This window comes from Oncorhynchus masou, chromosome 27 (assembly GCF_036934945.1).
Source record: "Oncorhynchus masou masou isolate Uvic2021 chromosome 27, UVic_Omas_1.1, whole genome shotgun sequence".
NCBI lineage: Eukaryota > Metazoa > Chordata > Actinopteri > Salmoniformes > Salmonidae > Oncorhynchus > Oncorhynchus masou.
Genome location: NC_088238.1, coordinates 31,331,915 through 31,576,528, shown reverse-complemented (window position 1 = coordinate 31,576,528; position 244,614 = coordinate 31,331,915). Strand labels below are relative to the sequence as shown.

At 42.8% G+C, this 244,614-nt stretch overlaps 7 protein-coding genes and 1 pseudogene across 21 annotated transcripts; 4 read left to right on the top strand and 4 right to left on the bottom strand.

Moving 5' to 3' along the window:
- The first annotated feature begins 3,109 nt into the window (after window positions 1-3,109).
- On the top strand, window positions 3,110-13,127 carry LOC135516000 (cyclin-dependent kinase inhibitor 1B-like). Of its 2 annotated transcripts, none has more exons than XM_064939933.1 (3): window positions 3,110-3,219; window positions 8,886-9,385; window positions 10,017-13,127. In XM_064939933.1, the coding sequence occupies exons 1-3, from the start codon at window positions 3,116-3,118 to the stop codon at window positions 10,073-10,075; spliced, it is 663 nt and encodes a 220-aa protein (XP_064796005.1). In that variant the 5' UTR covers window positions 3,110-3,115; the 3' UTR covers window positions 10,076-13,127. The 2 variants fall into 2 exon arrangements, with proteins under 2 accessions (XP_064796005.1, XP_064796006.1); XM_064939934.1 differs by lacking the exon at window positions 3,110-3,219 and adding an exon at window positions 3,722-3,976.
- A 568-nt stretch (window positions 13,128-13,695) lies between these two features.
- On the bottom strand, window positions 13,696-29,307 carry LOC135515999 (sugar phosphate exchanger 3-like). Of its 2 annotated transcripts, none has more exons than XM_064939930.1 (14): window positions 29,172-29,307; window positions 28,341-28,540; window positions 27,532-27,646; window positions 27,047-27,139; window positions 26,420-26,503; window positions 26,068-26,213; window positions 19,042-19,138; window positions 18,355-18,439; window positions 17,749-17,978; window positions 17,156-17,297; window positions 16,704-16,805; window positions 16,204-16,403; window positions 15,987-16,052; window positions 13,696-15,840 (listed from the first exon to the last, which is right to left on the bottom strand). In XM_064939930.1, the coding sequence occupies exons 2-14, from the start codon at window positions 28,415-28,417 to the stop codon at window positions 15,748-15,750; spliced, it is 1,530 nt and encodes a 509-aa protein (XP_064796002.1). In that variant the 5' UTR covers window positions 28,418-28,540; window positions 29,172-29,307; the 3' UTR covers window positions 13,696-15,747. The 2 variants fall into 2 exon arrangements, with proteins under 2 accessions (XP_064796002.1, XP_064796003.1); XM_064939931.1 differs by having other exon boundaries at window positions 28,341-28,455.
- A 629-nt stretch (window positions 29,308-29,936) lies between these two features.
- Window positions 29,937-32,358, top strand: LOC135515998 (dnaJ homolog subfamily B member 9-like). Its single transcript, XM_064939929.1, has 2 exons — window positions 29,937-30,199; window positions 30,978-32,358. Exons 1-2 carry the CDS (start codon window positions 29,983-29,985, stop codon window positions 31,421-31,423), a joined length of 663 nt encoding a protein of 220 aa, XP_064796001.1. The 5' UTR covers window positions 29,937-29,982; the 3' UTR covers window positions 31,424-32,358.
- A 622-nt stretch (window positions 32,359-32,980) lies between these two features.
- LOC135515996 (dynamin-1-like protein) lies at window positions 32,981-42,991 on the top strand. 3 transcript variants are annotated; one of them, XM_064939928.1, is made up of 19 exons: window positions 32,985-33,192; window positions 33,701-33,845; window positions 34,614-34,660; window positions 34,764-34,835; window positions 34,950-35,036; window positions 35,158-35,320; window positions 35,533-35,653; window positions 35,794-35,925; window positions 37,960-38,166; window positions 38,574-38,694; window positions 38,897-39,052; window positions 39,423-39,512; window positions 39,612-39,704; window positions 40,308-40,361; window positions 40,547-40,624; window positions 40,865-41,002; window positions 41,084-41,193; window positions 41,595-41,754; window positions 41,909-42,991. In XM_064939928.1, the coding sequence occupies exons 1-19, from the start codon at window positions 33,091-33,093 to the stop codon at window positions 41,963-41,965; spliced, it is 2,133 nt and encodes a 710-aa protein (XP_064796000.1). In that variant the 5' UTR covers window positions 32,985-33,090; the 3' UTR covers window positions 41,966-42,991. The 3 variants fall into 3 exon arrangements, with proteins under 3 accessions (XP_064795998.1, XP_064796000.1, XP_064795999.1); XM_064939926.1 differs by lacking the exon at window positions 40,547-40,624 and having other exon boundaries at window positions 32,981-33,192; XM_064939927.1 differs by lacking the exon at window positions 40,547-40,624 and having other exon boundaries at window positions 33,117-33,192; window positions 33,706-33,845.
- Window positions 42,992-48,018: 5,027 nt separating this feature from the next.
- Window positions 48,019-55,611, bottom strand: LOC135515995 (troponin T, cardiac muscle-like). Of its 3 annotated transcripts, XM_064939925.1 has the most exons (12): window positions 55,597-55,611; window positions 54,604-54,621; window positions 54,227-54,244; window positions 53,762-53,780; window positions 53,585-53,648; window positions 53,257-53,373; window positions 51,659-51,736; window positions 51,439-51,552; window positions 51,196-51,308; window positions 50,809-50,899; window positions 49,701-49,738; window positions 48,019-48,225 (listed from the first exon to the last, which is right to left on the bottom strand). In XM_064939925.1, exons 5-12 carry the CDS (start codon window positions 53,639-53,641, stop codon window positions 48,186-48,188), a joined length of 648 nt encoding a protein of 215 aa, XP_064795997.1. In that variant the 5' UTR covers window positions 53,642-53,648; window positions 53,762-53,780; window positions 54,227-54,244; window positions 54,604-54,621; window positions 55,597-55,611; the 3' UTR covers window positions 48,019-48,185. The 3 variants fall into 3 exon arrangements, with proteins under 3 accessions (XP_064795997.1, XP_064795995.1, XP_064795996.1); XM_064939923.1 differs by having other exon boundaries at window positions 48,019-50,899; XM_064939924.1 differs by lacking the exon at window positions 54,604-54,621 and having other exon boundaries at window positions 48,019-50,899; window positions 55,597-55,609.
- A 5,844-nt stretch (window positions 55,612-61,455) lies between these two features.
- On the bottom strand, window positions 61,456-119,681 carry LOC135515994 (non-muscle caldesmon-like). Of its 9 annotated transcripts, none has more exons than XR_010451885.1 (17): window positions 119,276-119,679; window positions 100,266-100,355; window positions 93,409-93,491; window positions 85,951-86,085; window positions 82,835-83,219; window positions 82,708-82,737; window positions 81,658-81,731; window positions 80,474-80,738; window positions 79,189-79,329; window positions 77,307-77,350; window positions 77,111-77,186; window positions 74,033-74,167; window positions 73,730-73,822; window positions 69,635-69,703; window positions 68,068-68,133; window positions 66,181-66,217; window positions 63,324-63,376 (listed from the first exon to the last, which is right to left on the bottom strand). XR_010451885.1 is itself a non-coding variant. In XM_064939915.1 (16 exons), exons 3-16 carry the CDS (start codon window positions 93,480-93,482, stop codon window positions 63,360-63,362), a joined length of 1,578 nt encoding a protein of 525 aa, XP_064795987.1. In that variant the 5' UTR covers window positions 93,483-93,491; window positions 100,266-100,355; window positions 119,276-119,680; the 3' UTR covers window positions 61,456-63,359. The 9 variants fall into 9 exon arrangements, 7 of the variants coding, with proteins under 7 accessions (XP_064795987.1, XP_064795990.1, XP_064795989.1 ...); XR_010451886.1 differs by having other exon boundaries at window positions 63,328-63,379; XM_064939915.1 differs by lacking the exon at window positions 68,068-68,133 and having other exon boundaries at window positions 61,456-63,379; window positions 119,276-119,680.
- A 16,298-nt stretch (window positions 119,682-135,979) lies between these two features.
- Window positions 135,980-140,846, bottom strand: LOC135515437 (troponin I, slow skeletal muscle-like). Its single transcript, XM_064939103.1, has 5 exons — window positions 140,745-140,846; window positions 138,879-139,010; window positions 137,364-137,453; window positions 136,757-136,933; window positions 135,980-136,407 (listed from the first exon to the last, which is right to left on the bottom strand). Exons 1-5 carry the CDS (start codon window positions 140,844-140,846, stop codon window positions 136,327-136,329), a joined length of 582 nt encoding a protein of 193 aa, XP_064795175.1. The 3' UTR covers window positions 135,980-136,326.
- A 33,252-nt stretch (window positions 140,847-174,098) lies between these two features.
- LOC135515436 (piggyBac transposable element-derived protein 4-like) lies at window positions 174,099-233,706 on the top strand (annotated as a pseudogene).
- Window positions 233,707-244,614: the final 10,908 nt, after the last annotated feature.

The following is a 244,614-nucleotide window of genomic DNA, read 5'->3' as shown; positions in this document are numbered from 1 at the left end:
CACATCCTGAGTTTGACAAATAGGATTCAGTATAGGATAGTATTGTAATGATAGCGCAAAAGTGACTGATTTCTGTAGTTTTTTTTACAAGACCAATACATATTTATGAGATTATTCTGAAACATTCTACATGTCAAACCAATGATAGCTATTTTTAAATTATATGATTATCATCCAACACAATACATAATAGGGTCTACTCAACCATATAATACATTGTACTTTGTGCCAGTTAGGGTATTGGCTGTTGTGCTAAGTGTGTGTTTCTAAAGGTCCTGTACTCTGTAGACAACATGGGTCAATGTGCTAATAGACAAATGTGCTGTCCTTAGCAATACTGTGTTGTGAACAGAAGAATTAACAAACATTAAGGTTAAATTCTATTCTAGACAGACAGGAGGATTAAAGACTGGCCTGGAGAACAATAGATAGACAGTAAATAAGGACAGGGTCAAGGGAAAACAATGGAGGGACACATTTCCCACAAACACTGAGAAGCTTCATTGTCTGCTGATGATAATCCAAACATTACAATGTATTCAAACCGCTATGCACCAGGGTTGGGCTCAATTCAAATTGAATTTGAATTCAAAGTGATAAAACCTTTGACATGGATAGCTTCTCCTTTGCAGTTAATTAAGAAGCCATTAAAAATAGATGCCCCTTTTTCAATCCTTGCATTTTCATTTCAGTTTCCTGAATTGACTGCCTTCAATTCTAATTGAGCCCAACCCTGCAATGCGCAAAGACTGATTTGTTCTTAAAGGGTACCAGCTGAATTCAGAGAGTCGTGGACACTGTCATGGGCACGTTCTCAAGATTGGGAACAGTCAGTGAGTGAGTCAACTCATTACTCTGTCATAAGACAATCGTCACCATGACTGAGTTGGAAATCAAATGGAGACGCCCAGTCATTCTCTTCTGGAAGAATCCTGCCTAACCCTTATTTGAATATGTGCAACTAACAAAATGCACTCTAACCAAAGACTATATCTCAAACACATCCTTGCCAGCTCTACAGATCATACTTGTCTGTGTTTTAAACTCATCTCGGGGAAGGGGGGGCCTGGTCGGCCAGCTATGTGTTATGATAATACTACTCCCAGAAAAGTCGGCATCCAAGCTCCAGAAAATATTGTAGGCCTATGTTAAGTTAAGCAGAGTACAATGCAGTACAATCGAGTTCAGAGACAAATGTTCAAAAATGACCTCTAGTTGCCATGTTTTGGTCGCCAATATCCAATTTGGTTGGAAAGTGATGCTGTATGTCTTTACATCAGCTGATGTATAAATAGCAATAGCCGTTGGTCTGGAAACCTGGAACAACCTCAGCTCAGACTGAGGAGTGGTGTTGGGTGTTGGCCCCTGAACAAACAGTCCCTATGATGTCACCCCACAGCCATGCAAGTATGACAGAACCTATGTAATAACTGAAAGAGGAGAAAGGACCTATGAGGAAGGGGATACACTGGTATGTAATGAAGATACAAGGAAGGAGATATTACTTTAATAGTGATACCATATACACTACCATTTAAAAGTTTTGGGTCACTTAGACAGTCCCTTGAAAAGAACATTTTTTGTCCATTAAAATAACATCAGATTGATCAGAAATACAGTGTAGATATTGTTGATGTTGTAAATGACTATTGTAACTGGAAACGGCTGATTTTTTCACTCCTGCGTTCCAGTGGCACGTTGTGTTAGCTAATCCAAGTTTATCATTTTAAAAGGATAATTGATCATTAGAAAACCCTTTTTCAATTACGTTAGCACGGATGAAAACTGTTGTCTGATTAAAGAAGCAATAAAACTGGCCTTCTTTAGACTAGTTGTGTATCTGGAGCATCAGAATTTGTGGGTTCAATTACAGGCTCAAAATGTCCAGAAACAAAGAACTTTCTTCTGAAACTCATCAGTCTATTCTTGTTCTGAGAAATGAAGACTATTCCATGCGAGAAATTCCCAAGAAACTGAAGATCTTGTACAATGCTGTGTACTACTCCCTTCACAGAACAGTACAAACTGTCCCTAACCAGAATAGAAAGAGGAGTGGGAGGCCCCAGTGGGCAACTGAGCAAGAGGACAAGTACATTAGTGTCTAGTTTGAGAAACAGACACCTCACTCAGTCATTCACTGGAAATTATATAACAATTTGTATAGCCTAAGCAAACATCTCTTTTAAAAAAATATATTTTACCTTTATTTTACTAGGCAAGTCAATGATGGCCTAGGAACAGTGGGTTAACTGCCTGTTCAGGGGCAGAACGGCAGATTTGTACCTTGTCAGCTCGGGGATTCGAACTTGCAACCTTTCGGTTACTAGTCCAACACTCTAACCACTAGGCTACCCTGCCGCCCCAATGTCTATTATTGACATAATTTATCTCTATGTGAGAGTGTAAGACCAGGAGACTAAACACATAAATTAAAGGTATAACAAGACATAAATCATCAATAATAACATGCCACTTTGGCTGCAGTTTACACAGGCAGCCCAAATCTGCTCTTTTTCAGAGCTGATTTGATTGGTCAAAAGACCAATTCGGGGAAAAAATATCAGAATTGTCTGCCTGTGTAAACGCAGCCTTGTTGTTGTCCATATATGGCCTACTATAATAGTGTATTAATAAAGCTTTGCACATGTTTTAATTCATTTTCATTAAATATGAGTTTATTTATACTAACATTGTAATTAATGTTAGTTAGAATAAGTAATTCATGTTAATTTGGACTAATACTAATAGATAGCGCAATAGACTAACTATACTAACATAATAGACTAACATGGACCTTATGCTTGATATGTAACCTACTGTCCTAAATAGTAATATCAGCTATAGGTCAAACTATTTGAAAATGGCACAAAGCAACAAAAAAGCATTTTGTGCCTAGCCAGTCCCATTGAGAACATTTCGAGCGGGAGATGACTGTACCTAAATGAAACGTAGGCTAAACTGCGGGAGAAAAAAATACAAAATGGAGTAGAGGGTTGACTAGCTCACGTTGAAATTCAACGTGACTTGTGGTCTTGGATCGGAGCCAAGGCGAAACGTGACGCAATTGCCAACATAAGAATGTGTCACATTCAAAAGAGCTGGGTAAATGGGTCCTATGTGCCAAGATATTTTACCTAGAGAGAGAACAGTGCAACAAATCTTTGCGCGCAGTTCGAATCTTACAACCGAACTTCAAAACGTTCTTATAATGAAAACGAGGTAGGAAATATATTGAAAAACTCATAGAAAATGTATTGGTTGATTTATAAAAAGTAGTATACCAAGATGATTTTTATTGTATGTCAGATTTCACATTAGACTACACTTGAAAAAAGTGTTCCATAACGGTTCTTTGGCTGGCCCCATAGGATAACCCTTTTTGGTTCCGGGTAGAAATAATCCTTTTGGCTTCCAGGTAGAACCCTCTGTGGAAAGGGTTCTACATGGAACTCAAAAGGGTTCTCATATGGGGACCATCGAAGAACCCTTTTCGGTTTAAGATAGCATCTTTTTTTCAAATAGTGTATTTAATTTCATTTCATTAATTAATGAAATCATCATTAATTAAGAATGCAATGCCAGGATGCGCACTTATATCAACTATTTGTGTCATTGGATTAAATTGATTGAATGACTGATTATATAAAGGTGTTTTCTTTGGGTATTGTCCAGCTCAATGGTCCAGCTCCAAAACCCCGATTGTTATGATGATTATGACGTGTTTAAGTCTTCTGCGGTGATTATCACGTGATTAAATCTTCTGTGGCGGTAGGACGTCCCATTGCCTTCTAGGAACAAACAAGTCACATAAGGGGACAAGAGAGCGCAACAACTGGGAGCTTTTCAAATGATATTAGTTTATCGTGGACAGTGAAGAGCATCAGTCTATACTTCGGTGAGGCGCGTCAATTTTGACCCACAACGTCAGGAATTCGCAACATTATTTCAGTTTTGAGTGCATCATTGGACACTGATGGTAAGAGAAGTCACATTGGCAACATCTGAGAAGTTTTGCATTATTCTTATTCAGACTTTGCAGAGTCAAACCATAGGAAAATATGTGCATTTCTTTATGTTGCATCTCATTGACCAACGTCTCATGTAGTATTTGAATGTAACTGCGTCATCTGTGATTTATACTTCTTCTGTGTATTGGTTCAAAATAAGGCTACTTTGAATCTATTTTAACATCTGGCAATGATCTCGAGTGCTGTACTCTTAAAATGTGGTAGTTTCAACGTTTTTCTCCTCTTATCGACTATTTGGAGAAATTGGGCACAATTATGATCGGAGATTGAGAATGTTTGTGTGGGTCTGGGGATTCCAGAGAGTTGTAAATTATCTAGTTACCGCGCCCACTTTTTCGACGCAAACTACTTTCACTCCAAGGAGTTGAGCTGTTGCTGTTGAGGGAATGGCAGTTTATATTAGTTTAGAATAATGTTTTTATTTTCATGAAAATATGTTATTGGAAAGAAGACTTATTTTAATGAAAATATTTTACGTAAAACGTTTTTTCTTCTTTACGGAACAGGCTAAGAATTTGATCAAACTGCGTCATGAACGCAATGTAGAGAATAGGCATCTTTGGCATAGTAGGCCTAACCAATATCCTATTAGTCCTACTGATCCCTTTATGATTATGCTTTATATAATATATTCAATATCTATAGCTAGAGAGCAACGAATATAATGTACAAACTCCCAGTTTAATTCTGTACATTTGTTTTTAAACAGTTGACAGGCCATTGCGCAATGCACAATTGAGTCGACCTCAATACCCTGGCTCTCGCCCCTGTTTTCCTTAAGATTCTTACACTCAAAAATGCTGGGTTAAAAACAACCCAATTTGTGTTATTTGGTAACCCAGCACAAGGTAAATATTGAACAGAACACATGCTGAATTCTTTCTTGAATAACCCAACATTTTGGGTTGTTGGGATTACCCCCAACATGGGTTAATTTAGCATCAATCTGGTTTTTATTCACTTTCATGCAGTGTTGACCCACCGACTTTTAACATTTTATTTTCAGGAGGGGTGGCCTATAAGGGACGTGGCTATAAGATAATTACTTTTGGCCACCCGTGAGACTTAAGTGTCATTCTTGTTAATCATGTTAAGTTTGTTCAGTGCAAAATATAACGATCCTAGAATATTTTTGCACATTACATACATTAATATAAAATGAGTAATATGATTATTTACATATTGTGACAAAGTGCTAACTATCCCAACATTTGGATATACATAGGTTCTTGAGGGACTCATACAGTTGTGTAAGCCTCATTAAAGCTATAAAAGGCTCAGTGTTCAACCTTAAAATGTGATAACAATTAGGGATGTGACAAATGGTAAACATTTCTTAACATTTAAACAGCCATATTTTAAAATCAGTTTTCCGTTAAAACGCGAAGAAAAATTCATAAAATTCAACGTGAATTCACAATGGAGATGTGTTGCTGCAAGCAACGGTTTGAGGTCTCACAGTGTGTCCTTTTCAGACGGTTAAGAATTACACCTGTACCTCCATTGCTGTCCCTCAATTCCACTTTGCAAGTTAGCATTTCCTTCTCCTTTAACTTCTTAAAGTATTTCCATACAGGACTTTGCTGCCATTTTTCCAAATCTTAACGACGATGACATAGGGGTGGAGAGTTGACTCCAAAACAATTGATTCCTCCACTTCCTCCACGTTGACTCCCATTTCCAAGTGCAAGATTGACTCCTAAGATTCCATCATTTTGGAATGGAGGAGACTGGTTAGTTGTCGTACTTACGAAAATGCAAACACTTGTGTCTTTCATAGCGAGCCAGTGAGGGACAGAGGGTGAAAGAGGGCACAGTATAGGCAGGTTGGCCACCAGGCAGACAGAGTCCGAACTGTGCACTAGGCCTATTGATCGGCAATCAAAAGCTGTATCTCGCAATAGAATGCTGTATCTCGCAATTTCTTGGCTTGCAATGTCCCGCAACATCAGTAAAGCAGGGCCTATCATGAATGAATAGGCTACGATATTCTACACACAACAAACCAAAGAGTGAACACAAACTCTCACCATTAGCGGAGCACGAGGGAGAGAAATGAGGGGGCAGGCAGAAACGAGCGTATATGTCTTGGTAATCTGTATCTCGCAATGTCTTGTCTTGCATGCCTTGCAAATTCACCAACGTCTTCCTCTCTGGTTTGATTTAAAATACATAACTTTCCCCAGGCCTTAATTGTCTAGATGTCCAAAACATGGAAAATATATTGTTTTGTGATAACTGCATTTTGTAGGGTAAAAAACAGAAAAACATTGTTTTTCATTTAGCGATTTGTCTTAATGTTAAAGATCCCAATTGAATTTAAACATGTTAACGTTCACACTCCTAATAACAATACAACAGAACAGATTAACCAGAATGACATTTACTTTCACGGGTCACCAAGTGTCTGAAAGCTAGGTCCCTACTAAAGTTATGCTTCCAGTCTTCTGATCTAAACCGTTCGGTCATATCTCAATAACTCAGCATCAATAACTCAGCATCAATAACTCAGCATCAATAACTCAGCATCAATAACTCAGCATCAATAACCCAGCATCAATAACCCAGCATCAACAACCCAACCTTGATATTTTTAAAGAAAACAACCCAACTAAGTGACCGAATGCCTGCAACCCAGCAGTTGAGTCATCCAAGCAACCCAGCAGTTGAATCACCCAAGCAACCCAGCAGTTGAATCACCCAAGCAACCCAGCAGTTGAGTCAAACCAAGCAGTTGAGTCATCCAAGCAACCCAGCAGTTGAATCACCCAAGCAACCCAGCAGTTGAGTCAAACCAAGCAGTTGAGTCATCCAAGCCACCCAGCAGTTGAGTCAGCCAAGCAACCCAGCAGTTGAGTCAGCCAAGTCACCCAGCAGTTGAGTCAAACCAAGCAGTTGAGTCATCCAAGCCACCCAGCAGTTGAGTCATCCAAGCCACCCAGCAGTTGAGTCAGCCAAGCCACCCAGCAGTTGAGTCAGCCAAGCCACCCAGCAGTTGAGTCAGCCAAGCCACCCAGCAGTTGAGTCAGCCAAGCCACCCAGCAGTTGAGTCAGCCAAGCCACCCAGCAGTTGAGTCAGCCAAGTCACCCAGCAGTTGAGTCAGCCAAGTCACCCAGCAGTTGAGTCAGCCAAGTCACCCAGCAGTTGAGTCAGCCAAGTCACCCAGCAGTTGAGTCAGTCAAGCCACCCAGCAGTTGTCATCCAAGAAACCCAGCATAGTGTATGCGTCTCTCAAAGTAGAAGATTCTAAAAATCTTATTTTACCTGTTTAATTCATACATTTTTTTTTAGTATGCGTTTTATTTTAAATTTGGCTGTTTCTTTGCGTTTTCTTTATAGATGAACGTCTGAAAAGGTTGTCCATCTGATACATAAAACCTAATGTTCACAATGTGGAATAATGGTTTCTGTTACACAAGCATGTTTCTTTGTATGAGGGGGCTGGCATTTAAATGCAGACGTAGTTGTGTCCCAGACGCTGTAAAGTTTGCTCAATCGCACCGTGTAACAATTTTTTTTAGATAAACAAAGGCGCAGAAATGATTCACTGCCTGTCTGGCGCACCTTTTTTTAGTGTGGTTCCTTCCCATTCACTGATGCTGATAGTGGGTAACTGACTGATACAGTCTGGCGGGTAAAACTATTTCAAGGAGGCAAAATAAGAAGAAAAAAGATCTAGATGTTTCTAACTTTGATAAGAAAGGTCAGGGAAGGGAAGTTTTCATTATACACCAGTGATAGACTCAGCAAGGCAAATCTGACCAACCTAACAGGTATTTATTTAAATAATTCAGACTGTTACATGTGATCTATTGGATATTAATTAATATTTTCTAGACTTTAGAAGTTGTAATGTAGGCCTATGCTGTACAATGGTTTACTTGCTATTGATTTTTTTTATTGAATTGCTGTGGGGAATTATGTGATTTTGAACCTATTAATATATTCATAAAATTAAAAAAAGCTGATCAGGGCCTGTATTCACAGAGTCTCAAAGTAGGAGTGCTGATCTAGGACAGGTCCATATAATTATATTCCTTATGATCTAAAAGGCAAAACAAATCCTAGATCAGCACTCCTACTCTGAGAGGCCTAGATTTCCTTGGTGTGTAGAATGTTTGCGTGTCACTAAAAATAGGAAAGTGTTCATTTAAAACACTAGTATTGGACTGTTGTAACTCGTAAACTACAAAAACGTGTAACATTCCTGAAGTTCAGAATGTATCCCTGTAATTACATGGGGTGTCTAGAAGAGCACAGAAAACATTCTCACATGAGGTGAAACATTCTCCATATGTTTCCCGGGCCGCACCATGTGACCATTCCTCCTGACCTCTCACCTCTGGCAACCAGAGCAGAGACCAGAGCAGGTGGAGCAGGTTCATTTTTACACACTTTAGGTGTTATTCTGATTCTATGGATGTTGGAGATTTATTTAGTGTGTGGGTCTCTTACCATATGGTTAACTACTAAGTGGGTTAGGTAGGGCAGGGTACTCAACTATTACCCTATAATGTCAGGAGCCTGCTGGTTTTCTGATCTACCTGATAATTAATTGCACCCACTTGGTGTCCACGGTCTACATCAATCCCTGATTAGAGGGAAACAATGAAAAAATGCAGTGGAACTGGTTTTAAGGTCCAGAGTTGAGTTTGAGGGAGATAGGGCATGTGTTTGATCACATAAAATTCAACGATGCCCCTAAAGGGAAAACACTGAACAGAACAGGTGTGTCTGTGTGTTTAGTGTGTTGGTATGAGTGTGTGTCTAAACCTAGGCCACACCAGTAGTGACCTGGGCCACACCTCATAGAAAAACAGACACCTCACCTTTAACCCTCTCCCTTTCTCTCTCAGGGACATTGAGATGGCATCATCATTATCATCTGATGGGGCCACGTTGGTCTGTGGGAGTATGGAGGAGCTGAAGCGCAGGGCCCAGGGCCCGGTGAGGAGGAACCTGTTTGGGCCTGTGGACCACGAGCAGCTGCAACAGGACTTCCAGAGGCACCTGTGTATGACCGTGGAGTCGGCCAACAAGCGCTGGGACTTTGACTTCAACGCCGGCCGGCCGGCCACCAACAGCGCCAGCATGGAGTGGGAAGAGATGAAGTGCCAGGATGTGCCGGCGTTCTACCACAGCTGTGTGGTAAAGAAGCCGGTGATTGGCATCGCCGGGCAGAGGGCAGAGAGCGAGAATGTCAGGCTGGCGCGGGCATCATCTCCAGGGTCGTCCAGCATTGGAGAGGAGTACCTGGAGGTGACCACCAGGGAGAGCTATAGGATCCAGAGGTCGGAGAAGATGGTGGCCAGCCAGAAGGCAGGAGCAGTCAAACGGAGACAAGCCGCCATAACAGGTCTGTGTCAATGAACGGGAGAGGTGCTGCACTTTTCGCCCTATTTTTTTCCTTCTATTGGGCTTGGTACAAAAACCATACGAAAGAAGGCAATAGAGAGTTAGTAGCCTACAAAATGTTGGAGTCCAGAGGTTAACTTGACTATCGTTATAATAATAATAAATAAATAATATAAATAAATAAATACATTTGTGTATTTTTTATTATTATTATTACTCCCACAAGCCCTGAGGTCTTCATTTAAAGAGAGATAATAGAAGTTTATAGGTTGTTTTGAACTTCATATGAACCTGTTATTAACCTGTTAACCTGTTAATAACCATTGAGTGACAGCAGTGAATACCTCAGTGTGCTTGCAAAAGCACTGTATTTTAGGCCTTACAACAACACTGTGTTGTTACCTATGCCATTTTCCCAAACAGTTTCCCAGTTATACGCCTTGCTGTGTGTGTCCCATATTCCACCCTATCCTCTATATCTAGTGCACTACTTTGAACCCTATGGGCCCCGGTCAAAATTAGTGCACTATACAGGGAATAGGGTGCCATTTGGGATGCAAATATTATTTCCCTTACATTACTGGGACTGGGAACTAACACCTGTTCTCTCTCTCTCTGCCGGTCATCCACAGAATTCTTTGTTGTGAAGAAGAGGAGGGCCATGCACCACAAACGGTCCTCCCTGCAGTAAACGCATCCCAAGAAAGAGCACCATTCAGTGGGCATGCTTCGTTTGGAAATCACCTCATTAAGATGAATTTATAGTCTCTGCAGCTTTCTGTAGCGACTCTGACTGTCAAAAAGCTCATAGCTACAAAATGTCTTAAAAACTCCTGACAAACTCTGTTGATTTCCACGCAAGGAAGCTAACTAATGTCCTCTCAGAGTGAAATATCTCTGAGTGGAAATGATGGATATGTTTGTATATATATTTATATAGCTGTTTTTCATCTATATTTCCTAAGCTTGTATGATTGTCTAAGCTTTAGATTATACTGTGAAATAGTTCAAATACACTCATCAGGAAAAAACCTAAACGGCTCTGTTGTAAGAGACTTCTTCCAACAGTACCCTTGGTATAGTATTTCTTAACCCCTAACCACCTCAGCCCGCTCTCTAACAGCCTCTCTCAGAGTTTTGATAAGAGGAGTTCAACTACTCCTGACCACAATCCACGTGTCGTCTTCAGTTTCACCACGGCTGTAAAAGTATCAGCCACTCGAGTAAGAGGCCCCGGGGTCACCTCAGGTCAAATTGGCAACGTGACCATGATTAGCCTAGGGTACAAAGGTCAACAGTGAAGTTCCAGCACTTAGGCTATCAGGCGATGGCTGCATCGGTAGGGACTTTTATGATAATGATACATCTTATTGAGTAATAATGCTTCTCAATATATGTTTTTTTTTTTTATGACGGTAATTGTTTTATTCTTAACAACAAGATACTAAAGCGTCATATCAGCTTCTTGGTGTGAGTATTATTACAGAGTGATATAAGGTGTCAGTAGGCAACAAGCTTAAATTAGTTTAAGTTCATGCTCAAGTATTGTTATTATGGCAGAGACATACACTTCACCGTTGGTACCACCGTCTCTGTAAAATTCGTCAAGAACTTCAGTACAAAACGGAATAAAATGTAAAACTGTTTTTATTTAGCCCATAATCTTGCCATTATCTATTTAGCCCGCTTCATTTTGACCCTTTTTATCTTATTAAGGTAGTAAAACATGTTCTTGGAAACTGTTTGGTAACAAAATGGAATATACCTTGTATGGTTGGCTTTTGTTGGCTAAATCCTTTTTTACAATGTATCCTTTGGTTTTGAACGCGATTCTTTTCTGTATGAAGGTAATGTAGCATTGACATTATTTGGAGTTGAAGTTATAATGGTGTTGTAGTTCACAAAAGTACATGGATCCTTAATGCATACGGAACATTCCAAGTTCTGTCAGTAAATGATTCTGTTTTTATGAGGAGCTGAGCTGTAACACATTTCCATTGCTGTGCTAAATACTAGACTGTTGTGACAACTGAGGCAGTTGACCAAAAATTGATTTGTGAGACATCTGTAAGCGTTGGCTTGAGACAAGGGACATAGCCATAGACATCCACATGCCTTAAGCATCTCATATATACATCTCAGATATACCTGTGATTAATATACAGTATCACAGATGTATCCATTGGTATTACATTCCAAACTGTACCATTCATTCTCCAGAGTCACATTGCAATACTGTAAATAATAGTGGCAAAAATAGCAGTCCTACAGGGAGTGCATTTCCCAAAATGTGTCATGTTTGAACAAATAGCCATAATCTGGATTACCTACCTCATTGAGCGATTGACAAAAAAAAAGTGAAAATAATTGAAAAAATATATACAAAATAAAAATGGTCAAATAATTACAACATATTTGTTGGAAACTACAGGAGATAATTTTGAATTACTGTTCATAGCTGATTCAGTGGGAAAATGGGTTCAGACCATAGGCTTTAGTTACACATCAGGTAAAAGAGTCAGTGTGGCAGAGTGATAGGCCCATTCCAGCTCAAAGCAGGACTGAGGAAACTCAAGTCCTCTGGGAGTCCTGAGCTTTGTTATCTCTCGCCCTCTGGCTTGCTTTGACTGGTTTCCCAGAAGTAGACAGAATGGAGGATAGGGGGCAGGGACTTTATTAATAGACCGCAACAGAATGATGTCCGAGACCCTGAATCAAAGTGGTTCTATAGCCAGACGAGTGGCCTGTGTTCTAGAGGGCTTTTGTCTGGATCCAAAGAGGTTCTTATAACACCGCCCTCTTGACTTGCCAACGTAGAGACATGTCAACAGAACGTCTTGATTTCGGTTTACACACTTCACCTCACAAATGGAATCGATTATCCATTTTTATTTAATAATATTTTATGGTGTTTTTGTTGTTGTTTTGTGTGTGTTTGGACTTGAGTCTATATGTGCATTTTGGTATATATGCGCCTGTCTTTCAACGTGTTCAAAACAAATCTTTAAAAGTCTGTTAACTTATTTTTAACTATATATTTTGTTTTTGTAGGGAAATAATTCTAAATACCCTTTCGGTAAAACTAATTGATTATGTGTATTGTTGAACTGTCTTTGCACTAAAACATTATTGACAAGATAATTCTATATTTCTGATTTTATAGAAGTCCTCTCATGGAAGGGGAAGTGTTTAGAAAAAAAAAAACCTTCACTGCTGAACTGGGACACAGACTATGGGCTATCGTAGTTTGGGTCGGACACAAAATGATAAATATATATTCGGTGCTTTCTTGGTATTGCAACAGTGTTAATACAAGGTAATACTCAGCCGAAATATTACTGACTGTACTGGTTTTCCCAGAATTCCCTTGGCAAGCGAACTGTGATAAGTTCATGATCATAGATCTGTATACAGCTACTGGGCTGCTCAAACCTGCATCCCCCCTGGCCCACAGTATCCCAGGTATATCAAAACGTAGTATTGCATGCCTTATATGCATGAATGGATAATATAGGTTTTTGATAGGATAATGGTTAATGTATGCAAAGTGTATTACAATGTAATTACATGGGAACAGACTATTAGCTTTGATTCGGTTTGGTAATAGTTTGAAAATAAAATGACACCTTTCAATGAGGATTCAATGACCGGTTTTTGGTGCACTGTTGACTTTGATGTTCATTTGTTACAGTATGTTTCAGATGATTAAATATGTAAATAAATGATAGAAATATACTAAAGTATTGTTTGTTTAGACTCGTCTTCATCCATAATTTACTACCTCCTTGTACATTAATATGATCTTCAGTGTCAACAGCTGGAAAATCTAGTAGGCCTACTAATTCTACACATATTAAGTCTACTAATTATATTAAACCTAGTAATTATATTAGGGGCGACAGGTAGCCTAGTGGTTAGAGCGTCGGGCCAGTAACGGTTGCTTGATCGAATCCCTGAACTGACAAAAGTACAAATATGTCGTTCTGCCCCTGAACAAGACAATTAACTCGCTGTTCCTAGGCCGTCATTGTAAATGAGAGTTTGTTCTTAACTGACTTGTTTAGTTAAATAAAAATTAGGTCTACTAATACTACACATATTTTGATGGTATTATTTTTGCCTTAAAGGCTCCTCCTGGTGGATCTGAAGTGACGTAACACGTCTGTAACAGGTTGAGCAGACAGCAGAATGTATCCTCTACTGCTCTACAAGGGTGTCTATCCCATTAGTAATTTACCGCGAAAGTCCTTCTGAACAGATCCTCTTAATTTGTGTCCATTTTATATGTGAAAATAAATACAAGTATGCTAATTCAATGTTTCTAAATGCTGGTTTCATTGCTTTATGAGATTTATACAAAGAAGTCAGTTGTGTGAATACAGTTTAGGTCATTGAAGTTCAAATTCATTGAGGTAGTTTCCCAAACATATATAGTAAATTCCCTTGTGAAGAATAAAATATAGGAGTCAACAGTTTAGAAAAAGTCAATTTTCTTTTCTAGAAAAAACAAAACAAACATCACATATAAGCTCATTAAAATATGAATTTAAAGTGCACATATGGAGAGAACAAAACGAACATTCATCACAGATTAAGAACATACATTCGATAATGTTACAATTAAATACACATTCCATTTCATCAAGTTTAGCAGGTCCTGGACCAGCTGAAATGCACTTGTGACCTTGGTTAAAACCACTACAGTAATTTAGCAACTGATCCCAGTCCAACCAGGAGAACTACTTGTACCGTTTTAATTTATGTACCTACAGTAAATAAAATCAGTATACTTTTACCTCATTTTGATAAGACGATTTTTTTTACATTGATGTAATCTTACTGTTCTTTAAATAAATAAAATATTTCAGAGGCGTGCAGTTAATGTTTACTGACCTTTATGACTTACAAAGCTGCTTAAAAACTTTACTTTTTACACTGACCACGTTTAAATGCACACCAATATTCCGTTATTATTCGGGGTACTCAAGTGAGTTGACACACGTAAACATCATATCCCGTTTACAATAACCCGCAAAAGTTTTACTGATGCTCCGTATTGGACCGTGTAGCCTACTGGCTAATTTCACCCTTAATTTAAACACTTTCTGTTTATAATTTCTGACAATTAGTCGGCCATTTGTTTGCCAACTATTGTTAGATACATGCAGCTTATCTTCTGTCATAACTTGTTGTCCCAGAAGACCAAATAAAGTAGTGCTCACCAGAATAATGTCTTACATCGATAGAATGAACGCAGTAGTAATCTATCTAAAACCGGTAAAGTTGTCTGTTCGTTTAGCGACCGGGGAGAACGGTGGAAAGATTCCAAAAACAATGGAACGATAGGTCTGTGCAAAATGTCCAAATGTCATCAGTTTGACTGGTTTTCATTCAATTAAAAACTGAGAAAACGATTAAATAGGTTTATGATAAGATTGTCTGCTTGCATAACAGCATCAAAGATAACACATCACACACGCATTTTCTTAAGAGTTGCTGAAAGAAATAATTAATATTTATCCACTCCTGTTCCCGAGACAAAATTAACATTTGTTGCCTAATTTTACTGCAAAAAAAAGCATAATTCTGCAGGAGTTAACATTATATTATGCTACATGTGAGAGGTTGTGGGCCATATTTCACTTACTGGAGCGGCAGGGTAGCCTAGAGCGTTGGACTAGTAATCGAAAGGTTGCAAGTTCGAATCCCCGAGCTGACAAGGTACAAATCTGTCGTTCTGCCCCTGAACACCCACTGTTCCTAGGCCGTCATTGAAAATAAGAATTTGTTCTTAACTGACTTGCCTAGTAAAATAAAGGTAAAATTTAAAAAAAATAATTAAAAATACTATTTAACCCATATGAATGAGCTACTGTCCAGAATACTGTGTGCATGTAAACGTGGTCATGTATGTGCTACAGGCAATGACTGAAAATCTACCAAGCGGATGTGTGACTGTGAGATTCTAAGAGTGAGTGGCGGACTTCAGTGAGTGTGTGTTTTGCGTGCCTTTGAAATCTGATCTCTACTAAGCAAATGAGCAGATCCAATCATTCTATACAAGTAATCATTATACACTTCAGTAAACAGGTAAAGGAATTTGAATCATTGACAGCTGCTTGGAACTTCCTATCTCAGACCACAAACATTGAGAGGGCCCTGCCCCCACTCGTAAAAGGCGCTGAAGTAATATCTTTAAAAAATGTGTTTCAGACCAAATATATACATAGATTGGACACACATTCATAGACATGTTGTACATACATCTACAGTAGTGATCAGTGGACATAGTCTGATTGACTGACAGCTAGTAGGCCCCATAGGGAAGGAGTAGGAACAAACATGGCCCCCGTGAGGAAGGCTTCACAGCTGGTGTGTCCTTGCCTGTCTGTCCCTCCACATGGCCCGAATCTCAGTCACGATCAGCGGCAAGATGAAGACTATGCTGCCCCCCGTCTGTGAGGCAATCACAACAGGACCAAATATGTCACAAACAGGGACAACACAGTGTCTTATGTAAGATGCTCCTGAGGAGAATACGTGACTAATTAATGGAATACATGGACATTGTCTCACATTATGGATTAGACAGATGATCTTACCATGACTATGAAGAAGTAGAACACACACATCCAGCCCAGTTTGCTCTCGATCAGCGATACCAAGTACTGAAAGACAAGGTAAAATACTCAACATTAAATCAATGAAAAGCACATATTTGTGTGTGTGTGTGTGTGTGTGTGTGTGTGTGTGTGTGTGCGTGCGTGCGTGCGTGCGTGCGTGCGCGAGTGAGTGTGTACTTTCTCGATCTCTAGTTACCTGTCCCGCTGCAGCTCCAATACTCCCAGTCCCGTCCACTATGCCGGTGACGGTAGCCAGAGCCTCCTGACTGCCCCTGAGGGCCTCCTGTCGCCCCAGGTCTGCAGAGATGGCTGAGCTGATCATGTTGGATGGCCCTCCTATGAAGAAACCTGTGGTGGCCAGGAGAGCTGCATTCACCACCTGGTCCGGAGGGGAGTCTGAGGGGGGGACAACACAGGGTTAATTCACATGTTTTTTTGTGGATTCTGTATGAGACATATGGTTCTTCATCCCCCCCCCCCATCAAGGGCTCCCCTTGGTGGTCTAGAATTGACATAACACAATAATGAACTATTTACATTTTTTCTCTCTGACCTAAAAAAAAATACAAAAAATGGGAATACTATTTCTTAAATAAATGGGATCACATTGAAATTGAATGTTGGCCTGAGTAATATAGTGAGATGTTTTGGGCTAGAAAAAGGAGGAAGGTGGATGAAAAAAGGAGTAGTACTCACGACTGTACCCCACCAGGGCTCCCATAGCCAGCAGCAGACTGACGGCTAACACTGGAGCTCTCTTCCCCATGCAGTCTGAGATCAGGCCCTGGATCGTACCACCTGTGAGAGACAGAGAGCAGAAGATTAATAACACAATTTGCGGTCCCGTCTTAAGGGCTCTACACAGTCCACGCAAACGGAGCAGACGGAGGTCCGTTTGTGTCGCGTTCCAAAAAGTCAGTCGCACAAATGTACGTGGAACTACGTTAGAGAGCGATGCAAACGGACCTCCATCGGCTCCATTTGCGTAGACTACGTAGACCCCTTCAGACAGCATAGATAAATGACTCTGCATAGCTACCTAGGATGTTACCACAGCTAAACCGCAGTCAACAACACCAATGCCAATGTCATTCATATTAACCAGTCAATACAGCCAGCGTTAACTAGGCCTGTGCCGGAAAACTCACCTATGATGCCTCCCACGTCGTACCACACAGAGAGCCTGTCGGCCTGGGCCTCCTTCCAGCCAAAGTTCCTGCTCAGGTAGAAGGGCAACCAGAAGAAGAAGGAGTAGTTCACCAGCTTCAGACACGCGTACGCCAGGGAATACTGGGGAGAGAGGATGACAGTCACCAGCCAGAACTAAAATCTTCATATCGTCAGATGCTCCATAGTACAATACTTGCTTTATTGGTCCATTTGCACAGGCAAGGTTCTGGGAGGAGAGGTTGAGAGAAAGAGACTAACGCAACTAGTGACGTCTTCACCCCCCACCCCACCCCACCGCCTACACAAAACTGTCAGCTAAAGTACAGAGACAGAATGAAAACGCTTAAACAGGGAGGGGCAGATAGCAGAGAGGCAGGGAGGATGATAAGTTGATAGAGATATAGAAATAGATAGGGATATAGATGGGGAGGGGTGAATGAAAGAGGGAGATAGCAGGGTGAGTGCGAGAGCGTGAGTGGGTGACAGCTAGCCAGAGTTAGAGGGATCACGAGAAAGAGAGAGAAAGAGGGACACAGAGACACACAGAGAGCTCTGGTAATATCCCACTCACAGGCAGCACCCCGGGCAGGCAGAAGGCCTGGCAGAATCCGATGGCTTTGGGTGTTTCCCGCGGCTCCTCATTCCCCTGCTGGATGGTGTAGTACCCTCCGTCACACACCTCCTCCGATCCCTCCTCTTCCCCCTCCTCTTCCTCATCCTCTTCATCACTCATCAGAGGCCTGTGGCTGTCTACATCTCTCTCCGCTGGACTCAGACTTGTCTCTGACTCCAAACACAGACCTGATGGGACAGAGAAACGACACTCTTCATCAAAAGAGTCACACAGTACATCATAGCTATATGAGCTTTATATCATATTCCACATACAGTATTACAACATCCTCACAATTTTTTTAAAGTGTTTATTCTACTGAGCCATTTACTTTATGTTCGTATTTTTATCTTTTATCTTTTATTATTTCTTATTCTTGTTGCATTTTCGAGGAGGATCCTGCAAGTAAGCATTTCATTGGACGGTGTATACCATGCTTATCCTGTACACACGACTAATTGAACTCGAAGCTTGAAGTGAAAAAAAAGTACAGTACGATACAATGATAGGGAGACAATACCAGATCAATGAGGGAAACTGAGCATGTGTGGACCCAATACTCACCCACTTCTTTAGGGGAGGTTAGCAGACCAAAGATCACCACCACCCCACCAGCAAACTGCAGCACTGAAGTGACCAGGAAGGCATACTGCAGAAACACAGCATAACACTGAGGTGCCTTGTATTGGGAATTGTGCTGTTCATACTCTGTGCTTTCATGTTTTCTTCCCTGGGACCACAGATGACCTACATACAGTGCCTTGCGAAAGTATTCGCCCCCCTTGAACTTTGCGACCTTTTGCCACATTTAAGACTTCAAACATAAAGATATAAAACTGTATTTTTTTGTGAAGAATCAACAACAAGTGGGACACAATCATGAAGTGGAACGACATTTATTGGATATTTCAAACTTTTTTAACAAATCAAAAACTGAAAAATTGGGCGTGCAAAATTATTATTATTATTAAAAAAATTATTATTATTATTAAATTATTATTATTATTCAGCCCCGAATACTTTCGCAAGGCACTGTAGCTAACTATGTAGCAAAGGGTTGAGAGAAAGACAATACCGCATAAATTCACTTTTCTCTAGACAACAATGTAGTGACCTTTTCTTCTAGACTTACTGACTAGACCATACCAGGTATTGTCTATGCAACATGTCCCTTTTTCATCTAGATCTTATAAAAAGGTGGATCCCAGAGCAGATCTGTAAATATGTATATCTGTGTGCATCTGCACTCACCTCATATCCGTACTTGAGAACACTGGATGCCAGAAAAGCTCCCAGAATGTTCCCAACAGAGGCACAGGCACTCCACAGGCCAAACACAAAACCTCGCCTGGGGGGAGGAGACATACAGAGGTTACAACACTCTAAAGAACATGCACAATACACACAACATACTCAACACAATACTCAATTAGAATAAATCAGTACATCACTTCCTGTCCATATGATTTCAATCACTTTCTGACTGCACCGATTCAATGTAAAATAAGATCTTAGAATATTTAAAATAGGGTCTAAGCTACAACATTTGTGAAAATGAGTCAAATCTGAGTTCACGTGTTTTTAGATAATTGGCGTTAATGCTTAAATTTTATTTTATTAAAAACGTTAAAAAAGAAAGAAATCATAGAATAGATTGACAACCCCATTTGTAAACTTTTAAGTTATATCAAACTCAACCGTTTATCTTTATCAGAGATAAAGACATTGACGTCCCATGGTAGGGTGGGGTATTGTTACAGGTTTTGTTTTTCCATTTATGTTTTGAGGTTGGACTTTAGCACGTATAGCTTGTTAGTACGTAGGGCGCACCGATTGGTGTCACCTTGTTAGTCAGTACAGTGGGGCAAAAAAGTATTTAGTCAAACACCAATTGTGCAAGTTCTCCCACTTAAAAAGATGAGAGAGGCCTGTAATTTTCATCATAGCTACACTTCAACTATGACTGACAAAATGAGAAAAGAAAATCCAGAAAATCACATTTTTAATTAATTTATTTGCAAATTATGGTGGAAAATAAGTATTTGGTCACCTACAAACAAGCAAGATTTCTGGCTCTCACAGACCTGTAACTTCTTCTTTAAGAGGCTCCTCTGTCCTCCACTTGTTACCTGTATTGATGGCACCTGTTTGAACCTGTTATCAGTATAAAAGACACCTGTCCACAACCTCAAACAGTCACACTCCAAACTCCACTATGGCCAAGACCAAAGAGCTGTCAAAGGACACCAGAAACAAAATTGTAGACCTGCACCAGGCTGGGAAGACTGAATCTGCAATAGGTAAGCAGCTTGATTTGAAGAAATCAACTGTGGGAGCAATTATTAGGAAATGGAAGACATACAAGACCACTGATAATCTCCCTCGATCTGGGGCTCCACGCAAGATCTCAATCCGTGGGGTCAAAATGATCACAAGAACGGTGAGCAAAAATCCCAGAACCACACGGGGGGACCTAGTGAATGACCTGCAGAGAACTGGGACCAAAGTAACAAAGCCTACCATCAGTAACACACTACGCCGCCAGGGACTCAAATCCTGCAGTGCCAGACGTGTCCCCCTGCTTAAGCCAGTACATGTCCAGGCCCGTCTGAAGTTTGCTAGAGAGCATTTGGATGAACCAGAAGAAGATTGGGAGAATGTCACATGGTCAGATGAAACCAAAATATAACTTTTTGGTAAAAACTCAACTCATCGTGTTTGGAGTACAAAGAATGCTGAGTTGCATCCAAAGAACACTATACCTACTGTCACGTTCTGACCATAGTTCTTTTGTGTTTTCCTTGTTTTAGCGTTGGTCAGGATGTGAGCTGTGTGGGCATTCTATGTTGGTTGTGACATTTGGTGATGTATCGTGTTTTGTTTTGGGTTTTCGCTGTCCAGTGTTTGTATCTAGGTTTTGGGTTGGTTTAGCGCCAGTGTTTTGGGCATTCACCCATGTTTTGGACCTGTTACGTTTTGAAGGACATTAAAGCGTTTTCCCGTTCATTTCGGTCTCTGCAACTGACTCCTCACTCATTTCACTCACCCGCCATTACAGAAGCCCGCCCCACCAGATAGAGTCAGCAGGAGCAGCGACCACCCCTCTCCTCACGATGGAGGAGAGAGTCCTTCATCATACATCCATCCTCCATCGCATCGGATCAGTAATAGATCAAATGATGGAGAGGATGAATCGTTAGGAGAGGAGTGGTCTCCCTACTACCCCACCTACCCACCCACCACAACAGGACCAAGCGGCGTGGTGACAGGCAGCGGCAGCAGGAGCAGCGCAAGGAGGAATGGACATGGGAGGACGAGTTGGACGGTAAAGGACCCTGGGCACAGCCAGGAGAATATCGCTGCCCCAAGGAAGAGCTGGAGGCGGAGAGGCGCTGATATGAGGAGGCAGCACGGCAGCACGGATGGAAGCCTGAGAGTCAGCCCCAAAACAACAATTTCTTGGGGGGGCACACAAAAAGTGTGACGAAGCCAGGTAGGAGACCTGCGCCAACTTCCTGTGCTTACCGGAGGGCGAGAGAGACCGGGCAGGCACCGTGTTATGCTGTGGAGCGCACGGTGTCCCCAGTGCGGGTGCATAGCCCGGTGTGGTACATACCAGCTCCTCGTATCGGCCGTGCTAGAGTGGGCATCGAGCCAGGTGCCATGAAGCCGGCTCTACGCATCTGGTCTCCAGTGCGTCTCCTTGGGCCGGCATACATGGCACCAGCCTTACGCATGGTGTCAGCGCAGTACGGGCAGCACAGCCCAGTACGGGCTATTCCACCTCGCCGCACTGGCAGGGCGACCGGGAGCATTCAACCAGGTAAGGTTGGGCAGGCTCGGTGCTCAAGAGCTCCAGTGCGCGTGCACGGTCCGGTCTATCTAGTACCACCTCCACATACCAGCCCTCCGGTGGCAGCCCCCCGCACCAGTCTGTCTCTCCGTTTCAGCCCTACAGGTGCTCCCGCCTGTCCAGCGCTGCTAGAGCCCTCCTCCTCTCCAGTGCTGCCAGAGTCTCCCATCTGTCCAGAGGTGCTAGAGTCTCCCGTCTGTCCAGAGCTGCTAGAGTCTCCCGTCTGTTCAGAGCTGTTAGAGTCTCCCGTCTGTCCAGAGCTGCTAGAGTCTCCCGCCTGTCCAGAGCTGCTAGTCTCCCGCCTGTCCAGAGCTGCTAGTCTCCCGCCTGTCCAGAGCTGCTAGAGTCTCCCGCCTGTCATGAGCCACCAGAGCCGGCAGTCTGCAAGGAGCCGGCAGTCTGCAAGGAGCCGCCAGAGCCGCCAGTCTGCAAGGAGCCGGCCGGGGCCGCCAGTCTGCAAGGAGCCGCCAGAGCCGCCAGTCAGCCAGGATCTTCCAGAGCCGCCAGTCAGCCAGGATCTTCCAGAGCCGCCAGTCAGCCAGGATCTTCCAGAGCCGCCAGTCAGCCAGGATCTGCCAGAGCCGCCATTCAGCCAGGATCTGCCAGAGCCGCCATTCATCCAGGGTCTGCCAGAGCCGCCATTCAGCCAGGATCTACCAGAGCCGCCATTCAGCCAGGATCTGCCAGAGCCGCCATTCAGCCAGGGTCTGCCAGAGCCGCCAGTCAGCCAGGAGCTGCCAGAGCTGTCAGTCAGCCAGAAGCTGCCAGAGCCGTCAACCAGCCTGAAGCTGCCAGAGCCGTCAACCAGCCTGATGCTGCCAGAGACGTCAACCAGCCTGAAGCTGCCAGAGCCGTCAACCAGCCTGAAGCTGCCAGAGCCGTCAACCAGCCTGAGCTATCTCTCAGTCCTGAGCTACCCCTCAGTCCTGAGCTACCTCAGTCCCGAGCTACCCCTCACTCCGGAGCTGCCCCTCAGTCCAGTGGGGCCCTTTATTAGGGTTCCTAGGCCAAGGTCGGCGGCTAGGGTCGCCACTCAAAGAACGCTAAGGAGGTGGACAAAGACAATGATGGAGTGGGGTCCACGTCCAGCGCCAGAGCCTCCACCGCGGACAGATGCCCACAGAGACCCTCTCCTATAGGTTTAGGTTGTGCGGTTGGAGTCCGCACCTTGGGGGGGGGGGGGTACTATCAAATCAAATTTTATTTGTCACATACACATGGTTAGCAGATGTTAATGCGAGTGTAGCGAAATGCTTGTGCTTCTAGTTCCGACAATGCAGTAATAACCAACAAGTAATCTAACTAACAATTCCTAAACTACTGTCTTATACACAGTGTAAGGGGATAAAGAATATGTACATAAGGATATATGAATGAGTGATGGTACAGAGCAGCATAGGCAAGATACAGTAGATGGTATCGAGTACAGTATATACGTATGAGATGAGTATGTAAACAAAGTGGCATAGTTAAAGTGGCTAGTGATACATGTATTACATAAGGATGCAGTCGATGATATAGAGTACAGTATATACGTATGCATATGAGATGAATAATGTAGGGTAAGTAACATAAGGTAGCATTGTTTAAAGTGGCTGGTGATATATTTACATCATTTCCCATCAATTCCCATTATTAAAGTGGCTGGAGTTGAGTCAGTGTCAGTGTGTTGGCAGCAGCCACTCAATGTTAGTGGTGGCTGTTTAACAGTCTGATGGCCTTGAGATAGAAGCTGTTTTTCAGTCTCTCGATCCCAGCTTTGATGCACCTGTACTGACCTCGCCTTCTGGATGATAGCGGGGTGAACAGGCAGTGGCTCGGGTGGTTGATGTCCTTGATGATCTTTATGGCCTTCCTGTAACATCAGGTGGTGTAGGTGTCCTGGAGGGCAGGTAGTTTGCCCCCGGTGATGCGTTGTGCAGACCTCACTACCCTCTGGAGAGCCTTACGGTTGAGGGCGGAGCATTTGCCGTACCAGGTGGTGATACAGCCCGCCAGGATGCTCTCGATTGTGCATCTGTAGAAGTTTGTGAGTGCTTTTGGTGACAAGCCGAATTTCTTCAGCCTCCTGAGGTTGAAGAGGCGCTGCTGCGCCTTCTTCACGATGCTGTCTGTGTGAGTGGACCAATTCAGTTTGTCTGTGATGTGTATGCCTAGGAACTTAAAACTTGCTACTCTCTCCACTACTGTTCCATCGATGTGGATAGGGGGTGTTCCCTATGCTGTTTCCTGAAGTCCACAATCATCTCCTTAGTTTTGTTGACGTTGAGTGTGAGGTTATTTTCCTGACACCACACTCCGAGGGCCCTCACCTCCTCCCTGTAGGCCGTCTCGTCGTTGTTGGTAATCAAGCCTACCACTGTTGTGTCGTCCGCAAACTTGATCACGTTCTGACCATAGTTATTTTGTGTTTTCCTTGTTTTAGTGTTGGTCAGGACGTGAGCTGGGTGGGCATTCTATGTTGGTTGTGACGTTTGGTGATGTATCGTGTTTTGTTTTGGGATTTTGCTGTCCAGTGTTTGTATCTAGGTTTTGGGTTGGTTTAGCGCCAGTGTTTTGGGCCTGTTACGTTTTGAAGGACATTAAAGCATTTTCCCATTCATTTCGCTCTCTGCATCTGACTCCTCACTCATTTCACTCACCCACCATTACACCTACTGTGAAGCATGGGGGTGGAAACATCATGCTGTTGGGCTGTTTTTCTGCAAAGGGACCAGGACTACTGATCCGTGTAAAGGAAAGAATGAATGGGGCCATGTATCGTGGGATTTTGAGTGAAAACCTCCTTCCATCAGCAAGGGCATTGATGATGAAACGTTGCTGGGTCTTTCAGCATGACAATGATCCCAAACACACCGCCCGGGCAACGAAGGAGTGGCTTCGTAAGAAGCATTTCAAGGTCCTGGAGTGGCCTTGCCAGTCTCCAGATCTCAACCCCATAGAAAATCTTTGGAAGGTGTTGAAAGTCCGTGTTGCCCAGCAACAGCCCCAAAACATCACTGCTCTAGAGGAGATCAGCATGGAGGAATGGGCCAAAATACCAGCAACAGTGTGTGAAAACCTTGTGAAGACTTACAGAAAACATTTGACCTCTGTCATTGCCAACAAAGAGTATATAACAAAGTATTGAGATAAACTTTTGTTATTGACCAAATACTTATTTTCCACCATAATTTGCAAATAAATTAATTAAAAATCCTACAATGTGATTTTGTGGATTTTTTTCTTCTCATTTTGTCTGTCATAGTTGAAGTGTACCTATGATGAAAATTACAGGCCTCTCATCTTTTTAAGTGGGAGAACTTGCACAATTGGTGGCTGACTAAATACTTTTTTGCCCCACTGTATGTGTTACACCTGTGCTGGTTTCCACCACGTTAGGGGAACGTGTTTTACCTGTCCTGGCCCAGGTGCTATTTAAGAGCGGCACATGTCTTGATAGATGTTGAGGGTTAACACCTTTAGTTGGCGCTCCCTATTTTGATTTCTAGACAAACAATCCCTTATCTGATTTTGTTTTGCTTCCTGTCTTTAAGTTTGGTGTGGATTTTTCTTTTGTTTGCCTCTTCTTGGGCAAATTTAGTTGGTGTCCTTTAGGTTACAGTTTTTTGTTGCTAGTCAACTTTCAGTGGACACGCCCATGTCTTTCAGAACCTCTCCTAAAACCCCACCTGTTTCATCTTAGTTGTTGGTCAGTGCCTCTGTTAGTTCCCCCTTCTGTATGCCTGACATTTTTTGGTTTTCTTGCCGGGGAACGAAACAGTTACGCAAAATGGGTCAACTTTGAACACCTATCTCCTGAATGTTTTGGCATTCAGGTCTAAAATGTTACTTTCTGACCAATTTCACCATGCGCAAACATGTATGACAGGTTTCTGGCAAATCAAAAGGGGTGTCGTCAGAAAGCGATTGAAATCATATGGAACGACCCCACAGTTAAAGCAATCCCCTAAGGCTGCTGTTTGTAAAGACAACTTCTGATTGTTGACAATCAGGGAGCCTAACTCAATCTGTGTGAGTGATCGGCATTGATCAGTAGTGATCAATGTAGATCGTTTTGACAATATCGCAATGTTATTTTTCCGCTAGTTTTCTGCACCTGCACCTAAACTCCAGTATTTTTCCTTCATAGCTTGTTCTCCATCTTGTTTTTAGGGAGCCCATTTGTTTTCAACACTTTTATTTCCCTGACTGACCAAAACTCTCATGGCTCTCCCTCTGACATATGGTGAGCAATATGTTTGGAACATCGAATCGCAATAAAAATCACAATATCGAATCACAATACATATAAAATTGTGGGAATCGCAATACATATCTTATCGTTATAATATCGTATCGTAAGGTCCCTGGCAATTCCCAGCCCTATTGATCAGTGTTGGAGTATACTAGTGTCATGGAAGAGAGAGGGACATGATACTCACCCCGACTTGCCGAACCAGTTCCCCATGACTGCCACCACACAGGGCCAGACAGCAGACTGCAGTAGGCCGTTCAGCACCCAAAGGCCACAGTACAGGTAGATGTTATAGAACTGCAGCCACTCAGTCAGGGTACCAAACACAAACTCCTGGGAAGTGAAGGAGGGAAAAACAGAAGGTTATATTGGATTACGTCATCAATAGAGTACAATGAAATGTAATGGGATCAAAATGCAGAATCTGCAGTATATATGACTATTGTAGTAACTACGTTTTAACTAAGTACCTATTGTAAAAATCTGATGTAAAAACTGTGTAGATGTATGTGAAATATAAAAAGCAATGCCCCACTTACCACTATGGCTGAACCACACAGACCAAAGGAGAGGACGTATCGGAGGTTCATGTGGTCTCCGATCACTCCACTCATATATAGGCCCTGCATGAATATTGAACAACACACGCATATTTACTCTGTCCTCCTGCTTTGACTATTTTAACTATGACTATAAAAAAATATATATTTAACTTGGCAAGTAAGTAAAGAACAAATTCTTATTTTACAATGACGGCCTACCCCGGCCAAACCCTCCACTGCAGGTCAGCACTCAACCTGTTTACAACTACCATATATCCTCAAGATTATAACCTGTAATAAGAACTCTAGGCTATACGTCACTTCCTGATGACAGGGCCTGGAAAGCACAGCCACACAATCTTTAGCACAGCTGAGTGGGGTCAAAGGTCAGGGTTCAGAGTGGGGAGGTCAGAATAGGGAATGTGAGAAGACAGCATCAGTGTGCTTGTTTCCATGTTGATAATTAAAGACAATATTCGCAAATTAACACCACAGTCAACTTTCAGTGTGGGGCAGGAGAGAGAAGTAAATCTGACATGACTGATTAGGTTACATTGACTCACTGTTGCTAGACTACTAGTACCCCCCCCCCCCCCCATGACCCCAGCTGGCCCTGACACTCACCACGGCGTAGGAAAACAGGAAGATGGTGTCGAGGACACCCAGGAACAGAGTGGCTTCATCGGAGTCTGCAAACAGGTTATTCTCCTCCCATGTCTGGAGGAAGATTCCGAATAGACAATCAAAGATACATACAGTAACACAATAAATAAACATTATATCATATCAAACAAAAACATTTTCAGAGCAACTGAATAAAGGGATTTATTTAACCATTTGACCATTAGTATTAGCTGTACTTCATGGTCTGTTTCAGTACTCATCAGTAGCTCCACACGTGATAACACTTCCTCATCCACTACTCAAAACAAAAAGTAAATATTGAGGACTGCACCTGAAGAGATCACTAAACAAATCCAATAGTGCAAACTAAGGCAAAATAGCAGACGTCCAGGAATTAAGTCATTATATCAGAGGCCATCTTTTAGATGAGGCGAAAGGGGGGGGATCATTCAAGGAAGTGAATCCGCATCCTCCTGAGTACGTACCTCCCCGGGTGAGAAGGCAGGAGAGCTGGCATTCTGCACAGAGGGAGTCCACTGGGCTGAGATGCTCACTTTCACATTACTGAATGTCTTCCTTGAGGCGTGCAGGAGGACATAGCTGGAGGGAGAGGGAGGGGAGACTTAATAAAGCCCTGTTATATTCTTAGCAGAACAAGGGACCAGAAACATCCAGGGCCTTCCAATTATGTATTTAGTTGTTTAAAGCAGCTGGTGTGTAGGTCAGTACTCAACCCGTTTACAACTACTATATAACCTGTAATAAGAACTCAAGGCTACACGTCACTTCCTGATGACCGGACCTGGAAAGCACAGCCACAAAATCTTTGGCACAGCTGAGTGGGGTCAAAGGTCAGGGTTCAGAGTAGGGAGGTCAGGAGAGGTAATGTGAGCAACACAGGCACAGATTCAGCATTAATCGGATTCTTTCTGCTCAACTGTCTGATACGTTCACTTTCTCCTAGTCTGATAACAACCAGTCTGACCAAGAAGCAATGATGTCATTTAAAAGAAAAAATCAGCGAAGAGCTGTATAGGACTGTGAGTACTGTAGCTCCGGTCCAGGCATTAGCATGTGCTGGGGCCCCTGGCTTAGTACTGTATTTACTTAAGGATGATGTAGGCCAATATGAGCACAAGTGAGCCTGCGTATCAAATGCGTATGTATGCTCTGGTTTAAGTGCTTGTGTAGAGAGCATTTAGGGCAAAGAGAACTGGAATGAGAACTCTGAACATTCAGAGGGTCTTATACCAGATCCCTACAAGGCTGGTGGGAGCTCAGGAGTTGAGTTTACCTAAAGAAGGTGAGGAGGAAGGCGACCAGGTGATGGTGGGTGTACTGCGCCAGGAAGCCACAGCACGGGGACGACATCACAGGGGTCACCAGGAGGGATAGGAGGGGGTGGAGGCCTTCAAGGGAACAGCAGTAGGAGGCAGGAGTGATAGGGGGTTCAGCAAAGGAACAGCACCACAGTAGTTTATCCAGCAGTACAGCCTAGATCACAGGACAGCAGCAAACACAACTCTAAGTCAGAAACACAGCTTTGCCTGAAAAGAGAGAACTGGGATTTAAAGTCCTATGAGACCAAGTGGATATTTTTACCTTAGTAAACGTTGGTAAAAGGTATAGGATATAAAGCCATAAACAGGTGACCAAAGGTCTTGGTTAGCCTCTTCCAAAGAATAAAGTCACAAGCTTGTTACCATTAACCTACTTCCCATCATGGGACCTTACTGTTAGTTAAACAGCCAACAAACCTTGGAATCTGGTCTGAAACCTTTATCTGGTGTAAACACCCTCTGAATCACACTCTGCCAATAAAGGCAGCTACATACAACAAAGATTGAGATTTCCTTGCTTACCTTTTCCATGTACTGATTCTAGATAGGAAGAATATAGCTATTGGTTTGCAATAAATATCCTTGGGAGCTGTCTTCTGTCTGCTTCTGTTGCTGGCCAGCAGTGCAGCACTTAACTCAAGTGACTCACTCTGGTGATAGGTAATGCATATGGAATACACTAGCTTGATACTTCTCTTTCACTAAATATACATTTGGCAGTGGATAACACTGTATGGAAATGCAAATATGTAATCAAGATTGAGGTCAAACGGATAAGGACTTACCTTTTTAATACCTAAACAGCGACGCTAGCTTGAGATCATCTGTTTACAGTCCAGTCTGCTATTGTACAGTGTAGCAATCGGTTTCTTTTTGTTTTCTTCTGCTGTGGTTTCACATTTCCTACTGCCACCAACAGGACTGGAGTGTACCGGAAGTGAAAGCATGCAACACAGAGCCACATGCCCCTAGTTTCAGCCAATCGTGGTGTTTCGAGTCAGTAGGTGAAGGAATTAACCAATAAGATTGCGAGTCGTGGTGTTACAGCTCGGGAATGCAACCTGCTATCGTTTGTTACCTACGGATCAGCTGTGCCATTATCGTCTGATAGAAGAGCCGCTTTCGTTAGCGCTTTTCAAGGTAAATTCTCAATTTTTTTGTGATTCTTTTTAGCTTAGAATTTGCATACAGAACATAAATGTGTTTCATAGTTTTCACAGGCTCTATGTGCTTGTTGTTCTGACACTTTTTTTCTCCCCATCCACCTTCAATGGTTTAAACTGCCTTATCAATTGCTTTAAATACAATGTAAATGGTTGGATCATTCTGTGGCTGACTCAACCATCTATTCACTAGGGTAAATACATTTGTAGATCATGTCCCTAGCTAAAGTGGGATTTAAAAAAAGACAAGCCTATCTCACACAGCATATTTTACAGATTTGCCATGCTTCCTTTCTACAGTACAGGTTAAAAAACGCTTACATAGTTATACTTTTGTCAATTTTACATAATTTGCTTGTGTAAGTAGCAAACTGTAAACTAACTGTCAAACTTCTCTCTTTCCTGGGCAGGGAGGCAAGTGCTAACCACCAATATGGCCACAGCACAGTCCGTCTTAATGTTAGCAGTATGTATTCTCATGATAACCGAGTTCATACTGGCACAGAGGGACTACTATGACATCCTAGGTGTGCCAAAAGATGCCTCTGAGCGCCAGATCAAGAAGGCCTTCCATAAGCTAGCCATGAAGTACCATCCTGACCGAAACAAGAGTCCTGACGCAGAGGCAAAGTTCAGGGAAATAGCTGAGGGTGAGTCCTGTCAACTTCTGGGCACTCCCCTCATCTGTTACATCAGGGCTCCTTACATCAAGTCCACATCAAATGTATTGGATGGAGTGTCAATTATTCATCCTGTAGTTGTGTTAATACTTTTGTAAACATTTCAACAAGTAATAGATGTTTTCCAATCTTTTAATATTGTCAGTGTAATAGACATTTTCAGGTGAACAAGGAGAGCAGTCATTGATAATATCAATAAAAAAATCTATCTGGCTTAATTACAAGTTTGCAAACCATGATAACAATATCCTGCACAGGGGCAGAGAATGTCTAACTGGCCTTCGCTGAAAAGGCCCAATAGCCTGATCAGCAACGCTAAATGTACTGCGAACAACAGCCCGAGAGGCTTGTAGAAAGTCAAAACAAAAGGCCAATGACTTTGTCAGCTGCTACAGAATCACAGTGTTCACAGACAATTCAATACAATAATAATCAGTGTGTTCTCAGTCCTTGTACCTCCAGTCTAGCATCAATCACTATACACAGATATGAGTTTACTCCATAACATTCAGCATCGAGTCGAGTGACCATCAACCCGAGTGTCACAAACAGAACACTGGAAATCATGTGTAATACAGAAAGGGAAAATGCTTAACATTGAGTGAATCACTCTAAACTGAATATGAATTTTATTGATCTTAATATTCCCATTACAGTCAGTTATGAAGTTTTTCCATGTTAAAGCATTTGTTGTTTTTCTTATGTCTGGACACCACCAAGAGACTTATGTTTCCTTTCCTTTGCCCAGCGTACGAGACGTTATCAGACGATAAGAGGAGACTGGAGTATGACCAGTTTGGACATGGCCCCTCCCCTGGTGAGCCAGGCACAGGAGGTGGGAGGAGTGGACAGCACTTCCACCAGAACTTTAACTTCAACTTTGATGACCTGTTCAGAGACTCTGACCTGTTCGGTCATAACCAGCACTCTCATCACAAAAGGGCCTTCAACAGCCACTTCCAGGCCCACCAACAGGCCCATCAGAAGGCCCAGAACAGGCACAAGAGACACTTCCAGGGTTCCTTTGGTGGAGAACTCTTTGATGACGTGTTTGAGGACATGGAGAAGATGTTCTCGTTTAATGGACACACAGGCGGGGCGGACAGCCGGTTCCAGGGCTCAGCAAAACAACACTGCAGGACAGTGACACAGCGCAGAGGGAACATGGTCACCACATACACAGACTGTTCTTGATTGATCTCTACCAGAAACACATCCCACATCCCACTACTCACGGGGTATGGGTTTAGCTATTGTGGTTATTTTGTAATTATTTTAATTTAGCACTTTGGAACATGGTTTTGGAAAGAAAGAAAATATGCTATAAATATGTTGATACCTATGGGCCATAAAACAAACTGTTCTCAAGCAATACCTTTCACTCATTTTGGATATAATTTAGCTGGGCTTATGTATTAGGTTTTTACATATGGATATCATTGCATGTTACAATGCCTCCATTCAGATTTAAATTGACTTTGTTTACATCATGCAATGACAAGCACCGACTCTCCCATTTCTCAGGTTCTCTCTTGGCTTCCATCTTTGAGAGCAGCAAATGTATTGAGTTGGGAGGGGAAAAAAAAATCACGCTTTCTTTTATTTTCATTCTGGAACATTGAAATAGCTAAGCAAAACCAAAGTAATTCTCTCTTTCAGAAAGAGTTCTTCCAATATCGTGAAACAAAGTCAGTGTTATAGAACATTTTTATATGGCTTATGCCTTGTAATTTTAGAGCTTTTGCATTTGATTGTGGACTTATGCCCCCCCCCCCCCCCAGTGTGTTAAGTTGCTATCACTTGAGTTGAATCTCACCGTGAAGTTGAAGAGAACCTAACTATATATGTGTATTTAACTAGGCTATACACCATTATCAACTGTTACCTCTAGTTTTTTTTTCTGCAAAGTGTGCCTCTGCCATTTTATTATGTGCAATATTTGCAGTTGGCACCTTTTGTTCTGTTGTCTCTTTCTTTCACTTTGCTGCCTGATTTATCATTTTGTGTGAAACCAATGTTCAGTTATTGAATGCTGTCTGCACTTTGTTAATCTTAAGGATGATCTATTTTTAAATATTGAAAGAATGAGGAGTGGTACTTGTTTGGAAATAAAAATATATTTACGCTAAGGTCCCTGCAGACTAAAATGTATTTCTACAATTTCTATCATTCTATGCTATCATGTTCTATATCACATTTTATTCTCTAAATTCAGGGGTTGAGATTACTGTAGTATCTTCAAAATGTGTGTCTATTCCATTCTCTGACATTTGATCAATTTGAGTAAATCTCAGAATACTATTTTCGCCTACCACTATAATGTAGCTACTATTTTTAGCAAAGCGATTTGAGAGGTGAGCCAGCAACCAGAGGGTTGCCAGTTTGAGCCTGGGTCTGACAGGAAAAATCTGTCTTGAAGTGAGCTGGCGATTGGGGTGTTGATGGTATCAAATCATATATACTATTGCCTACCGTTGTGCCCTGGAGCAAGGCACCCACAAGAGCTCCCTGGGTGCCCAGTGTGTCTTTTGGAGGGGTTGGGTTAAAAGCTCAAGTCAAATTTCGGGTTGGAGCTTGTGTGCAATTGACCAGTAAAGTGATCTTAATCTTACACGTCCATAGAAAAACAAACGTTTTTGAGCAGCAGCCCTATTCTGGGAAATGAAGTCCTATTAATAAAATTCTAGCAGCGTTTGGCATCTGGAAGACTACAAGTCCCTACAATACACAACGCAGTCGCAGACTGGTGGGAATGGCTTATTTCAATGCTGTCTGTGGGACATTGAATGACTTTTAACAGAGCTGGTGGATAGCTGCTCCATTATTTTATCTCTCTAGAAAGGTGTCAATTTAGCTTGAACATGGAGGCTCTAATCCCCGTTATAAACAAGCTTCAAGATGTCTTCAATACGGTGGGAGCAGACATAATACAGCTGCCGCAGATAGCAGTCGTTGGAACCCAGGTGAAATCCTTCCCCTTAGTTGTCAAAATAGGGCTATCTGCTTGGCTCTTCACATGACCCTGAAAGATAGCTAGCTACATGCGTTGCTATCTATCCAGCTATTTTGTGTTCGAGGTTTTCATTATGTTCGGGCAAAACATCAGGATTTCTGAAAATGAGCCATTGAACTGGAGCGTGGTGCAGTTAAAAATACACCTCTTTCTATTCTGCTTGTGCACGAGTTAGTTGGGTGGCTATTATTGGTGTGCATGTGTTAACAGACAGCTGGAATGTTCCATTTGACCCGGGCAAAGCCTGCTTTTTGGCAGTAGCCATTATGAGGAACACCTGTCAATTACTGTAGGACCATTTTTTTTTAGATCATCTTCATGATCAGTTCTCCTAAAGTCATGTCACCACCACCTTATGTGCCATATTATTTTGTAACACTGCTGTTCTCAGATCTGTCCTTATGTGATAGCTGTTAACCCAACTCCATGATGTGACATAATGTGATGCCTGTCTCCAGAGCAGTGGGAAGAGCTCTGTGTTGGAGAGCCTGGTTGGCAAGGACATGCTGCCCCGTGGGACAGGTGTAGTGACCCGCCGGCCACTCATCCTACAGCTAGTCCATGTGGATCCTGGAGATGGCAGGAACATGAAAGATGAGAATGGTACGTAGTCCTACCTGGGATGGAACACCACCATATGTGAGCACACTGACTGACCACTAACCGTGTGTGTGTGTGTGTGTGTGCGTGCGTGCGTGCGTGCGTGCGTGCGTGCGTGCGTGCGTGATTCCCCATTCTGTATTTTCAGACCACTTTGTGTCATTGTTTCTGACCTGCCATCCATGTTGTTGTTTTGCAACCCTTCAGACCAATTGTACCATTACATACTTCAGCAAGTCGTGAAACTCAGAAGATCACACGCTTGCTACTGTATCATGTTAAACCCTGAGGGAGCTGTTTTTGCAATAACCACATTGTTGAAAATAGGAGCTGAAACTTCCTCTTTCTCTGACTGCAGACCCCACAACGTGGACAAACACGTAACAATGTATACCTGCCTCCCTTGACTGTTATTAGGGACCTGTAGAACAGACCGTCCACACCTGAACATGTAGTCTATCTAGGGTTATTCCTTCGATGATTGTGATCATAGAGATGCTATTAATATAGTATTCTGATCTATGATTGTGATCCTGTGTGGCTCAGTTGGAAGAGCGTTGTACTTGCAAAGCAAAGTGCTGTGGGTTCGATTCCCACGGGGGCTGCCCATATGTCAAATGTATGCACGTATGACTAAGCTGCTTTGGATAAAAGTGTCAGCTAAATGGCATGTAGGACACATAATATTATTGATAGCTCTCCCTTATTCCATTACCTTATTTTGGTTAGGTGAAAATGTGTATCTAAACCGTGTGTTATTGTATTCCACAGGCGTGGAAGGAGATGAATGGGGCAAGTTCTTACACACCAAAAACAAGGTATGACTCATCTCAAACATTGCTACGTGTTGCTTCTCATGCCATTCTGTTTTCTGTGTTGTTGATTGAAGAAAATCTACATGAACAAAGCTGGTCTTTTCAGATCTACCCAGACTTCAGTGAAATCAGGCAGGAAATTGAAAATGAAACGGAAAGAATTTCCGGTATTAACAAGGTAAGACAATCGCAGTGTAATTATTTAGCACCTCATAAATTGATCTCTTTCACATCATACGTCCCTAACAATTTCAACAAAGCTAGTCATTGTTTGTCATTGTATTTCCTATAGGGGATCAGCGATGAGCCTATTCACTTGAAGATTTTCTCTCCTAATGTGGTGAACCTCACTCTGGTGGATCTACCCGGCATCACCAAGGTAACAGTGACTGGAGATGGACTGTACTAAGTGTCTGCGCTGCATAGGAGAACCTAGAAGCCGAGCAGACATGCAGAGCTTGATACACTAAAAGACCCCCCTCCTCCCACCAACCCTACAGGTCCCAGTGGGCGACCAGCCCCAAGACATAGAGGTGCAGATCAGAGAGCTGATCCTGAAGCACATCTCCAACCCCAACTCCATCATCCTGGCTGTGACCGCTGCCAACACAGACATGGCCACCTCAGAGGCCCTCAAAGTGGCCCGTGAGGTCGATCCCGACGGTCAGTACTGGGTTTGACTTTTTTCCCGCATATCTCGTTGATGGGAACAGTTTGGATGTCAGGGTTTTGACATCAATGTAAAAGGGCTATAATGCTCATTTTCATCCACAGTGTTTGGGCAGCCACTTATCTCTCTCTGCGACTTGTAAAAGTGTATGGTGTGTACAGTATGTTGTGTTGGACTCATTTCTGTAGTCTGTTGTTGTGTACAGGCAGGAGGACACTGGCGGTGGTGACCAAGCTGGACTTGATGGACGCTGGTACTGATGCTATGGATGCCCTGCTGGGCCGGGTCATCCCTGTCAAACTGGGCCTCATCGGAGTGGTCAACAGGTCTGGCATTATACTCTACTGTAGCGCGTTACATTCACTCCCAATAGTAGCCTCTACTCTACCTTATCTAAAAATGAACATTAGCTGAAATCGGTCTTGTGCTACCGTGAAGCCGACACGTCTCTGTCTGGTTCACGCAGGAGTCAGTTGGACATCAACAATAAGAAGTCAGTGAGCGATGCCATCCGAGATGAACATGCTTTCCTGCAGAAGAAGTATCCCTCTCTCGCTAATCGAAATGGAACCAAGTATCTGTCCAGGACTCTGAACAGGTGAGAATGTTATTGTTCCCTCCATACTGCAGTTTAGTATAAGTATTACATAAGCACATCAGGAATGGTAGTAGCAACTACAGTAGTGACTTCTAACAACACTTGCCAGGAAATGTTCTTAACTCTGATCAGCCAATAAATCACAAAGTGCAGCCTACTTTATCTAATGGAAGTTTTAGATCTCAGATATGGTGCCCATGGAATTACCACTATTCGAATGGAATTCTGTCATAGGAATTTCAAGGTGAACAAAAGAGAAGAGCAGTCACAGATCAAGGCAATCAAAAAATCTATCCGATTTATTACAAGTTACGGCAGGAAGACTCCTCCAGCACAGAAGCAGAGAAAATGTATAACTGGTCATCACTAAGAAGGTCCTTACAGTGCATTCTGAAAATATTCAGAAACGTAGACTTTTTTTCCACATTTTGTTACGTTAGAGCCTTATTCTAAAATTGATTAAATTGTTTTTTTCCCCCTCATCAATCTACACACAATACCCCACAATGACAATTTTTTTGTGCTAATCTAGGTCCTGAGCTCTCTGGAGCAGGTTTTCATCAAAGATCTCTCTGTACTTTGCTCCGATCCTGACTAGTCTCCCAGTCCCTGCCGCTGAAAAACATCCCCACAGCATGATGCTGCCACCACCATGCTTCACCGTAGGAATGGTGCCAGGTTTCCTCGAGACTTGACGCTTTGCATTCAGGCCAAAGAGTTCAATATTGGTTTCATCAGACCAGAGAATCCTGTTTCTCATGGTCTGAGAGTTCATTAGGTGCCTTTTGGCAAACTCCAAGCATGCTGTCATGTGCCTTTTACTGAGGAGTGGCTTCCATCTGGCCACTACCATAAAGGCCTGATTGGTGGAGTGCTGCAGAGATGGTTGTCTTTCTGAAAGGTTCTCCCATTTCCACAGAGGAACTCTGGAGCTCTGTCAGAGTGATCATGGGGTTCTTGTTCACCTCCCTGACCAAGGCACACCTCCCCCGATTGCCCAGTTTGACCGGGGGGCGGCCAGCTCTAGGAAGAGTCTTGGTGGTTCCAAACTTCTTCCATTTAAGAATGATTGAGGCCACTGTGTTCTTAGGGACCTTCAATGCTGCAGACATTTTTTGGTACCCTTCCCCAGATCTGTGCCTCAACACAATGCTGTCTCTGAGCTCTATGGACAATTCCAAAAATATGGCTTGGTTTTTGCTCTGACATGCACTGTCAACTGTGGGACCTTAATAGACAGGTGTGTGCCTTTCCAAATCATGTCCAATCAATTGAATCTACCACAGGTGGACTCCAATCAAGTTGTAGAAACATCTCAAGGATGATCAATGGAAACAGGATGCACTTGAGTTCAATTTCGAGTCTCATAGCAAAGGGTCTGAATACTTAACAATATGTAAATATTTTTCTTTTTTTTTCTTCTCAAAATTAGAAAAAAAAATGTTTTGTCATTATGGGGTATTGTGTGTAGATTGATAATGAGAAAAAAACGATGTAATCCATTTTAGAATAAGGCTGTATGTAACGTAACAAAAGGGTATGAATACTTTCCGAATGCACTGTATAACCTAATCAGCTGACAACTGTTCTGTAAACACCAGTCAAGAGACTTGTAGGAAATCAAAACAAAAGACCAGTGACTTTGTCAGCTGCTACAGAATCACACAGTGTTCACAGACAATACAATAATAATCACTGTGTCCTCAGTCCTTGTACCTCCAGTCTAGCGTCAATCACTATCAACAGATATGAGTTTAATCCATAACATTCAGCATCGAGTCTAGTGACCATCAACCCGAGTGTCACAAACAGAACACTGGAAATCATGTGTAATACAGAAAGGTAAATGTCATACTTAACTAAACATGAACTTTATTCATCTTAAATATTCTCATTACAGTAACCTACTGTATCTATTGAAACTTCAAGGTCTCAGATACTGTGCCCATAGAATTAGAACTATTAGATTGGAATTGCCATTCAAGTGCCATTGAAATCAATGTTCTGTGATTCTATTTCTCCTGTCCCTGCTAGGTTACTGATGCACCACATCAGAGACTGTCTACCGGAGCTGAAAACGCGTATCAACGTGCTGGCGGCCCAGTACCAGTCCCTGTTGAGCAGCTACGGCCAGCCCGTTGAGGACCAGAATGCCACCCTTCTGCAGCTCATAACCAAATTCGCTGCAGAGTACTGCCACACTATCGAGGGCACTGCCAAGTACATTGAGACGGCCGAGCTGTGAGTAATAGTACCGTCTCTATTCCACAAGGTGGTGCCGATGTCTGGGCAAAATGCCTGTGAAAACCCAGATGCACTTTTTTTTTTAAACCTTTTAACTAGGCAAGTCAGTTAAGAACAAATTCTTATTTTCAATGACCGCCTAGGAACAGTGGGTTAACTGCTTTTTTCAGGGGCAGAATGATAGATTTTTACCTTGTCAGCTCGGGGATTCGATCTTGCAACCTTTTACTAGTCCAACGCTCTAACCACTAGGCTACCTGCCCCCTCTACACTTCATGTAGTAGTAGTACCTGTATTATGAAATGCTTGAGATGAGTTTGAGTGTTGGCACTATTACTTTGATTCATAGTAGCACATCATGTTTGTCACACCATGTCAACTTGATCTATCCTCTTGTTTTGCAGATGCGGTGGTGCCAGAATCTGTTACATTTTTCACGAGACTTTTGGGCGAACATTAGAGTCCGTGGATCCCCTAGGAGGACTCAACACCATAGACATCCTGACCGCCATCAGGAACGCCACTGTGAGTAGAAGTTCTGAGACCTTCTTCTCTCCTTCTAACAACAGTATTGACCAAAGAGTGGGCATACCTTCAAACTAGGGGAATGAATAAATAGTAATCAGTGTCTTCCTATCAATGCTACTTTGTCGGAACAACACACGGTACATGTCTGTCTCTACTCTAATTTCTCTCTCGCTCTCTCCCTCTTTCATTCTCTCTCTAGGGCCCTCGCCCATCTCTGTTTGTGCCCGAGGTGTCGTTTGAGCTGCTGGTGAAGAAGCAGGTGAAGAGACTGGAGGAGCCCAGCCTGCGCTGTGTAGAGCTGGTCCATGAGGAGATGCAGAGGATCATCCAGCACTGCAGCAACTACAGCACACAGGTAGACACTGTGCGCGCAGACACGCACAACACACGCACAGTCTTGTATAACTAACCTTGTGGGAACACACAATTCAGTCCCGTTCAAAATACTATTTTCTCATAAACCTAACCCTTAACCTAACCATAACCCTAAACCTAGCCTAGCCTAGCTCCTAACCCTAACCCTAAAACCAACCCTAGCTCCTAACCCTAAACTTAATTCTCACCTTAACCCTAAACCCCATATAAATAGCATTTAACCTTGTGGGGACCAACAAAATGTCCCCAGTTGGTCATCTTTTTGTTTGTTTACTATTCTTGTGGGAACTTCTAGTCCCCACAAGTATAGTTAAACACACACACACACCTGATACCTGTGTTTTCCACAGGAGTTGTTGAGATTTCCAAAGCTCCATGATGCCATAGTAGAAGTGGTCACCTCTCTGCTCAGGAAAAGGCTGCCTATCACCAATGAGATGGTAAATTTAGGTTAAAACGGTTTAATGTGCACGTGGGTTGTTTGTATGCCAATTGCATCAGGTTATTATATCGCATCACATACCACTCTCTTACTCCAGGTGCATAATCTGGTGGCCATAGAGCTGGCCTACATCAACACCAAACACCCTGACTTTGCTGATGCCTGTGGGGTCATGAACAACAACATAGAGGTGACAGCTCATTACTGTTTCTCTTGACATGAATTCTGTATAATAATAATAGTTGTGTGATGTAATAATAATATAATGTACACTACCGGTCAAAAGATTGGACACACCTACTCATTCAAGGGTTTTTCTTTATTTTTACTGTTTTCTACATTGTAGAATAATAGTGGAGACATCAAAACTATGAAGTAACACATATGGAATCATGTAGTAACCAACAAAGTGTTAAACTCTGTCCTTTGGTCAGGAGTCCAAATTTGAGGTTTTTGGTTCCATCAGCCAGGTCTTTGATAGACGCGGTGTGGGTGAACAGATGATCTCTGCATGTGTGGTTCCCACCCATTCCATATGTACTATTTCATAGTTTTGATGTCTTCACTTTTTATTCTACAATGTACAAATAAAGAAAACCCCTTGAAGGAGTAGGTGTTTTAAAACTTTTGACGGGTAGTGTATGTCATTTAGTAGACGCTTTAAGCCAAAGCGACTTAGTCATGCGTGCATACATTTTACATATGGGTGGTACCGGGAATCAACTGAGCAAAAGAGGACATTGTGTGTTGTAAAAGTGATGTAACTTTCCTCCTTGCTGTCTGTGTCCTGTAGGAGTCGAGGAGAAACAGAATGAGAGAGCTGCCCACTGCCGTCCCCAGGGATAAGGTAACAAACTATCCACCGTACTTTGAATCACTTCTATAATACTCGAAACAAAATGGCTCCCATGCTCAATCTCTCCAGCTCTCTTTAATCGCAATGTAATACCAATTGTCCCTGGTCTTTTCCTCTTTACCTCTCCTGACTTCACAAGTCCCTTCACCATTCCTCCTCTCCTCTCTTCCTCTTAGTCAGTAGTTAATGGTCCAGTCGGCCAGCCTCCCAGTCCTACCGAGCCCCCTGCCTCTGTGGACGCGGAGGGTGCCAAGGTGGGGCATGGGTGTGGGCATGCTCCGTACTTCCTGCTGTGCTCTGCTCTGTGTGCTCAGTCTGCTCCCCAGCACTCATGCCCTCTCTTAACAATGTCCTCTCTGCCTTCTCCCTCTCTGTGCGTTTGAGCTTGGCTCTGACTTAAAGAGATTGGTTTGCGTTGTGGTTCTGCAACTTGTGGCACTAGATGCTGTAAAAACGGCTTTACATCTGATTGTTTGTGTTGTGTGTAACCTCAGCCTCCCGGAGCAGGGCCCCAGGGGGACCAGGAGGGGACAGGGAACTGGAGAGGCATGCTGAAGAAAGGGGATGAGGGGGCCCCTGGCTCTGGCCCCGCCAGCCCCCATAAGGGCCTTGCCGTCAACCTGCTGGACGTGGTGAGCGAACAATAATAAAGTTATTCGATTTCAAAATGCTGTGTGTTGCCCTTCAGTGATTGGCTGATGCTTCTCCTGCAGCCCGTTCCTGTTGCCAGGAAGTTGTCTTCTCGGGAGCAGCGTGACTGTGAGGTCATCGAGAGACTCATCAAGTCCTACTTTCTCATCGTCCGGAAAAACATCCAAGACAGGTGCATGTGTTTTCTGACACTGTCCCTCTCTTTTTGGGAAAGAGGAGACCTAGTCAGTTGCACAACTGAATGCATTGAACCGAAATGTGTCTTCTGCATTTAACCCAACCCCAGAGAGGGATTGTGGATGCCTTAATTGACATCCACAGTGCCCGGGGAGCAGTTGTTGTTTGGGTTTAAATGGCTTGCTCAAAGGCAGAGCGGCAGATTTTTTTTCTCACCTTGCCAGCTCGGGGATTTGAACCAGCAACCTTTCGGTTACTGGCTCAATGCTCTTAACCGCTAGGTTGCTTGCCACCCGTTTTATTTCTGCGCAGTGTTGAAGTCTAGAGGTATTTGCTCCCATTAGGCCAGCAGCTCAGATTTCTCCCTCCTTTCTTTCTCCCTCCTCTGTCCTGTAGCGTGCCTAAGGCAGTGATGCACTTCCTGGTGAACCATGTGAAGGACAGTCTGCAGAGTGAGCTGGTGGGTCAGCTCTATAAGTCTAGTCTTCTCAACGACCTGCTCACTGAGTCTGAGGACATGGCCCAGAGACGCAAGGAGGCTGCAGACATGCTAGAGGTTGGTACCTTAACCATGAACAGTGAGGTTTGACATACACTCAAACATTGGTACAGGAAGTAGATCGAAAAAGCAACAACTAGAGGTAGCACTTCAATATTATATTATTCACAACAAGCTTCATAGTCAAGTGTATCTCATTGTGTGTCCACAGGCTCTGCAGAAGGCCAGTCAGGTCATTGCTGAGATCAGAGAGACTCATCTGTGGTAAGGAGGAGAATTCCACTGAAGTCAATCTGTAATCTACTAATCATGTCTGGAAGACAGAAGGTGTGTGTCTACTTATCATGCCCGGAAGACTTGTGATTTGCCAATGTGAAAATGCACTGTTGTGGTTCACGTAAGTGTGTTGATTGAAACATGGTACTGGCTCACAGCTATGTTAAGGCTAAATACATATCATCGCTCAGCTGTATAAGAAACTGATACCTCATTAAGGCATATCTGTACTGTGTAGTTATAACCAAGAATGTTTATTATTTAGTTTTTTATTTATTTTTAACCTTGATTTAACTAGGCAAGTCAGTTAAGAACAAGTTCTTTATTTACGATGGAGGCCTACTCCGGCCAAACCCGGGCGACGCTGGGCCAATTGCGTGCCGCCCTGTGTGACTCCCAATCACGGCCGGATGTGATGCATCCTGGATTCGAACCAGGTACTGCAGTGACTTCTCTTTCACTGTTTGAAGGCCAAACCTGTCCTATCTTCAGCTGTCTGAGTGTAACACAACAGGGAGAGATTTAACCTCAGTTTCACACCCTAGCCTTCAACTGGAGAATATATCATTTGTGTAAATATTCTCCAGTTCACATACATTTGATACTGCCATCCCACATTGTTTATGAAAATGTATAACACTCCAAAATATACCGTAACCCTAAATATCTTTTATTTATTCAATGTATTTAAGTTATAATGTCAAAAGCACTGGTACCGCTTTCTATGTCATTTTATGTTTACAATGTGCAGGCAATATGTGGTGCATCCCTTAACGGGGAGAAAAGCACATGAATTTCACGTGAACTCGTGTGATTTTTATGTGAAGTTTTAATGTGATAACATGACAACATATGAAGCAACGTGATAACAGTTGAACACATGGGAAAACATGTTAAATAAATGTGACATGAGGATGCAACATGTTTGCGTGTGAAATTGTCATTGAGAATATATATAAAAAAAAAGGCATAATTGACATTCAAATTAAACAGTTCCGGTTTGTTCTGGAGACGTCCCCGAGAACGCTATTGTGTTTTTTTGTTGTTGTTGTTGAAGTTACTTGTATTTTTACAGCTAAGTGAAGGCGCTAACATTAAAAGACAGTATGCTGATTACTTGGGAATCAACCTCACTTGGGATTTGAACTCAAAACCTATTGGTTGATAATTACCTGAAGTTTGTGCTGCACCACCTGGTCTGTGGACCTAAGGGAGATAGATTATACATACAATGAGTTTACCAAACATTAGGAACACCTTCCTGATATTGAGTTGCAGTTTGCCTTTTTGCCCTCAGGACAGCCTCAATTCATCGGGACATGAACTCCACAAGGTGTCAAGCGTTCCACAGTGATGCTGGCCCATGTTGACGCCAATGCTTCCCACAGTTGCGTCAATTTGGCTGGGTGTCCTTTGGGTTGTGGACCATTCTTGATACAGGCAGGAAAAACCCAGCAGGGTTGCAGTTCTTGACACAAACCTGTCCGCCTGGCACCTACTATCACACTGTTCAAAAGCACTTACATTTTTCTTCTTTCACATTCACCTTCTGAATGGCACACATAACACAATCCATGTTTCAATTGTCTTAAGGCTTAAAAATCCTTCTTTAGCCTGTCTCCTCCCCTTCATCTACACTGATTGAAGTGGATATAACAAGTGACTTCAATAAGGGATCATAGCTTTCACCTGGTCAGTCTCTTGTCATGGAAAGAGCAGGTGTTCCTAATGTTTTGTCTACTCGGTGTATATTGGCACAAAAAAATTGTTGTACTTTGCCTAAAGTATATCGAGCAACTTGGTGTTATTTCTATAAAATGACAGTATTCTGTTATTTTTTTATGTACAATTCCGTTCAAAAGTTTGGGGTCACTTGGAAATGTCCTTGTTTTTGAAAGAAAAGCACTTTTTTGTCAATTTTAAAAGAACATCAAATTGATCAGAAATACAGTGTAGACATTGTTAATGTTGTAAAGGACTATTGATTTTCTTTTATGGAATATCTAAATAGGTGTACAGAGGCCTATTATCAGCAACCATCACTCCTGTGTTCCAATGGCACAGTGTGTTCGCTAATCCAAGATGATCATTTTAAAAGGCTCATCATTAGAAAACCCTTTTGCGCTTACGTTAGCACAGCTAAAAACTGTTGTCCTGATTAAAGAAGCAATAAAACTGGCTTTTAGACTAGTTGAGTATCTGAAGAATCAGACAAATACCTTTTTTCCGAAACTCGCCAGTCTATTCTTGTTCTGAGAAATGAAGGCTATTCCATGCAAGAAATTGCCAAGAAACTGAAGATCTCGTACAACGCTGTTCTACTCCCTTCACAGAACAACGCAAACTGGCGCTAACTGGGAGGCCCGGTGCACAACTGAGCGAGAGGACAAGTACATCAGTGTCTAGTTTGAGGAATAGACGCCTCACAAGTCCTCAACTGGCAGCTTCATTAAATAGTACCCGCAAAACACCAGTCTCAAATTCAACAGTGAAGAGGCGACTCCGAGATGCTGGCCTTCTAGGCAGGAATGTTAACACACTCTCAAAGAATAAGGGTATGGTGAGGGTGCACATTTGACCTCACATGGTACAGTTCGGTACCTTGTAGGTATATTGGGACATTTCTCTACCCAATATTTTGAATATAAGGTACAATTCAATGTGGGGCTCATTTGCATATTGGTCAAATACAGTGCCTTGCGAAAGTATTCGGCCCCCTTGAACTTTGCGACTTTTTGCCACATTTCAGGCTTCAAACATAAAGATATAAAACTGTATTTTTTTGTGAAGAATCAACAACAAGTGGGACACAATCATGAAGTGGAACGACATTTATTGGATATTTCAAACTTTTTTATCAAATCAAAAACTGAAAAATTGGGCGTGCAAAATTATTTAGCCCCTTTACTTTCAGTACAGCAAACTCTCTCCAGAAGTTCAGTGAGGATCTCTGAATGATCCAATGTTGACCTAAATGACTAATGATGATAAATACAATCCACCTGTGTGTAATCAAGTCTCCGTATAAATGCACCTGCACTGTGATAGTCTCAGAGGTCCGTTAAAAGCGCAGAGAGCATCATGAAGAACAAGGAACACACCAGGCAGGTCCGAGATACTGTTGTGAAGAAGTTTAAAGCCGGATTTGGATACAAAAAGATTTCCCAAGCTTTAAACATCCCAAGGAGCACTGTGCAAGCGATAATATTGAAATGGAAGGAGTATCAGACCACTGCAAATCTACCAAGACCTGGCCGTCCCTCTAAACTTTCAGCTCATACAAGGAGAAGACTGATCAGAGATGCAGCCAAGAGGCCCATGATCACTCTGGATGAACTGCAGAGATCTACAGCTGAGGTGGGAGACTCTGTCCATAGGACAACAATCAGTCGTATATTGCACAAATGTGGCCTTTATGGTAGAGTGGCAAGAAGAAAGCCATTTCTTAAAGATATCCATAAAAGGTGTTGTTTAAAGTTTGCCACAATCCACCTGGGAGACACACCAAACATGTGGAAGAAGGTGCTCTGGTCAGATGAAACCAAAATTGAATTTTTTGGCAACAATGCAAAACGTTATGTTTGGCGTAAAAGCAACACAGCTCATCACAATGAACACACCATCCCCACTGTCAAACATGGTGGTGGCAGCATCATGGTTTGGGCCTGCTTTTCTTCAGCAGGGACAGGGAAGATGGTTAAAATTGATGGGAAGATGGCTGGAGCCAAATACAGGACCATTCTGGAAGCGAACCTGATGGAGTCTGCAAAAGACCTGAGACTGGGACGGAGATTTGTCTTCCAACAAGACAATGATCCAAAACATAAAGCAAAATCTACAATGGAACGGTTCAAAAATAAACATATCCAGGTGTTAGAATGGCCAAGTCAAAGTCCAGACCTGAATCCAATCGAGAATCTGTGGAAAGAACTGAAAACTGCTGTTCACAAATGCTCTCCATCCAACCTCACTGAGCTCGAGCTGTTTTGCAAGGAGGAATGGGAAAAATTTTCAGTCTCTCGATGTGCAAAACTGATAGAGACATACCCCAAGCGACTTACAGCTGTAATCGTAGCAAAAGGTGGCGCTACAAAGTATTAACTTAAGGGGGCTGAATAATTTTGCACGCCCAATTTCTCAGTTTTTGATTTGTTAAAAAAGTTTGAAATATCCAATAAATCTCGTTCCACTTCATGATTGTGTCCCACTTGTTGTTGATTCTTCACAAAAAAATACAGTTTTATATCTTTATGTTTGAAGCCTAAAAGGTCGCAAAGTTCAAAGGGGCCGAATACTTTTGCAAGGCACTGTATGTGTATTTATGGCAACCATCAGTAGAAGTTTAAACGTTTGATGGTTTTGCCAATGTAAGTTGAGCACCTCCTTTGACATGGCAAACTTTGTAAGAGGATGTGTTTGTAATGAGCTGCACTGTGAAGAGGTTAGTGTGCATTTTCCAGTAACTTGATGGCAGCTTGTTGCTGTGAATTTGTCATTTCTTAACTGAAAACCATTTGTCAGTAAGTTTTTGTAAGATTCACAATAACTAACTGGAAAAACATTGTCAGTAACCTACAGTCAACTTGCTGCCACTAGCATTACATGCTAGTAACCTATTGTGTCTTCACTGAATCTTCTGTTGACAACATCACTTGCTGATTGACAGCATACTGTAACTGCAGCCTGTCAGAATATGCAGGCGTGGCTTTCAACTAGCTCTTTTTGGTCTCCCATGAGAAGGAATGTCGTCCCAGTTAATGTGGTCTGTTGTGTTCTGTTCATAAACACTAAGCTTGTGCGCTGTTGGTTATCCAGTCTTATTAAATGCTAACATAAGTGCACGTGATGTCAAAGATATTTTCCACCACACTTTGCAAATAAATTCATTAAAAATCCTACAATGTGATTTTCTGGATTTCTTTTTCTCATTTTGTCTGTCATAGTTGAAGTGTACCTATGGTGAAAATCACAGGCCTCTCATCTTTTTAAGTGGGAGAACTTGCACAATTGGTGGCTGACTAAATACTTTTTTGCCCCACTGTATATTCATTACTTATATATTAATTACTTATATATTAATTTAGCACTTAGCAAAAGAGTGCCATGTGCACTGTTATTTTAGTTATCAGTTAATCAGAGTATTTTCACATCATTGATTGTATTTCAGACCATTTGAGGGTTTTCTGTAGAGTTGTCTAATGTTGGTGGGGTATATTATTCTGCTTTAATGTTACTCCTGAATCACTACGATAAATATAATCGTTTTTCTTGAGTGTATTTTTGAACAAAGCTGAGATTTACTTTTAAGTCCCAAAGTGTAGGAATACAGGGTGAAATCAGATATTGACACAGACATGGTGGAGTAGCAGGAAGATCGGAATGCTGTTCAAATCCCAGGTAAGGACACAATAATAATTACTGTATAAATAAACATATACAATGTAATCATGTGTGTCAAATATCTAAGTTGAATACACTACGTTAAAAGCGCTGTGTATATCATAACTCATTTTTGTTTTCACGTGTACTGTTCCAAAAACACGATGTCAAGTGAAATTTCTTATGCGACATCGTGATTTTCTACATGCGAAATCATGTGGTTTTTCTGTAAGGGATTGCACTGTGCAGGCAATAATGTGTTATGTTGTACTGTAGTATTCTACGTGTGGTTAATAAATACATTTATTTAAATAACTTGTTGCTTTGTCTAATAATAATAATTGATTGGATTTATATAACGCTTTTTTCCAGATGCTCAAAACGCTTTACGTTATGAGTTATGAGCCAGAACTGGAGGGAGAGAAGCAAGCTAAATTAGAATTCACGACCTCAGGGAAATGAGACGAAAGCTTTAGCACTACTGGAGCCACAGTATTGTACATTATGTAATAATAATATATGCCAATTGGCAGACGCTTTTATCCAAAGCGACGACAACAGTCGTCCGTGCATTTTCAAATGGGTATGTCTTGTACATTTTTTCAGCCTCAAGACTTTTCATGAACACTTTAAAGATTTTTCATTAAAATCAAACCAGACACGGAATCAAAAGCAAACATCTCTTTATTGTTTCTAGCTTCATGCAAACAGCGACCGTGATAACAGTACATTTCCATAGTAATTTGCATGTACACTGATAACAAGAAGAACAAAACAATCCTCCGTCATCGTCTGGCGTCTCAGTCCAGAAGACTTCATCCTGCCAGGTCTCATTACCTCCTGACCGCCTTGGCCTTGCCTCTGCCTTTGGCACTGTGAAACCACACAGCGTTGACAGACCAGTCAAACACCTCTGTCACTCTATCTGACCAGTAGGTGGCGCTATTATATTGGTATACTTGGGAACAATACACGTAGGTATACTAAGAGCTGAAAGAGATAAGCTCCTCAAGCGATTATTATACTAATGTGAGTGAATACACATGACCAACAAACTATTTTAAATATCGAGTACATGTATATTCAAAGGTTCTACCAGGAACATCTTCAACAAATCTATCCTAAACATTTTCAGCACCAGAGAGGAAGAGTAGTTTTGAAAGAATGAGTTAGAGATAGTTAGAGATTGATGTATGACAGAGGGGGGAGTGTGGGATGGAGGAGGGGTTGGGAATGGAAACAGAGACAGTTCTGTGAGAGTTGGCATACACCACAGGATGAAAGGGAAGACAGAACTTTCACACACAGGGCCGAGGGTTAGTGAAGGACGAGGATGAATGAATGACATGGCGATCGTGTCCTATCTTCAGCGGTCTTACCGTGCTGTTCTCTTAGGGCCAAATCCTAACTCTCATTTACTCTTAGTTTCCCATGGACATCAATGCATGACTAAGTGAACATTTGACTGAATTGGAAGTTAGAATATCACCCGTAATGCACCATTTAAATGTATAATTTATTATAGGCTATCAATCTATCATTCCTCAAGCCTGACAGATGAGTTATAAAGCTATAGCCAGCCAATACCTGTATGTAAAATTCAACTTACCATCAGAAAATAGTGGACAGGAGTCAACCCATTTTTCCAGAGGTCATTTTTTGGAGGCATTACGGTATGTAATGTATGAACTGCAATACATATGACTTAACTAAGTTCCTTAGCCTACAAAGACTATAATCTCCTGCCAGTTTTGATGATGAAACAATGTTCTTGGGCCAATAGTAGGCTGTTGATTAGGATCACGATCTTCCCAGACTATTTGGGTCTATTCTAGATGAATGGAGAGGGATGGATGGAATGGAAGGAGCCACTCTAAAGACTGGTCAAATTAGGATGCAGCACTATGATCCTAATGTTTTCTCCCAGGTTGGATCATATGCTCCGAGCTCGTTCTCTTCAAGCAGGATCATGTGACTTTAAAAGGCCTTGGGGTTAAGACAGTGAACAGTCAATGGGTGTATCTCAATAGTCTAAACTAGCTCCTTCTCCTTGTCTCCGTTCCTTCGTCTGCACTGATGAAAAAAAGCAGGAAAGGTTGCTTTCACATACCCTGTGTCTTCAGATCAATACCGATTAATGGGAGGAGACGAAGAGAGGAAGCCTCTTTAGACTTTTGAGACACACTCCATTGAATGTTCCCAACTGCAAATGTCTTGATAGTATTCCAAAACTTGATTTCATGTTTTCATTTAATGAGTAGCATTAATTATCATTTGTTGGTTGGTTTACGCCCCCCAGGCTCTTTTAAATAGAGAAGAAACTGACCAGTGTGGCTCTGGGTACTTACCTCTGGTGGTCCTGGACACGGGCCAGAAGCTGATTGATCTGTGAAGGGACACACAGTGGAGGCTGCCTAAGCACTGAGACAACACACTGACTGAAATCTGGAGGGAAACCTGGGATCCTGCAGTTTGGAGCCACGGCCTGGCTACACCGCCACCTGTCTGAGTGTGTGGTTCACCTTTGGTTGAAAACATTCACCTGTGGTCCACCACCTGACCTGACCCGGTCGCCCGGTTGAGCTTCCCTGAGCCCCGAGTGTAAAATAAAAAACCGCTCACTCTGACAACAACGACTGACAGCGGACTACACAACAGTGAGGTTGACGCCCCCACAGCCCTTTACTCACAACTTCTGCTGCTCATTGATTCGGGTCTGGAGAACATTCATCTGGAAGCAAGTCAGAGTTTTAGACAGCTGCGCCCCTCGTAGGGTGTCCTCTTGGGCAGTAGGATTAACACTACCAGTTTCAGAATAGGGGATGTGGCATGTTATGCATGTATATGTTTAAACGGCTTTGTATGTCATGAGTGTAAGTTACTCTGTGAAATAGACTGCATTCACAGCATGTAAAGGGACACATGTAATGCTTTGCTATAGAGCGCAGGCGGCTGGTGGCCCCTGAATTGGGGAGGACGGGCACATAGGAATGGCTGGAACGGAATAAAGGGAACGGTATCAAACACGTGGTTTCCATGTGTTTGATACCATTCATTTTACATGAACATTTTAGTCACTTAGCAGACCCTCTTATCCAGAGAGACGTAGACAGTCAGTGCATTCGTTTTGAGATAGGTGAGACAACCCGATCACAGTTGAAGTAAGTACATTTTTCCTCAATTCACTCCCGTCATTTATTATGAGCCGTCCTCCCCTCACCAGCCCCTTGTGGTATGCAGTCATTGGATGACAGAGGAGATGATATGGAGGTCAGGACACATGAGAAAGACCCAGACCCATTTGAGGTAAAACATCACAGTCTTGTAGTCATCACCGTATTTTACTGTCATGTCATAGGCACGACCAGTGATCTTGTTTTTACCCTGTGGATCACCATGCACAGTACAGCCACGGGTTTTTGTCACCATAGCTTGGACCGGAGTGAGAACACTTACGTCATATTTCTGCTTCTTCAGTTTCTCGCTGAGGTCGAACTTCTCCGCCTCCAGCTCCATCATCCACTGCCACAGCTCATTGGCCTTCTCCCTGCAGGACGACAACCAATGGGAAGCCAGCGTTCAGTCAGCGCATGAGGTTCTACTTTTGGTCTCCTTCACAGCAGACTTTCTAAGAAACTATGTGTATTCATCTGCATTTCATGTTTTCTTCGATGTATAAACCTGTACAATAGATACTTTCAACAATGAAATAGAGCTTTCAGTGTGTGTCTGAAATGATACCCTATTCCCTTAAAAGTGCATAACTTTTGACCAGAGCCCGGGTGCCATTTGGGACTCAGTCAAAGACCTGTGAGTATTTCGGGGTAATTAAATATATCATACTTGAGTTTGTCCTCGTTGAGATGGTCGATGATCAGAGCCTTCCTTCTGTCAGCCAGAATCTTCTTCTTCTTTTCTCTCTCAGTCTGCTTCTTGGCTCCCTTCTTGCCCTCTTGCTGTGGATGGACATCACCGCAGCACAGCGAGAGGGCATGCAAGTGTCAAGATAACCACGAGGGGGCAGCAACTCTGATGCAAATGTTGTAATCATGAGAGAGAGCGAGTGTGTGTGGAGCTAGCGCTAACCTTCTGTTGGATGCCACCGTACGTGTGAGTCATGGTAGTGAGGGCCTTCTTCTTCTTAGCGTCATCATCGTGCTTCCTACGCTGTTCATCTTGCTCCCTCCTCTCTTTCTCTTCCTGCGTCGGGGAGTGAGCAACAGAAGGTTAAAGAAGAGGAGGAAACAACTTGGGCCACAGTTGGCCTTGACATCACAATTGAAACATTACACAACGAGAGACTCACGGCTAGACGGGCCTGCCTCTCTTTCTCTTGCTCAGCACGAATCCTCTGCTGCTCTGCCCTCTCGGTACGACGCTTCTCCTGCACACACACACGCACACAGTTACAGTCCGTGACAGGTAAGGTATCCAACCTGATTCATCTGTGTACCTCAAGACTATGTTGGCACACTGAGCCCGGGCTTAAGCTATGGGAGCCAACCAGAATGTTCACCAACACCGACTCTCTTCTCTGTATACATCAATGATGTTGCTCTTGCTGCTGGTAAATCTCTGATCCACCTCTATGCAGACGACACCATTCTGTATACATCTGGCCCTTCTTTGGACACCGTGTTAACAACCCTTCAGGCAAGCTTCAATGCCATTACAACTCTCCTTCCGTGGCCTCCAATACAAGTAAAACTAAATGCATGCTCTTCAACCGATTGCTGCCTGCACCTGCCCGCCTGTCCAACATCACTACTCTGGACGGCTCGGACTTAGAATACGTGGACAACTACAAATACCTAGGTGTCTGGTTAGACTGTAAACTCTCCTTCCAGACCCACATCAAACATCTCCAATCCAAAGTTAAATCTAGAATTGGCTTCCTATTTCGCAACAAAGCATCCATCACTCATGCTGCCAAACATACCCTTGTAAAACTGACCATCCTACCAATCCTCGACTTCGGCGATGTCATTTACAAAATAGCCTCCAATACCCTACTCAACAAATTGGATGCAGTCTATCACAGTGCCATCCCTTTTGTCACCAAAGCCCCATATACTACCCACCATTGCGATCTGTACGCTCTCGTTGGCTGGCCCTTGCTTCATACTCGTCGCCAAACCCACTGGCTCCATGTCATCTACAAGACCCTGCAAGGTAAAGTCAGTCCCCCCTTATCTAAGCTCGCTGGTCACCACAGCATCACCCACCTGTAGCACACGCAGATATATCTCTCTGGTCACCCCCAAAACCAATTCTTTCTTTGGCCGCCTCTCCTTCTAGTTCTCTACTGCCAATGACTGGAACGAACTACAAAAATCTCTGAAACTGGAAACACTTATCTCCCTCACTAGCTTTAAGCACCAGCTGTCAGAGCAGCTCACAGATTACTGCACCTGTACATAGCCCACCTATAATTTAGCCCAAACAACTACCTCTTTCCCTACTTGTATTTATTTTATTTATTTATTTTGCTCCTTTGCACCCCATTATTTTTATTTCTACTTTGCACATTCTTCCACTGCAAATCTACCATTCCAGTGTTTTACTTGCTATATTGTATTTACTTTGCCACCATGGCCTTTTTTTTGCCTTTACCTCCCTTATCTCACCTCATTTGCTCACATCGTATATAGACTTGTTTCTACTGTATTATTGACTGTATGTTTGTTTTACTCTATGTGTAACTCTGTGTCGTTGTATGTGTCGAACTGCTTTGCTTTATCTTGGCCAGGTCGCAATTGTAAATGAGAACTTCTTCTCAACTTGCCTACCTGGTTAAATAAAGGTGAAATAAAAAATAATATATATATATTTTTTTAAACATGCCCATGTAGTGTTCCAGCAGTGTGTGTTTGAGCTCCAGCAGTGCTACAGTAGAGTACTTACGATCCTGTTGACGAGACTGATGAGCTCATCTTCATCTTTCTTCCTCTGGACAAAGTGAGACTCAATCAAAGAGGTCAGCTCAGCCATGTCCTTCTCTTGACGCTTCCTATGCAGGTCCTGTAAAACAAACACACCCACGCACACGCACACACAAACACACACACACACACACACACACACACACACACACACACACACACACACACACACACACACACACACACACACACACACACACACACACACACACACACACAGAGTGAATAGTGTGTTGGGCACTCTTATTGCTATATTCAGGTAATCTAGCTGGTAGGATTGCATCACTCACGTCAAAATCGACTTTACCATCTCCCTCTGGTAGCTTTGGAGGGGCAACATTTGGCATAAAACTTCTGAAAAACATCAGAGATGATTCCATCAAATACTCTCCGTTTAATTACTTTGATTCAGTGACACGGCAAACCACAAGAGAAAGTTGTTGGCCGAAGTAGAATCAAACACTTACTTTGGTTTGGCTTTGGAATCTGTAAGTCACAACAGAAAAGGCTATTTTATTTATTTCAAAGTAGAAATAAGAAGTGATCAAATTCAATATAGATTATTTTCTAAATCTGATTAGTAAAAATCAAAATGTTTTTAAATATCTCTTAACCAAATTGAGAAAAATCCAAAGGTTTGAAGTGTTTTTAAAAAAAAACATAAATGGCTTTGGAAATGTTTCAACAGTTGTGAATTGTGCCTTCAGTATGGTCTGTTGTTTCGCAAAAATAATAAAATAATACATAACTTATTTTAGACTGAGACACATGACTCTAAGAGTGATTTTCTGAAATTCTATACAAAATACATACAGAGAACTTGACCACTACACCTTAAACTGGCTACAGAGAACAAGAATAGACCTAGAACTAGTTACAGAGAACAAGAATGGATCTAGAACTATAGTAACAAAGAACTAGATAACACTCACCTTGAGTCTCTCCACTGGCTGTTGGTGAAAAACATACAGAAAAAGAAGGGATGATTACACACAGCTTTCAACACAAGACTCATCCATGTACAGTACACTATGGTAACACATTGGATTATTACAGCAGGATATTTCAGTGATAGGCCTTATCTATTGAAACCTACTGTATGAAAGTGTGTATTAACGCAACCAAAACCAATGCATTATCACATAGTGATGGCTCAATGTTCTGACAGGCAGCGTCAATGGTACGAAACACAACGTATTAGATACTAAGGAATACAAATGAACATTCACAGCAGACCGTCACAGTCTATAGTTATGGGAGTACACTTCATGCATTCTGTACAAGACAAAAAACAACATATAACAGGTACCTTCTTCTGCAGGCGTTTCTATGTGAGGGACATGAGAACGATTTGTTTAGTAGTCGATAAGACTGAAATGTGCATCAGTGAAGTGTGAGAATATGACGTTGTAAAGCGCATGCTGTTATAGGTCTATTGATATTGAATCAGTACACATTAGTCAGTAATGGGGGTTAATCAGTATGATATGTTTGTTAGCTGGGTATGCTAAAGTGGCACAAATGGTACCAGTGAAAGGTGTGCTATATAAGCAATAAGGCCCGAGGGGGTGTGGTATATGGCCAATATACCACGGCTAAGGACTGTTCTTATGCACAACGCAGCGCGGAGTGCCTGGACACAGGCCTTAGCCGTGGTATATTGGCAATATACCACAAACACCCGAGGTGCTTTATTGCTATTATAAACTGGTTCCCAATGTAATTAGAGTAGTATTAAAAAAAAAACATGTTTTGTCTACACATGGTATACATCTGATATACCATGGCTGTCAGCCAATCAGCATTCAGTGCTCGAACCACCCAGTTTATAATAAAGCTTATAACATACATGCATCTGGGATATCAAATGCAGCTCAAACTAAGTGAATTCGAAGCCAAGAAAAGCTTTACTTTCTACTACTGCGGGGACGGCTCTGTGATAAAAGCATCATCGGACTGATTAGCAAAGATAGGAAAGCATGAAGCGAATAATAGAATATGAGATGATGCACTGTACGTATTTGTAAAATGAAGCCCAAAAAAAGCTCTACCTTCTACAACAGGTGGGGGCTCTGTTGCAAGGGCACATGAATGAATTAATAAAGCAGGAAACAAATAATTATAACAATTAATGTGCAAAAATATTTAGTTGCGACTTTGACAGCACCTGTGGGCCAGATTAGCTGCAAACTGTTGTCGTGCCTAGTTAAAACATTAAATTACTACTGCAGTAAGTTACTACTGCAGGTATAAGCCATGCAGGGGAAAACGTTGTAATGTCGAGGTAAAAGATCAAAATTACCTTCTACTGCAGTGGGCTCTTTTGTAAGGATAAGAGAATGCGGAGTGGATCAGTTGAGTGTAAAAAATATGAAATAGAAAAATAATACATTTTATAATTGATATAATAATAAAAATAACTCAGTCAGTGTTGTGAAAATAAGTATGTACTGTATGTTGCGTTAATACAATGCCTATTGCTCATGTGTCTTTGATTACTTCACTGGCATTAACGAATGCGTACTATTAGCACAAATGCACATCTATACTAGAAACTAAAGACCATGGTAAAGCAAAAACAGGTCTTTACCTTCTACGTCTGGCTCTGGCTCTGGTTCTGGCTCTATGGTGAAGATACAATGTTAGTATGCGAGGAAAGCTTGAAGCAAAGAAGACAACCAAAACAAACATGTTCCACGACATAACGCCAAAATACTGTTGGTAAAATAATAACACCGGTATACTTTTACTCTAAACACTTAAGTCTGACATTGAAACTGTAGCTAGGGTACATCTTAATATGCAGCAATGACACTTAATGTTAAAAACAAGAAAGCATTACCTGGTTCTACGTCTGGTGTGGGCTCTACGGTAATGGTAGCGAAGGATTAGTAAGTGGATCAATTGTTATTATTCGCTAATAGTAATAATAATGTGCAAAAACAAGAAGCATATCAAGCCATGACACGGTTTACCTACAACTGCAGGGGCAGGTTCTGTGGTAAAGTCATATCGTTGATTAGTGAATTTGCAACGAGTGAAGCAAATAACTTAAAAAGGGATAGTTCAGCTATTTTACACATTTAGACCTACAGTAGATACATCGCTTAACTATCACTTTGATAAGGATGATTACTTTTTTTTTTGGTACTAAGCCAATAATAATAATAATAGCCAAGATAAAATGTACCTTCTACAGGTTCTGGGGCAGCTTCTGTTATAGCTAAAAGCATAGGATTGTTTAGTGTCAGCCACTGTTATACTAAGGCAGAGTCAATAAGGCAGAGAGAAATACAGCCTTTGATCTGATTATGAAGCCAATATTATTTTGCAGCTCCGTGAGGAGAGATATTATGTACGTTATACATTACAGAATATCTGCGGGACAATTGCTTTCAACTTCATTGACTACAAAAACACTGTGCTCATACCACATCTTTTATTTGTTGTACAGTATATAACTTGTATGTGGGGTACATTACATGTATATTAGCATGCAGAATCTGTACATATGAAGCATTGAAAAGCATTACCTTCCTCTGCAGGAGCAGCATCTATTGTAAGGACATCAGACATATGAATAAGGCTTAAAGCGCATTGTTTTGTTCATAATTAATACAGCCAAAATCATTAATGCAGCATTAACTATAGGAATACTGTATGCCATCTGAAATGAAGGTACCAGTGACTAGACCCAAAATGTTACAGTGCATTCTATGAAACTAGTATGTATGACATAGAAATATAGAGTATTTCAACAATGAAGTGAATCTCTAGCTGTACAATATGCATATATTGATAATACTATTATATTTATGGATCTGTATACATGCAGTTCACAGCACATGGGACACTTTACCTTCCTCTGCCGGGACTTCAACCTCGACTGATGAGTGAACAGAAGATGAATTAGTGGTTCCATACAAGGCAATGAGTTGGTAGAAGCCCTAACCACTGACCTAGGGTCAGATATTGTTTAAGGATAATAATGATTATGGTTCAGAATTGGTGTATGGTGATCTGATCCTTGACCTGTAGTCAGGGCCACTTCTACGATAAGATCAAGGCAAACTGTTTATTACACCATCAAACTGGTATGAAACAAATGTTCATACATAATGATCAGATTGGATCAAATTGTTTGAATCGGATTCAGTATCAGTATCATTTCCATACAGTACATACAAACATTTCATGCAACCATTGTCAGAACATTGAAAACCATTCTAGAGTGAACAACACATTCTGTTTATGGAATGGAGAGTGCATGGTGTAACATGTGTTTAGCTATTGGATGGAATATGGAGTAGGACACATGAAAAGGGTATAAGTCTCATACACATTGGATATCCATGTAAGCATATACCACAAAGACAGAAGGGTAGGAAACCAGTATACAAATGATATGCACGTTCAAAAATGTTTATCTTGAGAGACAAATGTAGACATAGCATTTGAAATTTCACATTAAAAATATCTAGTTTAACGTCTATTTTGATCAGGTACACGAAGCATGCTTTAAAAAAAAATAATGAATCATTTTTGTTACAGTTATTTTTGCTACAGTATATCTATCATGCACTCAATCCAACAACGTCTAAGTAATGTACGAAGCCATACAAAGCTTTTACCTTCCTCTGTGGGGGTTTCTGCGACTGCGCAGACACAGGTTAAGTCAGCTCAGCAATATATTTTCAATATAGCCAATCTTAGCGATATATGTGCAATTTAGTGTACAAAACATTAAGAACACCATCCTAATATTGAGTTGCACCCCCTTTTGCACTCAGAACAACCTCAATGCGTTAGGGCATGGACTCTACAAGGTGTCGAAAGCATTCCACAGGGATGCTGGCCCATGTCAACTCTAATGCTTCCCACAGTAGTGTTAAGTTGGCTGGATGTCATTTGGGTGGTGGACCATTTTTGATACACATGGGAAATTGTTGAGCGTGAAAAACCCAGTAGTATTGCATTTCTTGACACACACAAACCGATGCGCCTGGCACTTAAAGGCACTTAGATATTTTGTCTTGCTCATTCACCCTCTGAATGGCACACACACAATATATGTCTCAATTGTACCAAGGCTTAAAAATCCTTCTTTAACCTGTCTCCTCCCCTTCATCTTCACTGATTGAAGAGGATTTAACAGGTGACATCAATAAGGGATCATAGGTTTCACCTAGATTCACCTGGTCAGCCTATGACATGGAAAGAGCAGGTGTTCCCAATGTTTTGTACACTCAGCTTAAAGTGTCTTGAAGCATATTTCATTTAGCCAAAAAAGTAATAATCAATTCTCAAAGTCTTACTGTACCTTCTTCCCTGAAAAGAAAAAAAAAACATGAGACATTTTGTTGGAAGACATTGTTTTGAAATAAAATGTCATTACTAAATACTCTGTAGTGTAGGCTATAGTTTCTGAGACGAAAAAGATAAATATGCCATACTTACTCATTTTCTTCATCTGCCATGTTTAGATTGGATTACCTGGACATGAGAGACAAGAGTACTGATGTTTTCTGTTTCACACAAATAAGCACGAGGAGAAGGAATATAGTGGTGAAATAACTGGGGCATGGATGGATGGCAAAAATACTGGATAAAGATTGAAACCTTTGAATCTTTCCTCCCCACACAAAGCTGTGTCTAAAATGGCACCCTACTCCTGATATAGTGCACTACTTTTAACCAGGGCTCTAGTGCACTAGATAAGGAATAGGGACCATTCTAAATGTACTCAGGCCAATTGACGTTTTCATCTGCGGCACATAGAGATACACAGTACAGTAATGTCTGATGTGTTTGAGTTGAGTGTCTGTATGTGGTGTTCTTTCACCACTGGGACTGGCTGCCCTGAGGCCCTCAGCTCTAAACAGCTCCAAGACTAATCCTCAGCCATTTCCTCTTGGCATGGAGGGCTTCTCCTCTCTTCTCTATGGGCAGGATAACCTGATGTCTGGATAACACACTAACCATTACACTGGGACTGGGACAGCAATGGACACTTTGAGGGCCACATTTAAGCATTCTTTGCACCAGGCACTAAAAGGCACTGTTACTTTCCAATACTTTATTTATAAATTTCCAGTTTAAGACAAACAGATAACAGTAAATTAAACTTTATTTTATTTTTTACAACCACTGCCCTGCCACCCCAATCGTAAATCAGTGTATTAAAATGTGTTTACACTCTTCTAGAAATAGCAGGTGAACACTTTGGACAGGTGCTAAGGAATAGCACATATCTCCCAAATATGTACTGGCATTAATTAAACTCCAACGTATTATTTCAAGCTGATGGCCTTGTCATACCAGATACGGTGCATTTTATGGACAACCTGAAGGTTATCATTACTTTACAGACAGGAACAGATTCATGAGGTTATATAGTTCTATATTTAACTAACAAATGTAAGAATGCAATCGTGTGGATGAATCATTTGAGATGACAACTTTCCATTGAAAGATAAATTGTCCGATCATAAAACGAGAGTCACTCCGCTGATATACAGAGGGGTTATTTTTAACAATAATAAACCACAGTTCATCAGCAGGTGTTAGGTGCTATTCCAGACAATGAAGTTGGCTGAGCTTATTGAGCGCCTACATGCTTACACACACACACACACACACACACACACACACACACACACACACACACACACACACACACACACACACACACACACACACACACACACACACACACACACACACACAGTAAATCAATGAATAACATGCCAGTCAAGGCCAGCTATTTTGGACACCGGGCTGGCCAACCCTCTAGAGCTGTACATACAGCACCCATCAACTCCACAGCTTTTAGCAACATGCGTTACATTCCAAAAATGATCCCATTATGAAACTATCTACTATCTATCAGAGGAGATGGGAGTCAATCTTAACATTGACCATATTTGCCATGAAGGTAAAACTGAAGCAAACCTAGAGGGCTGGATTAGAAAACCATTACTCCTCACCTCAACCATCCCTCCTTCCCTATGCCCATCCTCTGACCTTACATGCCAGTTCATTACAAGTGAAGTGTATTTGGGACACCCACCTATACATAACATACATTTGGACGGAAGTAACTAGCCTAGAGTGAATTTCTTCAACACCAGACTTCAACTCAGTTGAGGACATAGTGTCCCAGTCCGACCTCCAAATAGCTACAACAGAGAACTCCAGCTAAGAGAGATGTGAAGTAGAATATACACCATCTGTTTAAAGAGCTGTGTCTGAAAATGTATTAACTGAAATCCACCGAGAATTCACAGGCAATGAGACTTGTTTCCCTGTGGAATTAAATGTGTTTTGCTTTAATGTGTGCGGTCAGCATTGGGCCCTGGCTTGAGTGCTGGAATAAAATGGTTTGACAGTGGCAGGAATGTTGCGGTTGCCGCTTTCAGCATTAACCAGCATTAAGTCAAAGCCCAAAGCATGCTAACACCCAGTTCCCCCTACAGAAGACTAGCTTAGTGCCCACTGACTGTCTGTCTCGGTCCAGTCTGGGCCATGAGAAGCAAATCAAACAGACGCAAAGAAACAGAATCCATAAACGTTTCTCTCTGGCATTGACTGAAATGTATTAGTTCAGCATTTCTTAATACAACAAAAATATGATATGGTCCTTCTTGCACAGAAAACATTTATTCCACGTGCCCAGATTTACATGGGTTACAAAACAGCAGTCTAGCCCCAGAGCAGGCATTCATTCACACATGCATCCCAGCAAAGTGTCATTGTTACAGTCAAGTCAGGGGTCACAGTCAACAGCCTTACCTCCAAACCACACAGGAAAGAGAAATGGACCTGTCTTATTCTTTCAGATCCAGAAACAGACAACTTCAATGAGACTCTAATGCTCACATATTGCAGCCCTGCCACCCATGTGACCACCTCTTATATCTGATTGGTTAGGGCAGTGAAGTCTATTGTTAGAGATAAAGGAAGCCTGATTTATATCTCAACCATTAAAGCAGGAACAAGGTCTTAACCGTGGCTCATCTAATCGGGCTATAGTCATGTCATGTCATACTCACACAGACTGTTAACATTCATTTGGTTCTGAGTTCCAAGATAGGTGGAGGTAAAGCTGTCTAAGTAGTCAATGATATAGTGAGTTCAGTGTTAGAAAGAAAGAGAAAATAAATTGGAACAATTTATATCTCTTTATTGCTGTTGTTGAGTCAACGGTACAAATATTTCATAACATTCATTCTGTAGGAAACTACCCACTACTATAACAAAGTTGTATCTGAAACGACAGAGTGCCTTGCATAGTTAACTCTACACAATAAATGAGGGTGTTTGAAATAAAATAAAATACAATTTAAAAACGGACAAAAAAAGCAAATGACCAAAATATGAAATAACAGAAATGTAAAATAATGTTAGATATTTTGGTCAGACTCCATTGCTCGTATTTCTAAGGAGTCGTGGAATGTGATTGTCAAGGTTTACACAGAACAATCTTACAATGCCCCTGCTAACCTCTATATAATACCCATATTATCAAAGCACGTCATGCAAAATGAAAGAATGAAACGTGAAACATAGAACATCGATAATGAAACGGTAAAAAAAAAGAAACAGCGGAAGTCATACTGAGTTGGCAACGTGCAAGGTACAGTTTATTCGGTGCACGCAACAACAAGGCCTTGAGACCGTTGCATGTAAAGGATTTGTGCTGTAAACACGACCTTACATACCACTACGGAACTTTTAGGAAAACTCAAACCCAGAACAAGCGTAGAGCGCAATTGTTGGCTGGAGACAAAATCTGTCTTCTTTTGACGGACTCAATCCTCTGCCATTGTCAAAATCGAAATGTGCACTTTCCCTTCTTTCAGAGTCCTATAGTTAGTACATCGGATTTGGGCTTAAATGGCAAGGCGACATACGGCTTAAACCATCGCCGTCTCATGGTACAGGCATAGTATATAAATGTGTAACTGGCCTGCCATATTCAGACAAACTCACTGACAAAGCTGAGGTCCTTAGCCTCCTGAATAGCAGCCATTGGAGCATGCATGTGAATAAGCCCGGCGGCGTGCTTAGTGGTGTGGAATGTTGTGGGTCAGAGAGTCCTTAAGTACACCTGCTGAATTATGGGTTGTTTGAAAGTTTAACAAAGTGAATTTAGAGATTCAAGCAGCAAGTACAAAAGCTACAAAGACAGCCAATGACAAAACACGTTAAAAAAAACATAAATAAATTGAAACTAGGATAATAAACGTTATAATAGCCGTTTTAATATACAACTTTCCTTTAGTTGCTTGCACTGCCTTTCATTGCCTCTTGTCGGTTGGTAGTCACTCAATTTTAGAGTACAAAAGCGAAACAAATCTTGAGTATAAAGCTGTAATAGAAGATACAGTATAATATTCATAACGATGTGTACTTATGTGCTAACACATATTAACTCAGACCAATTGGTAAGACAAAAAAAAAAGGTGAAATAAGCTAAATCTACGGAGTCCGTATAATCTCTCTCCTGAACTGGTGAACATGAAAAAAATAGCCGTGTGTGAAGCTTTGCTTTAAATATAATTTTTTTAAAGAAGTGAGATGGACGACATGGACAGAGCATTGATGGGAGACGTCTCTCTTTGGAACACGGATATGATTGTGGCACTGGACACCTCATATAAAAACATTTCTCTACTATATCAAAACTACACATGTACTGAAAAGCGCATGGGAAATATATCTAATTTCAATTCAGTTTTTTATCTTCTGTAAGTTTTTGCTTATAACATATAAAACAAATGACCATATCACAAAACATCCAAATTTCACAGCATATTCTTTTGTTTGTTTGTTGTGAAAGTAAATCATAGTAAGTCATTGTGCGAAGGCACTACACTGTCATGTGACGAGATGGTTGGTGGCTGTTCGTTTCAGTACAGTGCTTATTAAATAGAATCTCCTGTTTCTCTCCATTCCTTGGGTTCCCTCAGGGTGGTGGTCATATTTGTTTTGGTATAATACATAGAAAAGGAAGAGTCTTGGATTGTCTTGGTCCCCACCAGCCATCAGAAGAAGCTCGTTGTATCATTCGTGTCCCATACCTGCTGAGGGACAGAGACAACTCGATAAGAGCTACAGTCAAAATCTAAGGGTTGAATACTCTAACCTCTAACCTACAGTACCAGTCAAAAGTTTGGACACACCTACTCATTCCAGGATTTTATTTTTAGTATTTTCTACATTGTAGAATAATAGTGAAGACATCAAAACTATTAAATAACACATATGGAATCATGTAGTAAGCAAAAATAATTGTTAAACAAATCAAAATATATTTTATATTTGAGATTCTTCAACATAGCCACCCTTTGCCTTGACAGCTTAGCACACTCTTGGCATTCTCTCAATCAGGTTCATGATGTAGTTACCTGGAATGCATTTCAATTAAAAGTTAATTTGTGGAATTTATATCCTTCTTAATGCGTTTGAGCCAATCAGTTGTGTTGTGACAAGGTAGGGGTGGGTATACAGAAGATAGCCCTATTTGGTAAAAGACCAAGTCCATATTATGGTAAGAACAGCTCAAATAAGCAAAGAGAAACGACAGTCCATTACTTTAAGACATGAAAGTCAGTCAATATGGAAAAGTTGCAAAAACCTATGATGAAACTGGCTCTCATGAGGACCACCACAGGAAGGGAAGACCCAGATTTAACTCTGCTGCAGAGGATAAGTTCATTAGAGTGAACTGCACCTCAGATTGCAGCCCAAATAAATACTTCACAGAGTTCAAGTAACAGACGCATCTCAACATCAATTGTTCAGAGGAGACTGCGTGAATCAGGCCTTCATGGTCGAATTGCTGCAAAGAAACCACTACTAAAGGACACCAATAATAAAGAAGAGACCTGCTTGGGCCAAGAAATACAGCAATGGACATTAGACTGGTGGAAATCTGTCCTTTGGTCTGACGAATCCAAATTTGAGATTTTTGGTTCCAACCTCCGTATCTTTGTGAGAAGCAGACTAGGTGAACGGATGATCTCCGCATGTGTGGTTCCCACCGTTAAGCACGGAGGAGGAGGTGTGATGGTGTGGGGGTGCTTTGCTGGTGACACGGTCAATGATTTATTTTGAATTCAAGGCACACTTAACCAGCTTGGCTACCACATCATTCTGCAGCGATACGCCATCCCATCTGGTTTGCTCTTAGTGGGATGTTTTTCAACAGGACAATGACCCAACACACCTCCAGGCTGTGTAAGGGATATTTGACCAAGAAGGAGAGTGATGGAGTGCTGCATCAGATGACCTGACCTCCACAATTACCCGACCCAAACCCAATTGAGATGGTTTGGGATGAGTTGGACCGCAGAGTGAAGGAAAAGCAGCCAACAAGTGCTCAGCATATATGGGCACTCCTTCAAGACTGTTGGAAAAGCATTCCAGGTGAAGCTGGTTGAGAGAATGCCAAGAGTGTGCAAAGCTGTCATCAAGGCAAAGGGTGGCTACTTTGAAGAATCTCAAATATAAAATACTTTTTTGGTTACTACAGGATTCCATATGTGCTATTTCCTAGTTGAATGAGTAGGTGTGTTCAAACGTTTAACTGCTACTATATGTCTGATGGGTTAAATCCACACATCCATCCACCCACCCACACATACATATCTATTAGAAAGAGATCTAGGATGTCTCGCCTCAGGACAAAACCATTATGCCTTTACCCACAGTCAGTCAAATTTAGCCAGCTAAAGAGACCTCTGTCTTGGCGGCAATCTTGATCTGGTGTTAAGTCTATGCAGTATGACTAGAGCCTTCAGTAAGAACAGTTAGGCAGGCCTTTCTGCATGAGACTGGGGTTGTTGCATGCTGCTCAATGTGGTGTCAGATGCCTGTGAGGTCCCTGCCTGCCTACCTGTCTCTACTGACATTTATTTAACTGACGCCTGTCATGTTGTCATTTGCCCTTCTCTCAGCGCGACAACAAAGAGGAGGGGGGTGAATACAAGGTGTGTGTGTGTCGAGAAACATTGGATGTGTGTAGCTATTTCAAGTGTCTCTCTCTCTACTTTAACACATTTAGGATGAAAGTAGAGAGACAGATTGTCTTGGGTCAAGATTTTCAGAAAGCACTAACTATGGAGCCACACTGTGCCTAAACTGTGAAGTGAGCTTGTTATATTGAGTTTGTCTCTCCTCTGCTAGTCCCTGACAAAATGAGGTGTATGGCGTGATAATCTTCCACCACACAAGCTAGTAATGTGTCAACCCAACAGCTGTTCATTTGTTCACAGCCTGGAAGGTCCGACCCCAACAATAGAATCCAGGTCGGAGTAAGGAGCAGAGGGGCGAGCGGGGTTGATGCAGGGGAGTTGAGGGTGGGTGGGGTGGGGTGGGGGTGGGGGTGGGGGGGGTTGGAAAAACGACACATTACACAGACACGCCCGGCATCCCTGAAGGTCAAACAGTTCTCTCTACCGGGACAAAAGGAGTTGTGGCGCGCGGGCCGCTTTGGAAATAGAACACAATGCGAAAGTGGCATCTGAAAACGCCATCGCCAGAGAGCCAAACAGCAAACACAGATGATTTACAGCTGACGCCAGGTCCCAGGGGCGATAGTGTTACAGAGGGGAAGGAAGGGAGTTATGGGTGCTGCTGGGCCACATGGTCGACGGTAAATTACAACAGGCTCCTTTCCCTGTCCCTTTTCAGATGGAGCAGAACCCTTTAACCTCACCGTCTCTGGGTGTGTATTGTCAGTAGAGCACAGACTTATGAATAACGTAGATACAAAGACATGCATAGGCCCAAACAAGATGGGCACAGATACACACAGAGTCAGTCACCTTTGACCTCAGCCTAAGGCTTAAAACTGTTGGTAATGGTAAGAGAATGGACTCACCGTTGGCAACAGATTTATTCTCCCCTCTGCCAGTCACCTGAGAGAAGATAGGTGGAGAAATAAGTCAAGAGATAAATCCTCTGAGGTAGCAGTCACTTCAACAGCCCATTTAGTCAACGCTGCCATTTCCTGAGAGAAGCTGTGTGCACTGGAACCTTTCGATCTCAGGCCGTGGTTCGACCAAATGTACCTCTTCTACATTAATAAGGAAGGGTTGATGTTCAATTGAGTAGGATTTCCATTATTTTTAGGGCCTTCGGTTGAGAGGTTTGAGACAGAGTGCAAATGCCACAGTAATGAACCATGAAGCTTAATCCAGCCAAACGGGGGATTTGGGGAAACAACATGAACAGGGTTCACATCCTGCCCAACACATCCAAACCCTGCATTCACATCCCCAAACACACAGCCACACGAAGCCTATCCAGCAAAGCCCGGTCGCAGTGGTTCGTGGACGACGTCTCCCATAGTTCCCTGTGGTAACACTGTCCTGACTGTGTCCCAAATGGCATCCTATTCCCTATATGGTGCAATACTTTTGACCAGAGCCTTAAAAGGAGTGCACTATATAGGGAATAGGTTGCCACTAATATCCCGCCCGCTCCCATGAACTCATCCCAAGCCCATCAGGCTCCTACGTCCCCTATCCCCCCATACAGCTCCCCTGACATCACCACAATTTGTGGTTAGTTAATAACACAGCTCATAACCGCTAGCCCGCTACCTTCCCCTGCGCCACGCCTGGTTTACGTCAGCACTAACCAGTAGTCTAGTGCCCCTCCAGCTCTATGTGGCTCGCCACAACATTGGACTGCACTGCTGGCAGGCTGCTGTACTCTGTCTGTGTGTTCCGCTATAGGGAGACAGCAGAGCAAGGCATGCCAGGGCCTATTTCACAAGCCTCTCTGCTCCAGGGGCCAAATTTAGAGCCATTCCATAAATAAATATAATTATTGTGTCTTTTATCGGTGAAATATCATCCTAGTAAATAGCGGAGGCCACTTGGTGGGGTTGTGGCCAACACTGTGGTCGTTGGAGCGCCATGGGGTCCTGTATTGTGAGGGTCACAGTAGAGGTTGGAAATAGCTGTCCTTTCAACTGCCTGTTCAGGATGTGGTTAAAAGGATCCATACATACAGTAGCAAGGATTGGTTCTGCTAGCAAGGCCAAGTGTATGTATTATGTGTAAAATGAAGTGTACCTCTACAACAACATGAACTGAAATATACAGTAGAGAAAGGACTATACAGGAAGAGTGGCTGCTGTTGTGTCTAAGAGGGGAATAGAAATGAAAGGATGGAAAACAATATAGAACAGCCATTTTGTGAAAGGCACTTGAGACACTAATTACCCATAGTATAGTATATTTAAGCAATAAGGCATGGGGGGGTGTGGTATATGGCCAATATACCACTGCTCAGGGCTGTTCTTATTTACGACACAACGCGGAGTGCCTGGATACAGCCCTTAGCCGTGGTATATTGGCCATATACCACAAACCCTGAGTTGCCTTATTGCTATTATAAACTGGTTACCAACGTAATTAGAGCAGTAAAAATAAATGTTTTGTCATACCCGTGGTATACGGTCTGATATACCACAGCTGTCAGCCAATCAGCATTCAGGGCTCGAACCAGCAAGTTTATATATTTCAATAGCACAATACATGGCCCTTAACATTGACTTATATTTACAGTGCAGCTTTCCTGGTTCCAGATCTTCTTGTGCTGCCTTTCCAACTCCTATGGTCATTGCTACAAACAGATCTGGGACCAGGCCAGAGCGAATTATTACCAATAAAAGAGAAGACCTGACATCATAGTAGACTGAGGTCATTCCAGTGATAATATTAGTGCAGTGAAGTTGACATCTTTAAAACATCTTTACCTCTCCAGGGTTTCCAGACTAGTTAACGGTGAAGTCAACTAGCTAAGAGAGCTCTTCTTCAGAGCTCTTCAAACAGAAACAAGACAAAGCAACAAGCCGTTGTTATCCCCCTAGCTGGCAAATGTACATAATATGATATTATTAACTAACAGATGAATACTACAGGGCCTCAAAACACTCCCCAGGTATACTTTTAAGTGTACTGTTGTTGTGTGACATGTGAATGTACTGTAGAGTTTACTGTATATGTGTCCTAATTGAAACCCTACTCCCTATGTAGCGCACTACTTTAGACCAAGGCTCATAAGGCTGTAGTAAATTATTTTCTTTTTTTAAATAAGTGCTCTGTGTAGGGAGTAGGGTACCACTTGGGACACAGCTGTGTGAGAAAGGATGATGGTACAAATTCCAGTTATTTTTTAGGATTTTTGCTCAGTTTTGACATCTGTAACTATACTAACAGAAATATAAACGCAACATGCAAGAATTTCAAAGATTTTACAGAGTTACACTTCATATGAGGAAATCAGTGAATTGAAATAAATAAATTAGGCTCTAATCTATGGATTTCACATGACTGGGAATACAGAAATGCATCTGTTGGTCACAGATACCTCAGGATCTCGTCACGGTATTTGTGTGCATTTAAATTCCCATTCATAAAATGCAGTAGTGTTCGTTGTCCGTAGCTTATTCCTGCCCATACCATAACCCCCCCTGCCACCATGGGCACTCTGTTCACAAAGTTGACATCAGCAAACTGCTCACCCACACGATGCCATACATGTGGTCTGCGGTTGTGATGACAGTTGGAAGTACTGCCAAATTCTCTAAAATGACGTTGGTGGCGGCTTATGGTAGAGAAATGAACATTACATTATCTAGTAACAGCTCTGGTGGGCATTCCTGCAGTCAGCATGCCAAATGCACCCTCTCTCAAAACTTGAGACATTTGTGGCATTGTGTTGTGTTACAAAACTGCACATTTTAGAGTGGTCTTTTATTGTCCCCAACACAAGGGGCACCTGTGTAATGATAATGCTGTTTAATCAGCTTCTTGATATACCACATCTGTCAGGTGGATGGATTATCGCAGCAAAGGAGAAATGCTCGCTAGCAGGGATGCAAACAAATTTGTGCACAAAATTTGAGAGAAATAAGCTTTTTGTTGTTTATGGAAGATTTCTGGTATCTTTTATTTCTGCTCATGAAACATGGGACCAACACTTTACATGTTGCGTTAATATTTTTGTTCAGTGTACATTCTTCATGGCATTAGCCATGGTCTAAACTCAGGTGTGTTTTCAGGTGTGTGTGTTTATGTACATGAACCCTTTCGAAAAAAGGGTTCCAAAAGAGTTCTTCGGCTGTCCCCATAGGAAACCCTTTGTGAAAAGGGTTCTACATGGAACCCAAAAAGGTTCTATCTGGAACCAAATAGGTTCTCCCTGGAATCAAAAAGGGTTCTTCAAAGGGTTATCCTATGGGAACAGCTGAAGAACCCTTTTAGGTTACAAGAGTGTATGTGTGTGTGTGTACTATGAAGAGGTCAGGTGGTTCAGGATACCTTGGCTGGGGAGGTGCCCTTGTTTTCCCACAGACTTCTCTTGTTGGTCACATCTCCTGGCTTTAGGTCCTGCAGAGAGAGAAAGGAGGGATGGAAAAAGGGAGAGAGAGAGGGGGGGGGACCCTTGCATCAGTGTCTGTAGTCTCTGTCAACTCACATTCAAGACACACAATTCCAACAATGGCTGCAGTATTTTAAGTTGAGGAAACAGAAGTGCGTCAACAATTGGGTTGTAATACCTGAGGTGCAGAGAAAAGGGATGGGAGAAGAGGCAGAAAGAGAAGTCCTGCAGAAAGAAGGAGGGATGATAAAGAGAAGGATTACCCCAGAGAGGTGCTGAGCTAGGAGAGGAAAGGAGAAACAGTCACTTCAGATTGAAGAATGGAAGAAGCTTCTAAAGGAAAGAAGACAGAAGAGCGACAGTCAGTAAAGAATATTTCAGAAATGCAATTCTGTTATGCTCTTTTTAACCATAAGAGGGAGACAGATGTTGCAGTCATTTCAAGACATCATTTGTCAGCAGGCAGAGGCAGACCAGACCAAACATTCCCAGAGAGCAAGTCAGTCACCCATATCAGAATCTATATCCGAGAGCGATCATGATTCATCAATCAAGTCTTTTATGTCAATTATTTAAGTGAAAGTCACTTAATGTCCATGTAAAAATCACAGGGTTTCTTAGCTGGTTAAAAAGCTACACATCAAAGGTTGGCAGTAGGTATCATGTTACCGACCGTATAACCAGCCACACCAAACCACTCACAATGCCCGGGCCTTCTGCACTACTTCTTCTCAACACCACGTCACCATGGCAACGGCCCTCTAGCGGCCACATGGTGTATCACTACGCCGCCATGATCTATGACTCCGACAGAGGTTATGGCAGTGGCTACTGTATGTACGTTTGCATTCTAGTGCTGCCCTCACACTTTGCGCCTATTTGAAAACAGGTCTGGGTGTAGCATGAACGTCCTAAAATAAACACTGTGTGAAGTTGAAATTATGGTCCAGGAGAGGACTACAGAGATTAAAGGACTGGGTTGCGTCCAGAATGGCACCCCTATTCCATGCACTACTTTTGAACAGATACCTATGGAGTACTCTAGAAGTGCTTTTCCATCGAGACTTAACCCAAACCAGTGGGCCACCAGTGTTTAGATTTTTTTTTAAACTTAACCTTTGTTTAACTAGGCAAGTCAGTTAAGAACAAATTTCTATTCTACAATGACGCCTTACTCCGGGCCAAACCGTCCCCTAACCCGGACGGCGCTGGGCCAATTGTGCTCCGCCCTATGGAACTCCCGATCACGGCCAGTTGTGAAACAGCGACGGATCAAACCAGGGTCTGTAGTGATGCCTCTAGCACTGAGATGCAGTGCCTTAGACCGCTGCGCCACTCGGGAGCCCCAGAGTTTTGAAGTTCTATGGTAATGTCAGCTCTTGCATTATTGTGTTTCCATCAGTGTGACACGACATTTCAGTCATTTAGCAGACACTCTTATCCAGAGCAAATTACAGGAACAGTTAGGGTTAACTGCCTTGTTCAAGGCGACATCAACAGATTTTTTTCACCAAGTCAGCTCAGGGATTCAAACCAGCAACATTTTGGTTACTGGTCCAATGCTGTTAACCACTCGGCTACCTGCCGCCATAAAGACTTGTGGCTAAAGACTTGTGGCGAGCAGAATCAACGACCTCTGCATCATTCAAGACTGTTGCTTTGTGAGAAGGTGTTAAAGTTCACCGTTAACAATTGTTACGTAACGGTCAGCTGAAAAGTACCCAGGGGCCTTGGCTCCAAATTAGAGCAAGTCCACCATAGCCATGGCTGAATGAGACGCGGGTGCCGGTCCACGTAGATGGAAACAGAAAGTCTGAGTCTGTTGGGTAAAATACTGGGATAAATACGGCATATGGGCACTGGTCAAAAGTAGTGCACTACGTAGGGAATAGGGTGCCATTTGAGATGAAGCACTGGTATGTTGGAATGCATCCATGCAGCCCAGCATGGGAAGCAGCCTGTCTGACTAAAGCCCTAAGTCCTTCTGATAACCAGCATGTGATCCATGGTAGGAACCATGCCACATTTCATACTAAACTAATACATACTCCGATAATATGTGATATGTACTTTTTACAACACAAATAAATGACTGCGGTTATGTGCTATGTGTTTTTCCTTCATGACTTCATGGTTATAACTATACTCGGCCTTGTCTCAGGATGGTAAGTTGGTGGTTGAAGATATCCCTCTAGTGGTGTGGGGGCTGTGCTTTGGCAAAGTGGGTGGGGTTATATCCTTCATGTTTGGCCCTGTCCGGGGGTATCATCGGATGGGGCCACAGTGTCTCCTGACCCCTCCTGTCTCAGCATCCAGTATTTATGCTGCAGTAGTTTATGTGTCAGGGGGCTAGGGTCAGTTTGTTATATCTGGAGTACTTCTCCTGTCTTATCCGGTGTCCTGTGTGAATTTAAGTATGCTCTCTCTAATTCTCTTTCTTTCTTTCTTTCTCTCGGAGGACCTGAGACCTAGGACCATGCCTCAGGACTACCTGGCATGATGACTCCTTGCTGTCCCCAGTCCACCTGGCCGTGCTGCTGCTCCAGTTTCAACTGTTCTGCCTGTGGCTATGGAACCCTGACCTGTTCACTGGACGTGCTACCTGTCCCAGACCTGCTGTTTTCAACTCTCTAGAGACAGCAGGAGCGGTAGAGATACTCTTAATGATCGCCTATGAAAAGCCAACTGACATTTACTCCTGAGGTGCTGACTTGCTGCACCCTCGACAACTCCTGTGATTATTATTTGACCTCGCTGGTCATTTATTAACATTTGAACATCTTGGCCATGTTCTGTTATAATCTCCACCCGGCACAGCCAGAAGAGGACTGGCCACCCCTCATAGCCTGGTTCCTCTCTAGGTTTCTTCCTAGGTTTTGGCCTTTCTAGGGAGTTTTTCCTAGCTACCGTGCTTCTACACCTGCATTGCTTGCTGTTTGGGGTTTTAGGCTGAGTTTCTGTACAGCACTTTGAGATATCAGCTGATGTAAGAAGGGCTATATAAATCAATTTGATTTGGATTATAACTCATTAGCTCATCCACTTTGCTATTTTTCTTTTAATATGAGTTATATTTCAAATTCACTAGGTGACGCTAGACTATTTCTCCCAACAGGGCACATCATCTTACTACCGCTCCAATATTTGCAGGCAATTATTAATACAAGTACAAAAATACATGGTAGCTAACACCACTTCTCAAAACTATTAGAAAATACTGTATAGACTGAGTGTACAAAACATTAAGGGCACCTTCCTAATATTGAGTTGCAACACCACCCCCCTTTGCCCTCAGAACAGCCTCAATTCATCAGGGCATAGACTCTACAAGGTGTAGAAAGCATTCCACATGGATGCTGGCCCATGTTGACTCCAACTCTTCCCACAGTTGTGTCAAGTTGGCTGGATGCCCTTTGAGTGGTGGACTATTCTTGAGACACACAAGAAACTGTTGAGGTGAAAAACCCAGCATCGTTGCAGTTATTGACACATTCAAACCGGTGCGCCTGGCACCTACCTACTACCATACCCCGTTCAAAGGCACTTCAATCTTTTGTCATTCCCATTCACCTTCTGAATGGCACACATACAAAATCCACGTCTCAATTGTCTTAAGACTTAAAATGCTTCTTTAACCTTCATCTACTCTGATTGAAGTGGATTTAACAAGTGACATCAATAAGGGATTGTATATTTCACCTGGATTCACCTGGTTAGTCTATGTCATGGAAAGAACAGGCGTCCTTAATGTTTTTTTTTACACTCGGGCTAGTTCACGGAAAGCCCTATCCATCATCATTAAATGAGCTTAAGTCTCTGGTCTGATGAATGCTTGCTTACACTACAGCTCAAGTGCAGGAGCAACACTGAGTTGGGACCGCACATATACTATGTTTCATAATGAGTGTCTGTTCGCTGTCTCCCTCAAAAAAGACGTTGTTCATCTCAATAAAGGATAAATATAGGATTAGATAAAGAGGTGCAAAGAGGACAAACACACTGTAGAGTAAGTGGTTGTCGTGGAGACGACCTACCGCGGGCCTTCCTCCCGACGTTTTGCTCTCGGGGGTTTTATTCAGCCAGTCGTTGATGCGGCCCGCCACACCTATCTTCATCCCAGCTGCTTCCTGAGTGTAGAGGAGGGAACAGAAAAAAAGACATGGGCAAAGTTCAACTCCAGCAGAACGCCCTGGGTTGGTCGTCATCGAGGATGAACAGGAAGTGGCAGTGAAACGAGCCCCCCCCCACCCCCTCCACCCCCCTCCCTTTGCTCCCCACTTCCTCCCAAACCGCTCCCAAATAGAGTTCCAGATTCCCGGTTGTTTCCCGGTCCCCACCTTGTACGTGCCCCCGCCGCCCCCGGGCGAGTTGAACACGCTGCCTTTCTCCCACATGCTCTTAATGTTGCGTATCCCATCTGTCACCATGGGCAGGTCCACGGCACCGGAGCGTGGGGACCGCATATCCTTGTTCTGTAGAGGGAGAAGGGAATGGGAGACTATGTTAGTGTTGGATTCAGAGTGGGGAATGATCGGTGTCGGCAAAGGAGAGAAGAGAAATGTCTTATTCCGTTTTTGTATCTGGAATTCTTTTAAAATGGCCGTGAGGAAGGAGCCATACAAATCAAATCAAATTGTGTTTGTGACAAATGCAATTTCACTTTACAGTGAAATGCATACTTACAAGCCCTTAACCAACAATGCCGTTTTAAGAAAAATAAGTGCTAAGTAAAAAATAGGAAATAAAAGTAACAAATAATTAAAGAGCAGCAGTAAAATAACAGTAGTACGGCTATATACAGGGGGTACCGGTACAGAGTCAATCAATGTGAGGGGGCAAAGGTTAGTCGAGGTAAATGAGGTAATAATACACAGAGAGTAGCAGCAGAGTAAAAGAAGGGGGACAATGCAAATAGTCTGGGTAGCCATTTGATTAGCTGTTCAGGAGTCTTATGGCTTGGGGGTAGAAGTTGCTAAGAAGCCTTTTGGACCTAGACTTGGACCTAGACTTAGAGTTGCTGGAGTCTTTGGCAATTTGTAGGGCCTTCCTCTGACACCGCCTGGTATAGAGGTCCTGGATGGCAGGAAGCTTGGCCCCAGTGACGTACTGGGCAGTAGGCACTTATCTCTGTAGTGCCTTGCTGTCGGAAGCCGAGCAGCTAACATACCAGGCAGTGATGTAACCAGTCAGAATACTCTCGATGGTGCAGCTGTATAACATTTTGTGGAGCTGAGGACCCATGCCAAATCTTTTCAGTCTCCTGAGGGGGAATAGGCTTTGTGTGCCTTCTTCACGACTGTCTTGGTAAGTTTGAACCTAGATAGTTTGTTGGTGATGTGGACACCAAGGAACTTGAAGCTCTCAACCTGCTCCACTACAGCCCTGTCGATGAGAATGAGGGTGTGCTCGGTTCTCCTTTTCCTGTAGTCCACAATCATCTCCTTTGTCTTGATCACGTTGAGGGAGTGGTTGTTATTCTGGCACCACACGGCCAGGTCTCTGACCTCCTCCCTATAGGCTGTCTCATCATTGTCGGTGATCAGGCCTACCACTGTTGTGTCATCGGCAAATTTAATGATGTTGTTGGTTTCGTGCCTAGCCATGCAGTCATGAGTGAACAGGGAGTACAGGAGGGGGATGAGTACACACCCCTGAGGATCCCCCGTGTTGAGGATCAGCGTGGCGGATGTGTTATTACCTACCCTTACCAACTGGGCGGCGGCCTGTCAGGAAGTCCAGGATCTAGTTGCAGAGGGAGGTGTTTAGTCCCAGGGTCCTTAGCTTAGTGATGAGCCTTGATGGCACTATGGTGTTGAACGCTGAGCTGTAGTCAATGAATAGCATTCTTACATAGGTGTTCCTTTTGTCTAGGTTGGAAAGGGCAGCGTGGAGTGCAATAGAGATTGCATCATCTGTGGATCTGTTGGGGCGGTATGCAAATTGGAGTGGGTCTAGGGTTTCTGGGATAATGGTGTTGATGTGAGCCATGACCAGCCTTTCAAAGCACTTCATGGCTACAGACGTGAGTGCTACGGGTCGGTAGACAATTAGACAGGTTACCTTAGTGTTCTCGGGCACAGGGACTATGGTGGTCTGCTTGAAATATGTTGGTAGTACAGACTCAGACAGGGAGAGGTTGAAAATGTCAGTGAAGACACTTGCCAGTTGGTCAGCGCATACTCACAGTACACATTCTGGTAATCAGTCTGGCCCTACGGCCTTGTGAATTTTGACCTGTTTAAAGGTCTTACGGAGAGCGTGATCACACAGATTCTCTCATGCATGTTTCAGTGTTACTTGCCTCGAAGCGAGCAAAGAAGTAATTTAGCTCATCTGGTAGTCTCGTGTCACTGGGCAGCTTGTGGCTGTGCTTCCCTTTGTAATCTGTAATAGTTTGCAAGCCCTGCCACATCCGATTAGTGTCAGAGCCGGTGTAGTACAATTCGATCTTAGTCCCATATTGACGCTTTGCCTGTTTGATGGTTTGTCGGAGGGCATAGCGGGATTTCTTATAAGCTTCCGGGTTAGAGTCCCGCTCCTTGAAAGCGGCAGCTCTACCCTTAAGCTCAGTGCGGATGTTGCCTGTAATCCATAGCTTTTGGTTGGAGTATGTACGTACAGTCACTGTGGGGATGACGTCATTGATACACTTATTGATGAAGCCAGTGACTGATGTGATGTACTCCTCAATGCCATCGGAAGAATCCCGGAACATATTCCAGTCTGTGATAGCAAAACAGTCCTGTAGTTTAGCATCTGCTTCATCTGACCACTTTTTTATTGACCGAGTCACTGGTGCTTCCTGCTTTAGTATCTGCTTGTAAGCAGGAAACAGGAGGATAGAATTATGGTCAAATTTGCCAAATGGAGGGTGAGGGAGAGCTTTGTACGCATCTCTGTGTTTGGAGTAAAGGTGGTCTCGAGTTTTTCCCCTCTGGTTGCACATTTAACATGCTGGTAGAAATGAGGTAAAATGGATTTAAGTTTCCCTGCATTAAATTCCCTGGCCACTAGGAGAGCCGCCTCTGGTTGAGCGTTTTCCTGTTTGCTTATGAGCTTATACAGCTCATTGAGTGCGGTCTTAGTTCCAGCATCGGTTTGTGGTGGTAAATAGACAGCTACAAAGAATATAGATACAAACTCTCTTGGCTTATAAATCAAAATTATTGTAGTATAGTATCATTACAATTATCTAAAGCATGTACTGTAGCTTTCAGATTCAGAGCAGTATACTGTATGTTCTAGATATGATAATCAACAATGGTCGCAGTTATACAATCCCACACAAGATGTAATTTCACATTTGTTTCAACAAAAAAATATAATTTTCCTACATCTTTTCAACATTTTATTCTCATAGGGCTCATTGGTAACTGTACTAGTCAGGTGATTTGTGTTGATGTGTAACCTCTGACCTGGGCAACAGAGGTGTACTGCTCCAGTCTGTTGTCAATCTTAGAGACGACAGGAGAGTGAGTTGACTTCACCGTGCTGGTCAGAACATATAACAACAACAGAATTAGCCACAGGGTCATTTTATTACTGAACTGTATGACTTCACACTGAGAGCACCAGTTGTGATTCAAACAATTAATGGAAACGACTGTTCACCTTTTCTGTGCCGACTTGCTCAGAAACTCTGCCCTTTCACCAATCTGTAGAGAGATCAGTGAATTATGCATCAACAATTTATTAGGCAGTAGCCGCACACACACACACACACACACACACACACACACACACACACACACACACACACACACACACACACACACACACACACACACACACACACACACACACACACACACGAAAACAACCCCTACCAAATATACACATAGCACTCCCACATCACACACACCATCCAAACCCAACAGCACCCTCTCCTCCTTTCTCCTGTTCTACCTTTCCCTTCTTTTTTTACCAGACCCCTTACATCCTTGTTTAGACTAGGCTTTTCCTAGCCCAGCAAGACACAATGTGACTGACTGTTCTGTTCTCCACAGCACTAGCTACAGCTACTGTCACCCAGCCAGGAAAAGCAGAGAGCAGAGCAGAGAGCAGAGAAGCACAGGCCTTTTTCAGGCCCCGCGCTGTGGGAGCCTCGCTCTGACTGCTGTTTATGATATACGACAACAGGGCTAAGAGGGGGGAAAGCGATCCTGAAATGAAAAGAACAACCATCCATCCCCGCTCCCTCTAAAAAATGAAATAAACAAGGACCCTGCTTGGTCTCTAGCTCGGCTCTGCTACCGAAATGTGGGTGTTCCTAAAATACTCCTCTTGACAGGAAATACCCTATTCTCAAGCTGCAGCAGCACCATTCCAACGCGGGTACACTAATCCTATTAACCTAATCGGTTTCCTGCATCCTCCGAGTCTGACGTTTTTGAAGGGAGCAGCTCTCTTTATCTAGCTAACTGTGTTGACTCCCATTTGCAGCTTGCGGAACGTTGTATCCTAATGTAACTACTCTGGACCAGTGCAAGAGGATCTGAGCATGTACTCAAGTGTTTACGTTACACTGGAACTACAGGAAATGTTGTTAATAATGTTAACACAGACACTTGAATGAGTAGAACCTCACAATAACGCGTCACACACGCATGAGCTACGAGTAGAACAACGTTGCCCATAGACACTGATCTAGGGTCTGGTTTTACGTTTCTCCCTCCTAATGGTTCAGGTTAAGATATGGGGGAAGGGTAATCTGATCCTAGATCTGTAACATGTGGGCAACTTCTACCATCAGCTGTACCTACAGTGAACATGATGACAAAGTAAAGCTGTGGAGAGGAATGGAAGGATGTTAACATTCACCAACAGACCAGACCACAAACAACAACAAATGGAATTAGATTATTACCTTAAAAAAAAAAACCACTAACACACAAAGTAAGACTATTTCAGGGCAGGTTTCAGTGTACCCAGCCTGTGAGATGGATATTTGCTAAACTTGGAGTAATTAGATTTTCTGCACTGGCAGAAAAGTGAAAACCCCCAAGGACATTCACTGCATGGGAGTTTATTTCAGCAACACTGGAGCGTTTATTCACATAAGATGATTGAACACACTACTCCATGACAAATATTATCTTTAAAGTGATACGTTGTGGCGTTTCAAGTTTCCATGCCTTTAACGCAGTAGCAAGACAACAGACAAACACACACAGACAGAAGACAACAGAACAGAGACACTTATTGTCAACAACAATGACGCCATAACGTTCCCAGTAAAACGGTCCTGTTAACCTACAATGAGGTGAATGAGAATAAGGTAGAGATTATGCCATGAAAAAGACTAAGAAGTACAAGCTACTATATGGGAGCCAACTGTTACATCTGGAGTAGCTTTTGGATCCCTGCAGTGTACTTGCTAGATTTATGAAAGGGCTGAATAGGTTAAAGCTATGTGATAGTATTCGAACCTGGTCATAGACAGACATCATAGATGGAGGTGACAGAGGTCAAAGGTCAAAAGTTTTCGGCTGACCTTAAGGGAGGATCCTCTGGGACTGAAGCATTTGAAGGGTTTGGCCTCTGCGTCGACAGTCTCCACCCCCATCTGCTGTCTCTTCTCGGCCGCCTCCGCCCTTCTCCTTTCTATCTCTTCCTTCATCCTCCTCTTCTCCTCCTGAGAGATGTGGAACACAGCAGAACTCTCAGTTATCAAGCGGTCACACACGCATGCACGCACGACCAAGAATGTACGCACGCAAACAATAACTAAGCACAGGTATACTCCTCTAAGTTGAACGTAAAGAAGAAAATGCTTCTTTACAGTTTATTTTATTGTATTACAGTCTGATCTTATTGGTAGTATACAGTAGGTAAACACTATTTATATTGATGTCCAGGCTTCTATTTGATGTCCACCTGTATCCAGGCTTCTATTTGATGTCCACCTATATCCAAGCTTCTATTTGATGTCCACCTATATCCATGCTTCTATTTGATGTCTACCTATATCCAGGCTTCTATTTGATGTCCACCTATATCCAGGCTTCTATTTGATGTCCACCTATATCCAGGCTTCTATTTGATGTCCACCTATATCCAGGCTTCTATTTGATGTCCACCTATATCCAGGCTTCTATTTGATGTCCACCTATATCCAGGCTTCTATTTGATGTCCACCTATATCCAGGCTTCTATTTGATGTCCACCTATATCCAGGCTTCACCCACCCTGACACAAAACAGCCTCTTATGCACCACAACATGAGACGACCCCATGTTCAAAGCCAAGCACAGCACAGAGACCTGTCGGGAAATGACAGACGTCGTGTCTGAAACGGCATCCTATTCCCTATATAGTGCACTACTTTTGACCAGAGCCGTAGCCCTGATCAAAATGAGTCCACTTTATACGGTGCCATTTGAGATGGAACCAGAAAAACCTGTCTACATAAGACAAACTAGGTGATTGGACGGTGAATGGCGCGGTGTCAAGTGCAAGTATGTACATGCAAATTATGGACTGACTATCATAGCGTAGATATGTTAAGGTGAGGTCATATAGCAGGGGACGAAGAATGATGGCCTATATAAAGGAATTATTATTGGGATTCAAATACGAGTGCGCCGATAAGGATGCAGTATATAGTAAAATCATGTCATGGTGAAGCAGGCAGGAATATGACAAATAGCTGTTATCTTCAACAGATGTTATGACTAAATCAAGTGTACAGTCTTGAGATGAGGAGAGGAAGGGAGAGAGAGAGAGAGAGTGCAGAAGAGTGAAGGAGAGAGGCAGAGCGCGAGAGAGAGAACCCCTACCTCCTCTCTGTCCTTCTTCTCGGCCTCCTCCTGTTTCTTCTGTCTCTCCTCCTCTTCTATGATCTTCCTCCTCTCCTCCCTCTTCTTCTTCAGCTCCTCCAGCTCCTGCTCAGCCTCCTGCTGCTTCCGTCTCATCCTCTCGAACTCCTCGCTCTCCGCATCGTCACGGCGGCGCTTCAGCTCCTCCAGCTTAAGCTCCGCCTCCAGGGGCGCCGTGTCGTCCTGCTCCTCCGCCCCCGCTGCCGGGGAGCGCACGCTGCCGCGGCTATGGGACACGCACAGGAAGACAGGTTAATGTCGTCACACTGGTAGAAAGACAGCCACACACACACACAAGCCTACAAATGCACAGGTACACAGACACACTAAGACTCAGCCGGGCGCAGTCTAAGGTTTCACTCCAGTGCTTCCCTCTGGGGAGCTAGGATTACATGACCCGTGTCAAATACAGCTGTTCTGCTTTAGAAACCAATCATGCTAAACAACAGTGTGTCTGTGTGCGCTGGGATAAATATGCCTTTCAATTAGATGACAGACACCTTAGGCAATACTCTCCCACCTCTCTCCTCCCCCTAGGTTTTGAATCATGACCAATGAATTATAATATAATTTAAAAAATGTTTTTATTTAAACTAGGCAAGTCAGTTATGAACAAATTCTTATTTACAATGACGGCCAACACCGGCCAAACCCGGACGGACATACAGTGCCTTGCGAAAGTATTCGGCCCCCTTGAACTTTGCGACCTTTTGCCACATTTCAGGCTTCAAACATAAAGATATAAAACTGTATTTTTTTGTGAAGAATCAACAACAAGTGGGACACAATCATGAAGTGGAACGACATTTATTGGATATTTCAAACTTTTTTAACAAATCAAAAACTGAAAAATTGGGCGTGCAAAATTATTCAGCCCCTTTACTTTCAGTGCAGCAAACTCTCTCCAGAAGTTCAGTGAGGATCTCTGAATGATCCAATGTTGACCTAAATGACTAATGATGAAAAATACAATCCACCTGTGTGTAATCAAGTCTCCGTATAAATGCACCTGCACTGTGATAGTCTCAGAGGTCCGTTAAAAGCGCAGAGACCACAGAATGCGTGTGTGTTCGTATGTGTGTGTACGCATGCACGTGTTGCGTGTAGCATTATACCATTAGCGCACATAAGTCTCTGGCTCCTACCTCAGGGTCCTTTCTGTTTTTTTGTGTTTTTGAGGAGTCTCCTCGTGCAGACCTCCATTCTGCTTTTCATTCACCTGCAGGTACAGAACACACGCTGAGCACACTGAACTCTGGGAATGAAGGAATGCTTGTGTCTGTGCGTGGGTGCTTCTATGTGACATCACACCATCCAAACCAGACCAGTGACTCCACTCTGTGACTCTGGCTTTGTCCAAAATGACACCTTATTCCCCACTGGACTACTTTTGGCACAAGTCTTCAAAGTAGTGCACTATAAAGGGAATAGGGTGCCATTTGGGACACAAATCTGACAGCAAAACTGGGGGATGCGGAAAGTGAGTAGACATGAAAACAGATGCAAAACCCAGGTTTCACACACAACCTCTTCCCCACAGAGGCAAACATGCAGCTGAACACACAGTGACCGTATTGTGACCACTCCGTGGATGGCATGGCATTAAACCACGTTGAAGATAACCACATGACCGTGACCTCAACCACACCTTATGAGATGTAGCTCTATTACCGTGGACGCAAAACCACACTGTGACCACACTTAGCGTCTGGAGAACTTCAATGTCTGGGAAATATTCATTCAGGCTACACCGCTACTCTGCCTCATTGACAAAGACACTATGCGTTGTCTTTAGAGTTATTATACACGACGATTTCGGATAATTATTTCGGAGACATTTGAGTTATCCAGAGATGTTCATGCTCCCATTTCACACCTCTCTGTTAAAGTCTTACCACATCCAAGCCGTTTTGGATGGTTGAAATCCGACAGTCTTCCTCAGTCTCATTGTTCAGGGTCACTGTTGTGCCCTCTACCTCTAACTGATCTGGTTCCTCTACCTCTTCCTCTACCTTATCACTTAATGCAGCATTTTCTTCAACCTCTGCCTCTGATTCCTCAACCTCATTTAAAACCACTGCTTGCTCTTCTGTATCTTCCTGTGAGAAGGAATGGAAGTGTCATGTTTTATCAAAATCAGATAAATAATCAGCAAACTCCAGCCACCATTCCAATCAATATATCCATGATCATACCTCGTTTCTAGTGTTTACGTCAATGGATTCCTATGGATAAATAAGGTACATTTTATGAATGAAAGCACGCTGATGGAAAATAAAATGAAAATGGACAGAAATGTCCATAAAAGAAGAATAGACTGACCTGTTCTCTCATATAGGACTGTCTCGGTTTCTCCTCCTCCACCACCTCTTCATCCGCTTCTTCCTCTCCCTGCTCAGCCTCTTCCTCCTCTGGAGCAGCCTCCCCCTCCTCCTCCTTTCGGCAGTTCCGCTCTTCCACCTCTTCTTCGTTGTCCTGGTAACGGCCCCTGCGGCCGACGGACCTCTCCTCCACAGTATTCTCCCCGCTGCCGTGGTTACCGTCATTGCCGGGGTTCTGATCCTTCTCTCGCTCCAGAGCTTCCATCAATCTTTTCTGCCTGCGCTCCTCTCGTTTGGCCATGCGCTCCAGCAGGGCCTGCTCATCATCGTCTCCTCCACCCGAGGAGGTCATAGAGGAGGAGGACACAGACACCGTCTCTGTCACACTGCGAGAGAGAGAGAGAGAGAGAGAAATACATGCCACAGCCAATCACTACCACACAGAGGGACAAAAACAGTTAACCACTGAATTCGCTATGTGGTCACTGCTTCTGAAGTTAAACTACCACCACTCTGCTGGACATTCCCCAATATCTGGACACCACGAATATGAATTTCTACCCGGCTCACATGGACATCAACAACAGGGGAAATAGCATTTCAGCTCCATTTCCCAGTTCAGTTTACCTCACCGAGTCTTCTGGCTTCCTAGCTTGAGGTTGTTCTTTTATCCACAGGTTAGGTCCAACAGCGTAACTTAGGCCGACACGAAAGTTCATGGCTTCTTTTCTCTCCCAGAAACGTATCCAGTCCACATTGCACTAGCGACTAGCGACCTCCTTTTGCCCAGCCTCAGAGCAAGCTGACAGGGCATCCATACAATACTGTTCGTGGGTCTGCATCCAACCCTCCAACCACATACCGACAGAGTTGAATACAGGCTGACGACACCGCTTGGCAAATGTTAGCACAGAACCAAACACAATCAACAATGGGTCGGGTTACGTCCGATCACAGGTCGAGACAATCCCGGACTTGTTCAATAGCCACAGGATATGGCTGTGACCTCACAGAGAGAAACCATTCTCCACTACAACAGTGCTTCTGTACTGGTGGATGTCAGAGCAGCCCACTACTTCCAGTGTCAACTGCAGTACTGACCTCAACTGGACATGGTATGGGGGCGGACAGTAGGGTGAGCTATTTATGACTGATTGGTAGACAAAAGAAGAGGGTCTCTGTTTAAATGATGTAAGTCTATGTGTGCGATACTCTACTGTAAGACTTGTGCTTCTTCAACACTTTAGAAAGGGTACTGGCCTACAGTATGATAGGGACCCACAGTGCACCTATTCCATTGAGAGAGTATACCATAAAAAAAGAACAGAAGAGGATAGGAAAGGGTAGGACAGCTGACAGGAAACCTGGAGCTTCCGTGGACTTCCTCCAGGGAGGAGGAAGCTGCATTCTAACAGTGGACGAGATCAGGGTTACACACCAAGGTTGTTATAGTTTTGCTTTTAGATTTGAGATTTTTATTTGAAATTCAGTTTAGTTGTTTCAGTAAGTTTCCAGATCCACTTTACTAGTTTTTATTTAGTTCAAGTTTTTTTTTTTTTTTTAACTTTTTTTTTCTCGTTTTTCACGTCATTTACTTTCAGTTTTAGTTTAAGGGACAGAAAGAAGCCTATTTGTGGGAGGCTAGGAGCCATTTATGTGTTAAGTGTGTGTTTTTTGGGATGTCAGTTCCTGCCACTGTGGTGCAATAATGCATATGGTGATGGGTCAGGTCATAGGTTACATTTAAAGGTAGACTCAGCGAGATGATGTAGACGCAGAAAGTAAACAGTAGTAGTGGGTCAATTTCCGCAACAACCAGGAACGTTGAAGTGCAAGATTCTGGTACCGTAGCTACCTCGCTGAAGCAGCGTGAAGCGTACCCATGCATATGTGCAGATACAGTGCTAGAAGCATTAGTACAGACCCGGGTTCACTGTGGCCGGGTGTCCCATAGGACGGCACACAATTGGCCCAGCGTCATCCGGGTTAGGGGAGGGTTTGGCCGATGGGGCTTTACTTGGCTCATTGCGCTCTAGCGACTCCTTGTGGAGGGCCAGGTGCCTGTTGAACGGTGTTTCCTCCGACACATTGGTGTGCCTGGCTCCCGGGTTAAGCTGGCGGGTGTTAAGGAGCGCGGTTAGGCGGGTCATGTTTCGTAGGACGCACGAGTCCACCTTCGCCTCTCCCGAGCCCATTGGGGAGGTGCAGCGATGAGAAAAGATTGAAAATTGGGGAGAAAAAGTGGGTAAAATCCAAAATACATAAATAAACAGTTCAACTTGCGCCTACATGTTGACTGCATGTGATCAAAGGTCATGATGTCTCTGCAGTTGCTCCTCAACGACTTCATCCTGCAGCCATCGTCTGCATTGTTGGAGGCTCTATTGTCAACCAATCACTAGGGTGTTTTTGTTTGACCCACGCAAACATGACTGACACAGGAACCAATTTGCCACGATTTATGTACAGTGGATATATACAAATACACGTGATATTTGAGGGTCTCTCTCTATTATTGACTGTACTACGTGTACACACGTTATATTATATTAGGATTTTATTCGTTTGGTGTGTGATATTGGGGTTAGGTACATGTTTATTTGGGCATTGTAAAGAAAGCTTTTATAAACAATGGCAAAACTGCCATGTTGATCTGAGCCTCGCTGTTAGAAAACCAGATTAGTGTCCGACTTTCGGCTGTCACAGATGCACCTCCCCGACTTCCCTCCTTGACTTTCGTCTACTGTCACTTTAGCCTTACCAGTCAAACGCGCCAAATATCTGCTGTGCTGCTCTTGGCAAAGTCATCTTGCCTGACAAAAAACTAAAACTGAACACTTGATTTGATTCGTTTTGGAGTTAAAGATAATAGTTTCCGTTATTCAGTATAGTTTTTCAAACATATTTGTTAATTATTTTATTTCAGTTTACTAAATAGTTTTTCTTGATGATTAGTTTTCGTTTCAGTTTACTATAACAACCTTGTTACACACACATCCATTATTATAGGGGCAACTGGGTTCAAACCACAATCTCCTACGCACCGCAAAACCGTTAGCCACTGAGCTAAAGCCTAGACATTATGTTGGGGAGCTAACACAAGTCTTCAGGTCTTACCTATGGCTGTTGGTCATCACCACGCTGTCACTGGGCTCCTCGCCTCCCATCCCTCTCATCCTCTCCTGACGCGCCCTGCGTCTACGCTCCCTTGCAGCCTCCTCCTCATCCTCATTACTACCCTGAAAGGCCAATCTGAGAAGGAGAGAAAGAGAGAGGAGAGAGAGTCAAGTAAGTCATTGTTCTCCAGATAATTCTCCAGGTATTTACAGTGCGATACAAAAGACTCACGGTGTCTTTTACTTGACTCACTGTACTCACATTCTACCCTGTTCTGCTCTGCTCTGCTGAGCTCAGGCCACTGGTGCTGCTGCTGAGGTTTCACTTTTCACAGTCTGATGGAAACAGTGTCTTGAGATGTGGCTTGGCCAGCGATGAGAGGACCCCGACTAACATGGCTGCTGGCCTACGCCTGCCTCAGCCCAGGCTCAGCCCAGTGGAGGGGTGGAGTGGTGGGGAGCCGTAGTGTGTGAAGGGCCGTAGTGTGTATAGTGTCTGTGTGTGTGTGTATAGTATGTGAGTGTGTTTTGCCTGTACTGTGCTGGCCAGACGAGAACTCTACTAAGGCCAGATCACTGATCTCAACACCCTGCAGTTTGACAGCATAACAGGAAAGTCTCTAGCCCACAGAGAGGTACCCAGTCCATTCTATGTAGATTCATCTTCAATTTAATGAAACATTGGGAAAGCCTCTCCCCTAAAGGACTGAACCCACTTCTTATCTTCCCCGCCTCTGTTTTGTTTGTGAGAAGAGCTCCATTCTGTCTGCCTCTGTGTGATCTTCAAAGTCAGTGTCAGGCATCGGCTAAGCTAAGCAAACATCATATGGCCGTTTGGCAGTGCGTATTGCATGTTACTGAAGCATGTGCAGTTAACATGTTAAGCAGAGTGGTTTTATGGGAGACTTTACAGCTTGCAAACAGCAGTCTCTCCTGCTGGGTAAACGGACTGAGGAATGTTGTTATAATTGAACACAGAACTCTGCTCACGCCCAAGCTAAACCAGGGGGGACAGTGACATCATGATACTGTATTCCCTCTCTCTCTCTCCATCTCTCATATATATACACATACATACATACACATACACACAGGGTGTTTCTCAATATGCATACTACCATGCTCCGAGTTTGTTCTCCTTAGTACGTTTTTGTGAGGAAAACCAACGATGACGTAATTTTGAGAAGCACTGTGCACTCCCCTAATATTGCATTTCCTTTGACCAATACAGACAAAACAAGAGATCATTTGTCAAGATAATCCATCCACCTGACAGGTGTGGCATATCAAGAAGCCGATTAAATAGCATGATCATTACACAGGTGCCACTTGTGCTGGGGACAATAAAAGGCCACCCTAAAATGTGCAGTTTTGTCACTTAACACAATCTGTAATAAAGGCCCTTTGTGGGGAAACACTCATTCTGATTGGCTGGTCCTGGCTCCACAGTGGGTGGTTGAGTCACTCTTTGCTACTTTGTTTTACAAACTGCACTTGGGGATATAGCCAGTCATCTATGTGCAAATGTTAAGGATGAAGAGCAATATAGACTGTTAGAATAGAGATTCTAGTCTGATGGGATAGTAACTGTGTATCAAATTGTAGAGAGGTGCATACCTTTAGCATACACACACCCCCTCTCACCCTGGCACTCAAACTTACATACATTCCCATGCACTGTAAGTGAGAGGGACCGAAGGAGAGAAAGATTGTGGGTGTTACTCCAAAATGATAAAATCATTTTCTCTCACTTCAGTTTATAACCCAAATCCGCCATTGATTTCAAGAAATGTGTCTTCGTTTCTTACGTGGTTGCGTCATCTCACATCAACAATCCTGGGAATATTCCAGCTGAAGCTCGCATCGACGCATGCTTCAAAACGTGTACAAACAAAGTATGCATCTGAGAACTGCCCTCCGTGCTCATACTCCGACCGCTCCAATTAGCGGACTTGGAGCACGGTAGTATGTATATTGAGAAACACACTCTCTTTCACTAGAAGCTCTATTCGAAAAGTCTATATTGCTCGTCATCCTTAACATTATGCACATAGATGACCGGCTATATTACCAAGTGCAGTTTGTAGAAAACAGAGTAGCAAAGACTGACTCAATCTCTGGAGAGTAGCATTGTCCCAGAAACAGCCTAAATGTCATGGGAAACTGAGACAACAGCGTCTAAAAATGGATCGGACCAGTCCTTAGTGGCACAGTGCAGTTAGAATCACAGTATCTCCGGGTTGACGATGCTTTACGAAAGTCCAACAATCTCTTAACAGCTTAGTTAGCATTCTTGTCAATCAAAACGCTTGGCGCTCTTGGCTCTAGACTGTTGCACCAATGAAGGCCCCAATGCAATATCCTCATTCCTTATAGACCACCTACCACTTCAGTGTGGCCTCTCCTCCCATCAGAGAGAGAATATAGGGAGAGGTCTTATCCTATGCTCAAGATAATACGTCCTCCTATACAGTAGGAGCCTGAGAGTCCAGCCACAGCAATCACATTCAGGTTGGTCTCTCTCTCACTCGCCCTCTCTCCCTCGAGCCATTATTAAGGGTGGCCTTACTTGAGGAGTGCTTACAGTTAATAAAGTCCATTGCAAACTTTGGCTAGCCAGCTTCCCTTGCAATGACATGCATAACTTATGTCGGCCATTACATGAACATGTTGTCCTTGTGGGTTAAATTCTGCAGGATGAAGGTAATCATTTTATTGCAAATGTGTGAAATTTTTGTTTTAAATCCTAACTGAATTTGTTGCCGTTGTCCGTTTTTACAGTGTGTACAATAAAGTTGATTTAAGCCTAATGTTGCATTCAGTTCCTGACTACTTGAGTAAGTACAAAATATCCAGTCACACTAGGTCTAGTCACCAAACACATTAGGGGAAAATATTTCCAAATATTTTCTTTACGGCAAAATATCTCAGCAATGTCCGTGAAAACAACTTTGGAAAGCCCACGAGAAAACACTTCTTCACCTCTACTGGACTAAAACGGAGAGGGTGAGATAGAGAGAGACAGAGAGAGAGCGCACAGGGAAGGGGGGGGGGCGTGATTTACTGCCAGAACGGCTGGCCCATTCCCACGCTTCGCCCTGTCCTTCACTTTCTCCTCTAGGCCCAGAGAGAGAGCGAGAGAGAACAACGCCATAGCCCCCATCCAGAAGTCTACAGACTTTCTAGAGGCCTCTATCTTGTTATCAGTGCTCCATAAACCTACATACCTTTTAACCTGCTCATCACCCACCTCTATAGCTGCTGCCCCTATTTCTGAGCACCTGAGTAAGGACAAGTACAGTGCTTCCCATGGTGAGATTCCCGCTTGGGGCGTGGGTTACTTTTGAGTTACAGCTTGACATTATGGGTCATGTCTAGACATATTTGTTTGGTTTATATACATTGTGGGGCAAAAGAAGCCCCCCCCCCTGTGGGTGGATCACAGGACCACCAAAATGAGAGGGAACCAGACTGCTCCAACTGTACCGTAGTCCATCCCAAACATTCAGAGCTGGGCAGACGCCCTAACAAATACAGACACAAGCAGGCCCAGTGAGAGTTTATGGTGCAGGCCGCCGGTTGGGGAGGGCATGTTTGGAACGGTCCATTCACTGAGGATGGGTGTTATTTCCTGGCCTCTTCCTGGCCTCCCTGGAGATCTGGCCTGCACACAGATGTGGAGGAGATGGGGGAGAAAATGGTAGCTTCGCTTCTCAAAGGGCAGCAGACTGACAAACACTGGCCTGCACAGAACTGCTTTGCATGTTGCCTAGCTTATGAAAAATGATATAAATGAAGTAAACTGCATTGGGCTCAGTCACCAGAAAAAAAAACGCGTGTGACATGACAGAACACAGGACAGGGTTATAAGGTTTGGGAACATTCCAACAGAATGTCATTTTTTAAAAAGGGGACAAAAAAAACAGCACTCAAAACATTCCAGTGTGCGTACGTGTGTCTGCATTACATTGTCATAGCAAAGCCCTGGTCAGTCACAGAGGGCAGAGGACAGTATGTGAACTCCACTGTGCCGGCCACCAACCAGATAGCTTGAGATCCCAGCTGTATCGTTGTATGTCATTTGTCACAGAGCGCAATACAAAAAGGCCCAGTCAGGCAACCCCTGGGGCCACAGTGACCAGAAACACAAACACTGGTTTCTATACCACATTCTTTAGGGGAGCAGAATTACATTCATTCATTTGATTGATTAAGAACAGCAGAACTACACAGTAGACGGTGAAGCGGAGTCCACCTTGGCCTGCTAGTCTCTGGCCTGCTGGTGATTAGGGATGGAGCTTCACCTCTCCGTCAACAAGACAGATTGTTCTGGTCCGGACTGGATCTGACACATTGCAGAGCCACACACACACACACACACACACACACACACACACACACACACACACACACACACACACACACACACACACACACACACACACACACACACACAAATCTTGGCTCACTGGGCTAAAGGAGGCGAATGGAGCTCGTCAAGCCTTCACCACCTGATGACGGTCCAATCTGGCTGAACCCCTACAGGACTTTCAGACCTCCAGATTGCATGTGCACGGGCTATACAGTAACCCAAGCATGCATGCATACCAGTGGAGGCTGCTGAGGGGAGGACGGCTCATAATAAATGGCTGGAATGGATGGAATAGCATCAAACACCTGGAGACCCTGTGTTGGGATACCATTCTTCTCCAGCCATTACCACGAGCCCATCCTCACCAATTAAGGTGCCACCAACCTCCTGTGACACACACACACACACACACACACACACACACACACACACACACACACACACACACACACACACACACACACACACACACACACACACACACACACACACACACACACACACACACACACACACACACACACGTTAGCCCAGCCATGTAGTCCTCCTCCAGTGCCTAGCGAGGAAAGGAAACAGCTCCCTGTGATCTCTACTAGTAAACACTTCTAATGTAAAAGTGTTTGGAAGCCCAGACTGCAGATCTTATTGTATAGACTGCTCTCACTCCTCTGTCTGTGTGTGTGTGTGTGTGTGTGTGTGTGCATATCTGTTTTCTTTTTACATCATATTTGGTGATGGTTGTGGGTGTGTTTTTGACTCGTTAGATAAGGAGATACATGGAAATATTGATTGTTACAGCATATTTGCAAAATATAGCGCTTGGATCTTTTATCAATAACATGAGTGGGTTGAAAATCGTGCATGGTCCTGCCAACTGAAACGACTCTAACTAAATAAACAGACATGAACAAACTCCCACCATGCCTATAACTTACTACTCTTACTCTCTCATACAGTCTGTATTTTCTACCAATTGCCATATAATATAAACACTGTGGGATAATATAGATAATATAAAACGCGGGTTTTATGACCCGTTGTGAAATATAACGACTGCATTAAGTTATCGTTTAATCAACTGAGCTGGAGCAATGAGGCGTAGGCACATGCCTAAAGGTACAACAATAGATGCCAACATTGCTACAGAGGTTTACATTTGTTGTACAACATAACCACACATCACAATTAAATGTATGAGAGGATTATATTCACTGATTGAGTTGACTGGGTAGAAGTATTTTCTGTTTCTAGCCACATTACAGTATTTACAAATTAGGAGGACAGTGTCATAGATAAAGTTTTTTAAAAGTTTTTTTAACACACAAGAAAATGCTAGGTTAAATAGTGTACAGAACACACATTGGGTTATTTTTTGCCCAACCAGTTGGGTTTACGAACTAGGTCAGATCAGAAGTCTGGAGGTGTGGCTTAGTAGGGGCGTGGCTTTCTAGATAGTTCTGTTTGGCCACCCGTGAAAGTAAATGTCATTCCGGTTAATCTGTTCTATTGGCAACACATTTTAAGGGTGAGCACTGACATTTTTGTATCTTGCCAAGCATACACTAACATAGTGTCATATCCAAGGCCTTACACACTTGTTCAGTAGCTCTGGTCTGCAGAGAGCTCTTCTCATATCTTCAGTAAATGTCACTGCCATATCGCTCAGTAAGGGATTGGACCTCCAGAGATACACATTTGCATATCCTATTGCCCATGATGCATTTTCATGTTTTATGATGTGTGCGGCCAGGTTAAATGACTGTTTGTAAGTATAATCGGGATAAGGGATGAAGCTACCCAGACAGGCTGGGCAAACTAAGCTCCTGGAGTTAAGTAGCCTACTGCAGGGTTCTCCAACCCTGTTCCTGGAGAGCTACCCTCCTGTAGGTTTTCACTCCAACCCCAGTTGTAACCAACCTGATTCAGCTTTTCAACCAGCTAATTATTAGAATCAGGTGTGCTAGATGAGGGATGAAGTGAAAACCTACAGGACGATAGCTCTCCAGGAACAGGGCAGGACAGCCCTGGTCTCCTGTACCCTTGCTCTGTAAAAGGAGACATGGTTGAGGTGATCCATTTGAGATGAGCTCAATTGAAATGTCTGGGCTTGTTACAGTATGCATTACAGTAACTCATTTGACTTGAGGATGCACAGAGGCCTTTTATGTGAGGTCAACAGTACATTCTACCAGTGACGTGATGAGAGATGAAGCAGAACTTATTGAGTCAGAGAGAGAGAGAGAGAGAGAGAGAGAGAGAACACAACACAGGTCATCAGATCAGTGGTAGATTACTGCCTGCATGAGGAGGAGAGGAAGCCAATATTTGCTGAGTGATGTTTTTAAAGCCCTGAGGAGAGTCCAAACTATTTAAGGGTTAGCTCTCTGGTTCCAACTTGGCATGGAGATCACAGGGACCTGTAACAACCTGAGCCCAGCTCAAAGCCCTTTAACTGACTTCAACTGGGCTCTGAAGAGTACTGAGGTCATATGATCACAGCACTCGCTGTGTCATCAACACCCCCTCTGGACAACACGTGTACCTGTAACTCCCTCTGGCTGCACACTCACCGTTATGACGTCATGTTCAGAGTGGTATGTTTAAGCATTAAGGCCCAAGGAGGTGTGGTATATGGCTAATATACCACAGCTTATGGCTGTTCTTATGCACGACGCAACGCGGAGTGCCTGGACACAGCCCTTAGCCGTGGTATACTGGTAAACTGGTTACCAACGTAATTAGAATAGTAAAAATAAAATGTTTTGTCATACCCATAGTATACAGTCTGATATACCATGGCTGTCCGCCAATCAGCAATCAGGGATCGAACCACCCAGTTTATACTGATAAACTCCAATGAGATAAGAAAACAATATCGTAGATATGTAAGTGTGTGTGTAGTTGTTGTTGGACATGGAAGAGGTTTGAGGTCCAGAGGAGGATGAGTAGGAAGAAGGGATGTAGGAGGAGAGGGAAGAAGAGCGGGGGTAGAGGTTGGAGACAACGGAGGAGCAGGAGGAAGACGAAGGGGAGGAAAAGTAACGGGAGGAGACGGGAAGAAGAGGAAGACGAGGAGGCCAGTCTTACCGCTCAGCCTCCAGGCGCATCTCCTCCCTCTTCTGCCTCCTGAGCTCTCGGCGCCGCTCAAAGTCATCATCCATGGTTACGCCCTGCAGGACGACATCATCATCAACAACGTTGTAGTTTACATAGCAGACCACCATAGTCCCTGTGCCCAAGAACACTAAGGTAAGCTGCCTAAATGACTACCGACCTGTAGCACTCACGTCCGTAGCCATGAAGTGCTTTGAAAGGCTGGTCATGGCTCACATCAACACCATTATCCCAGAAACCCTAGACCCACTCCAATTTGCATACCGCTCAAACAGATCCATAGATGACGCAATCTCTATTGCACTCCACACTGCCCTTTCCCACCTGGACAAATGGAACACCTACGTGTGAATGCTGTTTATTAACCAGTTGGATTTAGGGGGCGCTATTTACATTTTTGGATGAAAAACGTTCCTGTTTTAAACAAGATATTTTGTCACGAATAGATGCTCTATTATGCATATAATTGAAGCTTTGGAAAGAAGACACTCTGACGTTTCCAAAACTGCAAGGATATTGTCTGTGAGTGCCACAGAACTGATGTTACAGGCGAAACCCAGGTAAAAATCCAACCAGGAAGTGCCGCATTTTTTGAAACCGCCTCATGCCAATGACTCCTTATATGGCTGTGAATGAGCTACGAATGAGCTTACGTTTTCCACCAGGTGTCTACTTTAAAAATATTACCAGGCAAGTCAGTTAAGAACAAATTCTTATTTTCAATGACGGCCAAGGAACAGTGGGTTAACTGCCTGTTCATTGGCAGAACGACAGATTTGTACCTTGTCAGCTCGGGGATTCGAACTTGCAACCTTTCGGTTACTAAGCATTGTGACGTCTTTTTGTGACGTCTTTTTAGGCATTTCCCTTAAAGAATGGCTGTACGGGACCATATATGGCATGTGGTCACATGGTGTCTCCCGCAGAAAACCTTGCATAAAATACTGAGGTAGCCATTTTTCCAATCGCTTCTTATGAGAAACCAACTGCCTCGACGGATATATTATCGAATATATTTGTTAAAAACACCTTGAGGATGGATCCTAAACAACGTTTGCCGTATTTATGTCGATATTCTGTAGCTAATTTTGAAAAAAGTTTGGCGTTATAGTTGTAGCATTTTTCGGTCGATTTCTCAGCCAAGCATGGTGAAGAAACGGGAGCTTTTTCGCCAACAAAAATAATATTTTTGGAAAAAAGGAACATTTGCTATCTAACTGGGAGTCTCCTGTGTGAAAGCATCCAAAGTTCTTCAAAGGTAAATGATTTAATTTGGTTGCTTTTCTTATTTTCGTGAAAATGTTGCCTGCTGCCAGCAGAGCCTAGCAGAGCATTATGCCATGATAAACTTACACAAATGCTTGTCTAGCGTTGGCTGTAAGGCATATTTTGAAAATCTGAGATGACAGTGTTGTTAACAAAAGGCGAAGCTTGTGTTTGAATATATGTATTTCATTTCATTTGCGATTTTCATGAATAGGAAAAGTTTCTAGGGGTATTTATGTCCGTTGCGTTATGCTAATGCGTTTGAGGCTATGATTACGCTCCCGGATACTGGTTTGCTCGTCGCAACTGGTTAACGACAGCTCAGCGTTCAACACCATAGTGCACTCAAAGCTCATCACTAAGCTAAGGATCCTGGGACTAAACACCTCCCTCTGCAACTGGATCCTGGACTTCCTGACGGGCCGCTCCCAGGTGGTGAGGGTAGGTAGCAACACAACGCTGATCCTCTACACTGGAGCCCCTCAGGGTTCATGCTTAGCCCCTCCTGTACTCACTGTTCACCCACGACTGCATGGCTAGGCATGACTACAACACCATCATTAAGTTTGCAAACGACACAACAGTGGTAGGTCTGATCACCGACTACGACAAGACAGCCTATAGGGAGGAGGTCAGAGACCTGACCGTGTGTTGCCAGAATAACAACCACTCCCTCAACGTAATCAAGACAAAGGAGATGATTGTGGACTACAGGAAAAGGAGGACCGAGCACAACCACATTCTCATCGACGGGGCTTTAGTGGAGCAGGTTGAGAGCTTCAAGTTCCTTGGTGTCCACATCACCAACAAACTAGAATGGTCCAAACACACCAAGACAGTCATGAAGAGGGCACGACAAAATCTATTCCCCCTCAGGAGAGTGAAAAGATTTGGCATGGGTCCTCAGATCCACAAAAAAGTTATACAGCTGCACCATCGAGAGCATCCCGACTGGTTGCATCACTGCCTGGTACGGCAATTCCTCGGCCTCCGACAGCGAGGCACTGCAGAGGGTAGAATGTATGGCTCCGTACATCACTGGGGCTAAGCTGCCTGCCATCCAGGACCTCTACACCAGGCTGTATCAGAGGAAGGCCCTAAAAATTGTCAAAGACCCCAGCCACCCCAGTCATAGTCTGTTCTCTCTGCTACTGCATGGCCACCGGAACCGGAGCGCCAAGTCTAGGACCAAAAGGCTACGCAACAGCTTTTATCCCCAACCCATAAGACTCCTGAACAGGTAATCAAATTGCTACACAGACCGTTTGCATTGTATCCCGCCACCCGCTAACCCCTGCTACTCTCTATCATCTATGCATAGTCACTTTAACTATACCTACATGTACATACTACTTCAATTAGCCCAACAGGGGCCTCCGTACATTGACTCTGTACTGGTACCACCTGTATATACTGTAGCCTCGCTACTGTTATTTCCACTGTCAGTTTACAGTTTAAATGTCTTTACTTATCTATTGTTTACCTAATACCTATTTTTTACTTAAAAATTGCACTGTTGGTTAGGGCTTGAATGTAAGCATTTCACTGTAAGGTTGTTGTAGTCGGCGCACAAATAAACTTTGATTTGGAAGAACATATGAGTTTATCACCATCCGGTACCTCTGTATCCTATGCTGGGTCATATTCATTAGGGCACGCAACAGAAAAACTAAAATAGGCGTTTCTTATTGGTAGGTAGTCCCTCCCTGTTTCATTCTGTTGTCTTCTGCTTGATGCGTAGTGAGTACGACCCGGATGTCTTTCTGCTCTAGACCTCGATACAGGGATGCACGTTTGTGTGCCTACTACGATATTCACTACCAATACTAGTCGTACAGTACTGTGAAAACGTTGATATCTCTCCACGCCAAACACACAGTCACATTTCACTATTAAAACAAAAAACAAAAGGAGAAAGTGAAGGAATGAAGGAGGAGACGGAAGGAGAAGAAAGTGTGTGAGGAGGAAGAGATGTTAGCGCAGGATGTTATAACGCTCTTCACTAAAAATACCCTGGGTACGTGACCGGGGAGAGGAGCGGGACCACCCAGAAGATCCTTAGCCTGTCATCATCAACCTACGCTCTTCTCTTACAAGAACACAACTGTACCCAACCACAATCTAGCCTACTGCTACAGCTAACAGCAAAGTGCATTGAGTGAAAGGCTACAGTACTGTACCTTAGCAGTTGTGACGATTAGACTTTTAAATGTACTGTTTTCCCTCTTAAACCATTCCAGCCTCTCTCCCACTGCTTTATCCCAGCACGGCTACAACACAAAGAGCTCCTGCTGCTGCACAATCTTTCACCGGTTTCAGCAGTCAACAGAAAAGGCAAACGCCTCTTCCTTTCCACCTTCTACTCCTCCCCTCCCTCCCACTCGCCCTCCCTTCCTCCTTCTCCCGGTTGCTGTCTTTCCCTTCTTTAACTCTACACCCCCCCCCCACCCCCCCACACACACATATACATACACCACCCCTTGCTCTCTCCTTCCCAAATCTCTACAACTTTTCCTGTTTTGTTTAGAGAGATGTCAGTGGATGGCTAGGATCAGATCCGGGATCAGTTTTAGAGAGGCAGGGTGGGTTCTTCAGGCTTGCTTCCCGAGTTGTGCTGTCGATCATGCTGTAGCCTCCTGCTCTGTGCCCCTCTGCAGCCTCACACAGTGAGAGGACCAAAAAGGGTCTCCAACACCCACAAGCGCGTGTACAGGAAACACAAGGACAGGGGAGGTATGCTTTAAACAAAACCCATCACTCCAAGGGCTAGTCCCTCTGTCCCTTTCTCTCTCTCTCTCTCTCTCTCTCTCTCTCTCTCTCTCTCTCTCTCTCTCTCTCTCTCTCTCTCTCTCTCTCCCTCTCCCTCTCCCTCTCCCTCTCCCTCTCTCCCTCCCCACCTCCTTCTCATTTCAACTAGAGGACTATCAGAGTCAAACTGCGATGCCCATGTGATTCAGGCCAGATTATTTCCAACACAGCAATAATTTGCTCTCCATGTTTAGATACACTTACGCCATTTGCAGGAGGAAGAAAATTGGCACGTGGATTTCGGCAATTCGCACAACTGTAATTAGACAAAATGAGAGCAATACCAAAAACACTAAAGCCATCACCAGCGTTAGTTTAATCACATACTTCCTAAAAGCAGCACTGGGGCTGAGAGCACACTATTAGTATGACTATGATTTGGGGAATATTTAAGAATTTGATATTATATTCAACAGGATTTGGAGTTTGCCTGTGAGAGTGCAGAGCATTCCAGAGTATAGCCGTCGATAAAATGGAGCGATGTCAGTGTCACACTGATTCCTCGAGGGGACCACCCATATTCCGTCAAAGCTAACATACACAGAGCAGAAGAATGGAGAGAGAGAAAGGGAGCTTCCTGGAATTACATCTTTCTGACTTTCTCTCTGAGGGTTTCGTACCAGAACCAATTTTAGCCTGCCTCTCCCTGTTCACTGTAAACTATGGTCTCTCTCTCCACTCACTACCACTCTCTCCTCTCTATCAACTGTAAATTAAGGGCTCTCTCTCTCTCTCTCTCTGAACTAAGGTCTCTCTCTCTCTCTCTCTCTCTTCCACACTCACTCTACTCTCTCGCCCACTGTAAATTCTCTCTCTCGCCCCACTGTAAAACGATTACTTTTTTCTCTCTCGTTCCCTCTCTGTCTTCCAGCTCCAGGGCTACAATGGCAATAATGTAACATTTACCAGTCAAATTAATGCTCTGCTGCAACTCTCTGGCTGACACTACCCAGCGCTTAAGGAACATTATATTAAAAAGCCACGTTGATGTTATCCAGACAACGCCAGCTTTATTTCCCCCTATCATTTTAGGACAGGTTTGTGTTAACACCACCCAAACAATGTGTCCTCTATTCACAAGGAGAGGCTGGAAGAGAATGTGGCACCATTTCATTCTTAGAGGCATTGCTATGTTAATATGCAGTGAAATGTTGATGTACTGTTTTGCTCTGTGAGTCCATAGATCATAGAGGCCTCTTTTTTTCCCATGAGTCATTGCTGTGACACACAGCCGAATAACTTTGTCTTCACCACTTTAGCACAAACACATTCACCTCAAGAGTACGCCTCGGAAACTATTTGAGGAATGCGGCATTTTAAAATTCTGATGTTAGCACAACGTCTTGAAAGAAGCTTTAAGTTACTCATTCACATGCCATTTTAAAAACAACTCCAGAAGATTCTTCCAGAGGACGAAGCACTTTAAGTTGTTGAGAAGAAAAAAAAGTTGTCAAGTGTAACGTTAACATTGGCAGGCCTGTCAGCAGATTACTTACACCCCCTGACACTTCTTCACCGGATAAACAGAAAAAAGGAGAGCAAGAGGGGAGAGAGAGTTCTACTGGGACACAACAGCAGCTTTTACTCCATGTTATCCAAAGATTGCCCCGAGTCCAAAACTGATTAAAAGACACAATATTTGGACTGCAGCCGTTCTGGGCGACTTGAGTGTGGGACTAAAATTAACTCCCGAGAAAAAGAGGCAGAACGAAAGAAAGACAGACAGAAAGAACGAATGAAGAAAACATTGAAGCCAACACAAACTTGGTCTACTTAGACTATATTCCAATATATCCATAAACTGCACCAATATGCACAGTTCACTGTAGTGGGGACATGAGAGTAAACATGGTCAAGCTATGGGACTCTGGCTAAGGCTTCTACTTTTGTCATCCCAAGGAATGATGTTCTTTTCCCTTTAAGAGAAGAAAAGAAGAGGAGGGGATTGTGGGCCGGCTCCCACCCTCCCAGCTCTCTGGCTCTGCCTGTACCTGCAGGTAAAACGCAAGCAGTGTGCACATTGCCATGGTGACCCAGGTGTGAGGGTTGGCCAGGTGTGGTTGGAGGGAGGGAGGGAGGGAGGGAGGGAGCTGGGAGAAATAAAGGTATCCCAGGTATCTGCCATGTCAGTGCTGGGCTGGCACAAGACCCAGGGATTGTGTGGCAGGCGCAGAGAGGGAAAGGGAGAGCGAGGCTAGGGCCAGGCATCCTTCACCTCCTCTCTCTCGCTGGGGCCTACTCATTAGGAGATGCTGGAGGAATGTGAGCTATGCGCTCTTTGCTCTGGCCCCTGTCTGGGCCTCTCAGGTGGGGTGGAGAGGTAGGCTGCTGTCACTCTTACTCACTGTCAGTCTATCCATAGGCTACTGTGAGAGCCTGGCACGGCCATGTACAATAAAGGTCTTCATCACAATCGCTGCCATTTTAATCATCCTCATCAGCTTGATCATCACCATCTTGAGTTCACCATCCTCCTCCTCTTCATCCTCCTCCTGATTATCATAATATAATAATATAATATAATCTAACCATTCTATTCAATTCCTGACAATAGGATGCATTGTCTGAGCGACAGATTCCGGCAGCAACAACAGTATCCCTGATTCCCTGTCCTATGTTTTGGAGACATGAATCATGTCTGGCTCTGGCACTGACAAGCAGGGATGGGGAGGGAGGGAGGGAGGGAGGGAGGGAGGGAGGGAGGAAAGGCTGAGAGAGAAGCTGCCCGAGGGAGGAAACGGGAGGCGCACTCTCACCTGGAGAGAGAATCTGAGCACCAGTCAGTCAGTCTGTCAGTCACTCCAGCCTCGGCCTGTTCCACGTTGAGGAGGAGGGGGGTCTTAAATCTGTTTGGAAAAGGAGAAAGCTATTAATACGTCTTTCCATGCCATTCCCCCCCAGGGTGCTATTCACTTAATGAGTTCCAATGAAACCTAGTGATCAAAGGGCTGTTTCTGTTTCGAGGCCCAGTTCTGTCAGTGAGCGTGGTGCGAGAGCCAAGACAGTGAAATCTATCATTCTAGACTATGGCTTTGACATTCACCTGGGTCAGGTCACCCCAACCGAGCACCTCAACTCCGTCTAACTGGATGACTGAGTCAGGGCTCTGTCAACGCTGTAGGTGTGTCGCCTCCTGATCCCGGTATAGTGTCATTTAGGTGGTGAGCCAAAATCATATTACACTGATCTCAGACCTGCTGGAGTAGAACCTATTGGTGTGATGGTGGACTCAGGTCTTAGTTCAGGTCTGTGTGTATTTGTATGTGTGTTGACTGTCTGTGTTACGGTGCAGTAGACCAGCTAATGGCCTGTACAGTAATGAGACCCCTCCCGAGCTAAACTAAGCTCTGCACAGTGTAATAGTCACTCCTTGTCAGTCAGGTGACAGGCCAGGATTCCCCATTCCCACCCAGCAGTGTGTACACAGGAGCCATCAGGACTGTCTCACAGTCACACAGCCTGCACTCTGTCTACTCATACACAGAGGAGAGGAACAGAGCAGAGTTTAACTGTAGTAGATATCATGGCCTTTATATGCTGACTGACTGACTGCAGACTGACTGACTGACTGACTGACTAATGCTTTGCAGGTGCTCAAGGGGCAGTTTGAGTTTGAGCAAAGCCAAAAGGATACCTGTAGGGGTGTGGGTATGTGGATAGCAATGCAGAGGGCAGAGAAATGTTCCATCTCTGAGAACATCTGGGAGTGTGTGTGTGTGTGTGTGTACGCGTCTGTCTTGGTCTGTGAGTGTCTCTGTGCGGCCAGCCAACGTGCGTGTGTCCTGTCCATCGCCACCTGTAATGATGTGTTTGGAAGAGGTTGTCCTCCCTTGGTCCCGTTCAGCGTGATCTGCCTCTCATCTCACACGTCGGGCCCCTGGCCCCGCCTCGCCTCGGGTCCATTAACACATTTACTGCCTCTGGCCCAGCCCAGGCTGTGAACCACGCCAGGATGTGGCCACATAAATTCACTGGAGTTTTTGGCATGGGGGAGGCCATGATTTCTGACTCTCTTTCTCGGTGCCTCTCTCTCCCTATCCCCTTCTCTCTCTCTCTCTCTCTCTCTCTCTCTCCCCCCCATCTCCCCCTCTCCTCGTCTGTCATGGTACAGACACTGCTGTTGGACCACAAAGGCATGATCCGACCAGCTGCTGACTACGTGCTCATCGTGAACACTGGGATAATGTGAGGAGGAGGAGTGTACGGCTGCGTGCATCTGTGTGTGACTGCACATACTTCCTCCCCTACATATGGATGCCAAGGGAATGTCAGCCAACTCAGCTGACCTGAGGACAGATCTCGTGGTGTCAGACTAGAAGACTTTAGCTGGGACACATCTTTCTTTGGGCAGGATATGAGGTGGCCAAAAGCGCCTGAGCTCAGATTTGTTCAGCTCGATCTCAATACCATCTGCTTCATGTGTTAGGGCTCTATCCGCTCCAAAAGAAATTCATTCCGCGAGAAGTTTCGGTTAGCTCTAACACGGAAGAATTCGTCAAATTCAAGCACTACTCTAAGAATAGTGGAGAGCTGAGAGCCAATTGGAAATGACAGTATAAGGGCGGACTAAACTGGGTGAGTGACTGGGTAAGAATCTGCCTGCCATGCAGCCTTGAATTCTTAAGACCCGCCATCATTAGTGACTTAGTCTGATGATCACACACAATCCCTCCCAAATCACCACAGATTGCTATTGTGCCGACTTTGGCCGTCAGATTGAGAGGAACGAGAGGAAAATACTGGGGTTAAAAGAAAAAGAGGTCCAAGCCTTTGAGTTTCCACTTGGGGATGGATAAGGAGACCCCTGCACACATTCCCAGACGATGGTTCACAATTCCTGACACATCTCCTTGCCCGGTGATGAATACACTCTGACTGACTGCTAGCTATAGCCTAAGGTTATCGGTAACAGCTCACAGCTGAGAATCCATCACTGAGACACACTGTAATCATCACAGGCACAAACTGATCCAGTGTGTTACTTGATGTTGCTGTCCAATCAGTGTGGTGCTAGACAAGGTTCTTTCCCTGATATGCTTGACATCTCAGTTGCTAAACGCAGTGTGCGACGTAACATTTTCGTCAAATTACTCACAGTCACATAACCCTTTAAGGAAAGGAAAAAAGCCCCTCGAATGCCTTTCATTCCGATGAGAGATCACAAATTCTGCCCCATGATGGAACATTGATACATTTCCCAATGCCAGTGTGATTAGCTTGGGTCTTTCGGCATGGCATGTTCTATTGGTGTTTTAAATAGAACAGTCATTGCAATCATCTATTTTGACCCTTCTGGTTGGGTCCCACACACACACCTCCTCTCCACCCCCCCCCCAGAGGCCTTCCTACGTCAGCAAAGACAATACACCCACCACACCATAGTTAATTCCCATCATCATGGGTTGAACCATCAACCGTAGCCCAAGACTCAGTCCAAATGAGATAACGGCCAACAGCGGAGAAGAGTGGACAAGGGAGGATGTCAGTAAAACATTACCTTGCTATAAACACTGTTTTAAGAGAGTCATTTGCATTGGGATTAGTTTATACAGTGAACCCTAAATGACATTGTAAAGACGCAGCTAGTTTCAGAACGACGGGAAACTTCAGTACACGAGATGAGTCCTTTTCTCTTGTCCTCGTTGTGTTTTAAAAGGCTCGCGCTGTGCCTTAATGGTGCACTTTCAACGTCAGATTCACAATCGGCCCGTATCAGAGCAGCACGGCCCAAGGAGAACAAATCCCACACAAAATAGGGATGTTGTTTTTTTTTGTACACCATCAAAAGGCTACTGGCTGTACTCCATATGACCAAATATGGAAGAGGAAACAAAAGCTCCCTTTCCCGTAACATAACTGGGAGAGAGAAAAATATTTCTAGCTAACATGCTGTGCAGTGAGATACAGGCAGCTCTCACACTCATAACATACTGACCACAAAAGAGCGGGGTTAAAAGGGCCAGGGTTCAAATAGTATTGGGAATTGTTGAAGTACGTTGAGTGTTTGCTTGAAGTCTGCTTGGCGTGCCAGATGGGGTGGGGTTTGCACTTTTGGGGCTAGTCCACAGTGGTTCCACTGCCCCAGGCAAGCTCAATCAAGCACAGTTCAGCTATTTGAACGATTTGAAATACTATTTGGACCCAGGTTTGGTTAGGGCTGGCTGTATCTCTAAGCAACATGACGGATGATGCTGTCTCTCTGGTGGCATCTCTGGGACAGAGCAAAGTAAACCCAGAATATTATTAGCCGGACTTTCCCTAGACAAGAGGACCACATTGTGTGCAACTCTATATCTTTGTCTGGCTCGATCTCTATGGTACAAGCGTGTGTGAACCTTTGGTAAAGGTTGACTCCATTTTAAGCCAGTAGGGAGTTGAAAATAACTAACCTTTCTTTGTTCACTTTTAGAAAAATATACTTTTTCCTCTTTCGCGAAAGTGCTTGCATTCTGCACTCTAAAGCCGGAAGGACTGTACCGTAGGTTACATTCCTCGTGGCTAAACATAGTCTCAATCCGAGGGGTCTCAGCCCTGCGCTACAGTTAGAAACCGTTTGTTTATCAGCCAACCAGACTATTTGGTCTCTGGCAAATGCCTGCCACTATTGTCAATCAAAGAAGATAACCAAACGTCTGGCCAAGAGGAAAAATGCCAAACTCAGCAGTAGAACAAAGCTATAAAGAAGCTCACTTAGCTTTTTTTCCCCTCTCGTATTTAACATGGAGTGGTTTTAACTGTCAGCATGTAACCTTTGAAATAATACATCAAGACTCTAGTCCAAATATCCAGAAGGTCAACTCAATAAATATCTGCCTACGCTCAACGCAGGTTAGCGTTTTCATCATGAATATTGTTCTGGAGGCAGCTCTGTGGTCACTAGTCATACCATCTGATCTGAAATCGAACCCTAACCATAACCATGACCTTAACCACACTGCTAACCTTTAATTAAGACCAAAAATAAAATAATACAAATCCTGAATTTTTACAATATAGCCAATTCTGACTTTGCAGCTGGCCTATCTAGTGGAAATCGCACAGTTCTGTCTCCAGGACAAGATTCATGACAATAAATGTCAACATGCGCTCTTGACACAGGATATCAACAGCCTTTGTCTCATGTAATTCCACTAGGACATACTCTTTCTATACAGCAGTTTGACATAAGGGGTTGGGGGGGGGGGGGGGGTACTAAATTAATCCTATTTAGTGGACAGGAAACTCACTCAGTGAAAACACACTCACTCACGACCGGGGACTTTGACGAATGACTCTCTCACCCCACCTTTTCATGAGAATAGCTTCCTCTTCCTTCATCCTGTCTGCATCCCAAATGTCACCCTATTACCTATATAGTGCACTTCTTCCAAAGTAGTGCACTGTGTAGGGAATAGGGCGCCATTTTGGGACACGTCCCATTCATGACAACTCGCCATCTTGACACCTGCCGTCTTCTAGTAGAAACACCCTCCAAACGGGCCCTGAACCACTCCTCGACAGATCATTCATCTGAGGTTCACTGACCAGAGAGAGTAGCAGGGTGTAGCAAGGCTGGGGTGTTGACACCTACATGATGTGTTTTACTCAAAGCAAAGCACTACTGATGCCAGCACAACCAAAAGGTCTGGATCTGCTACTCTGGTATGGCTCTCTGTCTGCAGTTTGGGGGCCACTCGGGACAGGAGCACATCCTGTACCAAAATAGACATGCGTGTCACTAGAGGCCCCATAGTAGGGGCCCTTACTCATGTATGGAGCATGAGCAAGATGGAGCATGATAACATAGTGAAGCACGAGTAACAGTCCCACCAAACCGTCGATCCTAGTCGATCGCTAAACATTTCTAGAAAAGAATAACGATAAAGCCAATCCTTCCGGCATTTTTCTGTCTCGTGCTGTTGGCAGTAGGTGGACTTGTGTTCCCATTTCATGTGTCTGAAGGTACAAACTCCGCGTGCCCAGACAGCAAATCAAGCGTACCTATAGGCCTACCGCTAGCCAATCGGATTGCTCAGATCATGTGTCTGTCTGCAGCTTCCTTGAGCATACAACAAAGTAAGTTGATACTATGATTTCAAAACATCGAAAACCATGACTGACTGTCAATGAATGCAGCAAAGAGCTGAGTTCATGTTTAAGTTCATACCCAGCAGCACTGTCAACACTTTTTATTAAAACACTGCTATATGCCATAAAATGTGCTTCTCCACTTGCGCTGCAACCAGCAATGCAGCTTCAATGAATGAGTAGCAAAGTGTATCTATAGGCTTGCGTTGTTGTTATTATTATTATTAGCAGCTTGTGTCTTTTTTAAAAATCAAGGAATATTTCACTTTCTCTGGTCATAGGAGTAACAACATGAGTTGGTGCAGAAATAATGCAATGTGACTCGAGTTTCGCCGCCAGCTGGAATACGGTCGCCCCTTTTTGGTCAGTCTTAGCTGAGGGACGAGAGCTGAGGGACGAGAGCTGATGGACGAGAGCTGAGGGACGAGAGCTGATGGACGAGAGCTGAGGGACGGTCCGACTGCGAGATGCTCTCCCTCCGCTGAGACTGAACAACAAATCCAGGAACAATCAGTCCAGTAAAATAAAGAAAGCACATTATTTATACCCACTGTAATACAAGTAATACAACAAGATCATATACCTCGAGTTTTGAAATATACTTTGAAAATTGTCTGAGAAGAACAACATTGGCAGGGCAATTCAAGCATAGCCAATATGCACCGATAATGTATTGGGCCAATAGTCTACTACAGACATCATTGCTACAGAACTTTTTTGAATGTTGCATAGGCTTACCTTTTTTTAAGTCAAGGTTTTAAAATAATTCTGAGCCGTAGATCTCGGTCTTCATTATGACTCAGAAAGTGATCTCGACTCAGAAAAGTTCGGGGAACTACAGGCCTATACTGTACGTGTATAGCATGACAACGTCACAAGAGTTGTCTACAGTATACAGTATGGGACCATAGAGGCTAGAATGTCCCCTGGTAAGCAGCTTATTATAGTTTGGGCCCCTATTCATATTCCATCTCCCATATAGTACATACATAGTGAATCATATAGTGAATCATATAGTGAATCATATAGCTAGACAGGACAGGCCCTCAGCCACCAGGCCTAGAGACCAATGTTCCTGCTGTAATCCCCTCTTGATTTGACAAGAACAAGATATTTAAAACACCGCCTCTTTAAGGGTCCCAGGGGATCTGGGCTGAGCTGCCCAATTTTCTCCACATAATTATTATGACCCAGAGCAGTTGGGAACGGACTCAGACAGACACTGTATCTGTCACGGCACCTGGAACACATGTTCTGGAACATACAAATGTATTTCTCATAAAGCCCTGAGAAGTTCCTGATGTGTCTTGTAAAGAAAAAAAAACAAGTATCGTACACCAAAACATTTCTGACAAGTTTCCCCCATAAAAAAAACGTAATTATGTTTTGCGGAGATTGAGAGACCCTTCGATTGCCAGAGGAAGAAAATGTGGCTATACTTTTGAGAGAAAAAAAATTACTGGGAAAAAAAGATGAATGAAAACATCTGACTGATTTATGTGCCTGGTCTGTATCACAGTTGGAGAAATGCCTTCCTGTCATGCCTTACATGGAAACATACAAGCAGCACGAGCCGCAAAGAAGCCATGGCGCAACCGCTTACACACCAGGAGACGCTTGTGAGGCCTGCTCAGAACATGACACAGACACTGACAGATGTTTGTGTATCGCCTTTTTTTCTGTCTGTGTCTACCCAGGGGGCCGTGTTGCCCCACAGAAAATTGGTACCATGATTACTGCCTCAGAATTACACGTTTTTACCTCAGAGCATACATTTTCATCAATCCGATCGTTTAGCCACGCGCAGATCTGCAAATCAGGCTGCGGAATGTGCTTCCTGAAGCGTTGCGCAAGGATATTCAAGGGTATTATGTGACAAGAGATCTTTCAAAATAAGGGGCCTGTTGCATTCCTGGGAAGAGATAGGAGAAAGATAGGGGGGAGAGAGAGAGAGAGAGAGAGAGAGAGAGAGGGAGAGAGAGAGAGAGAGAGAGAGAGAGAGAGAGAGAGAGAGAGAGAGAGAGAGAGAGAGAGAGAGGGGGAGAGAGAGAGAGAGAGAGAGAGGGGGAGAGAGAGAGAGAGAGAGAGAGAGAGAGAGAGAGGGGGAGAGAGAGAGAGAGAGAGAGAGAGAGAGAGAGAGAGGGGGAGAGAGAGAGAGAGAGAGGGGGAGAGAGAGAGAGAGAGAGAGAGAGAGAGAGAGAGAGAGAGAGAGAGAGAGAGAGAGAGAGAGAGAGAGAGAGAGAGAGAGAGAGAGAGAGAGAGAGAGAGAGAGAGAGAGAGAGAGAGAGAGAGAGAGAGAGGGGGGAGAGAGAGAGAGAGAGAGAGAGAGAGAGAGAGAGAGAGAGAGAGAGAGAGAGTGAGAGTGAGAGCACGATGACCTCACCGAGGGCTATTACTCTGAGTGGACGGGAAAGGTGGAGAGGTCCAGCATTTAGGCTACTTCGAGACCCCTTGAGAAAACATTTTGGTTTGTTTAGTGAACAAATACGTTTAAAAACATTAACTGTCAAGATAACTGATTATAATGGAGCTCGTTGTGACGGAGTTTGGAGCTTTTAGCTGTGATGGCTGCCGGAGCTGTTTTTGTTTTTGAAATACGAAGAAGAGATAGAGGACGAGGTCTGTTGCTCTTTGCATCCAAGCGTCACTCAGCAGGCCTGAGCACATCTGTATGAGGGGGGGGTCACTGCATTGGGGCTAAAGGCAAGGTGTAACACAAAGAGATGTGTTCAGTAGCAGTGCAGACTGATGAAATGGGAGTGGAAACTGTGACCAGAGACAAGGGCTAATTTATCAGTCAAGCTCCTCTCTTCCGTAAACTCCTATCTGTTGAGGTTGTCATTGCACTGCTGAAACCATGGTCTTAACTGTGATGTGATGGATGTAACGAAGCTGTCCTCTAGTCAAGTCTACTTCCCACCACCACAACCAAATCCCTTGGTGAGATATCCACGAGGGAACTGGGCCATTCTAAACCATCCACTTCATTTTGAAGAGCCATATCAACAACACCGCCATCTTAGACAGAAACCAGGAGTCTCCTATTCCAACCCTCTCGGTGTTCTAGAGATGCCTTGCTTACGGCGCAATGTCTAGGTCTGTCTGTGTGAAATAAATATCAATGTCTATACAGTGTGTTTGCCTGTAGTGTAAATATTGCTCTTCTTCAGACTCTGAGCCTGCAGCTAGCTCAGCGTAAGGAGAGTGTGATATCATTGGAATCGATAGTGGTGAGGTTCAGCTCCTCAAGACCAAACATTCCTGTCTGAGTGGAGAGAGGAGACAACCCTTCTTGTGCCTCAGTGTTCTCCTATCCAGGAAGCTAGGCTACACTATAGGTGATCTCGTTTCTGTGCATATTTCTGCTGGATGCTATTATTAGCGTCGCAGAGGGCCAGCGGTCTATCTGGGAGGGGTTGCAACTCTGTGTGCCCCCCCGAGGCGCTAGTGGGGGCCAGAAGCCATTGATCTCCATAAAGCACAGGTATATATATATATATATATATATATATGTTGTTGATATGCATATATGTATATCTCTCTTCTCCTAGTCCTATCTGTCAATGGGCCCCATCCGCACGCAAAAGCAGGGTTGCGTGCGGGGCGGCAGGGTAGCCTAGTGGTTAGAGAGTTGGACTCATAACCGGAAGGTTGCAAGTTCAAACCCCTGAGCTGACAAGGTACAAATCTGTCATTCTGCCCCTGAACAGGCAGTTAACCCACTGTTCCCAGGCCGTCATTGAAAATAAGAAATTGTTCTTAAATGACTTGCCTCTCCACACTCAAACAAAACAAAATCTCAATAGATCTCAGTAGCATAGCCATTTTTGTCAGTGAAACATCTTGAGCGTTGGCAGTGTGTTAAATTATGTCAACTCAGCGGTGCTTGTCTGTCAGGACAGAAGGCCGTTCCCTTTTCTTCTTCTCCCCGTGGCTCTGACTTCTGACTCTGCTGCCAGGCATTCCAGGAAACACTAGAGCTCTAGGAGACATAACAAAGCACTCACCCTGTCTCTTTCTCTTCCTCCTTCACTCTTTCTCTTACTATCCCAGACTCTCGCTCTCCCTTCTATCTTTCTTTCTCCATCTGCCCGTCTCTCTGTTTCTCTCGCTCTCTGTCTCCTCTTGCTCTCTCCCACTACTCTTTTTTTTTATCTCTCTCTGTATTGTCCAGTCTTGGAAGCCTCATGGTTAGTTCTCGTGAGTGCCTTAAGTATTTTTGTAAAATGGCGCGATGCCTCAGATATACAATTTCAGACTATAAAGTATTTTTTATGTGCCTACTGACGCTACGTCACTGACACAACTCTCGGTAAGAGTATTACTCCTCTCTTTCAACATGAGGTGACATTTACTGCCAAACAAAGGATAAAATTCAGCTTTATAGGTTAATGCATGTTATTTAAACCGTCTAATTCCTAAATCTATTAGAATAACACATCTCAGACAACCATGAAATTGTAAATAATGAAGTAGTCGGTTCAGGAGAGTGCTCAGGTTCGCTTTATAGGGGTTCGTTCAGTTTTAGCTAATGGTAAAACTGGAAATGAGATTACTCTGTAAACTTAAGTATAATGGGGACAAATCTGACCCCCCCGGTTTCTTTTCTGCAAGTAATCTGCTCAGAAGGAAAACCATCTCCTTTTCACATGATACCCATCCACCTGAGCCACACACACACACACACACACACACACACACACACACACACAACCATATTCACTTCCAGTCGGTTCCCTCTGTTTATGTATTGAACCTGAGTGACTGGTATTTAATTTCGGATGGGCTCAAACCCTGGGCTAGGCAGTGCTGGTGTACTATTACTGGTCATTAACTTTAACCTGAACTAATGGCTGCTTATTATCCAAGGTGGTCCCCCAGATGTCTGTCATAGTAAACGGGTGGCACAGAGCTTCAGAGCCCAGACCAGTCAGACATCCTCTCCTCTGTCCTAGAGAATCTGCCAACCCGGGACAGACATAGACACAGGCCTCCCCCTAACAAGCCATCATTGTTCTACTTTTTCCTGTTTTTTGTTACTCAGCTGCTGGGTTCATTAAAGCAGGGCTTAATGAGGCCTGCCAGCTTGTCACCCCCAGCACCCCTCTCTCTTCTAACCCTCACCCCTAGTACCTAACCCTATCCATCCCAAATCTCCAACCCCATCAACCACACCCCCTTCTACCCTCTTCATCCAAACCCTCTACCCTACTCAACTACCTCACACCCATCCACCAAACCAACCCTTTAATCAACTCCCATCTCACCCAACGTCATACACCCACACCCCTTCCCTCTTCCATCCCCTCCACCATACTCCTCACCTGAAACCTCCACCCCACCCAATCGCGTGTTCAATCTATTCAACCCATCTCACTCAGACAGAGTTAGCCTTGTCTTATCTTAGTTAGCTAGCAGAATGCTCCTCCTCATGAAGACCTGTCTGCATTTATCTGACGCTGGCAGAGCCATTGGGGCGGCAGGGTAGCCTAGTGGTTAGTGTGTTGGACTAGTAACCGGAAGGTTGCAAGCTCAAACCCCCGAGCTGACAAGGTACAAATCTGTCGTTCTGCCCCTGAACAGGCAGTTAACCCACTGTTCCTAGGCTGTCATTGAAAATAAGAATTTGTTCTTAACTGACTTGCCTAGTTAAATAAAGGTAAAATAAAAAATAAAACAAATTAGTGCTAACAGGCCTGTAATTAAGAAGCGCTCACACTCCATTAATGAGCGTGCTCACTTCACTTAGTCTAACATTGCATAAATAAGTGCGAGGCCTAGCAGATTTGCTCCATTGTCTTTGGGTAGCCTAGCATCACACTTGTTAGCCAGTTGCTTGTTAAGAGCTGTTGTTTTGTTGACATAGTGTCCTCATCTTGGCATGTGTGGAATTGACTGACTGCCACTGCTTTTTGCATTTCAATTTGTTAGCAGCTTTTCTCGGTCTGTCAGACTATTGATGCTACAGATTGGGTCTTGTTCCATTAAATAATTAGACCTACTCATCAATTTATCTTTAACTCAAGATGGCCGGCCTGTTAGGTAGACGGGTTTATTTTCAATAGTAATAAAACTACTTCACTATACTTGAATCAATGAATCAGCTATCTTCCTACAAGTGTACGCAGGAGAGTTGAAACCCAGCATGAATCTGAATCTGTCCATTCTTAGCAGAGTTTTGGCTAGCACCTTAGCACCTGAACCATTGCCCTAGACCTGGGCTGTTTAACAATAACATGACTGATGGTTTCTCCCAATCACCTTGAGCAGGTCTCTTATGAGGTAAGAAATTCTCGTTTGCCAGCCTCTCTGCCTGCATAGGAGCTCTGATTAAAACCCCTTTCAAAAGGCAGTGGCTACGTCCCAAGTGGCACCCCATTTCCTCTATAGTGCACTACTTTAGACCAGAGCCCTATGGGGCCCTGGTCCAAAGTAGTGCACTATTAAGGGAATAGGGTACCATTTAGGACTGAGGCAGTCCACCTGCCAGCTCCATGTTACCCAACAGTGAAGTGAATTTATGAATTACCCGATACTGAAATGATTCCAAACTAACACATTCAAGCTGGGCTCGGGTCTCGCACAGTACTGTATGCGGATGAGGGGGATACTTACATTCCCCTTTCTCTGAAGTGGGGGAGAAGTCTTTGGCATTATTAGATGCCAGGAGAAAGAGAGAGAAACAACACACAGTAATGCACGCACACACACACACACACACACACACACACACACACACACACACACACACACACACACACACACACACACACACACACACACACACACACACAACAACTGCTATATTGGGGATGGATCCTCCATGTCAGCCATTTGATGATTTGATCTCCAGCTTTAATCAGATTTCATTGCCTTCCTCTGTATGGAAGCAATGACATGTGGAGTGGAAAAGAAATGGAAGGGGAGATCTGCTCGCTGCGCCGCTCCTCTCGTTGCTTGTAATACATTCCTGAGCAACCCTCAGAGGCTTATATGTCAATGCCGGAATATGCTTCTGATTACAAGGGAGAGAGTACACTCAATAAATGCACTCTTAAACAATTACTACTGCTCCTAATACCAGCCAGAACACAGACCCCAGACCGGGCTGGCTAATTCAGGTGGATAACATTACTAGAGACAATTTGAAGGTCTGCACCTTTAAAACATAACATTTGGCTCCAACAGGAAGAAAAATGGCAGCCGTCATCGCTTCGGATTGCTGCTGTGCTGAGCAAGGAAGCGTTGTCCCTGATCCAGACAGGTCAGAAGGATCCAACTCAGGCGAACTGTATTGACACCGTAGTTCCAAAGTCACGTCTTTTGAACTGAAGCAGCACAATCAACATAATGAAGCGACAAGGTTTGTTACATCAGTTTGTTTCAAAGGGTAAAGTACATACTGACTGAGAGGATCTCCCAATAAAGTGTTACTCAAAGTGCAGTAGTGTTACAACTAGCGCAGCACATCAGCACCCTGTGTCATACCAGTCAGAGCCTAGACGTGTGTGACACACAGATGAGTAACATCCTCATCTCTCGTGTGCACTCACTGTACGGAGAGTCAGCAATAAAGTGCAGAATCCTGTCTCCAGAACCCTACGCCTGCATAACGAGGTTTCACAGGCACACAAATCATCCATTGACGGCAATCGGAGAACTCGATGCAAATCCTCCAGTTTCTCAAGTTAAAAAAAGGTACCACTTTGCGTGTCTGAGCCGGAGGTAAATCCAATGGCTGTATATGAATGGTAAAATCCCCTTGTTACCTAAGAGCCTGATTCCTCCATCTGCTCTGTCCCATGAGAGCCAGCATTCACCATGCAACCACCACACTCCCCTTTGCTCTCACCACCTCCACCATCCATACAGTTCCACACACGCACGTACTAACTAATTATTATTAAGTAGCTGGTTCCAACACATAAAATGATGCGTTTGCTAAAATGTTCATTCAACTAGAAATATTTTTTTTTGGGCTGTGGAACTAGTTACACACACACACTGCTGTTAACATACAACATTTCCGACACACATGATTACATTGTACATGTTCATTTATACAGTAATTAATATTCAACATTTCCTCACCTGGGATTTGAACTCACAACTACTCAGTTCACAGCGTTCTAATATTCCAGCTACGCCACCATGTCTGTGTCAACAACTGATTTCACCTGTATTGCTACACATTGGACTTAAAAGTAAACCTCAGATCTGTTAAAAGTACACTCAAGAAAAACTATTTCATTTATCATAGTGATTAAGGAAGAACATCAAAACAAAGTAATATGGCCCACCAACAACCTTACAGAAAAACCAAACATTGCTTAAATAAGTCAGTCAAATCAATAATGAGAGAATAGTCAGATTAACTGATAATTAACACAGACATGGTGTCATAGCAGGAAGCTCGTACTGCCATGAACAAGAGATTGTGAGTTCCCATTTATTATTTAACTAGGCAAGTCAGTCAAATTCTTATTTACAATGACGGCCTACCCCGTGCCAAACCTTAACCAGTGAGGTCATGTGTTTGGAGATGGAGAGAGAATCTATGAATAACGGCACGGGTATGAGGGAACAGATGTGTGTGTGTGTGTGTGCCTGTGTCCCAGGTGAGGACATGTTGAATACTAATTACTGTATAAATGAACGTGCATAACGCGTCAATCTGGTTGAAAGAGTATATGAGACAAATTGAGCAAAGACATCATTTTAAGTTCAACATTTTCTAATGTTGGGCCAACTACAAGTTCAGGTAACACTTTGACCGAAAAGTTGAGTAAACAAAAAGAAAATGCTGTGGAACCAGTTATTTAATAATAATTAGTTGAAACAACTAGATTTGAGGGTGTTTTATTGTTTTAAGTGCACACACACACAGACACACACATCTGTCCCCTCATACCTGTGTCGCTATTCATAGACTCTCTCTCCATCTCCAAACACATGACCTCACTGGTCCTCCACTCAATAGCATCTTTCACACACACTGTTGGGATTTACCTCACTATATTACCTATATGACCTTTAATTCCCACAGGAACCTACAATATGGGACTTTTAAAAAGGTGATGAAAGCCTTGATCAGCTATGTTTGTTTAGTTTTGGTGGCTGAGGAGAGAGAGGAGGAGGGAGGAGAGGGAGAGAAGGAGGAATGTTAGCAGGCTGTAAAGGGGGGGGGGGGGGGCGTGAAGAAACTTAGTGCCGGTGGACTTGTCGAAGCACTAGGCATGTCTGTGGTCCCTATGGGAAGACGAAAACACAGAGCAAATCAGCTCGCAGAGACATTTCCTGTGCTTGTTTTATCAGATGAGGAAAGAAGCCCCGGGGCAAAAGGCCTGCTCAACAATGTAACACACTTTCAGCCCTGTCGCCGTTTTGGGAGCTGAACATAACACATCTTTAGAGGATGACATAAGTAGTAGTGTATGAGAATTGGGGTAGTGAACTGAACTCACGCTCCCACGATAAACCCCAGCCTTGAGGTTTATACCTTGGGGTGAAAAATTTACTTTTACCTTATAAGACTTGGGTTGATTAAGCCAATGGATCCTGTACCATCGCCCATCTTCTAAAAAGAGAGTTTGTTGTGTTGTGAGTGAGTTGGATGTGAAAATATCCTTATACAGCTGGTGGAGTTCTGGAGGCCTCGCTGCCTGCCAACTGGCATTCGATGGGTAAATGTGCCAATTATCAACACAGTCTGCCATGCTACCAATTAGGGAATCTGGCCTTGAACGATAGCACTTCAAAGTCTAAGAAATGTGGGAGAGGTTTGATCTAAAAGGCATTCTAATCTGAGCCACAGCAAAAAGGACGAGTGTCAGCGTTCTTCTTCGTCACCAGGGAGAAATCCAGACTCTTCGTTCCCCAGAAGAGTTCTACTACTGCCAGACTCTCCATACCAAGGACTGAGGAGACATACGAGCCTGGTTTGGCACGGGTTCTAAAGCAATGCAGAACCTTTCCATTGCAACCTGGCTGGGTAATGAAGAACAACAAACAGAATATAAAGTTGAATTACAGAGAGGATTTCATGCCATGAGAGGAAAGATTAAAAAGGAGAGAGGAATTTTTGATTTATATATTACTAACAAAACATCTGTAAGCCACTTATTGCATATTTGCTGGGTCCTAAATAAACTAAATCTAGAGTTTCAGTTTCAGCTGGCCGCTCTTACTTCACAAATTAGGAATGCCACATTTGACCCATTTATTTTAATCGTCACCAGTTAAGAGTTAAGCAGATTCCTTTTTTTTCCCTCAAATTTTCCAAATGTGCTCCAACTTTACCATATTATACAACTTACTGTGTGGTTCTGGATAGGGTGCATTCAAATTACATGCTATCAAAGCTGAAAATAAATAACAGTGAGTATGCTGTGGCCAGAGTCCAGGGCAGAATCACTTGAGGTTTAGTTCCATGTCAATCATCCTCCACTTCAAATGAACTGAACGCTCCACGAGAACAGTTGTCGAGAGGACACAAATTTGAGCTTTGTGCTCCAATTCGATTTCTCCCTTGGAGACATTGACAATGTCGACTCTTTCGATCAAAAATGAAGAAGAGACATCTTTGTCGTGTAACTGACAGCATTTAAAGATGGCTCCTCGATCCCACAAATATATCTTGAGGCGGAAAATCTGCATAAAATCAACCCAAGTGGCAATAAACTGAACAAGGCAAAGCATGCTTGACATACTTTAAGTTGTCCATAATAAGACAAACCAGAAAATAGGCTCTGGCAAACTCTAAGAAGCCTGTGTATGATTGGATTTACATGTCAACGTGTAATCATTTTGAACACCTTGAAGAACATTTGACAAACATAAATGGAATATATTACAATGGTAATAGCAAAAACGAACAAACAAATAGTTTGTGTTACACAATTTCCGATGCGAGTTCTCTTTTTCATACTTCAATTTAGTTGGCGGCCTCTCTCAGTCGTGGTAATAGTAACTGTAGGCTTGCAGGCTGCAGCAGAGATATTAAGAACTTCTGGAACTGAATACTGCAGTGGATTAAAGCTCTGCCTCGCATCACAGAGGCACTGCAGAACTCTGGGTCTGCATTTACACAGGCAGCCCAATTCTGATCTTTTTTTCTCTAATTGGTCTTTTGGCCAATCAGATTAGCGCTGAAAAATATCTGATATGAAAAGATTTGATGTGATTGGTCGAAATTGTGCTGCCTTTGTAAACAGAGAGACACACAGGGGAAAAAAACAGAGATATTTCTCATGAATCCTAAGAGGACGCCACCTTTAAAAGACATTATGATTCAACTAGCCTTCTCTCAAGTACTAACTGTGTCTAACAAATAGCTTTTTCTCATAACCACAGTGTCTCCAGGCACTCCTTGAAAGAGAGGGCCTGGATTCACATCGTCCTCAATAACTTCATCAGCTTCTCAACCCCGAAGACAGTGGTATTGATTCCAGAGTAGAATGTGTGTTTTCACACCTGCAGGGACCTTGAACACAAGTAGCTCAGGTCAGTCAAAGAGCAATGAAAAGTTATCTAGTACAGTTAAGGGGATCTACTATATTGTTTGTGACTCTAAAGGCTGCATTTAAGCCCTGCCCTTGGCCACAATCTATCGCACGCTCCAGGGTGAAGCCTCAAGTCTATGTCCAAGTCCCATCCCAAAGTTCCAACCTTTGGCCAACGAGGCCTAAACTCCCTTCTCTGGTCCTCGAGGGTGTATTCTCCTCGCTTCACCACTGGTCTGAAGCCATCTTTACGTTGTTTTGAGTAATGATTAAGGTTATGGAGGAACTGATCCTGAAACAGTCTGTAAATGAAGGGCAGAGAGAGCAGAGTAACGACAGCCTGTACTACACAGGGCACACCAGGCTCCGGAAACCCAGGGCAGTGTTCCCTACATCCTGCCCGGGCCCTAGCCCATGCCAAACCCTTGTTATCACTGTGCAGAATTACCTTCAGAACCCCCTTCCCTCTCTCTCTCTCTCTCTGCACAGCACAGCGCATTACCCAGGCTCTTTATACGCTAAAGAAAAGAAGCCGAAAGAGGCAAAAAAAAGAGGCAGAAAGAGACGAAAAAACTAAAGCCTGGCTGTTATGCATTCCAAAGGCTATTCCAATCGTCTGTCAGCAGGTTCAATCTGTTCCTTATAAGGCATTCCCCTCATATTTTCCAAACACCGCAGTGTTATCAGATACAGCTTCATGGACAATTACTGTGCTGTCTAGCTTGGAGAATTCTACAGCTCCATAGCCCCCGAACCCCCCTTTTCTCCCGTTGACTCACTTCACAGCAACTGCTGTAATCAACCTGAGATCAAACGGAAGGCTCAGATAAACTACGTTAAAAAAATAAATAAAAAGAGGTGGTTGGCCCAAGTGATGGTGGGATTGCGCAGGACATGATTCCTTCAAACTATTTGGATGGATTCATTTGGAGTTATTGCATCTCACTGCAATGGTTTACTGTACCACAATGCGGTCAGATGAGAGAGAGAGAGAGAGAGAGAGAGAGAGAGAGAGAGAGAGAGAGAGACAAGGTTCTTGGAATACCACACACAGTTTGGACAGTGTTGAATCAGTGAGTGGCCTTCTACAGCCAGTTATAACATCAGCATTTCCTGCTGCTTTGATAAACTTAGATATCAAGTTGATTACTCAGATTAATCATGGTTTAACTGGGCTCAACTGGTGCTGTGTAGCATCAGCTAGATCTACACAGGGATAAGGATTCTAGCCAACCCAGTGCAGATGGTTAAGCCTACCCCTGATGAGGGCCAAGGCTGTCATTTAGACCCCCAGTGGAGAGGACCTGACCTGGTGGATCCTTTGCTTTCATGATATCCCTTGGCTCAGGCAATTGAAGACAGCTAGTATTCGTCTACAAGAGACAGTAAAATCCCACATCACAGCGCAAAGGCCATAGTTTGCTGAGACTGTCCAGTGCTGGCAAAGGCTCCCCACAAATATTTTGGGATATATTTTGGGTAGAGAGAAAATGAAAGGAAAGTGCTTTTAAGTGGAAAATTCTTTATTTTGTGTAAAGGAGGATGTTGTTTTGTTTGTTTTTCATTGAGGTATTATTCAGTTAAAACTAATGCATTCATAACATAATTATTTATATAGGTGTAATTCATCCTAAAGTTAGCCCACTGTCAAATACCAATCACAAGCATAATTAAATCATCACATGCCACATTACCTGAAATTGTCAATTAATATGCAGCCTATGTATTGTCTATTATAATGGAGAGAGATCTGGCTCCCATCCCTCTCCATGAGTTTGGAGACTGCCTCCTCATATTTGTCTGATAAGAATCTATGGCATGGGGCGGGTAGGGACTGAGAGGACATTCCAGAATTCACATCCAGATCGGTAATAAGTTTTGTAAAGTGATTTGCCATATAATGAAACATATTATACTCGATAACAACCACATTTCATTGCCATGTACAAATAATCTACATTAACTCTTTAATTCTTTATAGTTTAAATTTCGTTTTTGAAAAAGTTATTAGGAATCTGCTGGTGTGCAGTTTGCTGTAAAAATCTATACTTTTAAAATGACATAATAAATTGTAGCATTGCGTAGCCCCAAAAGCGCATTGCACAAGTTGTAAACATAAGCACTACGTTCGTGCGCGCTACACAAATTTCACCAAGTTGGATAAACAACACAAACAATTTCTGAGGCGCAAAACTTACCTATTGAATTCACAAAGTAAACTATTGTTGATTCACCTGGGGTAGCAAACAACCACGAAGCAGGCCAGTCAATGTAAAGAGATAGAATCTGCCTTCGGATCGGTCTGCTCCACAGTATTCAATAATAGGCTACTACAAAGCGTAAGCCCCTCCCTTCAAAACATAATCGCACACATCTCTCATAATGTTTACCGCTGGAGAGCCCTGTGCATTGTCCGTAGTCTGGTCCAAGAGCTACCAAGCCTATGTATTTAAAAATTAATTCTGGCCAAACTTGTCAGTGAAAAAAAAAACACGATGTCAAAAGTCAAAAACTCAGTCCATCATTTCGTTAAAAAAGTGAAGAAATAAATGCCGACATTGAAAGTAATACCACAAAAAAATCGAAGCAGCCAAAACTCACTTGCAGAATGTCCTTTTTTGGTTATCCTTCAAGGGGCCTCTGAAAGAAAATCCTCTGTCAGGAAAGATCATATGAAATGTTAATCTTGGCGAAAAAGGGGCCGTTTGCTCAAACAAACACTTAGAGACTAGCGTAAAAACTATTTAGAAAGGACTCAAAATATCCTCCATTCTTTTGATACATGTTGGGATTAACCAGGTAATAAAGTGAGACTTTTTACACATTCGTGTATTGCAGGACACTTTTAAAGTTCTTTAAACACCGTTTTTACTCATTCAGTTATGTAAAAGCCTACATTTTTGTGTGATGAATTTGGTTGAGATGTCATTTTTAGCATTCTGGTCCATTGTGACCTTTTTTGTCAACAAATTTTTAGCAAAATTAAGTTGAAAAGCGTATTTTCCAGGTGTTGACATTAGGTGCAATTTAGGTGCTTTAATTAAAGAAGAAAATAAGCATTTTCCGTACATTGAAATCAGGTGCATTTTAGGTGCTAAAATGAAAGGTGAAAATACATATTTTCTGGACATTGAAAATAATTTATATCCAGATGTTCTCAGGGTAAGCACAATAATACTTTTCCAAGCCTTATTATAGGAGAGAGGTGCCAACTGAGTGTAACATAATGTACATAACATAATGTTCATTATTGTTCCCATCCGTCACGTGTACAGTGCATTCAGAAAGTGTTCAGACCCCTTGACTTTTTCCACATTTTGTTACATTACAGCAGAAAATTATTAAATTGTCCCCCCACATATCTACACACAATACCCCATAAAGACAAAGCAAAAACTGTTTTTTAGAAATGTTTGCAAATGTATATATACATACAGTGGGGAGAACAAGTATTTGATACACTGCTTTTACACTGATTTTACACTGATTTTGCAGGTTTTCCTGTGAGAGACGGAATTCCTGTGAGAGACGGAATTTAAAACAAAAATCCAGAAAATCACATTGTATGATTTTTAAGTAATTCATTTGCATTAATGCATGATGCTGCCACCGTAGGGATGATGCCAGGTTTCCTCCAGATATGACGCTTGGCATTCAGGCCAAAGAGTTCAATCTTGATTTCATCAGACCAGAGGATCTTGTTTCTCAAGGTCTGAGAGTCTTAAGGTGCCTTTTTGGCAAACTCAAAGTGGGCTGTCATGTGCCTTTAACTAAGGAGTGGCATTGATCTGGAGTGCTGCAAAGATGGTTGTCCTTATGGAAGGTTCTTTCATCTCTACAGAGGAACTTTGGAGCGCTGTCACAGTGACCATTGGATTCTTGGTAACCCCCCTGAAAAAGGCCCTTCTCCCCAACTGCTCAGTAGAGACTGCCACTGTGTTCTTGAGGACCTTCAAAGCTGCATAAATGTTTTAGTACCCATCCCCAGATCTGTGCCTCAAACAATTCTGTCTCAGAGCTCTATGGACAATTCCTTCGACCTCATGGCTTGGTTTTTGCTCTGACATGCGTTGTCAACAGTGGGACCTTATATAGACAGGTTCCTTTCCAAATCATGTCCAATCAATTGAATATACCTGTACCGGTTGTCGTTGGGAAAAAGAGAGGACCAAGGTGCAGCGTGGTAAGTATTCATTGTAAATTAATAAAGAATGAATACTGAAACCAAAACAATACACGACAAACGAACAGTCCTGAACGGTGCAACAAAACACAGAACAGAAAATAAACACCCACGAAACACAGGTGGAAAAAGGCTACCTAAGTATGATTCTCAATCAGAGACAACTAATGACACCTGCCTCTGATTGAGAACCATACTAGGCCGAACACAGAAACCAACATAGAAAAACAAACATAGACTGCCCACCCAAACTTACGCCCTGACCATACTAAAATAAAGACAAAACAAAGGAACTAAGGTCAGAATGTGACAAAACCACAGGTGGATTACACTCAAGTTGTGGAAACATCTCAAGGATGATCAATCGAAACAGGATGCACCTGAGTCGAATTTCGAGTTACATAGCAAAGGGTCTGAATACTTATGTAAATAAGCTATTTCTGTTTATGATTTTTAATAAATGTGCAAACATTTCTAAAAGTATAGTGTGTTGATTGCTGAAGATTTTAAAAATATATATTTTTTAGAATAAGGCTTTAACGTACTGTAACAAAATGTGGAGGAAGTCAAGTGGTCTGATCACTTTCCAAATGCCCTGTACTTATGTTCACTTTTCAAAAGCATTAAACTGGCAGTGATGCTCTTCACAATAATATAACCTACTAAATAAACCAACAGAACACTTAAAATCAAATAAAATGTTATTGGTCACATACACATGGTTAGCAGATGTTATTGCAAGTGTAGCAAAATTCTTGTGCTTCTAGTTCCGACAGTGCAGCAAGTCATCTAACAATTCCACAACAACCACCTAATACACACAATCTAAGTAAAGGAATGAAATAAGAATATATACATATAAATATATGGATGAGCAATGACCGAGTGACATAGGCAAGATGCAATAGATGGTATAAAATACAATATATACATATGAGACGAGTAATGCAAGATATGTAAACGTTATTAAAGTGCCATTATTAGTGACGAGTGATCCATTTATTAAAGTGGCCAATGATTTCAAGTCTGAATGTAGGCAGCAGCCTCATTGTGTCAGTGAAGGCCGTTTAACAGTCTGATGGCCTTGAGATGGAAGCAATCTTTCAGTCTCTCGGTCCCAGCTTTGATACACCTGGACTGACCTCGCCTTCTAGATGGTAACGGGGTAAGTGGCTCCGATGGTTGTTGTCCTTGATGATATTTTTGGCCTTCTTGTGACATCGGGAGCTGTAGGTGTCCTGGAGGGCAGGTAGTTTGCTCCCGGTAATGCGTTGTGCCGACCGCACCACCCTCTGGAAAGCCCTAAGGTTAGGGGCGGTGATGCAGCCTGACAGGATGCTCTCAATTGTGCATCTGCAAAAGTTTGTGAGGGTGAAAAGCCAAATTTCTTAAGCCTCCTGAGGTTGATGAGGTGCTGTTGCACCTTCTCCACCACACTATCTGTGTGGGTGAACCATTTCAGTTTGTCCGTCATGTGTATGCAGAGGAACTTAAAACTTTCCACCTTCTCCACTGCTCTCCCGTTGATGTGGATAGGGGTCTGTTTCCTAAAGTCCACGATCCTCTCCTTTGTTTTGTTGGCGTTGAGTGAGAGGTTGTTTTCCTGACACCACACTCCGATTGCCCTCACCTCCTCTGTATAGACTGTCTCGTTGTTGTTGGTTATCAAGCCTACTACTGTTGTGTTGTCTGCAAACTTGATGATTGAGTTGGAAGTATGCATGGCCATGCAGTCATGGGTGAACAAGAAGTACAGGAGGGGGCTGAGCATGCACCCTTGTGGGGCCCCAATGTTAAGGATTAGTGAAGTGGAGATGTTGTTTCCTATCTTCACCAACTGAGGGCGGCCCATCAGGAAGTCCAAGACCCAATTGCACAGTGCGGGGTTGAGACCCAAGGCCTCAAGCTTAATGATGAGTTTGGAGGGTACTATGATCCCTGACTAGTCTCACAAAGCACTTCAGGATGACAGAAGTGAGTGCTATGGAGCACTAGTCATTTAGTTCAGTTACCTTTGCCTTCTTGGCTTCTTGAAGCATGTGGGGACAGCAGACTGGGATAGGGAGAGATTTAATATGTCCGTAAACTTACCAGCCAGCTGGTCTGCGCATGCTTAGAGGACGTGGCTGGGGATGCCGTCTGAGCCTGCAGCCTTGCGATGGTTAACACGTTTAAATGTCTTACTCACGTTGTCCACGGAGAAGGAGAGCCCACAGTTCTTGGTAGCGGGCCGTGTCGGTGGCCCTGTATTATCCTCAAAGCGGGCAAAGAAGATGTTTAATTTGTCTGGAAGCAAGATGTCGGTGTCCGTGACATGGCTGGTTTTGTTTTTGTAGTCCGTGACTGTGTGTAGTCCCTGCCACATACGTCTCGTGTCGTGTCCACTTTGTTTCTAAACTGACATTTTGCTTGTTTGATTGCCTTGCGGAGGACATACCTACACTGTTTCTATTCAGCCATATTCCCAGTCAACTTTCTATGGTTAAATGCGATGGTTTGTGCTTTCAGTTTTGCGCGAATGCCGCCATCTATCCACGATTTCTGGTTAGGGTAGGTTTTAATAGTCACAGTGGGAACAACATCTCCTATGCACTTCCTTATAAACACTCACCGAATCAGCATATAAATCATTATTATTCTCGGAGACATCCAGAACATGTCCCAGTCTGCGTCATCAAAACAATCTTGAAGAGTGGATTGTGATTGGTCATACCAGCGTTGAATAGTCCTTGTCATGGGTACATCCTTTTTGAGTTTCTGTCTGTAGGAAGGGAGGAGCAAAATGGAGTCGTGGTCAGGTTTGTTGAAGGGAGGGCGGAGAAGGGCCTTGTATGCATTACGGAGGTTAGAGTAGCAGTAATCCAGACTTTTGCCAGCATGCGTGCTACAATCAATATGCTGATAGAATTTAGATAGCCTTGTTCTCAAGTTTGCTTTGTTAAAATCCCCAGCTACAATAAAGGCAGTCTCAGGATATATGGTTTCCAGTTTGCATAGAGTCCAGTTGAAGTTCCTTGAGGGCCGTTGTTGTATCGGCGTGAGGGGGGATATACATGGCTGTGACAATAACCGATGAGAATTCTCTTGGGAGATAATACGGTCGGCATTTGATTGTGAAGAATTTTATGTCAGGTGAAAAACAGGACTTGAGTTCCTGTATGTTGTTACAATTGCACCATGAGTCGTTCATCATGAAACATACACCCCCACCCTTCTTCTTCCCGGATTGATGTTTATTTCTGTCGACGCGACGCACAAAGAATCCCGGTGGCTCTACAAATTCTGACAGCATATCCCGAGAGAGCCATGTGTCCGTAAACAGAGTATGTTACAATCCCTGATGTCTCTCTGCAAAGCAACCCTTGTCCTAATTTCGCCTACCTTGTTATCTAGAGACTGGACATAAGCGAGTAATATACTCGGAAGCAGTGGGTGGTGTGCGCGCCTCCGAAGTCTGACCAGAATGCCGTCCCGTCTACCTCTTCTACGGCAACGTTGTTTTGGGTCAACCTCTGGATTCAGTTCCAATGCCCTGGGTGGTTCGGACAAAGTATCCGCCTCAGGTAAGTCGTATTCCTGGTCGTAGTGCTGGTAAGTTGACATCGCTCTGATATCCAATAGTTCTTCCAGGCTGTATGTAATAACACTTAAGATTTTCTGGGCTAACAATGTAATACATAATACATATAAAAACAAAATACTGCAAAGTTTCCTGAGGACTAGAAGCTGGCGCCATTCTACAATAACATTGTCAGTAACGGTTACAGAATATTATTTTGTCTTGCTATGACTGTGATATGTTGTTGTTCATCTACCTTAGTCGAATGCACGGACTAAGTCAGTGTGGATAAGAGTCTTCAGACTGACCAAAATGTAAATGTAAAAACAAACAATTTCAAGCATGCTGAGAATTATTGTGATGAGTCCCGCCTCCAAACACGTACACATTTGGTCATTGCAGATCAGGGCCATTAGTAATCAAGCGTCTCAGAATTACTCCTAGGTTATTGAGATAAAAGTATGACTGTGACCTAATTTACTCACCGCTCAGAGTATGACATAAAAGGTAGTTATCAAGCGTCTCTTTCCTACTTTCAGCGATGAGTTGATCTCAGAACGTTTTTAAGTCATGAGAAGAGCCGTGTGAAAGTGTGATGACGTTTTGTAGTTTTTCAAGTAGAAAAAGGGCACACTGAGCAGATTACACATTTCCGAAAACAAGATTGATATGTTTAAGCAACATTAATATCAAACCAATTACAGGCCTATCAACATAGCGTTATGATGTTTGTTTTGTAGGCTATTCGATGTCTTGTTTGTGTTGTCATATTAAAATGTACTCGTCATAAAATATAATTATAATGGTGTTGGCCAATTGTAAAAAGTTGAGTAAAGTTGCTACGTCATGCACACTGTAAAGTATACTATTTTGCTGTCTTATGGGTAATTCTCTGCATTCAGGAGGTGGCCCTCCACCTAAACCCCTCAGTGCCATAGCTGAATGTGTGTTTAACTATCTGTGTCGCTCAAATGTGACCAGCTTGTGCATTGGAGAGGGCCAAGCTGGTGCGCTTTTGAGGGTCAACAAGCAGGACAATAAGTAGGATTTAAGCTTACTGTTCAATTTCAAACACTTTTGATTCACATTATATTTTGCTTAACAAACTATTTTAATTGGCCATAAGTATGCCAAATGGAAAACAATAATTATCTTGTTGCAGCGCATCTCTCGCTCCAGCTTCTGACACAGCGTCTGAGGGGCCCTACATCTCGCTGTTGCTGCAGGACACCCATCCACTGTCACGCCCTGACCATAGAGAGCCCTTGGTTCTCTATGGTGTTGTAGGTCAGGGTGTGACTAGGGGGTGTTCTAGTCTTTTCCTTTTTATGTTGGTGCTCTTAGTATGGTTCCCAATTAGAGGCAGCTGATGTTCGTTGTGTCAGGATTTGGCCAGGGATGTTCCGGGTTTTGGTCACTAGATGCCCCCATTGTGCTTTTTGACCTTATGTTTTTTCCCTTGTTCCCCATTATTATTTGCACCTGTGCCTCGTTTTCCCCTGATTGTATTTAAACCCTTAGTTTCCCTCAGTTCTGTGCTCTGTGTTTGTATGTTAGCACCCAGCCCTAGTGTTCTGTGTATTCTTGTCGATTCCGGTGGATGCTCTTGTGGAATTCTGTTTTTGTTTTTGAGTATCTCTTGAGGCTTTTTTGTGCTATTCCTACCACCTTTTGGATTTGCCATTTTTGTATTGAAGGACTGCTCCTTTTTACTTTATTAAATACACCGTCTTAAGTACTGCTGTGTCTGCCTCATCTTCTGGGTTCTGCTGACTATTCGTGGCTCAGTTGGTTAAGTGACTGTTTCTCACTCCGGAGACCCAGGTTCGTAACTGGGTCCTGACACGTTGTCTCTAATTGGGGATCATACTTAAGGTGTCCCTGTTCCCACCTGGTTTGTTCCACCACGTAAGTAACGGTTCGTTGTTTGTTTATTGTTTTGTTAAGTTTCACTGCAAATAAAAGATGTGGAACTCTAATCACGCTGTGCCTTGGTCTGTCCATTTTCACAAGCGTGACATCCACCCGGAAGTTCTGGTTCCAACAAACCACGAGAAGGACATTGCTCAGCTGGAACGGGAGAAGAGACAATTAAAAATAAAGGTTTTGCACTTGCAGGAAGAATATTACTCTCTTACAATAAAAATAAATAATAATATGGTGTGTTTATTTGTTCACAGTAATCTAGCCTACACTTAAATGTTAGCCCACTATGGCATGTCTGTATTGTGCTTTCCAACTCCTAAGGTTAAAGTTAAGCTGTAGCTAGATATTGTGTTTTGCAAGACCATTCTCCTGTGCTGTAAATACACCCTGAGATACGACTACTTTTATGTCACAGGAATGTTGATAACATGCTCTTACTCCTATGTGTAAAAGTACTGTAGAACCATACTCTGGGGCCATTTCCTACTCTGAGACGCTTGATATCTACGGGCTCAGATCGCAATCTGAACTAATATTAAATGTTAGTGGGTTGGTAAGGAGCCACCACCCCATAATAAAACAATAGAGCCAGTGTTCTGCAAATTACTAGGAAATAGCAGAAGGGCATCTCTGCTCTTTTGTTCTCTTCTTAAAACAATGATATTATAGACAAAGGCTGCATTTAAGCAAATGAGGCCATTGAACCAGAAAAATACACATGCATAGTAGTTCTCTATTGCACATGTTAAGTCATAATCCGTACACTTATGGTAGAAGCAATATGTTGTGAGAGTGTGTGTGTGTGTGTGTGTGCCACTTTATGTGTGGACAAAGCGTTCATTAGATTTTGTCACGTTCTGTATAAACAGAATTCCAATCAACATCGCTTACATCAGATAAATCCAACAAACACAAAATATGAAATGTTTGTTTGCTCTGAGTAAATCGAGATAAAGTCCTAGGTATTTAACGTCAAGGTAGATAATTCAGACCGGCACATTTCCCCTTCTCCTTTACTCACAAATCCCCAGGCCCACAAATCACTAACCTTAACTATTCTCATGTAAAACCACTCTCATGCATAATTTGATTGCTTAAAATATCATGTTTATAGTTTTTATAATAACCTGGAGCTCTGCAGGCTGTTGTTGTTCACTCCATAATTAAATCATGATCTCAGGTGTTTACCTCAGCAATACACTGTGGTTTATGCTATGCCATATCAAATCAAATGAAATTTTATTCGTCACATTCTTCATAAACAACAGGTGTAGACTAAAAGTTTAATGCTTACGGGCCTTTCCCAACAATGCAGAAAGAAAGAAAATAGAGAAATAATAGAAAAGTAAAACACATAATAATGAAAGTAATGAGTAACGATACCTTGGCTATATACAAGGGGTACCAGTACTGAGTGGATGTGCAGGGGTACTAGATATGTACATACAACTAGGAATAAAGTTACAGATAGTAAACAGTAGCAGCAGCCTATGTGATGATTCAAAAATGTTTGTACAAAAAGGGGTCAATGCAGATAGTCTGGGTAGCTATTTAGTTAACTATTTAACTAACTATTTAGCAGTTTTATGGCTTGGGGGTAGAAGCTGTTCAGGGTCCTGTTGGTTCCCGGCAAGCGGTGCATCCGTACCGCTTGCCGTGTGGTAGCAGAGAGAACAGTCTATGACTTGGGTGGCTGGAGATGTTTTTTTGTTTCTTTTGTGTGTGTTTTTTTTTTGTTAAATTTTACCCCTTTTTCTCCCCAATTTCGTGGTATCCAATCGTTAGTAGCTACTATCTTGTCTCATCGCTACAACTCCCGTACGGGCTCGGGAGAGACGAAGGTTGAAAGTCATGCGTCCTCCGTTACACAACCCAACCAAGCCGCACTGCTTCTTAACACAGCGCGCATCCAACCCGGAAGCCAGCCACACCAATGTGTTGGAGGAAACACTGTGCACCTGGCAACCTTGGTTAGCGTGCACTGCTTCCGGCCCGCCACAGGAGTCGCTGATGCGCGATGAGACAAGGATATCCCTACCGGCCAAACCCGACGCTGGGCCAATTGTGCGTCACCCCACGGACCTTCCGGTCGCGGCCTGTTACGACAGAGCCTGGGTGCAAACCCAGAGTCTCTGGTGGCACAGCTGGCGCTGCAGTACAGCGCCCTTAACCACAGGCCGTGGCTGGAGATTTTGACCATTTTTAGGGCCTTCCTCTAACACCGCCTGGTACAGAGGTCCTGGATGGCAGGAGCTAGATCCCATTGAAACATACCCCTTCCTTTCTAGGAAATACATATCCAATGGCAGCTTCCCAATTAGTAGACAAATCAACAACAATCTGATGGAGAGGGTAAAAAGCTTCAAGTCCTTCGGCGTGCACATCACTGACAACCTGAAATGGTCCATCCAGACAGACAGTGTGGTGAAGAAGGCGCAACAGCCCTCTTCAACCTCAGGATGCTGAAGAAATTTGGCTTGGCCCCTGACATGGTGTCTACACCTGGCACGCGAGTGTATCCGTGTGCTTTATCGCACGCATGTTGATTTTGTCCATCCACACCAGAAGCGATCAGGACATGCAGGTTGAAATATGAAAACGAACTCTGAGCCAAATATATTAATTTGGGGACAGGTTGAAACACATATGAAACATGGATATTTAGCTATCTAGCTTGCTTTTGCTAGCCAATTTGTCCTGAGATATCAACATTGGGTTGTTATTTTACCTGAAATGTGTAAGGTATTTTTTTGCTGGATCTTTGGATCTTTGTAATATCAACCCATTTTGAGTCACACAAAATCATGTGTTTTCTACTCCAAAATTGTATACACAAGTGGAAACCTAGATAGTTTCTAGTAATTTCTCCAAGTTCAGTCTTCTTCTTCTGTGGATTTTATATGGCGTTGGCAAACAACTTTAAGTTCCATTACAGCAATCAACTGGACTGGAGTGTGGACCTTGTTCATCTTTCAATCACCCATGTGGGTATATGCTCCTAAAAACCAATGAGGAGGTGAGAGACTGTTAAATATCCGACTGTCAAGACTGTTAAATAGTCACCACTAGCCGGCCTCCCACCCAGTTACTCTACCCTGCACCTTAGAGACTGCTGCCCTATGTACATAGTAATTGAACACTGGTCACTTTAATAATGTTTACATACTGTTTTCCCCACTTCATATGTAAATACTGTATTCTCGTCAAGGCTCATCCTATACAACTACAGTACTGCTGTACACACCTTTCCTATTCATATACTGTCCAAACTGTCTGTACACACCATCATACAGTGCCTTCAGAAAGTATTTACACCCCTTGACTTTTTCCACATTTTGTTGTTACAGCCTGAATTTAAACATGGATTAAATTGAGGTGTTGTTACTGGCCTACACACAATACCCCATAATATCAAAGTGAAATTATGTTTTTAGAAATCTTTACAAATTAATTAAAAATGAAAAACTGAAATGTCTTGAGTCAATAAGAATTCAACCCATTTGTTATGGCAAGCCTAAATAAGTTCAAGAGTATACATTTGCTTAACAAGTCAAATAAGTTGCATAGACTCACTCTGTGTGCAATAGTAGTGTTAAACATGATTTTTGAATGACTACCTCATCTCTGTACACCACACATGCAATTATCTGTAAGATCCCTAAGTCGAGCAGTGAATTTCAAACACAGATTCAACCACAATGACCAGGGAGGATTTTCAAATGCCTCGCAAAGAAGGGCACCTATTGATATTAAAAAAAGCAGAGATTGAATATACCTTTGAACATGGTGAAGTTATTAATTACACTTTGGATGATGTATCAGTACACCAAGTCACTACAAAGATACAGGTCACCCTCCTAACTCAGTTGCCAGAGAGGAAGGAAAATGCTCAGGGATTTCACCATGAGGCCAACAGGGAAGTTAAAACAGTTACAGAGTTTAATGGCTGTGATAGGAGAAAACTGAGAATGGATCAACAACATTGTAGTTACTCCACAATACTAACCTAATTGACAGACTGAAAAGAAGGAAGCGTGTACAGAATAAAAATATTCCAAAACATGCATCCTGTTTGCAACAAGGCACTAAAGTAAAACTGAAAAAAATGTAGCAAAGAAATTATCTGTGCTGAATACAAACTGTTATGTTTGGAGCATCACTGAGTACCAATCTTTATATTTTCAAGCATGGCGGTGGCTGCATCATGTTATGGGTATGCTTGTCATCAGCACCAACTAGGGATATTTTTATGATAAAAATAAACGGAATAGACCTAAGCACAGGCAAAATCCTAGAAGAAACACACTGGGAGATCAATTCACCTGCCAGCAGGACAATAACTAAAAGCACAAGGCCAAATATACACTGGAGTTGCTTACCAAGATGACATTGAGTGGCCTAGTTACAGTTTTGACTTAAATCGTCTTGAAAATCTATGGCAAGACTTGAAAAAGGCTGCCTAGCAATGATCAATAACCAGCTTGAAGAATTTAAAAATAATAATGTGCAAACATTGTACAACTCAGGTGTACAAAGCTCTTAAATACTTACCCAGAAAGACTCACAGCTTTTTTTTTTTTTTTTTTTTTTAATTTAACTTTTATTTAACTAGGCAAGTCAGTTAAGAACAAATTCTTATTTACAATGACGGCCTACCAAAAGGCAAAAGGCCTCCTGCGGGGACGGGGGCCTGGGATTAAAATAAATAAATAAATACAATATAAATATAGGACAAAACACACATCACAACAAGAGAGACAACACAACACTACAGTACATAAAGAGAGATCTAAGACAACAACATAGCAAGGCAGCAACACATGACAACACAGCATGGTAGCTGTAATCACTGCCAAAGGTGATTCTAACGTGTATTGACTCAGGGGGTTGAATTCTTATCTAATAAAGATATATTAGGGGTGGCAGGTAGCCTAGTGGTTAAAGCAAGGTAAAAATCGGTTGTTCTGGCCCTGAGCAAGGCAGTTAACCCACTTGTCCTCCAGTAGGCTGTCATTATAAATAAGAATTGGTTCTTAACTGACTTACCTAGTTAAATAAATAGCCATTTTTTTAAATTGTGTTTTATTTTTTCATATATTTTTTACAAATGTTAGAATTTTCCCTCCATTTTGACATTACAGAATATTTTGTTTAGATCGTTTACAAAAAATGACAAATATATTTTAATCCCAGTTTGTAACACAAAAAAAATTGTAAAAAGTCAAGAGGTGTGAATACTTTCTGAAGACACTGTACATATATGTTAATATTCCAGACTCTGACACCACTCGTTTTAATATTTCTATATTTCTTAATTCATTTCTTACATTTTTGGGTATTTCCGTATATTGTTTTGTATTGTTAGGTATTACTGCGCTGTTGGAGCTAGGAACATGAGCATTTTGCTACACCTGCGATAACATCTGCGAAATATGTGTGTACTCGACCAATGCAATTTCATTTTATTTTATTTGAATTGTGTGTCAGTCTATTAGACAGGTAAAACAAATATAAAAAAAAAACATAATCAGGGAGTTCTCTGGGCACTCTCATGATCACTACGTGTTACGGCACAAACAAACACACAAATCCTGCAGGCAAATGCCACCCATATACAGCATAACCAAGTGTGAGTGTTAAAATGTTACCCTTGCTGAAGCTGACTACAAACCCTCTGTGCTGCTCTGTCAGAAGGAATCATCCTCAATCAGCAGCTGTGTTGACCTCCAGCACCGCGGCAAAGAAAAACAACGTCTAACATCACGGCCGACATCAAAGACAGGGTGGATTAACACGGCTTTGTCCTCCCTGTGTTTGGTCAACCTGAGGATGGATGCTCAGCTGTAGCCACAGTCAAGGCTACACTCCCACAGCTTCTGATCTCAGGGTTGACTCAACATTGACCTTTGATCTTCCTCGGACCATGGGCAAAGAAAGGATTAATCTGAAAACGTCAGCTTCACAGTTTTAGTGAATTGTGGCAAGTGAATCCTAGTAAAAACACAATGCTGTTGTAAATACGCTGCTGTGAAGCTGTTTGACACTAATGAAACATTATGGAAAGGTTGTTACAAAGTTGTAGTGGATTTGGTGTGCTTGGTCTCAACACAAGCACGGCAAGTGACAGCATAGTAGATGAACCAGAAACACCCTGTACTTGAAAAATGTGTCACATTTTCATTCATGAATGAACACTGTCATTGAACCTGAAATTTGAAATGAAACTAAATAACGCAGGACGGCAATTTAACATCCATACATGTGCGTAATCTCCCAAATCCCCCACAGGTCTCGTGAAACCCAAGCCCCTTCTGTGGATACTCATTTTTTTTAAGCTGCATGATGAATTCCTATATGGGACTGAACATATCCCTGCTCCATCCCCCTATGACCTCCTTCCACGGCCAATTTCCACTCTGCATTATATCAAATGATTTATTATGATCAATTACATGTAGCGTGTTACGGGCCTACAGAGAGATTAGAAGGCCTAACTGTGACCCACCTGGCTCAGGTTCCACCTCTTCTACATGTCAAGGTGCACCAGAACACATCCCTGGGGGACACCGCCATCCCCAGCTAGAAGGCTAAAGCACATACAGAGAATCCATCTTACTTACATCTTCAGCTCTATACCTAATGTAAACTTGAGCCTTCATGCCCGAATTGGACAAATTGTGGCAGAGAATATAAAACGTTGAACATGGAATGTGGTTGAATAATGTTACTTGTTCCCATACGCCATACGCCTCAATTGCCAATAAATTAGGGTGTTTTCATTTAGTCCACTTTAAAAGAACCAATCTCAGTCTTCTTTAAAGTGAATTCTGGGGTAAAGAAAAGCAAAATAACTCAGTTCTCTTTGTACTCAAACTGCCCTTGGCTTTTTTATTTTTAACATTTTCCTAGGCAAGTCAGTTACGGTTTGCGTTCACATTGTCCTAAAAAAAGTAACCGGACGGTGGAATTCAAGCGAACCGAACTCAGACCACCTCTCCAGATAGTCTCAAGTTCGGTTCGCTTCAGGGCTCTTTTTGATTGGGTCTGAGTTCCTTTGGAGTGTTCACACTGCACTTTTTTTTTGCGAACTGAGTTCACAAAAACTGGCTGAAAGGGAACAAGTGTGAAAACACCCTTACTTAACTCGTGATGAAATGGCTTACATAATTTGCTGCACACTAAGCAGCACAGCCCGTTACAGTAACTGAGCCATTTCCATTCGGAGCAGGTGGGGAACCATCGCCATGACAAGGAGGAGGCTCCAGAGACGTCTAACGCTGCATTCTGAAATCCCATAGCATAAAGATACTGTCAAGTGTGATGGGCCCTGGCACGTGCCCAACAGCCTATGCTCCATAGGAAGCCTAATAAAACATCCCACTAAGGCAGGAGGTGGACCACTCCTCCACACATCTGCTGAGTTTGTTCTCTCTCAGCATGTGGTTCAGGTCACTACTTTCATTGGGCCTTAAAGAGCATCTCCCTCCAGTGATCGTGCCATGCTGGCTGATGCCCATAAATGGAAGTCTGGGTACTTTCATTGGTTAGTTCTGAAAGAATGACTTCAACAACCTCCCTAGTGGGTAACTCTTGTTTATTGTCATTTAAGGAAATGTCACTAGTCTAATATAGAATACATGCATTTTACAGGGCGACTGTTGAAAGGAAATATTACACTGGCAAGGATTGCCAGACATGGAAGAGAGAGCAATGAACAACATACTTATTTTATAGCAAAGTTGATTTCCCACACTTCAATGTGGCCTAGCCAATTATTGTATCTCACAAGCCTGGCCAAGCTGTCTGTCTATTGATGCAATATGAGCCAGTCTAAGCTTTGCAGGCCACTGCATCCTGAGCAACTGATTTTAATACCAACCCTTTACATGTGCTCAAAGTGGATCTCAAGCCTTGTTCCTCGATTGTTTCAGTCTAAATGACAGTGACATACAGTACAACAACATACAATAAACATTTGAAATCATTCCTGCAGTCCAGTCACAGCAAGGTCACATATAACATCGTGTGGGGTGTTTAATATTACCACGGAGCCCGCATGTGCTTTCATTCAAAACTGGGCCATCTGCTAATCACAAAACATAAAAACAACTTTTTTTAGAGGGAGTATCAGCTACCTGAAGAGTCACATTGTACCGCATTGTAAATACAAACACAATTGATATAGTGTCTCCGTTTCCCACAACACATATGGGATACAGCATGTCAATCGTTTTAGAGCCTCTGTCAGACACTGCCAATGTTTACTCCGACCACGTTTGCCTTGACCATTTCCCTATCAGCACAGGCAAATGTGTCTCATGCCAAAGAGAGCTGTGGAAAGGGCTAGGTCCTTCACCACAGAAAAACTATAACAACCCATCACTGCCACATAAAGACGGATGCATATTTGCAGAAGCGTGCTGCTTGACTTCCCCCACCCTTTGTGCCCTGGTGGCAGGTTACACACCTACGTGTGCCTCGGCACCATCTGTAATGATCTGCAGAGAGGATGCGTTGTTCCCTACTGCTCTTCCCTTCCTCTAGCCAGCTTGTTCTCTGCCAAAACATTGCCTCCCCTCTCCAATACAGTTCTATGGACACTCTTATGACTGGTTTTATAGGCCATTTGTAGCAGCATTTTGGTCGCAGTATGGCACCCATTTTAGAAAGTGCTTATGTTTACGTCTGCTGAATTCAACCAGTTTCGGTCACTTTAATGACTTCGGGGTATAATTCACCTGAACTACACAACTATTCAAATGTCTCCTTACTTTGCAAGTAGTCTTTGGGCCAGGGAAGACTGTGATCATCACGCTAATTGCTGATTTTGGCATTGATAACCAAAGGTCAGAGAGAGTAAGTGATACTTCCAGGTATCATTTGTAAACACAAACCTGCCACAGGTCAACTATTAAATGAAAGGGTAATGTTTTAACACACCCTAGTGGTGATAGGAATTAACTGAAAATGGCAACCTTGTTTAAACAGTCCAACTGCTTGTCAATAGTGTCACCCACAGTCTGAAAGGAGAATTGCTCTTGAAAAGCCAAAACAAGACATTGAGTGGCGTATCCATGTTATAAACAGCATCCACACTGTATGTGTATTTAATATTTGCATGTTGCATTATGACAAAGGTAAACAACATGAAAGACAACTAACTTCATCATATTTCTTTTAATCAGCAATATTGTCAGACACACAGATATTAAACCAAAACAGAATAATTGATGTTTTAATAACAAACTGGAATTGAATATTTACAAAATGAACTAATATGATGAGCATATAACGTTGTTCCACATTGTCTATTTTCTCTTTATAGGAATCTAAATCAAACATGACATCGAAACATAATTATCGAAAGTAGCCGACACTAACTAGTTTTTAATTACATTGATTATATTGATTAGTTCCCACTGTCTAAATAGTTCCCATAGTTCCCACACTTCATACTTTCCTCCAAAAACACACAATCTCACTGCAAAAATATATTTTCATGAAAACCATAAATATGAATGAGTAAACAACCAGGTAATGCAGCCACAGATCTCTACAGAGCCAGTGCATTTGTAACTGTTTTAGCTATTGAAAAGCTTCTTTCTGCCCTCCATTCCAGACATGGACTCCACATTCTTACGCCAGTCACCCGGGTCCACTTTCTGCGAAGAGAATGGACAGTAACCTTTATTTTACCAGGAAGGTCAATTAAGAAAAACATCTTATTTTAACGACGACGGCCTGGTTGCCATGGTCACGTACAGCATGGATGACCAAACACGACTCAGACACGGCAACAAGACCAGTGAATCTCTGTATCATGATCAGTATCATTTGAATCAAACCTTTACCCAAATGTGTTGAATTATTTGGACTAAGTACCCATTGTTACCACATGTTTGTGTAGTTAGTACCCGAGAAAATACAGTACCAGCTGAAACTGCGCTGTAAATTATAACATTACCAGAAGCCATTGCATGAGTTTTTTCATTCTAAACTTCCCAGTCTTACCTCCTCTTCCTTCTTGTCTTTCTTGACTGTCTTCAGGTTGGACTTAAAGTCTGACTTGGAGCTGAGTTTGGCCTCAGTCAGAGCCCCCAGCATAGCGTCGGCAGACTTCTTGACCCTCTTGAGGTTAGGTCGCTTCCCCCCCTTCAGCTCGTTGATCTTTGCATTCAGGTCCGCGAGCTGAGATGTTCACACAGAAAAAAAGAATCACTCTCCTGTACCCTTATCAGCTAAGCATGTTGCCATTTGTGGTCTTGGTATTTCAATGAAAATCAAAATGCTTTTGTTTGAAAAAGAAAGCATTTTGTGGCAGTTTTGGAACTTCTAGAATATTGAAATCACCAAAAGAAGTCCGTATAAAAATTGTTATCTTCAACGAAATACACTTTGAGGCACTTTCATAGATCTCAGGTAACTTCAGGTAACGGTCCTGACTCTGACAGTTACTTGAACTTCTAGAATATTGAAATCACCAAAAGAAGTCAGTATAAAAATAGTTATCTTCAACGAAATACACTTTGAGGCACTTTTATAGATCTCAGGTAACTTCAGGTAACTGTCCTGAGTCTGACAGTGTAAACTCGTTTAATTTACATTACAAAAAGCAAACCTCTTTCTCATTCTTGAGCACTTTTGCTTCGATATCATATCGTGCCTCATCCACCGTGTCACATTTCCTGTGCAGTTCCTTACAGAGCTCCTGTGAAGAAAAGACTCAGTCATCTATAAGCCACCAAGGACTGTTGAAAAAGTACTGTGGGAGGATGCATCAAACAAACTACAAAAGCCACCTCTTTAAAATTCCATTCACTCATCAATGAGACAGGTAGAAGGGCGCTACAATTTTTTGTTGTTGTCATGTCTAAACAAAAAAGGAGATGCTGTTCTTTACCAACAGCACGCCAGGGAATAAATCCTGACAACGTAAGCTTGGAAGGCTACTATCTGAGCCCCAAAGAGCACCTTATTCCCTACTACCTTTGACCAGAGCCAGAGATGGGCATGTAGACTATCTTGCTACAATTAAAAAATACTCTAAAGACCAATGTATCAAAATAAAAGAGCAAATACTTCTGCAAATTATTGTATTTAATCAAACTACAGTTATTTTAGGTATTTTCAAAATACATTTGCAAGTACACGCCTCCACTACAACAACATTCTGTAATGGAAACAAAAAAACAACATTTTACTTGCTATGGTTGTGATATTTGGGCTGACCAACCACTGCTCCCGCACATTGGCTAACCGGGTCTACCTGCAGTGTGTCCCGCCACCCACCACCCGCCAACCCCTCTTTTACGCTACTGCTACTTTCTGTTCATCATATATGCGTAGTCACTTTAACCATATCTACATGTACATACTACCTCAATCAGCCTGACTAACCGGTGTCTGTATGTAGCCTCGCTACTTTTATAGCCTCGCTACTGTAAATAGCCTGTCTTTTTACTGTTGTTTTATTTCTTTACTTACCTATTGTTCACCTAATACCTTTTTTGCACTATTGGTTAGAGCCTGTAATTAAGCATTTCCATGTAAGGTCGGCGCACGTGACAAATACACTTTGATTTGATTTGATATTTGGTTATCTACTTTAGTTGAATGCACTGACTATAAGTTACTTTGGAGAAGAGTGTCTGCTAAATGAGCAAAATGTAAATGTTTATGTAAAAAGAAACAATTGCAAAGCACACTGGGTATTCATTTTGGCCTTGTTTCATGGGGAGGAGAGCATTAGAATAATTCCCTGCAAGTGTTCATTTTTTACATTTACATATTGGTCATTTACCAGACACTTTTATCACACCATAGTGCCAGCAGACTTCTGATACCAATACAGGGTGAAAGGGGGCCAACAAATTGTGAACCGCTATAAAACAAATGGTATAGAAAAGTATTTTGTATTTTACAAAATAAAAATACAGATCTCAAAAGTACTGTATCTTGTTACAAAATACATTGAATTGTAGTTCAGGACAGTGAAATACAAATTGAAATACATATTTCAAAAACATGTAACAGAAATACTGCTCATCTGTGTCCAGAGCCATATACACTCTGGACTATAGAAGTGCAATATATAGGTACTTGAATGCTGGCCCGTGGCGTTATGTAAGTGTACCTGAAGCTCTTGCACAGATAGGCCAGAGAGTTTCAGCGGTGGTACTCTCTCGCTCAAGGTGCTCTCCCTCTCTGTCACCTTGTTGCTTTGCTCCTGGACCAGCAAGACCCCAGCTTTCTTCAGTAGCTTTTGCTGTAAGGGAACATGACTGAACAACTTAATGATAACACAGTACAATTCATAGTTTAAATGATGTACCAAATAGTCTGTTTTCAAATGTTTTTGAACTTGTATTTATTATTGCAATCAGTTTTGGCAAACATGATTTTCTAGGCACTTGTATGTTGTTGTTGTTGTTGTGTGTGTACAGATGTAGGATCTTAATTTGATAATTCTTTGGTGCTGAGAATTTTGAGATTTATAGTTATATTAACAGTATTGCACTTTTCATCTATCCTACTTTTGGCAAGGTAATAGCCTAACCACCTATCAAGCAACATTATTGACTAAAGCAGGGGTGTCAAACTCATTTTGCTCGCATTCGGTCTTCAATGAGGTCTGGGGCGGCTGCACTGAAAATGTGTTATATTTTCTCACCGTCAAAATGTGCAACAAAAATGGTCCTCTATTCATAGTTTTTATATGGGATTTGTCCCACCCCCCCCCAAAAAAATCATATTTCCATGACATAGACTGACCAGGTGAATCCAGATTAAAGCTATGATCCTTTATTGATGTCACTTCCATCAGTGTAGATGAAGGGGAGACGACAGGTTAAATCAGGATTTTTAAGCGTTGAGACACTTGAGACGTGGATTGTGAATTTGTGCCATTCAGAGGGTGAATGGGCAAGACACATATTTAAGTGCCTTTGAATGGGGTATGGTAGTATGTGCCAGGTTTGAGTGTGTCAAGAAATGCAACGCTGCAGGGTTTTTCACGCTTAACAGTTTCTTGTGTGTATAAATAACGGTCCACCACCCAAAGGACATCCAGCCAACTGTGGGAAGCATTGGAGTTAACATGGGCCAGCATCCTTGTGGAACACTTTTGACACCTTGTGGAGTCCATGCCCCGATGAGTTGAGGCTGTTTTGTTTTTTATGCTCAGTGTATACAATATACACTACCGTTCAAAAGTTTGGGGTCACTTGGAAATGTCCTTATTTTTGAAAGAAAATCACATTTTTTAGTCCATTAAAATAACATAAAATTGATCAGAAATACATTGTAGACATTGTTAATGTTGTAAATGGCTATTGTAGCTGGAAAAGGCAGATTTGTTTTTAGCCTTTAATCAAACCCACAAATGATGAAGCTCCAGATACTCAACTAGTCTAAAGAAGGCCAGTTTTATTGCTTTTTTAATCAGGACAACAGTTTATAGCTGTGCTAGCATAATTGCAATAGGGTTTTCTAATGATCAATGAGCCTTTTAAAATGATCAATTTGGATTAGCTAACACAATGTGCCATTGGAACACATGATTGCGGATAATTGGCCTCTGTACGCCTATGTAGATATTCCATTAAAAATCAGCCATTTCCAGCTACAATACTCATTTACAACATTAACCATATCTACAATGTCTACAATGTATTTCGGATCAATTTGATGTTATTTTAAATGGACAAAAAAATGAGCTTTTCTTTCAAAAAACAAGGAACTTTCCAAGTGACGCCAAACTTTTGAATGGTAGCGTATATATTTTTGTACACAAACCGCTCGCAGGCCGGTTTGGACACCCTTTTGGGCCAGATCCAGATGGTTTGCTGTGACAATATGCTGTAGGTCAAATTAAGATCCTACATCTGACCATGTGTACTAGGCATATGCAGCCTGCTAAACATACATATGCTCTCAGTACTATGAATACATTTTCTTGTTCACGTCCATACAGAAGAAAACTCCCATCAGACCGACCTACCTTCAGCAGTAACCTGCGGGTTGCTGAGTACTTTGTCTTTTTCTGAAAGAGAGAGATGAGACATACAAAGTATATTATAGGCTCATTACAGTCACTAATCATGTTAGCACATCTTCATATGTAGGTAGGCTTATTCATTACAGTCACTGATGATGTTAGCCTATAGTCATATGTGGTCTCTATTACAACGGAGCTACAGAGCATACAACCGCCTGTCTCTATTGATTAGGATGAGCTGTGGTTCCTAATGTAATAGAATGTTATGCTCCGCCACCAAATCACCAGCCTTCATTGAAGCACAGTCTCAGAGAGCAAGGGGCTTATTTCTACTCTGTATGTGGCTCGGTATTGATACCAAATGAATCCTTCCGTGTTGATACTGCTACGGTGGCCTTGGGATCATTTGGATGATTATCAGTTAGCCTGAGACAAATGGCCTTGCGACACGACAATTACTCAGTAATTGCTGATAGATTATAATGTCTAACATGTTAAGTCCCACAAGCTGTTGCCAAGATGTCAGTGTGGCTATTCATAAGCATGACATGCTAACTGTTTTGCATAGCATATGTATACAGTACCAGAATGACCATTACAAAGGTTTGATTGTGCAAAAAAAAAGCAAAGTAATGAACAAAAGGGCATTTTTAAGATATGAGGTACAACAAAGGGTATGAGGGGGGAAAAATATGTCCAAAACTGACTTACCGGTCTGTTTCAACATATTGCAAACCAAACAAACAAACAAACAAATCGAAAGAAGGCGTTATTTTCTGCCCCATATTGACAACATTGCCATAGTTGGGTGATTGATTGAAAGACACAGAGTGTGACAGTTACAGACTCACCCCTCAGACATGGCTGTTCTGGTTTATGAGTACTGCTGGGGAGCCAACATAGCTGTGGTCAGAGGTTTATTGGCAGAACATTCCCAACACTAGACATCATATGGAAAGTATCAGAGATGTAAGAATCAATGTGTCATACTAGGAACAATGATCACTTATGAATATAATGTAATAGATTACATCACACGTGTGTTAGACAGTAAAAAAAAAGAAACTCATCATAGAAGTTATTGGAAAAAACAGTTATGATCATCAAGGTCCCCCACAAGGTCCTCATGTCCTGACTTGGATAAAAGAGGCTGACCTTGGCTCTCTTATTACCCAGAGAACAGGGGTTCACTGTCAAGGTTAACATGGTCCTTAGATGGAATTGTCTGATGATAGAAAACGATGAAGGAGAAAAAGGTTTAAATACTCAAGATCCTTTAAAAACAATTTCTCCTGACATTTTCTCAGCATTTCTCCTCTCCCCTCAGGTGTCTGGTGCTATACCCTTGAGCCATTATCACCTTTGGTGCTAGCATGAGCTACTGTGCAAGGGGAAAGTTTGACCGACCAAGGGCATTGTTGCAGTATATGCTGCACCAGGCCACCAAATAACTGAGGTCCATTGAGTAAAAAGGCTGTCTGCTTTAATGTCACCATTGTGACAATACAAGGAAAGATCAACCTTGTGACCTTTCCGGTGGCATGCTGTTCTACTGCTAGAGAAGACTTATTAGCCCCCAGTGTTAAAATAAACCCTCTGGGCTCCTTGCACTAAAGTAGACACGCGTGTGAACGGACCCAGACTCACACACACACACACACACACACACACACACACACACACACACACACACACACACACACACACACACACACACACACACACACACACACACACACACACACACACACACACACACACACACACACACACACACACACACACACACACACACGCACACACGCACGCACACATGTCTCAGGTTGCCCGCTCCTGCCACTGAGTAACGGTGGGAGGGGACTCCAAATCAATGCCACATTTTACAACCAAGCAGGTCAAACACCATTAAAATACAATTTTATTACAATAATTACTCATTGCAAATATGAGCAAAGATATGAGGTGTGACTGCTACCGCATTAACACACTAGCCCCAATGAGGTAAACACAAACCATACACACTGCTGGCAACTGCTGGCAACTCCTGGCACTTAATCTATTTGTATCGTTAATTTATAGGAAATTATCCCCTTAAACATTTCTTATTTGAACAATGTCAACCCAAATTCTACTTTACATGGCAGATTGCTATCGACAACGGTCTTAACCAAAAAATAAAATATACTTGAAACATTCAAAAGACCTATCTGCTTTAATTGCTCTCACATATTTCTCCGAATATTATTTGCTTTCATAGACTGAGCCGAGACTATCGGAAACTTACCTTTAAAAGAGAAGCCAATCAGAGAGTGAACGTGTAGCAGTGATGTCGTGCAGGAAAAAGCGGTTTATGATTTTGAATGATTGATTTATGGCTTCTGCTGCCTCATGTGAATGGCTCTCTAAAATAGGGCCCCTTAATACGCCTCCCTAACACACATTGGCTACATTATGATCATCATGTGTGTGTATGTGTGTGTGTGTGTGGGGGGGGTCTTGCCCTTCCCTGTCCTCAACCCTTGAATCACTGCCCTGATAGAGACATAAAGGGGCACAATGGCACTTTACTTTGATATGTTGAAGAGTTATATGAGGACGGCTCATAACAATGTCTGGAACAAAGTTTTAATGAGGATTGTACTATACTGTAGTTTTTACTGTAGTGTTACTCACGACTGTATTATATTGTAGTATTTAGGCTTAATTTTATTATGTTTTACATAGAAGTGGAGGCTTTCTCCTTCAGATACTGGAGAAATACAAAAATAAAATTAAAGCTTTTAAACATTGTACACATACATGTGGGCTTCTGAGTGGCACAGCGGTCTAAGACACTGCGTCTCAGTGCAAGAGGTGTCACTACAATCCCTGGTTTGAATCCAGGCTGTATCACATTTGGCCGTGATTGGGAGTCCCATAGGGCGGGGCACAATTGGCCCAGTGTCGTCCGGGTTTGGCCAGGTTAGGCCTTCACTGTCATTAAGTGTCACGTCTAATCTAATCTAGGTGGGTGGAATCAGGCGCAGATAGCGATATGAACGTTTTATTCTCCGGTGAACAATAAACACGGTCAACCCAAATACACACAGGGTGAAATAATCCAACACAGGAATAAAAGACGAACCGGAGAATAAGAACACAAGAACACCGACAGACATAGATGACAAATAAACAATCCCGCACAAAACAAGGGCGGGACAACCTACATTATATACAGACACTAATTAACTAAACAACACACAGGTGAAACCAATCAGACAAAACCAACAGATACACGAAAAGGGATCGGTAGTGGCTAGTAGGACGGTGACGACGACCGCCGAGCACTGCCTGAACGGGCAGGAGAGCCAACCTCGGCGGAAGTCGTGACATTAAGAATATGTTTTAACTGACTTTCCTAGTTAAATAAAGATTACACAGACATGACATTCCATTGGGTGGAATGTGGCGACAGAAGTATATCAGAATAGTTGGGGGCGTGGCTTTCTTATTATTCTTTTTGGCCACCCGTGAGAGTGAATTTCATCCTATGTAATTTGTTCAATTGTTTTCTAATTTTGATGATTGAATGTTCTTTACCAGCACTGAATCTTGGTGATATTGGTGTCCAATCGATGTACAGTTGAAGTCAGAAGTTTACATACACCTTAGCCAAATACATTTAAACTCTGTTTTTCACAATTCCTGAAATTGAATCCCAGTAAAAAAATTCCCTGTCTTAGGATCACCACTTGTTTACAAACATGAAATGTCAGAATAATAGTAGAGAGAATTATATATTTCAGCTTTTAATTCTTTCATCACATTCCCAGTGGGTCAGAAGTTAACATACACTCAATTAGTATTTGATAGCATTGCCTTTAAATTGTTTCACTTGGATCAAATGTTTTGGGTAGCCTTCCACAAGCTTCCCACAATAAGTTGGGTGAATTTTGGCCCATTCCTCCTGACAGAGCTGATGTAACTGAGTCAGGTTTATAGGCCTCCTTGCTCGCACACGCCTTTTCAGTTCTGCCCACACATTTTCTATAGGATTGAGGTCAGGCCTTTGTGATGGCCACTCCAATACCTTGACTTTGTTGTCCTTAAGCCATTTTGCCACAACTTTGGAAGTATGCTTGGGGTCATTGTCCATTTGGAAGACCCATTTGCAACCAAGCTTTAACTTGCTGACTGATGTCTTGAGATGTTGCTTCAATATATCCACATAATTTTCCTACCTCATGATGCCATCTATTTTGTGAAGTGCACCAGTCCCTCCTGCAGCAAAGCACCCCCACAACATGATGCTGCCAACCCCGTGCTTCATGGTTGGGATGGTGTTCTTCGGCTTGCAAGCCTCCCCCTTTTCCTCCAAACATAATGATGGTCATCATAGCCATCAGACCAGTGTGCTCCAGTATTTAAGGTGCTGTTCAACCTGTTCTACCACATGCCCTTTGTCGCCATGTGCAGTTGCAAACCGTTGTCTGGCTTTTTTATGGCGGTTTTGGAGCAGTGACTTCTTCAATGCTGAGCGGCCTTTCAGGTCATGTCGATATAGGACTCATTTTTACTGTGGATATAGATACTTCTGTACCTGTTTCCTCCAGCATCTTCACAAGGTCCTTTCTGTTGTTCTGGGATTGATTTGCACTTTTCGCACCAAAGTAAGTTCATCTCTAGGAGATAGAACGCGTCTCTTCCTGAGCGGTATGACGGATACGTGGTCCCATGGTGTTTATACTTGCGTACCATTGTTTGTAAAGATGAACGTGGTACCTTCAGGCATTTGGAAATTGCTCCCAAGGATGAACCAGGTTTGTGGAGGTCTACAATTTTTTTTCTGAGGTCTTGGCTGATTTCTTTTGATTTTTCCATGATGTCAAGCAAAGAGGCACTGAGTTTGAAGGTAGGCCATGAAATACATCCACAGGTACATCTCCAATTGATTCAAATTATGTCAATTAGCCTATCAGAAGCTTCTAAAGCCATGACATCATTTTCTGGAATTTCCCAAGCTGTTTAAAGGCACAGTCAACTTAGTGTATATAAACTTCTGATCCACTGGAATTGTGACACAGTGAATTAAAAGTGAAATAATCTGTTTGTAATCAATTTTGGGAAAAATGACTTGTGTCATGCATGCACGAAGTAGATGTCCAAACCGACTTGCCAAAACTATTTTGAAGTTTGTCTTCAAGAAATTAGTGGAGTGGTTGAAAAACTAGTTTTAATGACTCCAACCGAAGTGTATGTAAACTTCCGACTTCAACTGTACATACTGTGATACTGAAGCCATCCATTGATGAGATCACCATTTGGTTACTGTATTGTAACCAGCTATTGTGAAAGTTTTAGTTGAAGAAAGTTTTTGAGTCATTTTCTTTATGTTATGGAACCAACTTAATATCTTGATTAAGGGAATTGATTGGTAAGTCGTTCCAAAGTGAAAAATCTACTTGGTACATCATGGAAACATATTTGTTGTATATACAGTAACATTTATGTTATTTATGTTATTTATTACGTTTAACCAATGCAGAAAAGTAGGTTGAGTGTTGAAAGAACGTTTTTTTTTCAATTAATAAAATCTAAATTATTTTTTACAATGTGTATAATACTTCCAAGACCAGTTTCAAAGACAACAAAGCCTTATGATGTTCTCATGGTCAGGTGCGGCAGCTATAAAAGCACATAATTGTTTAACTGAGCATTTTATGGGGCTGTCTGACACTATGATTCAGTGGAGCCATGTAGCCAGAGGCTCTGGCTTGTAAATGAGAACACATTGAGCTCAGTAGCGCAGGCCTAATTACAGGTGGATATTACTCTGGGTAATGTAATGGCCAACTGCGCCACTTACTTTAGTGTAGTGTAGGCTTGGGCCTGGTGGTAGAAAGGATGGTACTCTCTAGGTAACTACTGTATCTCTCTATTTAGAGATATGAGTCAAGTTAGCGGCATCCAGCACACGCAAGAAAATGAGAGGGTACAGGGACAGGCCATTTCTTGGCATTTTGACACAGAGAAATGTGTGGTCTGATATACACACCCACACATGCACACAGGTATGCAGACACGCATATTAACAAGCACTCACAAAACCCTCCCACCCACACACACACATCGGGCACTATCCACACACACACAATGCCCACTGTTCCATGCTCTAAAATAGCTGGGGTTGATGTCACTGCTGCATAGTGATGCACACACAGTAACCCGATATGTCTCATGGTAATGTTTTCCATGAGACTGAGTAAGCGTTCCTAATATCACCCTATTCCCTACATGGTACACTACTTTTGACCAGGGCCCATAAGGCTCTGGTCAAACGTTTTGCACTATGTTGGGAATAGAGTGCCATTTGGGATGAAGCCTAAATGTGCTCCAGTATTTAAGGTGCTGTTCAACCTGGTCTGCCACATGCCCTTTGTCACACATCTAATTTTAGAGGTTAATCCGTTATAAACAGTTAGCAAACACTTGGGTCTTAGGGCCTTAAACTTGAAGCAGGCAGGTGGGCAGGCAGGCAGGCATTATTAATTAATAATCCATTCAGCGAGGAACCAGAGAGATTTTAGGTGCCGTCACATGCACTTAGTGCCACAGTGGAGACCTCAACACTATTTTCAATGCGCTGTATGTGTGTTACCATCACAATGATCTCCCTGCTGCATTTGTCCATTGAGAGAATGCTTGTCATTATACGTGATAACTCGCCTATTATGCGGTTTTCAAAACAACTGGGAACTCGGAAATATTCAACTTCAGCGAGTTCAAAACAACTGGGAACTCTGGAAAAAAATGAGCTGGGATAAGAAAGAAATATTTTTAAACGGTCCTCCAACTCGGAATTCCAAGTCCAAAACTCGATCCTCTTTCCACTTTCCAACCTGAAGATCACCGATGTCATGTTTTGACTTAGTTTTTTTTTCTCTCGGGTTCCCAGTTGTCTTGAACGCACCATTAACCGTGAGGATAACACGACAATATGACTCCTCAGGAATGAACTGATGCACACTGAGGTTCTTGCAGAATTTCTAGAGCAGGGGTGTCAAACTCATTCCATTAAAGGCTGATTGTCTGCAGGTTTTTGTTTTTTCCTTTCAATTATGACCTAGACAACAAGGTGAGGGGAGTTCCTCAATAATTAATAACCGTCATCAATCAAGTAAAAGAGTACGTATTCCAGAGGAAGATGACAATATATAGCCTACACCATGGGTATTCAACTCTCACCCTACGAGGTCTGGAACCTGCTGGTTTTCTGTTCTGCCTGATAATTAATTGCACTCACCTGGTGTCTCAGGTCTTGAGTCCCTGATAAGAGGGGAACAATGACAAAATGTAGTGGAATGTGCTTTGAGGTCCAGAGTTGAGTTTGACGGGGCCTACATCATGCATGTCGTGTTCAGTAGGGATAAACGCTGCATCAAGGATCTGATCATAAAAATGTATAATGAGAAACTATGAACTTTGTCCTATATCTGCTGAAGTATGACCAACCAAATAAAGGAGTGGGATGAAATAATGACTTATTTTGAAAGAATTGATCTGTGCCTTCCAACAGATTTCATTCATCAATCTGAAAACTGAACAAAATACGACTCATTTTTCTTATTTGGTATAATAATGGTAGTTAATACCAGGGTGAAAGGAAATACTGCCCTTCAGCCAATTGGTTTATGTAAATTAGCTGCAGTAATAATATAATTTAACAACCCCCCCCCCACTCAACTCCACTCTCCCTCTGCATACCTTAGACGGGAGTAGTGTGGTTCTAATTTTAATTCGATTGGATTTACATAACGGTTTTCCATTAACAGGGTCCCCAACAAGCCTTCACAGATAGCGTCAACTACTCCCCAATGCCCACCTTGCTAAAAAAGCCTGGTGACGCCACTCCTCTGTCTCTCTGTATCCAGTTCAATCACCATCATGGCTGCCTAGGCCTTTGGACAATGGACCCACTTATGCTGAGTCAAGTATTGCACTATTATCAACATACAACACATGATGCACTTGATATTATTGTTGCTGTCACAGAAGGTATCCGAGGACACAGACAATTTAAGCTGTGGAACATGATGATGTTGATAGATTCATGCATTAGGCCCAAATCAGTTACAGTTCTACTTGACACCATGGAACACGAATGGTTATGTCACTCGTCTCAAATTGCCATTACTTTGTAGTGTCAGATTTGAAACAAGGTGAGAAAGACAGAAGACCGAAGTTCCCATGTCAAGAATCCTGTTTATCATAACAAGTACACACTATTAATCATAAGTAGTCGATACAGGTCCTTCTTCATCATCTTCAAGTTCACTGAACAGCTAAAGTTATCCTCAGTCGACACCCCATCATATTACTATTTTGTGCTCAATCATTGTCTTGAAGTAAACAGCCTTTATTTTTTGCCTTTAGTGTTTTCTCCACCCTCACTCTTCATCACTTGTCTTCACAGAGGGGGGCATATCGTTTAACACAGATGAAAGCTCTTGAGTCCGGATAGAGAGTTACTGCTCTGCAGGACAATAACCGAGAGGCGACGGGCTCGTTGCTATCTTTTGATATACTTTGTACAGAGTTGAAGTATCTTTTTCAAACACACTCTCCGCCTACCACGTCCTGTACTGCCCTGTATCAACATCGACGGTCTCTCAGACTGACCTAAAAACAACTCCTAAAGGACGCAATGATTCAAAGACATGAGGACACGCTATCAAATATTTACCAAATCGCTGTACCAATCACCACACAGGGGGCATGTTTGGCATAAGGCCTTTGAAAAGCATCTGTGCTCTGTGGCAGCTCCTCTCTAGTCTCTACTCCCTCCGAATAGGGGGAAATGTAGAAAAAGGGAAACTGTTTCCCATTCTTCTCATGGCCTGAATTCAGTTGAATGAATATTTAGGGCGGTATATAATTTGTTTCTTTCAAAGTAGAGGGATGCAAGCTACAATTCATCCAACGTGGGGATCATGAGAGGCTATTTGCATTTAACAATAATAACTAATCTTGCCAACACATGCATGGGCAAACTCACCACACACCAATGACTTAAGCTTTAAAAACCCAATTCCACTACGCTGACAATTAAAGGTGCTCTTTTGCTCTATGCTTTTTAGAATGACTTTTACTCAGAATCCATTTGAAATGTTTCTCAAAAGCGAGAAGGGAAACATACAGCATAAAGACTCCCTTGAGGCCTATTCAATAACAGCCAATGCCATTCGTTGGTGTGCGAGTCAACAAACATAATATTCAGTAAATAGCAACAATGGATTTCATTCAATGTAATGTTATGCTACACAGCAAATTCTCCAGTGTTAAATTGAACACTAGGCCAGTGTCTATGTAATAACACTTTTAGTGTTAAATTAACACTGTCCTTAGCGCTGACTCTGTTACCCTTTGTCAGTGTCAAGGAGTTAACACTTTAAGTGTTACACAATAACACCTCATATTGTATTTTGTAACACTAGGAAGTGTATTTAGTTTACACCCATGGTGTCATGCGATAATGCCTTTTTTTAACCATTACACAAAGAGATCTTCAAACTTTTGACAACTATGTTGGATTAAGAACATTTCTTTAATGGCACATGGTTTTAAGCAAGCATTTTCAAAACTTCTGTACTGTCCACAAACATAATCTATACCTGGCATAACCATAGACCACTTAAACTGGTGGAACACTTCCACTCGCGTTTGGCCAAAAACAAGTGGAAAGCCACGCCCCCACTAAGCCATACTTTCCTGGTGTTACCACCCATGACTGTATTTGTTAGTAACAGAGACATGGTTGTTGAATTCATGCAACATTCAGAACCCTTGACTTTTTCCACGTGTTGTTATGTTACAGACTTATTTTTAAATGGATTAAATTGTTGTTGTTTTTTTTAAATCCTCGTCAATCTACACACAATAACACATAACAACGAAGCAAAAACAGGTTGTTAGAAATGTTTGCGCATTTAAAAATAAAACACTGAAATATCACATTTACATAAGTATTCAGACCCTTTACTCATATTTTGTTGAGGCACCTTTGGCAGCGATAACAGCTTTGAGTCTTCTTGGGTATGACACTACAAGCTTGGCACTCCTGCATTTGGATAGTTTCTTTCATTCTTTGCTGCAGATCCTTTCAAGCTCTGTCAAATTGGATGGGGAGCATTGCTGCACAGCTATTTTCAGAGATGTTTGATCGGGTTCAACTCCGGGCTCAGGCTGGGCCACTCAAGGACATTCAGAGACTTGTCCCGAAGCCATTTCTGAGATGTCTTGGCTCTGCACTTAGCTGTTGTTGTCCTGTTGAAAGGTGAACCTTCACCCCAATCTGAGGTCCTGAGCACTCTGGAGATGGATTTCATCTAGGATCTCTCTGTTCTTTGCTCCATTCATCTTTCTCTCTTGTTCCTGACTAGTCTCCCAGTCCCTGGCACTGAAAACATCCCCACAGCATGATGCTGTCACCACCTTGCTTCACCGTAGCGATGGGGCCATATTTCCTCCAGACGTGACACTTAGCATTCAAGCCAAAGAGTTCAATCTTGGTTTCATCAGACTAGAGAATCTTGTTTCTCATGATCTGAGAGTCTATTAGGTGCCTTTCGGCAAACTTCAAGTGGGCTGTCATGTGCCATTTTACTAAGGCCTGATTGGTGGAGTGCTGCAGAGATGGTTGTCCTGCAAGTTTCTCCCATCTCCACAGAGGAACTCTGGAGCTCTGTCAGAGTGACCATTGGGTTATTGGTATACTCCCTGACCAAGGCCCTTCACCCCAGATTTCTCAGTTTGGCTTAATTTAAATTTACCACAGGTGGACTCCAATGAAGTTGTAAAAACAGCTCAAGGATGATCAATGGAAACAGGATGCACCTGAGCTGAATTTCGAGTCTCATAGCAAAGGGTCTGAATACTTATTTAAATAAGGTATTTCTGTTTTTTTTATAAATTTGCAAACATTTCGAAAAACCTGTTTTTGCTTTGTCATTATGGGGTATTGTCTGTAGATTGATGAGGGAAATGTTTTTATTTAATCCAATTTAGAATAAGGCTGTAACGTAACAAAATGTGGGAAAAGTTAAGGGGTCTGAATACTTTCCGAATGCACTGTATTTCATAATGCCTTACTTGGATGGCCAAATTTTTCCCATACACAGGAACCTTGTGGATTATGTGACACGTTACAGATGTGTAATTTCTATTGGAATCCAGCCAACAGTTGGACTTTTTAGTCAACCACAACCTGCATTCAGGATAATTGTCAGGGTTAGAACAATTGTGAGGAGACTACCTAAACCATTTAAACTGGAACAACCATATCAGAGCAATAAATCTAACTAACAGAATGGATTAGTTCAGAATAATGTATGCTATTTATCTTAGTGTGGCAGAAAATGTATCAATCAATCAATGTACATGCAAAAACACAGATACTAAAAACAATCCAGCAAAAATTCTACCTGCAGTAGAGCATGCTGGGGAATCTGATAATGATGGGAGTGGTTTTGATGGGAACGTTTTACTCTCCGCAGGCGTAACACTGGCCAATTTGCGGTGTGTTCATTCATTCTCTCGCTCACACTCTCTCTCCAGCCAAGCTGCTACTGATCTCTGACATGTATTACTCTCCTCGGCCACAAGGGAGAAGCTTTTCATGACTGATCACATTCGGAGGGAGAAAATAGATGACGCAATGGTTCCAAATGAGAGGACTCGTAAACATGTCACATACAGTTATTAAAGATGATAATAGAGAAGGTGGAGCATGACACACTGCAGTCCGCTACACAATGAATCCAATTCCCACATGTACATTGAAAACAGGATGTGGAGGCATCGCTGACGTACAGAGTGGAGAACTCTCCCTCGTTCAGCTAGAAGACATAATGCAACATTAAATCCTTCATCCATTTGACAGCATATTAAACTTCTGTTGTCAACATTAACGGTGCTTATTTATTGTGATGCCGTAGACAGTTCCACCTCACCGTCACTCTAACTCTGTCTACGCTAAATGTGGGTGTGTATTGTATTGACAGTCTTTACTGCAGGGTTGACTGGTGAGACAGGCTGTTGACATATTGAGGTGACTAGTAGGAATTGACATTGTTGGATCCAGCATTTCTTCTGCTGACATTCTACTGTCAAATAAGGTTTGCACTACAGCCCCGTTGTCAACTGCACAACTCTCTGCTTCTCCAGGTTATATTTCTGAATTATTTGACATATTATCCAAAATGATTTACTACATAAGGACCATGTCACGCATCTATAAGCAATTCATAAATGTTAATTCTAGTTTATGTAAACAACTTCAGGTTGTCTAAGGACAGATAGCACACCAACACTTTTGCTAACCTGCATCCTCTTAGGCCCTGTTCTGCTTCTACCCTACCCCCCTACTAAACCTAACCACCTCTTCCCAGAAGACTGGGACTGGTTTACCTACCTGTGTGTTGGGCCGGCCCTCCTTGTCCCCAGCAGGCTCAGCAGCCCTGATAAGATCCCGTGTCCTGTCATTTGGGATTGTTGGTGCATGGGACAGGTTACGGTAGGATGAGACAGGTTACGGTAGGATGACACAGGGTGGCGGAGGAGTGTTTCTGAGTGACGTATTGGGTCATGAGAAGTGCACGCATGTCTCAGATTGGTCTGTCGGTTGGATGACCTCCGTTGACCCTCGTTGTGGGGTTGCTGCGCTGCAGGCTGGGCGGATGACTACACATAGCACAGATAAAGGAGGATGGGCCTGTAAAGCGCCGGGCTACTAGGGGATGGGATAGGGGGATAGGGGAAGAAGAGAGGAGAAGTGGGGAAAGAAAATCAACAGAGTGCTCAGTATAGTCTATCTACCATTAATGTCAGATCAGGCATCTTGAGAAATGGACAAGCAGGCTACATCAAGCAATTTATTCTCCTAACTCCTGTCAATCTCTCTGTCGGGGATGTGGATTGTAAACACATACAGAATATACAGTACACCACTTCCTCAACTATCTGAATAAATAAATACAAATTGTAAGAATTAAGGTTTGCTTGAGCGATTGCAATATTGTAATGCCTCATAATCCGATGTGAATGTAGGGCATTTTCTCCCGAGTTGCCTCATAAACCCCTCTGGACACAAATACTGAAAAATACAACAAGAAATTAGCTCAATGTTTCATTGGGGTTAGAAACAAAAAGGTGTTAGCTAATTAGCTTATGACCTCGAACAAATTGCTTTCTGTCTGCACAGATTGTACAGATATAAAAATACTGCTATTGTTGAAATATAATGGTGGATAAAGCACGTAGTGCATATGAGGATACCTACAGTGAATCTTATCAGTCCAACCATACATATCCCATTAGCCCGCAAGAGGACTTTGAACTCATTAATTGATTTTTAATTGGCTAAAGCTAAGCGGGGGACACAGTCACCACAAGACAGCTTACAGGAGAAACCTTCAATGCCACAACCTCAGACTATCTGGCTATTGTCTCACGCACACGCGCACGCACACACACGCACACACACGCACACAGACACGCACATCAACCCCCTCGGTGTACAATTGAATTCTGTTCTAATTGAGAGGTAGCAGGCAAATGTCTCTGTTTCTTACTCACTCACAGCCAGCCAGCCTGGATGGGATAATTACAGGACTACATACAGCTCTTTCCATGGCCCATGATCCCTAGCCCCGGATCTCCTGGGCTTATCTGGGAGTCAGGAGGGCCCTTTCATTTGTCAGCTCTGCCCTGACAGAAGAGAAGAGAGCAGAGGAGAGGAGCTGTGGCATTAAACAAAGCTTTATTATGTGCCTCTGATAGAGCCAGAAAGAAAGGGCTGTCTGCTGCAGCAGATCACAGATGCTGGCTGCTTTATTTCCACATTTATTATGTAGGCCTGCCTGCCATCTTGATAAGGATATCTTATAACCCGCCCTAGCTAACGTACCGCCCGCCTTATCCAAGAGAGCTCCACTCTGCTCTGCTTTGCTCCGCACACTGGAGCTGAACAATTTTGCAAGGAAGTCCTCAGTGGCTCAATCTGAAGTTTAATTTCAAGTAAATTTGGATATATGAATCTCCCTGAATGCTAAACCACTGCATCTGGCAGAGAGGTGAAATGTGATTGGGTGTAACAGAAGCGGGTATAGCTAGCATCTGATACTCCCAGGCCTGCTTTCGGAAGAGCTGGCAAGTGGAAGAGACGCTTCTCCTGCATTTTGATACAATCTCTGAAGATAAACATGAATATAAATTAGCTGATGAATGTGGTGAGTCATTGCAAAGCAATTATCACAATACACTACTAGAATTAGTGGTAACTTGAGGAACCCTGGAGATCCCCATTGCTAGTCAATGGTTCATCTTTGCAACTTTGGATTCGTTGAGGGGTTCTTGGAGGAACCTTTCATGTTTTTAATGTAGCAAAGCGTTCCTGGAGGAACCCTGGACTGGAGATGTGGCTTAGTAGCGGCGTGACTTTAAGACCTTTTTAAGCCAGCCATGAGAGCAGTGGTGGGCCGTCAGGGCCAGCAAGGCCTTCTCTGCTGGCCTAAACATCATCAGAATATAATTTCATTTTAAATATATTTTCCCACAAATATTTATTAAATTATTCCCCAGAGTAAGAGTTACACTCTTCATTTCATAGCGTTCCTCTTGGTTGCACTGCTTCCAGCCCCAGGTTGAGATTTGGAGGGCTGGTCTTTATGTTAGATATTTTATCCAATCATATTCAGCCATCATGTGTTGCCAGGGGTCTAAAATCTGCCCTCAGGCCTTCAGAATCAACAGTGCGGGCGCTTGTAGCTTAAAGTGAATGGAAATAAAAATTTAGTGTCAACCAATCAGCTTTAGAGTCCAGTGTTACACAGGAGCCAGCTAGCAGGCGTAGTGCCTGCACGTCTTTTGATTGGATTACCAACTAGGAAACTGAAATTGATCAACGATTGATCAACGAATTAATTTGCGTACTACTAAACTGTTTTTTCAACCCACAAAATGGCGGAAGGAGAAGATATCGATTTGGTCGAGGATATAATTATAACGCCATTCTCAAGACAAACTTTTCAATAAAAGTTAGACATTATCAGGAGAGGTAGACGCCGACGCTACAAAGACAGGCTCCGAGAAGCACTGCAAACTGTACCGCTGAGAATGCCTATTATTTGGAAGTGATCGATTTGGTGTTTGGAGCCACACTGGCTTTGCAAACCTGAGTTGTCTAACCAAGGCAGCAACGAGACACCAAAGTACGGCTGGGCACTTACAAACAATGGTGTTTTTGAAAACTTTTGGGGACACCCGAGTGGATCTACAGCTCAACAAACAAGCACGCAGGGCAACGAAGCTGCACAATGAAAAGGTATTGTACTCTTCCCCTGCAATTCTCTGAATAAAAATGTCAATTTCAAGGTGACGCAACGCCTGGTTATACTGCGTTTCTGTCTAAATGTATAGTGTCTAGATCCATGGCATCATAATGATGGTAATAAGAGGTGGATTAATTCGGGTGGGACTGTGTAGGACTTCACTGAAGGCCCAGGCCCAAGAACCACGGCACGCTACTGCATTAGAGTAAATGTCAATGCTGCTCATCTGTTCTGTTGTAATTGTCATCACATTTTAAGGTTGAATATTGATGGTTTTGTAATTTCAATGAGGTTACAGAGTAACTCTAGTGCCAAAGTTGGACTAGTTACCACTTTCTTACTATACTTAACCATTAACATTATATTAGAATATGCATAAACATATATTTTTTTTACTTTGCAGTGTATGACACTTTTACATGATGAACAGGAATTAAAGTTGCTGTAGCAGGTGGCCAAAAATATCTGAAAGCCATGCCTCCAATAAGCCACGCCTACAATCTTCTATTAGGCTGCATCCACTACAATATATGATTAAAAAGGTCAAACATTTAACCCCTCCCATCACAAAAGGTTCCGGTTTGAACCTTTACACAGGGCTCCTCAAAGACCCTTTTCAGAGGGGTTCCGAGAGAAACCTTTGAACTGGAAAGGTTCCCGTGTGGCAATTTTTAGAACCCCAAAAGGTTCTTCCAGGCTCCTTTACTTCTAAGAATGTATCCATAAGAGACCATTTAGTCCTATGGTACACAAGTTGCCGTGTATTTTTATGAAATAATTGTTTTGGTTGACAGTAAGCCAGGTATTTGATACACAGTAAAACATTTAAATAATATGTTATTACGGTAATTGACTGTAAAAAAAATAAGTAGAGTATGTACCCGTAAATTCCAAAGAAACATTGGTTTAACATTACATTATAGTAATGTACTGTTAAACCAAAGTTTAGTTAGAATATATGGTAACATACAGTACCTAATTTTACAGTAACTTCTAGGTAACTGGTTCCAGTAAGTTACCGTTTAAACAACATCATTGTTTTACAGTGTAAGTCTAGTAGTAATTGGCAGTTGTCAAATTTGCAGGTGCTGCAACATCATTTGTTCGTCTGTAGTAATTTATCGGGGTAGTTTCAATGCAGTGCAGATTGGATGTCACTAATGATGAACGGGAGCTGTAAATATCATGGCGCGAGTCCCCTTTCACAACATTGGATCCGACTATTACTCACAACACCACCTACGGCTGCTCTTTACATTTCTACCATTATGCCTTTATACATAGACTTGTATTTACAGTTGAAGTCAGAAGTTTACTTACACCTTAGCCAAATGTATTTAAACTCAGTTATTCACATTTCCTGACATTTGATCCTAGTAAAAATTCTCCGACTTAGGTCAGTTAGGATCACCACTTTATTTTAAGAATGTGAAATGTCAGAATAATAGTAGGGAGAATGATTTATTTCAGCTTTTATTTCTTTCATCACATTCAGGTTGTCTAAGGACAGATGGTATTTGGTAGCATTGCCTTCAAATGGTTGAACTTGGGTCAAACGTTTCGGGTAGCCTTCCACAATCTACTCACAATAAGTTGGGTGAATTTTGGCCCATTCCTCCTGACAGAGCTGGTCTAAATGAGTGAGGGTTGTTGGCCTCCTTGCTCTCACACGCTTTCTCAGTTCTGCCAACAAATCTTCTATGGGATTGAAGTCAGGGATTTGTGAAGGCCACTCCAATACCTTGACGTTGTTGTCCTTAAGCCATTTTGCCACAACTTTGGAAGCATGCTTGGGGTTATTGTCCATTTGGAAGACCCATTTGCAACCAAGCATTTAACTTCCTGACTGACGTCTTGAGATGTTGCTTCAATATATCCACATAATTTCCCTTCCTTGTGATGCCATCTATTTTGTGAAGTGCACCAGTCCCTCCTGCAGCAAAGCACCCCCACAACATGATGTTGCAACCCCCGTGCTTCACAGTTGGGATGGTGTTCTTCGGTTTGCAAGCCACCCCCTTTTTCCTCCAAACATAACGATGGTCATTATCCCAAACAATTCTATTTTTTTTCATCAGACCAGAGGACATTTCTCCAAAAAGTACAACCTTTGTCCCCATGTGCAGTTGCAAAACGTGGTCTGGATTTTTTATGGTGGTTTTGGAGCAGTGGTTCCTTCCTTGCTGGGCGGCCTTTCAGGTTATGTCGATGTAGGACTTGTTTTACTGTGGATATAGATACTTTCGTACCTGTTTCCTCCAGCATCTTAACAATGTCCTATGCTGTTGTTCTGGGATTGATTTGCACTTATCGCACCAAAGTACGTTCATCTCTAGAAGACAGAACGCGTCTCCTTCCTGAGTGGTATGATGGCTGCGTGGTCCCATGGTGTTTATACTTTCGTACTATTGTTTGTACAGATGAAAGTGGTACCTTCAGGTGTTTGGAAATTGCTCCCAAGGATGAACCAGACTTTTGGAGGTCAAAAACTTTGGCTGATTTCTTTTGATTTTCCCATGATGTCAAGCAAAGAGTCACTGAGTTTGAAAGTAGGCCTTGAAATAAACTCGTCAAAAAAATAAATGTCCCTTTTTCAGGACCCTGTCTTTCAAAGATAATTTGTAAAAATCCAAATAACTTCACAGTTCTTCATTGTAAAGGGTTTCCCATGCTTTTTCAATGAACCATGAACAATTAATGAACATGCACCTTTGATTGGTTGTTAATACACTAACAGCTTACAGACGGAAGACAATAAAGGTCATAGGTATGAAAACTTAGGACACTAAAGAGGCCTTTCTACTGAGTCTAAAAATCAGCAAAAGAAAGATGCTCAGGGTCTCTGCTCATCTGCGTGAACGTGCCTTATTGCAATGTCCATACTGTGAGACACCTAAGACAGTGCTACAGGGAGACAGGACGGGCAGCTGATCATCCTCGCAGTGGCAGACCACGTGTAACAACACTTGCACTGGATCGGTAAATACGAACATCACACCTGCAGGACAGGTACAGGATGGCAACAACAACTGCCCGAGTTACACCAGGAACGCACAATCCCTCCATCAGTGCTCAGATTGTCTGCAATAGGCTGAGAGAGGCTGGACTGAGGGCTTTAGACCTGTTGTATTAAGGCAGGTCCTCACCTGACATCACCGGCAACAACGTCGTCTATGGGCACAAACCCACCGCCGCTGGACCAGGCAGGACTGGCAGAAAGTGCTCTTCACTGACGAGTCGTGGTTTTGTCTCACCAGAGGTGATGGTCGGATTCGCTTTTATCGTCGAAGGAATGAGCGTTACACCTGTACTCTGGAGCGGGATCGATTTGGAGGTGGGGGGTCCGTCATGGTCTGGGGCGGTGTGTCACAGCATCATCGGACTGAGCTTGCAGGCAATCTCAACGCTATGCGTTACAGGAAAGACATCCTGTCTCATCCTGCTCATCCTGACATGACCCTCCAGCATGACAATGCCTCCAGCCATACTGCTCGTTCTGTGCACGATTTCCTGCAAGACAGGAATGTCACTGTTCTGCCATGGCCAGCGGAGAGCCCTAATCTCAATACCATTGAGCACGTCTGGGACCTGCTGGATCGGAGGGTGAGGGCTTGGGCCATTCCCTCCAGAAATGTCCAGGAACTTGCAGGTGCCATGGTGGAAGAGTGGGGTAACATCTCACAGCAAGAACTGGCAAATCTGGTGCAGTCCATGAGGAGATACACTGCAGTACTTAATGCAGCTGGTGGCCACACCAGATACTGACTGTTATTTTGATTTTGACCCCCTCCTTTGTTCAGGGACACATTATTCAATTTCTGGTAGTCGCATGTCTGTGGAACTTGTCAGTTTATGTCTCAGTTATTGAATCCTGTTATGTTCATACAAATATTAACACATGTTAATTAAGTTTGCTGAAAATAAATGCAGTTGATAGTGAGAGGACATTTCTTTTTTTGCTGAGTATACATCCAAAGGTACACCTCCAATTGACTCAAAAGATGTCAATTAGCCTACCAGAAGCTTCTAAAGCCATGACATAATTTTCTGTAATTTTCCAATCTGTTTAAAGGCACAGTCAACGTAGTGTATGTAAACTTCTGACCCACTGGAATTGTGATACAGTGAATTATACGTTAAATAATCTGTCTGTGAACAATTGTTGGAAAAATTACTTAGTCGATGTCCTAACTGACTTGCCAAAACTATTGTTTGTTCACAAGAAATTTGTAGAGTGGTTGAAAAATGAGTTTTAATGACTCCAACCTAAGTGTATGTAAACTTCCAACTTCAACTGTAGATATACAGTACCAGTAAAGTTTGGACACACCAACTCATGCAAGGGTTTTTCATTTAGTATTTTCTACATGGTAGAATAATAGTGAAGACATCAAAACTACGAAATAACACATATGGAATCATGTAGTAACCAAAAAGTGTTAAACATATCAAAATACATTTTATATGTTAGATTCTTCAAAGTAGCCACCCTTTGCCTTGATGACATCTTTGCAGTCTCTTGGCATTCTCTCAACCAGGTTCATGAGGTAGTCACCTGGAATGCATTTCAATTAACAGGTGTGCCTTGTTAAAAGTTTATTTGTGGAATTTCATTCCATCTAAATGCGTTTGAGCCAATCAGTTGTTTGGTGGCAAGGTAGAGGTGGGATACAGAAGATAGAAAATATTTAATATTTCAACTCTGTCATTATGTATTTAGACACATTATGGGAGGTGGAAACATGGAAGATAAAAACATATCAAGTCAAATACACAGCTGACTGAACGGTGTCCCAGGCAGGTAGAATACTGCATTGCATTCAGATACCTCCCAGCAGTATCTGTGCAAATGGACGGATTTCAGCTCTGTCAAATAACTGGAGGTCAACGTCATTTTACCACTGCCAATAGAGCCCATGGTGATACAGCAGTGTAGCTGCTTTTTCATCAATTTGGTTACCTGTGGAGGCTACCTTCCCTGAAGGGAAAGAAATTCAGGGCACTTTCCCACTGGCTCAAATACTTAGTTATTTTTTGGTAATATCTTTGATCACATGGTACTTATTTCACTTTGGGGACTAGTGTACCGAAGCCCATGCACTTACCAGCAATACCAATGAAGTCAAGACCCAGAACTGCGATAGTTTCTCTCTCTCCACACATAATGGTTGGACTTCACAGCTGAGCCATGACACACCGCTGGCAGAAATGTGTTTCAGATGCCTCAACTTTAACTTTTTATCTCAGAGATCAGTATATTTAGCACATTGGCTTTTATCTTTTTCCCCCAGTGGGTTTGAGCATTGCATTAATTCTGTTTTTTGGAGGTGAATGCATCATCTCAGCATTACACGCCGAGAATGACGGGTGATTCAAATGGATTTTGATACTGAGCAGTACTTTCTCCATCTGGCGTTCATCAATATGTTTCTAAGCGAAGAAATAAAAGGGAATGCTAGATCTGTTCAAGTGCCTCACATAATGGTGTCTGTCTAGATCAGTGATGGTGGAGTGTGACATAATACCATATTCTAATTCAACCAGCAAGAACATTCTGTCTCTCTGTCACTGGATATTAGAAAATGTCCCCTTGAAAATGGGTTGCTTGCAATCTCAGTGAATTGAGCCCACAGCAGCAACCGTATCGAGACAAACTCCACGTCGCAGTGCTGCAACTGTGAGACACAGCTCTTCTCCAACACAACGCAATTGAATTTGAGATAAGTATCGCTCACAAAATCTCCAAGAATCCTCATTTTGGCAATATGGTCTACTGCGTCAACTTATGAAATACTTTAACAAGATACAGTAGAAGTGTACACTACGATTCCAAACAAGATAGTGATAACATTTTAATAGACTGAATTTGAGCATGGGTTTCATGTGCTTCATGAGGCTGTGTCAGCCTAGTCCTCTGAGCTGTAGCCCGAGCATTCTTTTGGGGAGCTAACACAAGTCTTAGGGAGCTACTTAGGCAAGGTTACTCATTACACAAGCATGGCTCACTGAACTATGGCCTTTGCATTGACACAAATGTGCACTCAAATGAAAAGGTGCATATTTGTCAAGCCCCTACTTGATTCACTTGACACAGTATATGTTTTTCCAAGTTTTATAACAGAAATCTGTCCTGCTAAATAGATTCTGAGCTGATTAAACACTTCCCTCAGATTGCCAAAGTCCTTTGGGCCATTTCTCTGCCCATTAAAAGCTTATTCAAATCATATTTCTCTTCTCATATAAACAAGACAAGCTTAGATCCTCAGCAAAAGTCATGATAAGTAGCTTTGCAAACATTGGCGTCCAGAAGCACATCAACTGTGGCCCTGAATAAACTCGTCTTGTTTGGGAAATTAGTTTAGTCAAGGACATAAATGGATTAAGACTCATGAAAAGACTTTTGAATAACATGTATGACATTTTTTCTCACAAATGTCTAACATTGACCGGCCTGAGCTTTCTGTACGGTAACAGAAGAAAGCAGACTCAGGTACTTTCGAAAATATCTGTTGTCTGAGCGAGGGAGTTCCTATAAATTACGAGGACTACTATTGTATTGAAAGATGAGCCTTTGAGGATTACAATAAATACCGCCTTGATGTCATTCAAGCAAGCCAAACACCTGTGAGTCCAAATGTGAGCTTCACGTTTCCATATCATAAAACTCTCTTAATATACAGTGTCAACGTTTATGATCACTATGTTTGATGTACAGTTACAAGATGACATGGCGTTATACCCTGGGTTGTCCTGAACAGAATGAGACTGTGTTTGATGTATTGTGAAGAAAATTTGCCACGGCCCTTGCATCTGAATGCACTCATGACTCCATTCCATATGCACCAAAGTTATGATCTGCTTCTATGAATTGAACCTAACACCTTGTTTCATAATTAAGCTAGTCATGTTGGCAATAGAACCAGTTTTCAAATGATGCCCACCTGACCCAGATTGTGATTTATAATGGACTGTGTTTGGATTTGCATAAAAAACAACAGTAATTGTATAAAGGAGTTCCTCGTTTCTTAACTGCACAACTATGAGACCTCAAAAAAGCACCTTAAAGTTGAAGAATATTTTTAAAGTCATAAAAGCACATTGAAATTACTTCAGAACTGTGCACACATTGGAGAGGTGTGTCCGTTAGACCTCTCACTCAAACCATTGCCATGTTTTGGTCTTAAGTTGCACCTACCCCAAATTTTCCCAAAATATTGGTATTATGTTACTGAATGTATCCAGAGTATTTTCAGATTTCGTTATCAACAAATGAGCCTAAAAGTGTAGTTAAATGTCAAATGCACATAAAATCAACAGTGTGATGTTTGGATTCAGTCTTGTGACAGGTGAAGTGTTGTGTCCTCATCTTTAGTCTTATAATTATTCCCATAATCTCCAAACTCTTTATTTTCTACAATGGTTATGCCCTATCCATTTAGGACAATTCCCAAGAGTGTAGGGGGTTAACTGTAGGAGTTTGGGTTGCATATTTCAAATAAGACACAGCACAACTCAAAGTTTAACTTGTGAGACCCCATCCATTCCCTTTTGTGATGAAACCGAGTTCAACTGTGAGAGCAAGGTCAGCCTGAATTCACTCAGACTTTGAGACATACATTATTTTAATGAGCAAGAGTTGTTTGCACTTCAGTCTCTAACAAGAACCATGGAATATTGAATTCCTAAACCCACACACTCGATTTTGGATTCTGCCTGCATCCGTTTAGCTAGCAGGAGAGACAAACTGCAAAAAAACAAAAAAAACAGCATGACAGTAAAATAAACAACCCCCCAACATCCAGACCTTGAAACATGTGTTTAAAGATGAATTATGTGTACAGCTGCTCGTTCCCCGCGGTCAAATAAACTGCAAAAGACTGTCAATATCATCGCTTGTGCTGTTACATTTATTGTACGTTCAGCATCTGCACAGTTTCAGCACCAAAGATCATTGGTTGATTAGGAACAAAGGCAGATTGTGTGAACAATCATACAGTGTTACAAACATACAGATTGTGTGAACAATCATACAGTGCCTTCGGAAAGTATTCAGACCTCTTTACTCTTTCCACATTTTGGGAGTTTCTGTATTTTGGGAGATTCTCCCATTCTTCTCTGCAGATCCTCTCAAGCTCTGTCTGGTTGGATGGGGAGCGTTTCTGCACAGCTATTTTTTGGTCTCTCCAGAGATGTTTGATCGGGCTAAAGTCCGGGCTCTGGCTGGGCTACTCCAGGAATTGTCCCAAAGCCACTCCTGTGTTGTCTTGGCTGTGTGCTTAGGGTCGTTGTCCTGTTAGAAGGTCAACCTTCGCCCCATTCTGAGGTCCTGAGCACTCTGGAGCCGTTGTGTTCATGGAGCCATTCAAAGCTGTAGAAATGTGTCTCGACAAAATCCTGTTCAAGAGCTCTATGGACAATTTCTTTGGCTTGGATTTTGCTCTGACATGCACAGTCAACTGCGGGACCTTATATAGACAGGTGTGTCACTTTCCAAATCATGTCAAATCAATTGAATTTACCACAGGTGGACTTCCATGAAGTTGTAGAAACATCTCAAGGATGATCAATGGAAACAGGATGCACCTTAGCTCAATTTCGAGTCTCATAGCAAAGGGTCTGAATACTTATGCATGTAAGGTATTTTATTATTACATTTTTTATACATTTGCTACAATTTCGAAAAACCTGTTTTCACTTTATCGTTATGGGGTACTGCGTGTAGATTGATAAGGATATCACATTTTTATTTAATCCATTTTAGAATACGGATGTAATGTAACAAAATGTGGAACAAGTCAAGGGGTCTGAATACTTCCCGATTGCACTGTAACTAGATTCAGAATGCCTTTCTCTTGGGTTCAGCTGACAATGCAAGAGCTCAGCGTAGTTTATTCACATCACATTGTCAGGCTTTACTCAGACGTATAAATGAATTATGTGAAATTACGATTCGTCTTAACTACCGTATGCATCCACAAGTGCTGCCATACTGGTGTCTGTCTGGGTGGCGCTGCTTGGTTGGTGCTGCGGGCCATGCGTCATTTCACATTATGAATAATGACCTTAGTTGTCACCTTAACTCTCAGCCAGAGTCCATCCCTTAATCAAAGATGATTAGTTCAATTTACTTCCCCCTGGCAACACTAGAGAGGTCAAACTCACTGCAATTCCCCCGTCATCATCCTTATCTTGACCTTTCTATTTTGGTAAACTGTCTGCATTTGAGACAGGGCATCCAGCATGTGTTCCTCATTTAGGGGAGGAAGTTTGGGAAAGTGTTTGTTTGTCTGGTAAAAGCCAACCAAAAAAACAGCAAAGTACTTTGCTTTGAGTACACTCACTCAATCTGCCGTTTGCACAGTAGTCAAGGCAAGAAAAAACACACAAAAAGGAGAGTGACATGAATACTGAGCGTGGAGCTCTGCTGATTTCCCAGACACACAGCATCTCTAACATCTAACACATGTTGGCAGGTTTGGAGTTTGGGTGTGCAGTGCTGAACATGGGGTACTCATTCGTATGTTGTGCTGTTGAAATCGTGTATGTGTGTGTGTGTGTCATCTACATGTCATCCATGTGTTTGTGTGTGTTGTGTGTGTGTGTATTTGGGGGGCGGGGGAAACCTCTACCCCCTCAGGTTCCTCTTTGTGATATGTGACTGCAGAGCAGATCAACTGCACCATGTGTCAGATGTGACAGATTCTGTTAAAACGGTCACAAATAACTTGTCTTTATGAAACTATAGAAAATGAAAATATCTGATGCTATTATTTTCTCTTCTCTCTTCTCTCCTCCTCCTCCTCCTCCTCCTCCTCCTCCTCCTCCTCCTCCTCCTCCTCCTCCTCCTCCTCCTCCTCCTCCTCCTCCTCCTCCTCCTCTTCAAATACAGCTGCCTCATGAGGATTCATGAGGTATGTGATGGGAATGAAAATACTCAAGATGTTCGTGTGTTAGTGGTGCCCGGGTCAGTTGTTCGTTCACCCGCAACCGCCCGCAATTGCTAAGTAACCCATCCACAAATGCCCACTATGTGATAAAGTGAAAATCTGAGGTCCGCACCCGACCCTAACCCACAAATATAGAAAATGCCCTGCAGGCTAGAGTCAGAGACGATAAAACAGGAGGTGCAGTATTCTTTTGTTGTTGCCTTATTTAGGTATAATTCTGATTTTAATTTCCAAGATTTTGGTAGGTTATTTGTCCGTCATCTTGTCTATAATTAGATACATGCAGCCTCTCTTCTGTCATTATATGTTGCCATAAATCTCTTCTACACCAGAATAAAGTCATAAATTATAAAATGAATGCTTCAATCTAGTCGACAGTAGTAAAATTCTCTCTGTCATCTCTGCTTCTTTCGCGGGAAAAAAGATGTTTAGGGACTGAGGAGAAAATTCAATTACTCAAGAACAACAACAACAACAAAAACATTGAACGATTTTCTGTGCAGAATGTCCAAATGACATCAGTTTAACCGATTGTAAGGAAATAGAAAACTGTGACCTAATATGTTTCTGATATGACTGCAGTACGGCTTGCATGCATATCCTATTTTATGTGGTTGAAATACTGTCAGTATTTATGACTCTGATAAAAATACTGTAGCACTTCTACTACAGATGATCTCTAAATGTGCATTCGTATTCTCTCAAGATGCTGAAAGATAGAAATCATATTCTGTTCCTGAAAGAAATCACTCCTGTTCCCGAGCCAAAATATACAGGTGTATCATTTTACTGCAAGAAATGCTTAATTCTGCAGGAGCTAATATTAAGACTATATGAGAGGTTATAAGCCTATTATAAACAGTCAGTGTTCAGATTTCAGTTTCATTTAACCCATCTGAAAGTAGGTTACAGTTCGCTTGACGTGCCATAGGCCTACTTGAAGTCCCCTTCATTGTAGGGTATAGTGCCTCACAGTCGTCACACAATATAAGCACTGCTATAATCCTCTTTTACCACTTCAAATCTTTGCCAAACATTACTATTCTGGCCCTCCCTTCTCTTTATTTTCAACTCCATTTCACAGCTTTTCTCTTACTGAATTCAACTCAGACATTGTCCTTTTTTGCCTCAGTGTGTCCACGAACTTTCTCTGCCCGCTCCCAGAAGTGTTTGGTGATTGGTGTGCATTAAGTTGCATGCTGACCAAACCACCTGCCTTGCCTGTGCAAGCTGTAGCAAAATAAATGTACACCTACATGTTATTCAATCATTTCATCCAAACTGCTCACGCACATCAACAGGCGTCTGCATAGCCTGGCGTTGAAGTAGAACTTGGTTCTATTTTAGACGCTTGACATACTGCAAGTCCAGCCTCTCCCATCTACTTATTGGTTTTTAGTAGCATACTAACCTACGTGGGTGATTGAAAGATGAACTACAGTTGTTAAACACTCCAGGCCAGTTAGTGGCTCTAATGCACCTTAAGGTTGGTTGGCAACCTCCATATACAATCCACAGAAGAAGAAGAAGGGGAGATTTAACAAAGAAAGCTGAGTTCCCCCTGCTATCTGTGGATTCATTGTCAGAGTAGAGAATATATACGATTTAGTTAGAAAATTCTACAGAGATCCAGCAAAAAAACAAAAACAACTGTAATGTAATGTAAAATATCAACCCAATGTTTATCTCCCAGGACAATTTAGCTCACAACAGCAAGTTAGCTGAATATCCAAGAATGTTTCATGTGTGTTTCAACCTGTCCTCAAATTAATATGGTTGGTTCACAGTTGGTTTCTAGTATTTTTTATACCCCCCTTTTTCTCCCCAATTTCGAAGGTGAAGGTCGAGTCATGCCTCCTCCGAAACATGACCCTCCAAACCACGCTTCTTAACACCCGTCCGCTTAACCCGGAAGGCAGCCGCACCAATGTGTTGGAGGAAACACTGCTCACCTGACGACCGAGGTCAGCCTGGAGATGATTGCGCAGAGTCACTAGAGTGCGATGAGCCAAGTAAGGCTCCCCTCATGGCCAAACCCTCCCCTAACCCCGAGGATGCTGGGCCAATTGTGCACCGCCCAATGGGACTCCCGATCACAGCCAGATGTGATACAGCCGGGGATGGAACCCGGGTCTGTGGTGACACCTCTAGCACTACAATGCAGTGGTGGAAAAAGTACCCAATTGTCATACTTGAGTAAAAGTAAATACCTTAATATAAAATTATTCAAGTGAAAGTGAAAGTCACCCAGTAAATTACTACTTGAGTAAAAGTCTAAAATGATTTGGTTTTAAAATAAATCAAATGTTATTGGTCACATACACATGGTTAGCAGATGTTAATGCAAGTGTAGCAAAATGCTTGTGCTTCTAGTTCTGACAGTGCAGTAATATCTAACAAGTTATCTAACAGTTTCACAACAACTACCTTGTACACACAAGTGTAAAGGAATGAATAAGAATATGTACATATACACATATGGTTGAGCGATGGCTGAACAGCATAGGCAAGATGCAGTAGATGGTATAGAATACAGTATATACATATGAGATGAGTAATGTAGGGTATGTGAACATTATTAAAGTGACATTAAAGTGGACTCGTGATCCATTTATTAAAGTGGCCAATGATTTCGAGTCTGTATGTAGGCAGCAGCCTCTCAATGTTAGTGGTGGCTGTTTAACAGTCTGATGGCCTTGAGATAGAAGCTGTTTTTCTGTCTCTCGGTCCCTGCTTTGATGCACCTTTACTGACCTCGTCTTCTGGATGGTAGCGGGGTGAATAGGCAGTGGCTTGAGTGGTTGTTGTCCTTGATGGTCTTTTTGGCCTTTCTGTGACATTGGGTGCTGTAGGTGTCCTGAAGGGCAGGTAGTTTTCCCCGGTGATGCTTTGTGCAGACCACACCACCCTCTAGATATCCTTGCGGTTGTGGGTGATGCAGTTGCCGTACCAGGCAGTGACACAGCCCGACAGGATGCTCTCAATTGTGCATCTGTAAAAGTTTGTGAGGGCTTTAGGTGACAAGCCAAAACTCTTCAGCATCCTGAGGTTGATGAGACGCTGTTGCGCCTTCTTCACCACACTGTCTGTGTGGGTGGACCACTCCGAGTGCCCTAACATCCGCCCTGTAGGTTGACTCATCATTGTTGGTAATCAAGCCTACCACTGTTGTGTCATCTGCAGTTGATGATTGAGTTGGACTTTGCCATTGTAATTGTGTGTAAACTTGTATAGTCAAATTAATCTATGATCGTATGCTATCCATTTGTTTGTATGCTGTTCTTTGTATGACATTTTAATATTTGATTATTAACCAATGATATTAGGCCACTCCTGGCCATGATTACAGACACCTGTGTCCTTTGACACTATATAAACGAGTCATCCCGCAGTGTTTGTGATTATACCCTGATGAAGACAGGTTGGCTGGCTCTCTTATATTTTTATTTTCAAGCTTACTCTTACATTTTTGTGTGCGTTTCTCTTTTTTTTCTTTTATTTTCAAGGCATGCATGGGGGGGGGCTTGGAGAATACTACAGTGTTGCTGAGCTGTAGTCAATGAACAGCATTCTTACATAGGTATTCCTCTTGTCCAGATGGGATAGGGCAGTGTGCAGTGTGATGGCGATTGCATCGTCTGTGGACCTATTGGGGTGGTATGCAAACCCGGGGGCAAACTACCTGCCCTCCAGGACATCTACACCACCCTATGTCACAGGAAGACCAGAAAGATTGTCAAGGACAATAACCACCCGAGCCACTGCCTGTTCACCCCGCTATCATCCAGAAGGTGAGGTCAGTACAGGTGCATCAAAGCTGGGACCGAGAGACTGAAAAACAGCTTCTATCTCAAGGCCATCCGACTGTTAAACAGCCATCACTAACATTGAGTGGCAGCTGCCAACACACTGACTCAAATCTCTAGCCACTTTAATAATGAATAATTGGATGTAATAAATGCATCACTAGTCACTTTAAACAATGCCACTTTATAAAGTGATTTCATACCCCACATTACTCATCTCATATGTATATTCTGTACTCTATACCACACAGCCATTGCTCATCCAAATATTTATTTGTACATATTCTTATTCCATCCCTTTACATTTGTGTGTATAAGGTAGTTGTTGTGAAATTTTTAGATTACATGTTAGATATTACTGGTAAGGTTGAGGTGATATGATCATTGACTAGTCTTTCAAAGCACTTTATGATGACAGAAGTGAGTGCTACGGTGTCATTTAGTTCAGTTATCTTTGCCTTCTTGGGTACAGGAACAATGGTGGCCACCTTGAAGCATGTGGGGACAGCAGACTGGGATAGGGAGAGATTGAATATGCCCTGAGGTGGCGGCTTGGGATGCCGTCTGGCTCCGGCAGCCATGCGAGGGTTAACACGTTTAAATGTCTTACACGCGTTGGCCACGGAGAAGGAGAGGGGTGGGGGGGTGGGGGGGGGGGCAGTCCTTGGTAGTGGGCCGTGTCGGTGGCACTGTATTATCCAAATATTATCCAAATAAGGTATATAAGTATTAAAGGTATGAATAATTTGAAATTCCTTATATTAAGGAAACGGCACTATTTTCTTCTTCTTTTTCTTTTTACGGATAGCCAGGGGCACACTCCAACAGTCAGACATAATTTACAAACGATGCATTTGTGTTTCGTGTGTCCACCAGATCAGAGGTAGTAGGAATGACCAGGGAGTTTCTGTTTATAAGTGTGTGAATTGGATCATTTTCTGTCCTGCTAAGCATTCAAAATGTAACGAGTACTTTGCGTGTCAGGGAAAATTTAAGGAGTAAAAAGTACATTCTTTTCATAAGGAATGAAGTAAAATAAAAGTTGTCAAAAATATAAATAGTCAAGTAAATTACATACAGTATACCCCAAAAACCTACTAAATAGTACTTTAAAGTATTTTTACTGCAGCGCCACTCAGGAGGCGCCTGGTTTTAATATTTTAACATGAGTGTTGTGAACGCGTGAGGTGGGGATAGACAAAATCAGCATGCGCACGCTGGCGCATGCCTCGAGCCAGTTTGGTCAGCATGTTAGGCAGTAAAGCTATAGGCTTACACACTAATGCCAGATAGACTGAAGGAAATCAACAAGCTCTCACAGTCTCAGAAGTAGTTCATCCATGTTTCTCAAACATCCAAATGTCGAAGTTATTCCAAACGCCTTATTTCGAAGTGTTTAAGGTCAAGATTAGGCATTAGCTCTGAATTGTTAAGGTTAGAGTAGTTTTCGCTTTATTCAACCAGACCACCACCCACCCGCCCTGATGTTGGAGAGAGGAAAGGAGGGAGGGAGCTGGGAATTATGGAGGGAGGGAGGAGGGAGGGAGATTTAGATGGGAAAAGAACTGGGGACAACCATGTTGCATTAAAGGTCATTTTTCCGGAGTTGGTATGTATGGAGTATAGAGCCACAAAATATCACAGAGCTGGCTGGGATGAGGATACACACACACACACACACACACACACACACACACACACACACACACACACACACACACACACACACACACACACACACACACACACACACACACACACACACACACACACACACACACACACACACACACACACACACACACCTGCCCTTCAGCTCTGCCTGGCTGCTATCAAATATAAGCGTTATGAGACAGCAAAACGCATTAGCGCCTATTGAAAGTGTCCTTACTGCCAAGCTGAATCCCACAGGGTATATGAGGAGCCCTGCTTCAATAACAGTTTGTGATCTAATTTGACGTATGACCACCTATTTTACAATTCCAATGGAAGGTACTGTACCGCAGGGCACTACTCTGCCTTTGCTTGCAGAACACCTTCACATACTGTATATACACACTAAAATGCATTCAGATAGGTCTTTTCCACTTCCTGAAGTTATTGGACACAGGGAGATGTGGATAAAATGGCATAAACGATAACATACATTTTTCATTAAGGATATCTACGCTAGATACACTGTAAAAATACAGTTAGTGTTCAGGTCTTGGAGAAGCGGTGGGAGTTGAATAGGCTAAAATGATTTTAGCATCTCTTTTGAGTGCTGTGTTTGATCCCAGTGTTCTTTCTCTAATTAGCTTAGGGCTAACTCACTATGCTACATGCTGTGCGCTGCAGACAGACATGCTTCACATTAATCACTTCGAGCACGCAAACCCCTGAATTCTCAGTCAATTCTAATATTATTTCAAGGCTTAGAGGACTGTCATGGGGTTGACATAGGTTCTTTGTCATAAATGAATTTTCCGTAGAGATAATACATCATGTGCTTTTGAAACACTCCATTAGCTCGGCTCTATTAGCACCCAGAAGATGACATTATATCAACGAGACAGTGAGTGCCATAAATTCTATATTCCAACCAAGATTCTATATTTGATCCAAGCCTTCTCCAGAGACAGAAGAGGATCTGCAGCACACTGCGTTGAGGATGTCATCGTCATGATTCAGAAAGAAGTGCCATACACTCCCATATAGGTGAACTCATCAGAATACAGTCCCACTTACCTGTATGATGATAAATGTCTAACAATTTACAGAACATATTTAGCCATTTTTATAATAATTTTGTCACTGTAGTAGGTCATCTGAGGTGCCAAAGAATATCTGTGGTGCCAAAACTGGGCTGCAGTACAGCACTGAGTGGGTAGAGTGATGTTGTTAATGGCTCTGGTGTAGAGATACAGTACATTCCTCAATAAACTGTCCAGTGTGTCCTGAGGTGTGCCTGTAAATGACAAAGACAGGAAGTTGCATTTATCTACAAGACAGACCAATATTGTGGTTTAGTCTTGTGCATGTAATGTGTTGTATTCATTAGATCTTGAACTAGTTGATCTCGTTGGTTAACATGACTGAGACTGTGTCTTGCTAACTCTAGAAAAAGTAGTCAAAAGTCAAAAGAAATGAATGTAGCACAATTGTAGATTTCAGAAGTTGAGTGTTGCTAATCAACTCAGTTCATACCCTTACCTGACCTCAGAAAGAATAGATTAAGATTGTCAAACACAAACTGTGTTTTGTTTTTTTTACCTCCTACACATTTCTCATAACTCAACACCTTATCGAGCAGAGTAAAGTGGACTGTTATTATGTTTAGATATTGCAGTCCTTTCATTTTTAATTTGGAATTCAATCAGCCCTCCTTTTCCTCATCTCAACAAAAGGAAATTGCCAATGCTAATGAATGGCAGAGGATAATTATCCAGTTAGTGTTTAAGAGTAAAGTAAACCCTGTTGAATTTCTCAGATAAATAATAAAAAAAGTACCCAATTGTCATACTTGAATAAAAGTATAGACACCTAAATAGAAAATGACTCAAGAAAAAGTGAAAGTCACCCAGTAAAATACTACTTGAGCAAAAGTCTGAAAGTATTTCGTTTGAAATATACTTAAGTATCAAAAGTAAATGTAATTGCTCAAATGTACTTAAGTATTAAAATAAAAAAAAAGTATACATCATTTCAAATTCCTTATGTCAAGCAAACCAGATGGCAAAATGGTCCTGGTTTTTCTTCTTCTAATTTGTCAATAGTCAGGGGCACACACCAACACTCAGACATAATTTACAATTGAAGCATTTGTGTTTAGTGAGTCCACCAGATCATAGGCAATAAGGATGACAGGGGATGTTCTCTTGATTAGTGTGTGAATTTGACCTTCAAAAGCATTCAAAATGCAATGAGTACTTTTGGGTGTCAGGGAAATCTAATGGAGTAAACAGTACATCATTTACTTTAGGAATGTAGTGAAGTAAAAGTAGTCAAAACTATAAATAGTAAAGTAAAGTATAGATACTGTCAAAAACGAAGATCCCAGAAATGTGTTTACATCCCTGTTAGTGAGCATTAGTGAGCAAACAACACAATGCCACAGACGACTCAAGTTTTGTGGGAGTGCAGGAATGACTATCAGAGCTTTTGCCAGAGAATTTCATGTGAATTTCTCTACCATAGGCCGCCTCCAACGTCTTTTTAGAGAATTTGGCAGTACACCCAACCGGCCTCACAACCGACCACATGCAACTACGCCAGTTCAGGACATCCACATCCGGCTTCCTCACCTTCCTCATCGTCTGACCCCAGCCACCTAGACAGTAGTTGAAATTGTAGGTTTGCACAAAAGAAGAATTTCTGCACAAACTGTCAGAAACTGAGTCAGGGAAGCTCCTCTGTGTGCTCATTGTCCTCACCAAGGTCTTGACCTGACAGCAGTTTGGCATCGTAACCACCTTCAGTGGGCAAATGCTCACCTTCAATGGCTACTGGTACGCTGGAGAAGTGTACTCTTCATGGATGAATTCTGGTTTCAACTGTACCGGGCAGATGGCAGACAACGTGTATGGTATCATGTGGGTGAGCGGTTGCTGATGTCAACGTTATGAACAGAGTGCCCCATGGTGGCGGTGGGGTTATGGTATGGGCAGGCATAAGTTACGGACAACAAACACAATTGCATTTTATTTATGTCAATTTGAATGCACAGATATACTGTAACATGATCATGAGGTCCATTGTTGTGCCATTCATCTACCGCGATCACCTCTTGTTTCATCACGCTAATGGACGGGCCCAATGTTGCAAGAATCTGTACACAATTCCTGGAAGCTGAAGATGTCCCAGTTCTTCCATGTCCTGCATACTCACCAGACAAGTCACCCATTGAGCATGTTTGGGATGCTCTGGATCGACCTGTACGAAAGTGTGTTCCAGTTCCCGTCAATATCCAGCAACTTCACACAGCCATTGAAGAGGAGTGGGACAACATTCCACAGGCCACAATCAACAGCCTCATCAACTCTATGCGAATGTGATGTGTTGCACTGCATGAGGCAAATGATGGTCACACCAGATACTGACTGGTTTTCTGATCCACATCCCTACCTTTAAAAAAAAAGAGTTATCTATGACCAACAGATGCACCTTCGATGGCTACTGGCACGCTGGAGAAGTGTACTCTTCACGGATGAATCCCGGTTTCAACTGTAACGAACAGATGGCCGAGTATGGAATTGTGTGGGCATCGTGTGTAGTCCCAGCCATGTGAAATCCATAGATTAGGGCCTAATGCATTTATTTAAATTGACGGATATCTTTATATGAACTAACTCTAATCTTTTCAATTTGTTGCATGTTGCGTTTATATTTTTGTTCAGTGTAGTATGGAAAAGGGGACAAATAGTCTAGCTACTTCCTGCACTTTCAGCAACCTGGACATCTAGGTGTGTGGAGCCCGACCAAGGTGCCAACAGGCCGAGCGCCTCACCTTCATATTAAAAGATAAAAAAATGATTCAATCTTTCAATCGACTTCTCATCACCAAGATTTCAAAGCACTCCATCTCCCATTGGAGCTGGGACACATCCCCATGGATCGACTCCAACCACCACCGGTTCAACCACACCTCTCAGTGTTCAACGGTCGCTCTCCAAAAAAAGAATGCTACTTAGTATGACCAAGGCTTTTCTTCTTCAATCTCTTCTTCAGTTTGCAGTGGAGACAGAAACTGGGGTGACGGGAAGAAAAAAAATCCAGATATGGCGTTTACCCTCCAGCCAGACGCCCAAATGAAGTGTCGTCCACTTCCACATTCGCTCTCTCTCTCTCCTTCGCTCACACAGACGAGTGATGACAGTTGGCAGTCATTGGAGCCTACTGCGATCAGGCCCATTCTTTTCTTCTAAGCAGGCTAATCAGCTAATTAGCATCGAATATAGATTATGAGACAAGCCCATGATATGATAAAGCCATTGAGCCTGATATTTTTAACACATTATTTTTGGAAAGCGGCTGTAGCTAATGTGAGACCTGTAAGTGATGTGGACCTTGGATAACCCACAGCTGTGAGCTAATAGAATAATGCTATTAGTTTTATAATGCTATCTGCATGAAGTACACTAATGAGCCTATATTTACTTAAGCAGTGTTATATACTATATCTTGGTATTTACATGTAGGCTCTCCAGAAGTCAGCGGTGCGTGTCTTTGTATTACCCCTGCTGCAACCAAACTCTGCCACTGTCTGCATAAGCCAATGTCCCCAATAAAATCTGTAAAATCATTGAGTCATTCTTCATTCGGCACCTGTACATAGCCCATCTGTAAATAGCTCATCCAACTACCTCATCCCCATACTGTATTTATTTATCTTGCTACTTTGCACCCCAGTATCTCTACTTGCACATTCATCTTCTGCACATCAATCACTCCAGTGTCTAATTGGTATATTGTAATTACTTTGCCACCATGGCCTATTTATTGCCTTACCTCCCTTATTTTACCTAATTTGCACACACTGTATATAGATTTTCCTACTGTATTATTGATTGTATGTTTGTTTATTCCATGTGTAACTCCGTGTTGTTGTATGTGTCGAACTGCTTTGCTTTATCTTGGCCAGGTCGTAGTTGTAAATGAGAACTTGTTCTCAACTAGCCTACCTGGTTAAATAAAGGTTTAAATATATATATATATCTTTAGATGTCATGGACACTGTGGTAGTCTAGGTAAGTATGTTGTCTTAATCTGGCACAGGGTGTATATCTCCTACTGCACTAATGTCATTGCAAAGGATTTCAATATGTATCTGAGGTATTCAATATTTTTAACAGAGAGGGGCTTCAGATGTTCTGAACTCTAATCAATTTCTACTCAATGTCTGGCACCTCACTGTCACTAAAGCATGATCAGTACCCTTTATTGGTATCCCAAATGATTGTTACTTTAATCCATTAATTTGTAGCCAGCTATATCTGCAAACTACTCTTCAGATGTTTCTCAAATAGTTATTCGCAGGGAAATATTCTTATTATTGGTAAACTGTCCAGACTCCATTTTTATTTTCATACACTCCAAAAACTCCAAAAACAATTAAAAAAACTGGGTCAAAATCTTGTATTATCAGAATTGGTCTTCTCTAAGCTCTCCTCTCTCTTTGTTCCGTTTGACTATCTAGACGGAGCACCTATAACATTTACCAGCGATGAACTGCGGTTTTCACCATGATATTTATGAAAATAAGTCATTATAGATAGGGACAATACATGAAAGAGAGCGGCCCACGTGTTTTAAGGCCTCCATCATTCATAATAATTGAGAAGATAATCCTATCAAAAGGGAATTGAACAAAAATGTCTAAGGTCAAGCTCTGAGACTCTGGAGAAAGAATGTTCCCACCCCTCGTTGACAGGAACACATATGGGAAAATGTTTTGGGAGGGCGTCTGCTAGGCACTTTCATGATTGCAAAAAACAATTCTGAAATGTAAGGAGGAGTGGGTATATGCTTTGAGGGTGTTCATTTTCAACTTAAGTCTTTGGAAGAAAAAATACAAATACTTGTTTGAAGAAACTTTTATTCTCAGCCTGCCAATAAGTTTCTAAACAGACTACTTTGGATAAAAAAAAAACATTAACCTCATTGGTACTTGGTAAGTAAGAAGTGGCCAGCTAATCTTAGTAAAAGCATTTTGTGTAAAGCTTTGAATAGTTTTTCCTCATTATGTCCAATATAGTGTATTTCTTCCCACATCACATCAGTAATCATGAACGATTCGGGCATTTGAATCATTTTAGGTGCATTGTATCATGATGTCAATATTCTTCTGTAAACAGTATTTCACATTAAGCAGGAACCGTGGAATGTTAAGGTCGGTTTATTTACTAGATGTATTGATTGTGACATGTGAATATGCTGCCACAGCGGCTGAGGAAAATCTAGATGTTAAACAACAGAAAACATCAAAAGCTAATTTACAACTGGAATTGAGAACAAAATAAATGTAGCGCTGGGAAGCCAAGACCTCCCATCTGCTCTGCTGGGGGATAGATGTACTGTGACCATCTGTGCATGGGGCTGTCTTTCACATCTACACTAGTTGGACAAATACTTCCCCAAATCACTGCATTCTCCAAGTTAATTAGTTCTCCATCAGCCTATATTATATATTTGAATATTTTGAAATGTAAATGGAAGCCATAAACCACAAGGGTGATATATGTGGGACATATGTCTTTGCAATACATGTAAAATACAGCTTCTGCGAAAAACACAAAAATATACAAAACCTCCCTAACACAACAACTGAAATATCATAATGTGGACTGAAACAGATGTCTACACACCAACTCCCAACTGTTGCATTTCTCATGCACTGAGCCTTTAAAATCAGAATTTCCATGTCTTATTCATGTATAATTTTTCTTATTTTCGTGAATTCTTTCTGATCTGAGACAGACTCTGGTCATTATAGCCAGACTCTGCTGTACCTTGGGTTAGTTCTGACAAATGTCCCAGATTTGATCACCTGCTCGACAATACTCCCACATCCTGTCTCCAGCTCCATAAATTACTAACTGAGACAGAGCAGAGAGAGAGAGAGAGACGAGAGAGAGACCACGACCGAAAGAGAGAGAGAGAGTGAGAGAGAGGGACAGAGAAAAAGAGAGACAGAGGCCAAGATCGTGGCCGAGGAAATGAAAGAGAGAGAGAGAGAGAGCAAGAGAAGCCTTCAATGTCACCTACCGTCCGTTCCGCAAGAGGCCAGTGGCAGCCACCCTCCGTGGATGATTCACATTGTGGGACGTAATTACCAGCGTGACATTTCCTGTTAATTGGGTTACCAATGACTTCTCGCAAGGATTTCTTAGAGAAAGGTCATTTCTGGCTCCAGTCAAAGTATTTCCTCCTCCCCCTCCTCCTCCTCCTCCTCCTCCTCCTCCTCGGGTTTTGATGGAGATGGAAGCGAGAAATAAATGATTTGATTGTCAATAGACTTGGTGCGTGGTTGAAGTTGCATTGGCGATGACACGCGCAGCAGGCACACACGCCAACACTATGCAGTAACATGAACAAGCTGCTTTGTATGTCGGATAACCAAGGCAAGGCATGCACATCTGTCCCTTTTGAAACAACATCCACTGTCACATGCAAGGACCATAATGACTAAAATAACTTGAATTAGCAGATGCAATTAGGAAGGTCTGTTGTGGCTGCTGCTACTCGTAATGTCGACTCATTCTAGGTTTAGGACGTCATTATTGTTGTGATGTTCGGTCATCATCAGCTGAAACCCAAAAGAGATAACACATCATTCTTGGTCAGACCGGCTTTCTTAGCTCACAATGCTGTATGTCCACAGAGTACCATTTGATATCCACTAGCCGTTATCACTAAGCCAAATCAAAGAATTGTTGGCTATAACCTAGCGCAACGACAATGTGATTCAAATCTTCTTTTCAAATTGGTGACCTTCACTTATCTGTCGGAATCCTCTACCATGTCTGTCCTTCTTTGTGAACATGAATTCATATCTGTCTGTACAACAAAGCGCTGTCCCCATGGTGAGACCTCTCATGGCAACAGTGGACAAAAGGAGAGGAGCTCTGAGTCAGAGCTAACAAGTTAGCTGGAGATAAGCTAGCAAAAAAACACTGTTCGTCACATTGCGTTCACTACAGCACTGTGCATGGTTGACCTGGAGCGAGCACACTTGGAATGGCTTCACATGCTATGCATAGAAGTGAGACGACGCAAATGCAGGGTGGTCCAGAGGATATGAAATGTTCCCTTGTACGGTTCAAACTAACTGTACGACCATGTGGAATGCAAATGGTATCCACCTTCTAATTAAAAAAAAATGTATCCACTGTTTCACAAAGACTGATCACGGCTAATGTTTAGGAAATAGCTAATACTGCTTGAAAAATATTCCAGAACAGACTTTTCAGAATCAGGTAATTTGTCGCAAAGCTATTGCATGTTCAGCAGTTGGACAGACCTACATAAGTTATTGCACTAGTGACCCCGTGACTTAAAGGGCACTACCTACTCGCCTATCTCCCACTGAGTGGCATTATAAACACGTCTTGTCGTCCGTCACCAGGTGACAATAGAAGAGTCAAAGCCTTGCTGTTTGAGTGATTCCGTTGTTCACTCAGTTTACTTTTGCGATGAACTAATCAGGTCAGCAGCTGGGGGAGCTGGCCCCAAGGTGTTGCCTAGCAACGAGGGGGGGGGGGGGCACCGTGGCCAGACTACATGGCTGATGTGTGAGAGTTACTGCCGCAGTAAAACTGTCTCTCAGCAAGTGTCTGATTTGTGCCTCTTTGCCAAAGTGGTGGAAGGAAGGCACGCATACCACTTTGTTTGAACAGGTACACTTTTATTAAGTAGGAGAAGACATTGGGGGACACACTGGATGTCTGGATCGTTCCCATAGTGTAATCATAGTTTATATGGAAGACATTGTAATGCGGCAGGACCAGGCAAAATAAATAGTTTAAACTCTGCACCATGACTTTTTGTAATAATACTTCAATGCCCCCAAGGTCTGCTTTGATAACAAAATAATGTAATAATATTTTTGGGATATATCTATATCATATAATTGAATATGTCACCTTCACAATTCACATTCTCTCCTTCGCTCTTTGGTCTCCACAGGGACACTTGGCTTTGCCTGAAGATATGTTTGCTTGCCAAGTTGCAAATAGTGCATCAGAGGAGGATACCTGACCGTAAGTTACGACCTTGTAAATGAAGCTTTAGCATCACAGAATGTAATGCTTCTCCTACACAATGTTAGAGTCGCTTTCGCTAAGTGCATCATAATGAACACGGATGAACCACAGATTAATTGACAATTAAAGTTCTATTTTATTGCACATTTACAATATGGCCATGTCGAGTCTTCAGACTCAGGGGTGGCAGGTTGGTGCCAATCTCAGGAGCATAAAAACTGCATGTGCAGAAATGATTTCAACATGATCATCATTGCTTTGTTACTTGTTCCAAAGGTAATGATGACCACTTCTCCACAGATGAGTACAATAACACATTGACTACACAACCAATATGTCAGACATACTTTTATACTCCCATCACTTGTGCTCTACATTCTGTATGTCCTCAGCAAATGCTAGCATTATAACTGAGTGTTACGACAGGACGGTGTGAACATACTGACATCTTGATAATCAGTCTGGACTTGTGCAAGAGTTCCATGTTTCCGTCGTTCATTAGTGAAGAAGTTTATACGCGAAAAAAACCTGACTGGAACAAACTAGTTTCCCACATTGGTGTTATTCAGACAGTGTTCCCATGGGTTTTTCCTCTGCGTGATATTCTTCTTGTGAAGCGGAAACCCTTGTTTCTGATAGCACGAGAGCATTAACTGACAAATCTAAGTTGCATTGGATCCATCTCCCTCTGGCTTTGGGCTCCTGCTAGCAACTCTGTCACTGGTTTATTTGTAGATTACAGGGCCTGTTGATTTTGGGAACGTTTCTTTCCCCAACATCAAAGACTGACTGATCTCTCTATCTCACAGTGAGGGGCAGAGACACTTAAAAAAAATGTGCATTGGTTTTCCACACCCTGTTGAGACACTGTTTTGCTGTATCTATAATATTGCAGTCCCCAATCCTTCTGATTTACTCTCCTCTCCCAACTGGATATGAGCTTGACATACCAATCACACTGCAGCGCCTGATAGCCGGAACGATTTAACAGGATAAGCCGATATGTCATAACGGGGGAGACATGGGAGAATAAAGACGGAGCACTTGATCTGGTGTGAAATTTAATTATGCGTGCTTGCAATAATTATTCACAAGTTGTTTGTGGAAAATGCAACCATTAGTATGTTCTTCATGTGGAAATAAAAGCACAACTGCAAGAGCTCCTTCAAGAGCCATAGTGTTGTCTAATGTCACAGAGCATTGAAGAGTGTCTCTTGTAGTGTAGTGGAGGAAAGTGGTTTGCCATTTATGCCATTTATCCCACTCCCACTCACATGGTTTACAGGAATTAAGGAGGTGTGGTTGAGTAAATCAAATGAGTGCAGAGAACACATGTAGGAACATCACGTCTTCTATCTTTCTATATGCGATCTTTTGTTTTCTAAAGGGAAGGTTCACACAGGTTGATTCACATCATTGAGATGCAAGATCCTTCATTTCAAGGATTGTTTTCAAGGTGTGGTAGATAAAGGTGTATCTTTCTTTTTGTGACCAAATAAATGTAAAAATACATTGAAAAATGTGTCAATTTTTTTTTGGGGGGGGGGGGTTACAGATACAATACACAAATTCAGATAATTTCATAATTAGTTCATATCATATATACATGTGGGCTGCCACTCAAAAAAACAAAAAACAAATGCAATGTGTTGTTCATGTTGATAACATCACAGCGTCAGATAAAGGTGCGTCTTGTTCCAGATTTTGCAAAACATCTACCCCCGTTGAACACTTTGAGAAGAACAATGCTGCTGTGATCAGTGAGGAAATCAAAATAGGATTACTTACCCCTAGCTAGGCTTTCTAAAAAGATTAAGTGCTCTTAAGCAGTAATCAAAGTATTACTATCCAAGAATACTGTTTAATACCTGGTTGATTGCAATTGATAAATACATTTAAAAAAAGAGATGTTGCTGTGGTTAGCTACCTGGTGTATGTCCAGGCGGCACAATGGTGCAGTTCAAATTGTGTCCCTCTCTTCGAGATTTGATATGTGTCATATCGGTGCACTCGGGGCTTGTGACCATAGCAACAAAGCACATCTCGTGATCTACTTGGTGTGTGACAGCTGATTGGTGAGAACACTCTGAGATTACTGTCATTATCCAGCTCTGAAGGTAGATAATCGGATTGATGGTGAACGAAACCTTACATTCGAGTTGTCATGTCAACTATTGACAATGTAATGACCTAGCAAGAAAAACATTACATTGTTATAAAAAGAACACAGATTTCCAACAGGTTTGAAATAGTTTTTTGTTGTTGTGCGCTGACATATCACTTACTCTGAAATATCCCTTACATGTCCTCTGCCTTGTGTAATCACACTTGGTAATGGAAAGATAATCTCTAGTGGATAGATTCTGACCAAACTGCGTGTGAATTTAGTTCTGGGATAACCAATATTAATGACAATACAATGTATTACTTTAATAGTGTAAGTAATTGTTCTGAAATTCAAGTAAAAAGCCAAGGTTTTTACTCAGAGATTTGCCACTGAGGCACTTTACAGGGTTCTTAATATTGCCTAGCTCCAAAAACCACAATGTTTCTTATATCCACGTGTGATTGGTTACTTAAGATTTGTTAAAATGTAACTTCCTCTACTTTTTCAAAATGTTCCATTTGACAGTGTCATATCAGTTGACTAGTAGACAACGCTAACAAGCAGTTGTTTAGTTGGCGAGTAAAAAGGTTGGCGAGTCAAATCAGTTGAAATTTGTCTTACTGGTGGTGCGTTTTGTCTCATCACAATGAACAGGCTGCTAGTGACAGGCCGATGCTTGGACGCACATGACATCGACACGTGAAATCACGATGCAAAGTCTTTCGAAAAAATGTCACTTTGGTAATTACATAAAGGCACGGTGGTGCGCTAGTGTCCGTGATAATTACTTTAGAGATATTGTCTTTTTATGCACCAAATGCTTCTGCGTTTAGTGCGACAGCATCTTAATTATTTCACACTCAAGGGGCATCAAAGTGGCACGGGCGCCTACGGTTGATTGACAGATAGACTAATGTTGTCAGGCCCTGGAGACACATGACACATTCTACTTTATTAAACCATTGTTACGGGTTGGTTTCAAGGACGGTCAGATCCCCCCCCCCCCCTACATCACCACTGATGTGCCATATTAACAGATTGTGACATCTATATCCTTGTTAACATTAATACCATAACAATTATCAAATATGGACAGGAGTCGAAAGCTCCAGAGATCGTTTTGGGTTATGTACGTACATGACAATTCACGCATAGGAAGTTTGAATGTAGCAAACACGAGAAGGAATGTACAATGGCTGATCCTGAAAATGTGTGGAGAGTGAACAGGCATGAACATGGTCAGTGCAGTGCATAGTAGCGTACACATCAAACTAAGTCTGTAACCGTTGGTAACAGATTATCAATGTTTCATCAATGTGTTCAACTACTCTGATATCAAAGTCCATCCAGTCTAATTAGAATGTCTCCATTTAATGAAACCACCAAAGACATATAAAATCCTCAGAGGTCTCTGGCAGTATTTTATGAATAAGAATAATAGCCACTAACACAAGGGAAATCAGATAGTGAGCACTTCTCTTTTGAAAGCCTTTCCACTGAGCTAATCCCAACGGTTTCAAATGAGGTTTTAAGAGTTCATCTTCAGTGTATGACACCAGAAGTGTTAATCACAACCATTGCTTTATACTCGAGGCTATCTCGCTGAGACTATCTTGCTAGCTCCTTGATTGGAGTATTGCTCTTCCTCCTTTCTTCCTTTCCCCCCATCTCAAGCCGTCCTTTTGATTGGGTAGTTCTCCTCTGGTTGAACTCTCCTTCACCCTTGCCTTGGGGATCAACCATTGGAGGAGTCCAACTTTGACAGGACGATTGAAGTTTGGAATATGAGCAGGGACACAATTGGTGTCCTGCTTGCATACACTCAAATAAATGCTGGGATAAAAACATCCCAATTTGGGTAAATATCGGACAGAACACATGTTGGGTTATTTTGACCCAGCCATTTGGTTCACTCAGTTGGGTTATTGATGCTGGGTTATTGAGCTATGTCCCACTGTGTCAGATCAGAAGACTGGAGGCGTGGCTAATGTCATGTCATGTCATGTCATATAAATGTCATCCCGGTTAATCTGTTCTGTTATATTGTTAGCTGTATGTTGAGCAGTGCTTACCCAAGAGTATGAGTTCCTCAAGTGGCTATGCATGTAAAGCTACAAAAGTGTCTTTGCTCAACCTTAACATGTGTTGACAACACAACAGAACAGAAATGACCTTTATTCGCAAGGGTTGCCAAAAATAACTATCTGAAAGCCAAGCCCCTACTAAGCCATGCCTACAATCGTCAAAGGACACAACCCAACTAAGTGACCCAACTGAGTGGGTCGAAATAACCCAACGTGTGTTCTTTCCACAGTTTACACAGCGCTTGGTTGTTTTTAACCCAGGCTTGATTTGGTCTACATCCTCCATGCGGTGTTGTCTGACGTAGTCTTCCGGCATGTCTGACATTGTTTTGTAGGTGGGCTAATTCCTTTAGGGATTCAATAGATGTTGTCAAAGAGCTTTACATTTACTCCAGCATTACCACAGTTGCATTGACACGGGAGTAAAACTCCAAAACATTTTGTCACTCACTATGTCAGTATTCCCTCTGAATGAGCTGATTATGTGGTGCCCTACACTTAGCTCTTCGACCACCATCCACCAGTAGTCAATCTTAACAAGCTATTATCAGGGCCTGGCAGAACATGCCCTGGAGTTTTACTACTGCATATGTTATCATATCTAATTGGAGAGTACATGTTTAACACTCCAGTGGGTCACACAGTGTATTTAAAATGGCTTCATTGTGTCATTTACAATGACGACGTGCCATGCCATTCATTGGGGGTTTACTTACAGTCATCATACTCTGTGTACACGTTGTTACAATTGTCTAAAGGGCTATGAAGCTGAAAGCAATCACTGCTTGAGACATTTCTCCCTGGCCATTATAGGAGTGGAATTGCCCGGGTTTATGTCACATTAATACAGTAATCTGCTGAATAGAAGTCAGAGGCAATCCCTCTCTATTGTGCCTCGGCCCTGTCCCGAAGACACATCTTAGCAAGTTTCTTTCATAAGTCATTATGATTTCTCATCAACTTCATCATCCAAGATATTTGTTGATCTCAAACCAAAAGAAAATGACCTTGTTGTCAGAAAAACATGTATTCGTATGGTCCTATATCACAAACGGGCTATTTGATTACACGTGAGTATATTTCAATGTGTTCTTTCAAATCCTTTGGGAGTAGGATTTTGAAAGCCATAGCCAGTGAGATTTCACTGCACCAGTACTAGTCTACAGCACTGTAGCCCAGTCCTGTCCAGCCCTGTCCAGCCCTGTCCAGCCCTGTCCAGTCCTAGCATTGAAGTTCCCATAGCTCCTTGGCAGGTGTGATAGTGTGTGTGGCCAAGTCCCACTGAGTATGACCTCTTTGTCCTCAGTCTGGCCAGGACCGCCATCTCTGTACTGGCTATGATATCTCAGGCATCTCCGCCACAGTACCTGCCCTGTTCCACCTCTCTTCCTCCACTCAACAGAGATAGCAATAGAAATAAAATGAAATATGTTTTTACATGAAATTCAATTCCTTTTGAGCACGTAACATACATGCTTGTGCAGCATATTGGCCTATACCCTCCTACGTTCAATTTAAACGAGTATTTCTGCATACAAGTGAAAAAGGAACGTTGAAAGTGTAAATGATGGACCACACTTCTGCTGATGTTTTCTCTCTCAAAGAAACATTTCTTGCCTCACTAATAAGATCCTGTAGGACAAATGTACTAGGTATGGTATTTGACTGCAGGCTAAGAGAAAGGCTAAATAGCTGTACTGACTGAGACATCGGAGGCACACACACACATTTGCCAGCGGCAATCTCATCAAATCAAATAATACGTTTACAAAACAGTGTGCGATCCACAGTACATTAGGCAATTCAGTCTCTCGACCAGCAAAGTGAAGAAGGGAAACAACATCAGTCATATTAACCAACTGGAGCACAAGTAAACTACACTCCACAACCGTATACGTGGCATTAAAAGAAATCCAATTAAGTGTCTACTATTATAAAACAGTTAGAGCATCATATAACAACCGATTATGGTGAGCCAGCAAAGGACGTTCTGCCACAGTGTGTCATATCCTGTTTTTACAGAGAATGATGACTGGTTACCGAAGACCTATACCAGCAATCACATCCTCCATTTATTCCCAAGTGCCATCCTCACTAAGGCAAGTGATGCTGGAGACGACTCTCTTCACTCTTGAATAAGATCCACCTTGACCATCCAGAGTATAAACTTGCTTTGAAGAGTAAAATAGTTTTAAGGGGTATCCAGAAGATAGTTGCAAAGAGAGCATGTAAGGAAGAGCGAATTTAATCTGTGAGCGAATACATGGCTTCTGATGTATGGATAATATTTGCATGAGAGGCTTACCGTTCCCTGCTTTAGAATGCACATCCAATCTACTGTGCATTTTCCATGTAATGAAACGCCTCTCTTTTAAGTAAAAGGTGAAAAGGCCGGCCCCATAGTCCTAGGAACAGATGTTTAGGAGGCGCTCCCCTTGACTTCTAAACACGCGAGGATTAACATACGCGAGTCAGATTGGGCTTGTTTCCCAGAGGAAAGTGGTTGTGAGGTCTAGAGCGCAGAATGTGCACAACCTCTTGAATAAACAGGTTGACCACACTGTTTCTCTTCTGGTTCCCCCAAACCTTCCATCCACATTTGTTTGTATAGTTTCAAGAAAAGAGCATCAGCAGCGTGGATATAGTTGTATCTACTATTATTAGTATTCTCGCTATTTCTCTATAAGTAACATTGTTAATTACCCCATTTGAAATCTTCATATGACTAGAGTTACATGGAAACTTGTCGGAGCCTGTCCTCCCCACCCTTAGAAAAATACATCTTCAAAGACTGCAGTGTAGGATAAGTGCATCCCATTCTACAGTCTGTGGGCTAATGATATCTCGCCATGACCTAATAATCACACATAATTACACTCTGGGGCTCTACAGGGAAAAACCCAGGAAATATAATCAGAAGAAATGACCTACATTGACTTAGTGTGGGGGGGGCACAGTCAGAGCCGAGTCACAGCTGGCCTCCTGCTGCTCCGGTGCTGCTGTTCTATCCACACACACTACCTATCATTGTCTCTGGTTCATTCCCGAGATTCTTTTTAGGAAGCTAGAATGTTCCGCTACCCTGACACAAAGTGACATTATTGGTTTGGAGAACACTTTAGGATAATTAGCCCAGTGAGAGGGCAGTGGGGCCTGAAAGATCCGAGTTATATATTGAAATGCACGAAACATGGAGAGGCATGAGGCTAGAAACCGCTCTTTGACAGTACAGCTCAATATCATGAATTCTACCCCAATTATGAATCCAGCCATGCGTGGGAAGTAACACTAAATATAAATATGGTAGATAAAGATGTACGCTTATGGTCGAAGTGAGAGTAAAGAAGCATAGTTGTCCTATACATTAGTCTTAACAAGGTAATAAGGATTCTAACAGCAATATAAGCTATAAATATGTAACCAAAATCAATAAAACGCAATAATAACACAACAAACTATGATGTTATTACCATGTAATTATACTGGTAATAGTCATGTTATCGTGTAAAGGGCAGAATAACTCCACTAAATCATTAGTCTAACAATTACTCTGTCATTTGGAGAACATCACCACAACGTGAGCCATTGCTAAGCGTTCCTCTGGTCTCCGCAGTCCTATTAATGTGAAGATGCTGAAGCTAAAGGGCCAATTGTGCTGAGAGCATTCAGGGGATGGGGGGGAGGGGGGAGTACGCACATGGTCAGAGTCTCTGCTGCAGCCCTAGCTGTCCATTTACCATCTCCGCCCTCTGACCAGTAAACATTTTAAAGAGCATTGCCACACATATAAAGTACCTAGCTCTCCAACTCATCTCTGTTCGAGCTGTTAAGAGGGCCCAACTGATATGCTTTTAAATGTAATTATTCTCGGGGACGAGGGCCGTGCAAGAGAGGAGGTAAAAACTCTTTGTGCTTTGTTGCCCCTGTCCTCGACTGTCATGATTAGCATAATTGCATTTCCAACGATTGGGGATGTTGTGGTGAGGGACACTATCAAAATGCTTTACACTGAGCAACACACTATCTCGCTCATTTTCGTACTGTAATATCAGTGAAGGGAACAGAGAGAGAGAAAAGTTGATATTGTGCAAGGCAGATATTGTGGCCTGTGTGATATTGAAATTGATGAGGGCAAAGGCCACTTTTGTATTCTCTAAGTAATGGAGGGAGGCTGATGCAGTCATTTTGAGAAGAGCATGTATCCAACTATGTTACCTACAAATTCTGTGTGTCTGTATGCATCCATGGTACTGTATCCGTCTACCCATCTACACAGCAAATTAGCCATTGTTACCTGATGTGGATTTTTTTGTGTAGCATTTCTAGAGTTGATTCAGGTGTTAAATAAACTATGTAAGTGTTGTCGTGACCTTGTATTGATTAATGTGACGACTGCTGTTCATCAAATGATTAACTGTTTAACTGACGTGATTAAATTAATCAGGTAAATATTAACTCATTAACCTGGGGCACCATGGGAAAGTTTGGTTATATTGAGTTTATATTTCCCCGAATGAACTCAAAGAATATCAGAATATCGATTCTAGAACAATTGCTAATTAATGAATTTCCTCTACAGTCTCATCCTGAACGTTGCGTAATCCGGAAAACTGCACAAAGCCGAGTCCCACTAAATCAGACCGTACCACAACAATTGAGTTGATTATTTGTTTACTGACAAGCTAAAATGATAATATAAGACACACATACACAAACACACAGTCTAGGCTATTGATTAGAACTTAGTACAATGAAACAGGTCCCTAGCGTGCCAACACAATATGACACGTGTTACACAAAATGGGGATTTAAAAAGAGAGAGAAAGAGAGAATGCATGAGAGAAAAAGACACTTGGGTACATTTCTAAACCATGCTTAGTTTAACCCTAACCTTGCCCCGAACTGCCGCTCTTATGGGTCAGAATATAATGATGTAATTACGTGTCGAAGGTCTCTGATTTGGGTATCTCCTCGTGGACCGAGTTCCTCCTTCTCCTCTGATGGCGGCCCTTCTGTTGTTACCGGGTGTAACTCTCAGATTGTCCACACAATGTCAGTGTCCTTTCTCTTAGTGGTCGGTTTCCTCGCCCTCGTTCTGAAAGGGGGTATTCTGAGTACGGTCAGCCGTGTAGCTTAAGGCTCCAGGATAGGAATGAAAGCAGTGTAGACACACGATTCCTTGGAGAGTGGTAACCGGGTGGTCTGCTTGAGTTCACCCTCTTAGACATAGCTAATCATCCGTAGCATAGATTGTTAAAAGCTTCCTTTGTCTTCTTCAACCTCGTGTTGTGTTTTGGGTTTGCGACTATCTCAGAGCTTGGCTGTAGCTCGTGGTCACCTAGTCTGATATGTTCATTCTTAACTCACATGTTTTATACCCTTGGGTCAGAAATGGGCGTTTCCACCTTTAGGGTAAGTTCTCTGGGTGTAACTAGTTACTAGGCAAGGTCTGGATTTTACTCAGATCCAATTTAGACAACTAACTTCACATTTCATCTTTACAAAAACATTCTCTTTGGTCTGGACATTTTCCACACACCGTACAGTATGCAAACGTCAGGTACATATTGTGAAATCTCTTCAAGTTACAATGTTTTCGTTATAACATTGTCATTTAACTTTTTTAATAACATAGCAAAAGCGACATTCATTTTCATATTCCATCTGTCGTTATTACCACCATTTTGGCTGACGAAACATATTGTCCCAAAGTCCATGTATTGCATGTTACTGTTCTGAGGTAGGTTCTCCATCGGCCCGTCATACATTCCATTCCACTCTGTGAAGAGTAAAACGTTCCCACCAAAACCACACGGATCATTATCAGATCTACTAGCATGCTCGATCTACTGCAGGTAGACCTTTTTAGGATTGTTTTTAATATCTGTGTTTTTGCGTGTACATTGATTGACTCATCTTATGGTACACAAAGATAAATAACATACGTTAGTTAGATGTATCGGACCCGTTACTGAACTAGTTGTTCCATTCTTAATTCTGTCTGGATTCGAATAGGAATTATACATCACTTAGCAAGCCAGTCTAATGTGATTTGCAGGCCTAATGTCGCCTGTAAACCAGGAGGTTCCTAACACCATTGTTTTAAGGTAAAACTTGCCCATCAAATGAAGGCCTATGATATATTTAATTTATTGTTCTAAAGAGTTTAATTGTAATCATAATATTTGCCTACAGCTGGAACTCACAGTTGAATGAATTCAACAGCCATGTCTCTGTCACTAACAAATCAAGTAATGGGTGTTAACTCTACAATTCACTCAAAAAGCCAAGGAACCCTGGGACATTATAGTGAAGGCGTGGCTTTCAATTTTTGTTTTTGGCCATCCGTAAGTGCAAGTGTTGTGAAAGTTTAAGTGGTCTATGGTTATATTAATTGAAGTTTGAGTATGTCCACTGCCAGTCCTGAAGTCTTTGTGAATGTTGAATTAATGCTGGAGGAATACAGATAAAATACTCTTTCTTTAGCAGTACTCTGATACTTTCTTAGATGCAATGTGAAGTCCTTGGGACTAAGCTAAATATAGCACAGGGTCTTCGCATCAAGGAGTGGAGCACGGTAATCAGACAACAATATCAGGATGCAATTTATTTCTCAATAGGCCTACATCATTTCCAAATATTTTCAGCTCTCGGAGCTCCTACCAGACAGTCTTCCGTAGACAGCAATATCAGATTTCTCACAAGCAAATATCACTAGGTTTATATGTTTAATTTCACATACTCATACAGACACTAATGTGTTGCAACACTCACGGAAGGTGTGTCAAGGGAGGAGGAGAGCAGGTCTTGGGGATTCAAAGGCACTGAGCCTTAAACACCACATTTAAAATTGCTACAGTTCCATACTTACTGTCGATTAGCTGCCACCGCCGCCGTTCTCCCAAGGCACGTCGACCTTAACAGGGTAAAAGGGATCCCCTGAATAACACAAAAAATGGATGGCATTTACACAACAGGCCACGACCTTAAAATAGGTTGACGGTTATACCACATTACACTTCAAGTACATACGAGCATATGGCACTTGTAAATATTATTGCAAAGTCCTTAATCCAACGCGAGGTGTTATGGTGTTATGGTTAAACATACTATATGAGGTGTTATTGTGGTGGTGGTCTAAGAGCGGCAGGTTAGGTTGGCGGTAGGAAAAAAAGGATGAAAGTGGAACATACTATGAGTAAATATGGACTAGGGGATTTCATTAGCCTTCTGGAAGATCTGATGAAGAGGTAGCGGGGATCCATGCGACTAGGGACAAGAACTGTGACTTGCTTTGCTCTTCGGTGAAGGGCGCCATTGATAGGAGTTATAATGGGGATGGCATTAGGTGTTGAGGATGAGCTGAGATGGAAGATTCCTGGTGTCTGTGACGCCCTCAGTTTGGTGAGACGCAGATCCGGGGGAGAGTGTAGTGAAACGGTGAAGACATTGTCTGTCCTGCTGAGTTTTGATACAGTCTTTGCCCGACAAGGTCAAGTTAGGATGTGTTAGTTATCCCGTAAGAGCTTTTGTTCCGAATATCCTGCAGTGTTTTAAGTGCCAAGCTTATGGTCATGTTGCAACCGTGTGTAGGAGGGAGATTTCTAGATGCGAGAAGTGTGCAGGAGGGCATGAGACGAAGGAAGAGACGACGGAATGTGTAGTTTTGTGTATAAGCTGTGGGGGTGCCCATGGGGCTGGAGATGGGAGGTGTCCAGTGAGACAAAGGCAGGTTGAGGTTGCCAGGGTCAAAGTAAGTGTATGTATGCCGAAGCAGTGAAGACTGTGGTAGAGGAAGATGGGTACAGGGTGAAGGATGCTGAGAGGATTCCTGTGTGTAAGCAGAGACCAAGAGAAAGGGATAGGAATAATATATGCTTCAGTAAGGTTTCTTAGAATTCATAGCCATGGTTGACAACTGTACTGTAGAAATGGAATGTAAAGTCACAGAAAATTGAGGGTTGTGGTGGCAGCTGCAGAGAAGTGCTTGGGATTGCGAGATTTTACTGCAGAAGATTTGCAGGGTGTGTTGAGTGGTAGTGTTCTGTCTTCCCAGACCATTGGCCTGGAGTAGGATTAGATAGTGGAATAGGTGGTGTTTTTCTTTGTGGGCCAATAATTGGCAGGGCAATTTTTTTTCTCTCCCAATTTTGTATCAACGCAAATTAATGTAGGTAGGCCGTGTCTGGCATCACACTCCAGTACAGTAGGTGGCGGTGTATGCACCTACAAGTTGGATGCGATCTGCCAACCGAATCCCAAAGAAGAAGAAGCAGAAGACGAAGAAGAGGAGGAGGTGTTATTGCATAACACGAAAACTGTTAATTCCCTCACACTGACTAAATGTAGGAGCATAATTTGTTACTGAAAAGTGTGGACCCGTGTAGAAACTGGCCCAGTATTAAATTCAATACGGTCAGTGTTGCTGTAACACTGGAGCGTTTGCTGTGTATGTATGTCTCTGTCAATCAATGTATCTGTCTATCAGCGATATGTGCATCCCACCCACCTATCTGCCCCACCAACTAACCTCTATAAATATGGTTACACTTCACTTTCACACCTATATTGAAAGGCCTACATAATTCATACGAATCAATGCACCTTTGTTTTACTCTTGCCTGAATAAAATACAGGTATGTCAAGGAATGTGCTTCAATATATATTTTAACCTTTCTCCCTCTCTTTCACTCTTTCTTCATTTGTTTCTGTTTTCCGTGTGCTGTCCCTGTGTCTACTCCACCTGTCGGGGCTAGAGACATAATGTCCTCTTTATGTTGTGGAGACGTCTTTAGGAGACGTGGGATGTGGGGTAGTTTCCCCTCTCCGTGTCATTTTGATTAATGGGAACAGGGGTGTGTCTGTGGGTAGGGCAAGTTTTTCTCTGGGAAGCAGCGAGCCATCAGTCACCTTCCAGTCTCCAGAGTCAAGGTGTCCATAAACATGCACATAAAATCACATTCTTTCAGCAGGTGCTACCCTGTCCTTGGGAGGTAAAAAGATAAAGTCAAATTGGCCTATATTAGAATGATGTTATAGACCAATCCCTGAGGACAGACTGTTTTTAGTTTTCTGTCACCACGTCTAAAGTCAGAGCTGGAGCTAAAGTATTCCCTGATGGAGTGTGATTGGTGCCACAGAGGAGAGGGGCGCAATCTGGACACTGCAAGACAGCTGCTGCAATCTAATATCCACTGCATACAAACAGGACAGAGGAGCCGAAATGTGTCTCTTGGCAAAATAGTGAAATTACACATTTGAAACATGTAGTCTGCCTTGTAAATACGTTGTCAGATGGTGGACATTTTCAATGCACTACTATGGGTGTCATGAATACTTATGAATAGTTCCAAGAGACATAAGACATAAAACATGCAAATAACTCATTCAGTATGACAGTTTGTCGTGACAAGTTCAGCTAGCTGACTAGATTCTCATCAGGACACCTTGCCACCTTTTGCCCGAAACATATTTCACGCTAGATCTCCATCAAAACTCACACATCCTTGCTAATCTTATGCAGCTTTAAGCAGCTTCATTCCAGGAGAAGCTCGCTAGCTCGTCTGCACTGTTTTGATGCTCTGGCTCAACTCATAAACAACATATGCTCCAAACAATCACGGTTACCCTGGAGGCAGTTCTAACCTTGAGGCTTCAGGAGCAGATGTTGGAAAAAATAACAGGAGAAAAAGAGATCATAACAGCCTTGAAAGCATGATTTACTGACGTAAACATTTGCTTAAAAATTGGTCACCAGCGTAGCATGTTATATACATATTTAGCCTAAAGAAACTGTAAAAATCCTTAAAAATATGACAACAAAAAAATTCCTTAGAAACGTACCGTTCTTTTAAATCCAACTCTTACACTACAGTACAATTACTTATTTAAATCTCAGCAGTGTTTGCGTTATTCACTCATACATGTATTTAAGACGGCGTTGTACCTTGTGATGCCGTTGCCAAAGCCGGATAGTTGGCCGTGTGAAAGGTATAAAAAGTTAATCATATTTCTCACTGTCTTTAAGCAGTATGTTCATTCAGGTGCAGAGTGAATGCTCAGAGGAAGACTAAGAGCAGTGAAACCCAAATAAAAGTTTAATATTTAAGCTCTCAGTTGTTCATGTGCATATCTTACTGTAATATATGCACATGCACAACTTTGCTTCAAAATTTGTTTCAATAACTTTTTGTTGATTCCCATTATTAGTTGAATTTTGAACCGTAAAACAAATGGGGATACTGTATAATTTAAAATATGAAGGGGTGGGATATGTTCGATGAGCACACATAGAGCTTTCTCTTTTACACATAGTATGGGTGATACAGTTTTCTAGGAGTTACACCTCACATGACTGATTGTATGAATGAATCTCCTCTGAAACTAAGCAGCATTTGTCCTGGTTGGTCCATGGATGGGAGGCACTCTTTCATCTAGTCTAAAAAAATACATCCCAGGGCAGTGATTGGGGACATTGCCCTATGTGCTGTAGGGTGCTGCCTTTTGGCTGGGACTTTTGAGGGTTATCCTGACACTCTGTGGTCAATAAAGATCCTGTGTGTCACGGTTTTCTGTAGGTGAAAGAGAGTCGGACCAAAATGCGGCGTGTCTATTGCGATCCATGTTTAATGAAAACTGAAGAAACACGAATCAATACAAAACAAACAATAAACGTAACGAAAACCGAAACAGCCTAATACTGGTGCAAACTAGCACACGACAGACCTAAGGATAAAAGGACAATCAGCCACAAAACCCAACACCAAACAGGCTACCTAAACATGGTTCCCAATCAGAGACAATGACTAACACCTGCCTCTGATTGAGAACCATATCAGGCCAAACACAGAAACAGACAAACCAGACACACAACATAGAATGCCCACTCAGATCACACCCTGACCAAACAAAACATATAAACATACAAAGCAAACTATGGTCAGGGTGTGACACTGTGGCACTTATTGTAAGAGTAGGGGTGTTAACCCTGGTGTGCTGGCTGGATTCCCAATCTGACCATTATGGCCACCTAATCATCCCCAGCTTCCAATTGGCTCATTCATCTCCACTCCCCTGTAAATATTCCCCAGGTTGTTGCTGTAAATGAGAATGGGTTCTCAGTCAAGTTACCTGGTTAAAGAAAAGCAGTGAAAATTGGGTCAAACCTGAACCAAATTATACAGGACTTCATAGGTGCTTTTGAAAAACTGTACAGTTTATGAACATATCATCTTATATAAGAGTGATATGTCAATGAAGAACCCAATTGGAATTAATACAAATAGATTATACCAACATGATGGTCTGTCTGTAATACCTTAGGATGTGGTGAGTTCATGCAAAAGCTGATACATCTACAAAAGCCTTATCCTATTTCATGATCAAAGTCATCTCTCGAGAGCAGTGGTTCCCAAACTTTTTAAAGTCCCGTACCCCTTCAAACATTCAATCTCCAGCTGCGTACCCCCTCTAGCACCTGGGGCAGCACACTCTCAAATGTTTTTTCGTTGTTGTTGCCATCATTGTAAGCCTGCCACACACACACTATACGATACATTTATTAAACTTAAGAATGAGTGTGAGTTTTTGTCGCAACCCGGCGTGACACAAAGAGCTCTTATAGGACCAGGGCACAAAAATAATATAATAATAATCAATCATTTTGCTCTTTATTTAACCATCTTACATATAAAACCTTGTTCATCGAAACTGGTGAATAACTCACCACAGGTTAATGAGAAGGATGTGCTTGAAAGGATGCACATAACTCTACAATGTTGGGTTGTATTGGAGAGAGTCTCAGTCTTAAATAATTTCCCACACACAGTCTGTGCCTGTATTTCGTTTTCATGCTAGTGAGGGCCGAGAATCCACTCTCATAGGTACGTGGTTGCAAAGGGCATCAGTGTCTTAACAGCGCGATTTGCCAAGGCAGGATACTCTGAGTGCAGCCCAATCCAGAAATCTGGCAGTGGCTTCTGATTAAATTACATTTTCACAGAACCGCTTGTTGCAATTTTGATGATGCTCTCTTGTTCAGATCGAATAAGTGGACTGGGGGGCAGGGCATGAAAGGGATAACGAATTCAGTTGTTTATGTTCTCAGTTTCGGGAAAGTACCTGCATAATTGCGCACCCAACTCACTCAGGTGCTTCGCTGTATCACATTTGACATTGACCGTAAGCTTGAGTACATTTGCACAAAAGAAAGACCTGTGTGTTGTCCTTGTTAATGCAGACAGAGAAGAGCTCCAACTTCTTAATCATAGCCTCAATTTTGTCTCGCACATTGAATATAGTTGCGGAGAGTCCCTGTAATCCTAGATCCAGATCATTCAGGCGAGAAAAAACATCACCCAGATTGGCCAGTCGTGTGAGAAACTCGTCACCATGCAAGCGGTCAGACAAGTGAAAATTATGGTCAGTAAAGAAAACTTTAAGCTCATCTCAATTTTTAAAAAACGTGTCAACACTTCTCCCCTTGATAACCAGCGCACTTCTGTATGTTGTAAAATGGTCGCTGCCCATATCATTGCATAGTACAGAAAATACACGAGAGTTCAGGGGCCTTGCTTTAAGAAATGTTCACTGTAGTGTCCAAAACATCTTTCAAGCTGTCAGGCACTCCCTTGACAGCAAGTGCCTTTCGTTGGATGCCGCAGTGTACCCAAGTGCCTCTCGGTGGATGCCGCAGTGTACCCAAGTGCCTCTCGGTGGATGCTGCAGTGTACCCAAGTGCCTCTCGGTGGATGCTGCATTGTACCCAAGTGCCTCTCGGTGGATGCTGCAGTGTACCCAAGTGCCTCTCGGTGGATGCTGCAGTGTACCCAAGTGCCTCTCGGTGGATGCTGCAGTGTACCCAAGTGCCTCTCGGTGGATGCTGCAGTGTACCCAAGTGCCTCTCGGTGGATGCTGCAGTGTACCCAAGTGCCTCTCGGTGCATGCTGCAGTGTACCCAAGTGCCTCTCGGTGGATGCTGCAGTGTACCCAAGTGGCATCTGGAGCAACTGCTTGCACACGTGTTACCACTCCACTATGTCTCCCTGTCTCCCTGTTGCGCCATCAGTACAGATACCAACATGAGCTGCAGCTACGTTTGGCTACATACGGACCATTAGTGGAATTCCCGTGAGAGAGTTACGGTTGATGTAATTGGATGTTAATTATTTGACTAGGCTTCCTGTATTTTGACATTGTGTTGTTATTTCGCTGAACACTAACTGGTTTAACTTGATTTTTGGCAGTGAAACGAGGCTACTCTGGCGATAAAAACAACTTACCCAAATGTTTAGACCTGTTGGAAAATATAAATGGACTGTTTGAAAATGTGAGGGGTACGCATACCCCAGTTTGGGAATACCTGCACTAGAGCATCATACTCTTGTAACTGTACACTACAGTGTACTCAAATGAGACTGGCCATCCCCCCAGCCATGAGATGCCAAATTGCCACAGTAATGCAGTAGCCATACTGCTGATGCGTTTGAGAGATAACATCCTCCGTCTCGCGCTGTCTAGATGCCAGACTGTTTGGCCTGGAGGCAATATATTAAATGGTATATTGATAATTGAAATCTTTTTGGTACTTTTTGCTGACAATGCCCTTTTAGGCAGATGGCCTCTATTACTCATGTGTGAACCCGGAGAGAGAGAGAGAGAGAGAGAGAGAGAGAGAGAGAGAGAGAGAGAGAGAGAGAGAGAGAGAGAGAGAGAGAAAAACACACAAGGGAGCCAAAACAATGTGCGTGCCTGTGTGAGGAAGAAAGCCAATTAAGGCTTTTGGCACTCATAAGATGTGCGAAGAATAATGTCACATGGACTCTTGTCAATCATGGGGATAGCAAGAATCCAACATTAGCCTTATCAGGTGGAGTTTCTCAGCACATGCATAAAAAAAATCTCATTAGCCTAGGCAGCCGATAGTGCATGCTAGATCTGCACTATCGTCTAGGATTGATGTGCATTCAAAGTAATATGCTCGTGTCCTCCATGGCCCGGCTTGTACATAAAACATCCTCGATTAAGGCTGCAATGGCATAATTTCCCTCCTTATCTACCTTGAAAGGGGAGAAGGCTGTAAAGAAACTGCAAAAATATCTGTACTGTCTTAATAAAACAACTTTCCACAACTATTGGAAGTCCATTTGGATGTCTGAGAATGTGGGATGTGGCACGCTGCGTTCAGACAAGGGTGTGCAACATCCTAAATTGTCTGAAAATACAAAAATGGTGGTGGAAAATGGTGTTTTACTCACAGTACACATATATTTCCAGTTTTTGTTGTTGTGCCTTTTCACTGTTAAAGCTCGTTAAAGAGGGAAATGATGCCATTGATTCCTTACCTCTCTTATCCTGCCTCATTTGCACATGCTGTATATAGATTTTCCTACTGTATTATTGATTGTATGTTTGTTTACTCCATGTGTAACTCCGTGTTGTTGTATGTGTCGAACTGCTTTGCTCTATCTTGGCCAGGTCGCAGTTGTAAATGAGAACTTGTTCTCAATTAGCCTACCTGGTTAAATAAAGGTGAAATACATTTTTAAAAAGCCTGAATCATGAATGGTTTATGTACGAGTCAGTCCACAGGGGACACAAATGTAATATGGGGAATGCACATCAATCTAACATGGAACCCAAACCGGCTGCGCGTGTGCGTCATCGTGCATACATTTATTTTGTCCCCCCACACCAAATGCAATCACGACATGCAGGTTATAATATCAAAACAAACTCTGAACCAATTACATTACTTTGGGAACAGGTCGAAAAGCATTAAACATTTATGGCAATTTAGAGAGCTAGCTTGCACTTGCTAGCTAATTTGTCCTATTTAGCTAGCTTGCTGTTGCTAGCTAATTTGTCCTGGGATATAAGCATTGAGTTGTTATTTGACCTAAAATGCACAAGGTCCTCTACTTCGACAATTAATCCACAAATAAAACGGTCAACCGAATCGTTTCTAGTCATCTCTCCTCCGTCCAGGCTTTTTCTTCTTTGAATTTACATGGTGATTGACATCTAGACTTTCATAATATTACCACGATGACCGACAACAATCCCCCGTGGGAATAACCAATGAGGAGATGGCATGTGAGTATCTGCTTCTATAAACCAATGAGGAGATGGGAGAGGCAAGACTTGCACCGCGATCTGCGTCACAAATAGAACTGATCTATTTTAGCCCTTGACAACGCAGATGCTTGTTGACGCAATAATTTAATCATATAGATTTCTTAATTTATTTTGCAACGCGAGCGGTGTATTCAGGGTATTAGATGATAGTGTGCACTAGATCTGCACTATCGGCTACCTGGGCTAATTACTGTAGATTGATGCCAATGTTCAGCCAATTGCTCATACTGCTCCCCACTGGGCACACAAAGTTTAGTTTCGACTTACATTTGGTTGTTGTCAAACGTGAATTCAACGTGAAACATCACCATGTAAGTGGATTCTGGTTCAAATTTGGGTAAAAATATAGACAAAATCCCCTTACTTGAATTACTTTTTTCAAATCCAATCAGTTTTACAAGTTGATTCAACATCATGTTATTACGTGGAAACAACATTGATTCAAATAGTTTTTGCCCAGTGCATCTCACCTGTAAAGACTCAATGGAGCACCAGCTGTTTGGTATGATTTCTCTCCCGGTATCTTTCAAGTGGAGTACATAACTTGTGGTCGCTATTGAAAACAAGCAATTATATCCTTGGACAAATATTCCCTGAGAATAGAAATGGTCCTCTTACTCATGTCTTTAATTTAGATGCCAAACACTAGCAATCAGTCTGTGCAAATGATCAATGAAATCAGTACATAGAGTTCATGTCTGTATTGAAAGCACTAAAAGTACAGGTGTACGTTCCTGTATGTACACAGTTTACAGTGCATCGGGAAAGTATTCAGACCCCTTGACTTTTTCCACATTTTAACATTACAGCCTAATTCTAAAATTGATTACACACATTTTTTTCCTCATCAATCTACACACAATACTCCATAATGATCAAGCAAAAAAAGGTTTAGAAAATGTTGCAAATGTATAAAAAGTAAAAACTGAAATAGGTTTTGTTGAAACACCCTTTGGCAGCGATTACAGCCTTGAGACTTCTTGGGTATGACACTACAAGCTTGGCATACATTTATTTGTGGAGTTTCTCCCAATCCCCTCTGCAGATCCTCTCAAGCTCTGTCAGGTTGGATGGGGAGTGTTGCCACAACTAATTCAGGTCTCTCCAGAGAGGTTAGATCGGGTTCAAGTCCAGGCTCTGGCTGGGCCACTCAAGGTCATTCAGAGAATTGTCCCAAAGCCACTCATATATTTCTGTTTATTTTTTATTGTTAATACATTCGCTTTGTCGTCATGGGGTATTGTGTGTAGATTGCTGCTAAAAAAAAGATTTACTCAATTTTAGAATAAGGTTGTAAACGTAACAAAATGCGAAAAAAGTCAAGGGGTCTGAATACTTTCCGAAAGCACTGTATACATGTCTGAAACCCCCTGGATGTGACCCCACTCCATTTCATCTCCTACCTGCCTCTACTCTAGCCTTCCTTCTGGTGCTGACTGCTCAAGCCAATGAATGACCTCGCCTGCCGTGATCGTCCATCTATTGACACATTTTTTTTAAGGGCATGTCATTTTTTTCCTGCTTTAAAGCTCTTTCAGATTGTAACGAAAAGCGCTATAAAAGAGTAAGAAATGATTATTACTAAAGCTGTGTAAATGGAAGGAACCAGTATATTCCCACCAACACTAATACATCACATCAAGATAATAGCTTTTATTTTGATTCTGTCAGACCTTGTGAGTGCATTTCTAAACCCCAAAATGATGGGCTAAAAACAACCCAATTTGTATTATTTGGTAAACCAGCGCATGGCTAAATAGTTATTTTGACCCAGTCAGTTGGGTCATGAGAATTTATTTAACCATCAACTGGGTAGTTTTTCATCTGATGCTGGGTTGACCAAGCAGCAGGGTCTTTTTTAATGTCATCTTCAGGCTATTTTCAGTAGTAGTGGCTTTTTAGGGGCATGGCTTTCAGCTAGATCTGTCCATCATGTTAAATTTATATTGTGCAAATGCAATTGTTTTTTTGTACACATTCTTCTATAATATTTAGATTATTTATTGCACATTATAATAAGGTATAGTATACCACCTTATTGCTTGATGTACAACGTGATGTACATATGCTGTCAAGAAACGTATCCACTTCTGTAAGTGTCATTGAAACTACAATGTGCTACAATATGCTACAATATGTCAATGTTCAATGTTCAACCTTCACATGCAATAACTATACAATGGAACAGATGAACAGGAATGACATTTACTCTCAATGCCTTGCCCATAGTAAACTACCCCTCCAGTCTTCTGATCTGACCCACTGGGTCATTTCTCAATAAACCAGCAACAATAACCCAGCACCCAGCATCAATAACCCAGCGTTTTTAAAGAAAAGAACCAAACTAAGTGAACCAACGCCAGCAACCCAGCAGTTGGGTCAACCAAACAACCCAGCACTTCTTTGACTGTACCATCATGGCACTGAAAAACAACAGACTGTTGCAGCTACATCACATCAATAAATGTTTTCCTAAATGTCATTCATTTATCTATATCTCGCTCCAGCGACTGAGGGACATTTCATGTCAGGGCTTGAATCAAACACTCCAGGAATAGATTGAATGGAGGCAGAGGAACAAGCACACAGTCACATGCAGTTGACAGACGAGAGTTGCGACAAACATGCAGAACAAAGGGATGAAATATATTATGGAAGTAGAAAAGGGGTTTATGAGGAGGCCCTATGTGCAAAATCTTAATAGGTCGTATGTAGCGACAGTGTTTGATGTAGTCATTTCTAACTGCCTTCACAAGAAGATATTTGCACTCACTTGGAAATGGTAAACTCGATCAATATGATCGTCAAGAGGGCAGGCAAACATCAAGAACGTGTTTTTTTTGCAGAGGAACACAAACAAAATGCAAGTGATAATTACAACCAATTGCTAGAGTGTTTCTGTTTGGTCACAGTTTTTTTTGTGACACACTGTGTTTGTTGATGTCTGTCTAGATGTCTTTTTATATCTCGTGCAAATGTTGCTTCTTCTTGCACTTCATAATTGCTATGCACACAGGGGAAACAGAGGCATTGTTTGCTGTTGTGCTGCATGCGTGTAGATCAATTCCTCTCCCACTCTAACCCCTTTGATAATTGCTGAGTGTAGATGGTGTGTTTACTGTTACAATTTTGCCAGCTCTGAGAGAGAGAGAGAGAGAGAGAGAGAGAGAGAGAGAGAGAGAGAGAGAGAGAGAGACGCATTGTACGGCTATAGGAAAAAAACTAAAAAAAACTAAAAAGGGAAGCTTATTGAAAATGCAAGGTCAGATATGGTTGGGGGGGAATCAATAGTTTTAAAAATGAGAGATGGAGCAGAGAAAAAGCCCTTCAAAGTGTCGAATTCGATAAAAGTTGGTGTCGGGATATTTTACTTTTGTGAATTTAGGTGCAGAAACTGCAGACCTCCAGGCAACCCTTTGGATCCCTCCATTCAAAGGACTGAGCTTATTGAGTCAAAGGGAATCTGTTAAGCCATGTTTAAATCCCCTTAAGATGTGGTTGATGTGTAGATGGCCAGATCTGATATTCAATTAGATGGCAAAATAATCATGACTCATGACTTGACCGATTAGACATCTGGAGCCTTTCTTCACAATGCTTTTAAAGGCTTGACTTCAACGACTGCGAGTGTGAAAAGGGTCTTGTAAGGGAAATATTATTAGCCTTTACATATTCGAGGAGGCCAAATTCCAATCGGCTCCTCTACTCTTCGGATATCATGGCGGCTGGTTGTTTAGCGGGCCCGCAAGGAGTGTCACCCGCAAAGTGACAGAGTGAGGGATCCGCGAGCATAGCAATGAACTGAGTACTTCTGCAGAGAGGGTAAAGAGGGGCAATTTCTGGAATGATGGGTGCCGGAGATGATGCCCAATATGCTTCAACTCCTCTAAATTTACGGCCTCTGAGGCACCCTGTAAACAGCTGGGGGGAAAAACTGGGCCCTTTTCTGTGTCTCTTTAATTTTTTCTCTCTCGCTATGTCCTTGAGAGAACAGATTGTTATATTTCTCCAGAGATACAGTATATTTAACTATAGTGCAGGCATTGTTTGGTTCCCAATATTGCAATTTTTTTTACCCATTCATCTATCAACCGGTGACAGTCTGGATAGAGATTTATGGGTTATGGTTATGAGCAATCATATTGGCAGGTTTTAGGCTGATAGTATGAGAAGTGAGATGATGCCAGTAGCACCACTGAGCAGGGATATGTTTGTGGCTAGTTGATAATGGATTAACCTTTAAACTTTAAAGATGAAGGTACATGGAGAAGGATGGAAGCGGAATGCAAGAGGTTCGGTACAAAAGAGGTGGTGGATTTATTTATAAAAATAATAAAGAAAAAATGATACAAATAAATGTCAAAGAATACATGTAAAGTAAGAATGTAAAGAATGTACATGTAAAGTAAGAATGTAAAGAATGTACATGTAAAGTAAGAATGTAAAGAATGTACATGTAAAGTAAGAATGTAAAGAATGTACATGTAAAGTAAGAATGTAAAGAATGTACATGTAAAGTAAGAATGTAAAGAATGTACATGTAAAGTAAGAATGTAAAGAATGTACATGTAAAGTAAGAAACAAAGTAAGGACAAAGATATTCAAAAGTCGCCACAGACTCAGGACAAACTACTAACCAACCAAGAGTCTGGGCTAAATGCCAAGCTAAATATATTTACTGAGAACTACCCAGCTTGTACTAAATCATTACTGTAGCTCAGTAGAGGGTAGGCTACACCACCGGAAGTATAGAATAAATGCTTTTAAACATGATCACACAATAGGTTTTTAACATTGGTGTAACACAACCTCAATGTCATAAAAATAGAGCTCAATACATGATTCAATATTCATACTGCAGTAGATCTTTCAACATAATATTCAATAGATACAGTGCATTGCAAAAGTATTCATCCCCATTGGTGTTTTTCCTATTTTGTTGCATTACAACCTGTAATTTAAGTGGATTTATAATTGCATTTCATGTAATGGAAATACACAAAATAGTCCAAATTGGTCCAAAAATTGGTCCAAAAATTCACTTGTTTCGAAAAATTCCAAAACAAAAAAAATTGAAAAGTGGTGCGCGCATATGTATTCACCCCCTTTGCTATGAAGCCTCTAAATAAGATCTGGTGCAACCAATTACCTTCAGAAGTCACATAATTATTTAAATAAAGTCCACCTGTGTGCAATCTAAGTGTCACATGAACTGTCACATGATCTCAGTAAATATACAACTGTTCTGAAAGGCCCCAGAGTCTGCAACACCACTAAGCAAGGGGCACCTCCCAGCAAGCGGCACCATGAAGACCAAGGAGCTCTCCAAACAGGTCAGGTAAAAAGTTGTGGAGAAGTACAGATCAGGGTTGGGTTATAACAAAATATATCAGAAACTTTGAACATCCCACAGAGCACCATTAAATCCATTATTCAAAAATTGAAAGAATATGGCACCACAACAAACCTGCCAAGAGAGGGCAGCCCACCAAAACTCACAGACCAGGCAAGGAGGGCATTAATCAGAGAGGCAACAAAGAGACCAAAGACAACCCTGAAGGAGCTGCAAAGCTCCACAGATGAGATTAGGGTATCTGTCCATAGGACTACTTTAAGATGCACACTCCACAGAGCTGGGCTTTACAGAAGAGTGGCCAGAGAAAAGCCATTGCTTAATGAAACAAATAAGCAAACACGTGTTCACCAAAAGGCATGTGGGAGACTCCCCACTAAAATTCAGCTGTTTGGCCATCAAGGAAAATGTTATGTCAGGCGCAAACCCAACACCTCTCATCACCCTTTTTTCATCAACCTTTTCTTTTCATCGCAGGGACTGGGCCACTGGTCAGAATTGAAGGAATGAGGGATGGTGCTAAATACAGGGACATTCTTGAGGGAAACCTGTTTGTCGTCCAGAGATTTGAGACTGGGACGGAGGTTCACCTTCACAAGGACAATGACCCTAAGCATACTGCTAAAGCAACACTTGAGTGGTTTAAGGGGAAACATTTAAATGTATTGGAATGGCCTAGTCAAAGCCCAGACCTCAATCCAATTGAGAATCTGTGGTATGACTTAAAGATAGCTGTACACCAGCGGATCCCATCCAACTTGAAGGATCTGGAGCAGTTTTGCCTTAAAGAATGGGCAAAAATCCCAGTGGCTAGATGTGCCAAGCTTATAGAGACATACCCCAAGAGACTTGCAGCTGTACTTGCTGCAATAGGTATCTCTACAAAGTATTGACTTTGGGGGGGTAAATAGTTATTCACACTCAAGTTCTGTTTTTTTGTCTTATTTCTTGTTTGTTTCACAATGAAATATATTTTGCATCTTCAAAGTGGTAGGCATGTTGTGTAAATCAAATTATACAAACCACCCAAAAAAAACAAATTTAATTCCAGGTTGTAAGGCAACAAAATAGGACAAATGCCAAGGGGATGAATACTTTCGCAAACCACTGTTATTTACATTTAAGTCATTTAGCAGACGCTCTATCCCCTACCTTTTCACGAGTCCCAATTACCCAACAAAACCATGCATTCCAAACATTGCTACGAGCCCAACTGTGCTAGTGTGTGTTAGTTAAAAGGGTTAATGTTAGGGTTAGGTCAAAAATCAAATAACATTTTATTTGTCACATACACATGGTTAGCAGATGTTAATGTGAGTGTAGCGAAATGCTTGTGCTTCTAGTTCCGACAATGCAGTAATAACCAACAAGTAATCTAACGAACAATTCCTAAACTACTGTCTTATACACAGTGTAAGGGGATAAAGAATATGTACATAAGGATATATGAATGAGTGATGGTACAGAGCAGCATAGGCAAGATACAGTAGATGGTATAGAGTACAGTATATACATATGAGATGAGTATGTAAACAAAGTGGCATAGTTAAAGTGGCTAGTGATACATGTATTACATAAGGATGCAGTCGATGATATAGAGTACAGTATATACGTATGCATATGAGATGAGTAATGTAGGGTAAGTAACATTATATAAGGTAGCATTGTTTAAAGTGGCTAGTGATATATTTACATCATTTCCCATCAATTCCCATTATTAAAGTGGCCGGAGTTGAGTCAGTGTCAGTGTGTTGGCAGCAGCCACTCAATGTTAGTGGTGGCTGTTTAACAGTCTGATGGCCTTGAGATAGAAGCTGTTTTTCAGTCTCTCGGTCCCAGCTTTGATGCACCTGTACTGACCTCGCCTTCTGGATGATAGCGGGGTGAACAGGCAGTGGCTCGGGTGGTTGATGTCCTTGATGATCTTTATGGCCTTCCTGTAACATCGGGTGGTGTAGGTGTCCTGGAGGGCAGGTAGTTTGCCCCCGGTGATGCGTTGTGCAGACCTCACTACCCTCTGGAGAGCCTTACGGTTGAGGGCGGAGCAGTTGCCGTACCAGGCGGTGATACAGCCCGCCAGGATGCTCTCGATTGTGCATCTGTAGAAGTGTGTGAGTGCTTTTGGTGACAAGCCGAATTTCTTCAGCCTCCTGAGGTTGAAGAGGCGCTGCTGCACCTTCTTCACGATGCTGTCTGTGTGAGTGGACCAATTCAGTTTGTCTGTGATGTGTATGCCGAGGAACTTAAAACTTGCTACTCTCTCCACTACTGTTCCATCGATGTGGATAGGGGGGTGTTCCCTCTGCATTTCCTGAAGTCCACAATCATCTCCTTAGTTTTGTTGACGTTGAGTGTGAGGTTATTTTCCTGACACCACACTCCAAGGGCCCTCACCTCCTCCCTGTAGGCCGTCTCGTCGTTGTTGGTAATCAAGCCTACCACTGTTGTGTCGTCCGCAAACTTGATGATTGAGTTGGAGGCGTGCGTGGCCACGCAGTCGTGGGTGAACAGGGAGTACAGGAGAGGGCTCAGAACGCACCCTTGTGGGGCCCCAGTGTTGAGGATCAGCGGGGAGGAGATGTTGTTACCTACCCTCACCACCTGGGGGCGGCCCGTCAGGAAGTCCAGTACCCAGTTGCACAGGGCGGGGTCGAGACCCAGGGTCTCGAGCTTGATGACGAGCTTGGAGGGTACTATGGTGTTGAATGCCGAGCTGTAGTCGATGAACAGCATTCTCACATAGGTATTCCTCTTGTCCAGATGGGTTAGGGCAGTGTGCAGTGTGGTTGAGATTGCATCGTCTGTGGACCTATTTGAGCGGTAAGCAAATTGGAGTGGGTCTAGGGTGTCAGGTAGGGTGGAGGTGATATGGTCCTTGACTAGTCTCTCAAAGCACTTCATGATGACGGAAGTGAGTGCTACGGGGCGGTAGTTGTTTAGCTCAGTTACCTTAGCTTTCTTGGGAACAGGAACAATGGTGGCCCTCTTGAAGAATGTGGGAACAGCAGACTGGTATAGGGATTGATTGAATATGTCCGTAAACACACCAGCCAGCTGGTCTGCGCATGCTCTGCGCATGCTCTTCCTGTAGTCCGTGATTGACTGTAGACCCTGCCACATGCCTCTTGTGTCTGAGCCGTTGAATTGGGATTCTACTTTGTCTCTGTACTGACGCTTAGCTTGTTTGATAGCCTTACGGAGGGAATAGCTGCATTGTTTGTATTCAGTCATGTTACCAGACACCTTGCCCTGATTGAAAGCAGTGGTTCGCGCTTTCAGTTTCACGCGAATGCTGCCATCAATCCAAGGTTTCTGGTTAGGGAATGTTTTAATCGTTGCTATGGGAACGACATCTTCAACGCACGTTCTAATGAACTTGCACACCGAATCAGCGTATTCGTCAATGTTGTTATTTGACGCAATACGAAACATGTCCCAGTCCACGTGATGGAAGCAGTCTTGGAGTGTGGAGTCAGCTTGGTCGGACCAGCGTTGGACAGACCTCAGCGTGGGAGCTTCTTTTTTTAGCTTTTGTCTGTAGGCAGGTATCAGCAAAATGGAGTCGTGGTCAGCTTTTTCAGGGCCTTATATGCGTCGCGGAAGTTAGAGTAACAGTGATCCAAGGTTTTTCCGCCCCTGGTTGGTTAAAAGGGTTAGGGTTAGGTGAAGGGTTAGTTAAAAGGGTTAAGGTTAGGGTTAGGTGAAGGGTTAGTTAAAAGGGTTAAGGTTAGGGTTAGGTGAAGGGTTAGTTAAAAGGGTAAATGTTAGGGTTTGGTGAAGGGTTAGTTAAAAGGGTTAAGGTTAGGGTTAGGTGAAGGGTTAGTCAAAAGGGTAAATGTTAGGTGAAGGGTTAGTTAAAAGGGTTAGGGTTAGGTGAAGGGTTAGTTAAAAGGGTTAAGGTTAGGGTTAGGTAAAGGGTTAAGGTTAGGGTTAGGTGAAGGGTTAGTTAAAAGGGTAAATGTTAGGGTTAGGTGAAGGGTTAGTTAAAAGGGTTAGGGTTAGGTGAAGGGTTAGTTAAAAGGGTTAAGGTTAGGGTTAGGTGAAGGGTTAGTTAAAAGGGTTAATGTTAGGGTTAGGTGAAGGGTTAGTTAAAAGGGTTAAGGTTAGGGTTAGGTGAAGGGTTAGTTAAAAGGGTTAATGTTAGGGTTAGGTGAAGGGTTAGCTAAAAGCATTAAGGTTAGGTGAAGGGTTAGCTAAAAAGGTTAAGGTTAGGTGAAGAGTTAGTTAAAAGGGTTAATGTTAGGGTTAGGTGAAGTGTTAGTTAAAAGGGTTAATGTTAGGGTTAGGTGAAGGGTTAGTTAAAAGGGTTAATGTTAGGGTTAGGTGAAGGGTTAGCTAAAAGCATTAAGGTTAGGTGAAGGGTTAGCTAAAAAGGTTAAGGTTAGGTGAAGGGTTAGTTAGGGTTAAAGGGTTAGGTGAAGGGGTTAAAAGGGTTAGGGTTAGGTGAAGTTGTTAGTTAAAAGGGTTAAAATGTTAGGGTTAGGTGAAGGGTTAGTTAAAAGGGTTAATGTTAGGGTTAGGTGAAGGGTTAGCTAAAAGCATTAAGGTTAGGTGAAGGGTTAGCTAAAAAGGTTAAGGTTAGGTGAAGGGTTAGTTAAAAGGGTTAATGTTAGGGTTAGGTGAAGTGTTCGTTAAAAGGGTTAGGTTAGGGTTAGGGCAAGGGTTAGCTAAAAGGGTTAATGTTAAGGTTAGGGCAAGTAGCTCAAAAATAGTGAGAAGTTGAAAAGTTGCTAAAATGCCAAAGTTGTCTGTGATGAGATTTGAACTTCCAACCTTTAAGTTGCTAGACATTCGCATTATGTGCCTATCCATCCACCCACCCTTTTTTTGTCTTATTTATGTAACCATACCAAAAGTAACATACCATACTAAATGGAGAAATCCGGACTTACGTACAGAATAATACGAAATGCTCTGAGTCCAGGATGCCATACCAGGAGAGGGATACTTGGTCTAAAGATAACAACACCACTACGCAATACATTATACTGAGGTATTTGTTACTGTTGGCTTTGACTGACACACTTAATTCCTAGTTGGTAAGTAGAATGAAAGGTGTAGAGTATAACCTAGTCCTATGTTAGGCAGCTTAAATTACTGTAGGTGAATACTTGGAATCCCCCACACAAAGCAGCATGCGATGCTCTCTGAAAACTGTAAAGTACTGTAGAACCATGTGTAATTTGTCCAGAGGCAGACCCAGAATGCCCGTGGGGACCCAGAAGGGTGTAACCCCGGAGATCACAGCCATCTTGGCAACAGCAGGAGAGCGTGGCTGCACATCTTGTTCTCTGACCGTGTGGGATTTTTTTTCATCTGCATATTGTGCCCGTCAACCTTACAGACCCCACATGGGATGTAGCTGTAGGGGTTTAGGGTTGTTAGTTGGATCATCTCGAGGCCAGGAGACTGTACCAGACAACAAGGCAACAGAGGTCCTCAAAACAGAGTCACAACAGGGAGTATGTACTGGAGGCTTGTTCAATCTATTAAATGAAGAAACTGTTTTTTTTGTGTTTTTTTTTGCATTGTCTTCTGAAACAGTGTGTGTATGTGTGCAAACGTGGGCGCTGTGTGTATGTGTACATGCTCTGTGTGTACCATATACACACAGCTTACAGCATTATCTGCTGCACTACGGATCAGGAGCTGATCTCTCTGCCCACACAGGTTTAGTGAAAGTACCCTTCCTATATACTGTGTCAGCAAAATGTATATAGGTTCAGTACTTTTGTGAAACAGCACATTTGAAAAATACACTACCGTCCATAATTTTGGGGTCACTTAGAAATGTTCTTGTTTTTGAAAGAAAGGCACTTTTTTTTTGTCCCAGGTATCTCCGGTTCTGACACCCGGATCTGAGATCACTTCCAAAACAAAAACAAAACAAAAAACACTCTCCGATGCTTCCCTTAGGTGAGGTGTTATTCTGTAACAATGTGCGCTGAGAGTCGAGAAGCAAGTTCAGGGAGTGAGTGTTTTCATAAATATATACAACATAATACAAAATAAGACAAACAGACAACGCACAGACATGACACGGAAATAATAAATAATAGAGGCCGGAGAGGAGGCTCATATGACAAAATAGAAATACAAACTGGTTGGTCTTCAGAAATAGATAGGAGGGATTGAAGGTAACTGAAGGATGGGACTAAAAACAACAAAATATAACTATTGTAAAATATATTGTGTCCGTAAAATGTATATGGTGGAAGTAGAAGTTTGAGTGTTGTTGACCATTAGTTTACTTCATTTAGGGGAGGGTTGGTATGTTTAGGGCAAAATAATAATTAGAAACAACAACAAAAGTACCCTCTCCCCGAGGGAGCTGATCCGAGGAGAGAGGATGAGGGGGCAGACGGGGTAGACAGGACTGGCTGCAAGGAACCTTTCAGTTCACTGCACATCAAGTGCCCAACGAGCAATGCCGACCTTTCATGAAATGCACAATAAAATCTTTAAATGCCATTTCAAGGCTACTGAACGCAAGATAAATGGCCTGGAATAGCCTTTTGCATGCAGCCCCGTGTCTTCCAGTACTTAACAACATTAGGAGAGAGATGGAGAAAATGTCCAAATGGCCCAGACTGCAATATAACCCCATAAACAAATCATGCCCATAAGGTGTTCACTGCTACATGACAATGTGACATTTTGAAAACAATCCTCATTATATCTTTTCTTATCTCAAAAGTGGATCGTGTTTATTTAGAGTATCGGATTGATACTGTCTTTGCTGATTATTAAAATGGAAATTGTGACTAGTTTCTTAAATTAAAGCCAAGTGTGCGTGTGTGTCTGTGTTATTGGACCGGGCCAGCTCTTACTCAAAGCTGCCTGCCTGCGATCGATATATTATATTATTAGGATTTTAATAAAACACAAAGCCATCTTACTCTTTTGAAAGAGACTCCCATATTCAACTAGATTAGATGTAATTAAATGAAGATGAATAATATGTTTTATTGTCACATACAGATAGGTGCAGATAGGTGCAGTGAAATGTGTTGTTTTACAGGGTCAGCCATACGATGCCCCTGCAACAAATTATGGTTAAGTGGCTTGCTCAAGGGCACATCAACAGAATTCTCACCTTGTCAGCTTGGGTATTTAAACCAACAACCTTTCGGTTATTGGCCCAATGCTCTAACCGATAGGCTACCTGCCACCCTAAATCTGTCTGACAGCGCAGGCTTTCATAGAGACTGTACTATATTTTAAAAAGTTAGCTTATTCTGCACTTTCAAAATACCTTTAAGGTTTGGCTTAAAATTGGAACACCCCAAAAAAGGGTTTGTATAAGTTTCCAAACCTTCTGCTTTCCTTTCTGCTAACATAACCATGTTTTCCTAGTTTAGTTTGTCTTTCTGTTGTTAGCCAGGTCAATTACAAGAACGCCATCATCTATTGATAATCTGCACGATGTCTCAAATCTCGACAAGCACTTAGTCAGCCTTTCTTTGTGGCACATGGTTTGTGAATGTGTGTTGAAAAGTAGCATGGGGAACAGAAACACGGCCTTTTCCCCAATATGTTTGAATAATGGATTTTAAAAGGGTAGGCAAAGTGGACCAGTGCTTTGAGTATGCCCATGCTTCAAGCTACCCTAGTGGCCTAACAACACATGATACAGGATGCAGCCGGGCATACTGCTGTCTGAAGCCTTGTACATCGGACCTGTGGAGACCTCAGGTGGCAAACAGTGCTTTCCCTTCTCCAATCACACAATCTCTGTCTACTTTGACAAAGATAAAGAATGATTTAACTGTCTTTCTGCTGAGAAGCTATCATCCCTTATTGATGTCACTGCTATAATCATTTTATGTTGACATCAAAAGTGTTATTGTAGTAGAATAGTGGCTAAGACTTTTATTCAGTGTTTCCTTATTTGGAATATTTCAGAAGTTGAAATTAGCTTCCCTGGATAAAACATGGACCTAAAATGCTAATGTATCCTAATTTGAGAATTTCTTATACATATATTTCATATATGGATAGTATTATATGTACACTACACATTACGCACCACACACACATACACACATACACACACACATACACACATACACACATACACACATACATACATACATACATACATACATACATACATATTACATCATATACATGGCATGCATGCATATGCATGCATGCATGCAAACATACATACATACATACATACATACATACATACATACATACATACATACATACATACATACATACATACATACACACACACATACACACACACATACACACACACATACATACACTACATACATACATACATACATACATACATACATACATACATACATACATACATACATACATACATACATACATACACACATACACACACACATACACGCACACACACGCACACATACATGCACACACATACATACACACATACACACATACATACATACATACATACATACATACATACATACATACATACATACATACATACATACATACATACATACATACATACACACACATTCCTAACATTTATGCTTGGGGCGGCTGATATAAAGTGCATGAATAATTTAAAGTAGTTGCAGAGAAAAATCTGGATTACTCCATGAATCAAGAGCACAATGGAACACTATTTATGTACGCAGTTTAAGTATTTACACCAACAGTTGAGCATTGCAGTTGAACTGATTTGCTCTGGTAAATAATGTAACTAGATGAAATGCATGATTAATAAGCAGTTTAAAGTTTGGTTACATCAACACTCCCTTAATGTGTTTGTCTGCATTTACCCTTCATGCCTCCCAACACAACCCAACACATTGAACTGAGGAAACACGTGGGTTTTTGTGACCCCATGCATCACAAAGATGCTTCTTCCTTTTCTTCTCATCATCTCCTCTTCTGAATCTGACCTGGTGAGAGCTTGTTTGATACGCAGACTGCAAAGTCCGCTTGATATGAGTCCACACAATAACATTTTGGGCTACTATCAATTGTGGTCCCTTGCAGGCGAGCACAAGCACGCTGGTTCTATAAACAAGAAAGATGACTTGGTGGCATTTTCACATGCAGAGGGAAGGATAGGAAGAGGGAATAAGAGAGAGAAAAGAGAGGGAAAGGTATTCTCCGTCCCTGACGGTATCAAATCAGCTGTGTGACTCACGCCATCCAGGGTGAAAACACCCAGAGTTATCTGTGTGAATCACTGATTAGTTCCTCACCATTGACTATTTCTGTTTGATGGTTATTTAGCATGCCCCTCTTTATGCCTAACTCCCTGTGCCTCAACAGCACATCACCACATCAATGTACCATCCCTTCTTAAGGGAGCCAATCCGATCACTCCCATGTCTAACTGTCCATCACAGGGTGACAATTCATTGTAGGTATCAGACATTACCTTAAATGTAACATATCTCTAATTAAACACAGGGACCAGTGGTATTTTAATAATTTGATTTAACCATTTTATATTCAGTACAGCAGCGGCCAGCGGACTTTCCATGTCTCCCAAAACAATGTAATCTTCCCCGGGATGTAATGGATTAATACCGACGGTCTGCCACTGGCGCAGCCGAGGTGGAGGAATTATATGAGCCGCGAGAAGAAAAAACATTCTAAAGCTCCCACCACTAATTCCCGCAATGGAAAGATAGTTTATCACATTCTAAATCAGCCCCATCTCTCTAGGCTCTCTGAGCTAGCTTCCTCCTCTGCTCCCCTTACATCCTCATAAACCACCACCTATTGCAGACTTGGCCTTTCCCATCTGCTGGTGCTGAGTTGTGTCTCTCTGCTTTGACCAGTCTTCTACCCACTTCATTAATACAACAAATGTTACGTTCTCTAGAGGAGGCTATTCGATTCAATACCTTAACGGCCTCTATTCAATTCCTCTCCTACGGTGTCGTGCATCTTGATATGTGAAGAACATTAGCTGACGGACGTGCACAGTAACATTTCAAATGGCAAGTCCATTTATTCGTGAAATGCCCGTCACTTAGTCCCACAGGGTTGTCACTAATGGAGGAAGTTCAATCAGTTCTCTGGTTAAGCTGAAATTAAAATGTGCCCTGGTGGTGATAACAGAAGTAGCCACCGGCCCCCTGTCTGGGAGGATGATTTAAACGTTAATAGTCCAGCAAGCCGCCAATTCAATTTTGACCTTGATTTTACAGCTGAAACATTCCTTTTCAAAATGTTCAAATCCCCCCACGTTTCCCGTCGTGAATTATGTACAGCCGTTGTCTAACTATTTGAGGTTTAGGCAGCGTTTCTAAAAACACACTTCGGTGGAGGAGCCAATTCTAAAATGAAAGCGGGGCCTGTGAAGGTCGACATGGGCCCTGTTGATATTCTGTTGCCCAAATTGACAAGTTAACTGCCCACACATTAAACAGTGGGCTATAATTATCTCAGCGACTCAGAACACCAAAATGAGCAAAGTTCTCATTTATGACTGACTTGTAGTTCAAGTACAGACTTTTGTTGAAACTGGCATGAGGACACACTGCCAAATTAATGTGATAGACAACAATGCTCAACAGTACCTTGGGAGAAGACTACACTCTGGAAAAAAGGGTTCCAAAGGGGTTCTTTGGCTGTCCCCATAGGATAACCCTTTTTGGTTCCAGGTAGAACCCGTTGAGGAAAGGGCTCTACCTGAAACCCAAAAGGGTTCTTCAAAAGGTTGGGGACAGCTGAAGAACCATTTTAGGTTCTAGATAGCACATTTTCTTCTAAGAGTGTAGATACATGTTAAACTAAAAGACAGAGCAGGCAAACATACACTGGGTGTACAAAACATTAAGAACAGCTGCTCTGACCATGTGAATCCAGGTGAAAGCTATCATCCCTTATTGATGTCACTTGTTCAAAATCCACTTCAATCAGTGTAGATGACGGGGAGAATTTGAACAATATTTAAGCCTGGAGATAATTGAGACATGGATTGTGTATGTGTGCCATTGAGAGAGTGAATGGGCAAGACAAAGGATTTAAGTGCCTTTGAACAGGGTATGGTAATAGATGCCAGGCGCAGTGGTTTGTGTCAAAAACTGCAATGATGCTAGGTTTTTCACGCTCAACAGCTTCTTGTGTGTATCAAGAATGGTCCACCACCCAAAGGACATCCTGCCAACTTGACACAACTGTGGCTATGGGAAGCATTGGAGTCAACATGGGCAAGCATCGCTGTTGAACGCTTTTCGACATGTTGTAGAGTCCATGCCTCGATGAATCGAGGCTGTTCAACGCAATATTAGGAACATTAGGAAACATGTTCTTAATGTTTTGTACACTCCGTATTTGTAAAAAAAATGTTTAACCCTTGTGTTGTCTTCAGGGTAAAACTATGACCCACCACTATGTTTAACAGCAGAGAAAACCCTCTAAATTATTATTTTTTTAACTTGAATTGTGATTACTTTTCCTAGAGTGACCCCAACATTAGAAAAAGTGAAACATCAGCTTCGTTCATATTGCCATGAAAGCTGTACACCATCAGGGTACAAAGATTGTCTTAGGGTCATTGTTGACCCAGCAGTTATAAAATAATTTACACACCACAAATACCACAAAGACACACACACACACACACACACACACACACACACACACACACACACACACACACACACACACACACACACACACACACACACAATGAGAAATTGAGATTATGTGTGCCACTGATTAAAAACTTTCTTGTGCATGTGCAGAATCTCCCCTCCACGACCCCACACATGACTCAAATTCACAGACAAAACAAAAACAACTTCAGACAAAATAAACATTTCTTGAAAGCATTGCTTACTAATGGGGGAATGCAGTCAGAGGCTATAAAGGTGCTGCAGATGACAGTCCCCTCAGTTCTCTCTTTACTGAAGCCATGAGTGAACATTTCAGTGCCCAACAGATTGTAGATCTGATTTATTTCAGATGGCCAGGAGGAACAAGAGAACAATGATTTAGAAGAGGAGGAGGTATCTGAAGAAGAAGATCCCCCAAGCTGAAAGAGAGACATTTTTGTTAAAGAATAGCAAAATAACATGGTCCTTGTCACCATATGACACCCAGAGCAGGGTGGCAGCACAACATGTCATAAGGATGACCTCAGGGACTACAAGACATGCAGTTGCCCATGTCCAGGGCATCACCTCAACGTTCTACATGTTCATCACACCAGCCATCGAAAACTTAATCCTGGAGATGACAAATTTGGAGGGTTTCCGTAAATATGGAGACAACTGGAAAAGGATGGATGAGATTGACCTGCGTGCCTACATCGGGCTGCTAATCTTAGCGGGCATGTACAGGTCCTGAGGCAAGGCTACATGCAGTCTCTGAGAAGCAAAGTGGAAGGGTGATTTGCCGTGCCACGATGCCACTGAAAGTCTTTCACAGTTTCTCAAGAACGCTACGATTTGATAACCATGAGTCAAGAGCTGCAAGACGTGTGAGAGACAAACTGTCGGTCATAAGAGACGTCTGGGAGAAGTGGGTGGAGCGTCTGCCATACCTCTACAACCCTGGGCCTGAAGTAACAGTGGATGAGCAACTGGTTCCATTCAAATGGTCCCATTCAACTGGTTCCATTTATTACGTATTGCTGTAATATCATTGATTTATGTGATTGTTTTATGTGACACTGATACTAATTAGTGATAGTAATCTCTATTGTCAAAAGGTCGCTGTCCTTTCCGGCAGTATATGCCCAGCAAGCCAGCAAAGTATGGCATCAAGATATGGATGGCCTGTGACTCACAATCCAGCTACGCTTGGAAGATGCAAGTCTACACAGGGAAGCCGACCAGTGGAGGCCAGAGAAGAACCAGGGGATGCGGGTTGTGCTTGATGTGACAGATGGACTGAAGGGGCAAAATGTCACGTGTGACAATTTCTTCACCTTTTATGAACTCAGCCAGCAGCTCCTGAAGAGGAAGATTACCATGGTTGGCACAGATAGAAAGAACAAGTGTGAGCTCCCCCTGCACTCCTCACAACAAGGGGTAGAGAGGCCTTCTCATCAAAGTTTGCCTTCACCCCCAGCACCACTCTAGTTTCTTATCTCCCAAAGAGGAACAAGAATGTGGTCCTCCTGAGCACACTGCACAAAACAGCTGAGATCAGTAATCGGGAGGACAGGAAGCCAGCCATCATCCTGGACTACAACCACAACAAAGGAAGCATGGACAACCTGGACAAGGTTATTGGAACTTACAGCTGCAGGAGGATGACTGCCCGCTGTCCCCTGGTCATCTTCTATAATATCATTGATGTGTCCTCATACAATGCCTTTGTGATATGGAACAAGATCAGCCCTACCTGTGTCACACCCTGATCTGTTTCACCTGTCCTTGTGATTGTCTCCACCCCCTCCAGGTGTCACTTATTGTCTCCAGTGTATATATCCCTGTGTTTCCTGTTTTTCTATGCCAGTTCGTCTTGTTTGCCAGTCAACCAGCGTTTTTCCGTGCTCCTATATTTTTTCCAGTCTCTTTTGGTTCTATTCCTCCTGGTTTCGACCCTTGCCTGTCCTGACTCCGAACCCGCCTGCCTGACCACTCTACCTGTTCTGTCTTCAAGCCTTGCCTATCCCCTTGTACTGTTTTGACTCACATCTGGTTACTGGACCTCTGTCTGGCCTGACCTCGAGACTGCCTGTAACGACGTTCTTCGTTTGTCGAAAGAGAGTCGGACCGGAATGCAGCGTGTTGGTTACTCATGCTTTTTAATGAAACAAATAACGGAACTATACATGAAATAACGAATAAATACAAAAACAACAAACGGAACGTGAAACCTATTACAGCCTGACTGGTGAACACTACACAGAGACAGGAACAATCACCCACGAAATACAAAGCGAATCACCTGACTCTGATTGAGAACCGCCTCAGGCAGCCAAACCTATTTAACACACACCCCTAATCAGCTACAATCCCAAATACTACAAACCCCAATACGAAAATACAATACATAAACCCATGTCACACCCTGGCCTAACCAAATATATAACGAAAACACAAAATACAATGACCAAGGCGTGACACTGCCCTTCGTCTGGTACTGTTTTGGACTCTGACCCGGTTTATGAACTCTCTCCTGTCCCCAGCCTACCTTTTGCCTGGATTAATAAATATCAGAGCTCAACCATCTGCTTCCTGTGTCTGCATTTGGGTCTCGCCTGGTGTCCTTATAACCTGGATGCCTGATAAGCGGAACAAGAGGAGGGTGTTCCTGGAGTAGCTGGGAAAGGCACTTGTAACCCCACACATTCAAAGAAGGGAGCGCCTCCCCCGAACAGCAGCCTATGCAGCGCTTGTGAAAGCTGTTCAGGGGGCTGAATATTGTCTTGATCCCCCTGAGGCTAGGGCAGGCAAGAAGGGGAGATGCCAATTCTGCCCCCAAAAGAAGGACTGTAAAACAAACTTGATGATTGTTTTTGTTTTGTATCTATCTTATCTTATTTTATTCTTATTGTTGTTCTTTATACACCTTGTGGGTGGGGGCAATGGTTAAAAAAATGGGAGAAGATTAGTATTTTGTAGTAGAATTCCTCATTGTACAGTATATAAGAATATATCACTATGTTGCCAAAACGTTCAAGACTGTTATTGTTTCCCTTCGATAAAATGCATTCAAAATTACTTTCTTCACATTTCTTCTAATTTCTCAAGCTATACAAGTGCTAGCTCTTGCTAAAAAAATGTATGTTTGCACCTATGCAATATCTTTAGCAATAATAATAACAATAATAATAAACCTCTACTTTCATAAACATTTACATTTAAGTCATTTAGCAGACGCTCTTATCCAGAGCGACTTACAAATTGGTGAATTCACCTTCTGACATCAGTGGAACAGCCACTTTACAATAGTGCATCTAAATCATTTAAGGGGGGGGGTGAGAAGGATTGCTTTATCCTATCCTAGGTATTCCTTGAAGAGGTGGGGTTTCAGGTGTCTCCGGAAGGTGGTGATTGACTCCGCTGTCCTGGCGTCATGAGGGAGTTTGTTCCACCATTGGGGGCCAGAGCAGCGAACAGTTTTGACTGGGCTGAGCGGGAACTGTACTTCCTCAGTGGTAGGGAGGCGAGCAGGCCAGAGGTGGATGAACGCAGTGCCCTTGTTTGGGTGTAGGGCCTGATCAGAGCCTGGAGGTACTGCGGTGCCGTTCCCCTCACAGCTCCGTAGGCAAGCACCATGGTCTTGTAGCGGATGCGAGCTTCAACTGGAAGCCAGTGGAGAGAGCGGAGGAGCGGGGTGACGTGAGAGAACTTGGGAAGGTTGAACACCAGACGGGCTGCGGCGTTCTGGATGAGTTGTAGGGTTTAATGGCACAGGCAGGGAGCCCAGCCAACAGCGAGTTGCAGTAATCCAGACGGGAGATGACAAGTGCCTGGATTAGGACCTGCGCCGCTTCCTGTGTGAGGCAGGGCGTACTCTGCGGATGTTGTAGAGCATGAACCTACAGGAACGGGCCACCGCCTTGATGTTAGTTGAGAACGACAGGGTGTTGTCCAGGATCACGCCAAGGTTCTTAGCGCTCTGGGAGGAGGAAACAATGGAGTTGTCAACCGTGATGGCGAGATCATGGAACGGGCAGTCCTTCCCCGGGAGGAAGAGCAGCTCCGTCTTGCCGAGGTTCAGCTTGAGGTGGTGATCCGTCATCCACACTGATATGTCTGCCAGACATGCAGAGATGCGATTCGCCACCTAGTCATCAGAAGGGGGAAAGGAGAAGATTAATTGTGTGTCGTCTGCATAGCAATGATAGGAGAGACCATGTGAGGTTATGACAGAGCCAAGTGACTTGGTGTATAGCGAGAATAGGAGAGGGCCTAGAACAGAGCCCTGGGGGACACCAGTGGTGAGAGCGCGTGGCGAGGAGACAGATTCTCGCCACGCCACCTGGTAGGAGCGACCTGTCAGGTAGGACGCAATCCAAGCGTGGGCCGCACCGGAGATGCCCAACTCGGAGAGGGTGGAGAGGAGGATCTGATGGTTCACAGTGTCGAAGGCAGCCGATAGGTCTAGAAGGATGAGAGCAGAGGAGAGAGAGTTAGCTTTAGCAGTGCGGAGCGCCTCCGTGATACAGAGAAGAGCAGTCTCAGTTGAATGACTAGTCTTGAAACCTGACTGATTTGGATCAAGAAGGTCATTCTGAGAGAGATAGCGGGAGAGCTGGCCAAGGACGGCACGTTCAAGAGTTTTGGAGAGAAAAGAAAGAAGGGATACTGGTCTGTAGTTGTTGACATCGGAGGGATCGAGTGTAGGTTTTTTCAGAAGGGTGCAACTCTCGCTCTCTTGAAGACGGAAGGGACGTAGCCAGCGGTCAGGGATGAGTTGATGAGCGAGGTGAGGTAAGGGAGAAGGTCTCCGGAAATGGTCTGGAGAAGAGAGGAGGGGACAGGGTCAAGCGGGCAGGTTGTTGGGCGGCCAGCGAGATTTCATCTGGAGAGAGGGGAGAAAGAGGTCAGAGCACAGGGTAGGGCAGTGTGAGCAGAACCAGCGGTGTCGTTTGACTTAGCAAACGAGGATCGGATGTCGTCGACCTTCTTTTCAAAATGGTTGACGAAGTCATCTGCAGAGAGGGAGGAGGGGGGGGAGGGGGAGGAGGATTCAGGAGGGAGGAGAAGGTGGCAAAGAGCTTCCTAGGGTTAGAGGCAGATGCTTGGAATTTAGAGTGGAAGAAAGTGGCTTTAGCAGCAGAGACAGAGGAGGAAAATGTAGAGAGGAGGGAGTGAAAGGATGCCAGGTCCGCAGGGAGGCGAGTTTTCCTCCATTTCCGCTCGGCTGCCCGGAGCACTGTTCTGTGAGCTCGCAATGAGTCGTCGAGCCACGGAGGGGGAGGGGAGGACCGAGCCGGCCTGGAGGATAGGGGACATAGAGAGTCAAAGGATGCAGAAAGGGAAGAGAGGAGGGTTGAGGAGGCAGAATCAGGAGATAGGTTGGAGAAGGTATGAGCAGAGGGAAGAGATGATAGGATGGAAGAGGAGAGAGTAGCGGGGGGAGAGAGCGAAGGTTGGGACGGCGCGATACCATCCGAGTAGGGGCAGTGTGGGAAGTGTTGGATGAGAGCGAGAGGGAAAAGGATACAAGGTAGTGGTCGGAGACTTGGAGGGGAGTTGCAATGAGGTTAGTGGAAGAACAGCATCTAGTAAAGATGAGGTCGAGCGTATTGCCTGCCTTGTGAGTAGGGGGGAAGGTGAGAGGGTGAGGTCAAAGAGGAGAGGAGTGGAAAGAAGGAGGCAGAGAGGAATGAGTCAAAGGTAGACGTGGGGAGGTTAAAGTCGCCCAGGACTGTGAGAGGTGAGCCGTCCTCAGGAAAGGAGCTTATCAAGGCATCAAGCTCATTGATGAACTCTCCGAGGGAACCTGGAGGGCGATAAATGATAAGGATGTTAAGCTTGAAAGGGCTGGTAACTGTGACAGCATGGAATTCAAAGGAGGCGATAGACAGATGGGTAAGGGGAGAAAGAGAGAATGACCACTTGGGAGAGATGAGGATCCCGGTGCCACCACCCCGCTGACCAGAAGCTCTCGGGGTGTGCGAGAACACGTGGGCAGACGAAGAGAGAGCAGTAGGAGTAGCAGTGTTGTCTGTGGTGATCCATGTTTCCGTCAGTGCCAAGAAGTCGAGGGACTGGAGGGAGGCATAGGCTGAGATGAACTCTGCCTTGTTGGCCGCAGATCGGCAGTTCCAGAGGCTACCGGAGACCTGGAACTCCACGTGGGTCGTGCGCGCTGGGACCACCAGATTAGGATGGCCGCGGCCACGCGGTGTGGAGCGTTTGTATGGTCTGTGCAGAGAGGGAGAGAACAGGGATAGATAGACACATAGTTGACAGGCTACAGAAGAGGCTACGCTAATGCAAAGGAGATTGGAATGACAAGTGGACTACACTTATCGAATGATCAGAACGTTAAGCTTACGTAGCAAGAATCTTATTGACTAAAATGATTGAAATGATACAGTACTGCTGGAGTAGGCTAGCTGGCAGTGGCTACGTTGTTGACACTACACTAATCAAGTCGTTCCGTCGAGTGTAATAGTTTCTACAGTGCTGCTATTCGGGGGCTAGCTGGCTAGCTAGCAGTGTTGATTACGTAACGTTACGTTAAAAGAACGACAATAGCTGGCTAGCTAACCTAGAAAATCGCTCTCCAGACTACACAATTGTCTTAGATACAAAGACGGCTATGTAGCTAGCTAGCTACGATCAAACAAATCAAACCGTTGTACTGTAATGAAGTGAAATGAAAATGTGATACTACCTGTGGAGCGAGGCGGAATGTTGACCGGGTTGTTGAAGTTCAATTCGGAAGACGTTGGCTAGCTGTTGGCTAGCTAGCTAGCAGTGACTCCTACGTTAAGGACGACAAATAGCTGGCTAGCTAACCTCGGTAAATTAAGATAATCACTCTAAGTCTACACACTCTAAACTACACAATTACCTTGGATACGAAGACAGCAAAGACAACTATGTAGCTAGCTAACACTACACTAATCGAGTCGTTGAGTGTAATAGTTTCTACAGTGCTAGTGGACGTTAGCTAGCTGCTGTGCTAGTGGACGTTAAAGAAAAAGGCGGGCTGTTTTTATTACAGGCGGGCTGTAATAAAAACAAGTGTTCACTGATTAAATGCAGTCTTTCTGCAATGTGAAGAGAGTTTGTGATGAATTTTGATTCCACAGCTTTTTAAATTGGAGACATATGTTTGTGTCTTCATGCAAAATAGATTTGGGGTTTAAAATTCAATGAAGCTGCTTTATTTTAGGGGTTTAGTGAAGACCCTTAGGACAAGGGGAGTATACAGAATGTCAAGACTACACAAGGGTTAAAAAACAAATGTTATTATTACATGGTTCCGTGGTGACTTTTTTGAGATGACAGGTCCTTTGATACATTATTGCAGCGCGTGTTCAGAACTGCAGTATGTGAAAAGACTGCTTTTCACTCTTCAGTTCTCCCCGGCTTTTGTAGTTTCTAACAGGAGAGTGACAGGTTGAGAATAGAGTGGGCACAGCTTAAAAAATAACACCAGTGACCAAAAAGTCTGTGAAAAGTAATGGGAAGAAATTGACAACAATTGTTGGGGTTTAACTGCAATTCTCTTAGAACAAAAGGTGGTATCTTGAACCTTTCGGCTTTTCGTCCCAATAGGAGAACCTATCAAATAACCCTTTTTGGTTTCCAGTTGAACCCTTTTGTGAACCCAAAAGAGTTCTACGTGGAACCAAAAAGGGTTCTACGTGGAACCAAAAAGGAGACGACAGAATAACCCTTTTGGAATCCTTTTCATCTAAGAGTGTAGTGTTTTAGTTAACCTAACTTGATCTTGGTGGAAACATATGTAGGCCTACAACTTGTGTAAGCCTAGACCTACAACCATACAGCTTTTTAAACTTGTATCATCACTTCACACAGGCTATTGGTGAGAATGAGATTTGCCGTGACGGAAGAGTATGGCTTGATTAAGGTACAGCACAAAAGAGGAACGACAATCCTTTGCCTAAGAAAAGCTCCAACTATGGAACAATTTCATCTGAAATGGGAGCACCAATCTCTCTGAAGTGTGGAATATTGTGAACACATAAACCCAGATCGGATTTCATGCGAATTGACTAATTTCTCAGGGACGGTCGACGGGAAGGGGGGATATGAGAGAGAGAGAGGACTCCAGTAACCCTCCTTGTGCCAATAGCCTATCAGCGGCCTGGCCTCCCCCTTGTGTTCTCATAAACACAGAGTGTGGGAGCGAGCGGCCGAAGCCCTGCCTTGTCAGCTGTCTAATCTCTTGGCGCGTCCAAGCGTGATATCCCCTACTCAGGGCTCTCTGACATACTGTCAGCCCTCTCTCCTCTCCGCTCACCTATACAGCGAACAGCACAGTAGCTGCTTGGCATTGACTAAGAAATCGGTACAATTAAATCCACCCCCCCCCAAGCCGACATTCAACCCCCTAAAAGATTCTAAATGCCCTCTCCGTCGCCTCCACTGAGGACCCTCCTGAAGACCTGGGTTTATTCCCGTGACAACCGGGATTTGGCTGCCCATTCTTGTCCCTTGTGCACCACAATGCCTGGGGTCCTCTGCCAGCCAATGACGCACGGTTCCACATCATTCCACACCTCATGGTGCCTAGCTGCAAAGCCCAGACTGGGGATGAGGGCTCTTTGGCAGGAAGGCAAGCAGCCAGCCAGTGTATTAACCCACCTCTCATTCTCTCTGTAACTCTGTCTTTGTCTTTCTGCCTCTTGCCCTCACTCTCAATCCTGCTCTCTCACTCTCCCTCTCTCTTTTTCTCTCACACTCTCTCTCTCTCTCTCTCTCTCTGCATCTCCAGCATTCTACTGATCAACAACACTCCCTGTCATCCCAAGAGAGGCCCAGCAGCCACAGAAGCCCTTCCTCTTTCATGCACTGTTAGCCTGGCTGGGGCTCCAACACGGACTCCAGCCTGTGTGACCATGTGTGACACCGTTAACCCCCCCTAGCCCCACAGAGACCAACACAGCCTCTAGAGCTCTTCAGTGGGGAATCAATAGAGAAAATGTGCCCTGAAAGTCCAAGCATTTGAAGTACAGTATTGTTGTATTGTTAGAACAGACAGCTTATCATTTTCAATGCAGATTCCACAGCTTTTTAAATTGGAGACATGTGTTTTTTTATGTACCCAAGAAGGCAAAGATAACTAAACTAAATGACTATCGCCCCCAGCACTCACGTCTGTCATCATGAGGTGCTTTGAGAGACTAGTCAAAAATCTTATCACCTCCACATTACCTGCCACCCTAGACCCACTTCAGTTTGCATACCGCCCCAACAGGTCCACACAGCCCTATCCCATCTGGACAAGAGGAATACCTATGTAAGAATGCTGTTCATTCACTACAGCCAGCATTCAACACCATAGTACTCTCCAAGCTCATCATTAAGCTTGAGGCCCTGGGTCTCAACCCTGCCCTGTGCAATTGGGTCCTGGACTTTCTGACGGGCCGCCCCCAGGTGGTGAAGGTAGGAAACAACATCTCCACTTCGCTGATCCTCACCACCGGGGCAACCACAAGAGTGTGTGCTCAGTCCCCTCCTGTACTCCCAGGTCACCCATGACTTCACGGCCATGCATGCCTCCAACTCAATCATCAAGTTTGCAGTAGACACTACAGTAGTGGGCTTGATTACCAACAAAAACGAGATGGCCTACAGGGAGGAGGTGAGGGTCAGGAAAACAACCTCTCACTCAACGTCAACAAAACAAAGGAGATGATCGTGGACTTCAGGAAACAGCAGAGGGAGCACACCTCTATCCACATTGACGGGACGGTAGTGGAGAAGGTGGAAAGTTTTAAGTTCCTCGGTGTACACATCACGGACAAACTGAAATGGTCTACCCACACAGACATTGTGGTGAAGAAGGCGCAACTGCGCCTCTTCAACCTCAGGAGGCTGAAGAAACATGACTTGTCACCTAAAACCCTCACCACCTTTTACAGATTAACAATTGAGAGTATCCTGTTGGGCTGTATCACCGCCTGGTACTGCAACTGCACCGCCATCAAGCTGCAAGGCTCTGCAGTGGGTGGTGCGGTCTGCGCAGCGCATCACCTCGGGCAAACTACCTGCCCTCCAGGACACCTACAGTACCCAATGTCACAGGAAGGCCAAAAAGATCATCAAGGACAACAACCACCTGAGCCAATGCCTGTTCACCACGCTACCATCCAGAAGACGAGGTCAGTATAGGTGCATCAAAGCTGGGACCGGAAGACTGAAAAACAGCTTCTATCTCACACAGAGCTTACATACAGACTCAAATCATTAGCCACTTTAATAAATGGATCAATAGTCACTTAAAAAAGTGACACTTTAATAATGTTTACATATCTTACATTACTCTTCTCATTAACAGAAATATATACAGTGGGGAGAACAAGTATTTGACACACTGACGATTTCGCAGGTTTTCCTACTTATAAAGCATGTAGAGGTCTGTAATTTTTATCATAGGTACACTTCAATTGTGAGAGATGGAATCTAAAACAAACATCAAGAAAATCAGATTGTATGATTTTTAAGTAATTAATTAGCATTTTATTGCATGACATAAGTATTTGACACATCAGAAAAGCAGAACCTAATATTTGGTACAGAAAACTTTGTTTGCAATTACGTGGAGATCATACATTTCCCGTAGTTCTTGACCAGGTTTGCACACACTGCAGAAGGGATTTTGGCCCACTCCTCCATACAGATCTTCTCCAGATCCTTCAGGTTTCGGGGCTGTCGCTGGGCAATACAGACTTTCAGCTCCCTCCAAAGATGTTCTATTGGGTTCAGGACTGGAGACTGGCTAGGACACTCCAGGACCTTGAGGTGCTTCTTACGGAGCCACTCCTTAGTTGCCCTGGCTGTGTGTTTTGGGTCATTGTCATGCTGGAAGACCCAGCCACGACCCATCTTCAACGCTCTTACTGAGGGAAGGAGGTTGTTGGCCAAGATCTTGCGATACATGGCCCCATCTATCCTCCCCTCAATACGGTGCAATCGTCCTGTCCCCTTGGCAGAAAAGCATCCCCAAAGAATGATGTTTCCACCTCCATGCTTCACGGTTAGGATGGAGTTCTTGGGGTTGTACTCATTCTACTTCTTCCTCCAAACACAGCGAGTGGAGTTTAGACCAAAAAGCTCTATTTTTGTCTCATCAGACCACATGACCTTCTCCCATTCCTCCTCTGGATCATCCAGATGGTCATTGGCAAACTTCAGACGGGCCTGGCATGCGCTGGCTTGAGCAGGGGGACCTTGCGTGCGCTGCAGGATTTTAATCCATGATGGCGTAGTGTGTTACTAATGGTTCTCTTTGAGACTGTGGTCCCAGCTCTCTTCAGGTCATTGACCAGGTCCTGCCGTGTAGTTCTGGGCTGATCCCTCACCTTCCTCATGGTGCCACAGGGTTCAATTCTTGGTCCGACTCTTCTCTGTATACATCAATGATGTCGCTCTTGCTGCTGGTGAGTCTCTGACCCACCTCTACGCAGACGACACCATTCCGTATACTTCTGGCCCTTCTTTGGACACTGTGTTAACAACCCTCCAGGCAAGCTTCAATGCCATACAACTCTCCTTCCGTGGCCTCCAATTGCTCTTAAATACAAGTAAAACTAAATGCATACTCTTCAACCGATCGCTACCTGCACCTGCCCGCCTGTCCAACATCACTACTCTGGACAGCTCTGACTTAGAATACGTGGACAACTACAAATACTTAGGTGTCTGGTTAGACTGTAAACTCTCCTTCCAGACCCATATCAAACATCTCCAATCCAAAGTTAAATCTAGAATTGGCTTCCTTTTTCGCAACAAAGCATCCTTCACTCATGCTGCCAAACATACCCTTGTTAAACTGACATCCTACCAATCCTCGACTTCGGCGATGTCATTTACAAAATAGCCTCCAATACCCTACTCAACAAATTGGATGCAGTCTATCACAGTGCCATCCGTTTTGTCACCAAAGCCCCATATGCTACCCACCATTGCGACCTGTATGCTCTCGTTGGCTGGCCCTCGCTTCATACTCGTCGCCAAACCCACTGGCTCCATGTCATCTACAAGACCCTGCTAGGTAAAGTCCCCCCTTATCTCAGCTCGCTGGTCACCATAGCATCACCCACCTGTAGCACACGCTCCAGCAGGTATATCGCCCTGGTCACCCCCAAAACCAATTATTTCTTTGGCCGCCTCTCCTTCCAGTTCTCTGCTGCCAATGACTGGAACGAACTACAAAAATCTCTGAAATTGGAAACACTTATCTCCCTCACTAGCTTTAAACACCAACTGTCAGAGCAGCTCAAAGATTACTGCACCTGTACATAGCCCACCTATAATTTAGCCCAAACAACTACCTCTTTCCCTACTGTATTTAATTAATGAATTTATTTATTTTGCTCCTTTGCACCCCATTATTTTTATTTCTACTTTGCACATTCTTCCACTGCAAATCGACCATTCCAGTGTTTTACTTGCTATATTGTATTTACTTTGCCACCATGGCCTTTTTTTGCCTTTACCTCCCTTATCTCACCTCATTTGCTCACATCATATATAGACTTGTTTATACTGTATTATTAACTGTATGTTTGTTTTACTCCATGTGTAACTGTGTCGTTGTTTGTGTCGAACTGCTTTGCTTTATCTTGGCCAGGTCGCAATTGTAAATGAGAACTTGTTCTCAACTTGCCTACCTGATTAAATAAAGGTGAAATAAACACATTAAAAAATTAAAAAATGATGCTTGTTCTCCCCACTGTATATATATATATACTGTATTTTATACCATCTATTGCATCTTGCCTATGCCGCTCGGCCGTTTCTCATCCATATATTATATGTACATATTCTTATTCATTCCTTTCCATTTGTGTGTATAAGGTAGTTGTTGTGAAATTGTTATATTACTTGTTAGATATTACTGCACTTTCGGAACTAGAAGCACAAGAATTTCGCTACACTCGCATTAACATCTGCTAACCATGTGTATGTGACCAATAACATTTGATTTGATGTATAAATGTACTTTTTATGGAGCACTGTTTTAAATGTAAAATCCTCCCTAAATGATCAAGCTTTAAAGAGGCAAACAAGGAATGCCAGAATTATAATATTACTGTATGGCCCACTGACAGCTGGCCTTGTAGCATATTGAGTCATGCTTGATCACCTTTCAAATTGCAATATTGTACCAAGACAATGACGGCTGTGCGGCACAAATCTGTTCCTTCATGCTTCACATACTTTCAAAGTGGATTGTTTCAAATCAACATTTTTTGTGCCCCGAAAAGCCATCTTTTAGGGATGTTTCAATAAAAATGGGTAAGGCATTTGTTATTCCAATGTGATACAAACATAATTTTGACCAAGGTTTTAATATATCCCTGTGTTTTTTGCTGGAATGGGTCACATTTACATGATAAAGACTTATTATTCATCAGGAAAATCTACTTATATCCAGACAGACACCCCCATGAGGTCTTTTTTAGTTTGATTCTAATACACCGGCAAGTGCGTTATGACGAGGCAAGTTCAGCAGATTGTCTATCCGAGACCCTGATACGGCAATCGTCTCATTACATCAAATGCTGCATATTTAATAACGTGGCATTATTGCACCTATGTCCCAAAAGCACTTCAGTCAACGCCTCTTCCTGACTGAGCAGCTGGAACAGGGCTTTTTTTTTTTAGGTCAGAACACAGACCAAGAGGGAGGGAGGGAGAGACACATATAGAGTGTGTGGGGGGGGGGGGGGGGAGAGAGAGAGAGAAAGAGAGAGAGAGCGCAAGCCCTCTGAACACTCCTGATCCCCTCATTTATAACAAATCCCACATGGAAGAAATGCCAGGGAACTAAAAGGACAGCCACCAGCAACACGTAGCGGATCCGACCCTGGTGACCCTTTCAGTGTGGAGGAGAGCTATAGTATCGCATCTTTAATTATTTCATACCGGAACTATAACACCCTTTAAACCCCACAAGAAGATGGACCACCATAGTATGGAGAGAAAAAAAAAACGTATGACAGTAGGACCATAGGACAGTAAAACGAACCTACAAGAACGACCTTGTTTATGCCATAGAATGGTCAAAGTAATCTGTGTATGACCTTGGTAACTGTCAATCATAAAAAAAAACATTCAGTGCTGATACCATATGGAGGCATTACTACTTATAGGCCATAATGACATTACCATGAGCCGCATATGCGGGTTTGATCAGATAAAAAGTATGAGTGATGAACCATGCTCCCCTCATATTTATTAATATCTTTTTAATGAGGCAGACAAACATTGCTGTGTCAAAATTAGTGCTAAGAGCCCAAGAGAACCTTAAGAGACCAACCTACAGAAGTGGTGGCGGTGAGGATGAGAAAAAAAATGTCAAAAATCAATATTCAAAATGCAAAATGAATTAGACTGGACCGAGAACTTCTCATCAAATGGGGAAATAAACGGGATATGAAAGATGACCTGACATAAAAACCGATATCCCACAATGCCATCTGTCAGACAGAGAGAGGGGAATAATGACGACGGCTAATGAAAGTTGAGCCTTGGTTCAGCAGAGGTTTAAATCATCTCGAAGGAAAGGCGCTTTGAGATGGCAAGATGGCCGCCGTGCTGACTCAGCAATTCCTGCTTCCCTCCATCCCACCCACTGATTGGCTTTGTGCTACTTAGGCAACATTCACAGTGTCGGAAACCATTGATCCAATCAGAGTCCAGGTCGCTCATGAGAGGCCATTGAAATATAGGTAATGACACCAAGCAGAGATCTATTGTTGTGTATTCAATTGTGTACATGCATCTCCAGTTGTGTGACATTTCCATGTAGGCTAAATACAGGAGCTTTACTGCTCTGCATTTCTACTGCGTTTTTCTGTGGAAAGTATGAATCAGCTCATTAAGATACGGTGCTACTGTGACTTGTCGTCGTAAATTATGTAAGATTAAATGGGTTCAAAATGCCTACCAACGTCAGTAGTCGAACAGAATGCATAGCAATTCTGTCCATGTCAAAAGGGTTAGCATGTCTGAAACCTTGATGGGCTGGAGAAAAGCCTGTACACAAACCGCACTTCAGTGATCACAAAAGGCCAGTGCTGTTAGTACATGTAACTTTACTTTTACTCCAAATAGTCCTGGGAATCAGAACAATGTAAAAACACATGCACCCACCCCAAGCTTTAATTCAGCCAATGATACGGCAATATAGTGATTATCGTGCAGAAAACAGAGAAACACTTCCCCATTCCCAATGCATTATAACCTAGTATAGTCACAGTCAAAGAGAGGTGTGTGTGTAGGCAGGGAAACAGGGAGCCTTGGGCCTCCCTCTGTAACTCGCTATGTATTTCATTTCAAAGCAGTGTATGTAAAGTTAATGGGCTATTAAATAAACTGTCAATCTGGCAGCAGCCCCTGCGTGTTTGGCCCGTCGAGCACACACATCTTTTTTGTTGTTTCCCACCATGATAGATATTACCCTGGACCAACGACAGTCTCTCTCTCTCTCTCTCTCTCTCTCCCTCCCTCCCTCTCCTTCTCCATCCTACTGCACCCGTCGCCGTCTCCGTCAAACAGAGGACCTAAAAATGGATCCGTGTCATCTTGACGATTTTCATTACAGTCTACTTCGTACGCCATCTCGGAGAGAAGAAGGGGAAGGTCATATGCACCAGGAAATGTCATGGGCTGCGACGAGGCTGCATGATGGAAAAATCCAGAGGTGCAAGGTGACTAACGTTAGAGGGGACTTTATAAGTTAACATTCCATTCAGATCTACTTTGCTGTTAGGCTGTCGAGCTGAATCATGGCGGGATGTTTTCCTGGGCCAAAAGTGGAATTAGCTATATTGAATATCCACGGTTGAATATCAAACAGCTTTTAGAGTTTTTTTTTCTTCTCTCTTACCAACAACAACCCAAAATTATGATAAATGTAGAAACAGGGCAAACAAGGAATTCATTTCACCTATGTAACGGTTTTCTTGAGGTGAACGGGAGGCGGACCAAAATGCAGCGTGGTTTCTATTCATGTTTAATTTAAAAAGACACTATACATGAATAAACTAACAAAACAAGAAACGTGAAAACTCAAAACAGCCCTATCTGGTGCAAACACAGAGACAGGAACAATCACCCACAAACACACAGTGAAACCCAGGCTACCTAAGTATGATTCTCAATCAGAGACAACTAATGACACCTGCCTCTGATTGAGAACCATACTAGGCCGAAACATAGAAATACCCAAATCATAGAAAAACAAACATAGACTGCCCACCCCAACTCACGCCCTGACCTTACTAAATAAAGACAAAACAAAGGAAATAAAGGTCAGAACGTGACAACCTATCCCTTACTGATATGAACAATATATCTGGGTTACGGCAGGCACCCAAAACTAGACATCCAAACAGCGTGCTGCATGTCACAATGGTGGTCTCCTTAAACTGAATGACTTTTGTTCTGACTCTTAAATAGCTGAAAGGTTTCACGCTCCCATTTCTCCAACAATACCCTGGTATTCCATTTAGCAATATTCAATGCCGTGAAATATTCCTGGATCCTGGGGGGTAGAATCGTACGGCAGCGTTGCTCACCACTCTCGTTCGGGTCGGCATTTAAAACACCCAGGCCCTCCACTCCTCCGCTCCGCCGGTGTTGTATCGAAAAGCACTCCCATTGCTAAATGTTCACTGCGTCCTTCTCTTTCAGTCGGTGTCGTGTTCTTGACGTGTGTAGATTCCGTAGTGGTGTTCCGCAGAGCAGCTCTATTGGTACGTGACCTGATGGTGGACACACAGCAACGACACGAAGCGGCTAACAACATGCCTGCTACATGCAGGTACACCCAGAGGTGGGTCTGACAGCTGGAACAGGACCAGGCTAACATCTACGTCGGCATGCGTCTGGGTAGGCTATGCTGTGAGGGTAGGAGACAGGCTTTATGCTGGTTGAATAGATAGGCACGAACCCTCTTCTCATGCCACACTTGTCTGATCTGACCTTGTGTTCTTACTTTCCGCGCCCATCGCGTCCTCCAATTGACAGTTGACAATTCGATGTCCTTCAGAGTAACCTGCCCCTGTGTAATCTCCCATAGGATTCCCTTTGAATTGACAAAAGCACCATCAAAGGTAATTTCACCGCACAGGCTAACCGTAAATCATGTTTGAATTAAGAAGGGATGTGAAGGGCTTCCTTTCCTACGTCCTCGTACTAGACTTTCCCCCATGGACTGGAATTCAAGTTCTACAGTAGCATTACTCCAAAGAGATTATCTTGATGCTAATGGGAAACATTGTTAGCCAAGAGGAGGTTGCAACATTCCTGTTTAATAAATACATTTAGGGCATCAGTTTTCTGCGGCACGTCATTTAAGGGAGGCGATCAAAAAAACGTAAAGAACAACAGAATAAAGGAAACGTTTGTATGCCACATATTTTTCAAGCACCACAGAAAAAGGAGGAGTTGATTGTCAGCAAATAATGTTTTTTTTTTCTCCATAATCACCCATCTTAAAAGCAACTGTAAAACAATGATAGACGCCCCAAATGAGAAGTCATGCCATTGTGAAATTGCAAAATGTGAAGTGCTGCACATCTACAGTGCCTTGCGAAAGTATTCGGCCCCCTTGAACTTTGCGACCTTTTGCCACATTTCAGGCTTCAAACATAAAGATATAAATGTCACGCCTTGGTCTTAGTATTTTGTGTTTTAGTTAATTAGTTGGTCAGGCCAGGGTGTGACATGGGTTTATTGTTTGTTGTATTCTTAGTGTTTTTTTTTTGTTATTGGCATTGTAAGCTGATTAGGGGTGTGTGTTACATAGGTTTGGCTGCCTGAGGTGCAGTTCTCAATCAGAGTCAGGTGATTGTTCCTGTTCTGTGTAGTGTTCGTTGTCTCTGATTGGGAACCGTTATTTATGGTAGCCTGTTTGTTTCATTAACATAACATTAACATTTGTATTTCAGTGGGTGATTGTTCCTGTCTCTGTGTAGTGTTCACATCTAAAGATAGGCTGTAATAGGTTTCACAGGTGTCTCCGGAAGGTGGTGATTTTGTTGTTTTGTATTTATTAGTTATTTCATGTATTAGTTCCGTTGTTTGTTTCACTAATAAACATGAGTAACCAACACGCTGCATTTCGGTCCGACTTTCTTGCAACAAATGAAGAACGTCGTTACAATAAAACTGTATTTTTTTTGTGAAGAATCAACAACAAGTAGGACACAATCATGAAGTGGAACGACATTTATTGGATATTTAAAACTTTTTTAACAACTCAAAAACTGAAAAATTGGGCGTGCAAAATTATTCAGCCCCCTTAAGTTAATACTTTGTAGCGCCACCTTTTGCTGCGATTATAGCTGTAAGTCTCTTGGGGTATGTCTCTATCAGTTTTGCACATCGAGAGACTGAATTTTTTTCCCATTCCTCCTTGCAAAACAGCTCGAGCTCAGTGAGGTTGGATGGAGAGCATTTGTGAACAGCAGTTTTCAGTTCTTTCCACAGATTCTCGATTGGATTCAGGTCTGGACTTTGATTTGGCCATTCTAACACCTGGATATGTTTATTTTTTAACCATTCCATTGTAGATTTTGCTTTATGTTTTGGATCATTGTCTTGTTGGAAGACAAATCTCCGTCCCAGTCTCAGGTCTTTTGCAGACTCCATCAGGTTTTCTTCCAGAATGGTCCTGTATTTGGCTCCATCCATCTTCCCATCAATTTTAACCATCTTCCCTGTCCCTGCTGAAGAAAAGCAGGCCCAAACCATGATGCTGCCACCACCATGTTTGACAGTGGGTATGGTGTGTTCAGGGTGATAAGCTGTGTTGCTTTTACGCCAAACATAACATTTTGCATTGTTGCCAAAAAGTTCAATTTTGGTTTCATCTGACCAGAGCACCTTCTTCCACATGTTTGGTGTGTCTCCCAGGTGGCGTGTGGCAAACTTTAAACAACACTTTTTATGGATATCTTTAAGAAATGGCTTTCTTCTTGACACTCTTCCATAAAGGCCAGATTTGTGCAATATACGACTGATTGTTGTCCTATGGACAGAGTCTCCCACCTCAGCTGTAGATCTCTGCAGTTCATCCAGAGTGATCATGGGCCTCTTGGCTGCATCTCTGATCAGTCTTCTCCTTGTATGAGCTGAAAGTTTAGAGGGACTGCCAGGTCTTGGTAGATTTGCAGTGGTCCGATACTCCTTCCATTTCAATATTATCGCTTGCACAGTGCTCCTTGGGATGTTTAAAGCTTGGGAAATCTTTTTGTATCCAAATCCGGCTTTAAACTTCTTCACAACAGTATCTCGGACCTGCCTGGTGTGTTCCTTGTTCTTCATGATGCTCTGCGCTTTTAACGGACCTCTGAGACTATCACAGTGCAGGTGCATTTATACGGAGACTTGATTACACACAGGTGGATTGTATTTATCATCATTAGTCATTTAGGTCAACATGGGATCATCCAGAGATCCTCACTGAACTTCTGGAGAGAGTTTGCTGCACTGAAAGTAAAGGGGCTGAATAATTTTGCACGCCCAATTTTTCAGTTTTTGATTTGTTAAAAAAGTTTGAAATATCCAATAAATGTCGTTCCACTTCATGATTGTGTCCCACTTGTTGTTGATTCTTCACAAAAAAATACAGTTTTATATCTTTATGTTTGAAGCCTGAAATGTGGCAAAAGGTCACAAAGTTCAATGGGGCAGAATACTTTCGCAAGGCACTGTATTTCTTCTTATCTATCCTTTTTCATGGTATCAAACTATGCCGTTTGACATGGCAGGAGGGTTGTTGCAGCACTTGGTGTGTATCCATGATGGCCACAGTTGATTGATTAGGGGGCTCCCCTCAAGGCAATCACAGCGCTGTGGGCGCCTGTAGGAGCGAATGGTGACGTGGTGTCACAGGCAACTCTAAAGATGCGGCTTAGGTTTCAACAGCTAAAATGACAGAGAAGGAGGTAAAGATGGACCAATAAGAGGTGTATAGGGGCGGCAAGTAGAATAGCAGTTAAGAGCTTTGGGCAAAGTAACCGAAAGGCTTCAAATCCCATGCTGGCAAGGTGAAACATATGTATGAATGCCCTTGGGCAAGGCACTTAACCCTAACTGCTCGGGATAAGAGCGTCGGCTAAATGAATAACATGTGTAGTACCTAGATAATCTAAGCTTTTAGCAACAATTAGACTAGGAGGAATTCAGATGGGTTCAGGGCTGATTTTTATAAAGTGGAAAAAGATTTTAAAAACTATGATGAAGACAGAGTACCTTTATTTACTGCTCTGCAGTTGCTAGCCAGCAAGCTGCCCCTCAACTCTCCCTTGCAAATGTAGTGTGATATCAGGTTGGGCATTTGGACCGAACAGCAAGTCTGAACTTTCCATTGGTAGCACTATGCCCTCTGGTGAGCTGGAGACAAACAGCAAACAGCCATAGCTGTGAACAGAAACATAAAAGCACAAGTGTGTCTGAAACTACACACTCGAGGTCACACAGAATAGATCTTCTAAGCTGCTCTCACACACACACACACACACACACACACACACACACACACACACACACACACACACACACACACACACACACACACACGCACACGCACACGCACACGCACACACGCACATACAGTATGCACACACACTCGCACATACACACGCACACACACACACACACACACACACACACACACACACACACACACACACACACACACACACACACACACACACACACACACACACACACACACACACACACACACACACACACACACACACACACTAACTAATGCTAATGAAAAGTGTCTCTAATTAGCCCTTCATCTCCCTCCCACTTCCTCAACACAGGATCACAGTGTTGGTCGGTCACAGAATGTGGAGGGCAGGAAATTCGCCAGAGAGCCCTTTACTGTTGAAAAGCACAAAGATGCTGGTGAGCAGCTTGTCTGATTAGCGCTGATTACACTCTAATTGGAGTTCTCCAAAACAAGATGACCTCTGCTTTGTTTACTGATGGGATTAATCGTGGCCTGGTAGAATTAAAAATCCCTGCGGAATTAATTCCTCATTATTTTGAGAGAGGCTGCAAAGGGCCCACTGCCCGCCTCATGTTCAGAATGCAAACTGTGCAGAGAGGTACTTTTTGCCCTGAAATGCCCCAAACAAGGTCACGTTGAGTCAATTAACTTACAACAGTTATCTCGCTCTCTTGCACTGACACTATGCACACACTGGACTCTACCCACACACTCACACGTACTTACAGTGACACCCTAACACACACATAAACACACACACACACACACACACACACACACACACACACACACACACACACACACACACACACACACACACACACACACACACACACACACACACACACACACACACACACACACACACACACACTCTTGTTTATCCTTAATAGGTTGATGATGACGATGAAATGATTCATTGGGATGAGTCTGAGGTATGGTTAGTGCGCAGATGGCTGATGAGACCAATACCGGGAACACTCTTTTGAAGCCATCCCAGATTCTGCCAGGTGGTACAATCCTGAGTAAGGCATTCCAATGACCTCAGATCGATGTTAAACCTCTTGAGGGAGGCCTTCAGTGTGTGTTTGAAGTGTTTCTTCGGCCCACCGTGTGCCACCTTCCCATTCTTCAGCTCTCCGAAGAAGATCTACTTAGGGAGACAGGCAGCAGGCATCCTGGTCACCTGGCCCGCCCATCTGAGCTGTGCATTCATAAGCAGCGCGGGAATGCACATCATTTCGGCATGGCTGAGGACTCCAGTGTCTGGAATTCTGTCCTGCAACTCGATCCTCAGAAGCTTCCTCAAACACAACACAAGGCGTTGGTCGACTCTCCAGGCTTCGCAGCCATAAGTAAGGGTCGGTATTATGACTGCCTGGGTAAACCTTCCGGTTTGTTGCCGGGTTTGATGCCTGTCCTTTTCCCACCCCGAATCTCGCAGACGAATCTTGCACAAGCCTTCGTGATAATGATCTTTGTTTCATTGTCCATATGAACAGCATGGGGTATTGTGCTGCCAAGGTGGGGGAATTTGTCCACAACTGACAGTGTCTGACTTTTCACAGAGATGGAAGGATTACAGAGTGTGGGTTGGTGCATAATGTCAGTCTTCTTTGTACTGATTGTGAGGTAGAAGTTGTCACAGAGGCAGATGAAAAATTGTCCATGGAAGTCTGCAGGTCAGCAAGCAAGCCCGCATACGCCAACACACACATGACATGCACACGTGTGCATATTGATGATACTCACACACACGCTTTCACACTCACCACATAAGCTGCCGCTACTGTCTATTATCTATCCTTTTGCGTAGTCACTTTACCCCTACCAACAGTATATGCACATACTAACCTCAAATACTTCGAAGCCCTACACATTGACTCAGTGCTGGTACTCCCTGTATTTAGCCATGTTATTTTTTGTCGTTATAGTTATTTGTTATTCACTGTGTATTTATTCCTCATTCCTCATATTATTATTCCTCATTCCTCATATTATTATTCCTCATTCCTCATATTATTATTCCTCATTCCTCATATTATTATTCCTCATTCCTCATATTATTATTCCTCATTCCTCATATTATTATTCCTCATTCCTCATATTATTATTCCTCATTCCTCATATTATTATTCCTCATTCCTCATATTATTATTCCTCATTCCTCATATTATTATTCATCATTCCTCATATTATTATTCCTCATTCCTCATATTATTTTATCTTTTTTTATCTTTAACTCGGCATTGTTGGAAAAGGACCCGCATTTGACTATTAGTCTACACCTGTTGTTTACGTAGCATGTGACAAATAGTATTTGATTTGACGTAACATGGCTTTCTCCCTAACTCTTTGGATAACCTCGTTTGACTTAATGCTTGATGCTTGATGAAGTACTGTTCATGCTTCAGGTAGCGGCCATTTTGTGGTTGCACTTCAAATGCTCACTTCAGTTCAATGTGAACAAGTCCCTAACGAAGCAGACAGCGGGCAGAAGAAAGGAACGAGGGAGCGAAGGAGAGAAAGAGACCAGATGCTCTGGGATGGATCTGGGGTCCTGGCCATCACGACCAGAGCTTGTTGTCAGAAAATAGTTTGGTGTTTGACAGTGGAGATCCCACACGAGAGCCTGTCTGGGCTGACTGTCCGGGGTCTTTCTGGAGCCAATTGGGGTCATTCCTCTGTAAGGGACTGTAAGGCACTCACCCACAACCACTCTCAGAGCAGAACATGTCTGGGTGGTTGACATGTCCAGGTTTCCCATAATTCTTCTGACATCTGTCATCCTCCCTCAGGCCATCCTGTTAAGGCTTGTCCCCGACCAGATGGATTTCTCTGCAAGGTTTCTAATTCTCCGATCCATCTATCCCATCTATTCTCTGGTTGTTTGACCTCTGCTACCGGCGTCTGCTCATGTCAAGGCATTCGTTTTGAAAAGGCAGTGACAGTGTTTTCTTTTAATGTTAGCTAGTTATGAAAAAGTAATTTGTGTTATTTGGTGCGTGTGTTATGGAGAGAGAGCTGGCAATACTAAGGAGATTCAGATGCATGTTCTGTGGCCCTGAGCTGTTCTTTCTTAACATTGTCAGTGAAATCCCAGTGTCTTCACAACTGTCAGACAATATCTTTCTCAATGTGCAACAGAAATGTAAAGCAGATCCTGTAAAGACATTTTCAATAGCAAAATATTTCCCTATTAGCATTAACACACACTGACAGCTCCTTAGCTGTTAAAATGCAGTCCTCCACCGAAGTGTGCCGCAGCGACCAACTTTAATAAACGCATTACGGAGCGGCTAATGGAACACTCCTCTTACCAGATTTTTAATCCGACATTTTCCATTTGGCTAATAAAAAATAAAAATAAAATAACAATGTTCAATGTGAAAGACGTGAACTGGAGTCCAATCATACTTTTTGTTTCCTTTCAATTTGAGCCTAACACTATTCAAGTCACCTCTAAAGTACCCAATGTCACCATTTCATGGGTGATGACACACGCTGTTGTTTCAGTCCTATACTACATCATTATGTCTTGCCGTATGACAGGTTTGGTTAAACTCCTACGTGCATTTCAAAAAAAGAACTAAAATGACCGGATTTAGTCCCCAAAATAGTCTACGGAAAAGTTCAAACCAAGACCTCAACCTTACAAACACTTGTCCACACAGCGTGGTGTGTGAAGACTCGTTTCAGATGACGATACATGATCCCGATTCACATGCTGGTTGTGAATCGGGGATCAGAGGGGTGAGGAGAAATATAGCCTCCATAAATAACTCGGCCGTCACATCAGATGACTTTGATGAGCGCTCGTTATTACTGCCTGCTGTCATTATAACACTATCCAATATGCATTTGCTTTGAATGGGAGAAGGAGACAAAGTTCAAGACGAGGACTTCACTCCACGGTTCATAGAGCCCCTGAAGACGAAAAGAGAGACTTTTGAAACTAAATTGCTTCATCTCTTCTTGCAAACTGAACCGACTCTTACCAATGGAGCCCTGAAATATTTAAGTGGCCGCCACATATTACGCTTGTATTGATTATAATAGGTTCTCTCTCAGTTCATACCTTTAATCTGTTGCTCTCTCCCTAGATGACAAGACAGAGCGGGGCCCTACAGTTCACTTCAATCTTTGAAATCCAGTCTTTCCAGGGAGGAAAAGGGCTCTAGTTAAGAGCACAATTGACAATTGATTCACCCACATCACAACCGTAACTTTTAAACATTGAAATAATGCTTCACATCCAGCACCGTCCCCTTAAAACACGCAAAACACAGTACTGGTCTTCCTGCTCCTCAAACGACCCAGATATTTGACCACTAAATTTCACCAGGTCAGGCGCTCTCTCTGACAGATTCCCGCTCACAGGCTGAATACAATTTATATAATTGGTGATGTTTAAGTTTCATCTATTAGACAGTGGGAGCGTTGTGTGCCATGGCGTTCATACCGTTCCCTCCGAATACACACCATGCTTAACCCGGGGTAAGGGTTAGCTTTTCCACTATCCTTTAAAGCAGTGGTGAAATATGGACACAGCTAATGTATAAATCAGAATGCACTTATGCTGCTTTCTGCTTCCCTCCTTTTCTCTCCTTCTCTCTCTCTCTCTCCTTCTCTCTCTCTCTCTCTTTCTCTCTCTCTCTCTCTCTCTCTCTCTCTCTCTCTCTCTCTCTCTCTCTCTCTCTCTCTCTCGCTCTCTCTCTACTCCTCTCCGGGCCTCACAGACCGCATTGATTAGTTGAGAGATTTGTGTTTTCATTACTGTTCATATCCACGAGGTCTCCGGTCCTGGCCCGCCGTTCATTTCGAGTTTCTAATGGACGATAGGAATAAATACATCCCAGTGACTCCTTCTCCCCTTGTAAAACCCTCCGTTTATCAACGAGACCGCGTCCTAAATGGCCCCCTACTCTCTATGTAGTGCACTGGTATGGACCAGGGCTCATAGGGAATATGGTGCCATTTGGTACACACACAATGAGACCGCCATGGTCCTCAGTCACTGTGATGCTCTGGGGCTCGCTATCTTTAAAAAGACACCCATATGTTACAGCCCGTAATCAAAAGGGCGGGTGACTGTGATGAGGAGATGAGCTTATTATAATGAAATATGCCCCTTTAATACATTCAGTCCCAGTGGACTCGATAGATGTGTCTTGTAATGGTGTTTTACTGGGAAATAAATGTTAGTGGCCATTTCAATGTAGTATGTTCTACACAGAGCAGGACTCCATATATGCACACAAGAAATGCACATGTATATGCACACACACACGCACACACGCACACACGCACGCGCACGCACGCACACGTACACACACACACGCGCATGCACACGTACACACACACACACACACACACACACACACACACACACACACACACACACACACACACACACACACACACACACACACACACACACACACACACACACACACACACACAAACACACTGTCCTAGTCTGAATGAGAAGCTCCATGGTGTCTCTCTGTCAGTACATGGAGATCCATGCTTCTCGCTGCTAAAAATCATTACCAGGCTCTGTTTCCTCCCAGTGGTCTAGTTCAGTTCAGGCTGTATCACGTTCGTAACAACTAGTCTACTTACTGGGCGGATTATTATTCCGTTAATACACCGATCAAAGGATAAAACGGATCATTCAAGTGAAAGTACACAAGTTTAATATTTCAATAGTTTAACATTTCAATGTATTTATCTCCACCTCAATCAATATTACTAGAAGGAATCTACGCTAAATAAGTACATTTGTAGCTGTAGGTTACATGGCATTTGTAGTGACCTAGAATTTCATAACTATCTCACGGCCTGAGATGTAGTCTGCAACCTGCTGCTCTCCCGTCTGTCAACAGTTTCCACCAACCTGAGGGCACAGAGGGCACAGAGCTAACTATGCACGCCACCCCAGGCTGCAACTGTACCTAACACCCTGCTGTGATCTCACACCTCCACGTGTACCACTGAATTTGGTCAGCTGACAAGCCAAGCCGGTGTCCAAATGTCTGTGGTTATCGAAGGCCAAATGCTGAATTACAAATGCACAGTGATTACTTGGAAAATAATCACTGAATGTATGTTTATAAAATAAAAACTGCTTCCTGTCACACTGCTTGCTTAACCCGGAAGCCAACCACTCCAATGTTTAGAGGAAATACCATCCAACTGTCAGCTTGCAGTCACACCACCTGCCACAAGGAGTTGCTAGAGCACGATAGGACAAGGAAATCCCAGCCGGCCAAACCCTCCCCTAACCTGGACGACACTGAGCCAATTGTGCGCTGCCTCGTAGGTCTCCCAGTTACAACCGGCTGTGACACAGCCTGGGATCGAACCTGGGGCTGTAGTGGCACCTCAAGCACTGTGATGCAGTGCACTAAACCACTGCACAACTCGGGAGGTCCTAGACAGAGATACACTTTGTTCATGTCGGTCATTTCCTATAAGCAAATAGAAGGAAGCAGTGTAAACACACGTATGGACAAATGAAAAGACAAACACACGCACAGAGACGCACAGACACACAAGAATTCACTCTGTGATAAAGAGTCACTGACTCAAAGCCACAAGAGGGGAGAACATATTTCAAACGTTGCTTGCTAGGGGGAGGTAGTGGCAGAAACGTTGGACAGGGTCCTGGCACAAGGATCCCAACTTACACACACACACCTCTACTATCTCTATCTCATCCAGGTGGTGACAACAGCTCCATTTGGGTACAGGCCCTCAGCACAAGATAACGGTGCAAATTAGAGCATATAAAACGTGTCCCCACTGGGAGATCCATCACTGGGTTTAGTGGCTGGCGACTAATGCTCACGGTGCGTGTGTGTGTGTCGGTGGCTGGTGCCTGGGTGGGGGAGCGGAGTGGAGAGAGGGACGAGGAGGGGAGGAGAGAGGAGGAGAGGGTCCTCAAGAGGATTATACTGTTGGCCTGCTTCTCTTTCTCTCTCACTCCCCTCTCTCCCCCTCTCCCCACTCTGTTCCCTCGTGGTTTTGCTATGCGCCAAAACCCAATTCCACACCCTGAGTGCTGTTGATAAGGGGCAGCATGGTGCCGACAGACCCAGGAGAGGAGTGGCGTGTGCCGGCAGCATGGCAGAAAATCGAATTCCTCTGAAGACAATGAGGTCCATTTGTACCGTTAAGCTGGATGAAAGAACCCTATTTAGATGACCAGTGTTTCTCA

Coding starts and splice junctions, on each gene's coding strand:
- LOC135516000 (XM_064939933.1), top strand. CDS start 3,116: ATGTGCCAAGATATTTTACCTAGAGAGAGAACAGTGCAACAAATCTTT. Junction 3,220..8,885: donor GTTCTTATAATGAAAACGAG/GTAGGAAATATA, acceptor TTTCTCTCTCAG/GGACATTGAGATGGCATCAT. Junction 9,386..10,016: donor GAGACAAGCCGCCATAACAG/GTCTGTGTCAAT, acceptor GGTCATCCACAG/AATTCTTTGTTGTGAAGAAG.
- LOC135515999 (XM_064939930.1), bottom strand. CDS start 28,417: ATGTCGTCCCCGTGCTGTGGCTTCCTGGCGCAGTACACCCACCATCAC. Junction 19,139..26,067: donor AACTGGTTCGGCAAGTCGGG/GTGAGTATCATG, acceptor TCCTCCCCCCAG/GCGAGGTTTTGTGTTTGGCC. Junction 15,841..15,986: donor TCTACTTCTTCATAGTCATG/GTAAGATCATCT, acceptor ATTGCCTCACAG/ACGGGGGGCAGCATAGTCTT.
- LOC135515998 (XM_064939929.1), top strand. CDS start 29,983: ATGGCCACAGCACAGTCCGTCTTAATGTTAGCAGTATGTATTCTCATG. Junction 30,200..30,977: donor GTTCAGGGAAATAGCTGAGG/GTGAGTCCTGTC, acceptor TCCTTTGCCCAG/CGTACGAGACGTTATCAGAC.
- LOC135515996 (XM_064939928.1), top strand. CDS start 33,091: ATGGAGGCTCTAATCCCCGTTATAAACAAGCTTCAAGATGTCTTCAAT. Junction 35,654..35,793: donor CTCATCGGAGTGGTCAACAG/GTCTGGCATTAT, acceptor TGGTTCACGCAG/GAGTCAGTTGGACATCAACA. Junction 35,926..37,959: donor CTGTCCAGGACTCTGAACAG/GTGAGAATGTTA, acceptor TGTCCCTGCTAG/GTTACTGATGCACCACATCA.
- LOC135515995 (XM_064939923.1), bottom strand. CDS start 53,641: ATGCCAAATGTTGCCCCTCCAAAGCTACCAGAGGGAGATGGTAAAGTC. Junction 51,737..53,256: donor TCAGTCTCGTCAACAGGATC/GTAAGTACTCTA, acceptor GTGTGTGTGCAG/GAGAAGCGTCGTACCGAGAG. Junction 50,900..51,195: donor CTCAACGAGGACAAACTCAA/GTATGATATATT, acceptor GTCGTCCTGCAG/GGAGAAGGCCAATGAGCTGT.
- LOC135515994 (XM_064939917.1), bottom strand. CDS start 93,482: ATGGATGATGACTTTGAGCGGCGCCGAGAGCTCAGGAGGCAGAAGAGG. Junction 79,330..80,473: donor AGAAGAAGGACAGAGAGGAG/GTAGGGGTTCTC, acceptor CACATCTCTCAG/GAGGAGAAGAGGAGGATGAA. Junction 73,823..74,032: donor GCGGCGGGGGCACGTACAAG/GTGGGGACCGGG, acceptor CTCTACACTCAG/GAAGCAGCTGGGATGAAGAT.
- LOC135515437 (XM_064939103.1), bottom strand. CDS start 140,846: ATGATTAGTGACTGTAATGAGCCTATAATATACTTTGTATGTCTCATC. Junction 136,934..137,363: donor TGCTCAAGAATGAGAAAGAG/GTTTGCTTTTTG, acceptor TGAACATCTCAG/CTCGCGGACCTGAATGCAAA. Junction 136,408..136,756: donor AAGACAAGAAGGAAGAGGAG/GTAAGACTGGGA, acceptor TTCTCTTCGCAG/AAAGTGGACCCGGGTGACTG.